The 280,487-nt window shown below is 51.1% G+C and overlaps 7 protein-coding genes and 4 long non-coding RNA genes across 31 annotated transcripts; 8 read left to right on the top strand and 3 right to left on the bottom strand.

The window, feature by feature from the left end:
• Positions 1 to 9,930: 9,930 nt before the first annotated feature.
• On the top strand, positions 9,931 to 18,981 carry MLN (motilin). Its single transcript, XM_072745543.1, has 5 exons — positions 9,931 to 9,963; positions 12,540 to 12,663; positions 14,498 to 14,614; positions 17,981 to 18,089; positions 18,844 to 18,981. The coding sequence occupies exons 2-5, from the start codon at positions 12,547 to 12,549 to the stop codon at positions 18,849 to 18,851; spliced, it is 351 nt and encodes a 116-aa protein (XP_072601644.1). The 5' UTR covers positions 9,931 to 9,963; positions 12,540 to 12,546; the 3' UTR covers positions 18,852 to 18,981.
• Positions 18,982 to 24,284: 5,303 nt separating this feature from the next.
• LEMD2 (LEM domain nuclear envelope protein 2) lies at positions 24,285 to 41,920 on the top strand. Of its 2 annotated transcripts, none has more exons than XM_025990755.2 (9): positions 24,285 to 25,168; positions 26,747 to 26,787; positions 29,839 to 29,914; positions 33,174 to 33,250; positions 34,191 to 34,270; positions 35,885 to 36,030; positions 37,109 to 37,210; positions 37,293 to 37,395; positions 40,382 to 41,920. In XM_025990755.2, exons 1-9 carry the CDS (start codon positions 24,292 to 24,294, stop codon positions 40,530 to 40,532), a joined length of 1,653 nt encoding a protein of 550 aa, XP_025846540.2. In that variant the 5' UTR covers positions 24,285 to 24,291; the 3' UTR covers positions 40,533 to 41,920. The 2 variants fall into 2 exon arrangements, with proteins under 2 accessions (XP_025846540.2, XP_072586269.1); XM_072730168.1 differs by having other exon boundaries at positions 35,867 to 36,030.
• An 8,062-nt stretch (positions 41,921 to 49,982) lies between these two features.
• Positions 49,983 to 53,218, top strand: LOC140597311 (uncharacterized). The gene is made up of 2 exons (XR_011999185.1): positions 49,983 to 51,897; positions 52,737 to 53,218. It is a non-coding gene; the product is annotated as an uncharacterized lncRNA (long non-coding RNA).
• Positions 53,219 to 60,123: 6,905 nt separating this feature from the next.
• Positions 60,124 to 83,980, top strand: IP6K3 (inositol hexakisphosphate kinase 3). 4 transcript variants are annotated; one of them, XM_072730134.1, is made up of 6 exons: positions 60,124 to 60,477; positions 69,731 to 70,063; positions 77,622 to 77,826; positions 78,990 to 79,165; positions 80,265 to 80,440; positions 82,339 to 83,980. In XM_072730134.1, exons 2-6 carry the CDS (start codon positions 69,865 to 69,867, stop codon positions 82,804 to 82,806), a joined length of 1,224 nt encoding a protein of 407 aa, XP_072586235.1. In that variant the 5' UTR covers positions 60,124 to 60,477; positions 69,731 to 69,864; the 3' UTR covers positions 82,807 to 83,980. The 4 variants fall into 4 exon arrangements, with proteins under 4 accessions (XP_072586235.1, XP_025846537.1, XP_072586242.1 ...); XM_025990752.2 differs by having other exon boundaries at positions 60,261 to 60,453; XM_072730141.1 differs by lacking the exon at positions 77,622 to 77,826 and having other exon boundaries at positions 60,261 to 60,453.
• Positions 83,981 to 91,556: 7,576 nt separating this feature from the next.
• UQCC2 (ubiquinol-cytochrome c reductase complex assembly factor 2) lies at positions 91,557 to 105,238 on the top strand. The gene is made up of 4 exons (XM_025990753.2): positions 91,557 to 91,744; positions 101,467 to 101,541; positions 102,334 to 102,403; positions 105,059 to 105,238. Exons 1-4 carry the CDS (start codon positions 91,607 to 91,609, stop codon positions 105,184 to 105,186), a joined length of 411 nt encoding a protein of 136 aa, XP_025846538.1. The 5' UTR covers positions 91,557 to 91,606; the 3' UTR covers positions 105,187 to 105,238.
• Positions 105,239 to 106,256: 1,018 nt separating this feature from the next.
• On the bottom strand, positions 106,257 to 174,472 carry ITPR3 (inositol 1,4,5-trisphosphate receptor type 3). 2 transcript variants are annotated; one of them, XM_025990750.2, is made up of 58 exons: positions 174,050 to 174,472; positions 158,483 to 158,553; positions 146,911 to 147,032; positions 144,293 to 144,379; positions 143,542 to 143,700; positions 143,288 to 143,386; positions 142,862 to 142,945; positions 140,450 to 140,596; positions 140,144 to 140,239; positions 139,499 to 139,549; positions 139,202 to 139,344; positions 138,105 to 138,204; positions 137,862 to 138,022; positions 137,156 to 137,297; positions 134,853 to 135,014; positions 133,982 to 134,154; positions 133,278 to 133,397; positions 132,758 to 132,940; positions 131,385 to 131,636; positions 131,154 to 131,298; positions 130,666 to 130,807; positions 129,829 to 130,028; positions 128,315 to 128,444; positions 127,792 to 127,849; positions 126,609 to 126,774; positions 125,542 to 125,706; positions 125,366 to 125,440; positions 124,832 to 124,957; positions 124,043 to 124,165; positions 123,761 to 123,961; positions 122,960 to 123,211; positions 122,597 to 122,722; positions 122,343 to 122,468; positions 121,023 to 121,143; positions 120,294 to 120,484; positions 119,662 to 119,810; positions 119,352 to 119,460; positions 119,133 to 119,223; positions 118,871 to 119,040; positions 117,162 to 117,336; positions 116,811 to 116,995; positions 116,499 to 116,699; positions 116,259 to 116,369; positions 115,757 to 115,852; positions 115,526 to 115,627; positions 115,285 to 115,371; positions 114,680 to 114,790; positions 114,390 to 114,582; positions 114,013 to 114,138; positions 113,395 to 113,567; positions 112,579 to 112,743; positions 111,734 to 111,926; positions 111,155 to 111,259; positions 110,940 to 111,067; positions 109,888 to 110,053; positions 109,147 to 109,307; positions 107,807 to 107,968; positions 106,257 to 107,127 (listed from the first exon to the last, which is right to left on the bottom strand). In XM_025990750.2, the coding sequence occupies exons 1-58, from the start codon at positions 174,136 to 174,138 to the stop codon at positions 107,059 to 107,061; spliced, it is 8,016 nt and encodes a 2,671-aa protein (XP_025846535.1). In that variant the 5' UTR covers positions 174,139 to 174,472; the 3' UTR covers positions 106,257 to 107,058. The 2 variants fall into 2 exon arrangements, with proteins under 2 accessions (XP_025846535.1, XP_025846536.1); XM_025990751.2 differs by having other exon boundaries at positions 139,202 to 139,335; positions 174,050 to 174,266.
• LOC140594720 (uncharacterized) lies at positions 125,300 to 127,293 on the top strand. Its single transcript, XR_011995900.1, has 3 exons — positions 125,300 to 125,406; positions 125,614 to 126,054; positions 126,441 to 127,293. It is a non-coding gene; the product is annotated as an uncharacterized lncRNA (long non-coding RNA).
• Positions 174,473 to 179,666: 5,194 nt separating the features above from the next.
• On the bottom strand, positions 179,667 to 206,810 carry LOC112913899 (gametogenetin-binding protein 1-like). Of its 7 annotated transcripts, XM_072730116.1 has the most exons (7): positions 202,740 to 202,851; positions 200,529 to 200,566; positions 196,081 to 196,176; positions 195,715 to 195,862; positions 194,675 to 194,834; positions 193,312 to 193,459; positions 190,087 to 193,072 (listed from the first exon to the last, which is right to left on the bottom strand). In XM_072730116.1, the coding sequence occupies exons 1-5, from the start codon at positions 202,804 to 202,806 to the stop codon at positions 194,782 to 194,784; spliced, it is 402 nt and encodes a 133-aa protein (XP_072586217.1). In that variant the 5' UTR covers positions 202,807 to 202,851; the 3' UTR covers positions 190,087 to 193,072; positions 193,312 to 193,459; positions 194,675 to 194,781. The 7 variants fall into 7 exon arrangements, 5 of the variants coding, with proteins under 5 accessions (XP_072586209.1, XP_072586202.1, XP_072586206.1 ...); XM_072730108.1 differs by lacking the exons at positions 190,087 to 193,072; positions 193,312 to 193,459; positions 194,675 to 194,834 and adding exons at positions 179,667 to 179,931; positions 182,927 to 183,143; XM_072730105.1 differs by lacking the exons at positions 190,087 to 193,072; positions 193,312 to 193,459; positions 194,675 to 194,834 and adding exons at positions 182,400 to 183,143; positions 206,618 to 206,634 and having other exon boundaries at positions 202,740 to 202,849.
• Positions 198,748 to 205,640, top strand: BAK1 (BCL2 antagonist/killer 1). Of its 9 annotated transcripts, XM_072730040.1 has the most exons (9): positions 198,914 to 199,136; positions 200,508 to 200,583; positions 200,942 to 201,002; positions 201,155 to 201,255; positions 202,261 to 202,396; positions 202,759 to 202,902; positions 203,999 to 204,179; positions 204,308 to 204,388; positions 205,513 to 205,640. In XM_072730040.1, exons 4-9 carry the CDS (start codon positions 201,186 to 201,188, stop codon positions 205,630 to 205,632), a joined length of 732 nt encoding a protein of 243 aa, XP_072586141.1. In that variant the 5' UTR covers positions 198,914 to 199,136; positions 200,508 to 200,583; positions 200,942 to 201,002; positions 201,155 to 201,185; the 3' UTR covers positions 205,633 to 205,640. The 9 variants fall into 9 exon arrangements, with proteins under 9 accessions (XP_025846530.1, XP_072586164.1, XP_025846532.1 ...); XM_072730048.1 differs by lacking the exon at positions 200,942 to 201,002; XM_025990745.2 differs by lacking the exons at positions 200,508 to 200,583; positions 200,942 to 201,002 and having other exon boundaries at positions 198,748 to 199,136.
• A 3,419-nt stretch (positions 206,811 to 210,229) lies between the features above and the next one.
• LOC112913896 (uncharacterized) lies at positions 210,230 to 226,402 on the bottom strand. 2 transcript variants are annotated; one of them, XR_003233768.2, is made up of 3 exons: positions 226,204 to 226,402; positions 213,696 to 213,879; positions 210,230 to 211,800 (listed from the first exon to the last, which is right to left on the bottom strand). It is a non-coding gene; the product is annotated as an uncharacterized lncRNA (long non-coding RNA). The 2 variants fall into 2 exon arrangements; XR_011995872.1 differs by lacking the exon at positions 213,696 to 213,879 and having other exon boundaries at positions 226,204 to 226,328.
• Positions 226,403 to 226,715: 313 nt separating this feature from the next.
• LOC140594714 (uncharacterized) lies at positions 226,716 to 228,698 on the top strand. Its single transcript, XR_011995876.1, has 2 exons — positions 226,716 to 227,674; positions 228,034 to 228,698. It is a non-coding gene; the product is annotated as an uncharacterized lncRNA (long non-coding RNA).
• The last annotated feature ends 51,789 nt before the right edge of the window (positions 228,699 to 280,487 follow it).

The following is a 280,487-nucleotide window of genomic DNA, read 5'->3' as shown; positions in this document are numbered from 1 at the left end:
GTTAAATTGAAGGACACCAGCTGATGTCACAGAATTTCTTGGTGCAGTTAGAGAAGACACGCATTAGAGATGGCCTCCACAAGCTTGGTGAAGAGATAGTGGCCTCCTTGGCTCTCTAGAAACAGCTTCTCCTGCCCACCCCCTGGCCTGGACCTGGTCCTCCTGCCCACCTCTGTCCCAGAGAGAGTTGAGCCCCCAAGGAGATGGACTACATTCCTGTTCCTTATGGACACTCAGTCCCTTCGTCATTGACTGTGACCATGGATCAACTGACTACAGAAGGATTTCAAGTGGATTAAGTTGGTGGGGAGAGGGGGCTGAAAAGAGGAGAAAGAAGTGGCTGACAACTGTGGACAGGGGTTCATCAGACATAGCTACTCAATGAGAAGCTGTACAACAGAAGAGAGGAAGTGAAGAACATTTGGAGACAAGACAGAAACCCAGAGAGTCAGCCAGCAGTATAGAACAGGGGCCAAGTGGAGGTGGGGCATGGGCACCCCTCCCGGAACCTAAGCTTATAACTGAATCAAGAATTTGTCCACCCAGTGCACAGTAAGTCAATAAAACTGATACTCCACTGCAGTGAAGAAATGCAGGCTATTTATTGGTGTGGTGCCACTCAGAGGAACGGGAAACTAATGCTCAAAAGTCCCAAACTCCTCCAGGGGCTTGTCAGTGAGGGTTTTTAAGGGAAAAATTAGGGCCTGGGGTCTCCTGAGAAGGGAGATGCCATTGATTGGAGCCCCATGAGGCCATGCTAGCAGGTGCTCTAGTGGAGCTTCATCTTGTTCCCCAGAGGTCTTCTCCATCTCAAGAAACTTGGAATCTGAAACATATCTTTATTCTTTATGTTAGAGATTTCACTGAGTACATCTGATTCATCAGGAACATAAAGGTTTTACCTTTAGGGTGTGCTAATTAACTACTTGTGAACTAGTGGGGTTGCCCTTCCACAGGTTTTTTGGCTGGTCCAGCCCTGCCTGGGAGTGATATTACCCCTAGTGTTCATTCTTTCATCTCAATTGACAAGTTGGACTACAGCTTCAAGCTGGACTCAGGCCTGAAGGGGTCCTACAGGACCTTGGAGACAGCAGCTTGTGAGTTGGAGGGTGAAGGAAAGGTCTGCTGCCCACCAGCATAGTTAGCACCACACCCAGATTGTTTCATCCTTTAATGAGCCCTCTCATCCCCACGCAGCATCTGCCTGCGTGGGTCTGTGTGGTGCTGCTCTCTGTGACAGCCTGGCCTCGCTAAGCAGCTGTGTTTTAGGACAAAGTAAGACCTTCTTCTTGGCACAATGCTAGGCCTGTCATCAATGATAGAGGACAAATTGGACTTACTGTCTCCCAAAGAGCTTGACAAAGCCAGAGGCTGGGGGAAGGAAGGCTGAGCATGACCACCAGAGCTGGCTCTTCTTCTAGGGGCTCCTCTCTCTTGTGTACTAATGGCAGGCCCCACCCACAGTGGGAACACCACAGCAGAGGCTGCCCACACTCCTCTCTTGCTCTCCTAGCTCCCAGCAGGGTTGCTGAGTACATTGAATGAGGGGTAATTGTTCCAGAGATGCAGCAGGGAATGTTTTGCTGCCCATAAGGGAAAGGGAAATATATCCATTTGTTTAAATTATTAGGTCCTCCAGGGGTGCCTGGGTGGCTCAGTTGGTTAAGCATCCAGTTCTTTATTTTGGTTCAGGTCTGTCTCAGGGTCGTGGGATCCATTGCCATGTCAGGTTGGGCACTGAGCTTGGAGCCTGCCTGGGATTCTCTCCCTCCCTGTCCCTCTGCCCCAACCCCTGCCTCCTTTTCTCTCTCTCAAAAAAATTTTTTTTTAATAAAAAAAAATTATTCAGCCCTCCAAAGCTGGAGCAAAGAGTGCCGTGGGGTGGCGGGGAAGCCTGATTAAGTAGGGCAGCCTGGGATCCTCAGCACCACGGACAGAGCCCTGGGCCCGCGCTGCCACAGGCTGGAGGCTGGAGGATGCTGAGGGCGAGGCCAAAGAAAAGTCCACACTTGTGGCCCTGGAGGATGTCCCTTTCACTGCAGCTTGAAGGAACATCGGATAAAGAATGTCACCGCCAGGCCCAGTTGCCTGGTAATCAACCATCCTCAGTGCCCTGCATGGAAAGGCAATTAAAGCAAGAATTAAAAAGCCATAGCATCAGTTAAAATCCAATAACACGGCTGGCCTGAAATGTGTCTTCAGTCTCTGGAGAGGGTGGAGGTGGGGTGTGGGGAGGTGCTGAGGCCAGAAGGATGCAGCAACAAGGGGAGAGAAAAAAGGGAAAGGGAGAGATGGTGACACGGCGGCGGAGAAGGTTTCTGAGGCTTGGATGCCTTCCCACCACGCCGCTTGCCCATCCCAATGGCATTGGAAGGGCTCTCTGATGACTCTGGCCTTAAGGAAGTTCTCCCCTCTGGAGTCTTCCAGAGCTTACTGTCATCTCAGGGTGCTCAGCATTGATTGGTTCCTTGCTGTCAGCTTTCCTTTTCAACCAGAATATATGCTCCTGCAGGGATAGGCTGTGCTTGTGTCATCTGTGTCCACTGCCCCACCCCACCCAGTGCCTAGCACAGAGCTGAACCCTGCATAGGTGATCAGTTACTGTTACTCATTCATTGGTTCAAAGGCTGAGGCTTTTAACATAGTCTCATCCCCTCACCCCCCATTACTTACTCACAGCCCAGCAAAGCCATCCTTAAAATGAGAATCAAAAAACTCATGATCTTCATGGGCCTATGTGTTAACCACAAAGCAAGCCCGGCCACTCCCCCCTTTTGTTTCTAGTGTCTAAAAAGGGGTTTAGGCACATTCCTTCATGTAAAAGCTTTGAATTTGCTTTTCATTCCTTAAAGACCCAGAGAATTTCTAATCTGCTAAAATGACGTTAACCCTTTTCACATCAAATAAAGCCCTCCTGCAGGTAATCTTCCTGTCACAAGCTGACTGCCTTGATGTGACTTGGAAGTGAGTGGGGATACTCGGTTCTCTTTCATATTCCATCCCCCTCAGTAAAATCCTAAACCAGGAGGATTCAAGTTTGATTGGAGCTGTTCTTGCAATTTATGCCTCCTGTCCCTTGGGAGCTTACACGTGCCTATTTTAAATAAATTCTCCCTTTTTTCTGTCCTTTTTACAAAGAACAACTGCAAATCTTCTCTGAGCATAGCTTTTCTTTGGGGTGGAATTCAGATCTGACAGTCAAACACTCAAGAGATGAGCCCTGGGTGAATAATAATTAGATGAATTATCACCATGATTGGGTCTTGCCTGGGACCTGGGGGCATTCTCTCAAAGTCCCACAGTGTTGTTTGGCTGCAGTTTCTCAGTAACTTGGTTGTTTTTCCAAGAGAAATATTATTCTAGGAAGCAGAAAATGAAAAAAGGAGGACCAGGTGCTGCCAAGGGGGTGAGGATGAGCTTTATCATCCCTGTCTTCAGAGCTGCCCAGGGATGTTATTGTGTAGGACCCTGGTCGGAGTAACCAAGACTTGCCACTGTCTACATCACTCTCTCCAAGCCCATGTTGCCCTGGCTCCCATGGTGCCTCTGGCTCCCCCTACCAACCCATTCGAGAATGTAGGACCTGCTCATTTGGCCCATACCTCACTTAGAGGTGCCGCACAAGAGATCACAAGGGTTCAGGACCTCAGCAGCATGCTCACTGTGGTGACAGATCAGGTCTCTGCTCAGCCAGATATCTACGAAGGTGGCTGGAGCTGGGAATGGCTCCTGAGCACCAGACCTGAGCATCAAACAATTTCTGGGTAAACTCGCCCTCCTCTACTGTCTTCCACACTTACCCAGACCCTCCCTGGCCACCCGGCCCCAGCCATGGACCACAGAGGAAACAGAATCTTGTCTTTGCCCTGCCACTTGCCTCCAGAGTGGGCTGGTGGGAAGGAGGTCTGTGTGACTGCCACAGTTGTCAATGGCAGAAGCTGCGTGTGGCCCACTGTTCCCATTAGCAGCCACTGACAGCTTCCCAGTTCCAAAACCTGTCAGCCCAGTGGGCATGGGAAAGTCAACAGATGCGGTTCATTGATGCAATGGAAGAGAAAAAGTTTGGACAGCTAGCTCCTTTTACCTGAATCTACCCTGGATTGGGCTGACATTCGAAATGATTTTGGCTTCCCATCCACATGGTGTAAAACCTCCACCAAGACTTCTTTCCTTCTTAAACATGAAAGCACAAACTTTTCCCAACCACAGACTCCCTTAATCATTTATGAAAATGTGTCAGCTGTCTCTGCCTCCTTGTTCTAATGCCTCATGCCCTCGGATCAGGGCGCTGGGAGCCGCCAGCCCTGAAGCTGTTGAGGAGAAAGGAGAGGTTTTGGCTTTCCTCATAATTAATTCGTCACTTCCAAAGCCATCTGCTTTCTCTTCACACACATCCATCATCTCTATAAAACTATAAATACATATATTTAAAATTCAACTAAAAGGAGACTTGGTGTCACCAGCTCAATTAACAGTAAAAATAGAAAAAAACAGATCCCACCAGAGAGTCCAGCCCATAGTTTCAGCTCTTAGCACCTGCATCCTTGTCCCTGGAAAAAAAGTTATGTGACCTCTTTTTGAAGTTTTATAACAGCAGCTTTTGTGATAAACCCCCATAAATAGAAAGGGAACCCAGAAGCAAGTTAGTGACTGGGACATTTCTAGGAGTATATTAACCACCCAGGGAGGTATTGACTGGGAAGTCAGCAGGAATGCTATTGTAAAACTCAACCGAGTCCCCAAATTCTGTGCACACTGTCAATAGTCCACGACGCTGAGCTGAACAGGAAAGCATTTTATTGGATTGTTTGGGGTCCAGGGTTGTCAGTGCACATTGAATGGACTCAACAGGAAGTCAGAGATGTGGGAGCGTTAATTCGAGTATCAGATGCAACACACAGGAAGCTCAACAAATTGGAAATTAATTCTGGACAGACTCTCTCAGAGTTCGTGTTTTCCTTTCCACTCACACTATTTCCATACCAGGGGGCTCTTGGTGTATGGCATCTGCTGTGTATCATTTCTCCACAAATCATTTGTGGCTTCTGAAAAAAACCTGAGCCATTGAAGGATAAGAATAAAGATACCCCACAGGTCACCAAAGCATGTGTCCCATGGTCCGGGGCATGTTGTTGCCTAAAATACATCTCTCAGTGCTTTGCTTGCTCTAGTTTTAAACGCCATCACCATCAACTAGTATTTCTGCTGGTAAGGGGTGGGGTCACGCACCTCTAGGTCCAGGAAGGCCTCCTGGAGGAGGAGCCACGGCTACCCCGCCCCTCTCCCGCTGCTACTCCTGGACTTGACACTGGGGCGGGGGGGGGGGGGGGGGGGGGGGGGGGGGGCGGCGGGGCGGTGTTCTTTGCTTCTCCTTGGCCTCTGCTCAACATTAGCAATCGCACATTTAAACCTTACCAGCATTCTGGACAAGCCGGTCTTTTGAAACCTTTCATTTTTCATTTTTATACCTCAAGTTTTGGCATTCCCAGCAACCTTGGGGCAATGTTGACTCATCTGAGCTCTGCCTTCGTCTAGCCACCGTCTTTGAGGGAACCATCTGGTAAACAGGGTGATGTGTGCACCACCATGTCCCCCACCCCACCCCAGGTCACCCCAGTTGCCGCTCTCCTTCTTTGCTGGCCTCTCCCCACGACCCACATCCTCATCTCGTGTCCTCGGGGCCTGGATGACATATGTCCAGCAGTTCATCTGGACTTTTCCAGCTTGTAGTTCTAACCTCCCGACGTCTTCTTGTATTAGGGCTCTGTCCTCCCTGATGTTTGCTACATCTCCCAATTTAGTATCATCTGCAAATTTAATTAACATGCCGTTGCCTCCCTGTTCCAGGCCATTAATGAAGATGTTATGGCAGTGCCCAGCAAACAATATTTTCAAGGTCATGAAGAGAGGAGAGCTAAACTGCTAATACTTCTGCCCAACATGGGGGAGAGAGGCAATCAAGTGGCCACATGTGGTTTGAGTCATTTCCTCTGAGTTTTGTGAACTTCCTTTCTCAGACTTGGGTTAGGTTTTTTGCCTCCCCTCTGCTTAAGCCATTGCACATCCATAGCGGTTCCCTTTTGGAGAATGGAGAACATCAGATTATGCCTTCCTTTTATTTTTGGCCAATTATTTATTCCTCGCAGGAGAAATAGCCACTAATTGAGCATTTGTAGGGCGAGACAGTGTACATGGTAAAGGCAAAGTAGCCGTTATTAGGCTTGTTATGCACCCATCTCTCCTTTTCTGAAGCACTATCTGTGACAGGAGAAAATGTACCTCGAGGATCAAGGCACCTGACAGAGAGGAGACAGGATATTCTTCTGGTGAGATGTTTCCTAAAGGGCTGGGCCTCAAGATCCACAGCCAAGAGGGGCACAAGGGAGAGGCCCCTTCATCCTTGCAGCTCGTGACTCCAGAGCAGAGGCCACAGCAGAGCACCCCTCTGCTCCACGTTTTCCTCTGAGTTACAAGGAGCAGCTCACTGTGAACCCTGATTTGCCTTCCTTCTGGACCAAACTGCAGATATCAGACTGAAATATGGCACATTGCTTGGATCAAAAGTACTGAATCACAGGAAAGCTCCAGGATAATGCTATTCTTGCCCAGAAAATTGATCCTGGATTATTTACTGTTCCCAGCACCTCCCTTCTTCCCATCTCTCATCACAGGCCTGTCTCGGGTACCGAGGTTCTTATCATTTCTCAGACACAGTGTCTCTGGACTAGAGCCTGGACTGGCCCAACAGACAGGGTACTGGTCTCAGAACCTGGGATAGAGGGGTGACAGGGAGAGGATTCGACTTTCCCTTTGTGCTTGGCAGGCGGCCTGGTCCACCATCAGCAGTCCTCCTCTGAGAACAAGAACAACCTGTGTTGTCATCCAGTCGGTCAGCTCGAATGGGTCATGCTCAGATGCCTTGTGGGGGGCTGGCTTATGAGAAAGTGGCAGGTTTGCAGAATTTCCATGGGGTACTATTAAAAGGGCCTTCCCCTGCCATAGACATCCATGTAGTCATGCAACAAACACCAAGTGGCAAAAAAAGCACAGGGGACTGAATCTGGATTCTTTGAATCCTGGCCCTGTCATTTTAATCACTGTGACCTTGGGCTCATTGTTTCACCTCAGTCTTCCCACCTGTAGAATAGGATGATATCACACCAGCCTCAGTGGTGTTGTGAGATTTTAAAAAGCTGATCCGTAAGATGTCTGGCTGTTATTTTTTACATAACAAGCAACTTCCACACTCCAGATACTGTTGAGGCCAGGGGTAAGCAAATTTTCTCTAGAAGACCCAAATAAGGGGTCTGTGAGTGGTTCAGCAGTTGAGCATCTGCCTTTGGCTCAGGCTGGGATCCCAAGTCTTGGGATCAAGTCCTACATCCGGCTCCCGCAGGGAGCCTACTTCTCTCTCTGCCTGTGTCTCTGCCTCTCTCATAAATGAATGAATGAATGAATGAATGAATGAATAAATAAATAAATAAATATGTATTTTTTTTAAGTCCCAAATAATAAGTATTTTCAGTTTTGTGGATCTTAATGTTTTGGTCCAACTATTCAACTCCCTTGCTTGTAGCCCAGAAGCAGCTGCAAATAACAAACAAATGAATGAGAGTGGCCATATTCCAATGAACTTTGTTTATGGCCACAAGAATTTGAATGTCTTCTAAATTCACATGTCACTAAATATTCTTCTCTTTCTAATTTTTTAAATTATTAAAAAATGTATAAACAACTCTTAGCTCACAAGCTGGATTTGGTCCCTGGTCTATGTGTTAGAGGTACAGATATCAACCCTTTTCCCTCCCACGCCTGCCCCTAGAAATCCGTGGTGCAGATGGAGCCTCCTGGAGCCTGGGAAGGCAGTGGGCTCCTTCACAGCCCTCACACCACCTTGTCCCCACCGAGGTCTGTGACCACATCTTAAAAGCCACTCTTGCAACCTGGGGCGGAGTGGGGATGGCATCTCAGTTCCAAGTCCCGGCATTTCAGGCTCTAATTCCTCTGAGATAAATCTCAAAGACTGCAGAGACCCAGGGCACATGTCCAACAACAGTTGGCGGGCCAGCGTGCTGGGGGAGCTTTGACCTGGTGTTGGAGTGGAATGCAGAGACCCTGCTGGCAAGAAGCCTTGATGAGCAGGGTATTTAGAGGTTATGTGGGTTGGGTTTGAAGCACTGCAAACATTTGTTTTTTTCTGAGAGAAAAGCCACAGCCGACTGAAGGACTGACAGGGGAGGGGTTCCTGGACCAGAAGCAGTCCCCACCTGGATGTCTGGGGCAGCCTCTGTGAAAGGTGCTAACGGCCAGCAAGGTTCACCTAGGGAAATAGCCTCTGCTAGCCCAGACCCTCTGGACCTCGCAGTCTGTCTGAGACACCTCCCAGCCTCTACTCACCTTGCCCCCGTGACTGTACCCTAGTACAGTCACTGTGTGACCTTCCAGCATGACACAATTATCATGAAAAGCCCCTTCCAGGCACCATGAGGGCCCCAATTTCTCCCCTCATTAAACCCCCCACATTCAGACCCTGGAACGACCCTCTCCCAACCCACACAGGGGACTTCCAGGGATGGCCCCACCCTGTGCCATCCTTTGCACATCTGTATGTGTCCTGCATCCCAGAAGCCCCCACTCCCACCCACTGCCACATTTGGCCATATCCAGCCTTGACTCTTGTGTAAAGAGACCTTGGGGGTGCCTGGTTGGCTCAGTTGGTAGAGAATGCAACTCTCAGGGTAGTGAATTTGAGACCCACATAGTGGTTGGAACTTACTTTAAAAAAAAAGAGAAAGAGTGATCTTGCAGTTGAATCATAGAGGAGCTATTTAATTGTGCCTCAGTTTCCTTATCTGTAAAATGGGAGATACAGGAGCACCAGTGTCATGGCACTGTTGAGGCTTAATTAGAACATGCATGTCAAGCATTCCCTGAGTGGTGCCAGAGACGCAACCATGTTCCAGAAATGGCACTGGCCGGCTGCAGCTGCAAGCCCTGCCTGACTCCTGATTACATTCACCCCTTCCCTCTTTATTTTTTTTTAATATTTTACTTATTTATTCATGAGAGACACGGAAAGAGAGGCAGAGACATAGGCAGAGGGAGAAGCAGGCTCCATGCAGGGAACCCAATGCAGGACTTGATCCCAGGACCTTGGGATTTGGACCTGAGCCAAAGGCAGATGCTCAACCACTGAGCCACCCAGGTGTCCCACCCCTTCCCTCTTTAAATTTTTCAATTGGTCATTTGAATTACGCAATACCATGAGATGTTCCCAGATTGGCAGCTCCTCTTCCCCATTGGGCTACAAACCCATAAACCTTCTGTCTCACACACCTTACACTGTTCCTTGGCTCCCACAGAGCCTCTGGTGCTCCACAGCCTTGAGTCTGGGCTGCATTTTCTTTTCAGTAGTTGATTGAAACTGCCACACACCCCTCAGCCCTTTCTTTCTTTTGTGAGGGGCTTCGGGGTGGGGGGGAGGGTGAAGACAAGCTATCTTTCTAATGCAGCACTCTCCCTGACATGCTAACTGAGAATCTGATCACTAAAGAGCTGGTCTAGAGCCGCTCAACAACATCATAAATTTAAGTAACAAAAAAGAAAGGGCTTTTGTTAAAATGACCCTCTGAGTGGCAGCTGAGTTCTAAGTGGCCCACAAAGTGCCATCTGGGTGGGAGTTGGCCTCCACCAAACCTGGACTGTTGTCCGAGGCAGAGGCCTTCCAGGAAAGCCCCAGAAGTCCACGGCGTGGCAGGTCCTGCCCGTTGTTTCCATGAGCTTCAAGAATCCAGGCTCTCCACCCAAAGCCCCCAAGGGGTGGCCAAAGGTTAACGGGCTCTTAAGGGAGGGCCCGAGGGCCCATCAGACCAGTCAGACACCAGATATAAAGACCGGTCAGATCTGCCAGAGAGCAGAGGACAGCAGAGACCGACTCCGCCAGCCCTGCTCCGACGTGCTGCTGTGAGTAGCCACAGAAGGGGGTGAGGGGGCGGTTAGCATAAGAACCAGGACAGAACAGTAATGTGACCAGAGCCAGCCCAGCCCAGTCCAGAGATCACATCTATGCCCCTCAGCCACCTTCAAATACTTAGCTAGGCTAAGGCTGAAAGTGCTGAGCTGATTTCCAGAGGAGCAGGTTAAAGCCACACAGAGTGTGAGCAAAAGCAGGACTTCCCTGGGCACAGAAGCTGGATGGAGGAGCGGTGGGTACAATTCTGGCAAAGGAGAGGCTGTCTGGGGTGCATGGTGCCATTGACTACAGGCCAGGAACCCAAGCCAGAGCCCAGCACAGACACAGGACCCTATTCGGCACAGAGGCTTCTCTCTGGAAAGTTAGCAGTTAAGCTGGTGCCTAGGGAGCCTGTGCTACTGTGGGAGAGGAGGGAGGGGGTAGGTGCCCCCCATCCAGAGCTGATGGTTTGAAGGCTGGAGCCCCATCCCTGGAGATAGAAAAGGAAGTCAGTATCTCATCGTACAGTGAAAAGCTCTCCCACTCCAAGCTCCCAGGCACACAAATGAATGTAGGTGACATGCCAACTGCCAGTTGGATCAAGAAAATGAGCAGCAATTGGATTTTGCCTTTTTTTTATTTAAAGTTTTTATTGATTCTTATGAAGTGAATTAAATCTGAACATCAGAATGAAAAGGGCTCTATTGCATCTCCATGAAGGAAATGGGATGCCATAAATGTGACACATCCATCTCCACTGGGAGGGAAATCGGGGCCCCACAGACTCCACAAGGAAAGGACAGGAACAGGAGGGGGAGTCATGATCGGGAGCCCTCCACTCCGCCCATCCTCTGTTCTGTTCCAGATCCTCCTGGGCTCCTGGACAGGGTCTTAGCTTCCCGAGAGGTGGTCTTCAGAGGGAGGGCAGTCTTCTGACCTTACTAGGAAATCTTATGTAGCTGGCATGAGAAGCTTTGGCTGTCATGCTCTCATATGCTTTCTCATGGAGTATTAGCCAGATGGAGAGAAAAAGTAGGATGGGGACAGAAGGATCGAAAGAAGGCAAAGGGAGGTGACTTAGGGAGGTGCTTAGTAGAGGTGGCTTCAGATGACCCAGGAGAAGGGTCTCAGAGGAGAGGCTGATTGCAAGCCCACAGCCTTGGAAGATTCTCTCCACAGGGGTAACTGGGGTTGGACCTATGAGAAGCTTGGAGGCTAGTCCAGGGCAGGACCCTCTCCTATTAACAGAATCCAGGCTGCCCCATGGCTGTGGGAGCCCCGAGCTGACTCCTCCAAAGCTCTTCCTCTGCAACCTTTTAGTCACCCCACTCCTGCCACGGCAGGGCTGCCCCTGGCCTCCCCTCCTTGCTCGGGTGCCTGGCCCTGTGCTCAGCAGCCCACTCGCCACAGGAATGTGGGTGCTCCAATAGTATTCAACAGGCTGCCCCCCCCCCATGCCCTTCCCCACCTTCTGCGTGCAGAGGCAATGCAGAGTGGGGTGCAGGGCCGTGCAGCAGGCCTCAGAAGGCCAGACTTCCAGCCCCTACCACCTCTGAATGAGTCCCCTTCGCCTGTCTAGGTCTCCTCCCCTCCCCAGATTGCACCTGCTCCCAGGTGAGGGCAAGGATGGTGTGGGACAGGGCTTGGAAGAGGACTCCGTGCACCAGGGTAAGGAATCAACTGAGACAGGCACCCAGTGGGCAGTACCCTCCTCCCCCAACCCCCGCCACAGGACCATCCTGACCGGCCCAAATTCGGCCCAACTGAGCCTATTTTTTAAGCTTTTGTACTCCTGGGGTCACCACCCCCTTCTGTTCCCCGGCAGGGGTCCATCCACAGCCCACCTTTCTATCCACATTCCAGACATTCCCACTTCCTGGGACACAGGAGGCCCCATGCATGCACGCAGGCACCCCCAGCACTGGTGGCATTCTCAGCTGTGCAGGGAGTGGGCTCAGGGAAAGGATGCACTCCCTGTTTCTAGACCAATATGCAGCTAGCTGGAGCTCAGGAGAATCTTGTTCCAGACCCAGGGCTGGCCCCCATAGGGGTAGAGACCCTGCTTCCAGCTCTTGGATGCTGTTTCCTCCTGGAACTTTCCATTTGACTCTGCCTCCATCTGGGGAGAAGTTTCCAACCCCTTTCTCTCCAGACCCAGAGTCTTTATCTGGTGCTCTCGGGGACAGCCAGGGTCATCTGAGCCTGGGTCCATCTCTTTTGTCATCCCAATCAGCCCAGGGAGCAGAAGGGCTCAACTGGGGCACAATTCTGTGGATAATCTAGTCTTTCTTCTGAAACATGGAGTCCTTCCCACTTCAGGAGCCCTGCTGGCCTTGGAAGACCTGACCTATAACAAAGAGGGGGCCCAACATGTAGAACACTTCTCACCCAGCCTGTGGCAGGGCCAGGCCGCCTCTCCCGGGTGCTCCCTCACCTCCCCTGGCTCTGGCACAGAAGGGGCTCTGAGCTGCAGTAAAGCCCCGCAGCCTATCCACATCAGGACAGGCTCGGCGGCTCGCTCCAGGTCACAGCTGCAGGCAGGGTGTGCACCCTGAACCCAATGACTGAGCTTCTTGTCACTGTCCAGCCCTAGGATGGTGTCCCGAAAGGCCGTGGCTGCTCTGCTGGTGGTGCACGTGGCTGCCATGCTGGCCTCCCAGACAGAAGCCTTCGTTCCCATCTTCACCCACAGTGAGCTCCAGAAGATTCGGGTAGGAAATCCCCCAGGCTGCCTGGTTCCCCCGTGTAGCCCAGGTGACTCAGAACCTTATTTAGCACTGAGGTGGCCTCAGTCTAAGGGACAAGTGTCCCTTTGATAAGCCCACATTTAATCAGCTATGCCAGCCATATAGAGGACAGCATGGAAGACCTGGACCCAAGCTCACCCCAAACTCCAGCTGCCGCTCTTCTACCTTCACTCCTCCCTAACACGACTCAAAAGTGACAGAGGCTCCCACAAGCGACACCTTTTCCCACCCCTGTCTGGCCTTCGGGAGAGATTTTCAATTAACAAGCCAATAAACATTTGCTGAGCATCTCTGCAGTACAAAGGGCCACCCTGGGTGAGAGGCCAGGCATACAAGGAGATCTGAGGAATCTCCGTCTTCAAGGAGCAGGCTTAGGAGCCAAGGTACAAACATTGAAAAATTCACTAACGATAGAAAACAAGGGAGATGGCACGAGACAGGACATGATTAATTGCCCAGCAAGCGCCGCTGATGGTGAGTGCTGAGCTCCACGGAGGGCGAGGTCTTCACGGGCTGGCACGGGTCAGAAGCCTACAGGGGAAGGGTGAGCCGAGCTGGGGGTCTTCAGAGAGAAGGAGGGGATGCTGTGGGAGCAAATGCCCAGAGTGGGAAAGAAGATGCTGCTCATGGAAGGCTCACCAGAGCCGCTGCCACTTAAGAACCCAGAAGAAAACAGGGCAGGCTTAACAGAACCCAGGCGGTGGGGCCTCCGGCAAAGTGGGCCGCCAGACTTGGCTCCTCGTGCCCTTTACTTTAGATGTCAAGGGGTTCTGAGTATCTTGTGCAGTCATTCGTTTCTCTCTAACCCAAGGAGATGATGAAATGGGTCTTCCACATCCCTCCAGTCTGAGATCAAGGCTCTAACAGGGACAGAGACATGAATCGGTTCTCTGGTTGGTCACGTGGCCTCTGGACCCACAGGCTCTGTCTGGGGCAGGCTGCCACAGGCCCAGTGGCCCGGGTCCTTTGCAGAGCCAAGGCTGGCCCCAGCCCCCCTTCTTCAGGGGTACCCATGGAAATCCAGAAAAGATGCGGCAGGCTCCCTAAACACACTTTCTCCACCACTGGCTTCCTCCCCAGAAGAGACAGCTGATTGCTCTAGAATCACCATGTCTCAGGCAAGGCCTGGAGCTGAATCCCAAGGGTACCATTAAAGCAACCAAAGGACTGAGGTGCCTCTGATTTCAGTGCCTGGGACCTGGCAAGCAGGACGCCACATAAGATTTGGGCCTGGGCAGAAACAGTCAAACTCGATAGAACATAAACTAGCAAAATGGCAACCAAAGGACACTTTGCATTAATCCGCTCTCTGGTTTTGCGCCTCATAATTGCCAGGCACCAGGATTTTTATGAAGAAGCTGCAAACTCCTTCCACCATAATTCATCTCCCTGTCTCGCCTCTTATAAATCACCTCCCAGGGACTTCGGTTTCTGGGCCACCCCATGGTGCCCTCGCAGGCTAGGCTGTCTTGCCACTGCTTTTATAAGCTCTCTGCTAAGAAAAACATATTTCCACACTTAATATGTATGAAGGGCGACCATTATTTTCAACATTTTAACTTAATTAACAGTAACAATCTGGGTGCAGTGTTTGAGCGACAAAGGAATGGAATCTTCTGGGAGTTGATCTGTTGGTGGATGGTTCTGTGAGCCTTTGGGCTTGGGGGACCCCTTGTGTAGAGGCACCTGGGGAGGAGGGATTCTTTTGGCCTGTGGGAAGCCAGGCTGCTTGGCACCCTGGGCACAGACAGGCAGTGGAGAGATCTTGGTTTTGTACGACTTTGTGCTCTGCCCTTAGGAAAAGGAGCGCAACAAAGGGCAAAAGAAGTCCTTGATTTTACAAAAGAAGTCTGAGGAATTGGGGCCTCTGGACCCTGTAGAGCCCACAGAGGAAGAAGAAAACCAAGTTATCAAGGTGAGCAGGTAGGGGGGTGATGCAGAGAAACCTCGCTGGGGAATGGCTCCCCCGGCCAGCCACAGATTATGCTAGGATTCTGGCAACAAGCTCCATCCTAGAAGAAAGGGAGACAGACACCAACAATGAGACAAGGAACCATTTCAGGCACCACATAAGGAGGTAGGATAGAGCATGATGGGGTGGGGCTCAGGGCCATTCCTTCAGCTGGGGGAGGGGTTGGGGAAGGCCTCTCAGAAGAGAGGATCCTCTCATACAAAGAGCTAAAGAGCTAGAGCAAGAACATTCCAGAAGGAAGGAAAGGTGAGTGCAAAGGCCCTGCTCAGGAAGCACACTGAAGGTGCAAGGTCCTCGAGGCCAGGGCGCACCGGGAGAGAACAAGAGGTTGGCAGGGCCTGGTGTCCAGGCTAGATGTCTGGAAGGTCACCTGGGGTTCAAAGCAGGGAAGTCACCTGATCTGACTTTGAAAGATCCGGGACAGCACAAGAGGAGGCAGGAGACCAGTCAGGAGGCAGCTATCATCCTCAGGGGACAGATGACGAGGGTGCCAGTTCCTCCCCCTAGCAAGGAACCTAGGAGACAACTACAGGGTCAGCCTCCAGCCCCCGGGTCAGTGCTGAGTGCGGATAGTACAGATTGCAGCGGTCAGAGTGAGCCTTGAGTTTGTCCAGGGCACCTCTTTAATTTCACAAACTCACTTATTCAGGCGACAAATAGTTCCCAAGCTCTAAGTGCAAAGCATGGTTCTGGGCCCTGGGAATAAAGTGGTGAACAAAACAGGTAAATCCTCCAAGCTCATGGAGCTCACACTCGAGTGGGGGACCGGAAATGAGATACCAGAAGGACCGGCAACAGACTACACACAGGATAAATAAGCAACCTTCACAGTGTGGCCAGTAGTGCCATGGAAGAGAGTAAAGCAGAGAATGGAGATGGATGAGTTGTGATTTAAATAGGGTGGTCAGAGCAGGCTTCATGAGTGCATGGCATTAGCACAGAGGCCTGGAGACAGTGAGGCACTGAACCAGAAAAATATCTGGGGGAAGAGCATTCCAGGCAGCAGGAACAGCCGGTGCAAAGGCCCTGAGGCAGGGGTAGACCTGGTGCATCCCAGGAACAGTGAGGAAGGAACAGTGAGGAGGTTGGAGTGGCTGGAGCAGAGGGAGTCAGAGAAAGTGGGAGGTGAGACCAGACAGTGGACTCTGTAGGCTATTGTTTGGACTTTGCGTTCATTCTGCTGAAGTGGGAGCCATTGCAGGCTTTGGAGCAGAGAAGGGACATGATCAGATTTATATTTTAAAAGAGTTTCCCCAGGAGCATCTGATCTGGGTGGCTCAGTCGGTTAAGCATCTGACTCTTGATCTCAGCTCAGGTCTTGATCTCAGGGTGGTGAGTTCAAGCCCCACATTGGGCTCCATGCTGGTCATGGAGCCTACTTTACGGAGAAAAAAAAAGGTCTCGCTAGCTTCTGTGTTGAGAACAGCCTGAAGGGGCAAAGGCAGGATTAGGGGGACCCCTAAGGAGCTGCTGCAGCATCCAACAGCCCAGGGTGGTCATGGTGGAGGCAGAGCAGAGTGGTCAGGTTCCGGAAATATTTTAGAGTTAGAGGCCCTCAGGGTTTGCTATGAATTTAGGCTATAAAGAAAAAGAAAAGAAACATGGACTTCAAGGTTCTGGGCCAGAAGACCTAGAAGGATGGATTTGCCACTCATGGAGACGGTTAACCCTACGATTGGCCACAGGAGGGCGGGAGGAAGGTCGAGTGGGACAGATCTGTGAACTGTAAGATGCCTCCAGGTGGAGGCATGGGACAGGCAGGTGGATATAGGAGAGCTTAGGGCTGGACACATCCACGTGGGAAGCATCAGCAATTTGCTGGAATTTCAAGCCAGGACCGGGTGAGATCCTAGAAGGGGTGAGTGTGGATGGAGAAGGAAGGCGCTGCTGGACCTGAGCGGGGGACACTCCCAGCGGCCTGGGAGGTGGGGAGACTGATAAGTAGAGTGAGTGAGGGCCTTGCCAAGGTCACACAGTAGTCAGGGTGAAACTGAGCTGCACTCCAGGTCTTCCGCCTCCCGCCAGCCACCGGCCACGGATCCTTCCACCCTGGCAGGTTGTCACAGCCTGTGACCACAAACAGGGAGGCCAATCACGGCCCAGAGAGGGACCTCGGGGCTGTCACCACACCGGGTGATGGGGTTAGGGCAGTGTGCCTTCCTCTCCCACATGCTCCTTGGGCTCTCAGGAGGAACTGCCACTCAGGTGGCAAAGGGGAGCTCACTCGGAGCTGCCCAATGCCGGCACCCTGGGCAGTGTAAGGCACGAGTTACATCCTGTGGGACATCTTGGGGAGGCTGTTCCCAGCTGCCTAGACCAGGACACATGGGTCAGAAGGTCCTTTCTGGATCATTCTGTCCAGCCTCCTGACTTTAAGGACACTGATGTCGGAGAGAAAAGTATAGCACGGAAGGGGATGGCGTGGGTCGGGCTGGAGCCGGACCCACAGTGACCTTCCCTCCGTGTGGCCCTTCGGGAGGCCCCAGCCTGTTTTCCATTGCCAGGGAGCCCCTGGAAAATCCTGCGTACAGCTCTCCAGACAGGCAGGGAGACTCCGGTCTTCTGCCCATCTGCCGGCTGGCGTGGGAACCAAGATCGCTGAGCCAGGAAGCTCTGGGGTGACAGCAAGATTGGTCAGCACACATCCCCTGCCCCCCACCCCCGCTGGGCCACACCCACCTCTCTTGGTGGGGAGCCTCTCCTGACGCTCCTCTGGGGTCTCTATTGTGTCCCCATAGGGCTAGAGAAAGTCTCACCTGCTGGCTAGAATCATTCCCCCTGGGAATGACACCTTTTCCCTCTGCCACTTAGCACCTGTGTGGCTTTGAGCAAGTTACTCTACCTCTTTTTCCTCAGCTTCCTCATCTGTGAAACGGAGACCCTAATCGTCCCTACCTCATAGGGTTACTAAGAGGCTTCTTATACATTAAGCTTCTGGAAGGACTCCCAGCTCTAAGGTTCCAGGTGTTGGCTGTCATTATTCAGGAGGAGGGGGAGGGAGAGTTTCCTCCCACCTGAAAAGCCAAGGCATTTCCTGCCCACTGCTCCCCTCCATCCCAGCTTCCCCAGTAGGGAAGTTTGTGGATCCTCCTCCCAGCCAAGTCTTGTGTGACTTCCAGGATCCAGCCCCCCCGACCTTGAGTGCAGGGGAGGAGGTGCCACAATTCCCTGGCCGGCCTGGAAGTCCAAGGAGGATCAGGAACAGCGGGGCCAAGGCTGAGCAGTCCCTCCCGCCACCTGTAAGGCACCCAGGGGTTAATGGCGCTCTCCGCGTCTCTTCCTCCTTGTTAACTCTACCTTATTTCACAGTTGACTGCTCCTGTGGAAATTGGAATGAAGATGAACTCCAGGCAGCTGGAAAAGTACTGGGCCGCCCTGGAAGAGCTGCTGAGTGAGGTGCTGCTGACCCCCCAGAACGGTACGGGAAGGCAGGGCCCTGCACCTGGGACCTGGCCTCAGCCATCCTGTGTCAATATTCTGGGAGCACACCTGAGCACGGTGTGCGGATGACGATTTGTTTTTGTGCCTTGCACTTGAGAATATGAAGCTGTCTTCTGGGGAAAGGGCACCCATCTCTGAGGAGAGCTAATCATTGAGCAATTCCCCAGCCAGGGGCATTTCAAGGTCCTGCCCTGAAGGCTCAGCCCCCTTTCCCAAATGCCCTCTGGCGGAGCAGACCACAACACACCCAACCCTCCCTCTGCTCCAGAAATGTTCACTCCTTCCCAAAACACTACCAAGGCTGGGCCGTTCCTCCAAAGGAACCTCTGGAACTGGCCAACCACAAAGGTCTGCATTTTCTTGATCTGTTTTACAGATGCAAGTCCTGAGCTCCACTTGGCCCTCGCCCAGTTCAAGGTCTGCCCAAGTAACTTGGGTCAAGCTAGGACTTGTCTCACAAACAGCCACTGATTACTTCTAGTCTCCAGGAGGGGAGGAGAGAGGTGGGGAGAAAGTGTTTAAGGTGGAAGAACAGAGTTTAAATGACTTGCCCCAGGCTACAGAGAAACCTAGCTGCAGAGCTTCCAGATGCCTGACCAATCCCCCCACTCCCCCCACCCCTCCCACCTCGGGCCCCTTCTCCCTTTGGTCAGCAGGCAGGTTTAGATGACAGTTTCATAAGTGGAACTGCTGTCACTGAGCTGCAAACCTCCTCTCCTTTTCCCCAGCAGACAAGTGACAACCTGCTCCTCCTGCGGGCGGCAGAAAGGGTGGATGACACCAGGAGCCCGCTTCCCAACCGAGGCAGGCCCCAAAATCTGCATGCCGGACAACCAGGCTCCGAAGGAAAATACTCTCTCCCAAGCAAGCCCCCCCTCCAGCAAATAAAGCAGGAAATATACAGAAATGACTCTTTTTATTTAATATTTTAATTTTTAAAGGTCAGCTTTAAGTCACTCCATAAGGGGGGGGGGGTTAAGCTCAGAGGGAGTTGGCCATAAATGGCGGTACATACAGTAGTAAAACATCTGCCTTCGATCAATTCTATGTTCAAATATTAAGTCAGACCCACAGAACTGGAAGATTCGTGCCAATGAGGAAAGATAGCATTTTCTGCCCACACACCAGTCAGTGGCAGAGCAAGGACTGGAATCCAGGTCTCCTGAATCCTGGTCTACTTTCTGTTTATTGGCAAGCTCGAGGTCTAATGGGCTAGACCTTGTCAGTCTTCTGCACTCAACCCCTTGCCAAGTAACTTCCAGCTAGCCCTTTAACCTCAATGAGCCTTTGCAAAAGCAAGGTGGTAATGCGTGCCCTGAGACTGGGGCGGGGGGACAGGCACCAGCAAATCACTATCATTATTATCATCATCTTGTGACTAGACGCTCCAGCATCCGCAGCAAAATTCCACAGCCAACCCACTTATTTCTGCCTTCTAAACAAAACTGGATGAGAAATTTCATTCTAATTTAATTTTACATTAATGAATGTTCATTTATTTATAAACTGGGGCCTTAGAGGAACCACAGCTCCCTCTATCCATAGGTTACCAGCAACTACACATGCTGCCCCTTTCACATTTCTACCCACCCCAGCCATTTTGAGAGCTTAGCCATAGATCATAGTTATCAGGACAAGATAACTCTGACCCTTAGAAAGGATGCTCCTTTGGGGTGCTCTGAATGCTCCTGAGGGACACCCAAACCTTACATGGGACCCAGACCCTTCATGCTGTACAGTCACATGATTTCCTGTGTACGTACTGATCAGCTCAAGGGCAGGGGCAGGTTCCTGGGAAATGCTGCCAAGGCACCCTGTAATAAACGGAGAGAGGGCTGCACAGGGCAGGGGAGGAGCAAGGAGGAAGAAATGCAGGAGAATCTACTAAGTACATGGTTGGGAAGAACTGATCCAGGACTCCTTGCCCTTCAGAGTTCCACCATGCATGCTATTCACACCATTATCTGGAACCCACTCCAAAACGCAGGCCAACAAAATGCTCCCGGTCTCTGTCTAGGTGGAAAACACAGCTTTTGTGTCTTTACCTCACTCTGCTGGGGTCTGTCCCTACACTGAAACTACCTTCCCCCACCACCAGAGGAGGGGTGCTCCTCTCTCCCTCCACCCCTGCCTCTCCGCTTGCTCGGATTCCCGCCCCCCATACCCCTCACCCCGCTGGGAGGTTTTCCTTAAGATCCTGGGGTTGGATAGCAGCATTGAAATAGGTGCCAAGGAGGAAATGAGGCCCCTAGGTGGTTGTACCCCAGGCAGTCTGCATTTCTGAAAATGGGAATTGGTTCCGCAGCCACAGTACCCAGGTGGCAGGAGGGTGCTGTTCGTCCTGCAGAACAGCCCTGTTCAAAGCTCAGTGCTTGCAGCCGGGTTGTCCGTGACCCTCACCCAGTGGCCTCTGATGTGCTGCTCAGTAATGAGCTGCAACAGGGACCCAGCTGCCACCTGCATCTGTATGCACAGTGCCCCAGCTGCCCGGTTAGATGTGTCGGCTCCTTTCTTCTCTCCTTTTCCTCCTCCTGCCGTTGTTCAATTTCTCACAATCGGCTCAAATAATTCTTTTTCTCTGACGAGTTCCTCCAGTTTCCAGGACAGCAGACTCGATTGCTTACAGGACGGGCACAGCCCTGGAAGAAATTAAAACTGGAGGAGGCTGGGAGGATACTGTGAGCTGAGCCAAGACCAAAATGACCATGTTTTCAAAAAAACAGAAGTAAAGAGAGATCCACTCTTGGCTAAAGCTATCCAAGGCCAGGACCAGGACCCAGCCAGGAGGGGAGAGGGGGCAAGTGCCCAGAGGAACCAGTCAGGTGAAGACACCCACCTTCCTCACATCTTACTGAGGTCTATCCAGCAAAATCTGCAAGAATCTCTCCAGAAAACTGGGCCATTACAGAGAGTTACAGATTACCCCCTCTTCATCTGGGATGTACTTTACACTTAACAGGACCATGGGTAATTAGAGGGCAACCTGAACCCAGCTTCACAAGATGGAGATGATGAGGTATTTTCTCAGTAACTGCATCGGTATGATTTTATAATTACCAAGCTATGAGGATTTGCCATGAAATTGAATAGTTAAAAGCAAAGAGTAATTGCCTGATATCTGTACTCTGTAATTTAGTATAATCTAATCATGGACAAAGCCCAAAAGAAAATGTTCTGAAAGCATTACATTTTTCTTCATACACAATTCGTTATTGACATCAGGGAATGTATTCTAGGCTTCTGAAAGAACTCTTACCCACAGATATCAAAGTGTGGCCAAAAGAATGAGAGTTTTGTTATATTTTCAGCCGATTATGAAAAGCAGCCAACATAACTGCCCATTATACCTGTTCTGGCATTTCTCTGTGACTTTATTTGCCCCTTCGTCTACCTGGAGAGATGAAAGGTGGCTCTCCTCTTCACCAGAGCACTGAGATGGGGCAGCCAGAAGTTGGGCAGTGCTGGGAACATTCCCAGTCAAAACCTGAGCCTAGAGGGCACCTGCTTTGTCCCCTACTTTTCAACCACACTCTCCCAGTGCCCCCACCACCGCACAGCATGACGCCACTCACGATATGGTTCCAAGGAAGCCCAGAGGGATGCTTGAGGCTGGTGAGAGGGTAGATCGAGGATGAGTCCATGGTCCCCCTGCATCTTTAAGGACCTGATAAATGTGTGCAGGGCTTTTTGCAGGAGAAGAAGGAGAATGGAACTCACTAAAAGATTTATGGCTGTTGTTATTATAAGGCTCTTCTGAGACAGAGGGAGGTCAGCTGGACGGCAGGCAGCGTGGCAGCCCTCTGGGAATCCAGAGCCTCCTCCTCCTGGAGGCCCCTCACTTCTGCTAAATGCGTGGATGTGGTTACTAAGTATATTTGGACATTGCAGCTTGTTTTTCCACTTCTGCCTTTAATAAATCAGGAAGACTGCCCACAGCCCGGCTGCTCACCTTTAAAAAACCCGCAAGAAAGTGAGGAGAGGGGGGGCCTGCAGGGCAGCCACTGACTTTGCAATGGTGCCTTTTTCTTTAAAATATGCGTTCCCCTGCTCAACACAGAAGGCAAAGGAGGCACGTGCCAGGAAGAGCCTCCTGGGCAGCTCCCAAAACGACACAGGGGTACTAAAGAAGCACCACGGCTCAGCCGGGGCCTGGAAAACATGAGGGTCAGTGAAGAAAGCATGTGGTGGTCATGCAGGGGGAACATGAGCAGCAACAAGGAGGTAAAGTAGTCTTGGCACAGAATGTTGATGGCGGGCCTCAGAGGGACTGTCAATCCATGGAGGAACAGGACTGGGACAGGACGCTCAGGAGGAAAACAGAGATGCCTCAGACTTGAGAAGGACGACTGACTTGTGAGGGGTTTTCTGATTGACTTTTCTCAATCAGATGGTGAGGCTTCTGCCTGGGGGCGGGCATGGCAGGGACGCGGGCTACGGTGGTGGCACTACCCCAAAGGCTCCTTCGACCCAGAGAGACAAATTGAGCATCTGGTAGGAGTCCCATGGAGACAGAGGGTAGACCACATGGGGGCAGAAAGCCACGGCTGCCAACATGATGGGTTCCAGGCTGGAGGGAAGACAGCAGGCTGGACGGGTGGGGGGTCATTTGGCCCTAGGTATGTGTAGCAGCAGCAGCGTCCCCAAACACGAGGCAGGCTGACAAAGCCCACACTGGGGACCACTGCAGGGGGCGGCTCCAGTTCAGTACATATTTTTAAATCATCCTGGGATCCATTGTGATGAAACAGACCGTAACTCTGCGAAATGTCAGAACGTTCACTTTGTTGAAGCGTCAGATTCAAACCCTCTTAGAATACACAGGGCCGGTATTGATGCTGAAAGGCTCATTCCTTATATATTGAACTGCACAGCTGCAAGGAGTTGCACAAATGTTACCAACTCATTTGTCATGCAAACAGTGCTTCAGAAAGAAATAAAATACTATTATGTGGTATATGTGTTAGGCAATCACTATATCAAATTCATGGCATTCCGTGCAAACACAGGCAGAGAAGAGGAAAACACTTGGTGAGAAAAATTGCACCACATGGGAACAGCTACGTTGGGGGATACGGGGAGGCTAACAATGGAAGCCTGACCGAGCAGGGGCTATAATTTTCCAGCAACCGTGGCCAGTGTAGGAATACATCCCTGTGGTGGTACGGCGAGTGGCAGGGATGCAAACCACCGGCAGAGGGGCCTTGCCCATGACCCAGGGAAGGAAGAGGGGAAAGCAGGGTGGGGGGTGGGCGATGGGCAGGCAAGGGGAGAACCGAATTAGAGGAGCCGCAGTGGACCGGAACCCAAGACGCCAAGGGTGGCCATAAACGTTTGGGATGGGGGGGGGATGAAGAAGGCCGTGGAAGGCTTACAAACAGGGGAGGGAGGTGGAAGGACAGAGCCCAGCTCTGCTCGCACTTGCCTCACCGCCCAGGCTTCCCTCAGGGCCTCAGCTAAGAGCCGCCCAGTAGTCAGGTGCCACCCGCACCGCCCACGCCCCACGCCCCAGGAGAGGGGCTAAGTATAAACACGTGGGAGCACTACCGGGCCGCGTCGAAGCCCTGCTCTAATTCTCGTTACCGACTTTACTGGCCAGGAGGCCAGAAATGTTCACTGGATGTGATCACACACCCAACAGTGGCGCCCCGGGCGTTTGAGAGGCCCCGCCGACTGCCTCGGGAGCTCCGGAGCTCGGGAGCTGGGGAGCTCGGCCACCCAGCGCTCGGGGGACCCCACCACAGGGCCTCCTCCCGAAGCGGGTGCCGCCCACTCGAGCCCAGGGCATTGGCTCTGGGGCAGGGGCCTGGGGCAGGGCCCACGGTCCCGGAGCTGCGCCCAGCGCCTGGGCACAGGCCCGCCGCCCCCCACCTGGGGTCCAGGGCCGGGCCTAGTCCATGACCCACAGCCCTCCCCAAGCACAGAAAGAGGCAAAGGGTCCGCAGGGGCTCGTCCTTCACCACTAGGCAATTTATCCACTAAATCAACACTTTACTAGGTGTCTGCCGCGTGCCCGGGACCGCGCATGCGGAGGAGTATTCGTAAAGAAACACCGACCGGTCTTACAGACAAGGACTGAGCAAGGAGGGGAAGGAAAGAAAAAAGGAAGAAGAAAAACATTTTTTGAATTCTCGGACCTCCCCAACAGGGCGGCATCAAGGGCCGAGTCTGACCTCCCCAACATGGCCGCCAGCCGGGAGGGCGCGGACAGACCTTCCCATCATGGCGCGGGCCCCGCCCGCTCCGCCGCGGCCGCCGGCGGGAGCAGTTCCGGGTGCGGTGCGCGCCGGGGGCGGGCGGGGGGCGGCGTCCTGGCCATGGCCGGCCTGTCGGACCTGGAGCTGCGGCGGGAGCTACAGGCCCTGGGCTTCCAGCCAGGACCCATCACCGACACCACCCGGGACGTGTACCGCAACAAGCTGCGCCGCCTGCGGGGCGAGGCCCGGCTGCGCGGCGAGGAGCGGCTGCGGGAGGAGGCCCGGCTGCGGGGCGAGGAGCGGCTGCGCGGGGAGGCCCGGCTGCGCGAGGAGGCGCCGCTGCGAGCCCGGCCCGCCGCGGCCTCCCTGCGAGCGGAGCCCTGGCTCTCCCCGCCGGCCTCGGGCTCGGCCTACGCGACCTCGGGGGCCTACGGCGACGGCGGGGCCTCCGCGGCGTCCTGGGCCGGGAGCCGCGGCCTCGCCTACCCCGCCCGCCCCGCGCCGCTCCGGCGCCGCGCCTCGGCCCGGGGCAGCTCCGAGGAGGACGAAGACGCCCGGCCGCTCGACAGGGCCGCGCCGGGCCACGGAGTCCGTCGCTGGTGGGCCGCGACCCCGGCCCCGGCCCCGGCCCCGGCCCGGCCGCCCTCCGCCCTCCTCGGCGCCGACCCGCGCCCGGGCCTGCGGGCCACGCGAACTGGCCCTGCGGGTGCGGCGCGGGCCCGGCCCGAGGCGGGGCGGCGGCTGGAGCGCTGCCTGTCCCGGCTCCTGTTCTGGGCCAGCCTGGGGCTGCTGCTCGTCTTCCTGGGCATCCTCTGGGTGAAGATGGGCAAGCCCTCGGCGCCGCAGGAGGCGGAGGACAACAGTACGTCTCGGGCCGGCGCAGGGGAGGGCCCCGGGCGCGCGAGTGCCCACCTGCCGCCACCGGTTCGGCCCGGGCCTTGCCAGCTGCTTCTGGCTGTCTTCTCCCCTCCAGACCTTGCCTCTCCTCCCTGCCGCCGGGAGAAGAGGCCTGGAGTTCCTGCAGCCATCTCTGTCCTCACTCTCTCCTGTTCCTGTTCTCCATTTCTGCCCTAGCCCTCCCTACCAGTCTCCCTTTCAACCACGTGCTGGAAGCAGTCTTCATTCCTAGGCATTTCCACCCCAACCTCTGGTTTTCCCTCTCCAGAGAAAACCACACCCCTCTCCAACAGGCAGGTCCACCCCCATTCCTTTTTAGTTCTTTCTTAACTTGGATCTCTGGCTCATTCACACATTAGTGCCCATTTGAAGACACCCCAGGTTTGACTGCCCACAGATCGGATCTGGTTGGGTTCCCAGCTTTGCATCACCAAAAGCGTTTAAACTGATATACATGGAGGTGTTTTTCCTTGCTTGCATTATCCTCCTGGAGTGTGCTAAGAGAGAGTTCTGTGAGTCAAGGACATTGCCCGCCATGCTTCTGTCCACATTTTAGTTAGTGATTGGACATGGCAATAAGAGGTCTGCAGGATACAGTAGGTATCCTGCCTAGTTGAGGATTGGTATGTTTCTTAAAAGGAGAATCTGCTTCTTGGGTAACTGGGCTTTAGTCTCAACGTGAAAATCATTTCTTTATAAATGTAAAGGGTAAAGTGTATAAATCTAAAGTGTAAAGTGAGTTCACCAGCTTTTGATATTCTTTGCAAAGCATTGTGATGAATACTGTTCCCAGCCTCAAGCCAAGGCCACATCTTTCTTTCCATGCCTAGCAGGAACAGCCAAAATGCAGGGAGAGGCTAAATTGTACCTTAGCTGTTGCAGCAGATGGGTGTTTGGGTATATGAACAAGTCTGTGGGCATGGGGATCCCAGACTCACACACCCAAATAACTCCTTGGCTATGAGAGCAGTCTATCCACTTGCTAAAGAAATTAAGCAGACCTGGGAGGGTCTATATGGGACTATATGATACCACAGCAGTCAAACAGTACACTTTTCATAGTCCCTGCTGAGATACTTTAAGACAACAGCTCTTGGGTATATCTTGGGATTTAGCTGGAGCTCCCCTCCCATGGTGGTACTAATCCCTATTCAACATATCACTTGGCAGTTTACAAAACAATCATGTATATTGACTTGTTTGAGGTTTACTCCTTGAGTTAAGCAGCGGAAGCTTTATTGATCCCATTCTACAAATGAGGAGATGGAGGTTCAGAGTGGTTGAGTTGCCAAGAGCCCATGGCTAATCATTTCCAGCTACGGCTTGGACCAGTGGTCCTAGTCCTGATTCCTCATCCGGGCTTGGGAAACCCTTACATGTTACTATCTACATTTTACAAGTGCCATATTTAGAGGACATCTTTCTGGTCCCCACCCTTATGGGAATGTTTTACTTCCTCTGAATTTTGGGAATGGTTCTCTTTTGAAATCTTTTCCTGAACCCACACTTTTAATTTCCTCTGTGTTTCTTTTCTTGGTCTCAGTGAAATTATTGCCAGTGGACTGTGACAGCAAAACAGATAAGGTGAGTCTGAGTTTCTCTAGCTTTTGTTATTCCTCCCAAGGATGTTAGCCTCCATCAGGAGGTAAACTTCCCCAGAAAAGGATCATAATAGGATCATTTTCAGGAGTGCTTCCTATAATGTACCAGAATCACATCGTGTTCTGTGATGTTTGTGTCAGACTCAATTGTGGCAGGCGACAGAGTACTTGAAATAGAAAGAATAGAACTCCCAAGATCCAACCCTGGCTTGTTATGGTAGCTCTCCCATCACTCACAGCGCCGGAGACTTTGATCTGCCTAAGTCAATCTAGGCGGATGCAGTAGGTTGTGCTAAAGGACCTCTCAAGCTCCCTGGCTTCCAGAGGAAGGGCTGGCAGTTTTTAAGCTTCTGGAGGCCGAGTTCTCAGGTCCACGTTCCCTCTGCTCCGGTGTCTGTGGCTGACAATGCTGTTCGGATTTGAAACATCAGGGAGCGGGTGGGGTTGTTTTAAATATATCTGAAGTGGAATTAGGCCTCTTGCCTATAGATTTGTTTTATGAGGCTTTAATGTTCCCTACAAATAATATTTGGGGAAGGTGAGCAGCCCCATCCATTTATGAGTCATGCACGCGGCATTAGCTAGGAGCTGGGATGCTGGCACAGGTGATAGTCTGGGGAAGATAGGAGGCAGTAAATTTTCAGGTCATAAATCCTACCAGGAGGAGCCTTTTCCTGCTAGAGGGCATGACTTAGTAGTCTAATTATTAAGTGTGCAATGCCAGGCCTCTCCCAAGGCCTCAGTCTCCATGTCTGGCAGCCCCCGGGCCTAGGAAAGTGCACACAGTCAAGAGTTCACTCTCTTACCCATGTTAACAGAAGGGGTGGCCTGGTGTAGATAATAGCCTTTATTTCTTCTCTGGCTTCCGCTATGTCATCTTTGGGGTTGTTTTATTACATTCACTTATCGCATTCATCCACCAAGTATCTTTGCCTCTCAGTTGTTTTGTGAAAACAGATTCATATTAAGTTGAAAGTGCCTTCTGTCATGGAAACCACAGTTGATGATTACAGGAAGTGGCCCAGAAAAATAGGTAGTGGCGAGAGGGAAAACTAGAATTTTGAACCCGAAAGCAAGGAACTTTTCTGTAAGATTTCTCTGTTCTCTGGTTTCTTTTCTTCTTCTTCTTCTTTTTTTTTTTTTTGGTTTCTCTGGTTTCTATCTCTTGGTTCATCTCCCCAGCTGAGTGAGCCCCAACGGGCCCATCCCGGGATCTTGCTAAAGATGTGCTCGGTGAGCAGCGTGGGTACTCGTAACATCAGGGCATCAAAAGGCAGAGTCTGGGCCTCATCACAGGCCCCACTGAGCTGAGATCTCATGGGGTGTTCTTGGCCGTCATGAAGAGTGGACAGAGGAATAGGCAGTTTGGGAGATGCTTCTTGGCTTTGGTGAGGCTCTTGCTGAAAAGTCTTATTCTTTGTGTGGCTCAGGCTCCCCCAGAATCCAGATGGGCATTGGAGTTTGAGAGATATGTGTTCTTTCCCTTCTCAGCCAACTATGACACTTAGCATTTTTCTCTCTGCCTTTGTGCTACTGAAAACGCGTGGATAGGCTGGGAGTGGGTGTGCTATCTCAGGCCGTCTCGTGGTCTAGTGCCTTCCGTCCTTCTGTTCCCTTTAGGTGGGATCAGCCCCGCTTTGCCTAAACGTCGGTGAGTTTGAAATGGAGTTAATTGTGACCACCTCTCTTTTTTTCCTGGTTGTGACAGTAATAGATGTTTAGTGTAAAAAAAAATGTGCCAAAATCAGCCATGATTCTGCCACCAAGAAATAATTTTGGTGACATTTAGGGGCATTTCCTTCCCTTCTCATTTGTTTGTGTATGTATGTTTATAGAATTGGGATCTCCATGTATATTCAGTTATATTTCTTATTATCAACATTTTCCATCACATTCATCTTTAAAAGGTAGTTTGAGTATCTGATTCTACTTACAGATTTGTGCGTTGTTTCTGAACGTTAACAGTCATGTGTGTAAATCTTGGTAACCCCATTTTGTACTTGGAAAGGCTTTTGGGTCTTTAGGCAACACAAGGGAATATATCTTGGCCTCTGAGACTTTCAGAAACCAAGTCCCTCAACGTTGCAGATGAGGGCATCAAGCAAGCCCAAGAAGGAAAGTGACTGTGGTTCTTTCCACAGTTGTCAAGCCAGGCCCGGAGCCCAGGACACCCCAGTGACACCCCAGAGGAGGTCTGAAGGGGGCGGTAGGCTTGGAGTTGACCATCATCAGCACTTGTTAGCTGTGGGATCTTGGTGGCCTAGCTATGGACTCTAAACCTCGGACTCCTCATCTGAGAAATTGGGGTGTGGTAAGGATTGTGGTGAGGATTCAGTGCAGACTCATGACAGCCTGTCATTCACTCTCAAGGAAGAGCAGTTTTTCTTTTAAATATTCTAAATCTAGCAAGTCTAGGAAAATGGTTTCAATTCTGTTATAAGTGGAGGAGATCTAGGTATATTCGTGTTCCTGTTTTCTCATACAGATGACTTTTGTCCTCTATAGTTTTAAGATTTCTAGAAATTTCCCACTTCTAGTCAGGAATCCAGTCTAAGATGAAGCAGTTGCTGCAGCTAATCCACCGGGCAGACAATTTATAGGCAGAATGTAGGCACCTGACTCTCCAAAAACAGACAGGAGTGGCCCAAGGGAAGACAAGGCTGCAGTAGTAGCATTTGCCTGGCCCACCAGGGAACCTGGGCTGCTGCATCTCCCCACAGCCTAGTCACCTCTGCTCCACCGCCCCGCTTAATGGCCTTTATTCCCGTGGGAACTGCAGGACAGGCTGGGAGCCTTCAGGATGGCAATTCCTTAGTTACTATGTCTGCTTTTAGTTCTGCCTCTGTTTTCATGGTGCTCAGTTAACCCGGTATTTATCGACCCCGTCCCTGGGCCCACCACTTTACAGAATTTGGGTTAGGAGTTGTGCCTTGCTGCTTAGCACTTGGCAGTGCAGCCAAGGAGGTAAAACCAGCTGGACGGAGCCCCCTGCCCCCACCACTGCTTGCTGACTGCTTGTCCTGTGCCCTTCCAGTTTTGTCAGGCCAAGCAGAAGGCGGCCTTGCTGGAGCTGCTGCATGAACTCTACAACTTCCTGGCCGTCCAAGCCGGTGAGTGGATATCTCTGGGCCTGAGATTCCTCGTGGGGGCTGTGGGCTCTTCCCCTCATCAGCCTGGCTGGGGCTGGCTGGCAGGAGGCCGAGATGCTTCCTGGGGATCTCCCAGAAGACACACTCAGAAACCAAGTCTTGCCCCAATTCTCCACTTAGACACAGCTTTCTTAAGCCGACAGTTGGTTTTCATGTCCCCTTTAAGGGTCTCAGGGGTCCTGGCCCCTGCACAAGCCTGTTTTCTCTGGATGCCCACCACTTGATACTTTCATGTTGCACTTGCAGGAGCCAGGCCCCAGGTCTCCTCAGAGTCTGGATCTTCTGACCTGGAGAGCCTCCTGTACCAGATGGTCGGCCAGGCCAGGAGGAGAGGCCTATGCAAGTGGCAGGGGCCTGCCCGGTGGGCTGGTCACGCTCAGGTCCACCCAGCTTGCCAGGGCCCCCGTGTCACATTTGGTCCTGATCTCCCCATCTAGCTGCAGGACCTTGGATAAGTCCCTTAACCTCTCAGAAACTGTCTCCCTCTCTAGCCAAGTGGTCCTTGGTCATTTTTTTTTTTTTAAACAAATGAAAATTGTTTTACTCTAGAGGAGGACATTTTCAGTACCCCCATGAAGTACCTCTAAAAAGCAATCCATCCAGAAGGCTTCCCTACTATTTTATTTAGAAAATTATTCTTTGAGGCCCGATATATCACCTCCCCACACCTCTCAGAATCACTTGCTTAGGGCATAGTGTGACCTGAGCTTGTGCCCCAAGCTTGGTGCACTAGAACCAGACAGAGCTATTCAGTCTTATGGAATGTTCAAGAGGCGCCTCTTACCTGTGGGGCCAACCCTTGTCTAAAGTCATTGCTAGGGAATCCAGGCTGGATGGGCTTGTACTGGGCCCTCAGCCCTTGGGGCAGGTCTTATGGGCCATCGCTCTGCCACCACCTCCCCCCTGACTGGCAGGAGACTAGTGGCGGTCAGGAAGGCATCTGTGAGCTTGGAGGAGGAGCAGTAGGCATGGAAGCTCACAGCATCACAGGCCCCAGGGGCCTTTCTGCATTGCCTGGGTCCTTGGACTATGAATTCTGGCCCTTTATTTTTTTCAAGATTTTATTTATTTATTCATGAGAGACACACACACACAGAGAGAGAGAGAGAGAGAGAGAGAGGCAGAGACACAAGGCAGAGTGAGAAGCAGGCTTCGTGTAGGGAGCCCGATGTGGGCCTCAATCCCAGGATCGCATCCTGGGCTGAAGGCAGGCGCTAAACCGCCGAGCCACCCGGGCTGCCCAAATTCTGGCCCTTTAAGAGAGTGTTCCAGACCTTGGTAACTCAGTTGTGGTCCAGGGACAAGCAGCATTAGGATCACCCTGGAACCTATTGGAAATCCAGAATCTGAGGACCCATCCCAAACCTATGAATCAAAGTCTGCATTTTTGAAAAGCCCTAGGGTATAAAGTAGGGAAGCTCTGTCTTAAACCAGAGATGCTGGTAGACATTTCTCCTCCATCCTGCCCTCCATTTGTGGTCCTGGCTTATGCCATCAGGGGGCCTAGTGCCTCCTGTCCTCTGACAAGCCTGGCCAACGGCGAGTCTGAGGGTCTCACTGCAGGGGAATGAGGGCTCTGCTAAGCCATACTCTGCCCAACCCCAACCCCACCTGGGAGGTCACCTATGGGCGGGGCATTGTGCTTCCCTTGCAGCCCACAGGGTGCTTATGATCTAGTAGAAGGGATAGGCCACCTACCTCCCTGACCAATGGCTGTTACAAGGTGTGATTAGATGAGAACCGAGAGGCCAGAAGTTCCAGTAGGCATGTTACCTTTCAGTTGGAGCAGTCAGGAAAGCATCACAGGGGAGGTGGTGTCTGTGCCAGACCCTGAAGCCCAAGGAGGATTGATTCTGTATATGTAGGGGGCAGGGTAGAGCCAAGAGGCAGGAAATGACAGAGTCAGGGATGGAAGCTCTTGGCTTCATAGGGGAAGGAGAAACAGAAGGAATGGAGTTTGGAAAGGTTGGTTGGGCCCCACCATGGATGGCCATAGATGTCAGGCCACCAGGGCTTTGATCACTGCAGGCGGTGAATGCCAACGAGGCTTTTGAGCAGCAGAGTGATATGTTGAGAGCCAGGAGCTAGGAAGGCAAGGGTGACGGCAGCTTGAGTGTAGTAGTGCGATTTAAGCAGAATCATTTTAAACTTTTGTTGATCAAACGTGGATGAGAAAGGAGAGAGGACGAAACTAATCAGGAGACCATGGCTGTGGTCCAGGCCAGCTTAAGTGGGGCAGGGCATTCTGGGGCCTGTCGGGAAAAGCCAGCTTGATCTCAGGGGTCCCATAAGGGCAAGCTCAACTTGGCATAGAAGGGATAAACTTTAGTTCGGTCTCAAGATTTTTAAAGTTCATTCTCAGCCACTCCCTCCACAGACCCCAGGCTGTGCCAGGTTAAGAGCAGTGAGGCTCTGTGTGGGTTAAGGATCTTGTACATGCCCCCAGCCTGTGCTGTGCCTGCTCTCAAGGCATCTAGTGACCCACAGGAAGCAGAACATGGTGGGTGGACCATAGTGGGCTGTTGAGAGCCACTGGCTGTGGCAGGTCCCCAAGTCCAGAGTGATTTGGTCCGACAAGATTTCCCCACGGGCCGGGGAGTTTTCAGAGGAGGTGGCCCTGGGTGGGCCTAAGGGGAGGCTCCCAGCTTCATCCTAGGTGGGACCTGATCAGAAGGGGGTGGCCCCTTGGGGCACCACACTGAGACCCCACTGCCTAGCACAGGGATGCCCTCTTTCTCTGTGGGGCATTTTGGCCTTCCTTCCCCAGAACCCCTCAAAACAGTGGGCCTGGAGGTCCTAGCCCCCTGCCTGTGTCATGGCCAGAATTCCTGCAGTGCCTGCAGCCGCCCTGCCTTTCTTTTTTTTCCAGGTCGCGTTTATTTATAGTGCCATTCTGGTACCTTCCAAAGCTACCTGTCTGATCCTTTTAGGGATCAATTGAGAACAGACCTTAGGATTGGGTAGCTTTTTAGTCATTTAATGCAAATCACTGCACTCCTTTGCAGGTCAGGTTTTAATGATCTGGAATCGATCCAAGCTAAGTGGCTTTTGATCTTGCTGCAGACTGAGGATGCCTCACTAGAGTCATGGGGCCACATGCTCCCCATCAAAGCTGATGGCTTGATTCTTGCTGCATTTTTTTTTTTTTTTTTTTGGCCATTTCAGAGTATTTTTTTCCCCACCTCTTCTTTTTGTTTGAATATGTGTTTTTTCCTCCTAGGTAATTTTGAATGTGGAAATCCAGAGAAGCTAAAAAGCAAATGCATCCCTGTAGTGGAAGCCCAGGAATACCTAGCAGTAAGTAGGCTGCAGCGCTCACCCACTCCCAGGAGGTCCTGGTGCTTTTGTTCTGATCTTTCAGACCCTGTCTTTTTTTTCTCTTTCCATTTTGTGTTTGCTTTTTGGCTTTTCTTGTTTTCCCTTTTTTGTTGTTTCTTTCTTTCCTTTTCTTTCTTTTCTTTTCTTTTCTTTCTTTTCTTTCTTTTCTTTCTTTTCTTTTCTTTCCTTTTTTTTTTTAACTTAGTTGAGTGTTAGGCTACTTTCAGTTTAGGCAGCAGGAGAGGTGACTGGTCCCAGCTGAGCTGTGAGCCGGAGCCCTGCCTGCCACAGGTGGGCGGGGGTCTCCTGAGCAGCTGGTGTGGCCACTGCAGGCCGCCTCTTTTTGAAGCAGCCCCATTACTTACCCCCCGCTTTTCTCCCCTTCCCAGCAGCTTTACAGACCTACATTTCACCTGTCCATTCTCTCCTTTATGTTCACTGTAGATTGCTCGGGGTCTGTGTGGCTGTTGGCCTGGCTCCAGTTTGACAGAATTCTGGAACCTTGGAGCCAGCAGAAACCTAGGGGTCCCCTAGCCTATTTTCATTTCCCAGATGAGGAGACTGAGGCCCAGAAAGGGGCAGGGACTGGCCCCTGGGGCCCCCAGCCCCACACGTGTTTTTATTTTCCCCAAGTTGAGCTGCTAGCCCTTGACGCTTTGGTACTTGAGAAAATTCTGTTTTTGGCTACCTCAGACCTGCATCACTTTCTTGTGTGCTCCCACCTCGACTTCTCCCAGTAGAGCCCCTTCTTGGCTCTCATCAACCCACATTTCCATCTGCCACTTTGTCGTGCATTTAGCGGAATGGGGCTCTGGGGCCCGCTGGAGGACACAGGAGAGGTCTTCCCTAATCCAGCAGGAGAACAACGTTCTAGCTGGTCCGCCCAGCCACAGCACTAATCTCCCGCCCCCTCCCACAGAATGTGACCGGCAATTCCCCTGCCAAGTTTGAAGCTGCGCTGACCTGGATACTGAGCAGTAACAAGGACGTGGGCATCTGGTGAGTGTGGGCGAAGCATCACAGGGTGGCGGCACTACCATGGGCACCTGCGGCCACAGTCAGCTCACAGAGGTGTCTGAAGGTAGAGCCAGGTCTCTGCCAAGTCCTTGTGAGCTAAGCCTACAGCCAGGCAACAGAAGGAAAAGGTGGTTGGGGTGCAGCGGAAGGAGCCACTTCACGATAAGACACAAAATCCAGGTTAGCCTAGTTTTCTACCTATGCCTTTGAGTTTCAGGTAACTCACTCTGTGCCCTTTGAACTCGCTGGTCCCACATAGAGAAGTCATTCTGTATTGCCTTTTGTCTGGTGCTGGTCTTCATTCCTAGCTGAAATGTTTCTGTCGGTTTCGCTCAGGACAGAAATTGAAAAAGGACATACTGGATTTTATTCTGACTGGGCATTTGACCTCATTTCTACCCCCGGGGAGCACTGTTAGCCAGGATGGCGAGCCCACTCAGCCTTCTGAAAAGCCCCATCTGGCTGCTCAGCCTGTGGGGGAGGGGCACACCAGTATGCCCCCCCACCCACACCCCCACCCCTTGCCACCACCAAGGTTCTTCATGCTGGGACTCCCTCCCATTTCCCAGGGTTTGTTAGGGTCTCTGTTCAGGCCACAGCTCCTGATACTCAAGTACACTCTGGGGTTTTGTTCCCTCCGTCTCTAATCCACCCAGACTACTAATTCCATCAGCAGTGCCTCCACCAGAAGCCCCTCAGACTGTTCAGCCTAAAGCTTGATAGCTGGATGCAGGACACGATTAAAATGCGTTGGCTTAAAAAAAATAAATAAAGCTTCCCTGAGTGGCTGAGCGATTTTCCTGTTGTGTGTTAGGATAGGCGGAAGAGAATATGGATTTTATCCTCAGCAGTGCTCACCAAAGCTGCTAGCACAGAAGAATGATGGCACTTGCCTTTTCACACTATGGGAAGGCAGTCGGAGGGTGGCCCAGCCCAGCTCAGATGACCAGTGTTCAAAGTGGGTCTCGAGAAATCGGAACACTTCAGACACTGGGCATTCCCATACATGAGACTGTCACCTAGCCAGAAGAAGTGCAGGCGTGGGCATCCCCATGTGTCCTGACACCTCTCAGAGGCCAGAGTGGAGGCGCTGTGGCTGGGAGCCTGGCCTCAGAGAGCCCAGTGGTTATCCTTTCCCGAGCCTCACGACACCCCAATCTTTATACTTAAACAGCTTATGTGCCTCCTTGTCACCGTCAACAAGGAAAAGCACACCCCAGACTCTTTCAGTTCTTGCTATGCAGTGCAAAGCCAGTGATTCAGTAAACATTTCCATTTCTATATGCTGGGAGGTGGGAATCCAATTTACAGTTTAATCTTCCACACGCTGAGAGGAGTTGTCAGAAGACTCGACAGAGGGAGACGTCACTTTAGCAGTAGGGGTTCGAGCCTGCTGCCATCTTTAAAGCTTTATTCTTTCTAAGTAGCCAATGTGGGAAATTTCTGGAAAGTATGCGACCAGGATACCAAGTCTATTTTATAAGCAAGTAGAGGCCTCAAAGCCCCTCCTTTCATCTCCCTTTGCTTCAAATTGGGACTGATCCTATGGTTCCTGGGAGCTCATGAATGCATTTTCAGCCCTGTGTCCTGTTTCAGGTTGAAAGGGGAAGACCCATCGGAATTGGTGACAACTGTGGACAAAGTGGTCTGCTTGGAATCCGCCCGCCCCCGCATGGGGGTGGGCTGCCGCCTGAGCCGTGCCCTGTTCACTGCGATCACCAACCTGCTCATCTTCTTTTGGTGTAAGTCCTTGGCTGCCCTTCTCCCCTCACCTCCCCCCACCCTCCCGTGACCAGCCCCTCCCCGCCCTTGCCATAGGGACTGCTCACACAGCACCTCCCGGGAGCCCAGCTCAGTGACACTCCTAGGCATGAGTAATGAGCTATAGAAACCCAGGCCCAGAGAGTTCATTTCTGTCTAGTGAACCTGAGGTCTGTCTAATAAAACAGAGGAGATGAACAAGTCAGCCTCTGCCCTGGGTCATCTTACCTTTAGAGATTGGTGGCAGGAGCATGACGATAACTGGAAAATATCCTTGATCGGGGTCAGAGACTATCATTGTCCCCGAGGGGGGAGCTGGGCCTTGGCTGGAGCCCAGCATCGTCACCCCCAGAGCTCCAGGGCACAGGCCTCTCGGAGGAGGAGGAGGTGCAGCAGGAGCTTGGCTTAATTTTACTCCCTGAACGATGTAAACACCTCCTCAGAGCTCTGGGTACCCAAGGAAAGCAGGAAGGACCCAGGGGGCTGAGCTGCAAAGCAGAGCTTAGCATCTTATGGCGTGGCATCAGGGGCTGCCTTTGAACAGAGACCTCAGGGTGTTTTGGAAGGTGAAAGGCCAAGTCACAGAAACTGCCAGCTCTGCAGACGTGGCAGAGAGGCAAATCACCAGCCATCTGGGCGTGCACACAGCTCCCTCACCCACGCCATCAGGCAGAGACGTCATTATCGGCAGCAGCATCTTGGAATACAAAGGGCCCTGCGTGTGTATATGTATGAAACCCCGTGGTCTGGTTCGCAAGGGAGGAGATGAAAGCCCAGAATGGGGTTGGGAGGAGCCTCAATCTGGACAGCTGGGGATGCCTCCGTGGTGACAGCCGGCAGAGGAAGATGATCACTTTGTAGCCCGTCTCCCCTCCGCCATCTCCCCATCCTGTGTAAGCTGCGTGCCAGCCCCGGCCTGACACATAGCAGGTTCTCAGGACACCTAACGCAGCTCACTGACAGCCTCCAGCACAGCAACTGGCCTGCACTGAGACCCAGCATGCAGCTGAATGGCCACAAGTGATGAGATGGATTAACGGGGCCTTTGTTCCCTCATAGGTTTGGCCTTTTTGTGGGGGCTCCTGATCCTCCTGAAATATCGGTGGCGGAAGCTGGAAGAAGAGGAACAAGCCATGTATGAGATGGTGAAGAAGATTATAGGTGCGTGGCCCCTGGGGAAAGGACCACTGGTACCCGCCAGAACGTCCTTCCCCTATATGGTGTCCTCTGTCCTACCTTGCAGATGTGGTCCAGGACCACTACGTGGACTGGGAGCAGGACATGGAGCGCTACCCATACGTGGGCATCCTGCATGTGCGAGACACCCTGATCCCTCCACAGAGCCGGTGAGTCTTGGGCTGACCCAGCCTGGTGCCACAGGAGAGGGCCTAGAGCATCAGTTAAGGGGCTGCGGATTGGCCCTGAGGATCACAGATGAGGGGGCCAGGCAAACCTCCCGCCGCTGCCCCAGCGCTCGGATCTTTGGCAGAATGCACAGCCGAAGTACGGAAGCATGACCCCACTCTGTCAGCGTCGATACCAACTGGAGAGCTGTGGGTGGCAGGTGCTCGTGCCTTCCCCCCAGTGGCTCAAGTTGGGAGGGACCTGGTGGGTTTCTATTAGTGGAAGTCCAGAGTCACTTGGGCTCCGGGCACAGAATAGTCGAGACTCTAGTGCCATTTCTCTGTGATGCTTGTGGCTCTGGCCTCCGGGATGTTGTGGGCTGGTTGGAGTTCCTCCCAGACACAAGTGGTAGCCAGCGGCAGCTGGATCGTCATCTGCCTTGTCACTGCCAACTGGGGAGAGATGGGCCTCCGGTCACTCTCATGGGCAGGAGAAAACATGCCCAGAAGCTGCCAGTGACACACTTCTTGAGGCCTCGCTGGCCAGAACTGGTTACTTGTGTTCTTGAATCAGTCACTAGCAAGGATGAGATTGCCTTTCAGACATTTTTAACCATGACCCATGACACGTCCCCTAAAATATGGTTCGCTTCCCACAGTAGCAGGCACACCTACACATGCATGCATGTAGTTGAACGCAGGGTTTCGTGGCAATGGATGTGGTCAGGTGCACAGCTGCATGGGCAGGGGTAGCAGACCATTGTCACACATGGTTCCAGGGGGCCTTCCACATGGGCTGCAGATGCTAGGTGGCCCCTGACAAAACCAAACGTGGGGAAGCTTTGTAGGAGGAGGGCCCTGGCATGGCGTGGGCTCAGACCGGGGGCCCTTGTCAGCAGTTTGGTGCGGTCTCCGGCTGGATGCCATCCCCTCGGAGAGTGACAAGCACTCACGTTTGCCGAGTGCTCGCTGTGAGCTGTCCTGCTCTGGGCCTTCCCCAGCACAGTCCCACTTGAGGGTCAACCAGACCCTCACTGTGGCCCTGGGAGGTGAGAACAATGAGTATCCCATCTTACAGATGAGGGAACTGAGGCACGTGTAGGCTAAGGAATTTGCTCAAAGCCCATCACTGGTGGCATTTCTGTGCAACCCAAGAGGAAGTGGAAGAGTAAAACTGCTTTTAAATGTGAATTTAAGGCCGCTTTTAAATGTGAAGATGCTCAAGAACTTTCCCTACTCCTTGGGAAGGTGCAGGCAGGAAGCTTAGGGAGAGCTGGGATCACGGCCTTGGCTTGTGCTTGCTGTTGTTGCCCAGCATGAGGCGGGCGTGTGGCCCCCCTGCTCCCAGGGGGAGACTACTTGGTGCATCCAGACTCCCACCAAATTCCTGGCCTGGCCAGGAGTCTCATGTGGCCTTGGGGAACAGCCTCCTTGAGCCAGTTTCCTCATCCAAGACACAGAGACAATACCACCACCTTGCAGAGGGTTGCTTTGAAGCCCTCCTTTATTCAGCAGATGTTTAGTGAGCACTTGCTACGGGCCATACACTCCTGAGTCACAGGGGTGGGGTGTGTTGGGGTATGGGGAAAAAGCCCAAATCCCCACCCTGCTGGAGTGTTGCTTCTCAGGAGGAAGAGAGGTAACAAATGCATAAGGAAACTGTGCTGTTAGGTATTAACAAGGCCTCAGGAAAAGGGGAGTGGGGGTGTCGGAGGTGGCCTCACAGCTCATCCCAGGGCAGCCCTTATTGCTCCAGCTCGGGTTATGTGCAACCCACACATGTACTGAAGTAAGTGCAAAAGTCCATCTCGGCTTGTCTCGGGACGGAGCCCTAGCAGTGAAACCCGGGAGACTCACACTATTGGCTCTCAGCCTCTTGATTCCTACCCCTTATCTGTGCAGCCAAGCCCTCCAGTTGTGAGGACACATCCGCTGCCGTGGGCCCCCTCAGGTCTGCCTTGCAGATGAGGGTCTGCCTGTGAGACTGAGGGAGGGCTGAAGAGCCTGGCTGGTGAGGAAAGCAGGGGGGCTAAAAGCAGCTGGCTTATTCACCTATTAATGGGCAGCCAGGGAGGGAGGGCTGGGTGACACCAGGCAAGTGGGGACTGCCAAACAGGCTAAGGGGTCGCTGGTGACAGGACCCGAACTCCGAGGAAGAAAGCCCCAGCACCCCCATTCTTACTCCCAACCCAGAGGCCACCTCAGGAACTTCCCTCATTTGTTGTCCTGGGCCCTGGTGGAGCCTTTCCTGCTCACACATGCCCATGTCCACAGTCACTCTCCCCATGTGAGGGGTCATGGGGAGGCAGGCTGCAGAACTGCCAAAAGACAGGAACTCTTCAAAGAGAAGACGTCAGAGCAACCTGACTGCCCTGGAATCTTCCTGTCTAGTCTGGAGGGGGAGGAGGTTATAGGGGCGGTCCAAGGGGATGCCAGGCCCCGGGGACCCAGCAGAGCAGAAGAGGGGAGCAGCTCCGGCTTCTTGGCCTCCCCCGTCAGATGCTGAGCTCATTCCCATGCTCCAAAGCACTGTCAGGTTTGGATTCCACAGCCCAGTGGCCACTCTTTAATTGGCCCACATGGGGCATTAAAATGCAGCCAGTGCTGGTGATGGGGCCGCCTGGCTGGGTCTGCTGCAGTAACAGGTCCTGGCAAGAGCTGGCCAAGGTCAGCACGGCCCAGTCCCACTCAGACACACCAGGGGGTCCTCTGGCACCTCTGGTCCCCTTCGGCTCCCTTTAATTGAGCGCTTTTAGAGCAGAGAAGGTTGAGGGATAATTTTTTTCTGTGGCTCAAGAAATTTCTCTCTGCAGGAGTTCTGCTAGTACTTGACGCAGTTTCCTCCCACAGATAAATTCTGCGTGGGCTCCTGGGGTCTTGTCCCCAGGGCTTGCACAGGCCAGCTCGCTTCTCTGGGCAGTACCAGACAGAGCTTGCGGGGGGCGGGGGGCTGCTGCCTTGCTGCTGAACCTGGTCCCTCTCATTGCAGGAGGCGCATGAAGCGTGTCTGGGACCGGGCTGTGGAATTCCTAGCATCCAATGAATCCCGGATCCAGACAGAGTCCCACCGCGTGGCTGGGGAGGATATGCTGGTGTGGAGATGGACTAAGCCCTCCTCCTTCTCCGACTCAGAGCGATAAATCCTGGGTGGGGACCTGTTCCCAGTCAGCCTGTCCCAGGCCAGTCCCCTCCAGGGACGTGGGAAGGCCACCAGACCTGCCAGTGCTGAATTCACGCTTGCCTTGACTTTCACCCTCCTCCCCACTCTGGTTCCAAAGGTCTCTCTGTAAGACTCTTGAGAGATTAGCTTGTAGGAAAGCTTGGGCTTCCTTGAAGGGCAGCGGCGGGGTGGGGGTGGGTGGCAAAGCCAGAGGCCAGGTGGGTAGCTCGTCCTCTGCATTGGTCCAATCCTCTCTGCCCGGTGGCTGGCAGGAAGGGGGAGAAGGGTTTGTTTCTGATGCTTAGAGAAGATGAAAGAGCAGCAGCTGGGAGACCCTGCAGAGCAAGTATGCAGTCAGGTGGGCTGGAGCTCTTCCACCACCCGGAGCACTCAGCAGGGTGGGTGTGGAGCCTGTGGGAGGTGGGTCGGGATGGCAGGCGGGGGCAGCAGGGGTTGGGGAGCGGTTTGGTCCATGTGCCTTCAGAGGGTGTTACCGGGAGCTCAAGGGTGAGGGGAGAAAGCCTGTCCTCTAGCTTGGTTGGGCCTCTTTTATCCTGAAGGGGTAAGGTGCTAGAAAGTAGAACAAGTACTGTAGAAGATCTAGAAATGCCAGGTCCTGGCACACGGGACCCTCCGGTCAGGAGGGGTGAGCTGCGGGGGCGGCCAGAGGGCAGGGCCGCCCCGTGCCACCCGCAGGGTCAGAGCTGGGCCTCTTCAGTGGTGCTTCTCACAGTGCGACACTGCGACACTGCGTGGAGGAGGATGCGGATTCCGGGAGCTTGGGAGTGCCGCGTCTCCATTGTGCGACGATCACCCCTCTCCAGGGCAACCACAGGCGGCCCCCCTGCAGGGCTGCGGGGCCGTAGGGCCAGAACTTGAGGCCCGGGCTGCGGGGCCCATAGGGCCAGAACTTGAGGCCGACCTGGGGGCGCGGGGTGCATGCGAGCACCGCCACAGACCTTCCTCCTGCACCCCCACCCCCACCGGCCCAGCTCCAGAAGCGCCCTGCCAGGGGCCCTATTAACTCAATGCGAGGAGCTCCTCGAGCAGAGCCTCGTCCCCCTGCGCTCTCCGAGGCAGGCGGGAGAGGGGCGAGCCAGGGTGCCGACAACAGCACCTCCAGAAGACATCAGCCACCCCTTGTCGGTCTTACTGGTATTTTTTGTTTCCTTAATAAAGCTCCAATCTCCCTCATTTGAGCAATACTCTCTCATTTCCTCTGATGTCTGGATGATCGCGGGGCTGGCTCCGAGTGCCCGCCCCACAGCAAAGCAATGGTCTAATCAGGCCCCAGCCGGAATTCGGAACGCGGCAACAGGCTTCACTTCAGGGTTGAAACTGTTGGATAAATAAACTATTAAAAATGGATGTGTTTCTCGTCCACGATTCTTTCCTTTCCCCCACAGAGCAACGTTGTGAGGAGCGGCAGCTTGCCAAGAGGTCAGTGGGAAGAGGAGGCCAGGGCGGGTTGGCTGGGTGTCTTCTCCCAAGGCTGCCCATGCGGCTCACCCCTCTGGGCCCCAGCCTTTCCATGAGCAGGTTTTTGGACAAGCCTCATAACTTCTCAGCCTCAGTTTCCCTATTACAACACAGCGTGGCTATCATACCCGGCAGGGTGGACTCAGAACACCTGCCTGGTCACAGTGAGTGGTGGCAAAGGGTGAGGGTCAGTAGAACCTCTTTCTGGCCCCGTTTCTGCCTCCCCTCGGGGCCCCAGAGGCTCCCAGGGTGGGCATGCTCAGCCCTGGGAGGGGGACGAAGAGCAGGGCAAGGTTGGATGGGGCTCCTTGGCAGCTGGTGGTGCCTTCCGAGGAGGCGGAGATCCGTGTCCCCTGCAGCCTAGTCTGCACCTGCCCCCGCCACGGCTGCAGAGGCCCAGGTGCCATCTGGGGGGGCGCAGGACAGGCAGGACTCCAGGACTCCGCAGGGTCTGGGCCTCCGGGGTCCCACCGATCTCCCACTGATCTCCACCAGGATAGCCACTACCCTGAGGGCACAGTGGGCATGGGGACCAGCGGAGACACTGGGGTTGGCTCGGAGACCCAGCCCTTCCTTCGCACTGTGGGAGATCTGGTGGAGAAATGGAGTCGAAGCACCCAGAAAACACGACCCAGACAAACTTGAGCCCACCTCTCTTGCCCTTTTCTGTTTTTCAGGGAAAGGCTGTCCCTCTGCCTTGTTTTGTCTTAAGCTGGGAAGGGAGCTAATGCAGGGCTCTATTTCTGTGAGGCTGTTTGGAGAGCGGGAGCAAGATCAAAATAAGTGAAATAACAAAAGGCCGCGCCCCCCCCCCAACCTGGGCAGCCAGCCCCGGCCTTCCTGCAGCGCACAAAGCCCCGGGGTGCATCCGCATCCTCTGCCGCAGAGCCTCAGATCCGGCCCTGCAGCCTTCCTCTGCTTTGAAGGGCCAAGTCTCTTTCAAGCAGCTCTAAGTGCACAAGGGGAAGGGCAGGATGGTGGGATCGGCCCGAGGAGGGGGTCCAAGGGCCTCTTTTTGAGTAGGAGCCATCGTTGAGAAGTTTCCTTTGCCCGGCCCAGTCCCCTCCACAGCTCCCCAGTCCACCGGCCTTTCCTCAGTGACAAACAGCCCTCTTGGGCTTGGTGGCACAGAGACAGAAGCTGGAGGCGGGTGAGGGAGGGAGAAGCTGTACCCCACAAATCTCAGCCCTGGACATCCACCCAGGAGCTCCAGGCCATCTCCCGCAGCCTCTGCTCAGGAGAAAGGTAAACACGGCCATTTGTCACTGACTTATCAGAAGAACTGCAGTAGCAGCTGTTCCCCTTAATTAATACACCATTGACTTTGAGACACACACACACACACACACACACACACACACACACAAATCCCTTCGTGGAGGCAGGTGTGTGGCCTTCAAATCCTTTATTTCCTGGGCCTCCACCAAAGGGAAGGGGCAGGGGAGCAGTCAGGCGGCAACCACCAACTGCTCCGACCAGGCCTCTCAGGCAGACAGGCCGGCTTCTCCACCCCGTCCGGAGAAAGCTCTAGAGACAAGGAGAGAATCTGGGCAGAGGGGCCCCATGGTGCAGTCAGAAAAAGAGAGCCAGAGGGGATGAGTTGGGGCGGAGCATGCCACCTGGTGCTGCACCCCAGGGAGCGAGTGGTGGTGTGGAGGCGGGGACTCAGCATCCTCAGGACCAGCTCTGTCCTTTACTGGCTGGAACCTTGGGCTGACCAATCCCTTTATCCCTGTACAGGGGACGTTATTAAGGAAGAAATGGTAAAATGAACATGATAGCATCATGGCATGCTCATAGTGAGCTGCAGCCCACTGAATGACACAACATCCCCATGCCGTAGCTGTTCTTTCCTTTATATGGGGTGGGGGAAACTGAGGCACAGGTCGTTCGGGCAAGTAGTGGAACTGCGGTTTGAACCCAGACAGACCAGCTCCAGAGCCTGTGTTCTCGGCCCTGCTCTCTTCCCTTCACCAAAGTAAGGGGAGCCACTCATGATTTGTCGAGTTGCCTTGGGTTCACCAGGACAGTAAAACCACCGCTGAGCCAGGACCTCAGAGAGGCTCTAGGAAGCTCCCCTGGCCCGCCCTCATGCTCGCCCACACTCTGCTCAGGCCATACACCTTGCTGCCCTCACCCTGACCAGGCCCACTGCTGCCTCCAAGGCTCCACACTGGCTGTTCCACCTGTCTGCTCTTTTCCCAAGTCTCCACATGGCTCTCTCCTTCCCCTCCTGGAGGGAGGGCTCGGAGCAGATTGGCCAAGATTTCTAATGGAAGTGACAGGACGTTTCCTCCTGCCAAGAGTCGGAGCCAGTCCAGGGCTGAGGCCCCGTGACCTGAAGGACGAACCCTAACCTGGGCAGCGGGGTGCGGAGGCTGCAGGCCACTGTGGAGGGGCTGCCTCCTGCAGGTACCAGGCTGCAAGCTGGGGGGACAGTCCGGAGCAGTGTCTCAGGAACAGAGGAACTGAACAAGCTCTGAGAAGAAAGGGAGCAGAGGTATCACTGGTGATTACAGCCCAATTTCTGAGCCGCTTCTGTTTAAAGAAGGAGACAGGGGAAAGTACAGCAATTTTCTTCAATGAAAACAGGCAACAGAATTCCCTTTGCCTCCTTCCCCTTGCAATTAAGCCCTTCTCTGCAAATGAAATGATTTGGTTTTCACAGGGACTAATTTAAGCAGACTGGAAGGGCCGCTGAACTTTTTGATTGCAAACACCAGCATGTGCAAAACAGACTCCCCAGCAGGCGGGGCTGGGCTGGGGAAGTGCGTCCTGCTGCTGCCAAGGGGGCGGGAGTGGGGGCTTCAAAGGGGTGAAATGGGCTGAGCCCTGGGTGGGAGTCCAGCACTGCCCCGGAGTCTGGAGCACTCTCTGGAGCGCTCTCTCTAGGCAGGGCTGATGCCAGTTCCTTCCATTCACTTCTCCAGCCTCCACCCACCACGGCACAGGTGAGCGACTTGGACTGGAGCCAGGGTGGCAAATCGAGAAGCCTCTGCCACAGCAGTGAGCTGAAGATGCCACACATGCTCTGCCACCCTCCCATCAGGAGGCGGCATCTACCTCTTCCCCCTTTGGATCTGGGCTGATTCTGCGACTGCTTTGACCACAGGGCAATGGTCAGAGGGATGCTGGCCGGAGCCAGCCCAGGCCTGCTCGTTTCTGCTTTGCACCCCTTGGGCTCAGAGCCACCATGTAAAGTGCCCAGCTGCCCTGCTGGAGAGACTTTGTGGGGACAGATGCCTGCCTGCCCCCAGCTGTTCCAGCAGCCCAGTTGGCACGCCAGACGCATGAGAGAAGCCACTCTTGCCAGTCCCATGTGAGCAGGGATAAGCTGTTCCCACCCAGCACTGCCCAAATGGCAGTCATGAGTCACTGCACTGTTGCTGTGTTCAGCCACTAACTCCGTATTACTACTATTATAACTTTTTAATTTGAAATAGTTTAAGATCCACAAGAAGATGCAAAAATAGCCCAGAGACTTCTCATGTATCCTTCACCCAGCTCCCCCCAAGAATAATACCCCACATAACTGTGGCATAGTTTTTCCTGGTCAAAACCAGGAAATTGACCTTGATACACTAACTCAGGCCCAGACCTCATTAAGGCACTTCTTGTGTGTGTGTGTGGGTGGGTGGGTGAGTGGGTGTAGTTCTATGGAATTTTGTCACATGAAACCACTAAGTTTTGGGGTGGTCTGTTGCTCATATGGATAACAGGTCCAGATATGGACAAAATCCCCCAGAAGTGTGTATTACACAGGCCTTTGGGGTGGAGTGGAAGACATTCCACCCTAGACTCAGAGAATGCGCACCCACACGGTGCGACAGGAACTCAGGACCACGATGGGGGACAGGAGCAGCCAGTATGCAGAGTCCATTCGCCAGAATTCCTGGCACCAAAGAGATGAGATTGCCTCTTCCCCTTTGAAATCAGGCCTAGCCACAGGACTTGCTTGGCCAGTGAAATGCTGAATGGAAGCAACAAATGGCACATGGAGACAGGGCTGCTAGGAGCTGGTACGGGATCTGTGACCTCCTCCTTCGGCCACGGGGTGATGCTGCAGCTGGGGCAGGCCCTCAGCCTGGGTCCCAGGTGATGATGGCTTAGACCAAATCCCCTGCTGACCTGCAGTGTAGTAGAAGGAGCAAGAAATCAATGCATGTTGGTAGAAGCCACTACCAAGAACCTGGGGTGGTTTGTTACCACCATCAGCTACCTGATGCAGGTAACCAGCTTTTGCCACCTTCCCTGCGGGAAGAACAAACAGCTCCCATTGCAGGAGGGGAGCGATAGGAATATGCCCAAGTCCTCTCTGTGTTCCAATATGCAGTTCCTGGAGGCTGGGGAATGGACTAGAAGATTCTGGACGGTCTGTCTAGGCCCTGAGTTCTTTTCCATTCTATTAAGATGATGTCTGGCAGGCTCTGCAGTAAAGATCTGGATCTTTCCAAGCTGGCTATCCTCGCTATGCGATTACTGCAAAGAGAAGAGCTGGGGTCCCCTGAAGAGAAGGATCAGAGAAACAGCACGCAGCAGGTGCATGGGCAAGGAGGAGTTCTCACCCCATGCAGTCATGCTGACTCCACTGTCAAGAGCCACGACCAAAAGGAGGATGAGCTACACATCCAGGCGCTGTGCCTTGTGTGTCTAGCAGCATGGGAGGTGAGACGCAGCTGTCCAGGAGACCCAAGGCCCATGCTGGCTGGCCAGCCATGCCTCGAGCGCGGTGGAAAGGGCCAGTGGGGCATTGCCTGGTCAGAGGCTCTTTAAATAGCAGCCAATGGTGGTGAGGATGTGTGGATGTACCCAGAGCATCCCATCCTCCACAGGGACACGTACACAGCAAGTGGCTGCTGAGGGCCAAACCCTCTGTGGAACATGGATGCCCAGGGTCCCCACCAGGATCCAAGTGACTGGACAGGGCTGACAAGCCTCTGCCAAAAATGGAAGAGGAAAGCATGTGTGTGTGTGTGTGTGTGTGTGTGTGTACACCTGTGCTCCAGCCACCCAATGCAGGGAGGAGGGGGCTTCCTCTGAGACAAACATGCTCCATGTACTTTATCAAATTTGCAGATGCCACACAGCTGGGGGAGGGGGAGATGGTGGCAAATACACCAGATGACAGAGCTGGGATCTAAATAGAAGCTGACAGGCCGGAGCAATGGGGTGGATCTAACAAGATGAAACTTAACAGGGACGAACGTGTTTATTTCGTTTTATTTATCTATTTGTGCCCTGTCTCCACGTGCAGAGGAATGGGGGAGGAACAGTGGCTTACTGGAGGAAGGAGGTAAAACTACTGTACGCAGGGCCACAGGCCTGACTGCGCAGACCTGTGGGGCGGGGACTGAACTCCAGTGAGGGCTTGGGGGGCTCGTGATAATGGTCAGTTCTATAGGCAGCAACAGGGGTGAGGGTGGGGGGTCTGTGGCTGCATCAGTAAAAGTATAGCATCCATGGGCAGCCTGGGTGGCTCAGTGGCTTAAGCGCCTGCCTTCATCCCAGGGCATGATCCTGGAATCCTGGGATCGAGTCCCATGTCGGGCTCCCTACATGGGGCCTGCTTCTCCCTCTGCCTGTCTCTGCCTCTGTGTGTGTGTGTGTGTGGTGTCTATCATGAATAAATAAATGAATAAAATCTTTAAAAAAAAAAAAGTATAGCATCCAGGCTGAGGAGGACAGTGGGGACTAGGGAGCCAGAGAACCTGAGTCTGAATTCCAGGATGGTCAGGCTGTCCTGTTGGGCAGGGGCCTTTCAGGCAGCTCAAGCCTGGCCCCCTTCCGTGCCATCCACCTGGGAATCAGGCCCCCATGTCCATCTCGCCTTTCTTTCCTTTTCTTTTCTTTTTTACGAGTTTTATTTATTTGAAAGAGAGCACAAGTGGGCAGAAGGGGCCATAGGAAAAGCATAGGAGGGGCAGAGGGAGAAGCAAGGAGCCTGACACAGGGCTCTCTCCCAGGACCCTGGGATCATGACCTAAGCTGAAGGCAGACACTTAATTGACTGAGCTATCCAGGTGCCCCTCTCCTTTCCAATAGCCAGGACACCCCTAGGGCAGCCTCTCCCTTCAAACGTGTGCCACCAAGAGTCAGGCCTGAACCTCTGAGAACCCCAAAGTTGGGCGGGCATATGTGGGTTCTGTCAAAAACTCTCTCCACTCTCCACCCAAAGCTGGCAGGGCTGGGCTTGGAGTTTCAGCAGCTCAGCTGAGGGTTGGGTGTGAGATGCCTCTCCCCTGTGGCAGGCGCACCCCCCTCCCCATTCTCAGAGCGGGCCTCTTCTCTTCACTTTGGCTGGGGAGAAGATGTGGCAATAAGATGGTCAGTTGCTCCAAACTTCATCAGGGGAAGGGCTAGGGGGATTCTGAGCCTTTGTGAGCTCAGCTCTCAGCTCTGCAGGAGAAAGATGGTCCCCACTATTTTGAGCCTTAGGCTGCCTCAAAAGGTAGTGAGCCTCATGTCATTGGAAGCATGTAAGCAGAGGCTGCCTTGGCACTCAGCAGAGAGGCTAGCACAGAATGAATGGATGGGACTAGGTGAGTCTGAAAGTCTTGCCCTACACTGAGATGCTTTTGGTTCAAGCCTGATAGAGATTTTCATTCATGGGAATCCTTCTGAATGCAGGCCTGCTCCCTGAGGTCTCAACAGTTAGACTGCAAAATGGAAGGAGCTTAAGGTGACAGCCAGGGATGAGGGTACCTGAGCATGACTGAGGGCATTGTGGCTACGGAAGGTGGCCGGAGGTCACTGAAGGAAGCGGGAGATCCCAGACCCCTGGTAACCAGAGTGTCCTGGGTACCCCCCCCCCACACACACACACCCATGCAGTTTCTTGCCCTGCAGGGGCTGGCCTGAACCACTTCCTGCTCCTTGCCCTTTGAGGGGCGATGAAGTTTGTACCCCCAGCCCTGCCCTCAAGCACTCCTGATCCCCCCACGGAAGCTGGTGTACCAGGCAGGGTGGGGCCACAGGCCTGCAGGAAGATGCCACCCCAATGCTACAGATGCTGCCATCCTGCCAATGGTCAGCATGAGACTAGGCCAGGGCAGACCCCACAAATGCTGACTCCTGAGGTCCTGACAGGCACCAAGTAGGGGCATCAGGTCCTTGACCAAAATCTAGTCTGGAGGGGAGAGGAGAAGAAGGAACAGACCCCTCCCCCCCACCACTGTGTCACCAAGGACTCACCCACATCATAGACGTGGGCTCCTTATGTCCTCCACTCCTCTCCTCTCACTCTGAAAAGATACTTGGGGAAGAAAGCTCTTTCCTTACCCTTTAGCTGTCCAGAAGGGCTTCCTGGAGGAGGAGTGAATCCACTGCAGATTCTGGGGGGAAGGTGGGAGCTTATGTGGGACAGCAGGGCTTGGTAGAGAAGAAAGAACAAGCCAGAGCCAAGCAGAAGAGGGGGGGGCAGTGAGATGGGGACATCCCTATCTGGCAAGGGCATGGGCTCTGGATTTGAAACCCAGGTTCTGTGACTTCTTGGCTTTGAGACACACTTAGGCGACACGTTTCCTCTGGACCTCAGGTTTCCCATCTATATAATGGGGATGACACAGGCACCAGCCTCACAGGTGTTGAAAGGGTTAAATGACATGTTGTACTGAGCCTGGCACATAGATAGTACATGATGATGATGATGATGAAAATCTACTCCAGAGGGTAATGACTGTAAGTAAACAGATGGCAGTCACCAGTATTGAGACTTCAGCGAATACAAAGAACCTTCCTAAGAAGCAGAGCACCTCCACCTGGAAGAGGCTACTGCATGCTGCATGAGGTGGTGAGCTCCCTGGCCCTGGAAGCATTCAAGCACCAGGGCTCTGTGGAGGGATGCCTGTGCGGGGAGGGGTGTGTGTGGAGATGGCCAGCAGGGGTCAGCAACGCAGCAGGTCAGAAGGGAGGTGTGACCAGTCAACCTCCCCTCCCCTTCCCCAACCCCAGTGCTGGGGACAGCAGTGACAACTGGACCAGGCTGCCTTGCTTCCAGGCAAACAGGATCCACAGGATCTGGCGCAGGCTGTGGTGTGTCCTGCAGGGTCAGGTCAGAGTCCTTACACCCAGCAGCCTGGGCTGGGGTGATGGGAAGGGGAGCTCTGAGATTTCCAACGAGGAGCCCTGAGGCTGAACGCACAGTGCAGCTGGGCAGTGTGGGGGGGGGGGGGGGGGGCGGGGTTCTGGGCAGACTGGGGAGGGTGGGGCAGGGTGCTGGCACCCTGGGATCAAAGCCCTAGGTAAGGTCTTCAGAAGGGTCACTCGGGGCCAGAGCTGGGACTTGCTCACCAAGCTGTCTGCACCCCAGGCTCCTTAGCACTCAGTCCGAGGGACGAGGCCTTCTTCCCTCCTGATCTCCGCATTGGGGGCTGGCAAGGTCCATGGCACCCCCACACCAGGGCAGAGCCCTCCCTCGGCTCCACTGGGGGCTTCTCAGAGCCCGGACACTGAGGCTGAGGCAGGGCGGGGCAGGCCAGGGCCTCAACTATCTCCCCAGATCCTGAACTGGCTGCTACAGCCAGATCCCTAAAGAGGGCGCTTCTCGGGGTGCCTGGGAGGATCATGACCAAATTCCACGACCGAATTCTGGATTTTGGCTCAGGTCATGATCTCCAGGTTGTGAGATCAAGTCCTGGCTCATGCTCAGTGGAGAGTCTGCTTGGGATTCTCTCTTCCTCTCCCTCTGCCCCTCCTCCCACCAAATCAATCAATCTTTTAATGATAATAATAAGAAAAAGACTGCGCTTGTCCCTCTTTCCCCTCCAGGACTGAAGAGCAGGGTCTGTGATAAGGCTGCTCTGGGAGAAAAGGGGTAGAGTGGGGCAAGGGGCGGGCAAGAGGGGAAGAGCCTGATAGGTCCCTGCAGCTGGTGCCTAACGCCTCCCCCACCTGGGACAGAGGGAGTGTGAGGGGTTCATTCCTTCACTTGTGCTGAGGTCAGAGGAGCTAGTCCAGGTAGGAGCTGACATTGCATAATGCTGCCAGCTGGACTCAGATGTGGCTGGGGTCCTCTGCCCAGCCCCATGGTGGGGCAGGGGGTGCAGGTCACTCCTGGCTCCCAGAGGCCCCCCCACCTCTCTCTGGGGAAGGTGTGCCAGGGCAGAGCATGGCTGAATGCAAGAGCAGAGAGTGCATTTGCCCTGGCTGGGGGCTCATTTTGGAACCAGAGGATGCTCTTGATCCCCACCCCCACCCCTCAAAATGCTCTGGCAAGTGATGGAGAAAGGGACTTGACCAACAGTGTCTAGGAGGGAGCCTGGGATGGCAGCATGGCTCCAGAGACACAGGGAAGAGTCCCTGACAAAACCAAAACAAATAAAACCTCTCCTAAGAGGAAGAGGTCTGAAATTCCACCACTAAAGATTCATTCTTTTAGCTGAACACTTTGTCCTTTTTAAAAATTCAAACCTATCAGAGCCCCACCCACAAATAGCTTTGTCAAAGGAAAGAAAGAGAGAATACATAGCATCCTCGTGAAGAAACACTGGTAGGGAGGCCAATGGAGAGTGAAGCAGTGGGGGTGGGTTTCCCAGGATTTACTCTGCCTGCTACTCAGCCTTGGCCAAGGGCCAGCTCTAAAGACACCTCCGTCCCCTCCCAACACCTCTCCAGGGTGGTTGCTTCCCACTGCACCCCGCCAGGAGTTGCTTTCTGGTTTAGGGTCAAAGCTTGCAGCCCGAGTTTGCAGGAAGCTGCTAAAGTCCTCTGTGACATCCGAGAAGCACAGCGATTGACCCATCAGATTAACCCATTATCCAGTGTGAGTTTCTCATAGTAATCAGGTGCCTCGGACCTCCCACGACACGCCTCCTGACCTCTCCGAGTGCTCAGTGCTGTCCACCTGCACAGACCCTCCTGCACCACAGGTATTTCTTTGTGGGCTTCAGCCAGGCAAGGTGGGGGGGTCCGCTTTGGTGCACTGGGCCACTACACTGAACTCCTCTTCCTTTCCTTCTTTTTTCTAATAGTGGTAAAATACCCTCCCCTTCTTTTTAAAGTAAGCTTAAGTTTTACAAAAATAACACAGGGTCATCATTTTAAAAATCAAACAGATTTCATGGGTGGTACATAGCAGGTGTCCCATAGCTGAATGAATGAATGAATGAATGAATGAATGAATGAAAGAGAAAAAAAGAGGAGCCCTTCTTGATGTCTCTCCAGCTCTTTACAACAGTATCACCCAGTGAGAGTGGCAGGGAGCATTCACTTGCTTCACTGGGAAGAAAACAGGCTCAGAGCTGCAGTTAGTGTTATTAGATAAAATGCAGCATCCCAGGAACTTGCCCGAGGTCAGCTGCAGTTTGGGTCTAGGCCTAACCCCACCCCTGCTCCACTGCCGGGGAGCCGGGGGCTGCCTGTCATCCCAGCACTGCCCGACGGCCACTGTGGCTGCTCCAGCCTGGGAAGGTGAACTGGCTTCTCACGTTGCAGGCCTAATTTTATCTGCTTCTTCAGAAGGGCTGGACTGGATGCCAGAGGATGCAAGGCCAGAGGCCAGAGCTTTGGGGGCTAAGCCCGTCCAGGGCTCCAACAGTTTCCTTCAGCCCCAGAACCTGGGGGCCAGGCTTCCAACCTAATCTTTCCTGGGGGAACAGGCAGTGGGTGGCCAGCTGGGCTGAAAAAGAGGTGAGAGAGAAAGCTTGCAGGACTTGTGGGATCCATATGACCTCACTGCATCTCACCTGCATCATTGCCGTCCCCCCAGGATCTCAGTGCCTCCCAGGGGCTTCTCTAGGAGAAGCGCATCTTGTGAGGAGCCAGTGCCTCAGTTCCCTCATCCGTGAAATGGGGATGTTAATGGTGCTTCCATCTCAGCTTCCTGTGCATCTGCTGACATTGCCGTTCCAAACCTCAAGATTTGAGCCCCTTCTCTCACCTCCAGGCCAAAAGCCTCCCCCAGAGCTCTGAGGACCTCCCAGCCCCTCACTGTCTACGGCAGCCTGGGGCAGAGAAGGGGACTCGGGGAGAGGCCTACCGGGAAAATAAACTCCCTGACCGCCAATGCCCCCAGGCCCTGCCTGCGTGGGGACAGCTGCGGGGCGACAGGATGAGGGCAGACCAAGGACCGATGGCCACTCCAGCCCTGCCTGCCCAACTCAGCAGAAACCAGGGTCAGCGGTAATGGGCTGGTGCCCCCCAGCTGCAACCAACTTCATTTTCTGTCACAATTAAATGATTGCTCGAGTTTGCTCATGCTCACTTATTCAATTACCTCTGCGGCCCTGAAGGACTCACAGAAAAACAGCCATAAATAACCCGCATCAGCCACCGCCCCCCCAGTCTGTCATCCGGGCGCATCTCTCACTGACCCAGGCCAGACTCTCCTACAAGCGCAGGACGATCGCCACGTGTGTCCCCTGCCCCAAATCAATCCGCCCAGCTCCCACGGCCCACCTCAGAATGTCAAGCCCTCGCCTGAGAGCTGGCTGATGGGGGCCCTTCCTGGCTCTAGTTGCCCCATCGTGTATCTCTGGGGGGCCGCTTCATCCTGCAGGCCTCTGGTCCCTCCAATCTGTGAGATGACTGAACAGTCTGTGTGAGTCGTTAAGTGTTGTCCTTCTAAGAGGCTATGGGCCTGGCTTCACAGTCAGAATGTAGGCACAAAGGCAAGACAAGGTGTCCTCTCTACGGGCCTGCACCCCCACCTCCATTCCAGGCACCTCTGCTCCAGGCTTCCAGAAATACCCTGCTCTTCCAGCCTGCATGCCTTTGTGGATGCTGTTCCCCTTCCTGTTCCCTTCATTCACTTCTCAGCCTGGGGCTTCTAGCACCCCATAAGGCCCAGCTTGGACGCCAGCTCTCCTGGGAGGCCTGACATCTGCCCCCCATGGCAAGTGTATTAACGTCTCCCTCCTCAGGCTCCCACAGCACCCTGTGTGCCTCGGTGGTACATACGGGTTCTGATTTGGGAGCCAGTCCCAGGATCAAATATTCTGGGCCGCTGTCCCCATAACCATGTCAGGGCACGAATCTCAATTCAGGGTTGGGAAGGGTAGGTACACAGTCCGCCTCCCTGACTGAGTGCTGTCTGCATGAGGACTTGCCAGCCATCTATAATTATAGCCATTCATACAATTAGCCAGGACCTTGGAGGCCTGGTGTCACACTGTGCTAAATGGTTCTCACCTGCATTATGTCATTACACCATCACAATCACCCTAAGAAAACTATCCGGCTTTACAGATGAGGAAACAGAGACTCAGTGAGTTTAGGATGCTGGCCCAAGCTCACATCCCCTGGAAATGGTGGGGCTGGGACTCAGACCTGGGTGCGTCCACACCACAGGCCAGGCTCTTTGCCGGCCCTCTCCCCAGGAGGCCCACAGAACTAGCAGTCTCAGGACTCGGGTTCAGGTGTAGCTCTTCACTGGCCTCTGTGCGACCCGGGCATCTCTCTGCGGCCTCTCCTTGTCTCTCCCCTGCAGTAAAATGAAAAGATTGTAATGGGTGGCCTTGGGGGGGACCTTCCAGCCCTGATCTTCTGGGATTCTATTTCTTTCTGGAAAGCACCTGCTGCGGCCACACTGGTGAACCAACACAGCTGGGATGGTAGGCTCATCCCCTGGGGTTTGCTCTGGGGCAGGGCACTGCCAGGGCTCCTCCCGTGGGCCAGGATGGCAGGTGGCAGCTCATCCTCTCCCGAAGGGCAGCTCCTGAGTCTAGCAATGGTGGCAAAGTGCTCTGGGCATTCTCAGGCAGGGCAGGTCCTTTCTCTGATGGCCTTTGATGGCAGCTGCTAAATGGGACCACGATTGTTCAGGGCAGAGGAACCACACCCAGCAGAACCAATTGCCTGTAGCTGGGCAATCTGTGCCACACACCAGCTGCCTCTCCCAAGAGCTGTGTGGGGAAGGAACCCTCTTTGTGCCTCAGCCAGATGTGGGCAGGGGGACACAGCCAGTAACCCCGCGCTGCAGGGCATACCAGGCCTGGGCCCAGTTCCCCAGCTGTGTCCACACTCACAGACAAGCTGACACCTCCCTCCAGAGGCCTCCCCTCCCTATAGCTGGCCCATGGGCTTGAGTGGGGGAGTGGAGGGATCACCTTGTGCTTCTCCCCTTGGTGTTGGGCTGTGTCCTTGCAACCAAGTGCACCTATGGGGCTGCCCGGGAAATAAAATAGTCATTAGGGGTGGGGGCTCTGGGTTCAAATCCTAGCTCCACCACTGTGTGCCACTGTTATAGCTGTGTGACCTGCGGCCTCTCTGAGGCTGCATTTCTCAGCTGGAAAACAAAAGTAATAAAAGGCCCTCCCTCATGGGGCTCTTATGAGAATCAAACGAGGTTGTGTGTGTGTGTGTGTGTGTGTGCGCGCGCACGCGTGCGTGCACATGTGTCTGTCAGAAGAGAAAAACGGGGCCACCAAATATGTGAATGTTTGCTGCCCCTGCAGAATGATAACCCTGCCTACAAAAATGAATTGAGGTGGCTGTTCTGGCTCCCTCAGAGCCCCCAACAACTCTGAGCCAGCGCCCTAACCCTCTAGCGCCTGGCTGGCATTGCCGTGGCCTGCGCCACTCTGCCCTGAGGGGTCTTAGCTCACCAGCCATTTGGGAGCCCAATACGAGTCCAAGCAGGCTCTGGGATGGGATTCCAATGCCCAGGCTAGAAGTTCGCGGGTGGGGCCAGGAGCTGGGCACTGGGTCAGGCCAGCATGTACTCCGTCTTCTGCAAGTAGCCAGACACCAGCCTTCACGCCTCCTCGGACAGACTAAGGGGGGCTGCACAGTGAGGTCGCTCTGTCCTGGGCTTTCCAGGGAATGGGGTGACAGCTGATGTAGGAGGCAGCTGACCCCCACAGGGCACAGGTAACCGCCTTCCAGGGAGGCTCTGAACAGCTGGAGGGCAGGTGAGATCACTGCATCAACCATGAAGGAAGCCGAGGGGTTCCACCCCTGCAGCCTTGCTCTAGGATTCCCTTAGAGGTACCCAGGGCCTGTGTGAGGTCCCCCAGCACCCGAGTCTCTGGGCAGAATCTCATACCCCTGCCCTCCCCAGAGCACACACCCCCAAAAGCCCTCTAATGAGGACATATTTGTTCAGCCCAACGTGCTCTATCTCCTCGAGGTGCTCACACACCCACATGTGGCCTGAGCACAGCAGAGTGAGAACAGCAGTACCCGCAGAAACAGACAAGGTGACAAGAGAATGTGAGAGAAAAAGCCAGGGCAGCACAGGAAATAATCCACAGGCAGGAAAAAGAGGAAGAAAAGAGATTGTGGAGGGAACCACAAGATCAAGGTGCTTCCCCTCTCTGAGCCTCAGCATCCTGGCCTATGAAATGGGGCTCCTCGCACAGAGCAGAAGAGGAGCAGGCAGGGGAGGGCAGCGTGCCACGCTGTGGTGCAGCAGGAGAGGCCCAGCACAGGATAGCAGGGGCTTCTGCTGGAGGCTGGGTGGGTTAGCAGCAGTCACCACAGCCACGATGTTTATGCCATGAGCAGGGGGTGATGACATGTCCTGGAACATGTTGTTGTTGTCTCTAGAGCAGGAAAACTGGGTCATGGGGGCAGTAGAGAGGGAGGGTGTCACAGGCCACAGTCACCAGGCAGGGCCTCCACGCCCGAGGCCAGGAAGAGAAAAAGAACTCCCTGATACCAGCTCCTGACCCACGCACCCCCAGCTGTGAAGGCCAGGGCTCAGGAGGCCAGAATGGGAAGTCGCAGACCCAGAATGAGTTCATATGTTTGTTCATTCATTCACCAAACGGGCACCAGGAAGCCAGCACTATGCTACATGCTGGGGACACAATGTTAAGCAAAACAATCCAGGTTGCTGCCCTCATGGAAGGAAAACACACAGGGGGCAAATAATCACACAAGTAAAAGCACGACTATATCTGGGATAAGTGCTTCTAAAGCAAGGTCTTGGGTGGCAGACCATGTCAGAGAGGTCAGGGAGGGCTTCTTGGAGGAGGTGACATTTGAGCTAGCTTTTAAAGTGTGTAGAGGAGTTAACCAGGCAGAGAGGTGAGGGAAGGGCATCCTAGGTAGAAGGGACAGCAGGTGCAAAGGATCCACACATAGTGTGGCTAGACCACAGAAGGCAAGGGGGTGCCCCTGGAGATAGGGCTAGATAGGAAGGTGGGCAGGGCTGGGCCTCAGGGAGGGCTTTGGACTTTATTCTAAGGATGGGGAGCCACTGAAGATTATTCAGCAGGTAAGCAACATAACCTGAGTTGTCTCAAAGCATCACTCTGGGGAGGATGGATTGTAGGAGCAAGGGTGTGATGAGAAGGGGGGACACTGTGAGGAGCCCTGCCACTGAAGCCATGACACCGTGATGGGCCAGGGTAGTAGCCGTAGAGATGGAGAGAAGGGAGTCCAGTTTGGGACTTGAAATTCACAGGATGTAGTGATGGATAAACTGCCAGGGAATGTGGCAAGGGGGGTGGTCCTATAAAAGGTCAGTTGGGTGGGTGGGGTGGTGAAAGGGGAGAACCCCTTTGCCTTGAGTGAGCAGGGTGGCCCCCAAATAGGTGGCTGTGTGCTTATAAGCCCAGGCATCTTCTGCCTTCAAATGGCATCCATGAGCTGGCTGGGAATGCCATGTCCAGGGATGAGCCTCATGGGTCAGGACTGACTTCCTAGAGGAGAGGCAGGATCAGGCCCAGAGGTGAGCCGGGGAGTGGTCATGGGGCAGAGCTGGTCCCAGACATGGCTGGAGGAGGCTTAGCTGCAGGTTATGTTGCGGTAAAGCTGAGCTTTGGAAAAACAACCATGAAGAGAACTTGGCCATAGTCAGGAAACAGAAATAAAGTGGCTCATTTGATTGCATGATGGAAAGCACCAGATCACTGGCTCTGTGACCACAGGGCCCTGTGCATTTTGTTTATTGCTGTGTGTCTTGGATCACATGGTAGAGGCTCAAAAATGATGTTAAATAAAGGGAGGGATAGGAAGTCAGTGTGGAACTTTGCTCTTTGCAACAGCAACAAAATGAAACCAGAAAGCAAGTACTGGAATGTGGTCCCACCCTCCTGAGGCCCTGGGTTCAGTCCTGCAAATGGCTCAGGTGGGAGGTCCCTTCCTATCCACCCTTAAGAGCCTACAGCTCAACCCATGTTAATTCAGAGTTTCCCAGAACAGGGATAGGAGTCCAGCAGGTGGGAAAGGGGACATGGGGGAGGGGTGGGGGGAAAGGAGGTCACACGGTCTCTTCCAGGGCCAGGTAACCGGAGCCCAGCACATAGCTGGGCAGCTGAGCAACCAAGTACTCAGCAGGCTCGCAAGGCAGCCTGACCATCTGCCTTCCCCAGTGAAATGTGATCCACTGCCCTGGGGAGCGAGCAGGGCCATGGATGCTCAGCCCATTACACCCAGCCTCATGGTGCCCAGGAATCCTTGTCATGCCAGCAGGGCTCTGCCCTGGCTGGGTGTGGAGAGGACTGGAAAGGAGGCTGGCCACAGGAAGGGCCCAAACTTGCTGTGGCCTTCCCGTGACACTGTTCTTTGCTGCTAACACATCTGCTGGGCAGCTGGTGATATGCGATGTCCCAGAGGGGTGCAAAGCACACACACAGTGACAGAGGGACCTCTGGGACAAGGGCCAGGAGGCCTGCATTCCAGTCCTGCCTGGTCTCCCATTTCGGCCCTTATCCAAGCCCAGGGCTCATCTGTTCTGGGCTCATCTGTTCTGCGCGTGAACAGTGAGGGTGGCTAGACCGTAGGAAGGACCCCTCTGTGGACATGTGGAGACGGGGGTTGAGGGGATGGAAAAGCCATCACAGCTCAGTGCTGCAGCAACAAATCTAGGGGAGCCCTGTTAGAGCCAGGAGACAGGTGAGGGCACCCTGAGGGAAGCAAAAACCTGGGGGCTGTGACCCAGAGTCAGACAGAGGCTGGACCAGACCAAGAGGCAAGTTGGCCTGAGGGGGCCTCGGAGGAGCCTCTGACCAGAGAGAGAGGAGGCTGAGCCCCCTGGCTGCTGCTGAGCCGCAGGGGCTGAGTGTCCACAGCCAGGGAAGCCCGGGAAGGGGCAGGCTAGCACCCCAGGCAAGTGGGGCACACAGTGCCCGAGGGAACTACAGCCAGAAGCCCAGGGTAGCTTGAGTTGCCTGAAGGGCCAACTCCAGACCTAATACTTAGCCCAGAGTCGCTGAGACCTGAAGCCTGTCCCTGACAAGTCTCTGTCCTTTTCCCACACCCCATCTCTCCCCATCTCTACATCACTAGACCTTGTCAAGCCTGCCTCCTAAACATCTCAGGAACTCACCCACTCCCTTCCACCTCACTGCCTCCTCTCCCCACCAGGCTGAACTCAGCTGGAGAACAGAACCTGGCAGCCTCATAACCTGCCTGCCCATTTTTGATCATGCCTCCCTCACCTACTCTCCTCAAAGCATCCACTCTGCTCAAAACGCCAACCTGGGCCTGGCCCTTCCTGATGTAATGCCCTTCAGTTTCTCCTGAGAAGCCAAGGTTAGAGACCTGTGAGGTTCACTTCCCCACCCCAGCCTTAACTGTCATCACTCCCCACATCCTGCATGCTCCAAAAGCCCCCACCTCCCAGATCACCCTGTTCCCCGCTGCCTCTGGGCTTTTGCATGTGCTCTTCCCTTAGCGAGCATGCTCTTCCCACCACCCTCTCCACCCCAACCTGGATGATCCTATTTATCCAATGGTTACTTCCCCCAGGATGCCTTCCCTGCTCCCCCCAGGCTGGGCAAGGGGCCCCCCCCTAAGCTCCATGTTCGCATACCAAAGACACTGGAATTGCCCTTCAACCTGCTGAACACCCTTTCCAACACCTGCTCTGTGATCTCCTGACAACAGTCCCTGGTCTGGCAGGTTCCTGGGGCAGCCCGGCAAAGGCCTCAAAAACTATTTGACTGATTGTTTTCAAGCTGATCGAGTGCTGACTGGCTTGCTGTTTTCCTGCCTGATTTCCCTCTCGCGGGAGTGACAGCTTGGGGCAAGCTGACAGTAAAGTTGTGGGGAAGAGGGTGAAGGGAGGGGAAAAAAGACTCCCTAGCCTAGCCTTACCTCAAGGAATCAAAAAACCACTGGGGACCTCATGCAATTGGCCCTGGTGCACAGGGCCTGACCTCCAACCAGGCAGCAGAGCATAAAGCTTCTCCCTCAGGCCTCTCCTCCTCTTCCTCCTCCTCATTCACATGCCCTCCTAGGCCGCAGGCCCTGCTCCCCTGCTCGGAGCAGCCATATACCAGCTGACAGCTGGACGCGTCAGCCTCTGCCAGCCCTTCCCAAGGGTCAGGTGACCTCCTGTCCCAGGCCCGCTGGGCGGACCTGGGTCTAGGCAGACCTCTCCACCAGCGCCGTAGTGGACAGTGAGCTCTCTGTGCTGGGGCGCCGGGAAGGGCCTCTGCTCAGGGCCAGCAGTCGGCAGCCACCGAAGGAGATTCCTTTCCACTGGACCTTCTCTTCCACACACTCCCTGCTGTGCTTCCAGGAAGGAGGCCCTGGTGAGTGCTGCCTCTGTGGATACGGTGAGGACAGTCCCCCACCCCCAACAAGGGGTCTACCTCATGGAGGTGCCAGCCTGCTTATTTATGTGCGTCTATACATCTGTGTATGTGGGAGTGCTGCTGGGTTGGCTCAGTAGCAGAAATTCTGTTGTTTGCTTGTCTCTCATCTCTGTGCCCTGGCCTTAGAGTCACTCATCCCAGCCTTCCTAGGCTGTCCAGGAGTCTTTAACCTGGGCTCCTGCATGTAGGCAGGGTGGGTTCCGCAAGCTGGGCCTGCAGAGAAAGCTGGGTGGCAGGTACAGGGGTGGGAGCCAATGATTCCCACCATTTAACCCTTCACAGAGGCAGCTGTCTGGGGAGAAGCAGGCAGCAGCCCCTGGGCTCCAGGGACAGTGTGTCCTGTCCCGGCAGCCCCACCCTCCATGGCGGGGGAGGGGTGCACGAAGCCAGGATGACCTCAGCCTGTGGGCAGTGGGCCTATGGCCTGGGTATCGGGTGCCCCTGTGGAGTGTGGGTTGACCACGGGCACTACCGAGAGCCCCTGCCTGGGGTGGTGGCACAGTTTTGGGGAGCCCCTCCCCATGGACTCTTCTTGACCTCAGTAAATCTGAGACCTGAACCTGTCTGAGCCTGTCATGGTCCTCAGGACCTCCAGGGGATCTAAAAACATCCATCCCAGGTTCCCCCTCCAGAGATTCGGATCCCCTGGGGCAGGGCCCAGGCTTCTACAGATTTTTAAAGCTACCAGTTTATAATTTAACCTTTTTACCATGAAAAACTTTAAGCCTACAGGAAGCAGCAGGGGGAATGATATATAATGAACTCTTGCATATCCTACCCCAGGATTCACATGGTTGTGTGACCTTTACCATATCTGCTTCATTGACTACCCTAAGGATAAAGTACTTGAAGCAATTTTTGGACATCAGAGCATTCCCCCTGAAGTACCTCAGGAGGTTCTTACACAACCCCGATGGCCATTATCCCACTGACAAAATGAACACCTCCCGAAGAATGTCCACGTGGAGTTCATATTCATATTTCCCCGATGGCCCCCTGGGTGTTTTTTATTGCTTTGTTTGGACCAGGATACAATCAAGGTATGTGGGTCTGTATGTCTTTTAAGTCCCCAATCTGAAAGTGTCTCTGCCAACCCCCCACCCCCGCCCCGCCTACCCATCACCACACTGACCTGCTAAATGAAAGGGCCAGTCATCCCACAGGAGTGAGAATCTGGCTGAGTCAGACACCTCTCAGTATAGAACAAGCAACTGAGGCCCAGAAAGAAAGGGACAGGGAATCTGAGGCAGGGCCAGGTCTCCTAGTCCCTTCCTGTGCTGTACTCCCCAAAGCCAGCTCCTTATCGAGGATCTGAGAAGCTCCTCCACTGCAAAGGGCCTGAGGCCCCTGGGACCCTCCCAGGGTGCTGCTGAGGACCACGTTCCTCTCAGCTGGGATATGCCCTCCAGCTCCTATGCCCTATCCCCTCTTTGGCAAGCCATATCACCGGCTTTGGGGTCCCTCACCCTCTGAATGGAGCCAGGCACCCCATTCCTCAGAACACACCTCATCAAGGGCAGGAAGCTCCCCTGCAAACAGACACCCCTGAGAAAAAGTAGGGTGAAGTGAGAGGAGACCGGAACGTGGAGGGACATCAACCTTGAAGGTAACTCCTGAGCTCTTGAAAAACTGCCCCTGGGAAAGGCAGGGGCCTCTCAGCCGCCGTTCTGGGCTCTCTGAGGACAGGCCCAGCAAGTCCAGGTCCGGAATGTGTGACCTGGCAGAGGGCCAGGGCGGGTGGGCTGGCTGTGGAGTTTGGGCTGGCATGTCTGCTGCTGCCCTCTGCTGGGGAAAGGCCCGCTCGCGCTCTCCCTGAACAGGCTGGCTCGGCCGAGTGGGCCAGTTCCACCGGTGGTCTTGCAGCATCAGGACCTCTCGCTCTCACGCACACATGCACTTACACATTCGTCTGCACGCTCACACGCTTGCTCCACCCATCGTTACATTTTGACCTTAAAAGGACGTTTCTTCTTGCAGCCATAAAGTTGCCATGCTAACCACTGACAAAACCTCCTGTCTAGCTCAAAGGCCTCTTATGTAAGGCAGGTGGCTGCTGATCACAGTACTTAGAGAAAGGTGTAGAGGCCTGGGGAAGGGTGTCGGAGGTTGGGAAATGTGCCTGTCTGGGTGGTAAGCAGCCTCCAAGATCCCAGATGCAGCTTCTAGGGGGTCAGGTCCTAAGGGAATTAGGGAATGCTGCTAGAGCCATCAGTAACCATGCCCACGGTACCCGAGGGCCCATGATGCTGTCACGAGGTTAAGATACCGTAGGGGTGAGGGAGGAAGAAGCCTCCTGCCTTAGCCACCCCCGGAGTAGCCCTTCCAGTGGCACTGGGATTCTTCAGTCATCTTTGCCCCATGCGTCTCCCGCCCTGACAGCAAGCTCAGAACATTGCTGCTGCCTCTGCTAAGGACATTTGTCAGTGGCTGAAGGGCTTCTAAACTAATAATCGCTGTATTAAAATCGCATTTGGTCCTCAAATTGGAGGAACATTGGGAGATTTTAAATGTTAAAGGAAAAGGAGAGGAAAAAAACTTCTCTCAAAGGATAAAATCAGCCCTGAAACAAGTTTGTGTGACAGAGGAATATGAAGCATTTCTCTGTGGTTCTGGCTATCAGGCCTTCCCTGGGGAACAGATACTCCGCAAAGCCACATATTTCAGCCATGGCTGAGAAGGTGATGTGTGAAGTCCCCCAGTGTTCGGTATTGATCCCATTGGGTAGAGGACCACACAGATGGAGGGCACGCCATCCTACAGCCCTTGAGTCATTTTTAGAGTGGATTTTAAAACATGGCTTTTTCCCCCCAGAAAATAATCTTGTGCTTTCCCAGCCTGGATGGCCCCAGATGATACACAACCCTCTGCCACATGAGAAACTCAAAATCCTCTTGCCCATTACAACCTAAGCAGTTTTAAATGGTTTTCAGGTCCTCTCTTCTCTAATAGATTAAAAAATGCTCCCTTGGGCATCACAAAGACACTGAACGGTACTTGTATCAAATCTCTGGCTCCAGCAGGCCTACGAAATGTACAGTAGAGCTTCAGAGTAGAGAGGGCAGGCCATAAACCATGCTGCTTTTGAATCTGCAGCCTGACACATCTCATACTGCAGTCTTCTTTTGATACAAGCTGTTTCTTTCTTTCTTTCTTTTTTTTTTTTTTTAAGATTTGTTTATTTATTCATTCAGAGAGAGCGAAGAGAGAGGCAGAGACACAGGCAGAGGGAGAAGCAGGCTCCATGCAGGGAGTCACATGTAGACTCGATCCCCGGTCTCCAGGATCACACCCCAGGCTGCAGGCGGCGCTAAACCGCTGCGTCACCGGGGCTGCCCCAAGCTGTTTCTTAATTATCTCTTCCCAAAACACTTCCTGCCCCGTCAGATTTATTGGAATGCAATCCTGAAGGCTTCCTCACCTCACCTTCTCAGGCAACCCCCGCCTCCTTGGCCTGAGCAGGACCAGACAGGCGCTCCCCCAGTCTGGGTGGCCAGGCCTTCTCTCCACCCCTCTAGGCCAGCAAGTAAAGCAAGCCAGGGTTACTGCCACTCACAGCCCTCCCTCTGGTCTCCTGGCCAGCCCTGGCCACTTCCCTATTGCTTCCTGCGTCCCGTCTTCTCCTGAGACAGGCCCTTTTCAGCCTCCCCCAGACCCAGGCACAGCTGGCATCTCCCCCTGCTCAGACCCTATCCTGGAAGTGTGACACCATGCCTGTCACAGATGACAGCAGTACCTCTCCTAAACCTTTTCAACTAGGACTCCATTTCAACATAATTTGTTCCCTACGAGTCCTCCTGAGATACTCATTATACTTTTAGTATCCACTGATTGAGAAAATGGATGATGATAAAAACTACTAGGAACTCAAATAGTGCCTTTAAATGAATCTGTATTTTGGTAATCTCCAAAGTGTTCATATACATTTGAGAGGTTATCATGCTCCAAGAGTATAACTGTTCTGGTCTAAAGATGATGCTTGTGGAGGTGTGGCTTTGGGAGGCTCTAGATCGTCCCTCAGGCAGCAGCCCTTTGCCCCTGGCCCTGCAAATCCACAGTGCCGAGCGCCCCATCAGACCCTGTCCACCAGCAGTGCACCACCCAGCTGGGTATGAGCTCCTGGAAGGCTCTCATGTCTGATGTAGGCCACTGAGGCACACAGCATGAAGAGGGCCTCAGACAGGATCCCAGCCCTGAGGCCTTTAGAGTAGACAGTCTTGAATCCCAGCTAGCGTGCTCAGTAGCTCCTCTAACTGTACACAAGGTCTTCAACGTCTCAGACCCTCAGGTTCCCCACCTGAGAGTGATTCTCTTCAGAAATGGTGATAGTGACTATAAAGCCAGTGATCCACAGGAGATGCTTCACAGGAGAGGCTACTATTATATAGGATATATTTGGGCATGAAGTATCTGCCTGGTTCAAGTGAGGTCACTTTTCACTTCCGGGCTCCATGATAGGAATCTGGCTGTGAGCTGGTGCACTGGTCAGGAAGCATGAGGCTGTGCTGCATAACAAACCACCCCCAAAATCACAGGGGCCTACTAGCACAGAGATGTATTTCTCTGTCAGGCTACATATCCAACATGTATAGTCAGTCATTCAGGGAGTGATGGTGCTTCCAAGATGGGCCAGAGAGAGAGGACATGGGCAATGACTTGCCCTTAAAGTTCCCACTGGAAATGACATCTGTCACTACCATGCACATCATGTCGGCAGAAGCAAATCACGTGGCTGCACTTACCTTCAAAGGGCAAGGGAAGCGCAATCATACCACATTCCCACAGGAAAAAAACAGACTATTTGTGAACAGCGCTGACAATGACCACAGTCAGCCAGCTTGTCTCCAGATATAAGGAGCTGACAGGCTCTCATAAGATACTGTTCATGACGAATTTCGTCTAAGTTTGAACTGGTACAAGTTTGATTTGCGGTCTTGCCTGCCATCTTCCCTACAATGGGAACGGCAGGCTTAAAAAGGGGCAGAGCTTCTGTAATTTTTAATGAACCCGGGTTTAGCATGCAGCAGAGATTATATACACAGACTCTCAGGAAATAAAATGTGCCAACTGGTAGTGATGAGCCACGAGGCACTCATTCCCCTCAGCCTGCTGGTGGCCTCTGTCCCTGTGTCTGGCATCACTGGTATTGTCATCTGTCCCCACTCTGGAAGCCAAATACAAACCCAGGCCCTGCTGTCCATGACCCTCCTTTCAGTCTAGGGAGTGTCCTGCAACCCTGTGGCAGGCTGGCTATCGCTCAGGTCCCAAGGGGCTGCAATGACGGAGGCAGCCCCACGGCGGGGCGGGGGAGGAGGGGTTCATTTAATCACCAGCTGGACAGTGGGGCCCATCAGGGATTTTAGCCCTTGAGCCTCCTGGAGTGAGCCCAGAGTTTTTCATTCAGGACACAACCCAGTGACAGAAGAGGACACCGGGACCTGAGGTCATTTGTTCACTACTCCTGGGGAGGGGGCTCTCAGCTGAACTCTTCTGGCTCGGGGCATCTCCCTCCCTGCCCACTCTCCCTCCCTGTCTCCTATTTCTCCCTCCCCAAGAACACTAGGGTGGGATGCTGGGTGAGGGGCTGGCTGTGGGGCTACAGGGGGAAGTGTGGGCTGGAGAAAGGACATTTGTCTCCCTCTGACACACTGCAGGGAGCCCAGTGTACTCAGTGAGTGTGTCAGAGGGAGTGGAAGGTCCTGTCTCAAGCGGGTGCCTCACCTGCCTCCCAGCACCCAAGCTGAGTCAGTCCTGAGAATAACCCACGCAGTGACAAGCCTCGGGTGGCAGAGACACTTGGGAAGAGGACTTCACAAAGGAATTCTGTGCATTTTGTCATCTGAGTATCATGACAAGGCTATGGCAGTGGGTGGGAAATCAAGACTCAGATGAACATTAGGAGTTCATCCTAGGGGCCTCATGAGGCTAGTGGGAATGCCTGCAACAGATCTGGGCTCCTGACTCCCTGCACAGTGCTCCGAGGAAACAGAGCACTGATCAAAGCCACGGCCCATGCATATAACAGACGTACCTGCATGTAGCAAAGGGAAGGTCTGGGTTGAGAAAGACCTGTCAGCTTGAATTATTTACTTGGGACTTCTGAGGGAGGACTGGGAAGAATGGAGGTCTTCCCTAACTCATTCCCAGAGAATGGGAGGTTGCACAACAAAGATGGTGACAGAGAACAACCTCAAGCTTCCTCGGGAATGGAAGGTCAGCATTAGTGCCAATGGGAAGCCACAGAGTGCCTCCCTGAGCAGCAGCAAACCCACCTGCCTAGCTCAGGGGCTGAGGCCACCGCCCTAATCCTCCTCTGCCCCTTCCCACCAACCTGTGTCAGAACCATACAGCTCAGGAGTAGGAGGACCCTCAGATATCACTTCACCTATACCTTCAGATGACCCGTGAAAGGAAGAGCCCCAGTTTCCCTACCTGTTGAGTCTAGATTTTTTTTTAACATTTTTTTTAAAATAAGCTCTATGTCTAACACGAGGCTCAAACACACAATCCCAAGATCGAGTCACATGCTCTACTGACTGAGCCAGGCAGGTGCCCCAAATCTAGAGTTTTAGAAGTATAGGCTGACTACCCAACAGATACCCCATCACTATCAACTCACCCTAAGTTTGCACTGTTGTGCCATGGGTTGCTTGGATGCCCCTGGCTTGCTCTCTGCTCTCTAAGAAGGTTCAGGCAGGGCTCCTGAGAACATCTGGGAATGACAGTGCCTCTTGGGTCTTGTTGAAACCCCTAGCCAAAGAGTCCCAAAAAGGTCAACACCAAGCCCCAGCTCTGCATTGACCTGCCATGATGGTTTCTGTAGAGGTGCGGAGCCCACCCACCACTGGGACATGCACTTACTCCATCAGGTTGGAGGAGAGACAGGCCTGGGGGACAAGGAAACTTGTGTCCTGTCCCAGCAGAGCCAGTGACTTACAGGTGACTTTGGCCAAGTTCCAGTCTCCTTGGGGTCAATTTTCTGACTTTCAAAGTGGATACACAGTAGCCCTCAACCACCCTGCTGCATGGTGGGTAAGTACGCTATGGGGCACAAGTGTCTGGGTTCAAATCCCTGCTCCCTCCTTACTGGCAGGGTGCACATAGGCAAGTTATTTAACCTCTCGTTTTCCCAATCTCTGAAACAGGCTGATAATACTACCTCATGGGGTAGTTGTGAAGTTTAAAGGAGTTGATCTATACAACACACCTAGAACATTGCCTGGCACCCAGCAAGCTCTCTGACTTTATTACCATTTATTGCTATTTCCTCTCCCACACCACCACTGCAAGGTGACACTGATTCCCTCAGGGCTCCTTCGGGAGAGAGGAGTGTGGGGAGGGAGGGTGGTGGGCTGCTGGCATGGGAGCATGAGGGCTCGCCTGGGATACCACCTGGACACATCGGCACAGCTGGGCTGCCTTGGCAAGGCCAGGCCGGGTTGGTTGGTGTGGGGCCACCTTGGTTCTCTCTTCTTTCTTCTTTCTTGCCTTCACCAAATTTGCAAGTAAGGCTGGGTTTGCCAAGCAATTGTGCTATCTTGTCATATATCAACTTATCCCTGAGCCAATTTCTGATTTGCGTCTGCATCGAGATGCCTCCTACTGGATTCTCAGCTCGTGGAACAGGCTCAAGTGGGGCTCCTTCTTTACAGTCTGAGAGCAGACCCAGGGTAAGGCCTAGGCTGTGGTGTCATCACAGCCCCTTACCATCAGGCCTCAGGCTCCCTGAACCCCTGATACCTGGCCCAGCAACCCTAACCTCCCCCATCATGCTCCAGCCATACAGGCAGCTCTTAGAAGCCTCATCCTACATCCAGCAAAGCAAATGCATATACCAGGCAAAACACCTGTCCCTTCCTAAAGGGGCAGGCACTCTGTGGCCCAAAAGACAGTAGCTAATGTGAGAAAGAGAGAGAGAGAAAGAGAGAGACACCCCTAGGGGGTGAGGGGGTAATAAATGGGCCAGGCTGAGGCTTTCAGCGCCACCTGGTGCCAGAGGTACAGGTGGGTGGCAGGAAGCTCTCTGAGCTGGGGTCCTGAACAAATTGATAGGCACTCCATGCATGGAGCCAGCTGGCCATGCCGACAGTCTGGACTGAAGGTCATTCAGGGCATTAATCATGTCCAGTGCTGCCTAGCTTGAGGGCATCCTTGGCTGGGAGTCCAACAGAGGAGAGAGTATTAATAACTCGGCAGTGATGGGCACCCCTGTAGGAATGTCCTCTCAAACAGGAGGCCAGAAGAGCCTCCCCTCACACTGTCTCCTTGGCACTCTCCTGAGACAAAGTCAGGATGTCTTTCGGGGCTGCATTTCCAGCCCCAAGTTCCAGCAAGCCTGCCCTTAGGGAGGAGGGGGAGCTCTGGCAGGTAGCAGAGAATAAGGCCCAGAGACAAGCAGCCTCCACTTTCCTCCTGCCTCGCTCCTGGCCTGCACCAGGGCCTGGTCAAGGCATTTCAGACCTTGCTTCCCTCATGTGCAAAGCGGCAGTGAGAAAGACTGCCTTCCTTTCAACCCAGAGCTGTTGGGAAGATATAACTACCATGGCAATAATGCTAGAAATAACAATGATAAATTACATTTATGGAGTACTTAGCTCTGGGCCCTCAGCTAACCTTTTCACAGTCTTTACCTTAATTTTGTCCTAAGTCCATGAAGTATCCTTATTATTTCATTCTACAGATGGGGAAACAGAGGCGCAGAGGTTTGGTCACTTCTCAAAGTTACACAGCAATTCTGTCGTGAAGCCATGATGTAGATTAACGTGCACAGCTGTTCTGTACAAAAATGAAGCTTTCCTGTACCCCCTAAGCCCTTGCAAGAGGCTGAGTGCCTGGATAGCAGGGACTCTGCTCTCTTCTTGGGCCTGTGACCAATACTCCCTAAGGCAGGCAGGAAACACAACATGAGGAGTTAAGACAATCTGTGTACTCTGGATGCCTACGGTTATGTGTACTGCTTGATTTTTTTTTAAATGTTTTAATATTTAAATTCAAAGGGCACAGAACAGTATTTAGAGAAGTCTACCTCTCATCCTGGCTTCCTGGAGGCAATCATGGTTACCAGTTTCCTAGGACAGATTATTCTAGAAGTGACAGATGCCTCTTTCGAGTCTCGTTCAACTACTGGTGGGTCGTGGCTGGGAACTGTGGGTCCTTCTGTTCCTCTCAGCACACCATCTCCCTCACACCGTTTCCACCTTCCTCCTCTGCTTTCCAGGGGCCCACAGACAGAAGGACAGCTGTGCTATGACAGTGACAAAGGCCAAGAAGGAGAAAGCTGAGGACCACTGACGGCCTTGCCTCCTGTCCGGGAACTGCCTCTTCTACCCCAGACCTTCTTCCTGTGGATACATGGTTGTGCAGGACAGCACAGATGCTGGGGATGCCAGAGTGGGCGTGCGGCTAGAGCCCTTCCTACACCAGGTCGGAGGGCATCTGAGCGTGATGAAGTACGATGAGCACACGGTATGCAAGCCCCTCATCTTCCGGGAGCAGAGGTTCTACGAATCCCTGCCTCTGGCCATGAAGCGATTCACTCCACAGTACAAAGGTGAGTGTCCAGGCAGCCAGATGTGGCTCTGCGCCTGCCATACTGGGCTGGGCTCGTGCGCATGCACCCACTGCTTCCCCGGGCACTGTGGCGTGTGTAAGAGTTGCCATGGAGATATGCCCCTCTCCCACAGACCAGTTGGCCTTCCCTGTCCTAGTTTCTCTGAACTCTTCAAGCCTCCAGGCCCAGAGTCTAATGCCACTTGGCATCCCTACAAATAAGCTCAAGCCACCAGGCTTTGAGGAACTGAGACTGGAATAAAATGACACCCCAACCCCACCCTGGTCTGTGCTTCGGAAGTGCCACGGCTGGGTCCTGTGACCAGGGCTGGGAAAGACATGGCAGGCTGAGGCCTCCTTCAGCTCCCTCTGGGGACCCAGGTGGGTGGCAGGAACCTCAGGCCTGGGTCAGGGCATGAAGGAGCTGGGACCTGATATGTTGAGGAAACTGGGATGGGAACATCCTCATATAGTGGCCAAGCCAGGGCCATGGGCTGCCTTCCAGGTAAAATGGGGGCAATGAGGCAGAGAGCAGTGTGTGTTCTGGATCTGAGTCCAAGGTGGGTTCAGGGGAGTGAAGGCTGGGTGGGGAGGGCCACCATTTGTGGGCCTCCAGGCAGGGGCACTCTGGGCAGCTGGCCAGCGTCCATGGGACAGGCTTTTTGTCCACACTCAGCCTTCAGGGCATGACTCTGCCAGCCACCAGCCCCTCAACAGGATGATGAGTGCCCAGAGAAAAGACCTCTTTCAAAGGTTTTTAACTGTTGTGACTACAAGCTTCTGTGCTCATCATCTAAGTATCTGCAATAAAAGTGATGATGAAATCCAAATAAGTCAGTCAAAAACTCACTTGCATTTCAATGATCAAGATAACCGGGAAGGACACGGCCTAGCCCTATGAGTGTTTCTCAGAGTATGTGCTGGGATTGACCAAGGCTGATGGGGGGGGGGGGGGGGGGTTAAAATGCATATTCCCAGGCTCCCTTGCAGATCTGTGCACCAGAACCCCTGGGATCAGGGCCTAGGAATCTGTATTCAACATGTCCCAGAGTGAGATTCATTTATATGGGGCCAAGGCCTTGAGCCCCAGGCACTGCTTCAGTCCTGGCTTGCCAAGACCTTCCGAGAGTCTGAGGCAAGATAGATGTATATGAGCACCACACACACACACACACACACACACACACAGAGCACCACACACACACAGAGGGAGGGGCAGATGGCTGGTGTGCAGTCTGTGCATACCTCCCCTGGGGCCTCTGGAGCCGCAGGCCAGTGTTGCCCATCAGCTGTGGATCACTGCCCATCTTGTCAGAGCGCCCACTGGAATGAACGTCTGTCCTTTCACAACCGAACTCAACCTAGTAAAAGGGTGGCGGGATCTTGCGTGGGGTGGCTCCTGCCCGCAGCATTTCACGCTTGTTGGACACAGCTCTGGAGCTGAGACAGACCGCCAGGGCAGCCACAGGCAAAGAAGGGAAATGTAAGAGGCTGCTTAGTCTCCAGGACCCCATCCTGATGCCTTCCCTGTGTCCTGTCTACACGTGCCCATTCCTCCGCGGTGGGGGGTGTAGTGCAGCCCCACTCTCGGGCACCCTCAGGCACTGGTCTCCTGTCTAGACCCCTACTCTATACTCTGCCTCCCAATCCAGGTTGGGCTCATCTCTGGTACCTCCTGCTAATTTGATAGATTAATTGAAGCCAAGGCATCACAGCTGCACGTATCAGCGGTCACAGAACATGCTTCAACTTCTGTCCTGGGGCTTCACCTGGGGGATGGTGTTTCCACACGAGCCGGGAGGGGGCTGGGTCGGGAACCACAGGACACCCCTCAGGTGAGACCACATAGCCCTGCTGAGGGTGAGGCAGGGTCCACGGACTCGAATGACTCCCAACATGAGGTTTCCATGGTGCAGAAACGTGGATTCACTCAGCAGCCAGAACGTGATCTGCAGGGTGCCGTTGGCCAGGCACCATGTAATGAAACACACATCTAGGGAGACAGTAGAGAAAGGCCCAGAACCAGAGCCCTCACACTCTCAGATGCCTGAAGCAGGTGGCTGAGGTCAGGTTTTAGGTGGGAAAAGGTCCCTCCAAGGGCTCTCAGGCTGCGCAGGTTCTCGTTTCACCAGATAAGAAAAGTGGGATCAGCTAACCGTCGGTGCTCACTCAGTGCAGAACACACTGAAAATGGTTTCCACTATCAACTCAATCCTCACAACAACACTCTGAGGCAGGTACTACTACGATCCCCATTTCACAGGTGAGGAGACTGAGGCCCAGAGAGGTGACAGGACTTGCCTGAGGCCATGCAGCCAGTGAGAGGCAGAGCTGGGATTCAGAGCTTCGAGGTGTGGCTCCTAAGGGTAGGCTTGTGGCCATCAAGGCCTGCTCTACCAGCCACTGTTACCCAGGAGACGGGCTCCTCAGATGCCAGGGCTCAGGGGTCATCTAGCCCAATGAAGGAGGGGATATGATTTGCCCAGAGTCACTCAACTGGTGACCTCAGGTCAGGGGGACTGCCACAGGGGGCCTCCCTTTTTCTCCCCCATGGGAAGGGCCCTAGAGAGAGGGGCAGTTTCTGTAGTGGCTACTGTATGCCATGGAGGACAGCCTCTCCCTTCTCACTGCCCTGCTCTGATGGCACCCGGGAATGTAGGGCATGGACGTCACTCCAAAGGGTAGCCTCCCCATGCCAAGAGCACGCCCGGGCCTTTTGCTGGGCTCCTCGGCACAACAGCATCTCAGGGCTGCATCCCTCTGCCTCCCAGCGTACCTGTCAGCTTTGGGCATGCAAGGACATACTTCTAAGTCTGGCTGGTGAACAGATAAGCCAGACTCATCCTATAGACACTGGCAAACAGATGCTCTCACGAGCTTAAAAATAAATACAGTGGATGAAAGATCTAAATGTGACACAAGATTCCATCAAAATCCTAGAGGAGAACACAGGCAACACCCTTTTTGAACTTGGCCACAGCAACTTCTTGCAAGATACATCATGAAGGCAAGAGAAACAAAAGAAAAATGAATTATCGGGACTTCATCAAGATAAAAAGTTTCTGCACAGCAAAAGAAACAGTCAACAAAACTAAAAGACAATCTACAGAATGGGAGAAGGTATTTGCAAATGACCTCTCAGATAAAGGGCTAGTATCTAAGATCTATAAAGAACTTATTAAATTCAAAAAAAAAAAAAAAGAACTTATTAAACTCAACAGCAAAGAAACAAACAATCCAATCATGAAATGGGCAAAAAACATGAACAGAAATTTCACCAAAGAAGACATACACATGGCCAACAAGCACATGAGAAAATGCTCCGCATCACTTGCCATCAGGGAAATACAAATCAAAACCACAATGAGCTACCACCTCACACCAGTGAGAATGGGGAAAATTAGCAAGGCAGGAAACAACAAATGCTGGAGAGGATGTGGAGAAAGGGGAACCCTCTTGCACTGTTAGTGGGAATGTGAACTGGTGCAGCCACTCTGGAAAACGGTGTGGAGGTTCCTCAAAGAGTTAAAAACAGAACTCCCCTATGACCTAGCAATTGCACTTCTGGGGATTTACCCCAAAGATACAGATGCAGTGAAACGCCAGAACACCTGCACCCCGATGTCTATAGCAGGAATGTCCACAATAGCCAAACTGTGGAAGGAGCCTCGGTGTCCATGGAAAGATGAATGGATAGAGAAGATGTGGTCTATGTATACAATGGAATATTACTCAGCCATTAGAAACGACAAATACCCACCATTTGCTTTGACGAGGGTGGAACTGGAGGGTATTATGCTGAGTGAAGTAAGTCAATTGGAGAAGGACAAACATTATATGGTCTCATTCATTTGGGGAATATAAGAATTAGTGAAAGGGAATAAAGGGAAAGGAGAGAAAATGAGTGAAAATATCAGTGAGGGTGACAAAACATGAGAGATACCTAAAACTGGGAAATGAACAAAGGGTAGTGGAAAGGGAAGTGGGCAGAGGGTTGGGGTGACTGGGTGATGGGCACTTGATGGGATGAGCACACTGGGTGTTATGCTATATGTTAGCAAATTGAACTCCAATAAAAAAATAAATTAAAAAAAATACATACATACATACATGCGTACAGGACAGAACATTCCCGGAGGCTAGGGAAGCTGCTTGGCCAACCCGAAACTGCTGTGGTGCTCTGGGCAACACTTTTGCCCATAAGCATTCCTGTGCGCTCAGCTGGCAAGACTGCAGGTTGGGGAGCCTGGGGGCTGGTGACAGGCTCACAAGGCTCAACAGGCGGGGGCCGCACAGTGCTGGGAGCCCACATCCCTGCAGGCCCAGCCCCCATGGAAATACAAAGCAAGCCAGAAGCCGGGCCAGGACCGACATGACTCCTGACCAAAAACCAATCCAAGCCCCAAGGAGTCTTGATCCCACTGATACGCTGCTTCGGTGAAGAGCTGGCAACTTGAAGTCGTCTGCAAGGCAGCTATCTGCTACAGGTCTCGGGCTTCAGAGGAAGGTCTGGGCTGAGATGGAGATGGCTGTGGGAAACGCAAGGAAGATGGACAGGCAGAGACACAGAGCCACAGGCGTGCAGAAAGGCGAAGCAAGGAGGCAGGGCCATGGAGTCTGGCTGGGTAGCTCTGACAATATGAGGAGTAGAAATGACTTGGATTTTATTGGGGCTATTTTGCACCTCTGCTCACCTCCATTTATTTAGACACTCAGATCTGATGAGATCAGACAAGAGCTGGAGCCTAGAGAAGTGGGTGAAGGTCACATTTCTTGTCCTTCCGGGGAGGCCTCCTGAGGCCGGGGGCTCCCCGAGACAGTGGTTTCTGGCAAGAGTGATACCATAGTCCCACCGCGGGCAAGACCAGATGGTGAGCTGACCTTTACAAGACCCAAAAGGGCCTTGCCCTTGTCTGGCACACATCCTGGGCTCTCCAGGCAGCTGGGAGGCTCCAAGCTCCCCAAGGACAAGCACAGAAGCCAGAGCGCTCTCCTTTCCCCACTGTGGAGGGGTGAGCTCTGGGACCTGGTGCTGGCTTCCGGGTCAGGCCCTCTCCAGGGAATAAGCACAGCAACCCTCCAAGCCAAAGAACTAGGAATGGAAACATAAACACCATGTCCTGGGGCCTCTTGGCACCCCCAGCCCTCTGGACTGATGACCCTCTAAGGTAGTGGGATCATGGTTTCTCTGTTCACTCTCACGGAACAGACTGGCCAAAACAAATCTGATAGGGACACAGCAGGAATGTTCCTCACCTACCCACAAGTAAACACAGCATGACGACACTGCTCTCCTGATAAAAGGCTAAAGACCTCGGCTCCGTGTTACAGCTTCTCCCTTCTTCCATACCCACTTGGAGCATGGCCTTCTCAAGAGCTCCACCCCTACTGTGTGACCTTAGGCAACTTATTCCATCTCTCTGAGTCTCAGTAACCGCAGACAAGGGCATCACAGGCCTGCTAGAACTAGGTAGTAACAAACGAAAAGCACAGAAACAGATACCTGGCACTGATTGCTACCACCATGGTTCTTTCTCTGACCTGCCATCAGTCCCCTGTTCTCATGAGCGGAACACCTCTGGTGGGCTCCACCTGGGGATGCATGCCAGTGTTCAGGGAAACCGCAAAATGCCAGGTTCACGTATGGTATTATTAGTAGTATCATTATTAATTCACAAGACTCAGGGGCCTGACATGAGCTGAGGAAAAGCAGAATTCTTTTTAAGGAGCTAGAGAGAACTGAATGTCACTCTTGGGCTGCAAATTTAGGGCACCAGGAATCTGAGATGACAGGACTAGACCGGAGAGACCGCTGAGCTAGGCACAGATGGCCTGAGGAGTGACTTGCTGAATTATAGAGCAGCCCTGAAAGCAAGCGTCTGCACTGACCAGCCAGGGCAGGGACACAAGCAGGAAAATCAGATGCCTTGAGTGCTGGTGCAGCAGAAATTACCACATGTCCAGGAAAGTGACCAAGTGGCCGGGGGAGGAAATAAATACTTGAGAGGACATAATCACGTGCAGCCCCCCTTCTCTCAGTCAGAGTGCCAGCAGAAAATGAGTGGTATATTGAAAGGGGTTTAAATGAGGAGAATTTTCAAAGGGATGGCTCATAGGAGTGCATGCAGGATTAAGAGGACAAGGGGGTGCTGATGAGGCACAGAGGGGCCAGCAGCACTAAAAGGCTGTGACCACCCCTAGGCCCGAAGGCCACAGAGAGGGAACAGTATCACTGACCCAGCAAGAGGGGGGCCCTAGAGGGACAGGATCATGCTGCAGCACCAAGGGAACCAGTAGGATAAATACCTCCACCTTTCTCCTGCCCCACCCCATCTCCTGCCAATGTCCTCCACTGGCCAAACCCCTGGGAAACCAGGGGCAAGGAAGCCACTGGTGCACTCCACAGGGTCAGCCTCGCAGGCACAGAGAAAGGTGGGGACAGGTGGAGGGTAGCTTGGTGAGAGAAGGAGCCAATAGAACAGTCATGGCATCAGCTGCAGGAAGAAGTCTAGAGATCCAGTCCTCGCAAAGCCATCTGTGTGGCTGTCTCCCATGCCACCAGCAAGAGTATAACTCTGACTCCACCAGAACTTGGGTGAGGCCAGGCACCCACTTAGCTCTGATGCTAAGCCTACTCCACGAGGGAACTCCTAGACTGTGCCACCAGAGCAAGAAATCGAAAGTGGGTGGCCACGGAGTCATTGGCATTCGTGCCAGACCTAATTACGTGACCTGGCCAATGTCCCGGAGGAGAAGCCCAATTAGCACATTTGTCCACTGGGTTCCCTTGCACTCTGACTCTCACAAGCAGCGAATGAAGCAGGCTGTTGTGTCTCGATTACAAACACCAACGGTCAGGAGTTACCGTAGCTGGAGAAATCCTACAAGTCTCCTGTTTCCTATCAAAGAACCATGTTCCATCAATAATATTCACGTGCTGTGTGTCTAGCTGAAGGAGATGGCAGGCATCTGTGTTAAAGCCAGAGACCAGGAGTAGGGGTGGGGGTCTAAATTAAGGTGACACAGAGGCCAGGTCCTGGAAGGCTGTCTGAGGTGGGCTTCCTGGAAGAAGAGAGAGGGAAAGGGAAGGGAGACAAAGGATGATGAAGGAGGCAACGGGGAGGAATGGGATGGGCCCCAAATTCCCTCACAGCCACCCTGAGGCAGAGGGGCCCTCTCTACAGAGGACCAGCTCCAATGACGCCAGGTTGTGCCCCGTGGAAACAGCTCTGTCTTGACGGGGAAGGTACCACTACTGAGGAGCCAGAAGGTGAGAACAAAATGTATGGGACTGACTTTGTTCAAAGCATGAAAGGGCAGAGAGATGCAATGAAGCAGAGCCTGTGCCCAGAACAGCCCAAGGCTATTTTCTGCCCTGGGCTCATTCTGGAACAGTCCCCATAACTCTTCCTTGAGAGAAGAGTTAGGGAAGGGGTGGGGGGGTTGATCAGTGACATTACATTAAACTACAATTCAAAAGGATGTCACCTCTTGCAACGCATCCACCAGGTAAATTCCATCTGGTTTCCCCCTCCCTTCCTCCCTCGTGTGCTCTGCAGGCACCATCACGGTGCACCTCCAAAAAGACAGCCGAGGCCATCTCAGCCTGGTGGCCAACCCGCTGAAGGAGAACCGGGGGCCCTTCAAGGTCTCCACGGAGTCGGCAGCAGTGGCACTATGGCAGACTCTCCAGCAGACCACCAGCGGCAGTGGTGGCGTCCACCCCCTCACCCAGTGGCAGCTGGCACACTCGCTCGAGGAGAGGTGAGGGCCATGTGGCAGGATGGCAGAAACCCAGCAAGGACCAGTACCACTCCCACATGCGCCAAAGCTAACGGCTCCCCAGTAGGGACAAGGGAGTGAGAGATTCACATGAAGTCTCTGTCTAGAAGCGCAATGGGACCCAGAAAAGGAATGGATTTTCTTTCCTGTGGTTTTAGAGGGAGGACTGATGTATTTACCTCAGAAGCTGCCGCATGTACGGAGTCCTATGTAGAGCAGGCATTCAGTACATATTTGTTTAATTAAATACCTGTTTCACCGAGACCAGGAAGTGTCTCTGGTGGGGTGTGAGGATGGGGGCAATGCAGAAACCCAGAAGACTTGACACAAAGGAAAAGTGGCTAATGGCAGTCAGAAATCACCTTTCCCTAGCAATCAGGAAGGGAAAAGGAGAGGTCAATGAAGTCCCCCCTGGGACCTCAGAGGCACAGGCAGCTCAAGGCACCCGAGATCCCAGAGAGGTCTCCAAAGCCTCTGATAATGTTAGCTGACCTTTCTCAGATGAAAAGGACCCCTGGGGACTTATAAAACATTTCTGGAAAACCAAAGGGAGCTAATACAATGAAAGTACCTCCCTTCCTCAAGGAGCACAGCGGATCTAACTAAGCCTCTTGGCTCAGCGTCAGGAAGTGGGTACACATGATCTCCATTTCACAGATGGGAAAGCCAAGATGTGGAGGACAGGAGAGAGGGTGGACCAAGGATCCAGGATTCCCACCCCTGAGGACACTTTGAGGTCTCAAGGGAACAATGACATGGCACACTCACAGCCTAAACCCCCAGCCTTCTGATTCTAGGGAGGGTTGCTCTCTCCACGCTGTGTCGCCTCAATAGCACAATAGTAATCCAGGTCACTTACAAGTGAATTTAAACCACCTCAGCCCTCTAAGGAGGGGATGACGTTTCCTAATGAGTTCTTCTGGGGTTCTGAGAGACGCCCTGCCAGGGCTGCAGTGTGGACTGATCTGGTGCCCAGGGCCTGAATGGGGCAGGAGGGGCATACAGAGGCCCTGCAGGCATCCTGGAGAGTAGCCAGGGACAGTCCGTGTCAGGGCCCAACTCTGGAGAGCCCAGTCACAGAGATGGGCACCCTTCTCCAGTCCTCTGGCCATTGCTGGCCTATCATTCGCTTCCGTCTCCCATAGCCCGGCCACGACGCTCCTGAGGTCCGAGTTCCAACTCAATGCCCAAGTCTCCTCGCTGGTGGAAGATGCTAAAGGGAACCAGTCTGAGAGGAGGAGCTTTAACCCGTGGGGCCTGCAGTGCCATCAGGCCCACCTGACCCGCCTGTGCACCGAGTACCCAGAGAACAAGCGGCACCGTATCCTTGCTCACACTCCTACCACCTATCAAAGGGTGGGAGGATTGAAGGCGGGTGGTGGAGACAGACAGACGGGGTGTACACAGGGCCAGGGGAGGGGGAAGTGTGGGGAGAGAGACTGATGTGAGGGACACTTCGAGGCACAAGCCCTCAAACCCAGGACCTAGAAGAAATCTGATCTCTCCAAAAGAAAAATTAGAGAGTGTGGGAAAGTCAGACTGGAAATTGAGCTGAACACAGTGCCCATGGTCAAGCCACTGGCTGTGTCACTGCCACCTGGGCAGAGGGGGCTGGGCTGGGAGGTCTCTGTGTGCAGATAGGAATGATGACTGCCATGCTGGGTGGGGGCAGTGGGAGGCTCAGAGGGATGGGTCTGTTCCCCACACCCCAGCCTCCCTTTTATCCCTCCAAATTCTCCCTGAAGATGTCTTCCTATGGATCTGACGGGGTGAGGGGGGTGGTTCCCCCATCAGGGAAGTGCCCGTGAGGGAGACATTCCTCCCTCATTCTCAGGCTGCCATGTTCTGAGTACATGTAGGCTTGAAACGCCCCCTCTGTCAGCGCTGGGCTCCTTCCTGCAAGACGGGTGACTGGTTTCACAGTATTTACTAAGACACATCTGCAGTCCTAATCCCTAAGAAGCTTTTGCAGGATAATTACTCTGCTGAAATTAATATTCCTGCAACTCATCTCCAAAGCTAACATCAACCCACTTCTCCCAAAAGGTACTGGCCTGTTCAGTGACTCAAGGTTTTAGCCTTATGATTTTCTGCCATAAAATGTAAATTGGGCATGGTCTGCCAGGGATTTCACGCCTGCATTTAGATTTCAATCTCAGAGCAAAAAAGGAAAAAGAAAGCTCACATAGTCATAAACTCCCCTAAATAAATGGACTTTTTTTTTTAATAAATCGACTTATTAAAGCAGCCTGCAAAGCTAATACGTGGAATTCTTAAGGGGGATGATGGGCTTGTCTGTAAGGAGCCGAGAGAGAAGGAATAGCTTTGTGTTCCCAGGCATCCGCCAAGGCATGCTAACGGCCTCCGTAGGGGCAGTGGCCTTCATGTCGGCAGAGCCTTCCTGAACTTGGCGTGACCAGGGTTTCTGCTGCTGGAAAACGTCGTGTCACAATATAAGCACCCCTGTATCCTAGACCTGAAGATGGGGACCCGGCAGCACGGGGATGATGTGTCTGAGGAGAAGAAGGCCCGCCACATGAGGAAGTGTGCGCAGAGCACCTCGGCCTGCTTGGGCGTGCGCATCTGCGGCATGCAGGTAGGTGCAGGGCTGGGCATCCTGGCATGTCCATTGTGGGGTGGTGAGCATGTCTCCCAGACACTTCTGTGTACAGAGCCACGCAGGAGGGAGCTGGGCACAGCCTGCCCAGGCAGAAAACGCTATCTGCCCTAGGATATACTGGGATTTCTAGAAGAGCCCCTTTCAGGAAAGTGCTGCCAAAAAGCCACTTTTTTTTTTTTTCAAACTCTGTCTCAGGGTCTCTGGCAGCTTAAATTTCCCAGTGGCCACGTGGGTCCTGTCCATATTGACAGCAGACCTCTGATGACAGTGTGTGAGCAGGGGCTGAGGAGAGACGTGAAAAAGAGCTTCCCTGTGCACTCCGTGACTTTCTCAGTCTCTTGAAGGATAAAGCTGAACCCTCTCCTTCTCTAGTGCTGTACAGCACTCTGCTTTTTGAATTCTTAGAAGCCATTCCTTCTTCCTACTCCACCTTTTCTGGGTTTTTGTTGTTGTTGTTGTTTGCTACCTGTTCTGGTTAATGAATTAAGCAGATCATAGCCTGCTAAGCTGAGGCAAAGGAAAGTTAGTTTTTTATTGCCCAGACTCTACCCCAGTTTTGCAGCTCTGATGTGGCCTGTGGCAGGGGCTATAGGAAAGGGAAGAAATAAACTTTCCCCACTCGTTTGATTTTGCAGTCTATCTCCCCAAAGCAAAACCAGACACCAATTTGACGGTACACGTTAAAGCTTTCCTTAATTGAAACTGCCACCCTTGAAGCTGGAAGTGGAGTCTATAAATTTGTTGCACAGATGTCCCTTGGAAGGTTTGGAATGCAGTCCTCAAGAGAATGGAGTGTGATGATTTGGGGTGTAAATGGAATCTCTCTCTGGACCTCCAATCTTCTGAAAATGATCTGATTTATTTAGACAATGACGCCTGTCATGTATTTATGACAGCTAATTTAGCAGCCCATCTTCAGCCCTCCAAAGCAAGTCTATCATATCTTTCTGATTTTTTCAGCACTGGTTTCCCATAAACATACCACATAATCTGAAGGCAGGAAAGACCTGAGAAACTGTCTTGGCCAGGTGTGGGCTGCCCTTCCCAGGTGTGCCAGGTAGAGGTGTGCCAAGTCACGGCCATGCTAGCCTCTGGCCTTGGTACAGCCTCTGCCTCTGCCTCTGCCATCTGAATGAAATGGGAGCAGGTGCCACTGTCCCCCCACCCCCCATCAGCATCTCCTCCATCTGTTCCTTTCTGGTGGCCAAGACATGACAGGGGAGAGGAGAGGTGCTGGTGCCAAGGAGGAGCCACCAGTTCCCAGGGCTGCTGTGAGGCTCCCCTCAGCTGAGCTGGCTGCCTGAAAACCCCACCCATACCTGATCCAGCCCGTCTTTTGATCTTTTTATCTTCAGTCAACCCTGCTTTACCTCAAGAGCCATGATTGTTTCCTTAGAATCTGCAGAGAAAGGACTTTATAAACTTAATTGGGGAAATTTGAATCTAGTTGGCTTTCCAAGGCCATTGGCTGTGATTTCAGATTCCTACTGAAGCTTTCTAGCTTGGGTTTGCTAATATTTGAATTGAAGAGGGCCAGAAGCCAGGGTTTAAATCATGATTTGGAGGATGACACTGGAAATTCACAAGAAAGGTGATCCAAAGCTTTTCCTCCTGGGTGGAGGATCACCTTTGTGGGGTGAAGAATATTTAGACCCTGGATTCCTATTAAAAGCTTGCACAGAAAGCATTTTGAAATGTGAAAGATCCCCTGGTGCTTGATGAAAGATCATCCTTCCATTCATTTCAGCCATGCTTGCCCTGCATCTCCCAGAAAACTGTTTATATATCCTATTAGTTTCTGACACTGCAACCATAGCAGTTCCAAGTCTGTTCTTAAGTTGGCAATTCTTCACATTTTCTTTTTTTATTATAAGGTTTATCAAGTTGATAAGAAGCACTTTCTTTGCAAAGACAAGTATTACGGAAGAAAACTCTCCGTTGAGGGGTTCCGACAAGCACTCCATCAGTTCCTGCATGACGGAACCCGCCTCCGGACAGAGCTCCTGGAGCCCATTCAGCACCAGCTCCGGGCCCTCCTCTCGGTCATTAGGAGCCAGAGTTCATATCGGTTCTACTCCAGCTCTCTCCTCATCATCTATGATGGGCAGGAGCTGCCAGAAAGGACCCCAGGAGGTCTGCATTCTCAGGAGGCTCCGCAGACGACCCATGGCATCTCTGCTGGAGGTCTCACCAAAGTTGACATCCGGATGATCGACTTTGCTCACACAACATACAAAGGCTCCTGGAACGAACACACCACTTATGACGGACCAGATCCGGGCTATATCTTTGGCCTAGAAAACCTCATCCAGATCCTACAGGATATTCAAGAGGGAGAATGAGGCTTGTTGGGCCTATCCAGATTTTTTTGGAGTCTAGTTCTCAAAAGGGACCTAACTGCCAGCCAGGGTACTCTAGAAACTGTTAGATGTCTTTGTAATAATTATATCCACATTCAAAAGCCATACAAGGCAGGTATATTACTGGCTGCTAAAGAAACTAGCTCTGGAGGGAATTCCACGTATGCTGGCATCTTATACTAATGCTGGTCATTGGAGACTGGACAGTCAGTGTGAAATGGCACCATTTTGCAGTACATTGGAGGGCTGCGGCAGGAGTGAGAAGCCAGCATTACAGGAAGATTCTGGAGAATTTGCGTTGAAAAATTTTTTTTTAATTTTATTTATTTATTCATGAGAGACACAATGAGAGAGAGAGGCAGAGGGAGAAGCAGGCTCCGTGCAGGGAGCTGGATATGGGACTCGATCCCGAGCCCCCAGGGTCAGGCCCCAGACTGAAGGCAGTGCTAAACTGCTGAGCCACCAGGGCTGCCCCAAAAATGCTTTTTTGTTGTCACACTGAAGTCTTGGCAAGCTATGAGGCAAAAAACTCTACTTGAAGAAGACCTGAACAGTGAGTTCACAAGTGTATGATTTTTCTGGAGCTCACGAATGACTGTCTCCTACCTTCCCAAGAGGCATTTGGGTGGGGCAGGAAGGAGTGGGGCAGATCTGCCCATCTCACCAGCTTCCTACCCAGGGTCTGAATGGGCAAGGGCAATCCAGACACAGCCCTGGCAAATCGAGACCCCAGGTTCTCCATTTTTGCCCATGGAGACAAGGGTCTCTTTCTAGACTTCCGAGTACCTATTGGGAGCGATAACTTGACTAGATCCTGGCCACAAAATGGCTCTAACCATAAAATGCAGCTTCCAGTGGGGGTGGACTGCACGAAAGGATGAGCTACTGATATTAAATTATACTATTTGCTTTCTATTTATTTATTTTGGGGGTAGGGTGGGGGAATCAGGAGAGAGAAGGCTGGAGGGCCGAGGAAACCAGGTGCAATGTTTACAAGACTGGTGGACAAGTGTAAATACGGAAGAGCAAACAGTCCTAATTAATTAGTTCTTCTGCAGTGTGGAAACCCATTACAATGCCCTTGAGTCGAGCATGAAGATACGTTACCCAATTAGGGAAATAAATTTGTTAATAAAATTGCTGAGGTCACCAGTAATTATTTGGTGTGCCTTATTACCCTTTCTGTTTGTTTATTCTGATCACCACACTGTATGGCTGTTCCAATTTATGGGCGACTAGTGTGTACAGCAAGAACAGTTCCCTGGGAAAAAAAAAAAAAAAAGAAAGAAAAGAAAGAACAGTTCACTGATTTCCTACAATCCTTTGGGGATCCTGGGTGGAAAATGGTGGCTAATCAAGTATTTCCATGTATCTACAAGGTACCAGACCTCATAAGTGGTCCTTTTATCTGAACTTTCTATAACATAGAGTTAAATAATTTTTGTATTCTCATGGCTAATTACCATCAACCTTCCAAAATCCACACTTAAGGAAAGAGTGGCTTGGATTAAAAAAGTTTGTTTGTTTAATTTTAGGATATATTATATGGATTTCAAAGCAAGTTAACTTCCCTAAGTATGTGTGGCTGAGGTAACATTGTGATTAATTTGCATGCTCTGCACTCATGATGGGAGAACTGAGTCAAAGTATGTTGGGTGGCAAAAAGAAGTCAACCAAAAACTAAATATTTGTTAAAGACAAAATGGAGCCCTAAATACTGCCTTTTCTAGGGCACTTCCTTGCTTAAAAATCTGGTTCAATCAAATCTGGAGCTCCCTGCCTTAGCTTCTGATTCCTGTCCCTGTTCTCAGCCCTGGGTATTGTGAGACCTGCCTGAAGATGAGGGGTGGGGGCGGTTAGCTAGAATATTAGTCTTTCAGGGCTGGCCATGCATGTCACTCTCCTGGCTCCTGTCCACGTGACCCTTTTTCCCTCAGCCAGTCCTTTATCCAACAGTGCCCTTCACAGGAGGCCTCCTCTGCCAAGCCCTCGAGGCCCAGACCAAATCCCACATACCCCTGAAGATGTCACCAACAAAGGTGGAGTTTGTTGCAAGGGGCAAAGCTGGCTACCAGTTTTAGACTGTGCTTCCCAGACTCAGAGGAGTCTGGGCTCAGAGGAGTCACCACTGTCTAGAAATGTGTACAAGGCTTCGCTAACCCAGCTGAAAGAGTGCACCTGAGCACTGCAAATCCAGGAATAAGGAGAAGATCAGAGAGATACGGGAAGAAGAGAAGATCGTCAGCATGAATGCATTTGATATCCAATGGCAGTTTACTTTAAAATGGCAAAAGAGGTGAGGGGGCCCGGAGTATCCAGTAACCATTAAGAGTACACTGAACTAAGGAGCTCTTCCTTGTCGACCTTTTTGCTAAGCACTGGAGAAGATCCAGCTCTTGGGAGCATAGATTCTAGTATTCTAGGAGGCAAGAATAACACGTGTGAACTGACAACAAACCGCACTGTACACAGTGATACAGAGGATTCATCTGTGTGGTTCATAGGTGATCAATCCTAAAAGTTCACAGAGGTCAGCTCACAGCCAACACAGAAACACAAATCACAGAAACTGTGGAGAGGGTGGGACTTCATTTAGGCCCTGAATGGTGATAAGAATGGGGAAGGAGCTGAGTGGAGAGAAGGAAAAGTCCAGCATGCTCATGAGTCTGAACAGACCAACCCATCCAGAATGGGGATTTTGTAGTTGGGAGTAGTAGAATGAAGAGGAAAGAAATGGAGTGAACCCAGATAGTGGAGACACTTAAAAATCTGGCTGAGTAGCTCATTCATTTGTAATTACATTATTCTGTCCTTCTTTCCTTCCATTCATCCAACCAATAAATATTTCCCTAGTGCCTGGTATATACGGCACAGTGCTGAGACCTGTGCCAGAAACAAGGAAGTGTGTGAAGATCATGTCGTTATCCTTAAGAACCTTATGACGTAACGAAAAGGTGAATACCATCATGTGAAAATATCAGGGGTGCTTCAAACAAGGCCTGGTGACCATTTGCTCAGCCATGCAGACTATTACCAGGAGAGGAGAGGCAGGGAGAACTCACAGCCATGTGGGGAGTTCATGGAGGTGGTGTCTGAGCTGTGCCCTGAAAGGGAGGCAAAAGAGGTTATAAAGAAAGCAGGTATTATGAACAAGCACAGGGATAGGAAGCAAGCATTTTGCTCAGGAAATAGCAGGGTAGGTGTTGGCCACAGGGGTTGATGTGAAGAGGCACCAAGAGAGAATAAGATGGAAGTGAAGAAAACTCAGCACTTGAGGTCCATCAAGGACCTCCAAACCTCCCGCCTCTTCTCTTGTCTGGAAGCGCCTCCTGGTTAGCCTCCCCTTCCCTGGACTGGGGAGTCTCTTCTTTTCTAAACTGAGAAATGCACAATTATTAGTCAGAGTGGGCCATTATAACAAACAATCCCCAAACAACAGTAGCTTAACATTACAATCAAGTTTAGTCAGCAGAGAGAGAGCCTCTCTGCTCCACACAGTCATCCAGGGACCTTCCTCAATCAACCACAAGGTCTAAAAGTCAGACACAGAAAAGGCACACCCACATTCCAGACACAAGAACTAGCCCTGGGCCCAGATGCCAGCAGGCTGAGATGTACTTTAACTATGAGCCTAGAAAAGGAAATAGGTTCGAGGAGACCCCAGCAAATCTCTTATAACCTCCATAACCCTCCTGTCAGCAGTGGCCTGATGCAGATCCTTCTCCTGGCTGCATCCTCACACAGTGAGTATGAGCCCAGGGAGCTGGTAGACTTGCTTCACATCTTCTGACCCCAGCTGCCCCCCAGGAACTTTCACTTGGTCCTCCAGACAGGTGACATAGAGGAGCAATCTGCTCCTGACCTCCCCACCAGGAAGGACAAGGACGGCCTGGGAGACAGTCACCCAGACCTGTCTCCTCCCTCTGGCGTTCCTGGTGTGATTGAAGAGGAAGCTAAAGAGCAGAATGTTATTATAGCTTTTCCATGACGCGATGTCATCAGGAAGCCCTGGGCCTCTGGGCAGCACGCTGGCAGTCCCATCATTCTTCCCCGCTGCATGGAGTCTTGTAGCCCATGCTGGAAAGGGCAGGAAGCAGTCTCCTAAAACAAATGGCAAGGCAAGACCACTCATCAGCAGCTCTGCAAAATGATCTAAGCTTCTGACTTTTGATTTACATCTGCATCCACAGTGGCCAAAAACATAAAACAGAAGATAAGGAAAGAACTAAAATGAAGGCATGGGTGCCAAGAACTAGAGGGACGGAGGGTGGGAGGGAGGGAAAGCAGCTCTGGGACAGTACCAAGTCGAGCACCAGCTTGGCAGGTTGACCTGCAGCCAGGTTGGGTCCTTTTCATTATAATGTAATTTCATTTCAGAACTTCTCCCTACTGTGACTAGGCTGCCCTGAAATGGGTCACGAGCTTGGAAGGCTAATCCAAGCAAGAAATCTAGAGATCCACTTGCTCCTGATGTGCCCTCCTACCTTTCTCCCTCAGACCTCTAGAGAGGAGTGTCTCACGGGGGCAGGGGTCTGGGTAGGAACGGGTAGGCGGGGATATCCCAGCTCCAGACTGATGTTGCCGGTTCTCTTCAGATTCATTTAGTGAGAGGTGACTCTCTGCCAGGCCTGCTGTCCAATAGTGACTAGCATTTTGCAGGGACCAAGCGTAGCAGGCCTACTCTCTGAAATGGGGGCCAGGGAAGGCCTCTCTCTGAGGTGACCTCAACTAGAGCAGAGTGAAGGGAGGGGCATTAACTGACTAACCTCTTCCATGCAAGTCCAGACCACTTTTTATGGTAACATATCTAGGTATTATAGCCAATTGTTTCCTCCAGTTGAAAGAGTTGAAAGAAGAAAAATCAGGCAACTATGCTCGACAATACAGCTAAGTGTTTAATTCGTTTTTAATGTTTACATTATTAACACCAGCATTACAAAACGATATTTTTACTTTCAAGCGATTTAAATGTGCAATTTGGTATCTCAATTACGAGGATCATTATAATTTGAAAAACTGAAGCAGTGCTTACTTTTCCCTCTCCCCCTCCCCTCTCTCTTCTCCCTATGGTGTCTGTATAAAGAGCAACCAGGATTCCATAGAGCCCAAATACCCATTCCAAATGGGTCGGGAGGTACAGCTCTGGGAGGGAGTTTTCAAGGAGCCAGGGGAGGTGGCATTCACTATGGAATGAGTGAAAGTCAGCAGGTGGGTGTTAAAATGGTCATAACTCCCTGAGGACTGGAACTGCCAAGTTGCATTCCAGGCAAGGCCTATTAATGTGTCCAGAATGGCGCTGGGTGACTGACAAGCCAATGGGCCCAGACTCTGGCTCTGACCACCCACAGGCATCAGAAGGTGGGGGTCACAGGTAAAACAAGGCTGGAGGGCCCTAGAGCCCCCTAGGAACCTGTCATGTGTCCCAAAAGACACCATGTATGCAGTTCATGATAACACCGAAGGGGCCTCCTGAAGGGGGCGAGTGTGTAGGCTCTGGACTCAGTCAGCCAGGGTTCAAATCCAGGTTCTGCCACTTACCAGCTGGTGACCTTGGCAAGTTCTCATCCTCTCTGTACTGTCTCCACCTCTGTACAATTGGAACAATAACAGTACTTGTCTCTGAGAGCCATCATGAGCACTAAATGAGCCACTACTGTATGAGGCATTAGGACAGTGCCAAACACAGAGCAAGTACCAGAGAAGGGTTACTTTATCATTATAATTCCCATTTTAAGATGAAGAACTAAAGTTCAGAGAGATTAGGGCCACCTGGGTAGCCCAGGGGTTTAGCGCCGCCTTCAGCCCAGGGCCTGATCCTTGAGACCCAGGATCGAGTCCCACATCAGACTCCCTGCATGGAGCCTGCTTTTCCCTCTGCCTGTGTCTCTGCCTCTGCGTGTGTGTGTGTGTGTGTGTGTGTCTCATGAATGAATAAATAAAATCTTTAAAAAAATAAAATAAAATAAAATAAAGCTCAGAGAGATTAAATAGCCCACTCAAACCTGGCTGCCCTGAAGGCTTCTGCTGCCCTCATGCTAGGAAGCCACTCAGGTCTCTCTCATACACAGCCCTCCCCTAGACCACTCAGACCCACCCTGGCCCCAATCACTGTGCACCCAGCACCCTGCCTCAAATCTTATCTTGATCACTTGCTAAACGACTTAACACATACAAAGTACTATTATTATTGCTATCATAGTTCTGGGCAGCCCCGATGGCCCAGCAGTTTGGCGCTGCCTTCAGCCCAGGTTATGATCCTGGAGACCTGGGATCGAGTCCCGCGTTGGGCTCCCTGCATGGAGCCTGCTTCTCCTTCTGCCTGTATCTCTGCCTCTCTCTCTCTCTCTGTGTCTTTCATGAATCAATAATAAAATCTTAAAAAAAAAAGGTACTATTATTATTGTTATCATAGTTCTGTTCAGTTGTTGTCCATCTCCACCTACTTAAATATAAAACTCACAGGATCAGGCCCTCGCCTGTCTCGTCTACCATGGGGAAGGAGCCCAGGGCTGCTTCATGGGTGTGTGACTTGTGTGGTCACACAGAGCCCTGAGTGACCAAAAGCCCCATACTGGTTTAACGCTTGGCTGTTACTGTCTTGAAATTCTTTCTTTCTTTCTTTCTTTTTTTTGTAAGATTTTATTTATTTACTTGAGAAAGAGAGAAAGGGCCTGAGCACAAGCGGGGGGGGGGGGGGGGCGGGGGAGAAGCAGGCCCCCCGCTGATCAGGGAGCCCGATGTGGGGTGCAATCCCAGGACCCTGAGATCATGATCTGAGCCCAGGCAGACACTGAGCCACCCAGACGCCCTGTCTTGAAATTCTTAATAATATTTTAACAAGGAATTTTATATTTTCACCTCATCCTGGGCCTCCACAGATTACATAGATAGTTCTGAATGAATGAATGAATCAATGAGCAAGCCCACACTCCAACTCCGGTCTATAAGACGCCAAGGCCTCACTACTGAATCACCAAAACAAGCCTCCAGGGGGTGAGAGAGGTGGGCAGGGCAGTCTGAACCAGGGACAACCACAACCCTTCTAGAAGACATTGTGCTGGGGAAAGGAGAGCCTGAGAAGGAGTTCCAGTTGTTCTGGAACTCAACTGTCTGGTTGTTCTCAACCTCTCAATCCACTTGTGCCTCAAGCGGAGTGAAAACCATTTGTTGCCACCTAATGCTACTCTTCCACTCACTGAAGACAGAGGGACCTCAGGCCCTGCCTCCTAGGGACTCTGTCAGCCAGCCAGGTGGTCTTCAGAGCCACAGCTGTGGTCAGGCCTCAGGCAGAATGATAAGACCTCTAGGTACCCAGCACAGCCCTAGGCACCCAGAACTTGACAGTAAACAGATATAATCCTTGACCTTTAGGCCTCTTGGCAGCCATCAAAACTATGTGGCTATAAATACAGCTGATGAGGAGGATAGGGCTGGGAGGTACTGCTGGACTGGGAATGAGGTGGGGGTGCCCGTGAAAGCTTCATTTTCCACTCCTCCTGAGCTCTCCTAGCCTCAGGTAGGCCCTCCCTGAACTCACTTACCTCAAGTGGGCAGTGCACACCCCAGGTCCCCAGAGGTTCTCATTCAATAGGTCTTTACTCTTAAGACCTTCAGAACAGTTCAAAGCTGACTCATTCTTGTTAAAACTACCCACTGATCTTTCCTCAAATTAAACCCCTCCCTCTCATTCCTGCCCCAGGCCTGGCTCCTGCTGCTCAGCAACCTCTTGTTCCCACTTATTCAAACCCTAACTGTCCTTCCAGATGCCATCTCCTCCACAAGCCCCTTACTCCCCTGACAGCCAGAAGTAGCATTTCTTCCTCCAAACTCCGCAGCATTGCCTAACACTTCAGTCAAAGCCCCTGTCACTTTGAACCTGTGTTTGGGTTGTGTGTTCACTACTCAACAGTCTACCTCTTGAAGGCAAGAGTCTCCTGAATTTACCTTTATATAGTAGGAGGGTGAGAAGGAAGAGGCCTGGGGGAGGCGAGTGTTGCCTGCAGGGGATGGTCCTGGCTAAATGCAGACAGTGAAAACAAGAGCCTGGCTCAGCAAAGCTGGGCTGAGGATTTCTTAAGGGAACTGGTGGGGGTAGCTTGAAAAGAAAAATGATGACATTCCACATGATGCTGCAGCTGGAGATGTATAAGAAAAGACTTCGTGAAACAAGTTTCCCAGGCTGAATCAACCCAGCTGACTTTGCTCAAGCTGGCAAATCTGCGCCTCCCAGGGACACGTGCCCGATGGGGGGGTTGGAGGGGGGACTCCGAAAGGGGCACCAACAGGGGCTGGGGAAAGAGGAACGAGAGCTGCGGAGCAGTGCCAAGTCGTAGTGACAAGCACAGGAGCTGCAGAGGAGAGCAGCGGAGGCGAACAACTCGTGCATGCTACGGGATTAAGTCCACACACATCTTCATCGAATAACAATCTTCATTTACATGCAAATATATTCGTTTATGCAAATCAGCAGAGGTCTCGGAGGAAGTTTTTTTTAGACTGTGCAGTCATTGAAAAGAGAAGCAAACCTGTCCCTGGGGGTGCTCCGCGTCTCACCCGCCCCTGGGAGCGGGGCCAGTTCGAGGACGAAGAACACGGAACCAGCTCCCCCGCAGAGACAGGAGAACATCGCCCCCATCCGGAGAGCCCCGGAGCGCCCGCGAAGCCGCGCATGCTCGTTCCTCCCTCCCGCCCCGCCTCCTCAGGAAGCCGGAGAGCCTCAGCGCGCAAGCGCCGCCGATTGCGCGGGCTCCTCCCTCAGGGGCGGAGACAAGCGGGGCCCAAGATGGCGGCCAGCCGCTATCGGCGTTTCCTTAAGCTCTGTGAGGAATGGCCAGTGGACGAGAGCAAACGGGGCCGGGACTTGGGCACTTACCTGCGGCAGCGGGTAGCACAGGCCTTTCGGGAGGGAGAGAACACCCAGGTGACCGGACTGTGGGGTCCGCCCGCAACGGGGCGGTGGTTGGGGCGAGGGGCGGAAAGGACGAGGCGCGGGCGGGGCCTACGAACGGACGAGCGGCGGGGTCCACGCATGCGCGCGCCTTCCTCCCTGGCCGCACGTGCGCGCGGACCCTCCTGCCCCCCCCCCCCCCCCCCCCCGCCCCGGAACTGCGGAGGGCGGCGACCCAGCCTTGTTACTCAGCGCTCTCATCTGGCTGCACTTGGAATTCCTGAAGAAGCTTTTTAGAAATCTAGATGTCCGGAACCATTCAGCCTTCGGGAATCAGAACCTCTGGGGGCGGGGCTTTGGTCTCTATTTTTTAACTTTCACCAGATGATTCAGGGTGCAGCCTGGGTTGAGACGCACAGCAGTCGCAGGTGGCGACAGTCACAGGCCTCTAGCTTCCCCGACACGGTGCTTTCCTGGCAGCGTTGTGCAGTGACCGAGCTAAACCTCAAGGACCTCTGCAGGGCCCCAGCCAAGCCCGTGTGTGCTCCCTGCGCCCCGGTGAGCCCGGTGCGGCAGGTTCGGGACCTCAGCCCCTGTCCCCGTGTGCGTAGCCGACCTGCGTTCTTGCTCTCCTCCAGGTTGGTGCTACGGCGGCTCTGGGCCCCATTCATACACAGCACATACTCACTGAGCACCCACCGTGTGCTGGGAACTGTGCTAGGTGCTGGGGGACAGACAAGCGCCTGTTCGCCTGAAGTTGAAGTTTACATTCTCCTCTGGGACACAGTAAGCAAGTGGACATAGGTCAGTCCAGATCAATACCGTGCTGGCGTAAAGCAGAATAGCATGATCAAAGGGTAGTACTAATTGAGGTAGAGAAGGCCTCGCTCAGGAGGTGACACAGAGATGAGACGCGAGGGAAGAGGACGAGCTGACTGTATACTTGGTCCGAAGGGCATTCCACCCGGAGGTCCTAGGTAGGAAGCACCTGGCCTGATAAGGAACAAAAAGGAAGGTTTTTTCGTTTACTAAGAGTTGAAGTCATAGGACAAGAGCCAGGCGCAGTACGGTCTTCTAGGCTCTGGTTAGGAGTTGGATTTTATCATAAGGCCAGCAAGAAGCCACCGGGAAGGGGTTGTGAAGACTAATGCGACCTGATTTATTTGTTTTAAAAAATCATCTTGGTTGCAGGTGGTGAATGGATTATAGGGGGCAAGGAGAGAAACAAGGAGGCTAGAGAAAAGGCTATTCTGGCAAGAAAGAATGGCAGTTTGGATGAGGTGGCAGCGCAGGACATGGAGTGGCTGGATTTGGGTTGCACGGTGAAGGTTACTTCAACGGGACTTGCTAATATAATGGATATGACGTAAAGGGGAAAAAAGAGAAACCAATGATAACACCATAACACCAGATGTTTTTTTGGCCTGAGCAACCAGGTGGGAGGAAGTGCCGTTTACTGAGATGGGAAAGACTAGATGAGGAACAGGTAGGGTATGGGAAGAACATCTTGAATTCAGTGTGAGACATTAAATTCAAGATGCCAAGTGGACTTAACCTCCCAAGTGGAAATGTCAAGTCGACAGTGGGATATTTGAGCCTGGGGCTCAGGCAAGAGGTCAGAGATAGGAAATGTGATAAACACAGGACCTGAAGAAAGGACTTTTTGCCAGACTTGGCCACAACAAAGCAGGAACGTGGTTTGGTTTGGTTCGGTTTGGTTTTGCAACTTAGCCCAACAAAGAGCCAAGCCAGCCTATCTCAAGGAGTTAGAACATGCCCAGTGGCATCAGTGAAACCAGATTCCAGATTGGGTGGAGGGCATGGATGAAGGGTCTGGCTTAGAGCTTGGTGGGGGCACTCGGCCAACACATCTTTTACAAGGGTCTTCACTGGCCCAGCATGTAAAGATCTCGAAGGCAAGAATTCTATCTCATCCCAGCTCTGCAAACACCCTAGACTTCGTAGGGCTCTGCTCCCTACATATTTTTAGTGTGAGCCTCCTGAGAGTAGAGAAGGTGCTGTTTATCTCCCCCCTCCCCCCCGCCCAGTCTAGCATAGTTCTTGGTGCATAAAAGACAATCCGTAAATATCTGGATAGATTTTTAAAGATTTTTAAATTTATCTATTCATGAGAGACACAGAGAGGCAGAGACATAGAGGGAGAAGCAGGCTCCCTCTGTAGGGAGCCTGATGTGGACATGATCCCCAGATCTGGAATCACGCCCTGAGCCAAAGGCAGATGCTCAACCGCTGAGCCACCCAGGCGTCCCTGGATGAGTAGATTAAATAAATGATCCGTTATGGCTCATGAGACAAAAATCATTTGAATGTAGTTGGAGGTGTGGTAGAACTAGATGGAGAGAAGCAGTGAAGAGTGAGAAGGAATATTTCTGTGTCCTGATGGTGAGAATTAATTTGAGAGCTTGAGTGTGTGGGGAACCTCAGGAACTCTAGAAGAGGAACAGTCTGCTCCTTACCGTCAAGAAACTTTATAGTCAGGTAGACATGCAATTTAATTTACTGAAATTCAAGTGGTGAAAGCAGCCAGCAGGAAAGCTGACGGTGGTTGGACCCTTGGGGAGGTGAGAGAGTGTGATGTTCACCTACTTGACTGTGTAAGGGGATCCAGGAAAGGAGGGTAGAGCTTTCTCTTTTGGAGTTGTCATCCTTTGTCATCAGCTGGGGAAATAGTTCTAATCAGTTGAAGGCCCACACAGATTTGAGTCATGGTTTTAGATGCAAGTCCTGGCTCTATTGATGGTTCTGGAGCCACTGATGAATGTATCCCTAGTAGAGCAAACCAACATATCATGATGGCAGCAAGCACATTACTCAGGACCACTGTCAGGTACCTCATCCTAATGTCACCTGAGAATACTTCTGGGCTTAGTAAATCTTGGTGATATTTTTTAGAGGGAGCAGCCCTCTTGCCAGAATTGAGAACAGCACTGTGAGTCACTCCCACTGACACCCCCGGATCATTTATAAACCTTGAGAAAGAAAGGTGGTTCTGGTGGACTCCTCGTTAAGCTGGCAGCAAGCAGCAGGCATTAGACCAGTTGGCTGATGGTTAGGGAACTCGCCCTTGGTTGTGCCAGTTGCCAGAAAGACCAGATCAGAGGGGGAGCCTCCTTGTTCCTGTAGAGGAGAGGGACAGGCAGTTCTCTCCGCCTCTTGGCTTCCTGCATCTGAACAGTAACACTGCACACGTGTTCCGTATGCTTTTGCATGCATATTCTCATTTAAATTAATCCTTAGTGCAGCTGAGTAAGTTGGCCATCACTTACTCCCATTTTACAGACAAGGAAACAAAATCAGAAACCGAAACCAGCTTACTCGGGGTCTGCTGGGAGTAAGTGGCAAGCCAAGTAAGCAACACCTGGTCCTGATTTGGCGTTCCCTCCTTGGTGCCAGATCTTTCCTCAGCTGCCATTTCTCCAAGTGGTTTCTTGCTAGAAAGTCCTCTTGATCCATGAACCCCAAGCTACTCCTTTTCCCTCATGTCCTGTACAAACCTTTTTGAACCAATGACAGTTTTGCTGAAAGCAAATATCACCCTGTGTTTACCCACCCGCTTTTCTTTGCCCCAGCCACGACCCCCCTAGTACAAATAGGAAAAAAGATGACTCTCAGGTAGGACACCAGTGCAGAAGGGCCAGACTCCCTAGAAAGCAAATCAGTCTTTCAGACTTGAAAGCAGAATACAAAAACCACCGCCTCCCATTTATTCCACTTGAGATTGCCCTTTGGGGAGTCTCACGGTCCACCCAGAACCCACCAAGAGGGAGGTGATGGTGGGAAGCAGGAACACACTTAACACCTCTTACACCCTCTGTCCTTTTGTGCGGTATTTTGAAAGTTAATGGTTATGGGTATTGCACCCCTTTGAATACAGTTTCTTCAAGAAAACAGGTCCCCTGCAGCACCAGGAGTTTTAATAAATAGAATCACAACGTGGGGGAAGGTGGCAAAACAACTCTAATTGCTAGCTTAAGTACAGGGAAAGGGGCTAGTCCTTCTAATGAGTTCCCTAGGTGCACAAGCAGCCGCCTGAAAGATTCTTGACTGCGCACCAGCCAGAGAATTCTTGCATTATAGCCAGGGTTAAATCATACCAATCTCATTGGAAAAAAGTTGAACTGTATCTTGGGTTTGCAGTGATGTAAATGATGTTTCCAGTTCTCTGGGGAGTATGTGAAGATTGTATATAATCCTGTTGTCTCGGTCATCCAGCAGAGCCCTGGTCCTTGGCCTTCCTCAGTGTGGCAAGGAGCTAGCCCCACAACTGCCTGGCCTGTGCCAGCGGCGGTGACACCATCTCAGCAGTGCCCATCCCCACATGTGGGCCTAAGGCATGGCCTAAGGATAGATCATGCTATTTTTAGCTATAATATTGAATCCACTGCAAAACAGGAGTTGTGAGGAGAGTCTTCTCTGAGAGGGAATGCAGACGACTCCATCTTTTCTCTTCCCTGAGTTCCAGGTGGAGCCAGAGAGAGTTAAGGTAGTGTTTAGACCAAGGGATGTGAGTTTTCTGTGCTTGTTAGAGATGTACGTGCTCTTCCTCCTAGAGGGATAAATTATTGATCACTTTCAGTGGGTGTGCACTTTGCACAGAGCTCTCTGGGTCTGCCTCTGCCTCCTGGACAAGTGGCAGGCAGGTTTGTGAGGCCTTCACTGTCCTCTGATCTTTGGTGCCAGCCTGTGTTTTGCCCCTCACCACACCCCAGCATGTGCCCTAGCCTCTCCTTGCCTCCCAGATTGGCCACCATAGAAGTGGTTCTTAACCCTTGAGAATATAGTGCTCTGAAGACACCATCCCCCCAAACACACAAGGCTTGCCAAGACTTGCTGCCTTCCCATGCCCTCGAAGCACTCCTTGGCTCGCTTAAGACCCTGCTTTACCTAAAACACCCTTGTCCTCTGCTTTTTCATGGGTTCTCCCAGCCACATCCAGCTCCAGCCTTGCCACTGTACTCCTCTCCTCGGTGTGGTACTCTGGCTCCCCCTCACTCTGTGAACTGTCACTGCAGTGAAACCAGACCCCTGCCATACCTGCTCTGTTAGTCAAGCCTGGTGACTCCCACCCCTGATTTTCTGTATCTCTAGCACTCAATCACACGCTGCCCCAGGGCCATGTTCGATTTTTAATGCGTGCATTCCTTGTCTCTTCAGCTTGATTGCCAGTTTCTCCAAGGCCGAGGCCCAGTCTTTACATCCCCTCACAGCCCCTAGCAGAGCAGTCTGCATAGTAGGTGCTCAAGAAATAGATTTGCAATTGAATTGAATGGAAGCGGCTCCAGAAGTTCATTACCCAGCCGGGAAAACCTTTTTTCATAGATCCTCCTGGCCCGAATCCAGCTCTACCTTAATTAGCAAAGCAATTTGCAACACCCTTTCCCAAAAGTGCTTATGCGTCCCTTTGTGTGACTAGAATCAGGGCCGCTGTGTGTACCAATTGCAGTCACCACCCAAAATTCAATTTTGAAAATGGAAATCATTGCCTGCGGCCCTGATGTAGATTTGTATGTATGAAAGTTTAATATGGTAAAGAGAAATTTTCTGACAACTGAGCAGGGGAAATGCAAAAGGAGCAGAAATAGAGCCATAAAGGACACTATGTCAGTTGAACATCTATTTTATTCACATTTAAGGAGCAGAGCTGAATTTTTCATAATGTCCCACTGCTGCCTTTTTTCAAACCCAGAGCTGCTATTAGTCCTAAAATGTCCATAATCTCATTAGGTGTGAATGCAAAATCAGGTAATTTAAAGCTTGTATATAAGAATACTTCTAAAAGTGCACAGTACATTTCATCAGGAAAACTGTATATTTCAAAATTCAGAAACGTTTGTGCCAGAGTCTGTGAATAAAGTGTAGGATGTAGGAGTGTGGCAAGGTTTCTGGAATTAGATAGATATTCCTATTGATACCTTTTTAAGTGGTAAACGAGACTGTTTTCATTGCTGAACTTGGGGTTGGATGTGCCCAGGACCCAGAATTGGCCATGGCTGTTTCTGCCCTTTGGCAGTAACAAGTGGCTAGAAGTTGGCATGCGTGGTTCTCATCACCTCCATCAAACTGTGCTTACAGCCTCATACACCTTATGACGTCAAATAAGAAGTTGAGTGATTTTTTCGTGATTGGTTATTGTTAGGCATTTGGTTCCTTCTTGGATTGTCAGTGGAGCATCAGGCATCATGTAAGATATCTAGGAGGCTGTGTCGTTAATACTAAAAGACAGGAAGGAAGAGGACACCTGCTCACCCTTTTGAGGGTATAGTAGGTAGCTGAGCTGAGTAGACCCATGGTAAATTCTCACTGTTAGAGAAGTCAAAGGAGAAGCAGGAGGGGGAATTTGCGTGGGCAAGATTTCTAAGGGCGAGGACCTGGTCAGATTGGGGGTTTGATCAAGAAACGCTGTGTTGCTGGCCTGACAGCAGTGATGGGAGCCCAGCAGAGCTGTGAGGAGGGCAAATCCCAGGTGTGAACGCCTTTCCTAAGACCTCGGTTGGGAAGGTGGTCAGATGGTGGTAGAGGGGTAAAGTCCAGACAAACAACCCATTGAGTGAGAAAGGTGCCACAGTTGACTGCTTATTTGGCAGAGACCCAAGGATCAGAGTTTCATCCCCACCGAGCTGACTGTGGGGTGCCTGGTGGCTGCAGGGAGCCAACAGGGTCAGAGCCGGTGGCATGGTCAGATGGGGCAGTTGTCCACACCTTTGTTACTTCTATGCCTAGCCACAGCCCGGTGGTCACACCAGCAACACTGATCCACCCAGAATTATCTCATTGCCTCTTCCCTGGGCATGTGCTTTAACTGGCCCTGTGCCTGGAGAGCCCCCACTTCCCTCTGGTAGCTGGTGCTCATCCTCAGCCATGACCCTCTGGCTGGCAGGTCTACTCTGGCCAGCGGCCACAACACCCCTCATTCGCCTGCCCCAGAATCACCTGTCTCCAGGGTTGTCCTGAATGGTTCTACTCTTTCCCCTCATAGTCTGTGAGGTGGAGGCCTGCTACAACTGTTGACTACCAATAATACTATGAAAAGCAAATCACTCATATTTATCAGTGTCCCGGGCCCCAACTTCAGAGCAGTCCAGGCATTACCTCATTTTTTCCTCGCACTGCCCTCAGAAATAGGGACTATTATTATCTATTCTTTTAAAAGAAAGGTTAAGTTGGCAGGTGTACTTCAAAAATATCGGTGCCTGAAAGACAAAGAAAGGCTGGCGAATTGTCCCAGCTGAAAGGAGAAAGATGTATGATAGATAAATGCCATGGGTGATGCCAGGCCAACAGAATATTTTTTTTCCTATAAGGATTATTACTGAGACAATTGACAGAATTGGAATATGGATGATGAACCAGATAAAAGTGTTGCATCAATGTCAGGTGTCCTGAATTTGATCACTGAACCATCGTTATATAAGAGAATGCCCTTGTTCTTAGGAAACATCCTGAAATATGGCATGAAGGAGCATCACGCTTCAACTTTCAAATGGATCAGAAGGAAAATATGTATATAGAGATGGAATGTGATTAAGCAAATGTGGCAGTTCTTTTCTAAAGTGTGTGGGATAGGGGGAGAGTGTGATTTGCCCAGCATCCAGTATCTGGTAGGTGAAGGAGTCAAGATTCCAGGCCTGGCAGTGCAACTCCACTGCTCTTCACAGCCATGGAGACCTGCACATACCTGCAGGCCGAGCACGCTGCAGGTTCTGGATGCATGATTTTTAAAAAAAAAAATTTTTTTTAAAGATCTTATTTATTTATTTATTTATTTATTTATTTATTTATTTATTTATTTATTTGAGAGAGAAAGGGTGTGTACAAGTGGGGGGAAGGGACAGATGGAAGGGGAGAGCAGACTCCCTGCCGAGCAGGGAACCTGATGCTGGGCTCAATCCTAGGACCCTGAGATAGATCATGACCTGAGCCGAAGGCAGATGCTTAACCAACTGTGCCACCCAGGTGCCCATGATTTTTAAATTTGTAAGTGAACTCGTTTACACAAGAATAAAAGCCACAAGCAGAAGATAAAAATGCTTGATTTTCTTTTGATAACCGACGTGATATTTAAACCTTGATTCTGGCATTCTTCTCTTTTTCCTTTTGTGTCTCGTACCCTCTGTTCTCCTAGCTTCCGTGTTAGCTCGCAGTTTTGCATGCTCTGCTGAAACCATAATGTTCAAAATGCTTTCCTCCAAAGTGCCAGCTGCAGAATTCTGTTCCAACTGGACATCCCCCCACACATCCCACCCCACCCACACCCCACTCTCCAGAAAAGCTGTCCTGCAGGGGTCAGAACCCAGTCCTGGTCTCATATTTTTCCATCCATTCTTTCTGTTTAGTCCACAGCACCAGTCTACCCAAGTAATGCCTTTGTTATTCAGCGAATACTGGCTACCTCCTCAGCCCAGAATCCTCTCTTTTCTGATGTGGCTACCTGAGCAATCTCGTGATGAGTGGCCTGAACCCAGGGATGGATCAAGTGAAACTACATGACAGATTGTCTTTTTTTGTTGGCTCTGAAGTGGGGAACCTCATTTGACACATGCACAGAGGCAGAAGCAGAGCTGCCTTATTAAAAAACTTAACTACTGATTTATTTATGCTTTGCCTTCTTCAAGAAAGGATTTAAGTTGGAAAATCCATTTGAATTCTGGGGAAAAACATAAAAGAGAAAGGGTTTTGTTTTGTTTTGTTTTTTTCTGGGGAGCTTTCAGAATTCTTGGCAGAATCATGTAAGGAATAGTAGGTAAATAATAGCAAGGGCAGAAGGAAGGGATAACTAAAAAGAGAGATGAACAGGATAAAACCACCTCACATCTGTGTGTGTCCACCTTTCCTGCAATTTCCAGCAGGGGCACCAGGGTATCTCTTGGTTTTCTCCTCCTCTACTCGCACGGCATCAGTGTTCAGGGCCTCTCCTTTCTAGCAGGACCTAATTGGACTCTCCTCTGGATTCTCCTCAGTTCACCTATCTGATCTTAAACCACGGCCTTCTTCATGTTTCTTTCCTTGTAAAATTGCAATGGCTCACCACAGATGAAAGCTCAATTTATTTTGCCTTTCATAAAAGAATATTTAATACATTTTGTATTGAAGGTTTAACTCAAAAAGCTCTTGTTCTTTCTCCCGCCCAGGCTCTTACCTACACATCAGGCCCTCAGCCAGACTGGTCTAAAGCTGAGATAGTGTCCATGCCTCTGCTTGCTCATACCCTCCCTCCACCAGGAGGGTCTGCACTCTCCCTTCTGCTCCCCAACTCCTGTACATCCTTCAGAACCCAGCTTAGTGTCATTTGTGTCATACACTGAGCACACGAATGCCCCCTCCGGTTTCTTGCAGCCCACACCGCCAAAAGGTTCACCCTCCTGATACTATATTTTCATTGTGGTGGCTCCCACTGCAGCCGGTGTAGTAGTCCACAGGTCACAGCTGCTCAACTGTGAGTACCTGATGCAGGTGCTCAACTGATGTTTGTTTGCCAGTTGATTGATGGAGTTTTTCTGAAGGTTGGAGAGTTGATCTGGTGGAGCCATTACGAAAAGGTGATTTCTAATAGCTTTCTAATAACTGGAGCTGTAGGCCAAGTTTGCTCCCCACAGAGTGGAGAAGCTAGTGCTAAGCTGCAGGCCTGCTTCATTTGAATGCCTTTATGTAAGGGGTCCATCCTGGAAGTACAGACCCTCCTTGTGGGAGGCAGGGCTTGTTTGCTCACTTCCATGGGGGGTTTCTTTGTTTTTCAGATTGCAGAACCTGAGGCCTGTGATCAGATGTATGAGAGCTTAGCAAGACTCCATTCAAACTATTACAAACACAAGGTGAGTGGGCCAGTGTTTTTTATAACCCCAGCCCTCCTACTGGAAAGGACCAATGAGAGTAAGTGAAAATCTGATTCTGCGGTGCTTTGTAAAGAATTGGGGTTTTGCTACTTTCAAATGTAACCAGTAATTTCAGCCAAACCAACAGAGGCACCTGGTAGAGGCTTTTAGGTCACCTAAATAAAAGCTATTTATAATTTTGAACTAAAGCCATGTGTTTTATAGACCATTGTATGCTCAGGGTGTATCTGACAACTGTTGGACCATACCCATATTTTCCCATCTACTCTGATGGAGCTGGCATTTCCCCACACTGGTGATAAAGAGGGATGCTTCGGGAAAGTCCTGTCAGACAAAGCTGGGCTTTTCCTCAGCCCTGACATGATTACTGTCAAATTCCATTTAATGTGGTTTTCCCCGAGCTGGAGCATGTTGAGTAACTCCAGAGATATACACAGCCAAATGCCTAGCCTGCAGGGAAAAGGGATTTCTTCTAAATCCTCACAACTCAAAGTGGGGTCTTTGAGCAGCAGTGTGGGCGTCCCTGGGGAGCTGGTTAGAAGTGCAGAATCGTGGGCCACACCCAGACAATCACACAGGCAGGATTCTTGGGTCCATTCAAGCGAGGCCAAGTCTTTGACCTCTAGGTGGCGCTGCTCTTCTAGCCAGTCTGGTTTGCAGAGGCCCACTCTGGTGAACCGTGCCAGGAGAGCAAGGCTTCTCCCAGTTCATCAGGTCTCAGGTTGTGTGCAGAACTAATCTCTCCTCTGTCCTCTCTCCCCATGTGACCAGTACCCTCGCCCCAGAGACACGAGCTTCAGTGGCCTGTCTGTGGAAGAGTACAAGCTGATCCTGTCCACAGGTACTGACAGCCCTGCTGCCCCTTTCTGGTTGGTTTGCAAATGATTCTTTGAGTTTGAGCAGCCAAGGGGAATTGTCTATTAAGACTGCTCTGCTTGATGGAAAGTCTTGTGGAATAGCCCAGAGGAAATTCTGAAGCTTCAGGGCATGCTTTTTGGCCATAGAATATGGAGAAGGTCAAAGACATTATTTAAAAAAAGAAAATCCATCTTTAGAGCTTTTAAATTCAAGGCTGGGCAGCAAGGAACAGGGGAATACATATTTGCAAAATGGAAGTAGTTTAAATCAGATGGAAGGAAAATAATTTTATTTTTATGGTCCTAAGGGAGCTTTATAAACAATGAGGGTTTTAATTAAAACAAAAAGGTATTCAATAAACTTGTACAGGGATATCGTCGAAGAGTTTTTTGACCCAGGGACATGGTTTGTGGGTTAGATATGGGTTTAACTAGGTACATTTGGGAGTTGTTGACAGACCTCAATTAACAGGAAAGGAAATACCCTGCCTAGCCATCCCCTCCTTACTTCCCCATCTCCATTGTCACCAAAGGAAGAGGTGGGGGTAGTGACAATTGGAGCCTGGGTTAAAGTAGGCAAGTTCTGGAAAATTACGATTTGTATTGCCAAGGCTACCATATACAAAAAGGCTAACCTTTTCTGGGAGGGCATAGCCCTGAAACATTTGCCTTCCGGTACTCTGGAAATTTCTCTTTCCTATTCCTTTGGCAGCTTTTTAGCAACTAAATTTTGGGGATTTGGCCTTCCAGAAAACGCTTACCCTCTGAACAGGTAAAACCTGGTGGTGTCAACTCTGATCCTCTTTTTGTTACAGTACTCTGGAAAACTGGGGTAAAGATATTTTGGCCAAGCAGAATTACTTTATCAACAATTTTCTAAAACACGTACATAAGTTTATTCCCATCCCTGGGCCCACATAACCACCTGCATCGATGCCCCGTGTCACTCTTGAGGGCCCCAAAGGGTTTGAACAAAGTTTGGGCTTGAAACTAGAATGGAAATAAGTTCCAGAATCCCGGCCTCCATCCCCTTTGTCAGGGCCTGGACCCCTCTGTGAGTTGGGGAGGGCAACAGACTCCCCACTATCACCCTGTGCTGCAGCTTATTTTGGCCAGGAGTTCAGCTCCAGGAAATTTGCTGATAATTTGTTTTCACGATAAGCCTCATATTTTGTTGTGACTATGTGACATAGGCTTACTGATTGTTTCCCTGACAAGGCAAGATTACACACCTTACAGTGTTTGAGGGCCTGGCGAGTCTGGGGCCCCAGTGTGTTCACCTGGGCTTGGGGTCATGGGCGCCTCTGAAAGAGGCCTCAGGGCTTATACATGGATGGGGCCCCTCAGCATCCCACTGTGTGCCCCTGAGGAAACCTGGACTTCTGGGAAGGTTTCAGGGTGGGATGTTGGGCTTCTGGCTGCAGTAGTGTATGTCCTAATTTAGTCAAGAGGCCACTGATGATAATCTAAGTTGCCTTTTTGTTCCTAAAAGCTATTCTTTTTTCTCTAGAAGTTTCATTAACCCATGAAAATCCAGGCTGAAATTTAAACAATACTGTGTGAAAATCTAAATTTAAAATACAGATAAAATTAGGTAGTGTAGAACTTTAGCCCTGGAGAGACTTTAGATTGCTGGTTCTCCACTGGTTGGGGGGGGGGGGGGAGATGACAAAACTGCCACATTGCCATGTGACAGTGTCTGGAGACATTTTTAGATGTCACAGCTAGGGGCTGGGTAGGGGGCTGCTACTGACATCTAGTGGGTAGAGGCCACGTTGCTGCTAAACGTCCTGCGATGATCATGTCAGCCCCACAAGAAAGGATTGTCTGGCCCAAAAGGTCAGTAATGCTGAGACTGAGAGAGCTGGTTGTGGTGCCTATGGATTGTGAGTGTGTTTGCGTTTGTGGGGTCTTGTGGGCCAGCTTACTGCCACCTTCGTAGCTATGAAGCTGGCCACCTCTTCTTGAGTGTAGGCCGGGTGCCAACACATTCTTCTATTATTTCCTTCGGTCCACAACTTTTGAGGCAGGAGTTTCAATCTCCACCTTCCAGATGAGGAACCTGAGGCTAACAGGGTTAAATCATTTGTTTCCCAGTGAGGAAATGATTGGTGGGGATCCCATCCCAGGTCTGCTCCCCCACACCCACACCCATCCTGCTCCACCACTTCTGAGCTGTGCGACCTGAGCAAATGACCTCACCTCCCTCTGCCTCCATTTGCACATCTGCAAAGTGGAGACGGTAAGGTCTATGTGACACAGGCCAAGTTTTGAGTGAAAGCCTCTGGGCCCCTGGGCCTGCAGGATGTGTCGCTGACATGGCAGTGCCATTTCTTTGCTGCTCCTGCAGAACCAGGCAGCAGGGGCCCCAGCTTAGATGGGGGCAGAGACCGGCCGTCGAGAGGTACAGAGTGCTTTGCACGGTTCCTGCTATGCAAGTGCTCCATCCATATGAGCAGTGATTTTCTCTTAGCCCATCTGATTTGCTTATCAGAACTTGGGGCCGCACTCCCTCTCTCAGGAACACACAGTGTGAAAATCAAGGTATATCTGGATGGCAAAAGCCTCTGGGGCCAATTGACATCACCAAATTGTAAAACGCAGTCTATTTATGTATTTATTGTCTTCCCCTATTACAGACACTTTGGAAGAGTTTAAGGAAATGAATAAAGGAATGTGGCAGAAACTGCAGGAGAAGTTTGCCCCCAGGAATACCGAGGAGAAGCAGAAGGCCTGGGCTCGGTCCTTGTCTCGCCCGCACACCTAAGTGTGGAGTATTGTATGTTGCCATCATAAATAAAACTGTCCTGATTTCCCCATCCTCGCAGTTTGGGAATCTTATCCAGCCTTCACAAAAAGGAAGCCCCTGCGCCTCTAAAGGAAACTTCTGCCGTCTTCTTTTTTTTTTTTTTTTTTTAACTTCTGCCTTCTTTAGAAGGAAGGCCATTGAGCATCCACCCCACCCACTGGTCAGGTAGGGAAGTCTCCAGAGGAGAGGAAATGGGGGCCTCTGTCTGGGCCTGAGAAGGGAAGGTGAAGGGACCTCTGGGCAAGGTGCTTCCTGAGCAGCCACGGGAGCCCCACCTGCCAGCTGGGGGTTCTGGCTGGCTTCTGGCAAGATTCTCAGGCTCCCTTTTGTTGTAGGAGCTCCTGGGGGAGAGCCAAAAATAGCAGTAAATATTGAAGAAGGCATCCTGCTGCAAAGGGAAAGATGGCAGAGATGAGAAGAGCCCACTTGGCCCTCATTCCCACTGATTCAGGAGGATGCAGCTCAGTCCCCTGCCCCTGACCTTGCAGGAAAACCAGGTTGTTCCAGGTTGGCTTAAAGGCCAGGGCAGGGCTTCAGATGGGCCTTGGCCAAGCGGGGCCTTGGTTTGCAGTCAGCTTCAGCACTCTGAGCAGCTTCTGTGGGAGGCCACAGGACAAGAGCCCCCGAGCCAGGGCCACACACGGGGTCACCTTACTATGGAACCTTAGCTCTGTATTCAGTGTTTGGTCCCCCCACCTGCGCTTTCTTCTGTTAAGGACAGAGCTGAGAGAAGGTGTAGGGCAGGGGCTGACAGCACCCCTCGGGAACAAGGGCAGGGGAGTTATTAGCCTCATCTGTACCCCTCAGTATGCTTTGAAATACATACAATAAAATACAAACCAGTTACAGTGCAGTACAGCTCTGTCCAGGAATTGCTGCAAGACAGGATGCACCCAGGGCATCTACCAGGAGCCCAAGGTGAGGTGAGGCCAGGGTGCAAGGGCTCAGAACCTGTCCTCTGCCTGGGTGCCACATGAAGCCCCTCAGCCCCTGGGGAGTGTCGGAAACCACATCCCTTTCTAATGGACTAGAGTTCTATTAATTTATTTAAGGCAATTACCATATTAGTTCTCAGGCCAAAGGATTTGTAAAATGTTACACCAAGAGATAAAACAAGCAGTCAAGAACCAGCCACTCGAACACACCCCTGCCCTGTCATCTAGGCCAACAACTCTTCTCAGCTGCCTACTAGGAAGAGGCAGGTCCCAGGAGCAAGGCTTTTTGTCCTCAGGTCACCAGTGTACCTGGGCCCGGGCCAGAGGGATGGCCTGGACAGTAAGGTCTCTGTGCAGTCTACAGCAGATCTGAGGCCCGGGGAGCCTTGCAGCCGCGGCCAGGGTTGAACATGGCACCCTCGAATAAGTTAAATAACGAAGCCCTAAGATCACTAGCAACAACAGCATTACTGCACCTCCCCCCGGTGGGGGGGCAGGCAGAGAGCAAATGTAGTGCTTAGAATAAAGAGGTGACCCCACTCCTAACGACCCCCGAGGAGGAACACAGGAATGTCAGGTACTGTTCTAAGGGACAAAGCAGTCCTTCCGGAGACTTCCTCTAAGGCATTAGGGTAAGCTGAGTCGCAGTGACTGTCTAGTTGTCTCTCCAGCTCTAGGCAGGACTGCCAGCTCTGTGGCTCCCCACTCCGTGCTGGCCGAGCCTGGGATGGCCCGGGGGTGTCCGGGGGGTGTCCAGCAGGGTGGAAGCCAGGGGCCGAGTGGGCACTGGGCCTTGCGAGGCTGGTGGGCTGGCGCCACCCGACCCATGGGGAAGGGCAGCATTCCAGTCACACTGTCCGGGATGACCATCCCCTGTCGGGGCCTCGGGTGGCTCTCAGCGGCTCATGCAGTTCTGGACATCCACAAAGCCCAGGCGTTGCCTGCGTTTGCGCTGCTCCGTCATCTAGGATTAGATGGGGGCCCGCGGGTCAGATCGGGCTGCTCAGCGCCCACCCTCCACCTCACTGCCCAGCCTCTTGCCCACTGGGCCCAGCTGCTATTCAGCACTTGCAGCAAGCCAAGCCCCCCCCCCCGCCCCCAGGGTGCATGGAGGATGTCAACCCCAAACCCTCGTCCTTAATTGGTGCATCACAAACCCCTGATGTGCAACTGGGAAACCGCACCCCCCCCCCCCCCCCCACCTAAGAGGCACTGCCTAAGGCCACTTAGCCACTGCCAGCTGGAAAGGAGGGTGTTCTGGGCAAGAGGAGGTCTTGAGAAGTGGAAGGATGCCCTGACTTCCCCAGTCACTGGTGAACCCCTCAGAGAGCCTCCCTAGCAGCTTCTAGGGTAAGGGGTGGGCAAGGGGGAGGACCCCTCACACAGCACCAAGGCTCCACTCGGCCATGTCCTTCAGGGTGCTTACACACAGGGGCTGCCAACCCCAGTCTAGCTTTCCATGGAGGGAAGAGCGTACCGAACCTGTCTTCCACCCCAAACCCAAGAAGGAAAGGAAGGAATGTGAAGGTCCCAGCACCCTCCCCTCCCCGCCGTGGCAGGCTGGGCTGTGACCTCCCAGTGAGGGTCTGGAGCTGCACAGTGTGGGACCCCAGGGTGGGGCCAGCATAGGCCTGGGTACACACCTGCTCCTTGAGCTCGTTGAGCTGGGCAGTGAGGTGCGACACCAGCTTCATGGTGGAATTGAGCTTATCCTGAAGAATCCGGATCTCATTCTGCTCCCCTTCCCCCTCATTGCTCACCAGTGACATGGCCCTCATCCGGGGGAACCAATCCAGGTTCTTGTTCTGAAAAAGATCCCGGGCAGGATGAGCAAGCTTGGGCCTGGCCTCGGAAGGCCTTGTTTATAGAAGCAGTAATGTAGGGGGAGCCTGCTGTCACATCCTGGACAAACTGCTCCCCAGGGATATGTCACGGGAAAATCTGGACCGACTGGGGTCCTCCCCGGAGCCAGAGAGCTGGCCGTGAACCCTCAATGGGGTGTTGAGGCCAGAGCGTGGTGACAGGCCAGCTTCCATTAGACAGCCTCAAGTCCCACTGGTATTGACACCATCTGTTTACTCTCTTCACACCCCACGAGAGGTGGAGGGGGGCCTCTGCATCAGGCCCTGAAGCTCCTTCCTTCCTCCCTCCCTTCCTCCCTTCCGCCCCACCCCACCCTACACGCCCCACACCCCAGGAAGCTGCGAGCCAGACAGATGGCACGCTGAGGGACAGGAGGCTCTGCTGAGGACAGCTGGCATCTGACACGTGTCTGAGAGGCAAGGCCACGTTTCCCAGGACAGAGGAGGCACAGGAGAAGACCACCAGTTTCCTGGCCCCTTGTCACAAGCCGTGAGTTCTCAGACCGACAGATAAACCTATACTAAAGATCTGTTCAAATTACAGACTTAAGAAACAAATAGAACCCTCCCCCCGTCCCCTACCCCGTGCCATGCTGCTAAATACGTCTTTTCTCTTAGCCTGCAATTTATCCATTGTGCAAGAGTTTGAAGATGTACTACATTTGATGGAATGGATGGGCTTCATTTCCCCAAAACACTGCAAGATTTTTTTTTTAATTTATTGCCTTCCCTCCCTTCATCACTATAGAAATTGGACAGATTAACTTTGATTCCTCCTAGGTCTGATAGTTTCAAAGTTTTTCCAAAAGCTCTGTCTCAGCCTAACCATACAAAGCTCGGGGAAGCTGCCCTTCCTCTTGCCGAGCTGGCTCTCTGAGGATGGTCCACGGAGCGGCAGCCCCTGCTCCCCGGATTCCTCAGGTTCAGGCACCCACAGGCCCTGGGGGACACCATGCACATTTTTCGGGACTGGCAGGTCAGCCGTGGGCTTTTTCCGGACAACAGTGCCCAAGCAGAAGAGTCAGAGTCCCCTCCGGCAGCATAGGCAGCTGGCGGGGCCCTGGTGACGATGGCATCCCCATGAGCGTGCCCAACTGTCCCGCCCACCCCGGGGGTCACACCTTGATCATCTGGGCCACGTAGCTCTCGGGCCCTGTGTAGTCCGTCTTGTTTTTCACTCGGACCAGCACAATGAAGTACAGGTAGTTCCACATGTTATGTTCAAACTTGATGTGCTCTTCAAATGACACTGTCTTGTTATCGAATTTGTCTCTCTCCAGACCTGTGGGGGTGCAGAGGGGGAGTGAGGACAGCGAGCCGAGGTGGGGCCACCTGGTGGAGTAGACACCGCCTCTTGGTGTGTAGCGGGTGTGGTCCTCGGCCTAACAGGCCAATGAAGGTGAGTGACGCCCCCCCCCCCAGGCCCCCAGAGTCGCAGCCCTCCACCTGGGGGCGGAGGCCCAGGGCAGCCAGCGCTCCCAGCAGCTGGGCAGGCAGGAATGGCCGAGAAGGGTCTGTCCCACAGGTTACAACCTGCTCCTTAGCCTGTGGTGAGCCACTAGCACTTCACAGCAGGAGCAGGAAAAGCCCTGGAACGGGGGTCAGAGAGCCTGGGTTTCCTCCATAAACTGAGAAGGCCCTTCTCAGGGCCTTTCTGAGGCCCTTTCCCACCCCTTCTATGACCTCAAGTTCAGGCAGGGTCCTGTTCTCCTCAGGTCTGGCCTGAGCAAAAAGTCCCGGAGCCACCAGCCCCAGGGCAGGGCCCTCTGGTGGCCATGCGAACCTGGGAAGGGCCAGACTGAGGCTGCCATGCCCCCCCACACCACGCCCAGTCAGCCCAGGAGGCAGGAACCAGGCCTCACCACAGATGAAGCACGTGGTCTTGAGAATCTCTTCCTTCTTCTGCTTCTCGCTGCGCAGGTCAGCGAAGGTATCGATGATCACCCCAAAGATGAGGTTCAGCACGATGATGATGACAATGAAGAAGAACAGGAGATCATAGACCACTCGGGCTGGGAAGAGAGACTCCTGCAGGGGTGAGGCAGGGAGGCTGGGCCCAGTTCACCAGGGCAGGCTAGACTCAGGCAGGGGGCAGGGCGGTGACAGAGGAGGCTGGGCCCTCAGCAGAGGGGAATGAAGGCCTCTGGCTCCCAGGACCCTGAGGGAGGCCAAGCCCACCCAGCCAGCCTCACTCTGAGCAGCAGGGCAGCGAGCACCGCAACCGCAAGCCCTGAGTGCAGGTCAGGAAAGAGCAGATGCCGGATCCCAGTTGGGCTGAGCCCCATGGAAGGAGTCCAGCACAGGGCAGTAAGGCTGGAGGTCGAGGCTTATCTCTGCCCCTGACTCTTGGTTGGGGGCAGAGCCAGTTCTGAACTCCTCTGCCCCACCCTGGGGATGCCTGGCCTCACAAATTCTGGAAACTGGCCCAGGGAAGCGGCTTCTCGCTCCCATGCGACTGAGGACAGACTGACTACCGGTGATGCCTGGCTGCCTGAGTCAAATCCTGAGGCCTCCTTGTGGAGCCGACTCAGCTTCCCCACCCTGCCCACCCCAAATGTGGGCTGGGGCCCTGCCTCACAGAGGAAGCCAGTGTAGCCGGGGATCCGCCCGATGTCTGACTCATGCCTTCCCTAGCCTGGGCAAAGCCTGGTTGCCAAGGTTTTAGAGCAGCTACGGTGAGCTGGTGGGGGGTACAAGCGGAGTGGGGCGGGGAAACCCAACAAGCTTGGGAGCGCCGCTTGACTCGGTGGGAGAGCAGAAGGGGATGCATGGTGGGGACCAGCAACACCGCAGATGGTGGGAGGGCCAAGATGCTTGCTCTGCCAGCCTGTGACCTGAGGGCAGGACCCCACCATGGCTGGCTAGGCCAGGCCTTGGGCAGCATGGATCTGGGAGTGGGGCCAGGGATGCTCACGTCTTTGGAGGGCTTGCGGAGAATGTCGCCCACGCCACCTCCATTGCGCAGCCCGTGGTTCATGACGGTGACGATGCACATCAGCAGAGTGTCACAGGCCCGCTCCGTGCTTTCCAGCTCTTCGTTCCCTACAAGCAGAGTGTGGGCGCACACCCACATCAAACCACCTGCCTCCACGCCCCTCCCCCAGGCTCCTTGAGACACACTGTGCTCACCTTCCAGGACCTCGGGTACCGAGACCCCTGAGTCACAGTTCAGCTGGTCCCCACTGCACGTGCCCACAAACGTAGCAGCTCCATGTGGCATCCCCAGGGGGCTGGCTAGAGAGGACAGGGCTGAGGTCAGCAGGATAAGGACATGGCTGGCCTGATGTACCATTCCCCTCGTTGTGTCCCAGCATCACATCCTCCACGAAGCCTTCCCCCATCCTGCAAGCTCCCCACTGTCAGGCTACGAATGAAGGGTCTTCATGCCCTGTCCCCCCCGCCCAGCTCCGGGCTGTGTACTGAGGGCAGGAAGGGGGTCCACACCCTTGAGCCTGGCACACAGGCAGTCCCTACAAATACTGAGTTTAACATGAATGCCAGGGTCTACAAGCAAGAAGCTCCTTAGGGAGCCGAAAACCAAGGCTCTCTCACCCCCTCAGCCTGTGCCAGGGCGACTGGTATGAGCTAGCCCTCCACAGGACCCAGGAGGAGAAACTGAGGCAGGGAGCCTGGTTGGATAAGCACTCCCAGGGCCTGATCATTTGTGCAGCCCCCCGCCCCCACCCACCAAGGAGAGGAGCACCAGACCTCCTGAGTGATTGCCGGGCAGCCGGTCAACCTCGAGGATGAAGTCATCCTTGAGGAAGAGGAAGCCAACGATGGAGAAGAGGTAGACGAGGATGAGGGCCAGCAGGGCGGTCAGCAGGATGGAGCGGCCATTGCGGGTCACGCTCTTGATGACATTAAATAGCGTCTCCTCACGATAGATGAGGTCAAAGAGCTGCAGGGTGGGGATAGGGCCTTGAGGGCCTGCAGCAGCCACCAGCTCCCAGTGGCTTCCCACAGGCTCTACCCGAAGGAGCTGTGCTCAGGCAGGTGGAACCAGCCTGGAGGACCTGGAGGGGGAGGCCACTCGGAGAAACCTGGACTTCTAAGCCCAAGGGAAGGGAATGGCCCCGGAGAAGGCGTAAAGGGTGAATGGGCAGACAAACCCGCACAGGGCTGGGGAGATGGACAGCTCCTAAAGTGTGCCTGCCATCTGCCAGGACATACTCTGTAGAGTTTTAATGCATTAGCTCATTTCAGCCTCATGACCATTCTAGAAAATAGGTGCTGTTAATTATCTGCGCTTTACAGAGACAGAAAGGGAGGTGTGGGGCAATTAAGAAACTTGCCCAAAATTACAGAGTTGAGAGTGGCCGAGCTGGGACACAAACCTGGGCAGTCCAGCTCCTCAGGAGCTGGGCCAGATGGGAGTCAGGAGTGGCCATCAGGGCTCTGAAGGCCAGGCTGGGGTCAGGCAGAGGAGGACTCTGGAAGTCCATGCCTTCCAGCCCCACAGCAAGAGGACTGGACAGAAAGACCAGTGCGGGGGAACCGCTAGCAAGCTGAGGGGCACACGCCCCTGCCAGCCCCACCCCCAGCAGACTCACCAGGATGCTGTAGAAGAGCTCATGGACAAAGAGGCCCAGGACACTCGTCAGGATGTAGCCCACGTGGTAGAGGAACTCCACGTCCATGACCATGGCCTTATAGCCTCGGATGAACGTGCCGCGGTTGCCCACAAAGCTCACCACAAAGACGATCTTGTTGGTCAGCTGAGGGCAAGTACAAGGCATGGGGATCAGTGTCCCACCACCCACCCCAGATCTCCACTCTCTGCAGCGGTGCCCCTTCTGTGGAGCAGATCTGAGCTGGTCCTGCTCACACTGGCAGGCTTGGCATTAATGAGACTGCTTCTGGAAATGTATCTGGGCTCCTGGGATGGAATAGGGGAGAAGCCCCTGGGGCCCCTGGCTCCAGGAAGAAAGTGAGATATAGGTGAAGGAGGATAGAATCGGATAAATCAACCTTGGCCTTTATGGTGACTTGGTAAGTTAGGAAAAGGCGCCTGCCCCACCGCCCACCCTTGCTCCAGGTACTTTTTATTTCCAGCTGTCAGAAATTGTCAGAACATACACATCTTTGATGTCTAGAGTGTGAATAGTGCCCAGCAGACACTGTGTACATGGCAGCCCTGAAGCTGGTGCCCCAAAGTGACCCCTAGCTGACTGGCTCCAAGTGCCAGTTGCCCCAGGTTGTCTAGGGAGATGGAGGAGGCACAGATCAGTCCTGCCCCTGGATTTTTAACAAGCCTGATCCCAACACAAGGACAAGGGGGGCTGGGCAGAGCAGTGGCTGCTGGGAGGCGGCCAGCCTGCGTGAGGGCCAACAGCACCATGTGCATGGGGGAGGCATCAGGCACTCACGTTGAGGGCACCCAGGATGTTGAGTGTGGGCCCAATGCCCAGGTAGTAGATGGAGCGCAGGATGAGTGCCACGATGAGGGGGCGGATGCTGTAGCGCTTGGTGAACAGGGCCACAATGGAGAAGCAGATGAGAATCCAGAACAGCAGTGAGATGAGTGGGGAGCCCAGCACACCTGGGGGAAGGGGGCAGGGGTGAGCGCTGGTCAGCTAAGCCCACCACAGCCCCAGCCCCCACAGACTCCAAGAAGCCACCCCCTCCTGGAAACCTTCCCTCCTCATAGTAAGTTCTTGGTCACCTGGTAATAGGGCCCCCACCATCACACCTGCCTGTCTAGGCTTAAGGCAGGAGGCCCTACCCAGCTGCTGCTACCGTATCTGAGCTCTGCCTCACGTTTGTGTGAGAGAGAGACAGAGAGATATGTACTGTCTCCAGAGGTCAAGGACCCTGCCTGTGCCACAGACCACATCTCTCTCCCCACAATGGAGTGCAGAGCCCAAAGAGCAGTGCAGGGGTGCTCTTCCCCACTCAGCATCTGGTTCCCTCAGAGCCTGGCGGCCCCATGGCTCTGCCCAAACCCAGGGAGGGGGTGTGGTGGGCTGCCAGCCTTGCGTCCCCACCTGTGGACGCGCCCTCCATGTAGGGGTAGAAGAAGGCAATGATGATGTTGATAAAAACTGCCAGGTTGAAGGAGATACTGCCCCATAGTGTCATGCGGCGGGAGAACCAGTAGATCAGTGGCATGCCTGAGGGAGGAGGGTGGTGGCAGGCTGGCGTGAGTGGGGGTCTCTGATCAACACTGTCCACCCACCGCACGCGGGACCCCGGTGCCTGCACGAGTTCCAGGCCCCACTGCAGGAGGAAAACGTGGCTGGAGCCCTCCTAGGGGTGGCATGCAGTGAGACAACCACGGGTACGTGAGGGGGGGGTTCCGCAGGGGGCATCACTGAGCAGCTCCAGGCCCAGCCTTGCCCTCCCGCCCTGCTGGGGTCCTCACTGCGGAGCTTGCGCTGCCATTCCATCTCATTGTGCAGGAACGAGGACTGGTCGAAGAAGTCGCTCACTTTGCTGCCCTGCTCATCCTGCTCCGTGGTGGTGAAGAGCCGGTGCTTGGTCTCCTCGGTCAGGAACTGACAGATGCCAGGCACCGGAAACACGATCTGCTCCATGCTGCGGTCCTGCCGCACAATCTGGGTGCACACAGGCACGTGGTCACACCCAGGCCGCAGCCACCGAGGGCCAGGTTCACCGCCATCACTCACAGCCCCCTACTGCCCTCAGGCCCACCTCTATCTGGGAGGTGTGGTTCTCGTAATAGGCCAGGGGGTCCTCCTCCTCCTCCTGTGCTGGCGCCGAGGACTTGAGCATCTGGGACAGCTGCTTGTTGTTGAGGCTGAGCTGGGGGTAGAGGGGCCGCTGAGTCAGGCGGCAACTCCCTACTGCTAGGCCTGACCCCGGAGCCAGGCCAGACCCAGCCCAGCCCAGCCCGACGAGGATGAAGCCCCAAATTAAGAGGGGGAGGGGGAGAGCCATGTCCAAACAACCCACAGGACAGTCAGCGCCCTCCGCTGTCCTGCTCTAGGCTTCCACTCCGTCCAGGTTTCACCAGGGGCCACCAGGCCGGCTCCTCCCGCCGTCAGCCCTGCCCTCTACCCCCAATTCTAGCTCTTTACTCAGGTTCAGGCCACGTCCCCGCCGCACTCCGCCCGGAGCCCCTGGCCCCGACCCCGCCTCCTCCCGGGTTCCCACGGGCGCTCGAGTTCCCCTCGGCTCTCATCCCCGCCCTCAATCCCTAGCCTCACCCCCAGATACCAGCCGCTCCAATCTCTCGCCCAGCCCCGCCCCTAGATCTAAGCCCTGCCCCACACCCTGCCTCCTCCTCGGGCCCCCACCATGGAAGAGATGCCCTCGGCCTCCTCCTCTTGGATGCGCTTCACCGGCTTCAGCAGGTGCTGCAGCTGCTTGTTGTGCCTGGAGAGCTGCGAGAGAGGGCGGGGCGGAGTCACGGGGCGCGGCCGCCGGGGCGGGGCGGGGCCTCCGCGGGGCGGGGCGGGGCCTCCGCGGGGCGGGGCGGGGCCTCCGCGGGGCGGGGCGGGGCGGGGCGGGGCGGGGGGCCGCGGGCGGGGCCGGTACCTGCAGCGCCAGGATGTAGATGTTGTGGCCCACTTCCCGTGGGCTCACCTCCGAGTTCTCACGCTCGTCCTCCTGCAGGTAGGCTTTCTTGATGACGTCGACCTGGTGGGGCAGTGCCTGTTTGAACGCCGTCTTCCTGGGGCGCAGGGAACTACCTAGCACCCACCCACCCCAGCCCACCGCACCTCCCCCAACTCCCGCCTTCCCACCTGACCCCTGGCCCAGCCTCACCAGCTCCTGGGGCCGCAGGCTGATGAGGATTCGCTCCGCGTTTTCACTGTCGTGCCGGCTCTCCATCAGAGCCAGGAGCAGCTTGGAGGCATTGTCCTGTGGACAGGTGGGGAGGAGGACAGGCCACAGTCTGAGAGCCCCCATAGTGACCCCCACAAACCCTTCCTCTGTCTACTTCACAACAGCCTCCCCCAGCCCGCAAGATGTGTCACCACCTTTGCATTCCCCACTGTTCCCCAGGACTTGCTGAGAAGTGTCCTGCAACGCCAGCCCACCCACTGGCTGCCTTCACCCCCACCCTGAAGCGGGTGCACACAGTCCCCCAGATAGCAGACACCTACAGAGGAGGCCCTCAGATAAACCCAGAACACGTTTGGTCACACTCTCATTCGTGTATGCTTATGAACACGTACACATTAAACACATCACCACACCCCAAATGCACACTCAACACATGCACCCACGTCACATGCACACTCGTGTGAGCTGCCAGGAGCCCCACCTTGAGCTGCAGCACCAGATCCATGCGGTACTTGCACAGGGGACTGATGTCATTGAGAATCAGCGCAGTGATGATGTCTATGCCATTGGACTCGTGTGTCACGATGCAGGTCTGGCAAGAGGAAGTGGGGGGACATGGGGCCCGGGACCCTCAGAACTGTGGCAGCTCCGGAGCCCTCAGTCTCTCCCCTGCCCTGCCTGCTCCATCCACCCACACGTCCGCACTGCCATGATGGCTCACCTGGTTCTCGTGGCAGGGGCCCTGGCAGTACTCAGTGAGGGTCTCCAGGGTCTGGATGACGAGGCCCACATTGTCCTCATTGATGTAAAGGCCCAGCAGCCCCAGGCCGCCGGTGGTGCTGCCGCACATGATGTCTAAAAACTGGAGTGTCTCACACACCAGGTTGTAGTTGGTCTTGTTGTTCTGAGAGCGCAGGAAGTTCTGCAGGGCACAAAAGGGCGGGCACAGCCGTCGCAGGGAGGGAGAGGCCTGGGATGGCGGCCCTGTGTGCGGCAGATGGCAGGGGTGGTGGTGGAAGGGGCAGGCACTCACCTGCAGGTCCCGGTTGTGATTCTCACAAAGCAGCTGCAGAAAGCGCAGGATGGGCTGCATGATGAGCACAGACATGCCCATCTCGTTGCTCTGTACGCGCTCACCCACCTCGTGGCCCCGGCGCAGGCTGGGGCCCAGTGAATAGCGGGATGGGGAGCCTGGCATTGAGAAGGAAGCCACACGACCTGCAGGGCAAAGCCTGGTGAGGCTGGGCTGCTGGAAAGGACCTCACTCTCACCCTATGTTCCCACCCTCAGGCGCCTGCCTGCACCTCTTGCCCTGTGACCACCGCACCCTATACCCTCTGACCCCGGCCAGGCACCCCCATCCTGTACCGCCATGACCTCTGACCTTTGGTGGTGGGGCCTGCCGGTTCCCGGTCTTCACGTGGCTGGCTGCCCAGGTCGTTCATGTTGACAGCCACTGTGGATTTGGTCTCCTGCTGGGCCCGCTTCATGCGGTCGTGCAGCACTTTGAAGAAGCGCTCTGACTTCTTGTCAGTCATCATCAGGTTGTAGAAGGATTTCTGGGGAAAGGGTGACTCTCAGCACTGGGCCTGGCTCTGAGCAGCCCCTGGTGAGTTCCTGGAGGGCTCTATCCCTTGCTGCAGGGATGAGGTGGGGCCACAGATGGGTCCCCAGAGAGGCTCTAGGACTACTGCTGGGGCTGGGGTGGCCGGGATTGGCAGAGGCGGAGGGGAAGGGTCCCAAACTGCTATCACAGTGATGCTGGAGGCCTGCACCAGCCTCCTCACACCATCTGCATGTACCCTTGGCCCTCCATCAGCTCCCCACACAGCGGGTGCCCCTCGGAAGTCTGAGTCTTGTCCTTCCCCTGCCCAAAACCCTGCAGTGGCCCCATCTCACCCACAGGAAAAGCTGTACCTCACAGCAGCCATGAGGCCACCTGAAGGCCTGCCACCTCTCTGACCCCAGGGCCCACCACTCTCCCCTTCTCTCCCTTCTCCTGCCACATCAGCCACTTCCCCTTCAAACTTGGCCCCAGCTGCCTGCTCCACCCTGATTGCTGTCCCAGCACCCCCTTGGCCCTTCACCACTGTCTAACACACTCTCTGCATCGTGTAGGGATTGTAGTTATTGGCTAGTGTCCCCCCCAGGATATAGGACCAATCCACAGGATGTATGGATTTTGTCTTTCTTGTTCACTGCTGAATCCTTAGTGCCTAGAACACTGACAGGCACTTGGAAGGCATGAGTTATTAAACAACACATGGGGGCGGCCTGGGTGGCTCAGGGGTTTAGCGCTGCCTTCAGCCCAGGGTACAATCCTGGAGACCCGGGATCGAGTCCCACGTTGGGCTCCCTGCATGGGGCCTGCTTCTCCCTCTGCCTGTGTCTCTGCCTCTCTCTCTCTCTCTCTCTCTGTGTCTCTCATGAATAAAAAATAGATGATAGATAGATAAATAAATAAAATAAAATAAAATAAACATCACATGGAGGGTGCCCGGGTAGCTTAGTCAGTTAAGCATCCGACTCTTGGTTTCGGCTCACATAGCGATCTCAGGGCCGTGTTGGGCTCCACGCCTGGCAGAGTCTGCTTAAGATTCTCTCTCCCTCTCCCTCTACCCCTCCTCCCTTGCTCGCTCTCAAATAAATAAATCTTTAAAAAAAAAAAAAAATCCAAGGCCTGAATGAACGAATGGGGCTAGAGCAATCCTAGGGGACTTTTCAGAGGAGGCAGTCCTTCAGTTATGCACCAGAGGCCGAGGAGGATGTAGGGGGGAGGCAAGGAAGCCTGAGCAGAGGCTGAGAGGCAGGGATGATGGACGTGATGTGGGCAGTGTGCTAGGGAGACAGGCGCAGGCCTGGCTTTAGCAGGACGGTATGCATGGGTAGAAAGAGACCACCTGACACGGGGACAGTCACGGGGGGGGGCGGGGGGGGGGGGAATGTGTGTGGACCCGCCCATGCACAGTCAGACCCGTGCAGGCCCCCAGCGCCTGGCCCTGCAGCCAGGCCCCGGCGGTCCCAGCAACATGGCACACCGTACCTCCTCCTGAGCAGGGGGTCAGCCCCCCAGCACCCCCAGCCGCTCCACACCTGGATCTCGGTGTTGCCACCATCCAGGAGGCGGATGGCCAGGCCAATGCTCTCCTGGAAGATCTTCTCATTCTTGGTGCTGGTGATCAGGTCACATACCAGCTTGGTGGCCCCCTCCTTGTCCAGCCGGCACTGGGTGGCCGCAATCGCTGACCAGTCTTGGTCCAGGCCTGCAGTTGGGGAACCCATGTGAGGGGGCAGGGGGCAGGGGAACAGAAGGGAGGGCCAACCAGAGGCCCAGTGGCAAGGAGGCAGTACTGACCGGTGCCCATGGGGTCCGGGAGGTCCCCCCTAGAGCTGGACTTGCGGTTCTGGAGATAGTTCTGTAGCAGCATCTTGCGCAGCTGATTGCCCTGTGGGGAAGGGAGTGAGGCCCTACACTGGCACATTTCACCCTTTAACCACCAGCCCCGGCACTGGCCCTGAGCCCTTGGCCCTTCTGGCCGGGCTCTCATGACGTCCAGCTCACCGGGGCACTCACCCGGTCCCCGTACTTGGCCTTCTTGAGCAGCATTTGCTGCAGGGTCCGCAGCACCTTGACACACAGCTTCTCCTCCGACTCCATGAGGTCCTTGGTATGCTGGATCAGCCTAGCGGGTGAGGAAGGGGGGCACGCTCGGGGCAGCCCCAGCCGCCTCCCTGCAGCCACTCCCCCTGCCCCATCCCTGGCAGGAGCGCACACGGCCCTCCGCCTGGGGGCTGTCGGTCCCCACAGGGCCCTTCCTGCCCTTTCCCAGACTGCCTTGCACCTGCCGCCCCCACCCCCGTGCCCGGCCCGGCATCTCGCTCACTTGGACAGGAAGCCCCCACTCTCGCAGCGCTGGTAGGCCTCACTGCCCTCCAGGAAGAGCAGCTCAGGCCAGTGCAGGACGTCCACCAGCACAGACAGCTCAGCCTGGACCAGGGGCCGCAGCCGCTCCTCCAGGGCCGTGATGATGTCCTGGGCAAGGCACGGCTCCATCACTACTGGGCCAGGTGCAGGCCACCCAGGCCCAAGAGAGGAGTGAGGCCATTTCTCCATATCATTGCTCCTGCCCCCACGACAAACAGCCCTGCGATTGCTCCCAGCCTGTGTGAGGGGTCCTCACCCACAGAACCACCCTGAACAGTGCAGGTTGTCTGCGGGCTCAGAGCCCCTGACTGAGAGCCACCCACCCGGGCTTTTCTCCCAACCCCTCCTCTGGCTGTGTGACCTGGGGCAAACCCCTCATCCTCTCTGAGCCTCGGCCTCCTGCTGTGGATAGTAAGAAGTGTGTAGACCGTGGACTGGAGTGTGTTGCATAAACACAAAGTGTTCTCAGGACTGAGAGGTGTCCTGACCCCCTATACGAGCACCCGCCCTACTAGCGATGCCTGGGTTCTCCTGGCTTCCCCTGTAATGATGCCCCACGGTCCCGTGCCCAGGGCCAAGCCCCACAGCCACCTGCAGCTTCTCGATGATATTCTTGTAGTCCCACTGGTTGGCGGTGGGTGTGACGCGGGGGAAGGCCCGAGTGGCCGCCTTGTAGTTGGACGCGTTGCGCTGGGCAGCAGCTACACAGCTGGCACTGCTGCTGAGCAGCGAGCTGATGTGTGCGTCCAGGTCCATAGGCAGGGAGATGGCCCGGCCTTTGGCTGGGGAGAGAGACGGGGGCGCTGGAGGGCACTCGGGGTGCCGGCTTGGCCAGCCAGAGGGGCCAGGGCTGCCGTGCTGGGGGCTGGGAGAACTAACCGAGACTCGGGGACATGCTGGCCCCCACTTGGCCTGAAGTGCCCTCTTCCCCTTTCCAGGCAAAAGGAGGGAGTGTCTGCCTCTTTGATTCTACCCTGTTCCACCCTGACCCATCCCTCCTGTCTCCCACCTCTCAGTCCCCTTCCCCAGTGTTCCCCAGCAATCTGCCAGCCTCCCTTCTGCCTGAAACCATCCACAAGTGTGCAAGAGACCTTGGCTGGGGGATGTCACACAGCATTGTCCTCCGGGGAACTGACTCAAAGCTCAAAGGAGATAAAGCTTCTGTCAATTGCTAAGATGCCAAGAAGGACTTACTGAGAACTACCTGGGAGTAGATGATGGGGGAGCTGAGGAGTACCGGGTTTTATTTGGAGGGCAGGTGTCCCTGTGGTGAAGGGAGGGGCAGGGGTTGGACCTAGCCAGTCCCCGGGGAACACTCACCCACCATGGCGAGGGTCCGGATGCAGGCCTCCACGGAGCCCTTGTGCTGCTGCTGCAGCCACGGACACTCGAGCAGCCGTGTGGTGGACTGCAGCAGCTGCACCACAATGGTCTGGTGTGTCTGCAAGAGGCAACACAACCACTGCTACAGCCTGCCCACCCTCTGCCCTGGGCAGCCCTAGGCCCAGTGACCAGGGCCCACTGGGAGTGGGCATGACGGAGGAAGAAGGCTTCTAATAGCTACCATACGTCTCTGTGCCAGTTGGAAGAAGGCACCCCTTTTCCTCTTGGAAGTGCACAACCTGCCCAACCGTACGTGCAGCCCTGTGAGAACTCCCTAAGGTCCAGAGCTAGGGCTTATAGACCTATTGCTGAGCCTTTACTTCCTTTAAAAAATTTTTATAAAATAAATCAATATTGCAAAAAGGTGATATAATCCCATGGTTCAAAACCCAAAGTATGCAACACAAAAGCATGACTTTGAAAAGCCTCACCCCGGCCTTGATCCCATCAGCCCATTCTCCCACTTCTGCCCGGGACAGAGAGGTGGGAAAGGCTGACACAAATCATTCATAGTCCCGAAGAGGTCCCAGGGTCCAAACATGTGTGTGTCAAGACAACCCGCCCTTGTGGACAGACCAGGACCCATTCCACCCTCAGGCCCTCTGTGTGTAGGTAACCCCTCTGTGGGTCTCTTGTGTCCATGCGGGGACTTCTGGTGTTATGATCTATGATTTGTTTTGCGGGCTCCCTCCTCCAGGGAACCATAGCCAAGAGGCTCTGGGCTATGAAGTCTGGGAATCCGAGAATAATTGAGGGGCCATGACTCTTCAGTGACCGAAGGCAAACTTCTGCTCCCTAGCCTCGAGCCTTTCTGCTGATGCAGGTGAGACTGCAGAAGCCTGTCTTTTCGGGCCTAGGGGCACCCGATCAACTAAGCCAACACCAAAGATCTCTGCATCGGGCCCTCTGGATTACTGCTTGGGCTCTGCTATCCATCACAGTAGACATGACCGTCCTCTCTTTGGTGAGGCGGTGCTGCCAGCTCTCCCCTGCCACCCTGGGGCCCGTCATGCGAAGTCAATTTAGGAATTCCTGTTCCAGGGTACTGTCCCCACTGTAATTCCTGACCCACAGAAGTTATAGGAAAATAAATGTTGTTTTAAGCTGCTAATATTGGGGGCAATTTGTTACACATACACAACTAACACACGCATGTGTGTCCTTGTGCTACGTCTTTATGAGCCACAAGCAAACATGAGTATTTACTCTGCTTTTCCCCTTCCCAGCACACAAGCTGTGCGGGCGGGAGAAGCTCACCTGCAGGGAGGTGCTGTTCTCAGAGAATGGAGAGCTGAAGAAGGCATTGATGGTGTCCAGCACGACTGTCAGCACGTACTTCTCCAGGGTGGGGTCAGCCAGGCGCTTCTCCCGCTTACTGCAGACCTGGGGTAGGAGACAGATGCCTTGGGGGCCCCTCCACTCACTCCCCCTGGAAGGCTGCCTGGACTCCCATCCATGACCCTGCCTAGCACGGCGCGCCCACAAGCCCACGCCGCCCCCCGGGGACAGACCCGAGCCATGTCCAGGGTGAAGTTCTCAAAGAGTGTCCAGATGTGATTGCTGGTGTAGATCTCCTTCATCTCCACCTCTGTGTCCACGTAGCAATGATTCACAAAGTTCACGTAGGCCATTTTCACCTGAGCAGCCAGGAACCAGGTCAGGGGCGCTAGGGGGGCCACTTGCCCAGGCTCTCCTCTGCACCCTATCGATTCTCCCCTGACCTCCCTGCTTGGTCCTCTGGCCATGCCCCTCCCATCACCCCATGCTCCTTACATCCCAGGACTGAGAAGCTGCCCCCGCCTGGCTCTACTACCGCCACTCCCCTGGCCCTCCTCCACTCCCCCACAGACCACCTCTCCCAGTCCCCAGAAGACCTCCGTGATGCAGTCCTCATGTGTCACCACAGACACCACATCCTCCAGGGGCAGCAGAGAGGTGCACTTGATCTCAGTGTAGACGTTCTTGCCCTCGGCGCAGGCGGCCAGCAGGTCCACCAGGGAGATGTGGTACATGAGCGGGCTGTGGTCCTCCACACCATCCCGGGCAGCCTTCATCATGTCCAGCAGGTGGGCCAGTGAGGCCTTGTCATTGTAGAACACGACCACGTCGTCACCTGCGTTGGTCAGCTGCAGGCAGGAAGGGTGCCCCGTCAGACCCCCCGCCTCCCCAGTCCAGCAGGCAGGCCCCAGGCTCCAGGGAGAGACTGGGAGTCTGACCCCGGCCCTCACCTGACTACTCAGGAACACCTTCCCCTGCCCGGCCCCCAGGGCTGTGGGCTGATGCCTCGGGCCCTCTACCATCAGGGCTGAACCTGGACCCAGATGAAGTGCCCCCTCCTCCAGATGCCGGGCCCATACAGAGCGCATGAAGGATGGTGCCCCCCTGACATCCCCCAGGTACACATGGCCCTTGGCATACAGCAGCTGCTTTAACAATTTTTAAATACGTGATAATAAAAGGATAAAGAGAGGAGTGTTTGGGTGCCTTCAGGCCTGCCGTCTGAGTCCTACTAGACCTGCCCCTGTGACCTAAGTTCTCCCTCCCCCGGGCTAATGCCTTCAGTGTCCCTTCTGTGACTTGCTATCTGACTTGTCTTAACTTTGGATCCTGCCTCCTGAGTTCCCTGTCTGCAGCCACCAGTGGAGCTCCCCTGTGCCCCTTGGCCTCGTCCTCACCTCGGTCATGATCATGTCCTGGCACTTCTTGACGTATTTGCCCTCGGCCTTGATGACAGTGTGCAGGAAGTCCAGGTACTGAACGTGCCGCCCGTGGGTGGCCAGCAGATGCACAAAGTGCTGCAACACGGGCTCGCTGATTTCCGAGCACAGCTGATAGTTGTTAAGGAAGATGTGCTGCATGGTCTCCGCCTCCAGGAGCTGTGGGCAGGTGGGCGGTCATGAGAAAGGGGGATCCAGGTCCTGCCTCCCCCTGCAGCTTCTCCCACCTTGTGCCCTTACTCCCGGCGTGAGGAAGAGGTGCAGGTGCTTATGCAGCAGGGCCTGGTTGCCGGGGTTCCCCGCACAGAACTTCTGCAGAAACTGGTGCGTGTAGCGCAGGATCTCCATCATCTTGGCATCTCCCTGGGTACCGGGAGGGGAGGGGGAGTGAGGCCGGGCCTTGGGCCTGAGGTCCAACAAGTGTGGCAACAGGTCAGGGCCTGGGACTGGGACCACAGGGAGGCCGGGCTCAAGGTGAAAGCTGGGCCTCCAGGTCAGGATAAGGAAATGTGTGAGGGGCTAAGGGTCAGAGGCTGAGGTGAGGCTGGCATGGGGGAGCAAGGCTGAGGGGTCAGGGTCAGGGTCAGGTGAACACGGGGTGTAGGGCTCAAGAGCCAGTGAGAGGCTTGGCACACATCAGGATCAAGGTCAGTCGAGGTGAGGCATGGAAAGTCAAAGGGTGAAATGATGCTGAATTTGGAGTCTGGGGCCAGGGTGTGTGGGAGACAGGTCAGGGTGAGAGATCAGAGCGAAGCTAGGGTATGAAATCGTCAGCAGTCATTATGAGGAGCTGACCTCATGAGTCACAGACAGGCTGGGATGGGATTAGGATCAACATGGCTCAAGATGCAGAGGCAACAGTCAGAGGTCACAGGGAAGCAGAGATGGTCAGGATGTAGCCAGAGAGGGAAACTTACTGGGGTCAGGGTCAAGGATTGGGGTGAGGCGGGGCTAGGTCAACATTCGGGGTTACTGTGTGGTCAGGGCCTGGCGGGGAGCTGCCCCAGGGAGCCAGAGGTCAGAGGTCACCTTGTCATAGGGGATCTGCAGCAGGTCCAGCATGACCTTGTGGGCATCCATGTTCTTGAGCAGCCTCTGCTGCTTCTTCCTCATCTGCTCCCCGACGCCGCACATCTTGTTCAGCCGCTCCAGGATCTGGCAAGGGTGGGGCGGTGAGCCTGGAGCCGCTTCCCTCCGCCCTGGCCCCCCTGCTCAGGCTGGTCAGAGCCCCCTGCCAGCCCAGCCAAGCGCCAGCCCATATCAGGGATGCGAAGGGGGAAGGAGGCCATGGTCACTGAGTCAGATCACCGCAACAAGGCAGGGGAGCACTAAAAACCCAATTCTGCCCATAAAAGTAAATAGAACAATATGACTGTGAAATGGAATTTCATTAAATTCCTTCAGCTTTAAAATACTTCCATCTGGACCTTGGCAGGGTTGTCTTTAAGGCACATGCAAAGCCAGAAGATGTGTACTTTGAGGGCCAGCGGCCGGAGGAGTGAGGAGGCAGGAAAGGCCCGGCTCTGGGGCCTCTGGGGGACCTCAGGGCCCCAGAATACTCACGCCCTTGACGATCTGGTAGTTCTCGCTGCTCTTCTCCCCAGGTGGGTGCAGAAAGCCCTCCTCGTCCGTGGGCCGCTGGGGACACAGGGAATGGGGCCGGGGAGGGGGCAGGGGCAGTTAGCCAGGCCCAGCCTTGCCGGGAGCCCTGGACTTCCAGGTCCCTGTCACCCGCTCACCTCCTTCTTGTCTTTGGCTGCACCTGTGTCCACCTCCTCGCCCTTGCCACTGCCCTTCTTGTCCACCCACAGCTCGGACTTTTCCACCATGGTCCGCAGCCGGTCCAGCTCCGATTTGATCACCTTGTAGTTCTCCACATCCTGAGCCGAGATCAGCAGCTGGACCTGAAGGTTGATGGAGGGCGTGCCAGGTTGGACGGGCACCCTGGCTCCACCGCCTTGTAGAGACCACCCCCCATACTCGGGGACCTGCCCTGTTCCAGGCCTCCATTCCCGGCATCTCCATTCCACTTCTGCTCCTACCCAGGGCTGATGGCCCCGCCATGGTCCACTGCCTCCAAGAAGCCTTCCCTGATGGCTGGAGGCTTCCCTGTACTCCTCATCTCAAGCCGCCCCGCCCCCTGGCTTCAATTACTCACGGACTTGTGCCACTAAGACCTGTCACTTGGTCACTTCGACCCCGAACAGGGCAGAATCAAGCACACTGGCATCACTGAATGCCGGCTACAGGAGGTACGTGAACCTCGGCTCCCACTTCACTCGCCCTGGTCAGGGTAAGGGAGGAAAGCTTCCTGGGCCTCCATGCCCCCTCCATAAAACAGGAATGAAAGTCGTAACCACGTTGCCAGGGGCTGCTGCTTGGTACCTGGCACCTGCTGGTGGAATTTCCGGGGGCGGGGTGGGAGGAAGCTGTCGAGACCACACGACACCGCAGTCACAGAGCCAACCACCTTAGCGAGAGCTGACTGCGTGCCAGGCATGACTTGAAGCACCCAACAAAGGCGCATGTGGTATGGTTTGTAAACTCTAAAGTGCTGTCCACCTCATAAAAAAGTGACAGGCCTTACGTCAGGCCAAGAGGTCATAAAGGTGGCCAACCGCGGGCCTTTCTCTTTAAGGACCTCAGCAAGACCGAGAACACGAAAGAAGCATCTTGAGCTCCCCTGAGCTGTGAGCGCCTCTGTGGTGGTCAAGCCTGAGCGCCCAGCACCAGCCAGAGCAGGGCTGGGGCACCCCACCACCACTCGCAAGCCCCCCAGGCCCAGGGGCTCAGATGGGAGTGGCACCTGCTTGAAAGTGTGCATGGCCTCCTGGCGCTGGCTGAAGTGTTTGAAGAGCAGCTGCAGGGCCCCCGAGACGAGCGGCGCATAGTCGTGCATGGTGAGGTGGATGAGCACACGCAGGAACGTGCGGCCGCCCTCGTCGTCCACCTCCAGCATGCTGCTGGTCTTCCTGTGGTGCCGGACGAGGGGCACGGTGGGCACACAAGCTCCCCACACCCCTTTGCACATGCAGCGCCCGGTGTCACACTCGCTCAGGACAGTGATTTCTGCCCAGTGTGTGCAGAGCCACCAGCCCCGAGGGATCCCCACATCCCTTGAGACCCCACAGGGCTCCCCTGGATGAAGCAGCTCAAGCAGCTGCTCCCCGTGGGGAGACCCACAGACACTCACCCCCAACAGAGGTTCGTGGGGATGGGCTGAGGGCCAGGAACGGGGTGGGGAAAGTCCCATCTCTGGGTTGACCTGCCTCCAAAAGGCAGTGTTGCCTCCAGCGAGAGGAAATTAGCAGTACGTATGATTTTGTCACCGAGAAAAATCATAGATGTTCTCACACCACCTTACAGTTGTTACAGGAATTGTGAATACCGTTTACATTCATCACTACTTCGAAATCATGCTCCTAATTATACCCCCGGCACAGCTCGTTGCTTAATGTGTTAATAAAGAGCCAAATATCTGTCACTTCAAATTTGTTTTCTTCAATATTTTGATAACTGCATCTCAAAGCTCTTGGTTTCCTTTGTAATTCATGCACTTTATTTTGTGAATTTATAAATGCCATTCCAAGCAGGGTCCAAGAGCTTCACTAGGTGCCAAGGGCAGCAGAGAAGTGGTTAAGAGCGCCCAGCCCCCCGGGGCGACCCCTCCCCACCACAGCCCTGCCTACAGGCCCTATCCTCCTCCTGCCGTTGTCCTCCCCGCCCCGCCCCCTCCGGCTCCTGGCCCTGGGCCCAATGCCCACACAGCCACTACGGGCCTGGTGAGGGCAGTGGAATGACCAAGATGACACTAGGACCCCAGTGGCCCCCACGTCCCTGGGGCCAGGTAGGCACGAGAGAGCAAAAGCACACAGCCAAGGGGCTGCAGGAGGTGGGAGGAGCGGCCAGCCCCAGCCTTGGAGACCCAAGAGGGGGTTCTCACACCCGTGCTGGCACCACCCACCAGCCGCACCCCACCCTGGCCTCACCCCACTCCGAACATGGCCTCCGCCTGCTCCCCTATGCGGTCCAGGTTCATGTTGGCAGCTGCGGGGAGCAAGTTGGTAGATGAGGGCAGGTGGCAGGTCCGTGCCCAGGAAAGATGAGGAGCACACAGCTGAGGGAACAGGGAGGACCCCAAACCACCCCAATCCCTGTGCCCCGCTTGCATGCTCCTCGGTGGGGGTGAGCCAGCCAGGGCAGGGGCCTGAGCAGAGTTCCGAGCTGGGCCCCAAGAGACCTGGGTCCTGGCCTGGTTCAGCCTCTGACAGGCTGTGACCCTGGGCAAGTCCCTGCCCCTCTCTGGGCCTCTGTTTCTCCATTTAGGAGATGGAAAGAATGATGTCTGCCCTTGCCCCTTGCCGTGACAGTTGAATGATCTGGGAAACAGGCAGGGCTGGGGAGCTGGCCCCGAGGCGTCTCCCAGCCTCCACCCCACTAATGTGCACCCCTGGGTGAGTCATGAAGCCTCAGCCTGAAGGGGGAAGGTGGGGGGAGGTGGGGGGTGCTCACTGGTGGAGTCGAAGGCCGGGGCCGTGCCATCAGCCCCGCTGTCCTGCATGGGAAACACTTCCACAAACTCCTTCTTAAAGACGGACAGCAGGTAGGAGATGCGGTAGTCCAAGCGGACGTTGAGGATGAACTGGAGACGTAGGGAGGATGGGAGTGAGGACGGGGCTGAGGTGGGGAGGCCAATTGTGCCCCAGGATGGGGAAGGGGGACCCAGAATGAGCTCAAGCACAGGGATCTCGGCACTGATGTTCCAGATACTGCAGAGCATCAAAAGCTAAGAAAATCCAGACTCGTCTCCCTGGGGAGGTCCAGAGCACCCTCTCCCCTGCTCCTGCCCCAGTGCTGAGGGACGATGACAGCACCTCTCCGAATGAGGCAGAGACCACTCTGTCCCTCCTGCGCAGGGAGGACAGTAACGGGAATGAGAATGAAGCTCCCCGGACCCAGAGACCAACCTCATCCTCCTACCCTGCTCTGCCTGGGGCTGGAGGGCAGGGGGCTTGGAACTGAAGACCCGGGGAGGGGGTTGCAGGAGATGCCAGTGTGGGGCAGGGGGTTGGGGACAGATGGTTTGCAGACACCCTTGACCGGCCTCTCTCCTTATGGGCCACAGAGCTTCTGACCACACCCCAGGATGCAGATCTGGAAGCCCTTAGCTCCTAGACTGAATCACATCCTCTGACTCCCCTGCCCAGGCCCCTGGCCAGCCTGGGTCCCCAAGGAGATCACTGCACTACCCTTCCCGTCCTCTGGTGGCAGCAAGGCAAACGCAAGCATCCTTACCAGTCCTGGGGATCCTACAAGCCCCTTCCCCAAGTGCTGGGGGGTTCTCAAACAAGACCCAGAACAGGAAAGACTGTCTGCCTCACCAGGAAACGGGCTCTTAAAGCTCTAGCTTTGCTTCAAAATCTCTGGCCACTGACAGTAAAGTCCCTGCTTTTCCTTTCCTCAGGTGTACAGTGGAGGGATGGAGCTAGGCTCTAGAGCGCACCAGCATCACCTGGGAGGCTTGTCACAGCACGACTGTGGGCCTCCTCAGGTGCTTCTGTTCTGCATGTAAGTCTGGGGCAGGACCCAAGAATATGCATTTCTGAGTTCCCTGGTGAGGCTGCTGCTGCTGCTGGTCCAAGGACCACAATTTGTTTTGTTTAAAGATTTTATTTATTTATTTGAGAGAGAGAGAGAGAGAGACCGAGCATGAGCAAGGTGAGAGGTGGAGGGAGGAGCAGGCTCCCGACTGAGCAGGGAGCCCAATTTAGGGCTCAATCCCGGGCTTCTGGGATCATGACCCATGACCTGAGCTAAAGGTGGACACCCAACCCACTGAGCCACCCAGGCACCCCAAGGACCATACTTTGAAAATCATTGGGCTACACAACCAATCACTATGGAGCCCTACAGTACTTGATACTGTGATCTGAGCTGGGGTTCAGCCCCCCCACAACCTCCTTGTCCCGGGACCCAGTCTCCTGCCCTGTTCCCAACACCTCCAACTACTGTCCTTGCCCAGCTACCTGCAAGATCTCCAGGATCTTCAGCTTGGTCTCCATCACCACAATATCTTCATTGTTCTCGAACTTGCTTCTGTCCAGCGGCTCCGTGGCACCAGTGCCCCCAGACAGGCTGGGGGCACCAAAGACAGATTGCTTTCGGCTCAGCACCATGGTGGACATCATGTGGCCCACGCCCTGGATGGACCGCCGCACGTTCTTGCCTGTGGAGAAGCATGAGGGGATCACAGGGGGTGCACAGCAGGGCCCTGCGGCCTTACTCTGTCTCTGTCAGCTGCAGGGCTAACCCAGAAAGGCTTCCTGGGGGAGGTGAGCTTCAAGCCAAATCTGAGTAAAGAAGGACTGGCCAGGGCAAAGGTACATTGCATGGGGAGATCGGTGAGAACCCTCGTGCAGGGCACCCTAAGGGCTGCTACAGAGCATGCACAGCCCAGGGGACACCATGTGCGGAGCATGACATACCAGGTGTCAGACTCTGTGCACATTTTGATTAGGGTTTATGCCCCCTAGGAATGTCCCTGAGGGCAGGGCCGTGGCTGCTGTCAGACGGTGATTCCTCCATGGCAGGGCTATTTCCCCCACCTCCCCTGTATGACTGGGAGCCCCTCATGCAGGGCCTGTATCTCCCGTCTTCCCCCATCATCTCCCCTCAAGACCAAGCTGCGTTGGAAGGTGACTCCCCCAGACCTCGGGGTCTCCACAGAGCCTGGAGAGGGGCCCATCTGGTCCAGGAGAGGCCAGAAGGCAGGCTGCACAGGGGGTTGATCAGAAGGGACTTTGGCACTAGGAGAAGATGGAGGAAGGCCAGGGCTGGGGGTGACCCTGGCCACAAAGCCTCACCGCCCGAGTCATCGTAGGCCTGCAGCATGGCCGGGGGGCCCTGCACACAGTCGATGATGCCCAGCAGCGTGCGGGTGAGCCGCAGCAGCTCACTGAAGCTGTAGAAGCCGAAGTAGATGAGATTGTGCGCTAGGCTGACCACCTGCGGGAGGGGGCAGGCTGAAGTGAGGGGCAGGGGCGGGACTGGATGGGAAAGTGGGGCCCAGCAGGTGTCAGGAGGTGATGAAGTTCCTCCGAAAAGGCAGGACCTCCAGGGGAGCACAGGGCTGCAAGGATGCAGCCACCCACGATGGGCTGATGAGGCAGCAAGGACTGAGGACCACAAGGAAGGTTACCCGGGGAGCCCCAGTGGTCTGTGCCATCTCCCTGAAGTGGCTGGGGCATAGAGGGAATTGAGGTCATGGAACCCCGGGGGCACCCCTGGGGGCAGCTGACTCCTAGTGAGGGGGCAAACCAGAGCCCCCCTTGCACCCCCCTGGGCCAGAAACCTCGAAGGTGAGCTTGTTCTTCTCCTCATTGGCAAAGGGCACAGCTTCGCTGACCACGTTGTTGAGGTAGTCCTCCACGAAGTCCATGGTGCTGGCAAACTTGTTCTTCTTGTCATCGCGAGAGGCATTTAGGTTGGAATCATAGCTGGGGGTGAGGCAGTGAGGCATGAGGTTCACAGAGACCCCCCCAACCCTGGCCTCGCCTGGCCCACCCTCCCCTCCCCATCTCACTCCTTGATGGTGATGGCTGTGGGGATCTCAGTCCAGAGGCGGGCGAACTTGACTGGCGTGACCAGTTCTTGGGGGTCCCTGTCCACATGCACGTGCAGCATCAGGTGGCAGAAGGAGGCGCGTAGGTCAAAGGGCAGCATCTCGTCTGCCATGCACAGGAAGATCAGGTCAACACCCAGCTGCTGGGAGATCTCATCGATGGCCAGGTACTGGCGGTCCAGGCACATGCGGGCAAAGAGCTTCAGCTGGTACCTGCGGTGGGGGGAGGGGGCACAGGGTGAGCACACGACAGGTGAGGGCCTAGGAGGGCTACCAGTACTACCTGAGGCCTTGGGAAGGTGACCAAGGGATTTAGGGCAAACTGGGCACCCGCCAACGCAACAGAAAAGACACAATTCTGAGTGAGGATTTGCAGCTTTCCCCTCCTCATGAAGGAGGAGGGCACTTTCTGGCTCAACCAGAACAGGTCATCATGGGAGGAGAGCTGGCTGAGCAGAGAGGCTGGGAGCTGCAGGGGAGGGAAGTGCAGCAGGGGGACGGGCCTCGGCAGGGCAGCGGGTACAGGGGTGAGCTCCGAGCAGAAGAGGGGCTGAAGGTAGGCTCGCAGGTGGTGCTGCTCTGCACTGGGTGCTGGCCTGCCCTCAGCTTCTGGCTCAGAGCCCTGCCTCACTCACTGCGGCCCTGACGCCAGACGGCAGGTTTGTACTGTGGCCCACCACTAAGGAAGTGTGACCTCTGGCAAGCTCTTTCACCTCTCTCTGCCTGTCTCCCTAACTTTGAGGGTGCTAATAGTCACAGGGCTACAGTGAGCCTTCCCTGAGTGGCCTGGGATATGGCCAGCATTTGCTAAGTGTTATCCACTAATCTTATTTTTTTATTTTATTATTATTTTTTAATATTTTATATATTTATTTATGAGACACACATACACAGAGAGAGAGAGAGAGAGGCAGAGATACAGGCAGAGGGAGAAGCAGGCTCCATGCAGGGAGCCCGACGTGGGACTCGATCCCTGGTCTCCAGGATCACACCCTGGGCTGAAGGCGGCGCTAAACCGCTGAGCCACCCGGGCTGCCCTAATCTTATTTTTTAAATAAATATGTTTGGGGGAAAAATAAATAAATAAATAAATAAATAAATAAATAAATAAATAAATAAATAAATATGTTTGGGGACAGGTCTGGGGTGCTTTCAGGCCCTGTCACTGGGCTGAGCTCTCAGGGTTACACAGTCATCCTTCCCTCAGTCTCCACGGTGAAGGCCACAAAGCTGCTTGAGCTCGTCCCTCAGCAGGGGTTGGCTGACAGCCTTCTGAGAAGGCCCAAGGGCATGGGGAGCGCTGAAGGACAGGCAATAGCTGGGCCCACAGGCACCTGTAGTAGCTGAGCACGTTTTCGTCGTGGGCATTGCCAGCCCGCGCCTCCTGAGCCAACTGCCTCACACTCTTCTCGTGGTGCTCGTTATTCTTGTCCGTCCAAGTGAGCCACACCTCCTCCTCTGAGTACTCGATGCTCAAGTACTCGTGGGACTGGGCCATCTCCTTCACTGGCCGCAGCCTGCAAACCAGGGCCACCCATCACAGGAGGACCCGCTGCCCAGAGCCCTCCCCGAGCATGCCCAGCCACAAAGACCCTGCCTGGAGCTCGGCCAAGTGCCAGCTCAAACACACTTCTTAGACAGTGAGCTTCTCCAGGACAGAGGATTTGGCTCATTCCCCGAGGCCCCTTCCTCACAGGGGCCCCCTCTGGTCCAGCAGAGGCCAGAAGGCAGGCTTCACAGGGGGTTGGGCACAGAGCTGGGCACGCAGCAGGCAAGGGTACACATCCAGAGAGCCCAGGGCCAGTTCTAGCCCAGACGTGCACGGGGCCCAAGCAGGGCAAGGCAGCGGCTCACTCGGTCTGGATGAGAATGTCGCTGTTCTTAGGGTCCAGCACACACTTGCAGATGAGCTCCTGGGTGACGGCAATGGCGATGTGGTTGGACACACACAGGTCAGAGAGGTAGTCCAGGAACCTGGTGTGGTGACAGCAGGGGTGCGAGGGGGCTCAGGGGACTGTCCCCAGTGGGGATGAAGCCCACCCTCCTCCTCCTGTCCCCACGGGCAGCACAGGCTCCCTGGAGCTAATTTACTTGCTTCTGTTCCTGCCCCAAAGCTTGGAAGATGGGCGTGATGGACTCCAAGCTGCCTGGGGAGGGACAAGTCATGGGCATCACCCTGATCACCCTGGGCAGGGGGAAGCCAGCTGGGGATCCCGGGGGCCAGGGTAAAGGGAGCACAAGGACAGGAGGGATATTCAAAATATTTAACAAAAAAAAAAAAATTAACAACTGGCTCAATACAGACACCAATTTCATCACCAGAGAAGGGTCTTAGGGCTTCTCCTGTATCGGGTGTCAACTCTCTTGTTCCAAGATTGGGTCAAATTTGGGAGGGGTCCAAGGAAGGGGCTGCAGAGGCCAGGATCTCAGACACGTGGGCAATTTACCCATGGAGGCCATGGTTTTTCACTATTTTAACGACCAGCACCAACTGCCTCTGTGCCCTGGGAGGACCGGGAAGAAGGGAGTGGGCGCAGTTGGGGAGCGGGTGGGCTCACCTGGGCTCCCGATTCTTCCGCACGAGGCTGACGAAGGTCTCCACCTCCGTCTTGGTGATGTGCTTCTCTAGGAGCTTGCGGTTGTTGTGCAGGAGGGCAGTGATGGTGTCTTCGGCCAGGATGTCATAGCCGATCTGGGACTGCATCATCCCAAACTGCTTGGCAATGTGCTCCTGGAGACCAGACGAGCTGAGTGGAGGGGGGGCAGCTCTGCTCTAGCCCACTACCCCAGGCAGGGAACCCCAACCCTAGTCAGGTGAAGGTCTGGGAGAAGAAACGAGCACTGGGCAGAGGAGTGGGTTCACATAACATAGTTCTTCAGCTCACAGCCTGTCTCCCGACCAGAGGGAAGCCTCCATGAGGGAGGAAATTGGCTGGCAGGACTGGCTACATGATTCGTGCGTCCCTGTCAAAATTAAACAGCCAGACCCTTCTTCAAAAACTGAGACTTTCAAGATGGCAAACCCATCTTGAGGCCCTTCTGAGCATGGAGCTGGATTGCCCACCCATGAAGCTGACGCTCCTCTCTGGTTCCCTGCTACATCCCTGGGGTCCTGAAACAGTGCCTGGCACACAGCAGGTGTATGCCTCAGAAAATGTTTGCTGAATGAACAAAAGCAGGAGGGAGGGAGTGAGCAAGGCAGTGAGCAGGGGAGTGGGGCTGCCCAGGCCAGGGAGGGTCAGGCCAGGGTGAGTCTAGCACCTGGTTCTTCTTCTTCTTCTTTTTTTTTTTTTTTAAAGAGAGAAATGGTGTGGCGGGGGAGGAGCAGAGGGAGAGGGAGAACTTTAAGTGGAGCCTGACATTCACGGCCTGAGTCGAAATCAAGAGCCAGACCCTCAACCAACTGAGCCACCTGGTGCCCCAGCGCACCTGGTTCTTGCGGTAATCCTCCTGGGAATGCCGCAGCACACGGTAGCAGAGGCGGAACATGTGCTGGTAGGGAGCGTTCTTCTGGTCTGACAGCTCCTCCAGTCGTACCAGGGGGCCCTCACCACCCTTGTCACGGAAAGGGGCCTTCAGAATGCCAAAGATCTGGGGGAGCAGAGAGAATAAGGAGGGATCCCCTACACCCCTCATTTTCCCAGGAACCCTCAGCCCCAAACTCACCCTGCCCCAAGGCCATACGGACATGAATGCCCAAGCTGATTCTGATCTGGAGTGAGCCCCAGCCCACCCACCATCGGCCCCACTTCCAGCCCCCACTCCCTTCTCCTGGCTGATATTCCAACGCTGGCCTCAGCCCACTCATCCCCACATGACTAATCTCCACTCAGATCCTGGGCCTGGCTCAGCATCTGGGGCTACCACAGCTCAGGGGTCTGAGGCTAAGAGAAAAGGCAGGCCAGGTCAGTGTGGCCAGCACCAAAGAGCCCAGACACAAGCCTGCCTCATCAAAAAAAAAATGTTGATGTAGTTAATAAATTTTAAAAGCATGGATTGGGTGAGCATGAAAAACTGTTCTAAAACAGAAACCAAAGAAATGCAACCAAATGGAATGAGAAAACCTTAGTGAGATCCTGGCTCAAAAATCAGGCTTTTTTTTTTTTTTTTTTTAAGATTTTACTTATTTATTTGAGAGTGAGAGACAGAGATAGCTACAGAGAGCACAAGTGGGGAAGACAGGGAGAAGCAGGCTCCCACTGAGCAAGGAGCCCAACACAGGGCCAGATCCCAGGACCATAGGATCATGACCCAAGCCCAAGGCAGATGCTCAACTGAGTGAGCCACCCAGGCACCCAAAAAAAAAAAAAAAAAAAAAAAAAAAAAAAAAAAAAAAAAACAAGCTTTAAAAAGACATTTTGGGTAAAGCAGAGAAATCTGGTACAGATCAGTATTATTACTAATTTTTTACATTTGATAATAGTATTATGTTTATGGAGGACAGTGCTCTTATTCCAAGAGATGCACACTGAAAAACTCAGGGTGAGGTACACCCCATTTGGAAATGCCAGGGTGGAAGGGCAGATGTACACATGTACAGTTACATAAAGCCAAAATGGCAAAATGATAACCGGTGGATCCAGGCAGTGGTTGTACAGTGTTCCCTGTACTATTCTTTCACTACTTTCTCAATATTTGAAAAGTTTCACAATCAAAACTTAGAAAAAAAATTTTTTAAGATTTTATTTATTTAAAAAAATAATAAAATAAAAATAAAATAAAATAAATAAAAAATAATAAAAATACAAAAATAAAGATTGTATTTATTTATTCATGAGAGACGGAGAGAGAGAGAGGCAGAGACACAGGCAGAGGGAGAAGCAGGCTCCATGCAGGGAGCCTGACGTGGGACTGGATCCCAGGTCTCCAGGATCAGGCCCTGGGCTGAAGGTGGCACTAAACCACTGAGCACCCGGGCTGCCCAGAAAAAAAATTTTTTTAAGTAATCTCCACACCCAGCATGGGGCTTGAACCCATGACCCCAAGATCAAGAGTCACATGCCACCAACGGGCTCAGCCAGCCAGGCACCCCAGAAAAAAAAATTTTTTTTTAATTTTATTTAAAAGTAAGCGTACCAGTAGAGGGGAGGGGCAGAGAAAGAGGGAGAGGTAGGCTCCCCCCTGAGCAGGAAGCCCAATGTGGGGCTCAACCCCAGGACCCTGAGATCATGACCTGAGCTAAAAGTAGACACTTAACCAACTGAACCACCTAGGGGGCCCCTATTTTTTTTTAAAGCACAAGTTCTGAGGACACCTGGCTGGATCAGTCTGTTGAGCATGTGACTCTTGATCTCCAGGTGGTGAGTTCAAACCTCACATTGAGCATAGAGCTTACTTTAAAAAAAAAAAAGAAAAAAGCACAAGTTCTGGACCAAACATCCTGAGTTCAAATCCTGATCCTGCTGCTTCCTAGCCTCATACTCTTGGCCAAGTTACTCCAACCTCTGTGCCTTCACCTCCTTACAGGTAACATGGAGATAATTACTGTACCTCCCCCAAGTGGAGAGGATCAACTGAGCCAGGACACATAGGGCACTTAGGGCAGTGCCTGGCATGTGATCAGTGTGCAACAGATACTAATTTTCTACAAAGGGGTGAAGAGAAGCTGCAGTGAGACTGCAGGTCCACGGCAGATGGGACAAGGCTCCTGTTCTGGACATCCCCCCCCCAAGGCCTGGAGCTGCAGGGCCCAGATGCAGCCCACCCCATCCCCCACACGTGCACACAAGCACCTGTTTGAGGATGTTCTGCTCCCTCATCAGCTTCTGCCGCTCTCGGTTGGGCTTGGTAACCATGATGTCCAGCACGTTCTGCCCATTGTTGGGGACGTCGCTGACAAAGAACACCAGGTCCTCCAGCAGTTGGATGACAAACCTTCATGAAGGGACACCAGAGATGACAAGTGTGAGGCACTGATTCTGGGAAACACCCCCCGGGGACCCACCTGTCAAGTGCCAATCATGAGCAACCAGCCCTTCCCCAAACACGCTCTCATCGAGTCACCTGCCCACCCGGCTATCCAAAGCACAGAGCCCATCATTAGCCTTCAAGTTCTCTTCCTGGCTTCACCCCAAAAGGCTCTCAATACATCCCTCGCACCGCCCCCCCAGCCCCCACCCGCCGGATTCCAAAGTGCCCAAGACAATGAATCTCAGTATACTCCATTCTAGAAAGGAGCAACAGGGCACAAGACAGGGTTTGGTGTGACTCTGCATCTCCATCCTGACCCTGCCACTTACTAGCTATGTGACTATGGACAAATCTCTTAACCTCTCTGAGCATCAACACAACATCAGGGTGAGTTCTGGGAGTACATAAGCAATAAGGCAAGGGCCTGGGGCCCACATCTATCTTCCCCATCCCAGCCAACCAAGCCTGCCCAGCATCTGCTTTGTTCATGAAACACAGACCCTTCGGGGACCCCGCCCAGTGGCCCACCTGCGGTCATTCTGGCTGATGAAGCCCTCATTGAGCTTCTCCACGGCACTGGCCAGCATGGAGCTGGCATCGTTGGCAAAGTCCAGGTCTCGGATCTCGGATACAGGAACAGACACGATGGCAAAGGCCTCCTTGTCCTCCTTGGTCGGGCAGGTGCCCAGCTGCGGGGACAGAGGTCAGCAGGGCACCCAGGGACAAGCCAAGGGCCCAGCCCCGGCCCCCCCAGCCCTGGGCGGCCCGCACCATGAGGCGAATGGGCCGCTCCTCCTCAATGTCGATGGGCACGTTGGTGCTCTGGATCCATGTGTTGGTGCAGAGATGCCGCAGCCGGACATAGGAGTTCCTGCAGGCGGGGCCGGGGCAGGACACGGGGGCATGTCTTGGATCACATCCCAGCCAGAGTCTGCTCTACCCAAGGACGGCCCCACATCCCCCCTGACTTCACAGCCATGGGCGGGAGGAGCCCAGGCCAGAGCAGAGGGTCCAGCAAACAGCCCCCAGGCAAGCGTCTCACCTCCACTCCCAAACCCAGAGCATCCCAAAAGCCTGAGCTTGTTTGTAAACTTGAAACCAAGATTCATTTAGACAAATGAGACTATTTAGACTATTTATCCCACTTAGTGTCGAGATCCACACGTCTCAGAGCAGAAACACTCTTGTCTCTTATTATGAAATGTAATTACCTTTCTGAAATAGAAAACAATCTGAATCTGAATCTCAACATGCACCTGGCCCCAGGATTTTCAGGTAAGGGTGGGTGGGCCTAATGGTGACTCTGTCACTTCTCCCAGCAGCCCTGTCTAGGGTGGACTCCATATGCTCACTTGACAGAGCGGGAAGTCAGGGCAAAGTGATTGGGTAAGCTGCCCGAGGTCAGACAGCTGGTAAATGCTAAAGCTTGAGTGACACCCAGGAAGTTTCTTGATGCTATGTGATGCTATGTCCTAGCGTTTCAGGGTTGGGGAGGGCCTGAAAGATCAGGGAGCCTGCACCCCTCAACAGTGCGCCATGGACAAACTGGAGCAGCCTATGCTTGAATATGCAGACCAATGGGGGCAGGTGGCTGATAAAGAACTCTGGAGAGAAGGCATTTTGACAAAGCAGCTGGCACAAGGCAGCACCCAGCATGCACTGAACCCAGGGTCAGGCACACAGTGAGTGTTCGTGGTGGTCAGCTGTCCCCAGCTCTGAGAGCTCGGACCCCAGAGGGACAGGACACGCAGGTCCTGAGGCCAGAGGACGTCAGGAGCACAGAGGAGGTAGGATGCAGGGAGACAAGGGACAGGACGGCACAGCCTAGGCACCCTCGTCAGCCCTTGGGGCACATGGCACTTACTCACCGGGGCACAAAGGAATCAGTTTTCTGCAACGTGGTGGGGTCCAGCTCAAAGAGGGAGGCAATGTCGTTGCCATGGGGCACAGCCACCAGGCGGTACTTGATCTTCTCCCCAGCGTTCCGGCGACCTATACGACCCTGAGCACCCTGGCATGAGCATCCCAGCTCAGAAGCCCCTCCTTGCTCTCGGGCCTCATGAAACCACCTGGGGTCCCACCTGAGAGGCCTTCCCCCTCCAGCTCACCTCCCAGGGTTTCATGGCCAGCCCCCATGGTCCCTCTTCCCAGGCCCTGGTCCTCACCATTCCTGCTGCCTTGGGTTCACAGACATCCCCCTTGTAGCTGGGGTTCTCCTGGATGGAGACACAAGGTGGGGCAGCTATTGGACACTGAGCTATGCTCACATGACCCCCACCCCAAAACAAGGTCCACACAGAGCCCTAGGCTGAGGCAGAGAGCCTCCACCATCCCAGGGGTGCCCACCCTAGCACTAAAACCCAAGTCACTCCTGAAGAAGCCACCAATAAGAGCCCCCAGGCCCTGCCCTTCATGCCTCTGTTCATGGTTCCACAGATGAGTACACACACACACACACACACACACACACACACATGCCCCAATACGCGCGAATGCCCCAGTATACACAAGCCTGTGTGGTGGACAGACATACATATGGAATGTAAGTTATACGAGCACTGGGAATCTGGCTCACTGTGGTACCCCCAGTGCCGAGAACAGCTCCTGGCACATAGTAGAGGCCCAGTAACATTGATTAGGCTTATTTGCAGTCACACAATTATCTGATAGTATTTGTTAAATGCAAGAGTGCAAATAAGTCACACAGACACGTGTGACTACGTGTGCAGATGTGTACCAGGCCTGCGTGCTCATGCATGCCCACATGCATACAGCCTGAGCTCCCGGGGGCCCTCTACCTCCCCACTCACCTCTGCAGCCAGGTAGTTGCCCGTGGCCAGGTGCTTGAAGCGGTACAGGCCATTCCAATGGCCAGCTCCTCCGCGGCAGGGGTCGTGGTGGACCACCTGGGGGGTGCAGGGGTGAGGCAGGGAGGAGACACTGGCCAGGGAGGGGTGGCTCACACTCTAGGGAGGCCTAGAGAGCTCTGGGTCAGCGGCACCCAGACCCCTCCCTGGCTTCACACCCTCTCCCCTATAGGGTGATGGGGGAAGAAGAAGGGGTGGGCCCAGGGCTGGAGAGGAGCGTTGGGTCTGGGGTAAGGCACAAGCTCTGACCTCCACCTCCCAGAGGGCATTGGAGCTGGTGGCCGAGGTGGCAGACTGGCGCAGTGTGGTGCGCAGAAACACCTGCAGCTTGCCCTTGTACTCATCACACGTCAGGAACTTCTCCTGCTCCGCGTGGAACAGGCGCACCACATCACCCTGCAGGTGTGGGTCACGGGCTCAGAAGGGGCCAGGACCTTCCCGGGGCCCAGGCCCAGCACCCCCACCTCAGGTGCAGGGGGTGAGATGCATGCTAAGCCCCACTGGAGGGTGGCCAGGGCCAGAGGCACTCTGCCCAGATCCCACATCCAGAACCTCCAGATCACTGGGGCGGGACATGGTCTTATCCAAAGCCTTCCTCGGCTTCCTAGGTCAAACCCACCCTTGATCATCTTCTTCCCTGATGGGTACCTCTAGAAACCCGCTCTATGAAGGCAGGAGATATATCACCCCGCGGAGGTCCCCCCGGGCCCATGGCTGTACCTCCCCGGGGCCCCTTCTGCCTGAATATAGGTAGTTCTTGCCCATTTCTTCTGCTCCCACAGGACTGGGACAACTGGAGGGCATAGACTATGGCTTATTCATCTCCAGGGCTTTGGACACAGAGACCAAGCATGGATCCTGGTTCTGCTTCACAAGCTGTATAACCTTGGATAAGCCCCTTAACATCTGTGAGCCTCAGTTTCCTCTTGTGTAAAATGGGGATACTATGGCCTCCTTGCAGACATTGCGAGGATTAGAAATTAGAATTCACAGGTTTTTTGTTTGGTTGGTTGGTTGGGTTTTTTCTAGTGGTACACTCAAGATGTGGTGCGACCATCACTTCTGTGTACTTTTTTTTTTTTTAAGATTTTATTTATTTATTCATGAGAGACAGAGAGAGAGACAGGCAGAGGGAGAAGCAGGCTCCATGCAGGGAGCCCAACGTGGGACTCAATCCCAGGTTTCCAGGATCAGGCCCTGGGCTAAAGGCGTTGCTAAACTGTTGAGCCACCCAGGCTGCCCCAGAATTCATGGTTTAATGAAGTGACACTGTATGCTGCCCACGTGCCAGCTGCGGTGTGAGTACTTTACATGGACTTTCTCACTTGACCCTCACACAAACTCCCCGGCTGCATATATCATTATCCCCACTTTATGGGCGGAGAAACTCAGGCAGAGCAGGTAAGTGTCCTGTCTAGGTCACATAGCTAGTGGCACTAGCTAGATTCACCGAAACCAGTCCAGGCAGCACCCTGCTTTATTATCTAAGTGCCACACAGATTTGGGACGGGAATGTGTAATCAGAGAAGGCTTCTGGGAGGAGGTAGCACACAGACTGAGGCTTGAATGGTATGTGGATGGTATGCAGGCTTAAGGGAGGGAAAGAAAGGCACTTGGACAGAGCATGTTGGACAGGAAAGAGGACAGGAGATGGGAGGGGGGCGGGTGATGGGACACAGTAGCCTCATGGGGGCAGTAAAGTCTGACACAACAGCCTGGCTGGGAGCAGAGGGTAAAGGGAACCAGGGCAGGCTTCTAAGCAGGAGAGGATGCAATGAACACAGGGCAGCCAGCCTCCTAGGGTGGCTGCTCTCAGGCCTGTCACCTGTCACTATGTGTCCCTTTCATGGCCAGGTGCCTGCCAATTCCCCTAGCTGAGGAGCCTCACCCTCTGCTACCCCCAGATCTGCCCCTCCCATCTGCCCCTCTGCATAGGACCTCCACTCCAGTAGGCTAGTTCGATGCCCTAAAGCCCCACCTAAACCTCTCAGCCCCCCTCTCTCCACCACATCGCCACATCGGGTTTTCAGGGCTTTTCTACTGGTCTCTCCAGCCCTCCTTCCCCATCACTCTGCTCCCTCCATAAGTCATTACCACACTACCCAGCAGTACCCTGCCTCACAGGCTGAACCCCTCTGTATCTGCCAACCCCTATGTCCCAATGCGCAAGCCAGCAGGTCTGGAACCAGGGCACAGGCCCTGACTCACCAGCCTCAGACCCTTGCCTAAGAGGGCACAGGGCAAAGGGCAGGGTGCCTGGCCTGGATCCATGGAACAGGCATGGGGGCGGGGGGAGCTGGAGAGGTCAAAGGATGCAGGCCCCCAAGGTGAATGGATGGGGACCCCTAGTCCACTGGCACACCCTTAGCAAGAGACAAAACTGAGGCTAGCCAGGACCCCGAAGGGATGGAGAGGGAGGCAGCAAGGCTAGAGACAAGAGAAGGGGTTGTCCAACTTATGGAGGGGGGTCCGGGGTGTCATGGGGGTGGACGGTGGCTGAAGAGGGTGCAGAGCCAGAGACAGAGGCGCATGGAGGGGAGGGCCAGAGGAGGAGCAGAGCTGGGTATGGGGAGGCGGAGGGAAGGTGAGAAGGGGGACCTGCAGGGGAGGGACTGGACAGCCAGCAGGCAGGTGACAGCAGTGGGGGCCCCCAGTCCTTACCCCTTTCAACACCTCCTCCAGGTGGTCTCGGAACTGCATGAACAGGTTGATCTTCCAACTGGTGTTACAGTTCACGGAGTTGACCTGGGGAAGGGCAGAGTGAACCCAGACGCCAGGCTGACCCCCAGCGGTTGGAGACTGGGGCAAGTGAAAGGCCCCAGGTGAGGGGAAGAGCAGCCCATTTCCCATGAGGGCACCAGGAAGAGGTGTCTGCTCTCAGCCAGGGCCCCCCAGGCCCCACCCGGCTGCGCTGGGGCTGCCAGCCTGGAGGGTGCAGAATAGGGCAGAGGTGGAGAAACAGGCAGAGGAATGGAGAGAAGCAATTCATGCAGCAGGCAGTGGGGGATGGGGGATGGGGGACTGGGGGATGAGACTGCAGTGAGGAGGGGCTGTCTAGGCCCTCAGGGACCCCACTAGCCCACTCACCTCCTTGCAGCCCACGTTGTCACTGAGCTCATAATTGCTGGCATGCAGAGGCTGCCCGGCGTTGACAGGATTCAGGATCACCTTGTCCCCCACAACTACCTATGGGGACAGGCGGGACAGGTGGAAGGTGGGGGGGTCAGGTCTGACCCCTCTAAGAAATGGCCATGACCTTACCCAGTCCTCTCATCGAAGACCCCTCTGGAGCTGTGGCCTGAGCCTCCCATCAGGCCCCTCCAGCCAGGCCCTGTCCTTACATTGTCCCCGTTGCTCCGCAACTTCCAGAAGGGCTGGATGAAGAGCCAGGAGCCTTCATTGCCTGTTGCATCCAGCGTCACCCGCATGGCATTCTTCTCCAGTAGGGCAGGCAGCCGCTTGTTCACGGTCAGGTACTTATTGCTCTTCATGTGCAAGAGCTGGGGGGCAGGCAAGGTGCAAGTGAGGGTGCCAGGCCCCAGGAGGCCAGCTTGTCAGGGAGGGGCACTCTAGGGGGTCCACTGGTCACAGCTGGACACACATACAGGGTCAGATACACAGACATAAATACACAAATGGAGACACACGCAGCCACAAGCACAAGAACACACACCTTCCTGCATCAGGTACCCAGGTGATCACAAAAAAGGAAGCCAGCATTTCTAAATCCTTTCTCTGTATTAATTCGTATAATCTTACAACAGTCAAAAGGGAAGTACTACCACTGGCCTGATTTTACAGATGGGAAAACGGAGGCACTAGGAAGTTAAGCAACTTGCCCAACCAAGGTCACAGAGCCAAGATTTGAACTCAGACTCCAGAATCTGTGCTGGTAACCAGTGTGCCAGAAACATGCCCATGGGCACAGCTACTTGGGTCACACAGCAAGAGGTGCACACAGAGCAGATACGCAGTCACAGAGACAGTCCCAGGGCCACCCACTGGGGATGCAACCCCCAGAGGGCATGCTGCTGGCACCCTCACCCCAACACCAGCCCAGTCTCTTCAGGGGAAGATGCAACTGGGTCTCACCTGGATTACACTGCCATACTTCACGACATCCCCATGCACCTTCTTGTTCTCTGTGTCATTCTGTTTCTGCTCCATCTGGGCTGCATGCTGCATAGACATGCACAGAAGTGGAAGGCACGCTCAGAAGCCTGCTCCTGCAGGGTGACATCCCCTACCCCCACACATGTACACATGGGCATGCTCACAAACACACAGAGCTCCTGGCGCTGGACTCACAGTGACCCTCCCACCCACCCAGGGGCTGCCTAGCCTATTCCCTCCCTCTGTTGATAAGGGTCTGATAGTCAGGGTATGGAGGGTCAGTCGGAGGTCGGATGGCATGAGGCCCAGGGAACTGAATCCCAATCCCCTGCCCCTTCCTCCTCACCTCCTCTGGAGGGGGCATGCCAGCAGGCCCTTGGGCTCCCTATGCCCTCTGATACTGCCAGCAGACAACCTAAGCTGTGCCTCACTACCCCCATCTTAGCAGACTCCTGATGCTCCCAAAACAGAACCCCTGCCACAGCCCAAACCCTGACAGATGTGCCTGGTGCTATTTCCTCCTCCTCCTCCACCCCTCTCCTCTAAGACACTCCCTCCCAAAACTCTATGTGCTCCTGGCCACTGCCTCCAGGAAGCCCTCACTGGTGGGCCATATCCCACTCTGGCAGATCCAACTCTAGTGGCCTTGAGGATTTGGGTGGCTTCCCATTAAGGACCTTTTTCTAAGCACTTCTGTCACATTTGACTGGAAGCTGCCTAAGGATAGACTGACTCCATCTCCTCCATCAGATTGGGCTTCCTGGAGACAGGGCTCGGTCTCCTCCGACAGACTGGCACTCCCTGAAAGCACCGACCCCTCTGCCCCATCTTCTCCTCAGCCCCATTATCCAGGCCTCATGGCTGAGGCTGGGGTGAGGGTGGCTGTTAGGGAAACTAGCCACATACCACATGACTTCCCACCAACCTACAGTGTGTGACGATATGACCATGTGTGTGCACACATGTAAGCGCCCTTACACCCAGGCCAGGTCCCCAGTTCAGTCTTGGCCCATGTTGGCAGCAGGAAGGAAGCCTGTGACAGCCCCCAGCCCGGGAAGAAAGATGGGGTATTTACAACAGACCTCAGGCAGCCCCTCCACCGCCCCATCTTTTCAGCCCAGCTCAGAGCTCTAGGGGGAGGCCCACCCTCTCCCATTTCCCACCCACCTCATCAAAGAAGGGGACACAAGGAAGCAAGGTCTACAGGACAGGGGGTGGGGCACCAGGCCTGAGGGAGGGCCTCAGAAAACAGGCTGCAAAGTTGCTGACCACCCAAAGCCTCCTCCTCTCTTCCCGGGGACTGGGCCGGGGCCCTGGGGTCTGTCTAGAGAGGGCTGTCTAGGATGTCAACTGACCCACTGCCCCCAGGAGGCCCATGACCAACCACCAGGCACTTCCATTATGCACTGTCCATGTGTTCAATGAGCCCAAGGTGGGTCAGAGACCTGGGGCCATTCAGGCCCTACCACACACTCACAGGATGAGCATGGACACCCTGGCCCCCTCTAAGGGCCCCAGGATCCAACTCTATAACATGAGGGAGGAGGTAAAGATTGGTTCTCGGGGTGCCTGGGGGCTCAGTTGATTAAGCATCTATCTTCACTCAGATCATGATCCCAGGGTCCTGGAATCAAGTCCCACATGGGCACCCTGCTCAGTGGGGAGTCTGCTACTCCTTCTCCCTCGGCCCCTCCTCCAGCTTGTGCTCTGCTCTCTCTCTTGTTCATTCACTCTCTCTCTCAAATAAATAAATAATTTTTTTAAATTATTTATTTATGGGATCCCTGGGTGGCGCAGCGGTTTAGCGCCTGCCTTTGGCCCAGGGCGCGATCCTGGAGACCTGGGATCGGATCCCACGTCGGGCTCCCGGTGCATGGAGCCTGCTTCTCCCTCTGCCTGTGTCTCTGCCTCTCTCTCTCTCTCTCTCTCTGTGTGTGTATGACTATCATAAATAAATAAAAATTAAAAAATAAATAAATAAATTATTTATTTATTTAATCATCAGAGACACACACAGAGAGAGATAGAGACACAGGCAGAGGGAGAAGCAGGCTCCATGCAGGGAGTCTGACGTGGGACTCAATTGCAGGACTCCAGGATCACGCCCTGGGCTGAAGGCAGCGCTAAACTGCTCAGCCACCCTGGCTGTCCCAATAAATAAAATCTTAAAAAAAAAAAAAAAATGACTGGCTCTCAAATCAGGTTCCCTGGAGCCAGCCACTGTCACCAGGAACTACTGGTAACTCCATGTTCAGGCTGTTCACTGCACCACAATGTTCAGCTGAAGGGTTGTGGGGGAGCTGAAATCTAGTCCACATTCCACTCACTGAGCCATGTGCCCGGAGCAGAGGGCTATGCCAGCCTGGAGGAAGGAGCACCTTCTCCTAACTAGCACAGAGGTCATAGAGACGAGCGGATCACCGGGAAAGCACTCTACTTCCCCTCTCTCACCTCATTCACAGCCCAGCATACCCATCGCTCGCATACTGGGGTTTTTGACTAGGCCACGGCCCCCTTTGGCTTCGATGAGCAGCGGGCCCCCAGTGTGTGCCCAGTTCCCGCAGTACACAGGCAGCTGCACACCTGAGCACACCCACCTGCAACTTCTGGAGAAGGACCACATCGGCGATCTTCTCCTTGTCCTGCTTGGTCTGTTTGGCCTTCCAGTACTGCTTCTGGGCCGAGTAGCGGTTCATGGGACACACCTTGAAGAGGCAGTCTGTGGGAGGGCGATCAGTTCACGCGGGGCTCGGCCCGTGACCCGGCCCCCAATCGCACCTCCACTCTCCCCATCCCTCCTCAGCCTCCCTGCCCCACCAGGGTGGAGAGCTAGTGGTTGGAATAACCCCGAAGAACTTGGAGAGGGCATGAGAGCAAGATCCCACATGGAAGGCAGACACGGGCCCTCTCCCCCATGGCAGATTCATCAGAGGCTCCTGGGGCCCCACCCCTTGTCCCATCCGTGCTAGCTTTTGTGGACATTGGTGGCTGCCAGCTAATACCTGCCATCCTTCTCTGACCCACTGCCTTGTCGCCCACAGATGCCTGGGAAGTTATAGCCTATCCCCCACATGGCTCAGGAGCAGCTCGCTCCAAGTGGCTGACACAGGCACAGAACCATCTGGCCTCTGGAGGTGACCTGTCTGCACTGCTAGTCACTCCCCAAATACCTGCAGGACCAGGCTGAGGTTCCTATTCGCCCTGAAACCACATCCTTGCTTGGCTCTTCCCCCGCCCTGAATGGGCAAGGCTCCCTCACTCCGTCCTCTCAAGACCCCTCCTTAATCGGCTCTGCTTCCAGGGATCTTGACCTGACATCGAGCCCACCAAAATTTCAGAAGCAGCTTCACCATTCTTATTTTTATTTTGCAAAGTAGACAAAACACCTATGATTTTACGTAAGCCCAAATTCCAGACAGGGCGTCCGATGTTTCTACTTATCCAAAGGAGGCATGAGTTGGAAAATCCTATTCTAAAGCACGGCAGGGGCACCAGGGTGGCTCAGTGGACTAAGCATCTGCCTTCGGCTCAGGCCATGATCCTGGGGTCCCGGGATCGAGCCCCACAGCAGGCTCCCTGCTCAGGGGGGAGTCTGCGGCTCCCTCTGCCTCTGCCCCTCCCCCTCTGTTCGTGCTCTGTCTCTTGCTTTCTCTCTCTGAAATAAATAAAATGTGTGGCAGGAGGAGATGGAAGGTTCTGGGTCATGGGGAAGTGCTAGCACAGTGGCTGGGCCGTGTTGACAATGCCATGGGCTGTGCTACGAGGCAGCAAGTTCCCTGTCACAGGAGGGAATCACAGCCTGGACAGGGAGCTGGGTTCATGGCCCGTGAGACCCCTGCATGACTGCTCAGGCTCCAGGGGCATGTGCCCAGGACAGGGATGGCTGTGCTGGAGCACCTGGAAGGGAGCTGCTGGGGAGCCCCTCCTTCAGGCCCTCTCCTTCTGCCCTCCGAAAGAAGGCTAGATGCCTGCTCGGGTCAGAGCTGGTCATCCAGCCCCCAGGAACTAAAAGCAAAACTGGGTTTTCTATCTAGCCCACGAACAGGCAGAAAGACTGAATGAGTCAAAATTCAAAGACAGAACTTCCAAGAAGGGAGGGGGGAAACACGACAATTCCATAAGTGGATAGAGTCACCAAGGCCTGCCATGCCTGGCCCACCTTGGCACCACCAGCACGAACGGCCATCACTTCTGGAAATAAGCACTCAGTTTGCTGGGGAGAGTATGTCTTTACAAGGACCTGCTTAGTCCTCAAGAAGCAGCTCAGGTGTCACCCCCTCCAGAAAGTCCTACTGCTTCTTCAGGCTGGGTTGGAGCTCCCAAGGGTTCCCCAGGTCCCCCAGTTACCACATGGAGGCCACCGGTTCCCAGCAGAAGTCGGAGAAGGGGACCATGCCAGGGATTGTTTTGCAAAGGGGTAGGGAAAAGTGGTTGTCTCAGTAAAGGTAACAGTGGGCGTTCAGTGGTCAGGACAGGGATGCTGACCACCTGCACCATAAATATTGTCCGGCATGACTCCTGCCGAGAGCATCCTGCCACACACTGGCAGGTAGACAGCCGCGGGCAGGGCTGTGAGCCCAGAGGGGCACACAGAAACACAAAGCATTTTCTGCATGGTTTTAGCAAATGCTGAATTGTTTGGGAATGCAACTCAGATATAAACTGAGGGAATTTGTGTTCTTTGTATTGTTCCAATTTTACCAGGAGTTTTTTTGTTTTCCTTTTCATTTGTTTTGCTGTTTCAGAGAATGTATCACTCGTGGCTGGGCCACATGCTTGCGTGTGTGGCTGCCCTATTCATGATTCACAGGCAAGCTCTGACTGCTTCCTTGGGTCTTCTAGTTGTGTCCAACATCTACTTCTAAAATGTGTATTACTTCATTATAAACTGCTCCCCTTTATTCTTTTTTATCACACTTAGGACATTGCATTGACCTCGCTCCCTCCTCCCAGCTCCAGGGTCACTCAGACCCTGTCCCTGGACGCCCATTTTATATTGCATAAAGATAGACATGCATCGATTGTGTTATTTTTGAATTCTACTTCATAATACTCTGATTCTGACAGGCTCACCTGCAGGTGGGCAGGGCCATGTGGAGCTCATCACCGTGTCCCCAGCCTCTAGCCTGGGGCTCAGCGAATATCTGCCAGATGAATGCATGCATCTAGAAATGACTCTCTCATGTGGATGAGATGGGGCTGAATTTATAGCCAAGAAGGGAGGAAAGGGATGAGGCACTGCAAATGGAGGGACGGGCAAGAGAGTGGTGGAAGGCGTAGTGAAGTGAGAGCAGCCAGTCACACTTGGGGTCTGGCCAACTGGGATGGGCGGAGGCAGGCCAGAGCCCTGTGTCTGAATGAGCCTGGAGCCCGCAGGTCTTGGCGATCATGAGATCCCTGGTCTCCCTGCACCCCTACTCCTCCACACCCCCACCACTCCCAATCCAGAAAGGAGAACAGAAGGAAAGAGAGATGCTGCCCCAGGTCGCCCTAGAGCAGAGGTTCTCAAGCTTTCTGAACTGGCTCACCCAGGAAATATATTTTTGGATCACCATTTCATGAAACAACATGGCAGGGGCTTCTGTCCCTGGTAAGGGGGGCAGGCTCTGACAGGGCTAAAAACCATGGTTATGATATATTTTGGATCAATCCAACCAGAAAGCAACTAACACAACTGGGTTTTTCAAATGGATATTATTTTAAGACTTCTTAAAGAACTGACAAAATAGTGAAGAATTATTGGGTCCAAGCAGAGGATCAAAGGGAAGTCAGAAAGATATAGAAACACCCAAGCTACTTTCACCCTGAGGATATTCACTGACTCCAGAAATAGGCTTTTATTTGGATGGTTTCATCAGGTGATGGAGGGTGGTGGTGCAGAAATCCAAACCCAGGCCCACAGAAGGTAAGAATCTAAGAGGATACCCTCCGTTCAATAAGCTGGAACTGCACAGGGCTACACCCCCAAGTGAAGGCTGAACCCGAGGCAGAACAGCTCCTTCTAGAAACCAGAGCCTTGCTAGAATCTCCTGGATGCTGCAGAAACCCCAAACCTGAGCCCAGCTTCAGGCAGTCTTGGACAAGTGGAGCACCAGGAGTCTCATAATAGGATACACACACCCCCGTCCTCTCTGGAGAAAGGTACCTTCCTCCTAGTCCACAACCAGTCACACCAAATTTTTCAAACAGAATAACCAGTGTGCCGTCAAAGCTAACCAGGAACTCTCAGGAACTAGCTGTCATGAGAGAGAACCAACCCACCAAACAGAGAGTAGAAACAGACGCGAAGAGACTTCAGGCACAGACAACATCTGTAGAACAGATAGCCTACTCTGCTTAAATCCACAAAACTTTGAAGATCCCTGCAGAGAGGAGGGAACTATAAAAAGTAACATAAGTAACATCAAAGGCTGAAAAAGAACGCCATGGAATCTCTAGAAATAAGAAAGCTTCAATAACCACATTTAAAACTCCTTGAACATATTTAACAGGAAGGAAGGAGCTGAAGGAAGAATTAATGAAATATGAACGACCCCTCCTATGGTGATGCACTCAAATTCTATTCTATGCAGGTCTTTAAAGGATGGTGGAGCCCCATTAGAGGGACCTCACACGGCCACTAAAGGGTCAGAGCCTGAGTTTGAATGAAACACCCCGCCTAGGAGCATCCTGGGAGTGGGAAGGAAGCCAGAAATGAGCCCTCCCTACTCCTGACTCTCCTGTCTGTCTTGGAAACAGACTCCCTAGCACTTGTCAAAACTGTCTCTTTCTCTCACACACAGATCTCCCTTAGAGCCTTGCCCATAATACCTGTCAGGAAATGCTTGTTGGATGAACGAATGACTTGAGTCCCCTAAAACGTCTGTGGCCCATCTCTACACACACCTCCATGATTTCACGGTGCTTTCGGCCCAAAGGCAGCCCTGCCAGGACCCCAGAAGGGGCTGGAACCTTTCTTCTCACCAAACCACAGGGCAGAAAGGCAGAGAAGAAGAAAGATGGGAGGGTGGCCAGGAGACTGGGCTCACACCGGAGCAGCAGCATCGAAGGCCAAGAGAAAAGTCTGGGTCCAGAGAGGACTCCAACAGTAAGGACTGTGTGTGTTGGGGGACATGAACTTGCGGTTGAGGGGGCACAGGGCCTGTGAGGCTGCAGACAAGAGGATATTCACATAGTAAATGAAGTCGAGTGACCTTCCCTTAAACTCAAGTTTGTAATACTCCAAAAGCTACTGCCAGTGGGGAAGCTTTAGGAAACAAACTCCTGGGGCACCTGGGTGGCTCAGTCAGGTGAGTATCTGACTCTTGGTTTCAGCTCAGTTCATAATCCCAGGTCATGAGATCGAGTCCTGGGTCAAGCTCTGCACTCAGCATGGAGTCTACTTGAGATTCTCTCTCCCTCTCCCCCTAACCCTCCCCTAGTTCATGCTCTCTTTAAAATAAATTAATTAGGGACATCTGGGTGGCCTTCAGCTTAGGCATGATCCCAAAGTGCCAGAATGGAGTCCCACATCAGGCTCCCTGCATGGAGCCTGCTCCTCCCTCTGCCTGTGTCTCTCATGAGTAAATAAATAAAATCTTAAAAATAAAATAAGTAAAATGAAATAAATTAATTAAATCTTAAAAAAAATACAAACTCCCAGGTCCTGCATAGATTCATGAGCCTGAGGGGTATGCATTAGTAAAGGCACCCCTGACCCCAAATAGTTCTGCTGCTCCGATAAGATTGAAAAGTACCAGTGCTGAGTATTCTGCACAGGGAATAAAGTTCTACAGTCATAGTCACATATAAGCTCAGTGTAACTCATGTAAACATCTGCTTCTAATTATTTTCGACAGAGACTCGACCTATTGAACAAAACACGGAAGACTTCATTGTGGTTACAGAAGAGAAAGGCAAGGTTGTTCAGTCTCTATGTAAAACTGAAAGAGCACCTGATAGCAGAGGGAGGGGGTGTGGGGCAGCATCCGGGGTTGCTGGCTGCAGAGAAATGAAGGTGGAACTGATGATCCCTGGGTTCCTGCAGGTGACAATGGGGAATGGCCACCAGGCTGCCTAGGGAGGATGGGGCAGAGGAAGTGGAGGAGTGGCTGAGGGAGCTAAATTCTCCTGGAATGAGCTAAAACACTGAGAGATCTGGGAGGGAACGGAAGGAACAATGGAGAGTTGGAAGGGGCTGCCTTCTCCTACCACACTGATTCCAGCTGCCCCTGCCCCTCGACTCAGCCATCTCGCTGCTGGTCCACCTTCCAAGAGCGCACCTCCGTTTGTACAACATGACAAGGGACAAGGGTCTTCTCCCGCAGCACTATTGGGGAAGATGGAGATTAGGAAGAGCCCAAGTGCCCATCAGAGGGGACTGGCTAAATACATTCCAACAGAGCCACATAATGGAATGCTCTGCAGCTGCAAAAGAGAGAGAGAGGTCAGAAATTCTGACACACACTACACGTGAGTACACCTTGAGGCTGTCATACTAAGCAAAAGAAGCCAGTCACCAAAGGACAAATATTGGATGATTCCACTCATGTGGGTACTGAAATAGTCAAATTGATAGAGATGGAAAGTAGCATGGTGGCTAGGGAGGAGGGATGCGGTGGTAATTATTTAACAGTTTAGAGATTCAGTTTTATAGGAAGACAAAAGTTCCTGGATGGTGGTGGTGGCTGTAAAACAGTGAGAATGTGCTTAATGCCACTGAACCATACACCTAAAAATGGTTAAAGATGGGAAACTTTTTCTTTTTAAATTTATTTATTCATGAGAGACACAGAGAGAGGCAGAGACATAGGCAGAGGGAGAAGCAGGCTCTCTGTGGGGAGCCTGATCCAGGACTCGATCCCAGGACCCCAAGATCACGACCTGGGCCAGAGGCAGATGCTCAATCACTGAGCTACCCAGGTGTCCAAGGATGGAAACGCTTTGTTATGGATCTTTACCACAATTTAAAAATAAATATTTTCTAAATGTTTCAAACCAGGCAAGTTGTAGAAGCACTATTTTCACACAGTTGTCCGGGATACAGAACAAAAATGAGTGTTTAAATGAAGGAAAAAACAGAGAAATCTCTATATGCTAATATGAAAAGGTCTCCAGTAGGATCCATAGTAAGCTTTATAAAGTAAGAACAACAAAAAACAGAATGGTGTATACAGAATCCTACCTTTGAGTAAAAAAAGTAAGGGGTGGGATCCTGAATATATGTTTATATTTGAAGAAACCTGGAAGAAGCATAAGTAACTCAGGAAAGTGGTCACTGGCAGGGATCATGGTAGAGGAGGGAAGTGAGGAGACCACACAGGTGGGAGCAGACCCTCTATACTTCTTTGTACAAGGTTTTGATGTTTTAACCATATGAATAAATTACTAAGTCTGTTTTTCTATATGGTTGCCCCTGGAAAGTGTTTGCATTACTTTTATAAACTGAGGGTGCAGGAGAGGGTGGGCAGGTAAGTACAGAATTTTAAGTGGCCAATAAACATGAAAAGATGCTCCATTTCACTAGTCATCAGAGGAATGCAAATTAAAACCACAGTGAGATGCCATCTCACACCCAGCAGGCTGGAAGAAATTTAAGTGGGACAGAACCAGGTGTGGCAAGATCGCGGGTGGGAGTGGGGTAGGGTGGGGGGGGCACACCCACAATCTGTAGGGGGATGAGCACACACAGTCCCAGAGGAAGGCTCAAAAGGGCCTCCTCACACCAGGGCTCCCCCTACCTCGGAACACACCCAAGAAACTCTCCGGCACACGGGCCCACGGAGACATGTATGGGAATGCTCACTGCAGCATGGCTGCCAGCTGCCAACAGCTGGAGATGAGCTAAATGTCCATCCACAGGAGAAAGGATAAACGGCTTGCAGTTTATTCACCCAGTGGAATATTACACAGCAATTAACCAGATGAAGTAGAGCCACATGCATCAACATGGAGAAATCTCAAAAACAATGCGGAATAGGGACGCCTGGGTGGCTCAGTCAGTTGAGCGTCTGCCTTTGGCTCGGGTCATGATCTTAGAGTCCTGGGATTGAGTCCCACATCTGGATTGCCACTCGGGGGGGAGGGGGTCTGCTTCTCCCTTTCTGCCTCTGCCTGCCACTTCCCCTGCTTGTGCTCTCTCTCTCTCCATGTCAAATAAAGAAAATATTTTTTTAAAGTGCAGAATGAAAAATGTGCAGAAAAAATTTAATATACAGGGTTATAAAAATGGGAAATACTCTGTGTTAGTTATAATAGCCCTATGTATTAATAGCGAAAGTATAAAATCAGGCTCTGGAATGATACACAACAATTTCTTTTTTTTTTTTTTTTTTTTTAAGCTTTTACTCATTTACTTGAGAGAAAGCATGAGCAGGGGATGGGGGGAGGGGCAGAGGGAGAGGGAGAAGCAGAGTTCCCCCTGAGCAAGGAGCCCAACATGGGGCCCCATCTCGGGACCCCAGGATCATGACCTGAGCCAAAGGCAGACACTGACTTGACTGAGCCCCCCAGGCACCCCGATACACATCAATTTCTGATGAGTATTTGCCTCTGGAGAGGGAAGGAGGGGAGAGGGGTCAGGGAGAGGACCGAGGGCCTCAGCGACAGGCATAAGATGCTTTAAAAATGACAAGGTCTGGGGGTACCTAGGTAAGTCGGTCGATTGAGTCCAACCCTTGGTCAGGGCTCATGGACGTGGATGGAGCCCCGCATCAGGCTCTGCGCTCAGGGTGGAGTCTGCTGGAGACTGTTTCCCTCTCCCTTCCCCTCAGCTCCTCCTCCTAGCTGTGCTCCCCCAGCCCCCCCCATATATATAGAATATTAATAATAATATTATTATTATTATAAAAAAAACCAATAAACTGGGCTTGGAAGGCAGGACATGTAGAGCAGAAGCACAGCTTGGGGGAGATGGGGGGCACCCAGCCATATAAACACAGGAAGGCCGGTTCATCAGCCTCCTCCCCAACACCAACTCCCCACTGCAACGGTCTCGGGGAGTAAGTGGCCCCTACATACATTCCTGGGGTCCCTGTATCTTGGTGTATGGGCTCTGAGCTTCCCTAAGGTAGACTGGGAGGCGAGAGCTGCCCCTCCCCATGCCCCCACATGGGAGGGAACATGCCCAGGCCCTGGACCCAGTCAGCAGCACACAACTCAGAGCAGCCATCACCCCACGACTCCTACAGCAAAGCAAAGGTCAGGGATGGTGGGCTGGAGTGGGGTGCCCTACACATCGGAGCACCAGTAGCCTGAGCCTCCCCACAGCCTGCAGACTCTGGGAAGAATTCCCAGAACATGTGAGGGCTTGGAATGGCCTCAGATGATGGTTAGAGCTGAAACCACAACCAAGAAGCCAATCAGGGGCTGATGGAGGCAGGCTGGGAGCTTCACTGGGCTTTGCCCACTCAGCCTGGGGGCCTCCAGGGTCAGCATGTGAGGACAACCAAGCTGTAGCGAGAGAAAGGGTGAAACCAGAGTTCCTTGCAATGGTGGGGTCCAGCCCAGGATGGCAGGACAGTACTTATGGAGCCTCAGGACACAGCCATCTCTAACAACATCTAGCCAACACACCTGCCATGGTCCCCATGGCCCTGCCAGGACCTCCTTCCAGTCCAGGGTATTTAGGGAGAGATGCAGAACAATTAGAACCAGGACTCCCAGGTGTGAGGCCAAGCTCTGCTTTTCTCTCCTCCGGGCTTCAGTCAAAATGAACACGTTGGAGGCCATGTCTCTTGTCCCAAGTTCTAACACTTCAACTGTACCCACCAGCCACTGGGCTGCACAGAGCCTGGGTTCTGTATCAGAAGATCAGTTTTTCTCAGGTCCAAATAGGGCCACAGGGAGTTCAGATGGGCCTCTGCCTCAGGACACCTGGGGCAGAGAGGGCAGGGAGGAGACTGGAGGCTGAGTCCCCTCTCCCACCTCTCTGAGCTGGCTGGGCACGGTGAGGCCACAGGGACCATGGGGCATTTCCCTCTCCCCCCACCCCGACCTTGGGGAGGGCCCCACTCACAGGCTTTGGGATAATGGAGAGGAAGAGAAAGAAGAGACTAGAAGGACCAATGGGAGAGGAGGATGAGAAGTCAAAAGAGCATTTGTTCTGCTGAGTGGCTTTTTTGTGTCAGAAATTGGTCCCAAACTCTGTCCACTGGAACTCTAGGGCAAATCTTTCTCTGTCACACCCACCTCCCTGTCACCACTGCCACACCACACGGCTGGCTACATACACCTTGACACATGCACACACCTTCCCTTTCCAGTCCCCTCTCTGCCCTGGCACAGCCCACCCTGGGGACCCTCACCCTTACTAACTTCTTCCCAAGAATTTACCTAAATCCCCCAACTAGAGTGGAAATCTGCCCCTCTGTCAGTGGCTTCAAAGCTCTCCTACTTCTATTTTTTTTAAAGACTTTATTTATTTATTCACGAGACAGAGAGAGAGAAGCAGAGACACAGGCAGAGGGAGAAGCCTGTAGCAGGCTGTGTGTGAGGAGCCTGATACAGGACTCGATCTCCAGACCCCGGGATCATACCCTGAGCCGAGGGCAGATGCTCAACCTCCGAGCCACCCAGGCGTCCCCAAAGTTCTACTACTTCTGCCTCCAGGAGAGACACAGGCCCCGTCTCAATCATCAGGACCCAGATGCAGGCATGGTCAGAGCTGGGCCTCCAAGCAGGACACCCCGCACAAGCACCCTGAAATCCCCAAAGCCCGGGCCCAGTGCCTTCAAGGCTGGGTTCAGCTGAGAGATTCCGGACAGGTCATCACAGCAATGGGAACTAGAGCAGCCAGGCCTGAGAGAGGTGGCAGGGGTGGGAGGAAGCCTAAGGAGTGGCTGCTGCCTGCATTTATTCCTCAGATGTGTACCACCCACTGAAACAGTGAACAAAACAACCAGAATACCTGCTCTGGTGGAGCTGACATTCTAGCTCCACGGATGGAAAACAAATAACTAAAAGACGCGGAGTGTGTCAGACTCATGCCGTGAAGAGAGGGAAAGCAGGGAAGAGAGATAGGGGTGCAATTTTATATGGGGTGATCAGGGACGGGCCCACTGAGGACAGGAGACGGCCTTGCAAGCCAGGTGAGTATTTGGAGCAAGAACCTTCCAGGCGGAGGGAACGAGTATAAAGGTGCAGAGATAGATACATGAAAACAGCAGGAGGGCAGCGGGGCCAGATGGTGCAGGGCCGAGGCGTGTTCAGTGGTGAGGCATGTCCAGTGCCAGAGGCGGTTCCCACACACCTGGGCACAGCCTGATCTGAGACCCCCACACAGACCCACTCAGAGGCCTGGGAGAAAAGCAGAAGCAGAACAGCAGGTACAGGGCCCCCCTGCGGGCGAGGAGGGTCCCCCTCCCTCTCCTCCACCCTCCGGTGGATGGGCAAGGCCCCAGCAGACAGACGGCCAAGGATGCCACAGGATTATCTTAAACCCCGCTTTCCTCCCAGCATCCCCCTGGAGGACAATCCCGGCTAATCTCTCCCCAGAGGAGCAGCCACGTGGGCAGGCAAGGTGGCAGCAGCCCGGCATGTCCCTGCTTGCTCCCACCCTGCCCACCACGCCCAGGATCCGTCTGATTGTCTGTCTCAGCCTCATAGGCAATCACAACAATACCTCCCCCCGGCTGGGCACGGTGACAGCAGGATATCATTTAATTCTCTCAGCGCCCTTGGGCCTGGGGGCGGCTGAGGAGCCCACTGACCACGGAGGACACGGAGGCCCCGCGAACGAAGGCCCCTGCCCAATGTCAGCCAGCAGGGCCCTGCCCGGGATCCATGAGTTCCCCCAGGGCTGGCATCATCCACATGGGGCTGGGGACACAGCAGGGGGCAGGAGAAGGGCCCAACAACCTCACCAGGCAGATGAGGAGACCAGAAGCCCCCAGGAAGAGCTCTCACCCTGGGCCTCCTGAAGCCTGAGGAAATTCTCCCCACCCCCGCCAGCTAAGAAAATGCCCAGTCAGGCAGACAAAGGTGGCCTGTGGCTGATGGGGAGTTTGCAGGAGGACGGCTTTCTGCCAGAAGGGGTAAGCCCTTGAGAAGTTGGGGGCGACCCCTAGACAACCATGGGGGGCTTCCACAGAGAGCAGCATGAGGGCTGCTGGGCCGTGGGGGCGCTGGCTGGGGTTGAACGGGCTCGTCCCAGGTCCAGGACCTACAGCCTCGGAGGGGAGGGAGTCTCACCTCGGAACTTCTTAGGTGGGTTGTCCAGGTCCCCCGCGGCCGGCTCCACCACACAGCGGTCATCCACCAACCTGAGGGACAAGGCAGCTCGGTCAGTGGGAGGGAAGACGCCATCTCCCCAGGGCAGGGGATGCCAGGGCACCAGGGAAGCCTCCAAAAAATCCCTCTCCATCACTGTCACACTCCCCCCCAACGCATCAAGGCTTTCCCTTTCCTGGCACAGAGGTTAGAAGGCAAGGTCTTTGGGGGCTGGGGCTGGGGAACCCCAGGAAAAGCACAGAGACACACCCAGGCCACGCCTCTGCCTGACAGAGCTAGAGCTGTCTTGTGAGGGGGGTCTCCTCCAGCCTGGGCTGCCACATGCTGTAGATGCAACTCCCGTGAAAGCCCTGAGACCCTGCTGCCCAGACCTAAGGGCAGTGGGTAATGGAGGAAGGAGAGGGAAAGGCGCTAAGAGAGACGGAGATGAAGTCAGATCAGAAGGGAGAGACAGAGAAAGAGAACAGAAAAGATAAATAGAATCAGAAAAATAAGTAGGATACAAACAGAGGCAGAGAGACACTAGAGATAGACAAACAGAAGTGTATGAGACCTCAAACTAGGGGGATGGTCCTTTGGTCTCCAAGACAGGACAATGAACCTTGCACTTTCTCAACCTCAGTCAGGCTGCATTCCATTCCCTCCCTATAGGCCTATCCTAGGGCCCCAAATCCCCTCCCCCCCTTAAACTACAACTGGGATTAATCCTGAATCTCTGGAGGACATCTACCCACCTACCCATCTATCTATCCAGCCAGCCACCAATCCATCCATCCACCCACTCACTCACCCACTCATCTACCCTTCCTTCCATTCCTGCATTTGAAAGTCTTCAATGCCATCCCAGCCTCTAGGATACAGTGATGATGAAGATCCACCATTTCAGAGGCCAGGTCTATTTCAGCACTTCACAACTGTTCCCTATGAATTCTCACCAACTTCCTCCCAGGGTCTAGTCATTAACACCATTTAACAGAGGAGGAAACTGACTTTGAAGGTGAGATAATTTGCCTGAAGTCAAAGAGCTGATTCCAAAACCTCCTTCTCCTCCCCTCCTTGGGTTGGCTAACAAGGTCTTTTGTGGTCTGACCTCTATCCATTCCCTAGCTAGCCTCACAACTTCTTGCTCCAACCATGCTAAATCTCCAGTTGATCCCAAGGTCCCTGGAGCTCTCATCTCTACAGAGGTGACCACCTCTGCAGTGGCAGCCTACAATGCTGTTCATGCCCAACCCATCCTGGCTTCCCACCAAGACCCAGGCCTAGCAGACCTCACTTAATTCTTCCACACTCAGACCCTCCCTCTAGTCTGTGAAAACTTCCTTGGCCAGTGCCAGTGCCCTCCTTCCCGCTGGGCCTCCTTCCTCCATGTTCCCGAAGCACCTGGTCCTGCCCCCCCCCTCTCTTTTTTTAAAGATTTTATTCACTTATTCATGAGAGACACAGAGAGAGGCAGAGACACAGGCAGAGGGAGAAGCAGGCTCCCTGTTGGGAGCCCGATGTGGGACTCGATCCCAGGACCCCGGGATCATGACCTGAGCTGAAGGCAGACGCTCAACCACTGAGCCACCCAGGCGCCCGGGTCCTGGCCTCTCCTGTTGCCATGTCTCTTCCTACTGCAACTAGTTGCCATGTCTACACTATGGGCTTCTTGAGGACAGGACCCTGTTTTTCTCTTTGGCATCAACAGCACTTATGTCATCAATAAGAATAATGAAAGCAAGCAGGATTTTGTTTCTAATGTTTTCATATATCATTATTTAATTTTCTAAATCCACTTTGTTATTATTTCCATTTGGTGAGCAGGGAAGCCAGAGTACAGAGAGGTAAACAATCTGGCCAGGGACACACAGCCAGCAAGCAGAAGGGTTGGTTTTGAAGCCGGCTGAGAAGCGTCAGAGCAGATGTTGTGTAGGACCTCACAATGATGGGGAGCAGAGAGGCAGCTTGCTCTGTGAGGAGGACCCTTTGGTCTCATTCCCTCTCTCTGGCCCGCAGCACTGGCTCAGAGCTTGGCCCTCTTCCCTCTGCTATCTGCTCGCATACCCTTGCACATCTCAGCCACACTCACAGATTCAAAGGACCACTCAGACACTCATCAATGACTCCCATATCCATCTCCCCCGCAAAGACCAGATGCTACATCTAACACCTCTGCTTGGCTGACCACGGGGATCTCAGACTCAACAGGTTCAAAACTGAGCTCCTCGTCTGCCACCTAAATGGGCTCCTCTTAAAGTCCTCCCAATCTCAGTTGGTGGCAATCCATCCTTCTCACTGCTGCGGCCAAAAAACCTTGAGCCACTCTTTAGCTCCTCTTCCATTCACCTCTCACACCCAATATGGGAGGAAACCCTGCAGGTTCTATCTTCCAGATCTGTGTGGAATCTGACCACTTTTCATCTTTGCCACCACCACCTGACCCAAGCCCCCACCAGCTATCACCTGGATGTGAGTAACTGCCTCCTCATTGACCTCCTGATGTGCCCCCCTCTTCTCCCTAAGACCTGTTCTCCACACAGCACACACACATGCCTCACACCTTTACTTTAAAAGGTGAGTCAAATCAGGAACATCCTCTGCTCAGAACCCTCCAGAACTACCCATCTGAGTAAAAGCCAAGAATTCACAATGGCCTGAACCTACATGACCCAGCCCTCACCTCTCTGACCTCATCCCCTCCCTCTACCCCCTGCCCACTTCACTCCAGCCCACACTCCCCTAGGTTCCTCAAACCTTCCAGGAGATTCGGCACTAGTTCTTTTGTCTGCCCTCAGACACCCTTCTGGCTCCCTCCCTCACCTCCTTCAGATCCCCACTCAAATGGCCATTCTCCTGAACACCCTCCCTTCCTAACCATTTCATTTTCATTTCTTTTTTTAGGATTTTATTTATTGATTCATGAGAGACACAGAGAGAGGCAGAGACACAGGCAGAGGGAAAAGCAGGCTCCCTGCAGGGAGCCCGATATAGGACTCGATCCCGGGACCTTGGGATCACAACCTGAGTGGAAGGCAGACGCTAAACTGCTGAGCCACCCAGGCACCCATCTCCCTATCTGTTTTTTTGTTGTTGTTGTTTTGTTTTGTTTGTTTGTTTTTAATTCATGAGAGACACACACACAGAGAGAGAGAGAGAGAGAGGCAGAGACACAGGCAGAGGGAGAAGCAGGCTCCATGCAGGGAGCCCGATGTGGGACTCGATCCCAGGTCTCCAGGATCACACCCTGGGCTGAAGGCGGCACTAAACCGCTGAGCCACCGGGCTGCCTTCCCTATCTGTTTTAAAACTCAGAACTGCTCTTTCTCACACTCCTCATTCTCCGCCGCCGCCTCACTATGCCCATAATATTTCTCACCACCTGACCTGTTGTATATTTTACTTATCTATTTTGGTTACAACACCCCTACACTTGGGATGGAAGATCCATGAGGACAGGGATGTGTCTGTTTTGCTTCCTGCTGTATCCCCAGAATCTAGACCACTGCCTGGTACAGAGAGGACATACATGGAATGAATTAATTCATTTGACTAGCTGCTGAGGAAAGTATTTGAGAAGCAAAAGGTAAGGTAGGTCCCTGACTCGAGGAGTTTAAAAATCTCCTTGGGAAGACAAGTCACATACTCAGAAGAGTTAATGTTATGCAGAATATGTATTAGTGCCAACTGGTGGTACCAGCTGTGGATTTTGTCCAAATTCAGGGAAAGAACAGGTCAGAGCTTGGCCAATCAGAGAAGGTGCGAAAGAAGAGGCCGGAGCTATACAGAGGCTTGAATAATTCATAGAGTTTCCTGTAAGACATTAGGGAATCAGATTAGCTGCTTGTCTCTTAGCAAAGCCCTGAAGGGAGGGAACCCGAATGGCTATGTTTGGATGGGGGATGGGAGGAGGCCCTGGCCTAGGACCTGGCACTGCCAAGGGTGCTGGACAGCCACAGGGCATCATGGAAGTGAGTGTGGTTGAGGACAGGCTGGGGTAGCCCGTAACAGCCCCTATCTTGTCCAGCCTCAAGCCTTGGGGAGGCCACCTCCTCAGAGCTTGTCTGACCAAGGAGAAATCCATCCTTACCCTGACCCCTCCACAGCAGCCCTGGAAACTCCTTGTCTGGGCCACACGTGCAGGAAGAACACACGAAAATTCAGATGCCTGGCATGCTTTTCCTAACCCCCTGGCCCAAATCTGCCCGCCCTTCTGCGGCTGTCCACTTGTCCCCTCCCACCCTGGCATGGCTTCTGAAGCCCTGGCGGCTCCACGCAGCCCCTGGCAGTGCACTGTGGTCTACAAAGCATGGTATATTTTGGGAGCGCGAGCTGCAACCACATAGGGGAAGGGAGGGATTGATCGGGAGGGGGACATGGCCTCCAGGAGGGCTTCAAACAAGGTCAGGAAGGAAACCATCCTGGACCCTCCGGTCCACAGCTGAGGGACTGTGTAGGAGGGACCAGAGGAAAGAAGCAAAGTGGGAGGACACAAGAGGCAGGGGTGTTCCCCGAAGGTATCAGGAAAACAAGGGCAGTAGATGGGGACTTGAGGGGTTCCTCCTGGTTCCAACGTTGCACAGCTTGCAGCCTCCACGTGCGGTGGGGGACTAGCACAGTCAGTGCGGCCTGGGGACGTCCCCAGGAGCCGAGCGTCTGGCTGCGGCCCCTTGCCCTGCTCATCGCTTTATTTCCCACCTGGTGCCTAGGGCAGCTCCCCCCGTGGCCGTGGCCGGCAAGCAGAGAAGCCATTGGCAGGACGTGCAGAGTCCCACGGTCCCCGAGCGCCTGCGAAGCCGTCGGGGGTGAGCAGGCCGCTCTGATCAGACGGGCTGCAGGGAGACGGGGCCAGGACGAGGCCGGGCTGCAGGGAGACGGGGCCAGGACGAGGCCGCGCGACTGGACGGGCCAAGCTCTGCGGGCGGGAGCGCCTCAGAAGGGGGCGCGCCGGGGCGGCCGGGCGGGCTCCGCTGGGCGCTGGGTGCTGGGCGCCGCCCGCCCCGCCCCCGGCGAAACCCGCCGCCCCACGTGCAGCCGTGGCCCCGCCGCCTCGCCCCGCCTGTCTCGACTGCAAGTGCGCGCGGGGGCGGGAGGTGACGTGCGCCGCGGCCGCGCTTCCCGGCCTCTCCCCCCGCACCCCGCACCCCGCCCCGCGGCACCCGCGGCACCCGCGGCACCCGCGGCCGGGGCGCACCCCGCACTCTCCCCCACCGGGGGCATCTGTATTCATTAAACTGGCCGGACCCGGGTCACAGGTGCCCGGCCTCGGGTGCGCACCCGGCGCTGGGACCAGAGCTGAGCTCTCCGGAGAAAGTGCCCAGCGCCTCACCCTCCCCGGAGCCCTCCCCAGAGCCTCGGTCTCCGCCCAAGGTCCCGGGAAAGGCCACCTCCCGCCCTCTGCCAGCCGCTGATCTCATCGTCCCGCCTGGTCCCACCTCCAGGCGTTTGCACACCAGAAGCCCTGTCCCAGTCCTGCCAAGTCCTGCCAAGTCCTGCCCTCTTCAAGGCCGTGCCTAGGCTCCTGCAGACTTCCCCGCCCGGTCCTACCACGGACATCGCCCCTCATCTAAAAGCAGGTGGCACCCCAGCCTCGACCACAGTAGAAAATCCAACCTTCCAATGTGCTGAACGTGTTTCAATTTATAAGCTGTTTTTATATCCAATACCTAATTCTATTCCCACCACAGTTTAGTGTGAGGTTCACTGAGTAAAACTCAACACCACACCACCAGTCCCAGCCCCACCCACCCACCCACAGAGCTGGTCAGTTGATGGCACATGTACAAGCTAGATCTCCATGCATTCAACAAAACCTTACAACAAAGCCATTATGGGCGAGGTGGAGTCAAGAAGCTCATAACCACCATGCTGATTGCCCTGAGGACAGGGGCCACTATGTCCTAGACCCCTGCATCTACCCACCTCAGGGCCTGTCCAGAGGACACTTGGGAGCTTTGAGGACAGAGCCTGCTAGGAGCCTTCTACCCACTGGGAGGCACAAAGCCAGTTTGATCCTGGACTACACAGGGCCCAAGAGGCCATCAGCAAAGTGGGCAGTGGGATGAGGGTAAGTGGAGAGGGCCTGGCAGGAGGCCTGTGTTCAGGGCTGCCCTGGACCCTTTGTTGTTTGGGGGTTTTTTTTGTTTAAACATTTTATTTATTTATTCATGAGAGACACAGGGAGAGAGAGGCACAGACACAGGCAGAGGGAGAAGCAGGCTCCAGGCAGGGAGCCCGATGCGGGACTCGATCCCAGGATCCCGGGATCATGCCCTGGGCTGAAGTCAGGTATTCAACCACTGAGCCACCCAGGGGGCCCTGCCCTGAACCCTTTGAAAGGAGATGGTTGACAAGTCTGCACTACAAAGTTGTGGAGGAGGGTGCCGTCCTTGAAATGCCCATGGGGTCTGCACCCCAAGAGCTTGTTTTGGGGGAAAAGAGGAAGGTAGATGCATCCAGTGACCTGAGTGGCCCCATTTTGCCCTGGCTGCACTTTGAGATCCAGGTGGGAGCCACAGGAAAGGCAGTGGGGCAGGTCAATGCTGTCTGGAAAGATTAGATAAGGAGGAAGAATTGAGCTAGAGGTGGAGCAAGTGACGATCAGACGAGTCTGAATCAAAGCCTGCACCCACCAGCATGGCCACCCTCAGAGCAGCACAGGACAGGGAATCAGAGACTCTATAGACAGCACCCCCCCAATCTATCTTGGAAACTGAGGCACAGAGGGGAAACTGACCAGGTCACACAACAAGTCAAAGGAATAGCCAGTTCCAGACCCCAGATCTCTGACTCCAGTCCAGGACACTGGCCACTGCCCCACAAATCTAAGCCAGACTCAAGGAAGGCCACTCCCAAAGAAGCCACTGTTAGAATACTGGGATTGGCTGGTGGTAGACACAGGCCTTGGAGTCCCTTTCTCCAAATACCCAAAGTCACACCCACTAGATGGAGGTGGGGAAGAAGGTTGGGAGAGGAACCTAGGTTCACTCGCTGGGATCCCTGGCTCATCAGGGAAAAGATTCATTTCTGCATCCCTGCAAAAACATCCATTTATTTAACCTCTCCCAATCTTTCTGTACCAAGGATCCACCATGTGCCGCCAGAGGGGCCAGTATATGGAACTTAAATGAGCATGGATCAATAAATGTTTGTTGAATGACTTCATGAAGTCCGACGAAGGCTGAGAGATAGACTCTGGACCAATAGGCAGGCAGGTAGGCTTTCTCTTCAGAGAGCTTACATCTAGAAAGGACAGGTAAGCCACATGCTCAGGGAACCCCGAGAATCTCTCCAGTGATGCATGGAGGTGGCAAAAATGACTATATTTGGCCCAAGAGAAAGAAAGATCCCTGGCTAAATACAAGGCTAAATGTACAAACCTTCTGCCCACAGGCCTGGGTTTCTGGCTCTCAGGACTGGTGGGCTCTGGCAAGGGCTGGGGTCTCAACAGTGCTGCTGGGGACACGGGAAGATATGCCTCTTAGGCTAAGAAGAGGGACAGGGAGCTAGAGAGACATGAGGGGAAGCTGAAAAGGGACAGAGGAGGTGCAAGCAGGAGCCATGCCCCTGGCTGGCACTCACCTCATCCCCTGGGCTTGCCAGGAACCAGGCCTTTCTCCTGCTCTCTGGACTCAGCCTGTCCTGCTCACCAAAGTAACTGAAGCCTCAGGGCTCAGCCAGGCAGGCCCCAAGGCCCCACCACCCCGCTCTGGACTGCCGCAGAGCTCTCTGGGAAACAGGGCAGCAAAAACAGCCCTGACAGATCCAGAGAGTGAAACAGTCTATGGCATAACCAGCCCTGTCTTGTCAGAAACTCAGGATCATCATGGCAAAGAAAGAGGTGGGGGCCTAAGAATCAAATGTACCACATGGACTTTTTTTTTAATAAAGATTTTATTTATTTATTCATGAGAGACACACACAGAGAGAGAGAGAGAGCTCGCGAGAGGCAGAGACACAGTCGGAGACACAGGCAGAGGGAGAAGCAGGCTCCATGCAGGGAGCCTGACGGGGGACTCAATCCCGGGACTCCAGGATCAGGCCCTGGGCTGAAGGCGGTGCTAAACCGCTGAGCCACCAGGGCTGCCCCAATAACGCGTGGACCTTGACTGGATCCTGAATTAAAGAAACCAGTGGTCAAAAAAAAAAAGAAAGAAAGAAAGAAAAGGAAGAAACCAGTGGTCAAAGACACACTAGGACAATGGGGCACATCTGAGTTCAGGCTGGGCATCGGATAAATTATTAAAGGGTGTGATGCCAGTACTATGGTCACACAGGAACATATCCTTATTTCTTGCAGCTGTGTAATGAAGTATTTAGAGGTGAAAACACGCAATTATGTAATTTACCATAAAATACTTGGGCAAAAAAAATGGATTCATCATATATGGCAAAATGTGGACAATTATTAAGTCTAAGTAGTGGGCATTTGAGTGTCTTGAATTATATGTATGCCTCAGGCCAGTGGTGAGGGGCCAAAGTGACAGGTAAAGGCCAGAGCCACCGCATAAGAGCTCAATAAAGTCTACCCCTACCCACTACCAGCAGCAACAGCATCTCGGAGATGCAGACTTGATTCTGCCTCCCATGACCTAAATCACGCTGGTCACCCATTTCTAGACTCACAGCCTGAGAGGATAGCACTCCTGCAGGCTGGAGGAAGGGGGTGCTAGCTGGCTCCCTGAGTAATGGGAGGGATTTGCGAACCAAATACACACAGGTGTCTGCCCCAACACCTGCAGCTGCCCACCCCCACCCCCCGGTGGAGGGGGGAGCCTGAGATTTATGTTCACTGCCTCTTCTGGCTCTACCCACCTGCCAACCCCCAAATGCCCATATTTACACACCACCGGGATCATTTTACTCTGCTCCCTGCAGATTCCCTCCCTGCCTATCTCCCCAAGTGGAAACCCCTCTGCAAAGTGTCCCTACCCAGCCCCAGCCTCCACCCACACCCTGGGCTCGCTGAGTTGTCAAGACGTAGACTCATCTCTGTGGCCCACAGTCACTGGTGTGAAAGGCCCTGCGGCCTCCTCTCCGCAGACCCGTGCTATGTGACCCGGGGCAAGTCCTTTAGCCTCTCTACCCCAGGGGTCTTCACTGCAGGGAACTGTGACTGTCGGGGGCAAATGCTGGGTGCCAGTGCCAGCGTGACCAATGTGACACACTCAGGGCAACTCAGAGCTCACACTCAGAGGCCAATGATGAAACTTATTTGAGATCTGGGCTCTGCCCTACTCCCCTCTCCCAGACGTCCTCTCCTCCTCTCTCACAGGCCCCAATTCCAGGGCGGAGCCCCTAGCTCCACATGGGGGTGGGGGGAGCATGGACAACAGGCCTGGGTTCGACTACAGGGACTCCGGACCCAGTCTCAGAAGCAATCAAAACTCAGAAACCGCCCCCTGAGCTGGGAGCAGAAGGCTGGTGTGGCCTCACCTTAAAATCCAGCACATCACCCCACCCCCAACCCAAGCCACTGCCCCACCCACCCCACAGCCCCACTGGGAAGGGAAGGGGATATAGGGTCAGGAATGTGGGGCAGGGCAGAGTATGAGAAGTGGCTACAGCAAGATTCTTTAGGGCCAGGGAATTGGATGCAGCCTGGGTCCCTGGCATCCCATGGCTGAACCCCGGGGCCTATTCTGTCCTCGAGCAACCCCCACACAGCTCCTCTCCTCACTTCACCCCTCTCCATCACAGCCACCACATCCAAGTTCAAGGGCGGAGGCTGATCTTTCTCCCCATACCTCCTAGTACCACACTCTCAAATTTAGGCCTTGAAGTGGAGTCAGAACCCCCCTGGGGCACAGGGCCACCTTTGCAGCACCTCTACCACCACAGAGACAGTTAGAGCCTATGAGGGAGAGATGGGCCTTCCTTTTGATCTCAGAATTCCACTGCTGGGAATTTAGCCCGAGAGGATAACTGGACAAGTGTTCGGGCATGTATGGACTAGGATGTTCTGTGCAGATTGTTTATAGTGCAAAAATTTAGAAACAACCTGAATGCCTAAGACTAGAGTTGCTTGAATTAATTAGGATAAATCATACCGTACGATGCTGTGCAGCCATAACAATGGCCTGTCGGCATTAGAAAATACAGCTTAATGTATCCTCCCAAAATGACAGAATACGAATCTACATGTGCAGTTTGACATCATTTTGTAAACGTTTGTGTAGATCAAAAGTTAAAAAAAAAAAAAAAAGAAGACTAAAAGATCCACATACAGAATGTTCATGTAAGTCACAGTAGTATCACACATAATTTTTTATTTGAGTTTTTCCAGTTTTTCCATGGGACATACATTATTCTTGAACAAAAAAGAAAACATATTTCTTTTAAGTGTGTGTTTTTGTTTTTGTGTTTTAAGTAGGCTCCATGCCCAGCATAGAGCCCAACATGGGGCTTGAACTCAGGACCCTAAGATCAAGACCTGAGCTGAAATCAAGAGTAGGATGCTCAACCAATTGAACTACCTAGGTACCCCCCCCAAAATATGTATTTTTAAAAAATAAGTTACATGAATCAGCCTAGCTGAGGCCAAGACCCTTCCCTGGGGCACAGGACAGGGGGACTTCCAGTATCCCCAGGGAAATCACAATTAAAGGAGAGCCAAGGGCAGGTCTGAAAGTTGCCCCAGAAATGCAGTCTGCATGGGAGGGGCAGTGCCCTCCCCCCTGGGATTACATGTGTCTCAGAGATTTAAGGTTGAAAGGGCCTTTCCAGACCTCCTCACCCAGTTTTTCCAGGGTATAGACTAAAACAGGCTGGAATTATCTTGGGTACTATTGATTCCCCAGTGCCTAGAACAGTGTCTGGCACAAATTAGGTGCTCAATTAATGTTTGTTGAATGACTTACTGAAGTCTGAAGAGGGTTAAGAGATGGGCTCTCTGGAGCAAGGGGCAGGTGGATCCAACAGGTAGGCTTCCTCACAGCCTATCAGCTGAAGAGGGCCCTTAGATCAGGGATCCCCACCCAGGTAAAATCCCTGGGGAGTTAAAAAAAAACAACAACAACAACAACAACTGTCAGATCCCAGCCCTAGAAACATTGATACAATTGGTCTGACATGGGACTCAGAAGCTGAAACGTTTTTTAAAGAACCCAGGGGGATTCTCAGGTGCAAACAGAGCACCTTTAGAGGCTATCCAGGCTGACAGAAACACACTCTGAGAAGGCAGTGCCCTGCCAAAGTCACCCAGCGAGTTAGTGACAAGCCAGGAAAGCTGGGCCCCTGGGGCTGCCAACCCAAGGGTCCTGACCCTGGGGAACTGGGCCTTTTTCCACATTTACCTCTGTGTTTTCAGGGTGCTGACCTCCAGTGTCCAGCCTCCTGGGGAAGTGAATCAGGCTGGAAGGTGGACAGGGAAGCCCAAGGGGAGGCCCCTTTGGACCCTACTCCCTGTGATCACCCAGCCCTGGGTGACACAGGTTCAGAGGCCCTGAGACCCCCCCAGATGGTGCTCCAAGGCACTTTGACAAATGTCAGGAGCTCAGCCTCAAGACCCAGCTCACCTACCCTTCCCAAGTGATTCCCTGTGGGTGGGGGCCCACCCCTCTTGGCCATCCAGAGGGATCTTCAAGAAACTGGATGTCAGACTCTGAGCGGCCCACCCTGCACACTCAGGACCAGTTCCTCACAGCTGCTGGCCAGGAACAACCATAAATTCTCTACCTTTCACTGCTCCTTTTCAGTCACTCCAGCCCTGGCCTCTGCTGCCTTCCACCCAGGGTGAGTTGTGAGGCAGTGGCCCTGGCCACACAATCCTGCCAAGAACAGGCGTGGGCCTGCTTTCCCTTCCCTGCTGAGGTCTTGACCTGCTCCAGGATCTGCGGCCCAGACCCCTCCCATCCTCCCAACCCAGAGTTAATGTACAATCTGCACCAGGAGCTCTAATTATTCAGGCAGCTCTAATTGACCTCCTCTACTTCACCCCATAGAGTCTGGCCAGAATCTGAAGGCTGCCCAAGACTCCCTCCTCCACCAAGGCCCCCCTTCCCACCTCCCAGCTGACCAGCCCCTCTGCCCACCAAGACCGCCCCTGTCTTCAACAAATTCATTTTGTCCAGCCTTTACTGGGCACTTCTCAGACATCAAGTGTTAGGCTAGCCTGGGAACTCAGTCAAATCAGCCTCCAGGGTTCACAGACATGGGCATCAAGAGCCAGGGTGAAGGCTTCAAAGGGGACCAGAGTTGAAGACAGGAGCAGAAAGATTCTAATGAGGGGCGCCTGGGTGGCTCAGTCAGTTACATGGCTGCCTTTGGCTCAGGTCATGATCTCAGGGTCCTGGGGATCCAGCCCTGAATCAAGCCTGGTTCTCCCTCTGCCATGTCCCTCCGCTTGCTCGTACTCTGCTCTGGCTCTCAAGAAAGAAGAAAGAAAAGAAAGAGAAAGAAAAAGAAGAAAGAAAGAAAAAGAAAGGAAGAAGAAGGAAGGAAGGAAGGAAGGAAGGAAGGAAGGAAGGAAGGAAGGAAGGAAGGAAGGAAAGGGAAGGGAGGGAGGGAGGGAGGGATCCCTGGGTGGCTCAACCCCTGGGTGGCTCAACGGTTTAGCGCCTGCCTTCCGCCCAGAGCATGATCCTGGAGACCCAAGATCGAGTCCCACATCAGGCTCCTTGCATGGAGCCTGCTTCTCCATCTGTCTCTGCCTCCCCCTCTCTCTCTCATGAATGAATAAATAAAATCTTTTTTAAAAAAGGGTGGAGGGAGGAAGGAAGGAGAAAGAAAGATAAATTCCGGTGAGGATAGAGCAGAAAGAGTTTGAGTTAGAGCAAAGCAGCTCACACTTGAAGGCACCAAATGCCACGAGGTCCAGCACACAGATTCTGCGGGACGGGCAGAGGTCTGCGGTGCTGTATTTCTAGCTAGCATCTAGGTGAGGCTGCTGGACCGAGGACTACACTTTCAGTAGTGAGGACTTAGCAGGGCTTAGAGACCATTCTCCCACGGACTCTAAGTTCCCAGAGGGTGGGACCCACTGCTCCCTCAGAGTCTCAGTGGCCAGTACGGGGCCTGTGGACACGCTGAGCGGATGAATGGTGTAATTAATTAGTTAATCCCGGCAAAATGCCCAGCATTAGATGGCCCTACAGAGAACCCTCCAACTAATTGTGAAACACAATACCGGAGAGGAGTCTATGCAAAGCCACACAAAGCACAAAGGAAGAAGGGTTAATTCTCCCAGGTTGTGGGAGGAGGAGCTGAATCGCTCAAAAGAGGTCACTTTGCACTAGGTCTTAGAGGGTGGGTCAGATTTACCCAGGTGGAGGCTGGCCGAAGGGCGGGGGCAGCACAGGTGCAAAGGTAAAGAGACCTAGAGCCTGGGGTAGGTTCCAGGAATCAGAGTAGTGTCACCTAGGGCTGCAGAGTCTATAAAAGGGGAGGTAGGAAACACAAAATAGAAAACTAAGTTAGGGGGAAAAAATGCAGTTAGGGTGTGAGAGCACCAAGCTGGGAGGTGGGCATCCATCGGTGCAAATGGAGATGTTGGAGATGTTTGCACAGGGAACAGGCACCCTGGAGTAGAAGTGCCATCAGAGGTCACCAGGTCCTGCCCTGAGGAAGTGGGGAGGGAGGGAGTGCGGCAGAAAGAGCAGAGGCAGGAGGAAGCTATGTTGGGAGGCAACAGAATGTCTTGTGGGGGGATAAGACTTGTGTGGAGGGTGGAATGGGATGCTTTCCCTGACTCTGTCAGATCTCACAAGTACTTAAAAACTGCCTACTCTGGGCTGCCTGGGTGGCTCAGTGGTTAAGTGTCTACTCAGATCATGTTTTCAAGGTCCTGGGATTGTGAGATCAAGCCTGCATTGGCTCCCTGCTCCATGGGGAATCGGCTTATCCCTCTCCCTCTGCTTGCCGCCTCCACCCCCCAACCCCTGGCTTGTGCTCCCTCTGTGATGTCAAATAAATAAATTAGTAAACAAAAACAAAAAATCCACCCACTTTGTGCCAGCCCTGACCCAGGCACTGAGCAACGGAGAAGATGATCATTTCCCAAAAGCCCCCAGTGCTGTCCAGGCAGTAGGAGGGGGGCTTCCACCATCTTCCCCCATTTCCCCCACGCTTGTCCTTCCCCCAGCGTTGTCAGAGGTGTTTACTGTGTGCCTACTGTGTGCAGGCTCGCTGCAAGCACAGCCCTGGCCAGAGGAGCAGTCAGGAACCCCTGGACAAGTGCTCTGGGGAGGCCTGTCCAGATGCTGCCCACGTGTGGTTCCAGCCCCATCCTCTGGGGAAATGAGCAACATCTGTCCGATCTAGTGCGGGGAGAGGCCCTGTGGCTAGGGAATCCACGTCTCAGTGGGGAGGGGAAAGAAACGTGAAAAGGGTGGCAGGACAAGGAGGGCAGGTATACTGAAATTCCCAGTCAGAATCCCCTGCTGGCCGAGCTAGTCCTCCAATCCCCAAAGGCCTGTTGGATTCCCCTTTCCAACGGGACTAGAGCCAAACTCCCAACAACCCTGGGAGACACCAGGAGAGCCAGGTGACTCCCACTTCCCGGGCTCGGGGGAGCCAGGCCTGGGGTGAGGGAGGGTTCCAGGGCTGTCCTCCAACGGCTCCAGGGAGGAGGGACCTTGGTGGCTGGCTGGGGTCTGAAGAGTAGGGGGAGCAGAGGAGGATGGGTCTATCCTAAAGGACAGCTGGGTGCGGTGGGGAGGATGAGACAATTTAGCACAAGTCCCCGAAATGAAAATGGGACAGAGACAGCAGGCCCTGCCCAGGAGCCTGGCTGGAGAGGCGGAGAAACCACGCTACCCCCACCTCCAGCGACTCACCCAACTGCTCCTTTGAAAATAGACCTATTCGCTCTGCCTAATTCCTTTCCTTTCCTGCCCTATGCCCCGCTCCGGGCCTAGACCTCTCCAGGGATGTGAAGAGATTCCCTGCTATCCAGACCCCGGGGGGTGACGTCCAGAATTAATTAATGTTTGTAAAGTGCCCGGGAGATCCTGGGACCGGGGACCCCGGGGCGCCAGGAGAGCCGCGCAGGAAATTAACAGGGAGAGGCGGGGCGCGGGGCGGGCGGGGGGGCGGCCAGAACCTGGGACTCCTGGAAGGGGGGGCGGGGAAGACGCTCGGACGAAAGCGGGCAGGGCGGGAGAGAGCCGGAGGGAAAAGGTGCGAGCGGACCGTCACTAGAGGACTCCGGGCTCCAGGCTGAGCCTGCCTTCCCCCACAGCTCCGCCCCACCCCCAGAGCCAGTCACGTCCAGGCCCGGATGCCTTTCCCCAACTCAGGCCCCAGCCGCCCACCTGCCCCGCCCCGGGACCACCTGCAGAGGAAGTGGCCTCTCCCCGGGCTCGGAGACAGGCGAGCGCGCAGGGGTGCAGGCTTCGCGGAGGGGGCGCCCCGCCCATCAACTCCCGCGGAGGGCTCCGACTTCTACCTGGGCGAGCATTTCACTTCCTTTCTCTAAAAGAGAGGCGAGCCGTTACCTCGCTCCTTGAAGTTGGGGACTTCCAGGGCTTCTGTCCGGGGGCGGCGGCAGACGCACGCAAAAGGCACCCGGGCCCCCTCCCGGCCCGCGCCCCCTCGGACTCGGCTCACTCACCCCAGAGTGCTGATGAAGCCGTTGACGGAGCCCTCGGCGTACAGGGAGACGATGTCCCCGATGTGAAGAAAGCTGGACATCTCGCTCATGGCTGCAGCCCGCCGGGGCCCCGGGGCGGCGCGGGCGCTCTGGGGCGCGGGGCCAGGCTGGGTGCAGAGGACGCCGGTGGCCGCGGAGGCCGGAGGGGCGCGCCCCCACCCGCGAGCGGGGCGCTCGGCGCGGCCGGGGCAGACCAGCGGCCACCGGAGCGGAAGGCGGCGCGGCGCGGCCCGGGAGCCGCCGGGGGCGTCCGGGCGAGGAGGTGCCCGCGTCTCGGAGCGCCCGCCCAGCCCGGCCCGCGCGTACCTGCAGCGTAGAAGGAGCAGGAAGTCTGGGGCCGCCACACACACATGCAAATCCCGCCCGGGAGGCGGGGAAGCCACACCCCGCCCCCCCGCGCCCCGCCGCCGCCGGCCCGCGGGCACCCATGTGCGCCTGCCCGCCTCCCGGTGCCCTGCGCCCCTCGCTCGTCCGGGGCCGGGCCTCCGGGCGCGAACGAGCCGCCGGCCCCCGCCGCCCCAGGAGTCCTGGGCTCTGGCGGGCTTCCCGTTTCGGAGTTCCAGCTCCTACGAGCTCCCAAACGGACTCGCGGAACCGCCATCCCCGGGAGGCCCGGCCGCGGTGGGGGCTCTGTGCCCTCGGGGTTCCCCGGGCGGCCCTGCCCTCGGTCGCAGCGAGCCGGGGCGGGCGCGCGCGGAAGGGGTCCAGCGCCCCCGCAGGCTCTACCTGGAGCAGCGCGCGGAGGGCCGGGAGCGCCCCAGCTGAGAGCCGTCTCGCACCGGGAGGCGCGCTCGTTCCTTCGCAGCGCAAATCGGGATTCATTTTTCTCAACGTGAAAAGCCTTTTCATTGCACAATAGAAGGCGCTTGGGCTTAGAGGGGAAATGAAGCAATGGGGTGGGTTTTGTTTTTTCTCTCCGCATTCCTGTGTACAAAGAGATCCAACTTCCGAATCAGTTCAGCCGCTCCCTCTCCAGGAGTTGGCTCCAAACTCTTGGCTCCTTCTATCTTTCTTTTTAAAGGGGGGTGGGGAGGTGACGAAAGAGAAAGCTACCTTCGCTGGTTAATAGCGCACCGAGTGCCAACAACCACAAGGCCGGTACCGGGCCTCTGGGAGTGACCCGCTGCGGTGTCGCCACCGAGCTCTGGTTCACGGAGTCCAGCCCTGAAACCCACGTCTCCGGCTCGCCTACTTTCTGTTCTGTTCCCGAGTGCTTGGGCGTTTGCTTCTTAATCCTTTTATCGTAAATCCTGGAATCGAGTGTCCACTGCCATCCCCATTTAACTCTCTTCTGAAACCCCCACCCGGACTTCCTGGGAAGAGGGTGGGGTGGGGGGGTTGTCCCTGGGAGAAAGGGAGGAGGGGACTGGATGGAAGCAGGAAGAAGAGAGACCCAGGGAGGGGTGGAGGCGTGAAGAGTAAAGAGACAGCTGCTGACCCCCCGGGGAATGAAGAGAAGAGTTCTGGCTGTGTGGCTTTTTCACATAGACCCCTAGAATGTGGGGGCGGGGGGGGGGCACCTGCGGGATTGCTGAGCTCGATGTTTGACGGTTTGTTACCAAGACCCACAGTAATAAATACGTTTTACATCCACAGTCCACACAGCTATCTATATATAATTGAAACAATAGTTTCACAAAACAATACTTACCCTGATGACCTGTGATGCACTCTGATATTTTCTGTTCTATTTCTGTATTTTGTTTCATTTTTCAATACTGATTGTGACCCATTTAATTGCTTTTTTAAATGTACCTCACATTTAACTGCAGTTAAAAAAAAAACCTCATCCAGATTTCTCTGCCAAAAAGAAATGACAAAAGCCCAGAGAAAGAGCACCAAACCTCAAGGTCACACTGTATATTCCTGGTAGCCCTAGCCAGAAGCCCGGCCCCTGACTGGCAGCCCCATACTCTCTCTAGAACTCCATACTGCACTGGACGGGCACTGTCCATGCCTGGAGCCCTGCTGGAACAGCCTCTCTGGCTCCCAGGAGTCAGGCCTCCACTGATAGGAGGTAAACCTATGCATTCATTTCATAAATGTTTATTGAGGGCCTACTGTGTGCAGGGCCTCTGCTGAGCACCAGCCTCTGATGGAGCTGAACCCTGGCCTGCTTTTTCCCCTCCCCACCCAGCAAGGATGAAGAGGGATGTGCTGGAAGCACCCTCTTGGTGGCCACACTCAGGACATGTGCCTCCCTTGTGCCCGCCACATCCAGGAATCCATGTTCTCCTGCTCCTGAGATTCAGATGGATGGTTCCATAACTTAGCTAAGGCCTCCCAGCCAGGCAGTGGAGCTCAGGCCTACCTCCCCACAAAAGCACATGCCACTGTTTCTCCCTCCGCACCCAGCCTGGGAGTACTCTGAACCTCTGTCCCTCCACCAACCAGGAGGACTGGGGGAAAGAGGGAGAGAGCACAACTCTCCTCCAACTGAGAAGGGAGGCCACTGCCAGCCTCCTGCCACACACACCACTTCCAGGTATTTTTCTGGAACATGACATCCATGCTGTGTTCCCAGGGGAGCCATCCCTGGGCTCTAGGCCCCCATCACCAGCTTCTGCCAAATCAACTCCACCATAAGCTCTTTTAGATTCTGGGTTCTGAATTAGAGTCTGCTTAAAGAAAGGTTCCGTTGGTTAAAATATATTTTTAATAAAACGTTTTTATTTTATATTTTTTATAATATATATATATTTTTTTAAAGAAACAGATGCTATAGCTAGAGTGAGTTCACTCCACTATTCCCCTGCTTGAAATCCTCCTGAATCTCCTCATCACTAACAGAATCAAGTCTACACATCTTAGCTCAGTGCACCAGATCTTGTCTGTCTCCACCCTTCCCCGCTCCTCCCTACCCCTGAACCCTGGGCAGACACACAGCTCTTCAAGGAGGAACCATCCTGCAGACTGCTCAGAGCACAGGCTCTGACTCACAGGCTTGGGTTCGAGTCCCAGCCTCTGTTTCCATCTGGAAACCGGTGTGGTGCCAACATGGGAGGGAAGTGGGCTAAAGCCATCACCACAGCGCCCCCAGTTAGGAAGGACTAGGTGTTCATTCTCCCTACTCAGGGTCTCATCCACTCCTACCACTGCACCCGAGCTCAATGGTTTCCCTCTCCACTCCACCCTTCTACTCCCATCCAGGAGTCAGAAGAAAATCTCCTTCCCTCATGTTCTGGAACATCAGTCCCCTAAGAATTATTATGGAATATTTTAAGAAATAATAATATTGGGCAGCCCTGGTGGCGCAGCGGTTTAGCGCTGCCTGCAGCCTGGGGTGTGATCCTGGAGACCAGGGATCGAATCCCACGTCGGGCTTCCTGCATGGAGCCTGTTTCTCCCTCTGCCTGTGTCTCTGCCCCTCTCTCTGTCTCTATGAATAAATAAAATCTTAAAAAAAAAAAAGAAATAATAATATTAAATAAAATATTAAAAATATAGTGAGGGCCTGGTGCCTTTCCTCTAACTTCACCAAATGTAAATATTTTGCAAAATTTGGTTCCAATATATTTTTTAAAGAACTGAACCTTAAGATGCAGCTGGGTGGCTTAGTTGGTCAAACGTCTACCTTTGGCTGAAGTCATGCTCTCACGGTCTTGGCAGGGAGCCCGAGCCCCACATCTGACTGCCTGCTCAGCTGGAAGGCTGCTTCTCCCTCTCCTTTGGCCCTGCCCTGCCCCAACTCATTCTCTCTCTTTCTCTCTCAAATAAAAAAATAGAACCTTAAAAAAAAAAAAGAACTGAACCTTAAAAATTGAGTTGAAGTCCCCTATGTTATCCACCCCTAATCCCATTCCCTTCCCTCTCCCTGCAGAGGTGACCACTATCCTGATGTGGGTTTCACTTTGTACAGTTTTTATGCTTATGCCACATAGGGATGTATTCATAAATGATACGAGTGTATCACAACTATCATCACAATTCACCATCATTCTGCAGGGCTTTCCATTCTAGATGGCTTCAGATGGTTTCACCCTGTGTGTCTCTTTTAATACATGGGGCAGTAGTGTGACAGTGTGATAGTCCATTCCTGACCATGTCACAACACCATATCCATTTTGTTGGTAACCATGAAAGCCCTATTTCAGTTTTTGCTGTGACAACAATGTTGCAGTAAGCCTCCCTGTCTCCTGAGAGCATTGTTCAAACCATGGCTTGAAACCTATTAATGGGTCAAATCAATTTAGCAGGTGAAGATCAGCATTTTTAAAACTCGAAACTGATTCAAAAATAACATACATCACACGTCATCAGGGTAACTATCAGGGTGAGAACTGCATCGTCATGAACATGCGATATATGCTTATTTGAGGATACTGTCAGAGGTTTTGAAAAACTCTAGAGAAAGAGCTTAGAAAGTGGATTGCTGGATCACAGGGAAGTTCCTCCCTAGAACTGCCAAATCACTCTGCAAAGTGGCTGTTCTAATTCCCCCTCTCTTCAGCCACTGGGAGTGTGCCCACTGACTCATGTCCTCACCAACACCTGGCATTGTCAGACTCTTTAATATGGAATTTATAACCCCCCCCCCCATACTACCAAGGAACATATCATGGGCTATCTTGAACTGTAATGATCTCTCTGCTTTCTGGCCCTCCCCCAGGCAACTGTGAGCTCTTCACTGGAGCAGGCCACTACGTCCACTTCACTTTATGTCTCCAGGCCAGGTCAGGCACATAATAAAGGCTTAACAAGGCCATGTTTAATTTTTTTTTTTTAAATAAGCTCTACACTAACATGGGGCTTGAACTCACAGCTCTGAGATCAAGAGTCGCATGCTCTGCCAACTGAGCCAGCCAGGCACCCCAAGATTTGAACAGTCAAGGAGAAAGAAGATGGCGAGAGTATATAAATTACATCAGGAGGAACACGTGGGTGTCTCAGTGGCTGAGCGTCTGCCTTTGGCTCAGGGTGTGATCCTGGGTCTGGGATCTAGTCCCACATAGGGCTCCCTGCGGAGAGCCTGCCTCTTCCTCTGTGTCTCTCATGAGTAAATAAATATAATCTTTAAAAATAAATAAATAAATTACATCAGGAGATAAAAGGATACCGTGGGAGCCCCAGCTCAGGGTGTCTATCAGGTGCCTGGGTCTCCTAGATGGAGGGCAGGGAACTTCCAGGGATGCTGAGCTAAGGAGGTGAAAAGAAGTAATGGGCCCCACCCCTCCTGGGTGGCTTGAGCAGGATGCTAGGAAGCTGGGGCCAAGTTCAGACCCAGGAAGGAGGTCACCACCGTCCCCAGGGCAATTGGGTGCCTTATCCAGGCCCCAGTGTCAATGGCTGGATATCTCCCCATACCCACCTCCCACCGGAGCCTCTCCCAGAGGGGGAAGAGAGGGGATGGCAAGCTCTAGTAAGAAATCCTGAACTCCGGATTCACAGGGAGCCAGCAATTGCAGGGGCCTCTAGGAGGGGGAACCAAAGAGGGGATGGGGGCTCCATTGGGAGGAAATTACCTTTGGCTCACTCCCTTCTTAACTTTTGAATTTTGGACTATGTGAATATACAGCTTCTAACCCCAAATAAATAGAAATAAAGATGTTCATTTTTTTTAATTTTTTTTTAATTTATTTATGATAGAGAGAGAGAGAGAGAGAGAGAGAGAGAGAGAGGCAGAGACACAGGCAGAGGGAGAAGCAGGCTCCATGCACCGGGAGCCCGATGTGGGACTCGATCCCGGGTCTCCAGGATCGCGCCCTGGGCCAAAGGCAGGCGCCAAACCGCTGCGCCACCCAGGGATCCCCGAAATAAAGATGTTCAAAGCATCACCCCCAAGTTCCAAGAGCCAGCAGGAAGACTTCCAGGAAGCCCACCTCCACTCTCTGTCCATCCTGGGCCTGTAAAAAAGAACTGGTGGTGGTCCTCAGACCCTCTTCCTGGATTCATGGTTTCACCTAAGAGGTGGGGGTGGGGGGACAGAGGACAATTGGACATAGGAGGGGCTACCAGCTGTGAACCCTAGGCCTCCTTCACCAGTATGTCCCCACCCCCACCTCAGCTGCCTCCTGGAGACACATTCCCAGCTCCCCTGTGACTTTGCACAGGGTACAGACAGACCTCTCTGGGCCTGTGACTTCTTGTAAAGAGAGTTCACATCCCCTTCCCAAGTTTCACCCTTGGCTCTGACTGTCCTTTAACCTCTTTCTGTCCCTCCATGACTGCAGTTGGGAGGGGTGGGAATGCTACCCCCATGTTAGCTAGCTGTGCCATCCTGTGGTTTGGAGCAAATAACAGGTAGTTCTGAAGGGCTTCCTCAGCTCCTCTCTCCTGATAGGGCAGCAAGAGGGCAGGGGCGGAGCCAGGCCAGAGGGCTGACTCAGTGCAGCAACCACCCAGCCGTCACCGCGGTGGGTGGGGTGCCAGCCCAGGCCCTCTGGGGTTCCCAGAGAATTCCTTCCCCATGCCATAAGCTGCCCCGGGCTGGCACCCCAGCCCACAGTAACCACTTAGCCACCACCAGGGCTGGTGCCTCAGGAGCATCCACTCACACTCTCCCTCACACACACCAACACTCACATCACACACAAAGTCACACACTCTCCCTCACACATTCACACATTCACACACACCAACACTCACATCACACACAAAGTCACACACTCTCCCTCACACATTCACACATTCACACACACCAACACTCACATCACACACAAAGTCACACACTCTCCCTCACACATTCACACATTCACACACACCAACACTCACATCACACACAAAGTCACACACTTTCCCTCACACATTCACACATTCCTGTCACACACTCTCCCTCACAAACTTACAGTCTCCTCACTCTCACACCAACACTCTTCCTCATATACTCATGTACTCTCCCTCATATATGCTCTCTTACTCACTCTTATACACTTCCCCTCACGCATTCACTTTCACACACTCCCTCATTGTTTCTCACACACTCATTCTCACACACACCCTCTTACACACTCTCCCTCACACATTCATACCAACAACCTCCTCACATACTCAGACATTCCACAGTCACACTCTCCCTCACAAACTCACATTCTTCTTCTCACACTCACACTCTTCCTTATGTACTCATGTATTCTTCCTCACCCGTGCTCTCCTACACACTTATACACTTTCCCTCGCACATTCACACTTTCACAGTCTCCCTCACACACTCACACCAACTCTCACACTCTCCCCCACACACTCACACTCTCACTCCTACACTCTCATCTACACCCTCACACACACTCACACACTCAACCTCCCAGGAAGCCTAAAAGGAAACAATACTTATTCTGTTTGCTTTCACCCCACCCCCACGACCCCGTCATTGATGCCATATCTGTGTATTTCAGACATTGCTAACCACCTTCACATGCAAGGGACCAGACAGGAAACAGATTATAAAAATGTGGCCAGCTAACTTGAACACATGGTCCCATGCTGGTGAAGAGAGAGATAAAAGAATCTTCTGGGATTCCCTCTGGTCCCAGAAGGAAGCATGATTCCTTCTAATTTTAATCTCTTGAGAGAGAGGCACTCTGGCTCTGGAGTCCTGAAACCAGGGGGCCCTACTCCAGGCCTTCCCTCCTCCTCTGCCCTGAGGTGTGCTGGCAAACGAGGCGTGACCCTCTCCCCAGGCACCTTCACAAACAGAAGCGAAAGGCAGAAGTCCTGGGGCAAGACCCCTGGAGTCCTGGCCCTGACCACCTGCCAACAGGTACAAAGAAGCTGCCCAGGCCCTCTGGCCCTCAGCGTTCTCGTGTGTAAAATAAGGATCTGACATTGTTGTAGTGAGAACCTGGCAGGAAACTGCCAACACATCCCCAAGGAGGGACTGAAGAGAAGTTCATGAATGGGGCCACCCACAGAGGTGCGGGCAGGTTAACCTGCCCCAGGAGGGGATGATGGGAAAGTGCCATGCAGCTAACAACTGTGTAGAGCCATGACCACTCTAAGCCTGAAAAGTAGCCAATGGAACAAACACCTGGACCGCTCTCTCTTCCTGCCCTCCCTTGCCCTCTCATTGCTCAAACGGTGAGGGAGTCTAAGTACTTCAGGCCACAGAGGTCAGCCTCCCAGGGCAGAGAGTAAGCAGAGAAGAGTGGACAGTGGACCTGGAGGGCAGGGCTGAATGTCTAGCGTAAGGAACTGCTTTGTAAAGCCCTTAGTTCTGTCAGCAAATATTCTCTGTAGCAAATATTGTCAGCAAATATTCTCTGTAGCCTTTGCATAGTCCTGAGTGATCTTCATAAAGAGAAAGGCTTGTGGGTCTAAAGGAATGACAATCTAATGGTGGATTTTGTTTTAGAGGAGACCAAGGAGGAAACATTGATAAGGCACAAGATTTTATCAAGCTCTCCACAAACCATGCCTGAGGCCTCCCCAACTGAACAATCAGTTGTTTGAGTGCCCACTTCACCCACTGGCCAGGAGGAGGCTGGACTGAGCATCAAATGCCCCTGAATTCTGAGGGAGTCGGGACTGGTGGAGGTTACAGTGGAGGCTGACTACAGTTCCCAGTCACTGTGATGTCACCCCATCCTTGGATCCAGGTCAGCACAGTGGAGCTCCCGAGACAGGAGCAGGCTTCTGGCAACTCTGCCTCTCTCCAGATTTGGGGGAAAGGGCCCTGCCCCTTGAGGGGAAGCTGCGCAGGCCTCTGCACTTCACCTGCTGAAAGGGAGGCCATTTAGAAGAAGGATATCATCTCAGTGATCCTGCTAGAAAAGGGGACCAGCATGGAAAATCTCCCTGGGGCCAGGGCCAGGCAGGAGCAGCCTTTGTCTGGCAGGAGACGGAGAGGATGATGTCAAGTCCACCTGGGCTGGGTCCTGGCCTCCAGCCACGCCCCACACCCACCTTGGCAGGGCTGGGGCCCTGTGATCCGGCCCTTCCTTGCCTGGGCTGCTTGGCCAAAGCTGGGAATGGCTGAAATCTAGGGGTTCGCCCACCAAACAGGATCTGCTCCTATGCCAGCTTTGCCAGCCTCTGTTTCTGGATCATATGGAAGAGGTCCTGCAGCAAGGGTGAGCCATGCCCTTCTGAGGGGGCAGGGAAGGGTCACAGCTGAGGCACTCTGTAGGGGAGAAGGAGAGAAAGGCCTGCTGTTTGCCCAGGAGCCAAGCAGACACTAGAGCCCTTGTCCTGGGGCAGCGGGGGAGGCTGCCGGCCAGATGGAGAGCAGCGGGCGGGAGAGGAGGGACTCCTGGGCTGAGCAATCAGCCTCTTCCTCCCACACCCCCACGGAGCTCCTGGGGCTCTCTTCCTCTCCAGCCCAAGACCAAGAGAGGAGCCTCACAGAGGCCGGGCGAAGCCAGCCCCCAATCCTACCCCGACACAAGAACAGTCCCAGGGTGCACAGAAGAACCCTGAGCTGTTGAGCAAGGTGCTACCTTCCTGGGGCCCCAGGGCTGCAGAGCCCTCTGGGTCTGGGCCATTGAAGCTGGCCAGGCTTTTCTTTGGAAGGGGCCCTCCTGGTCTGCCATGAACAGGCCCAGCGTCAGACCTTCAGGGCAGTCTGGTGAGGAGTGCTGCGTCCAGCCGTTTGACAGATACCTACTGAGTCCCGTGCTGTGTTGCTGGCCACTCTGCAGGGGCAGCAGGGTGACAGCTCCCCAAGGGCCTAAGCATCTCGGTCGTCATGGCACCCAGCTCCTGCCCAGCACCTGACCCAGAGCAGACCTCTGAGCAGCATGTCTTGGGCCAAGCTGGGCCTCAGCAGTTCCCTCTTTAGTCGGCACTGCCCTCTTTCTGAACATAGGCACACCCAGGAGCGGCCCCCAGCACCTCAGCCAGCCCTCTAGAATTGACTGGGCGAACTGAGAGGAAGGCGCTCTCTCCAAGCTCTTGGAACAGGAGCCAGAAGCAGAAACTATTGCTGACCACTGCCCCTAGGTGGTGCTATGGCTGCATTAGTGCCCTTAGGCTAGCCTCATCCCTGCCCCATTTTACAGATGAGAAAATTGAGGCTTGCAGAGCTGAGCAGACTCAAAGGCAATCAAACAGCTAATGGATCATCCCCACACTACCCAGGGAGTGGAAACTCATCTATCTAACAGGTTGGTGAGGGCTGTCTACTAGTAAGGTGTCCCCATGTTGCAGATAAGGAAAGCTCAGAGAAGCGAAGGGACTTGTTCAGTGCCACACTGCTAATAAATGACAGAGCTGGGACCCAAACTCAGGCCTGCCTGACCCGCAGAGCTTGCCGGCTTAATCTACCCTCTGCAGAAGGGGTGCAGACAGGAGGGGAATGTGCTCACCCACGAGTTACGCCCACCAGAGGGCAGTTCCTTTGCCTTCACAGTCCCTGCCTAGAACTCGGTGGTGGCTGGGAGGAGACCCTTACCATTGGGACAGGGATTCTACCAAGGCCTATGGCTCCAGCCTCCTTCTAAATCTTTCCTCCAACTCCAACTTCTAGTGGGCCTGGCCTGGCTCCCTCCATTCTGAGCCAAGTGGGCCTCCATGCCCAGGTTGGCTTCTGTCTGGGTACCACAGTCTGCGGGACACACGGAGGCTGCACCTGCTCTGATTCCTGCAGACTCCAGCACCAACCACCATGATTCATTAGCTCTCCCTTTGTCCCAACAGACAAAACGCACAGCAGGAGGAAAAGAAATTAGACAGCAGGGATGACTTCCAGGTTGTGGGCAATGGAAGGTGCCGAGGATGGGATGACAGAGGTTGTGGAGTTCTTTAAAAGAGGCCTATGCCAGGCTGCCCGAGTAAAAATCCAGATTCAAGGGTTCCAAACTAATTAGCTTCCTTTGGCTTCTCCAGCTCCCTCCCCTAAGGGCTTGAGTGCTGGGAGTGGCAGCTGGCAGGCTGACTCCAGAACCTGTTCAGACCTCCAGCCAGGACACACCTAGCAGCTCACACTGCTCTCATTCGGAGCCAATAAGAATGAGCATTTCCTGAACCTTACCATAGTCCTTCCATGTCTCTATCGATGCACTGATTCTTCAAATGGCCCTATGGCAGGGGCACTGCTGTTCCGCCCACCTGAAAGGTGAGGAAACCAAGACCCTAAGAGAAGCAAGAGGAACCTACGTAGGCTCTTATAACTTCACTTCCTTTTTTTTAAAATAGTTTTTATTTTATTTTTTTTATTTTTATTTTTTTTAGTTTTTATTTTATTATTATTTTTAAAGATTTTATTTATTCATGAGAGACACACACATAGAGAGAGAAAGAGAGAGAGAGAGAGAGAGAGAGAAAGGCAGAGACACAGGCAGAGGGAAAAGCAGGCTCAATATGGGACTCGATCCTGGGACCCCAGGGTCACACCCTGAGCCGAAGGCAGATGCTTAACCGCTGAGCCACCCAGGCATCCCTATAACTTCATTTCCAGAGTCACACGGCATCACCTCCATTGTATTTTACTGATGGAAGCAGCCACAGCCCTCACAGATTCAAGGGAAGAAGGACATAGATCCCACCCCTCCCTGGAAAGAGTGCCAAAGGATACTGGGACCATGCTTCTAAACTACCACAGGGGATCCCTGGGTGGCGCAGCGGTTTGGCGCCTGCCTTTGGCCCAGGGCACGATCCTGGAGATCCGGGATCAAATCCCACATCAGGCTCCCAGTGCATGGAGCCTGATTCTCCCTCTGCCTGTGTCTCTGCCTCTCTCTCTCTCTCTGTGACTATCATAAAAAAAAAAAAAAAGTAAACTACCACAGGTAGGGATCCCTGGGTGGCGCAGCGGTTTAGCACCTGCCTTTGGCCCAGGGCGCGATCTTGGAGACCCAGGATCGAGTCCCACGTGGGGCTCCCCCCAGTGCATGGAGCCTGCTTCTCCTTCTGCCTGTGTCTCTGCCTCTCTCTCTCTCTCTCTGTGTGTGTATGTGTGTGTGACTATCATAAATAAATAAAAATTAATTTAAAAAAAACTACCACAGGTAACATTGCAGAATGGGTCTCTCCCTGCGCTAACAGGGACCTCACCGGTTAGAGGCCTGAGAGTTACCAAGAGGCCTTAAGTCAGCCCCTATCCTACAGATCTGAAGACTGGGGCTCCCAGAGTGCAGAGCTTGGCTCTCAGCACCTGCCTCTGCCCCATCCTGCCTGTCCATGACAGGGAAGGCCAAGGAGTCCTCAGGCCCTACACCCAGGGGGGGTCGGCAACTGGTAGAGGTATGTGGGGGGATGCCTATGCCCAAGGGGTATTTAAGTCTGTGCCTGCTTTGTACAAGCACTGGCATGTGTGCCCGAACAGGGGAGGGTTACTCCACTCACTAGAAGATACTGTGCCGTAGCCAAACTCCTCTCTTGTAGGCCACAGACTTTCCAGCGCAGTGGAGAAGCTGAGGCAGGACCACAAGGATGAGAGGGGTTCAAGAGTTAGGGGCTGAGTCAAGAGTGTGTGCTGAGCCAGAAAAAGGTCCATGAGGGTTGGAGGAGCTAGCGCTCTGGTCCTGGGGTCTTGGGGCTCAGGGCTCCCAAGAAGCTAGCAACAGCTAATCATCAGACATTGACAGTTTCCTGGCAGCACAGGGAAACATTTGCAGATTGGGAGTGGAAGACTTGGGGGCTCAGGCAGGCCTGGAGAAATGCATGGTCTTCACTCCTTGCCCTGAGGTCAAGAAGGGAGCCACCAGGATCCCTGGGTGGCGCAGCGGTTTGGCGCCTGCCTTTGGCCCAGGGCGCGATCCTGGGGACCCGGGATCGAATCCCACATCGGGCTCCCAGTGCATGGAGCCTGCTTCTCCCTCTGCCTGTGTCTCTGCCTCTCTCTCTCTCTCTGTGACTATCATAAATAAATAAAAATTAAAAAAAAAAAAAAGAAGGGAGCCACCTCTCCAGTACCCCACCTGTCCCCGCTGTCCCTGGAGCTGATCTAGGCCTCCAGTCCAACCTCATACCACAGGAGCCCAAGGCAAAGCAGCCAAGGCAGGCCAGTGTGGTTGGCAGGGTGTGGCAACCTGTCACCCAGTCTCCCTCATCCCCTCCAAGGCAGGGACTTGCACAGCCATATTTCCAACAGGCTCTCAATAGAGTTGCCGAGTGAAGGAGGAGTGGGTGTCTGCTGGAGTTGATGGCAGGCTGGGGTCAGCCCCCCGCGGCCCCACCCTCTCTGCTCAGCCTCCAGGCAGAAGGACTACTGCCCTAGGCCTCATGCCCACTCCAGAGGCCCACCCAGACCCTCAGGCACTTCCTGAGCAGCAGGACACATCCTGCCCTGCATGCCCCTGGAAAGAGGCCGCTTATCAGAGGGAAAAGGACACTTTGTTCAGGCCTGGCCATCTGCCTGGGCTGCGGGTGCCCAACTCAGGGCCTGGCTGGCAGAGGCAGGAAGATCCCTGTAAACAGGGATGGAGGGCCTTGGGGAGAGCAAATGAGCAAGGCTCCGTGCCTCAGGCCCCTCCCTTTCAGAGGTCCACTTGGCCTCTCCCTTCCCCTGCACCATTCTATCTTCTTTCCATTCGTCTCCTACCTCTCTGATTCCTGATGGAGTTTTTCCCTCGCTCACTCACTCCATTCATTCACTTAAGCAATATTTAAGGAACACTTGGAATGTGCTAGTAAAGTTCGAGGCCCTGTAGACACAGCAGCAAGCAAAACAGGCAACAATGTCTGCCCTCATGAAGCTTACGTTCCAGTTGAGAGACAATAAGCACACACACACACAAATGAAATAGGTGCTACATTAGATGATAAAAGTGCTTGGAAGAAAAGCAGGGCAGGAGCACAAGGACAGAGCCAGTTGCAGGGAATGAAAGGGAATAAATGCCTTCCCCCCCACAACATATACAGTGGATAAGAAGCCCTCCTGAGAAGGTGACAGCCAAAGACCTTAAAGAGGCAAGGAAATGAATCACATAAATTCCTAAAGGCAGAGCCTCCAAAGCAGAGGGAACAGCAAGTGCAAAGGCCCTGAAGTAGGAGTGGGGCGGGGGGGAGTGTTTGCAAGGAACAGCAAAGAAGCTGGTGAGGGCAGAGCACACAGAGCAAAGAGGGCAGCAGGAGAGGGGGTCAGAGACGGAGCAGCAACTGGATAAAGAGGGGCCTTATCACCCTTGGAAGGACTTTGGCTCACACTTACTGATGGGGAACCAGTGTGGAGCTCTGAACAGAGGATTTATGTTTTAAAATAACAGTAGCTCATGTTACATAGTGTATTGTATGTATCAGCCACTTTTCTAAACACCAAACATGTATTAACCTGTTTAATCCTCCTAATGACTTTTATTAAAGCTGAGGAAACTGAGCTAGAGAGGTCTCTACACACTAAATGTTAGTAGCACCCTCCCCTAACTTGTCACAAACCAAAAATGTCTCCAGACAGTGCCAAATGGCTCCTAGCAGAAAGAATGTCCTTGGTTGAGAACGACTACCTAAGTGTCCTCCTGTCCACCCCATCTGCCCCTGTCCCAGCTCAGGCCCACACCCTTCTCACTAGGACACTTGAGAGCCTCCAAATTGGCCAATCGGCCCCCTGTCCCCTCCACCCTCCACAGTACATCTTACCAAGCCATTTAGGATGGTATTAGTGGTCCTATACAATCTGGCTCCTGTCTATCTTTCCAGCAATAGCCTTGAGCCCCTCCCCTCCCTTCCCCCCTCAGTCTAGCAGCATGTGTTGAGTCTATTGTGTGCCAACCACTACAGTGGACACTGTAGACACTGCCGACAGGGAGCCCAGGCCCCCCAGGACCCATCCTGTCCTCACAGTGTATCTGTCCAGGGTAGGGAAGAGCAGGTGAGCTGACAGCTCCTGCTCATGCAGAGCCAGGGAGATTTGAGTGCTCCAGGAGAAGAGGTGCTGGAGCTGAGCTGTATGACATGGGCAGGGCTTATTGAGGAGGGGCAGGGAGGACCTGGGCATGGTGGGGCAGCAGCTTAGAGAGGCCCAGGAAGCTGTGGCTGTGATTTGGGGCTCCAGGAAAGGCCTGGAGAGAGCACGTGCGAAGAGGGACTGATGGCAGGGAGCAAAGGATGACATACGAACAGGTGGACAGAACAGGAGGCCCAGGAGAGACGTCTGGGATGGCTCAGGGAGGTGGACAGAGGGATGTGGTGCCCACTGGACACTTTCCCATCAGGACAGGGTTCTCCTGGCAGGTATGCCCTCCCCAACCCTTATTTCATCCATCGAATTCTCCCTCCCCCTGCTAGTCCAAATCACAAATGGTGCCTCCTCCTTGAAGCCTTCTGGATTCCTCCCTGCTGATATGACTGGCTCCCTCAGGCATACTGTCTGAACCTCATCATCTGCTTTCATTGCAGGAGTCTGCTGTTACCCCACTCCCCCGACTGTGAATTTCCTGTGAGCAGGGAGGTGTCTTATCCTCGTCTCCCCATTAATTAAGTCAGACCGCCTCTGGGCTCTGCCCCTGTGAGAGGCCTGGGGGTGGGGGCAGGGGGCCAGGCTGCATTTGCCGCACCTCGCACCTCAGTGCTGCCCTCGCACTGCAGTGGCCCACACACGACTGGAGCCTACCGCTAGCCTTCCTGGGCCTTCTCCCGCTCCAAGCCCAGGGTGCCCCTCTCTGCCCTCAGGGGCGGGGCTGGGAGGTTGCCCTGGGGGAGCCCCTGGCTGACTGCTGCACAGAGGTGCGGGCCAGGGGGCGCTCCCTGGTGGGAGACCCCCCACAGCAGCCCCCAGTCAGTACCCCTGTAATAATTACAGCAGTGAGGCCACCTGCCTCACGACTCCAGCAGCCTCCCTGCTGCAGGCTGCAGTCCCTGCCTCTACAGTCTCATTCCCCCTCAGCAGCCAAGGAGGACTCTGAAACCGTAAACCACATCAGGTCACTCCTCGCTGTGTTCAAATAATCCCCAGAAAAAACTCAGATGGGCTAAATACATGTCCTCTCCCTTCCCTCCAGACCTCACCTATTACTCCCTCTCCCTCACTCCCTGTCCCCACCCCCGACACCCACCCCCACCCTCCTTCTTCCCCTTCTTCAAACACACTGGAGTCTGCTCCTGCCTCAGGGCACCTGCACTTGCTATTCCCTCTGCTGTAATGCCCTTCCCCCAACACCCCCCCCCCCTTCCTCCAGGTTCCTGCTAACACAAAATCTCCTCAGAGCTGCCTTTCCCACCCCATTGATCTAAAATGGCATCCCATTACCCAGCTCATCTTTCTTCATAGTACTTATCACTCCCTGATGTATTCTGTTTATTGTCTATCCTTCTAGCAATACGATAAATCCTCAAAGAAAATAATAAAGGTTCTGTACATCTTCTCTGCTCTATTCCCTAGTGCCTAGAATAGGAAGGGGATATAGTAGGTGCTTGATAAATATTTGTTCTATGCCGAATAGCTGACCCGAGAAGCCCCATGAATTGCCCATGTCATGGATGTGGAAACTGAGACAGAGAGGTATGGGTCCTGTCTGCGATCACATGAGCTTGCCAGCCTTGCAGCTGGGGCTCCAACCCAGTGAGTCTCTTCCCTCTGTCTCTCTGTTCTCCCTTTCACCACCCACCTGGAAAAGAATACAGGTGGTTTTGCCATTCCCTTGCCCGGGGACAGGCAAGACTGACCAACAGTGAGTCTAGATATGGCCCAAGGCAGCATCTTCCACAGAGGTCCTGCCCAGGGGCCCACAGGGAGACTCACTGGCTCCCCAGGCAGGCCCAGCTTTGGCCCTGACCACTTTTCCCTGGGACTATTTGTGTCTCCCCGCCCCCCATCACTCGCCTCTACCTTCCTTTCAGCCACCTCTGGGTTTCAAAAATGCCCTCAGAATAATCGCAGGCTGCTTTTCTTACCTCTATCCCACCAGAGATACAGTAAGAAAGAGATAGAAACACAGAAAGAGAAGTATGAGGGGGGGTGTGTGTGGGAGGAGCACGAAACAGAGCCACACATGCAGAGACAACAGAGGGAAGACGAAACCCAAAAAGGAGCCGAGACCGGGTGAGTTCCGAAATAACGGCTCCCCTCAAACCCACAGGCCGGCCCAGGGCCACTGCCAACCCAACTGGTGCTCTGGAGTGAATCAGAGAGAGGCACCCTGGCTGGGTTCCAGAGCCCTCTGGCCTTTGACCCAGCCCAGCCCTGCTGTGTGCCTGCGGGGGAGGAGGGCCACTTTCAGTGCCACCCAGTCCACAGATCTGACCCACAGATGCAGCTACAGAAGTCCCTGGAAGCCTCTGGGAAATGCCCGGTTCTCTCCGTGTGGCCGTGAGCCTGAGTCCAGCCCTCCGCACTTGCCCACTGGGCCTTCCACCACAGCAGGTCCCCAGGTCATGTTACCCCTGCCTTCATCACTCACGAGTGTCATCCCACCCACACAAGCCAGCCAAGGACTTCAAGGGGCCGAGATGAGGCCCTTGTGCCTGCATCAGTGCGCAGACCCTCTTCCTGCTTCCACAGGATACCTCCCAGCCTCAGAGACCTTCTCTGTAGTTCATGGGAACCCTCTGGAGGTAGGGGGGCAGGAGGTCGCATGACCCTCACTGAGAGAAAGGGAAAGGGAGAAGCAGAAAGGGGAGTGATCATTTCAGAGCCTCTGATACTAAATCAAGGTTCCTGCCCCCTGCCTCCCCAGCAGCCACACTCCTATAGGGCTGAGGATGAGATGCTCCTTCCCCAGGAGCGGAGGTGACCTATGAGTGACGACGTGGCTCACAGGGGCAGCCAAGGAGCCTGAGCTGCCAGTGGGGACCCAGCCTACCCCAACCCAACGTAGGGCTGTCTGTGCACTCCACTGGCTGGTCCCACCCAGAGGGCAATGGGGGAGCAGACGTTCTGTCCTACAGTGCTCTGGGCCCTGGATTCCCCTTCCAAGCCTGGGCATGGCCTGGCACAAGGTCAGGGGCCTATGAGGATGGAGGTAGGGCACAGACAGGGTCCGTGAGGAGTGCTCCATCTGTGCTGAGGGTGATCAAAGGGCCCAGGTGGAACCAGGAACCCCCACAGGCCACTGTCTAAGGCCCCCACCCTTCCCAACAGCCAGCACTCTGGGACGAAATAATTAGGGCACAGGTGAGTCATATTGTCACAAGGCTGCTTCCTGGCTGACTCAGGGGACATACAGTCAGAAGGGCCCTTCCACCAGCCTGCGTCAAGGATTCCAGGCAAACAACGCCTTCTGGTGTCCAAACCGGGCCTGGCCCTCCCTCCCACTGCATCCCTGAAAAGCCAGGTATGAAGGTGCACCCTTCCATGGCCAGTAAGGGCACAGCATTTCCCCCAACTCAAGCCTATCCTTGCTTCTGGGATGAAGATTTGGGTCTGGACCTCCCTCTGGCCAAGATCCCCTCAGGCACCTAGCACTGAGCATGGCATAGAGGGGCTGTAACCAGGGGCAGCAGGATGGGGCCCAGCCCCCACCCCTATAGCAGCGGCCCTCCTGTGTCACTCCCGGGGACCCCTTACCTGCCCCCAGCCCAGTCTCTAAGCAGCTCCCCATGACCCCAAGGCTGCTTTCCTGGCTTTGTCCCTGTGGTAGCTGGGCAGGAACTTCCTGCTGCAGAATTCCCGGATCTTCCCCATGAGGCCGCCTGCCTGGCTTGGGAACTTTGGAGGGAGGGAAGTCAGGGATGCTCCCACTCACAGGGTCTGGCCCTGTGGTCACAGGGGCTACCCTGGCATTCTGGACCACCCAGGCAGGTACACCAAGCCTCTGACCCTGCAGCTTAGATGCCCCACTGCAGCCCCTCCACTAGAACCCAGGGCTCTGTGGTTAGGGCTGACACACTGAGGGCTAGACTGAGATCCTGGGTAAACTGAGCTGGCACCTAGCCTGAGGATGAGGAGTGAGCTCCAGAGATAGCCAAGGAGGCCAAAGTCAAAGAGCATTTTATTAATAATAGCACAGGCCTGAGTCTGGTGGGTGGAGACACTGCTGGGCATCCCACCCCGCAGACGCATGAATACCATTGATCTTAAGACCCCTTGGCCCCAGGGGCACCTCAGGTGTGCCCTCATGAGAGACACTAAACTTCTACTGGGGCTGAAGGGACCTGGGAGCAAGCAGACTCGGCCCAACACCAGCTTCACTCTGGGGGCCAGTTTCCCATCTCGTCCATCTCCTCCAGGAGCAAGTGCTAGGGTTAGAAATGGGTGAAGAAAGAGGCATCAGCTCCGTGGGCTCTCCCTTCCTGCTCTGTACCCCCAGAGATAAGCACCCTGAGGCCATGCCAGACCCTCCCCCATCTCCCCACAGCCAGCCCAGTCCACCTCCCTCCCACTAAATGAGGGATCCTTCTCCCTCCAACTTGATGGGGGAGGTGGCCCTTGGAGCCCCAGGAGTCAGGCACCCCAGCCAAACCCTCCCTTCCCTCACCTCTGTCCTGGATACCACACCAACGGGACTCTGCACCCTTCCCTCCAGCCTAGAGTGGTGTTTCAGCTGCCTCAGCGCCCCTCCCCTAGGTCCCCAGCATTTCCCCAAAGGCTGGTGGGTGGCTTCCTTCCCCCTCAGCTTGGTGTCCCTGAGGGCAGATAAGGAGAGAGTAGGGAGTGGTGATGAGGACAGGACCCTTGAAACACCCATAGAAGGAAGACATTCCTGAGGCAGCTCTGTCCCCCAAGTGAGGACTGGGCTGGGCCCCGACCTGCCACAACCCGGAAACTCCCTACAGGCCTCCAATACTGCTCAGGCTACCCCAGGACCATGACCCGTACCCCTGGGACAGGGGCAGACTGACTCAAGGATGGTTCTGGAGAGGATAGGGGTGAGAAGAGGGCGGGAAGGGTGACTAAAGATCCCTTTAGCGTGAAAAGGCAAAAGCAAGGGGCCCTGCCAGAGCTGACCACCCTCTGTAGTCTAGGATGGGGTGCACAGCCTAGTTCCCTAGAGCACAAAGGAACATTGTGACTCAGGACAATGAGAAGGCTGCCCCTCAGTGCCCAGGGGATGGGGACAGGCATTCCTGGTATTCACTCCCCCAAAGGGGAAAGTCACATCCCTAACACCAGAGTGCCCTTGGCAATGGCAAGCACCCCCCTTCATCATGTTTGATCCTTCACTCACTTCTTGGCCATTTGGCTAAGATCAAGTGCCATCTGATCCTCCCACCAGTCAGTCTCCCTTTACAAGTAAAGATGCCACAGCCCACATCCAAAGCACAGAGAAAATCCATGCCAAAACAAGGCTTCACCTAAGCCTTTGGCCTCTGAATCCTACACTCTTTCCTTCATTTTCCTACAAAAGGAAACTATAGAGGCTATCCGGGCCAAATGTCCACGGAATGAAAGAATGAGTTGATGAATGAATGAAAATTAATTCAAAAAGCACATCAATACTTCTTTCAATAACAGATCCACCTGTGTGTGCTCAGAGAAGCTGGGACAGGCCTGACCTTGAAGGCTGATGTCAAGGAGGGTGGGCAGTGAGTGGGCCATGGTGCGACACAGATGGGTAACCGATGAGCGATTATGGGAGGAAGCATGGGGGGATTGGGAGAGAAAGCAGGAAAAGAGCAACATAATGGGGTCAAGTAAGAGATGGAGAGACTGCTGGGCAAGTGTATGTGCACCGGGGGTCAGGCTCCTACCCTCAGAAATACTACCAAGAGGGAATCATGCCTTCCCTATCTAGGCCCTGGGAGGTTGAGGCCAGGGCCAGGGGCCTATGGAGGTAGGAGGCCCTACTTTCTCCAATGGCCTCAGGCAGAGGAGTGGTGGTTGGGACAGGCCAGAAGTACCTGGCCATCCACAATGCCCGCCTCCTCCAGGGTGATCTCTGGCTGGGTCAGCAGCTCTCGGCCCTCATGGCTGCCCCTCTTCCAGAGACCTTCCAGAGACCAGAGTCTTAGGACTCCTGTTGAACTATCAGAAGCTTCTTTAACTCCGACTCCACGAAACCTGAGAATCAGAGAGATGGGCATGGGACAGGCAGGAGAGGGTGGAGAAACCTGCTGGGGATGAAAGAAAAGGCGGCTCCGACTCTCCAGACCTCATCCCAGCCCTGTGCAATCCCTGGTCATCTCCAACCCCAGCCCCTACACCTCCATTACCTGGAGCCAGCCACACAGCTCCTCCCCACCTCCCTGACTTCCCCCTGGAAGCTCACTGGCCATGAGCTCCCTCCTACATGCATGAGTGTGAGTTTCCTCACCTCCTGGGGAGAGCATGCCAGAGACAAACACCTGCCCCCACTTTCCACCAGCTGTAGACTCAAGAACAAGGATCTGGAACTACCCAAACTCCCCTGGTTCAAATCCCAGCTCTGCCACTTACTAGCTGTGTGACCTTGGACAAGTCTGTGTTACTTAACCTATCTGTGCTTCTGCTTCCTCACTATGAAGTAGATATTATAATCGGACCTACCTCGGGGTTGTGATATGGTATTTCATGAAAAGCGTTCAGAAGAGGGTCTGGCCCATAGTAATAATGGCTATGTAAACGACAGCAATGATCACGTTATGCTATCATGTTAAGCTATTCCCATCCTTGCTCACTGTGTCTGGGCAGCAAGGGGCACCAAACAAGTTAGAATTCTGGGCTCAGAAAGGGTGATGCTCCTGGAGCGCAAGCCCCAGTCACAGTCCCCACTTCACTGCCTCCCAAATGCTGAGAAAGGACTCTAGCCAGACTAAGCATGACTCAGGCCCCGCCAACCCGGCTCCAGTAGTCATCTTAGGTCCTCTGGTCCCACCTGGTGGTAAGAACTGGTATCACACCCATGAGCCTCCGTGGAAGGGGAGCCCTCTGGGCCTGAGGGCAGGTTGCACGCTGCACTTACCCACTGTATCTGTTGATCTAAAAGTCTTAGGCAGCGGTGACTGCAGGGGGACAATGCCTGGGACACAGAGCTTGAAGGAGCTGTCATCTTCCTCCATTTCCTCTTCCTTGCCTTTCTCCTCATCAGACAAGCTTTCCTTGAGAGGAAACTGAGGGTATGCCTGGTTGCTGAACAGGTGAGGAGGAAAAGAACCCAAGCCTGCAGCCCCGCCCCCACCCCCAGATAAAACAAAAGGCAGGAGGGAACAGCTCCCCAAGGGCTGAGAGGGGTCTGGCCAAGCCACAAATCCCGGGGCCTCACAACATGTGGGTTGGGGCCCCGACCCAGGCTTCACCCCCTCTATTGCCCCAGCCTAGTCCCACAGACCTTTGGCCATGGCTGATTTCTGAAGCTGCTTGTACAAGGTGAGGAGTCAGTTCCAAGGAGTTGCCCCGACCTTCGAAGAGGCCAGCCTGAGGTCTCCTGTGAAGGAGCAGTGTAACTGAGAGGCTGACAGGAACGAAGGGTAAGCCCAGGCCTAGTTGGGCCCAGCAGGATGGGGACACACCAAGCAGGCTCAAGTGAGGGTGAGGTGCCCCGTTTTCTTAGCAAACAACTCCTATGTGCCAGGCATAGCACTAAGCACTTTCCAAAGAGCATCTCACTGACTCCTTGCACCTGCCCCCTGAGGTAGATACTGCTTCATTCTCATTCTGTAGGTAAGGAAACTGAGGCACAGAATGGTTGAGCAACTTGCCCCCATCCCACAGCTTGGCATAGTGCACCAGAAGGGATTCAAATCCAGGCAGCCTGCCCCCCTCCCTCCCCTCCTTCCCTCATACCTATCCCTTGTCCTTCCATTCCAGGCCCCACACCCCTAACGAGTCTTAGGAAGAGGGCCTATTTCTGGCACTGTCTCGATGCCTATGGCCACCACACTCACCGTCAAGCAGACACTCCTTCTCCTCCCTGATGAAAGTCTTGGGGCAGACCTCCAGTGGCCCCACACCCCTCTATGGGCATGCTTGTTCCACCTCCAATGCTTGGACAAAGTGGCCCCTGACCCCAAAGCAGAGTCAGATGGGGGTGGCAGGTGGAGCCAGAGATGTGACAAAGGCTTCCTTAAACCCCCCAAACTCCTAAGGCCCTCCCATGGGCCCTGCTCAAGCCCCTCCCGCCTCCCACCTCCAACAGATCCCTGCTTGGCCCTCTAGGGTCTTCACCGTACAGGGGGGTATCCCTCCTTGAAGGCAGAGTGAGGAGGAAGGTGGAGAACAGAAGAGGAGGTGGGCCCTCTTCCTCACAGGGAGTGATGCCAGGTCCCCATGGGAGTGGGGACCAGGAGGGAGAGAATGGGGAGGGAAGGTAGGGTAGAGTGGGGACCAGGAAGGATCTGGGAAGCCATGGCAGCCTGGCTCACCCTTGCACTCGCCCCTCCCGATCCCCAGCCTGTCCTTCTCTCATCTTTGGTGCCTCCACCCACAACCCCTGACTTGTGGGAAGACTCACCCCATCTCTGGTCCCCAAGCCCCTCAGGTTCCCTCCTATCCTCGATATATCTGTCCCTTCTGCACCCAGGTGAGGGCCTTACTCCAGTCCTCTATCCATCTGAAGACCTATATTCCTGGACCCTCCTCAATATGGGTCCTCCCATCTCAGCCCCATATCTTGCCCCAGTTCCCCCATCCAAGGCCCCTACCTGCCCCCCACAGCTCAGTCCCTCACTTGTCTGAGGTCCTTGTATCTCTGGAGGCCTCCCCTATTGCCTTCTCTTTCTTTTCCCTTTCCTTCTTCTCCGATGGGCTGCCCAGCATCTTCTGGCTTCCCCTGGACAGGATGGGTTTCACCTCTCCACCCTGGGCCCCCACCCTCAGGACCTCCATGGGAGTGGGGATCTGGGCCCCTGTGTCCCCCATCCCTAGCCCCAAGGAATTGTGCTGTGGCAAAGCCACAGAGAGCGTGTAGGACAGTGTGGTGGGCGACCTCAGCTCCTTCCTCCCCACCCCTCCCTGGCAGTTTATCATCAGGGGGGTGGCATCTTGCTCTTGTGAGGGGCATGCCTGACTCCCCATCAGGCCCTTGTCAGAGCTGTTTAGGCTGCCCTTGTTCCCCACCAGGCTACAGAAAAAGCAGAACATGGAGGAGCGGCCCAAAATTCAGGATTGAGGGGTTGAAGCTGGGGTCTCCATCCTGAGGGACCCTGACTCCAAGGGAGGGGCCGTAGCAGCCACCTCCACCAACTGCTTAAGAACAGGAGGAGTTTCCAAATTAAAACCTCCAGTTGGAAACTTCCAGGAGTTCTAGAAGGCAAAGGTCAGATGGAGGGTGGGGGGGATGGGGAGGCTGGGAGGAAGACATGGTGGGGGGGGATTAGTTGGGGGCAGAGAGGGAAGAGTCATGAGGCAGGGGAAGGAGATATGAGGCAGTGGATTTGGGGTAGGCTCCAGGAGGCATGGGGGGTGGGGGGGCTGGTAGAGGAAGCTGGAGGTATCTGGACGGAGAAGGGGGCAGGAGCTCTTGGGGCCTCTGTACACACCCCTCTCTACCTGGCTTGTCCTTCCCTGGTCAGGGCTGCCCCTGCCCTTGAGAACCAGTCCCTACAGCTAGATGCTATCTGCCCTTCCTCTTTTCTCTCCTCGCAGCATCCACTGGCATGTGCCCAGGTGGTACCCAGACACCCCTGTTTTCATCTCTGTCTACCTGTCTGTCACCTTCAGGATTTCAAATCTCTGGAGACCACCAAGGTGCCTTGGGTACACATCTCAATTGCACGCGGAATCTCAATTTAGTGGTATTATTCCCCACAGCACCCACAGACTTGATTATAAACCCAGCTTAGTGACCTAGGGAGTTCCTTAAACCTGCTGAGTCTCAGTTTGTTCATCTGTAAAACAGGTGTAGTGGACAGCACCTACTTCCAGGGGTTACTGAAAAGATTCAGAGGGATAAGTGTCCCTCGCTAAAGTGCAAGGCACACTGTGGTGCTTAAGAAACTCTGCCATCCTGGCTTTTTTATTGGTACTGATTGATGAAAGGGGGTGAAGATCAAAGGCCAGGACTGGGCATCAGGAGTGGGAGAGGGGAAGCCACACTGCCTGACCGGGGCCAAGTGTAGGGGGTGGAGCGCCTCCCTCACATGAGAGCCTAGACCGACCCCCAAGCCAGGGGCTCAGCATCCGCATCCGGCGGCCACACAGCAGCTTCCTCTAGGGGGAGCTGATCGGAGCCGGAGCAGCCGGCACCTCTAGGATCACCGCAGCTTCTCGAGGCACTAGGGCCACGCCGTGACAGGCTGAGGCTGCGTCCAGACTCCAGGACTCTCCTGACGCCTGTTCCTGGAAGCTGGGCCTGGGCACCCAGCCCCCGGGGAACAGCTGCTGGCCTCTCAGGATCTTTGGCCTCGGCCCTGTGAGCCATCCCAGGCCTGGGCTAGAGTCCCGCAGGTAAGGTAGGAGGGTCTTGCCCATCCTCCCAGCGTTCAGCAGCCCCAGACCCAGGGGTCTGCAGGCAGCCAGGTTGGGGGGGGGGGGGGGGTGGGACGGGCAGGGAGGGTAGGTCTGGAGGCTTGCCTGGGCAGCCAACCCCTGCTGGGGGCCGATCCAGGCAGGGCTCCCTCTGGCTGCCCCTCAGACAGTTTCCCCCCCACCTGCCCACCCCTGACCCTGCCCTGGCCCTGGGCACCAAAGAACCGGGTCCTTTTGCAGTGGGGGTTGGAGGTGGAGTTGGGAATCGGAGGTCAGAGCCAAGGTCAAGGGCAGGGAGAGAACTCACATGGTGCTTCTTTCTGCCCCAGGAGCCTCCCAAGCAGGCATCTCCCCCTAGGGAACATCTAGGCCTAGCAAGTGGAGAGCACTGGACTCCCCTTACCAGGAAGTCAGGCCATTGGATGAGGGCAGGATGGCACAGGCCTCTGGCCCTGGAGGCTGCTCTGACACCCCTCCTACTTCCCAGCAGTGAGCCCCTGGGCTAGGGGCAGTTGGAGTTGGTTGTGCAGTCAGCATCCTCCTGCCGGGCTGTCCTCGGGGGTGCCACTTTTGTTTGGGGACAGGGGAGAGGGAAGGGCATCCTGTTCCGGAAGGAGCAGCAGGGGTGGGGGTGTGCCAAGCAATCTGCACTGGCTCCCAGAGCTGGAGGAGGGGAGGCCCTACCTTCTCCCTACCCCTGCCCCCAGTAAATGCTGAGGCGGAGAGCCCTCCACACCCCTTCCTGAGAGCCCCAGCCTTGGGGCACTTTCAAAAATGGCCCCAGGCCTGAGAGGCAGGAGGTAGGCGGGGAGGGTGCTCTCAGGTCCTCCAGGAGGGGAGGAGGAGGTGGCAGTGCTTGGCCCAGGGTTGGACTACACCTTCCCCAGGGGTGGGAGGAGGAGCACTTCCCCAAAAGGCTGACAGAGGCAGCCTGGGGGGTGGTTGGCTATGAAGGGGTGCAAATTGAAAGTGAAACAGCTCACGTCCAGGAAACACTCCCTTGGCCGAGGGTTCACAGAGCAGATCAGGGCTGTGGCCAGCACTGAGCAAAGAGGAAAACGGGGCTGGGGACAGGAGAGCAGGTATGTGGTAGGGGACCTGTGGGGGGGGTGGGCGGGGGGAGCCGCAGAGAAGGCTTCCTCAGCTCACTGCAGGCAGGAATGGGGAGAGCTGGGGCAGTGGGCTGTACACAGGTCCCCTCGCCTTGAAAGGGTACCCCCTGAGGCCCACAAACTGGAAAATCAATCTTAAGTTAGAATTGAAGGTATGAGCTCCTGGAGGTTCCCATTACCAACCTGACTCCCTTGGACCCCTCCCTAACTTCTTGGTCCCTCACTTCACCCCCTGTAGAATGGGTCTGCTGATGCTTACCTTGCTGAGTGGATGTACATTTTCAGTGTCTGGCACCCCTGGAGGAGTGGGAGAAGTAAGTAAGGCGAAGGTGCTTAGGAAATGTTTGTGGCTAACAGGCCTGAGTTGGAAATCAGGCATGCTCTGGCTGGCCAAGGGGAAGTGGGCCCTTCAAGCACAGCCTTCATGGGTCATTGGCTAGAAGGTGGCAATCCTGTGGTAAGCATGTGCTAGGTAGGGTGCAAGAGGCCCCAGGAGCAAAGGAAAGAACCCTCGGCCTCTAAAACTCCCTTCATTTGCCCAGGAGTGAGGTGAATTATGACTTGAGAGCCACAAGGGCACTGCTGCTCTCACCCCTCCCCAGGGCCCTGGCTGCAGGCTCCGGGTCCCTAGATGTGAGTCCTGACTGCCCTGCCTTTCTCCCTCTCTTGAAGGACTGCTAGTGAAATGCTCAGGAAGTTCTGATTCTGCCAGCAGACTCCACAGGGACCCAAGGTGGTGAAATGAGAGGCGGCTACAGCTAGGGCCATGGGGTCTTCTAGGAGTGGGGGCCCCTCCTCCTCTCTCTGTGGCTGTGGGGCTGTGGGAATGTCTCGCAACAGCCCCAGCCTGTCTCCATCTCTGCTTTTTCTCACCCATCCCCATAGGCTGACCCGGTCCTCCACTGGGACCTGAAATATGGCATCCGGGCAAGGCCCAGGGCCTCCCAGGCGGGAGTGTGGAGAGGCTGCCCCGTCTTCTACTTCTGGTAAGGGTCTCTCTGCCCCTCACCCATCCCATAACCACCAGGGCTGTCGGAGAGGATGGTGAGAGCAGAGGTGGACAGGGCCAGGCAGGACTTATAGGCAGGCTTTCCTGCCCTCTACTCACTCACCTGGGATAAAGGAGAAAAGCATCTCCCCACGCAGTGCAGGTGGGTGTGGGTGGCCTCAGTAGCTGGAGTACAGTCCAGGTTAATCCCTGGGAGTGGGGAGGAGTCTGGGCCTGGGGGCAGGGTGGGGCGTGGGGGGGCAGGGGCTAGGAGAGCCCCCAGAGTGAGTGTGAGGTGGGGCACAGCACCATCCCAAGGAAAAAGGAGCAGGGAGGGGTGGAGAGGTGAGAAGAGTGGGGTGTGGCTCTCCTATTCCTACAGTAAGAGAAAGAAGGAAGTTCCTAGGCTTATCACCCTGTCAGGCGTGCTAACTGGCGAAAGCAATTGTTATGACTTTGGGGAGGAAGTAAGATGGCTGCCCTTCTTCCCTCTTCAGGGAAGAGACCATCAGGGAAGCCTGCCATCCCCAGCCCACTACAGACTGCTCTCTGGGTGTCGGGCTCAGGGCTCCGCTCGGTCACTATGTCCCTGTGTGACTTTTCTGGGCCCAAAAGCTACAATTTCAAATTTCGCCTTCCATACTCTTGAGCCATAGGGCCAGGTACCATTGCACACTAAGCTCACACTAAAAATCCCACATGCCTGGGTTAGGCCCTGGTTACTCCGTGGCTCGCTCTGTGTGACCTCGTGCAGGTATGTAAACACCGCAGGCCTCATCTTCCCCATCTGTACACCGGTGCTCACCTACTTTGCAAGGCTGTTGGGAGGCTCATCCCAAACAGAAATCGCTAGCTGTTAACGAAGGGCTGGAGCAGCTAGCACTGTCCTCCGTGGAAGACACAGGGGAGGCCGGCTGGGGCCTTCAGGAAGGGTGACCCATCCACAGAGCACGGGGCTGCCTGGTCCAGCCCTTCCTCCCTGACTCCCGGCTTTGATCCTTAGAGGAGCAGGTAGCCCGGGACACCGAGGAGGTTTTCCGCAGCTATGTTTTTTACCGCCATCGGCAGGAGCAGGAGGCTGAGGGGGCGGCTGTGCCAGCTGACCCAGAAATGGTCACCTTGCCCTTAGAACCTAGCAGGTGAGCAACAGCCCCCCAGGCCCTCTGGGACATCTTCGGGGAGATGGAGGCTCGTGTGGGGTCAATGCCCTGCAGGTCAGGGAGCTGGGGAGGCCTTGGGTGGGGGTCCGGGGGTTCCTGTCCTTCTGCCATCATTGCCTTTTTCATTTGGGCTTCTACCTCCATCTGGGACCTTGCACCCTTCATGGCAGCATGTGTGCCCTGTGACCCCAGGCTGGGCCCTCAGGTCTGAGAACACGGTTAGGAATCTCCAAGGAGGGGTCCACGAGGCCGGAGGCATCTTAGGTGGAACCCCTTCTCCGTGAGCCCAGGCCCCAGCCTTGCCTGTCCTGTGCTCACCTACCTGGCTCCCATTCCTCCAGCACCATGGGGCAGGTGGGTCGGCAGCTCGCTATCATTGGGGACGACATCAACCAGCGCTATGACTCGGAGTTCCAGGCCATGCTGCAGCACCTACAGCCGACAGCAGAGAATGCCTATGAGTACTTCACCAAGATTGCCTCGAGGTAGCCCCAGCCCTGGCCTCTCTACTGTGCTGTCGCCTTCACACGGTGTCCTGCCCATGGGTTGGAAGAGACACGCTTCTCTGTCAGTGTCAAGAGACACCTGTGCCATTCCCGTACCTGCTGTTAGCTCACGCATGGTGTTGGGCCCCTGTCTCTCTCTCTCTCTCTGGGCCCAGACTCGTCATCTTCAGTGTATAAGCTCACAGCTCCTGTGAGCTGAGGCACCGAGGACTTGACGGGATAGATCAGGACTCGAGAAGTGCCCAGGATCAGGATGTCCCCAGAGCTTCCCAGCCTCGCCGAGACACAGCTGTCCTTCCAGTTTGGAATCATATTCCCTACCAAAGACAGGCTGCTTGTGTCCTGGAAATGACTTCCCCTTTACTACCATCTGGTGTCTGAGAGGCAGTCTGCTGTAGTTAGTGAGACCACATGCCTGGGTCAAATCTCAGCTTTGCCACTTACGGGCTTTGTGAAACCCTCTGGCCCTCAGACGCCGTGTCTATAAAATAGAGGAAGTAGGCTTAGAACAGTGGCTGTACTTACTGGTGTCATCTATTGTGAGATCTGGGTTAGGAGTCAGCCTCAAGGTGACTGACGCTGCGGTGAAGGTAGGGGTAGGTGTAGATTTAGGGTTAGTGCTCAGAGCTGGAACATCCTGCCCCGTCCTTCAAAGCCACACCTGCCCCTCTCGGATTCCAGGACCTATCCTAACTTCCTCTTTGTCCTTCTCTCTCTGCTGTCTCTCGGGCTGCCAGGCCAGCAGCAACACCCACAGGTAATCTCCCCGCTGCCTCCGTCTGCTTGCTCTGCCCTTCCTGCTCTCTGCCCCTCTATGCTCCCCAGGGCACTGGGGGCACAATCCAGCAGCAGCGCCCTGCTCCTCTGCCCTCTGAGTTTTTCTCCTTTCACAGAGATGCAGGCTCTTCCCAAACTGAGGCCAGACTGGGGCAGCCTCTGCCACCCTGATTCACAGCTAAGCCATTTTGCTTTCCAGCTGGGAGCAGGGCGGGTGGGTACCAGATGGTGGGAGAGGAAGAGCAGGCCGCGGGCCCTCCGGGGGTCTCCACTGACAGTATCACCATTCTGTCTGCAGCCTATTTGAGAGCGGCATCAACTGGGGCCGAGTGGTGGCTCTCCTGGGCTTTGGCTACCGCCTGGCCCTGCATGTCTACCAACGTGGCCTGACTGGCTTCCTGGGCCAGGTGACCCGCTTCGTGGCCGACTTCATGCTGCATCATTGCATTGCCCGGTGGATCGCGCAGAGGGGTGGCTGGGTAGGTGCCCAAGCACTGGCGATCTCCTCCCTGCTATTGGGACGCCTCTCTCTCCCAGCTCTGCCCCAGCCCTGGAGTGCCTATATTTTCCATCAGCCCCACTGTGACCACTCTGTCTCTCCTGGCAGGTGGCAGCCCTGAACTTGGGAAACGGCCCCATCCTGAACGTGCTGATAGTGCTGTCTGTGGTTCTGTTGGGCCAGTTTGTGGTACGAAGATTCTTCAAATCATGACTCCCAGAGGGGCCCTTTGGGTCCTAGCTGACACCTCTGCCTGGACTTCAGCCAAGCCTTCTCCCTCACCCCCTCCCCAGCAGGGGCCCTCCTCAAGATTACAGAAGCTTTAGCAAGTGGGCACTCCAGTTTGAGAGGGCCCCAGCCCAGGGTCAGTCAGGCTGCCAGGGGTGCCCCAACATTGCATGGTGCTAATGGGCCCCCTCTCTGGGCCCCATCCTGTCAGAGACAGGCTGTATCCTTCTTCCTCAGCTCTCTGGGGCTCTCTCCACCCTGTCTCTGGGTACTGGGGAGACTGACAACTTGGGGAAGCAAGAGGCTGAGAGTCACTTTCCCCCAAATTTTTAATAGTTATAGCTTTTTTATAATGCCCTTGGAAGGACCCTCCCCACCATACCCACCACTCTGTCTAAGCCAGGATGTCTGAGGTGTGGGGGGTTAGTAGGCCACTCTATATTCCGTAGGACTCAGCTGTTCTAGAAGGTCAGAGCGTGACTACTGGGCCTGGAGCCCAGTCCTGGCCCTTCCTAAGCTCTCCCCCCTGCTCTCCCACTGCTCCCACCTCATACTGCCTTTGCAGCAGACTCTCAGGGATTCTGGGTCTGGGTGGGATGAGGATGGCGTGGGGGTACAGACCAGAGCTGTCACAACTTCATCAGTACCCCCTAAGTCTGCCTCCTGAGATTCTCAGTGTTCTTCCTTCCTCTCACCTATTACCATTTAAACCCGACCTATTCACTACAAGTGAAGCCCACCCTGGCCCTATCACTTCAAACAAGGAAGGAGGGGTCTTGGATAAGTGGAGTGCTGAGGTCCCCTTCTTGCCCAGACTGTAGAGTTTAGAACTGGTTTGCTATTGTCAGGGAAAGAGGGTAAGGAGCTCATCTGGAGGTTTCTGAGTGAGAAAAGGGCTGTTAATGTCACTAGGAACCCCAGGGTTGGGATCCTCCCTTGTGGCCTGGGCACAGTGTAATCTGGGGGTGTGGATGGAAAAACTGAATACTTGAACTCGACCCTCCAACCCCCCACTTTTCACACTCCTCACCTGCCTAAGCCCCTTCTGTGAGTGGAGGTGGAAATACCTTGTCTATCTTGCACAGCCTACAGGTCTGGGGGAAAGGAGAGAGAAGTTCATGATTAAGCCAAATGCAGGGAGCGGATGCAGATGGAGCCCGCTGACCAGCCCCCACCCTCTGAGTGTGTCTGAAAATAAACTGTAATCCCCTGATTCCATATGCTAATTTCTGTATCCTCTGCTACCCCTAACTCCACCAGGCTGGACTAGGAGAACCCAGGCATGCCTGGCATTCACCCCCGTTATTACGGAATTAGAGCTCATTATTAGGCCTCCACAAACCTGTAGAAGGCTGGGTATGATTCTCCCAGGCCCTAGCTCCCTACAAGGCCTTGGTCCCTCCCCAGGCACCTCCCTCATCTCTTGTGTCCCAGGCAAGTTTCCCACCCCTTAGGAAATTAGGGTGCTGGGCTCTGCCTGTGGACCTGGTAGGGCAGTTGCATGTCTGGGGACTCCTAGAGGCCTCCGCCAGGCCTGATTTGAATGCCTCTCCCGGGGGCCACTATCCATCCTGGCCCAAAAGGCCCTTCTCCCTCACAACTGGCTCTCCCTGGGACACTGTCTCAGTCCCCTCTTCCCCATGTCCCCCACAACTAGCACACATAAACACACACACACACACACACACACACACACACACACACACACGGCTTTTCGTTCCAGGAATTTTGTGCTGCATCCCAGTCCCTATGGGCAGGCAACGAGGGGTGATAAAAATAACAAGCACGGGGGCGTTCAAATGTTCCTACTAAGTCTTTCCAGTCCTGGGCATCCCGGTCTGTGTTTCTGACACCCTTCCAAAATGGTCACATGCAAGTCCTAAAGGGCTTAGGGGCTTCGCCTTCACTGCTTGAGGGCATCTTGCAGTCCCCGCTCCCTTTGGACTCGGGTCTTACCAAAGTCCACTACACACTGCCCTCGTGGCGATCCCCCGCCTGTTCCCCACAGTGGTGGCTACAAGGCACCCTGCAATCTAGACGACCTACAGGGAACACACTCCATGCCAGGCCTTGTGCTGGGAATTTATCATACACGCCCAATCAGTAAGTATTAGAATCAGTGACCTGAGGGGTTGGGAGGTGAGGCTGAGGCTTAAACTCCAACTTTACAGATAAAGGAAACTGAGGTACCTGCCCAGAGTCACCAGGTAGAAGGGGCAGGAGCCGGCACTTGCCACCGCGATACTGGCTCGAAGTTTTACGTAGAGGCCGGCCAGGTGGGGACGAGGCCGTTGGTCTCCAGCACAAGACCGCCAAAGGCTCAAGAGGGGCGGGGTGGCGACTCGCCTCCGTCCACCCGCGCGCAGCCGCGGCGCCACCGCCCCAGGAAGGCGGAGACCGCGAAGGTGGGCGGGCTGCCAGGATCCAAGATGGCCGCTGCCGCCCCAAGCACGCCAGCGTGCCCTCTGGTGGGCGGGGCCTCCGGGTGCCCCGGCCCCGCCGGCCCCGCCGGGTTTTGAGAGCCGCTTGAGGGCGTTTCTACAGCTGGAAGAAAGGCGGGCGGGCAGCGGCAGGGCTGTGGCTTTCTCTGCCCCTGTAAGGGAAGAGTTGGAACTCCATCCTGAAGGCGTGGGGAGCCCCAAAATGTTTGGCCTGAGTCTACCCCGACCCCCACTACTCCGCCCTTTGTTCTGCCTGGATGAAGTTTCCAAAACCGAAATCTCAGCGCATTCCGGGACTGCCAGAAACAGAGGTGTGAGAAGTTGAGAGGCACAGAGAAAGGCAGAGAGACCCCTGCTCTCTCTCTCTTTCAATTAAATCTTTCTCCACCTGAAGTATGGGATTTGGTAACCAAATGGATGCCTATGAGGATGTGAAGGCATGTGTGACATCTAGAGAATAACATTTGTGGGGGTTTTTTATTTTTTATTGCTTTTTGATTTTTGTTTTGTTTTTTGTTTTTTAAAAGATTGGTTTTTTTTTATTTTTTTAAAGATTTTTTGCTTATTTATTTGAGAGAGTGAGAGAGAACAATTCGGGGGGGGGGGAGAAGAGGGAGAGGGAGAAGCAGACTCCCCACTGAGCAGGGAGCCCAATGTGGGACTCGATCCCAGAACCCTGGGATCATGACCCAAGCCAAAGAGAGACACCCAACAGACTGAGCCACCCAGGCGCCCTGGAGAGTAACATTTGAGGGAACATCCATTGTTGAAATCAATAGGCAAATCAGAATATTTCTCATCTCCACTTACCTCAACTCTTGCTTTGCAATCTTGGAATCATCCTGATGCTTAATGCCTCAGCTTTTCCCAGCTTTGGCTAAGAACACAGCACAAAGGCAATTCTTCAAAGCTGCCTGCTCTATTGCATCACAAGAAAAACTCCTTTTGCAAAGTTCAGACTAATGTGGTGATTGGCTGCATGGAAGCTATGCTCATCAACCTTGTCATGCTTTGATCTGACCCCTTTCTCACTTGACCTCTGGCCTTCTGAGAACAATTTCTCCAATTCATTTCTGGAAGATGGGTAGGCTTCCTCCAGAATGGGAACATTTTCTTGCTAAATTCTCAGGTAGACCATACCAGGGAAAGGCAGGAGGATTTGACATGTTCAGCATCTCTGAATTGTGGATGTTGTGAATCAGAGTGCAAGGCATGCTCTGGGTTGAGCTTAGAGATGTGGGTTCCCATGGCTGCTGGAAAAGAATGAGGTTTCCAAAACCTGAATAATACTGCTACTGGGCTGTGTGAGAGAAGAGTTGTGTGCAGGCTCAAAGCCAAGTGCTATCCTGGTAAGGGTATGGGGCAAACCACCTGGGTGTATAGTGATATATAGTATATAGTATAATATATATTGTAATGGAACAGATTGTCTTCACATGACCTTAGAATCCTTAACATATCCTTAAAATACAAGATACAAATATGCACATTGTTTAAGTAATCTCTATGCCCAACTTGGAGTTTGAACCCATAACCCTGAGATTAAGGGTCATAGGCTCCACCACCTGAGCCAGACAGGCACCCCTATTTCTATTTGTTTACACAGTGAATCATCTCAAAATCCTACTGTGGGCAGTGGAGGGATGAGGGTGAGGAAGGGGGTGCCTCTCTGAAGAAAGCCAGTTTTTCTGTGTTTCACAAAACTGCCTCCTAGATATGCCCCCTGCCCCTTACACTTAGAAGAAGGAGAGACTCTGGAATTTCTCCAATTTAATCTGAGTTTTGGGGAAAGATTGTAGTGACAGAAAAGGAGAAAGAAGTAAATGAACATGTGCTGAGTTATTATACTTATGTCAGATGTCTCGTTTGGCTGTACTCTCACTAAGACAGAAATTACTATGCCCATTTTATAGATGAAGCAAATATATATATATATTATATATATTATCTATATATTATATATATATATACTAAAGAAAGAACAGGATGGTATAAGATAATGGTCAGTTGCATCATTCACTCTATCATAAGTGTTATTTTTATTATTTTGCATAGATAAATAATATAAATTAATACATTGATTAGTTTCATTTAAATCTGGGTTTACACTCAGAAGGATAATTATCAAGGACGTCTGGGTGGTGCAGTCAGTTAATCTGACTTGTGGTTCGGCTCAGGTCATGATCTCAGGGTTGTGAGATCGAGCCCTGAGTCGGGCTACGTGCTCAGCACAGAGTTTGCATGAGATTCTCTCTCCTTCTACTCATGCTCACTCTCTCTTTCATATAAAATAAACAAACCTTTAAAAAAATAGAAGGATAATTATCAGACTTTTCTTTAGTTGTAGGGACAAATCAATAAGATGATTGTAGAATTGTGGCAAGAAAAATATGAGCAGAAAACATTTTTATTCTGCCATATTGGGAAGGAAAATAGAAACGACTATATAAAAAGAAGTCCATAATGTTACTTCATTTGTGTAAGGTTAGCAAAAAGATTTTTTTTTTTTAAGAGAGAGATAGAGAGTTGGAGTTTCAAGGAGGAACAGAGGGAGATGAGAGAGAATCTTAAGTAGACTCCCGGGTCAGCACAGAGCCCAAAGCGTGGGTTGATCTCAAGACCCTGAGTGGAAACCAAGAGTCAGACGCCCAATAGATTGAGCCACCCAGGAGCCCCCTTAAGGAAAAATTTTTGAAAATTGAGATAGTCTGTATACGTGTTTTTAATGTGTATAATATTTAAGAGAAGTTGGCATATTAGAGAATCTGACAGATTAGTCTTGTGATTTCAAATTGAATTGTGTAATTTATTTTAGACTTGTAATTTGAAGCTGAAAGGTATAAGATAATTTGATTATGTTTGTAAACAATTGAAATCTTTAAGATAACTTGATTTGCCACACTTAAAAGCTTGAAATATTAGGTTTATGAGAGTCATTTACATGCTTGAATTTTTTCTTGCTTGACGTATAAATTGGCCATATGAGGAATTTGAAGTGCTTGAAAAAATCAAGTATATTAAATTTGTAAATGTAGTTTAAATATGTAAGAGAACTTAATTAGCTAACTTTGTAAATGGCAAGAGTAATGTTCAAGCAGATTTAATATGTCAAGCCCATGGGCTAATTGAACATTAATCAAGGAAAAAGTTATTGCTTTTATTTTTATACGAAAATTACAAGATTTCTAAATAGAACATCAAAGTTATGCAAGTTCAACTTAAAAACTTAAGAAAATCTGTTTGTAAATTTACAACTTTAATAAATTGAAAATTGATTTAAACACAACCAATTGCAAATCCTGTAAATGAACCCAAGTTTGTCTGCCCAGTGCGTGGCAAAACCAATCACTGAAACATCAAGTATGCAGCAGGGAAAAGATTTATTCGAAAGGCAGCAAAAAGAGGAAACAGAGGTTGGTTCAAATCTGTCTCCCCTGAGTGAAATTAGAACAAATGTTTATAATCTTAGGGGTGGGATTACATACATATTGATGCAAAAGACAGGGAGATTTATGACTATTCATGAAGAAAGATGGAGCATGCGCATCCCATGTTCACTTTAGGGTGGAGATACAACATCAAAACGAGGCACAATTGGGTGCCTGATGTCAGGAAGTCAACTGTAGGACAAGAGGGGCTATGCCCATCTCTGAAAGGAAGTATATACTGCCTAAGTTCTTGGGCTCATTATCACAGGGAAGGAATGCAGGGCATTGGTGTCAGTGAGCCTCATGGAATTCCAAGCCTCAATGGAAACAGTTAGTGGATTTGTTGTAGGGTCTGAAACGAAACAATAGCTGATTAGGGAGAGACAGGCCTCTGAAAAACAAGCTTTAAATTTCCTATTAGTCTTAACCTCATTAATCCTATGGGGCACATTTTCAGTCCCCCCAAGAGTTATGATCATTCCTCAGTCTTGAAGGATTGGGACAATGACTGCCCTGGCTACTTCCTACAGTTTCAGTGTTTGAGGAATGAAACTACTTTGCACTTTGTTGGAAGTATTTCCTAGTATTTGGCTTAACATGTACATTCTGCATGACCAAAACATTAGTTTCTTCTTTGGCCACTTTAGAGCAACATTGGAAAGCACATCTTATTAGTACAGATACAATTAATGAAATGAAAAGTATAGATAACCCAAATCTGAGTAGTCCTTGTAACCTTGCTAATCCCTTGGGGAATCCAGAAAAAGAGTCCAGTAATCCAGTCACTTTTTCCAGGCACCTCTGGCGAAATTTGCTATGGCCAAGTGGCTTGCTCTCTGATTTTATCTAAATGAGATTTTAGTTTTTACTGCAGCAGAAGTGTTAATATAAACACAGTGAGTTGTGTTAGCAATGGCATTCTATCCTGTTCTGCAAGAATATAGTGCAAAGCAATGTGATTATCAAGTGCTACCTTAGCTAACAAATTTACTTTCTTTTTGTTGGGCAACAATGGTAAGAGCAGCTTTGTCAGCCAACTAAAAATGTTCTCCCAAAAGAATACCAAGATCTAGCCTCTTGATAACCAGGCAAGTAATCCCTATCTGGTGTCGATTCCCTTTTCACTCAATAAAAGGTCTAAAAGTTCACTGGAATAGTGAACAGAGAAAGGAGTAACCAAATTCCCTAGTGTGTAGACCCCTCCAATTCTCCAAATGTCAGTACCTAGCTAGATAAGCCTAGCTAGATAAGATAACCAGGATTGGTTAGGAGTAATGAGAAGATCCCTCTTTTGACCAAGATTTTTTTCTTACAAAAACATCACAAATCAACACTGTTCCCTCATATTCATTCTGGACTGTAGGTACAAAGTCTGCTCCATACATCATGAACCAGTCTCAGTCTTGAGAATAGGTCAGTTCAGTTAAACAGCTGGCTCATCTCAGGAGGTGGTTCCTGCAGGTGGGTTCTCAGGCTTATATTACAGAGGCAATAAGAAATATTTCTGTGGAAACAAAAAGAAAAACACAGGTTAATGTTATAAATCCAGTGTTTGAGTCCCGAGTGCTGCCAGTGAGAAGATTTCTAGATGTCAGGCTTCAAGCATCTTCAGATGGAGTGAGGGCAGGCAGTGCAATCTGATAGTTTTTCCCCATTTGCAGCTTGAATGTCTCTGGTCATCTTCTTGAGTGGCCCATACGGTAACAGGCACTAAGATTGTCTACACATGGCCATTGTGGCAATTTCTCTAAAATTTACTTCAAATTGTTCAGCTTCAGTTTTTCAGGGCTTTAGGAAAAAGGGCAGTTTTGGTTCTCAAGGATTCCAAGTCAAGAGAATGGGGAAAAATTTTCGTTTAGAGAGTCATAGTCAGGTATTTGAGGAAACCAGAATAATTCACTATCCAGCCCATTAGTTCTGGAAATTCTTACTCAGCTTAGTTTTATGATCTTAAAGGTATCAAAAACTTGTATTCGCCGAGTCCTTTCTGTGAATCTCTCTGAAGCTGAAATACATTTGCAGGAGCAACAGATTAAAACAATAACCGTAAATGACAAGACTCAAAAATGGCCATGGTTAAAGATCTGATGAGAGTTCATTATAATGCAGGTGACAAAGAAATCTGGTTATTTCTGTGACACATAACACTTCAATAATTAGAATTACAAATGTCTGGCTCAGTTGGTAGAGCATGTGACTCAATCTCAGGGTCTTGAGTTCAAAACCTACATTAGGTATAGAAATTTCTTAAATAAATTTTTAAAAAGTTTTTTGACAATCTGTGAGACCTTCTCTGAACAGTATGCAAAGGCTTAACCCAACGTGTAAAAGTCTACAAATACTAGCAAACATTGAAAAGTATCTGTTATTCTCCGCATCATGGTGAAGACCATCTGCTGGTCCTCTCCAGGTTCAGTGCTTTTGAGTTCTATGTATGTATGTATGTATGTATGTATGTATGTATTTAAAGTAATGTCTACACCCAACATAAGGCTTGAACTCACAACTTCAAGATCAAGAGTTGGATGTTTTACTGATAGAGACAGCCAGGTGCCCCCTAGTTTTATACCTTTTAGAACTGGTGGGGACACAATCCTAGGATTATTCTTAGCACAAATGTCACATTTCTAGACTATCTTTTGGATAATTCTCTGGAGTTTGGGGTTCACAATATATCTTATACCCACTGAAAAGTAGCATCTCACTCATAATGGTGCTTTGGTGAATATGACTATTTCTTCCATAAGATGTTCTGGGATAAGGAATACTCCTTATTCACTATATTTCTAGCTGACTTTTTTTTTTTTAAGATTTTATTTATTTATTCTGAGAGAGACAGAGAGAGAGAGAGAGAGGCAGAGACACAGGCAGAGGAAGAAGCAAGCAGGCTTCAGGGAACCCGATGTGGGGCTCGATCCCAGGACTCCAGGATCACGCCCTGAGCCAAAGGCAGACACTTTAACTGCTGAGCCACCCAGGCATCCGTTCTAGCCGACTTTCATGCCAGCATTGTTCCCAAATCCCCATTCCTTAGCCCTTCTTAGGTCTTCCAAGGAATATCTGGGTTGGCATTTAGTTAGGTCTATGTCTGGCACTAACGGCATCATAGAAGGTTTTGGAGACTTCATATGGGCTGCCACCTTGGTGACAAGATCAGCCTGATTATTTCTTTGAGCTATATAATTATTAGGCTTCTTATATCCTGGGCAAAGAACTACTTCCAGTTCTGGTTATATTATAGGCATAATTCTCTCCGTTTCATTACTGCAGTTGATAAGTTTAGAACTTCTTCAGTGTGTCTAATTTGTTTCTTATAGTTAATAATTCTCTTTCTTTCCATATGGACCCATGTGCATGAATCACTGAGAAAGCATATTTTGAATCTATATATAAATTTACCTTTTTCCTTTACCAAATAAAGGGCCCTTGTTACGGCAATGAGTCCTGCCTTTTGAACAGAGGTATCTGGTGGAGGAGTTTCCACCTCCAAAGTTCCTTAGCTGGTAATCTCTGCATATCCAGTTTTCTGTTGTCCTTGGCCCATGAAGCTGTTTCCATCAGTAAATATTTCCATGTCAGGATCCTACAATGGCACAACAGTTAGGTCCAGACAGCTAGAATAAGCTTGCTCAACTATTGAATACAATCATAAATGGGTTCTTCTGCACTAACAAGTAGCAAGGTAGCAGGATTTAAAGTGAAGACAGCCTTCAAAGTAACATTGGGGTTATCTAGTAAAGTGGCTTGGTATTTGTCCAGTCTTCTAGATGTTAACCAATATTCCTCTTTTTGCTTTAGTAAGAGAAGCACACAGTGGAGGGAGTATAGACAGTGATGGGTTAGCCCAAAGTAAAATTTTCTGCTTCTTTTACCAGATCACAAGTGGCAGCTCTTAAGCAGACAGGCCATCCCTTGGTAACAGTGTCCAATTGCTTTGAGAAATAAGCATCAGATCTTCTAGTACAGCCAAGATTTTGGGTTAAGACTCCAAGGCTATGGGACACCTGGGTGGGTCAGCGGTTTAGTGCCTCCCTTCGGCCCAGGTCATGATCCTGGATTCCCGGGACTGAGTGCCACATCGGGCTTCCTGCGTGGATCCTGCTTCTCCCTCTGCCTGTGCCTCTGCCTCTCTCTATGTCTCTCATGAATAAATAAATTAAAAATCTTAAAAAAAAAAAAAAAGACTCCAAGGCTAATAATTCCTTGTCATTCATGAACAGATAGATCAAAAGGCTAATTCTTAATATCCAGGAGGCCCAATGCAGTTAACAACTTTTCTCTGATAATCCAAAAGGTCTTGTGACATTCTCTAGTCCAATCAAGAAGACTCAATGGGTCAATGGGAAGCTGGGGCGAGCAAAGTTGGTGACACTCATGCATATTAAACTTTATGGCAGGGCAGCCCCGGTGGCGAACCGGTTTAGCGCGCCGCCTGCGGCCCAGGGCGTGATCCTGGAGACCCTGGGCCTGCTTCTCTCTCTGCCTGTGTCTCTGCCTCTCTCTCTCTGTGTCTCTATGAATAAATAAATAAAAATCTTAAAAAATAATAAAATAAAATAAACTTTATGGTGGTGTAGAGATTCTGAATCTCAGTACACACCAAAGGAACAAGCGAAAAAGGAGCATTCAGCCCATTCTCTCCGCCTTCTTGGAATTTGGCCTCATTCAGTCCGTGATGATCTCCATACAATTCACCCATTTTTCCTCTTGCAAAAATCAGGCACTGAAGTGCTTCATAAAGGGGTTTAGCTATCAGGTCAGACAAAGTTAGGTATCCAAATTCAACAAAACCCAGTCATTCGTAGAAACCTGCACAATTGGGCAGCCGCAGTGGCGCAGCGGTTTAGCGCCGCCTGCAGCCCAGGGCGTGATCCCGGAGACCTCGGATAGAGTCCCACATCGGGGTCCCTGCATGGAGCCTGCTTCTCTGTGTCTCTCATGAATAAGCAAAATAAAATCTTGAAAGAAAGAAAGAGAAAGAAAGAAAGAAAGAAAGAAAGAAAGAAAGAAAGAAAGAAAGAAAGAAAAAGAAGAAAGAAAGAAAGAAAGAAAGAAAGAAAGAAAGAAAGAAAGAAAGAAAGAAAGAAAGAAAGAAAAAGAAAGAAAGAAAGAAAGAAAGAAAGAAAGAAAGAAAGAAAGAAAGAAAGAAAGAAGAAAGAAAGAAAGAAGAAAGAAAGAAAGAAAGAAAGAAAGAAAGAAAGAAAGAAAGAAAGAAAGAAAGAAGAAAGAAACCTGCACAATTGTCTCCTGCATGTAGGGACTACCACTCAGACTAGAGCCTCCCTTCTATCAGGGAGCAGATTTGTCTCTTTGAAAACTCAAAACCATGCTATTTCATTGGGAGATTTGGGCCTTTGTGAGATTTGGGCCTTTTTCCTTGAAACTTTGTAACCTCCCTCAGCCAAAATGTCTAGAGTCAAAATAGTATTGAAGTGTGAAGACTCTTTTGTTTTACTCAGCAATGAATATATCATCCACGTAATGGAGGAGAGTCTCCATCTCTAATTAGAGGTTTCTCAGATCTCTAGCTAGGACTTCCCCAAAAATGGTGAGGGAGTTGTTAAAACCTTGGGGAAGGATTGTCCACCAATACTGTAGCTTACTCTTGGTCTCAGTGGTCTTCAGTTCACACAAATCTAAACCAAGAAAAATGCAAAATAAAGCATCCTTTAGATCCAGAGCAGTGAACCACCTAAAGTCCCCAGACAAGGTTATTAAGAGAGTATGTAGATTAGGTAGCACCCAGTGGATATAGTCTGCAATATAGTTAATGAATACCTCTTAAGTCTTGAGTGCCTGATTTTTGTAGAGGAAAGATAGGTGAATTGTATGGAGATCATCACAGGCTGATGAGGCCAAATTCCAAAAAGGCAGGGAGAATGGGCTGAATGCTCTTTTTTTCACTTGTTCCTTTGGTGGGTACTGAGATTCTGAATCTCTACCCACCACGAAGTTTAACATGCATGAGTGCCACCGGCTTTGTTCGCCCCAGCTTCCCATTGACCCAAACATCTGATCTTAGCTTGTGTGTGTGTGTATGTGTGTGTGTGTGTGTGTCTGTGTGTGTGTGTGTAAAGTGATCTTACCTTTTGGATAACTTCTTCAGGAAGCTTTGATAGGACTTATCCACCTTCATGTAGTAACATTGCTTGAAAGGCACCAGCTTGCTCTGGGGGTACTTTTTTATCCAGGTGACCAGGTACAGAACTAGCTTCAGCATTAAATTTAATTAACAGGTCACATCCCAGTAAAATAATGGGACATTCAGGCATATACAAAAACCTGTGTTTAAAGTGAATTTGTTCCATCTGTCAGGAGTGGTTGTAAGAAGGTTTTAGCCAACACTTCTCCCTGAGACTCTTGCTACAGCCATGGTTTGATCTGATAGCAGAGAGAGCCAGGAGTTCAGTACTGAATCTGTGTCCCCAATATCAATAAAAAAGTCTGTAACTTCATTTTCCACCTTCATTGTTATCTGGGGTTCCTTGTAGGAAATGATGACAAGCTTTTCAAGGTTTAAAGGAACCCCTGAGCTCCTTCATTCTTGGTCACTATCAGTCAATTCAGGCATCTGGTGGGCAGTTTGTTGTTCTGTCCCGTTAAGAGACCTTGTGAACTTGGGGCATTCCTTTTTCCAATGGCCTTCTTTGAAGCCCCAAATTGAGACATCCTGTGGGGCCCAAGAACCTCAAATTTCTTATCTGGGTACACCTCATCCTCATTGTGGTCCTCAGCCTGGTCTTGGTTTTCCTTGAATTAGGGCAACAAATAGAAAGGTAGCCTGCTGTTTCATTTTCTATGCTCTTTTCTCTTTTGCACATGGTCTGTTAAAAACTTTAAAGATAGGGCCACAAAAAAAAATAAATAAATAAAGATAGGGCCACATGAATGGCTCAGTCAGTTGGGCATCTGACTCTTGATTTCAGCTTAGGTCATGATCTTAGGGTCATGGGATTAAGTCCTCCATTAAGCCCCACACTGGGCTCTGTGCTGAGCATAGAGTCTGCTTGGGATTCTCCCTCTCCCTCTGCCTCCCCACCTTCTCTCTCTAAAAAAACAAAACAACATTAAAAGCAATCTCAACCAATTGTGACACAGACATTCCTACTCTCTAGACTTTGGAGTTTCTTTTGAATGTCTAGGATATTTTTCCCCCACCATGTCATATTTATCATTTTTAAATTCTCTGGTGCCATAGGATCCATATCAGTATATCTCCTATATATCTCAAAAATCCTTTCAAGAAAGTCTGAAGGCTCCTCATTCTGTTTTTGCTTTATTTCTTTTTTTTAAAACAGTTTATTCATTTGACACAGAGATAAAGAAAGAGAACATGTGCACAAGCAAGGGAGTGGCAGGCAGAGGGAGAGAGAAAAGCGGGCTCCCCACTGAGCAGAGAGATGGGGAGATGGGGCTCCTTCCCAGGACCCCAGGATCATGACCCAGGCTGAAGGCAGAAGCTCAACAGACCGAGCCACCCAGGCACCCTATCTTTTTTTTTTTTTTTTAAGATTTATTTATTTATTTGAGAGAGAGAGAGAGAAAGACAACGAGCAATGGGAGGGGCAGCAGGAGAGGATCACAAGCAGGCTCCCTGAGATCATGACCTGAGCCAAAATCAAGAGTCAGATGCTTAACTGAACAAGCCACCCAGGCACCCGTTGCTTTATTTCTTAAAACTTACTCAAACTCCTTTGTTTAGGGACTCCCTTTCTTTTTCTTTTTTGTTCAAGTATAATTAATATACAGTGTTTTCTTAGTTTCAGGTGTATGATATAATGATTCAAAAATTCTATGCATTTTTAGCGCTCATCAAGATAAATATACTCTTTTTTTTTAAAGATTTATTTATTAATGAGAGAGAGAGAGAGAAAGAGAGAGAGAGAGAGAGAGAGAGAGAGACAGGCTCCATGCAGGGAGCCTGACGTGGGGACTCGATCCCGGGTCTTCAGGACCACGCCCTGGACTGAAGGCAGCGCCAAACCGCTGAGCCACCCAGGCTGCCCCAATATACTCTTTTTTTAAAACTTAGTCGCAACTTTATTTATTTCAAGTAATCTCTATGCCCAATGTGGGGCTCAAACTCAATACTCAGAGATCAAGAGTCACATGCTCCACCAACTGAGCCAGTCAGGTGCCTCAAGGTAAGTGCACTCTTAATTCCCTTCATCTATTTCACCCATCTCCCCACCTGCCTCCCCTCTGGCAACCACCAGTTTGTTCTCTGTATTTAATTAAGAGTTTGTTTTTTGGGGCAGCCCAGGTGGCTCAGTGGTTTGGCGCTGCCTTTAGCCTGGGACCTGACCCTGGAGACTTGGGATCAAGTCCCATGTCAGGCTCCCTGCATGGAACCTGCTTCTCCCTCTGCCTGTGTCTCTGCCTCTCTCTCTCCCTCTCTGTGTCTCTCATGAATAAATGAACAAAATCTTAAAAAAAAAAGAAAGAAAGAAAAACTATTTTAAAAAGTTTGTTTTTTGTTTGTCTCTTTTTTCTTTGTGTTTTAATTCCACATATGAGTGAAATCAGATGGTATTTGTCCTTCTCTGACCAATCTACCTATTTCACTTAGCATCATACCCTCTAGGTCCGTCTATGTAGTTGCAAATGGCAAGGTGTCATTCTTTTTTTTTTTCTCTTTGGTGTCATTCTTTTTAAGGCTGAGTAATATTCTATTGTATAAATATATCATATCTTCTTTCTTTTTTTAGAGATTTATATATTTATGAGAGAGAAAGAGCATGAGTGGGAGGGGCAGTGGAAGAGGAAGAGAGAATCTCAAGCAGACTCCTTGCTGAGGGTGGAGCCCAATGTGGGGTTTGATCCGACAACCCCAAGATCATGATCTGAGCCAAAATCAAGAGTTAGTTGCTTAACCAACTGTACCACCCAGGTGCCTTTATTCATCTATTGATGGACATTTGGCTTGCTTCCATATCTTGGCTATTGTAAATAATGCTGCAATAAACAAAGGGGTGCATATATCTTTTTGAATTCGTGTTTTTGTTTTCTTTGGGTAAATACCCAGTAGTGGAATTACTGGATCGTATGGTAATTCTATTTTTAATTTTTGGAGGAACATTCATACTGTTTTCCACAGTGGCTGCACTGATTTGCATTCCCACCAACTGTGCATGAGGGTTTCTCCTTCTCTACATCCTTACCAACAATTGTTATTTCATCTGTTTTTGATTTTAGCCATTCTGACAGGTGTAAAATGATATCTTATTGTGCTTTTGATATGCATTTCCCTGATGATTAGTGATGTTGAGCATCTTTTCATGTATCTGTTGGCCATCTGTATGTCTTCTTTTGAAAAATGTTTATTCAGGTCTTCTGCCTTTATATTTATAAATCAATTTATAATCGAATTGTGTGTGTATCTGTGTGTGTAGAGTTGTATAAATTCTATATATTTTTTTTAAAGATTTTATTTATTTATTAATGAGAGACACAGAAAGAGAGAGGCAGAGACATAGGCAGAGGGAGAAGCAGGGACCCCAATGTGGGACTCGATCTTGGAACTCCAGGATTACGCCCTGAGCCAAAGGCAGATGTTCAACTGCTGAGCCACCCAGGCATCCCAAGTTCTATATATATTGTAGAGTTGAAGAAGTTATATGTTTTCAGTATCAATCCTTTATCAGATACATCATTTGCAAATATCTTCTCCCATTCTGTAGGTAGTTTTTTTACTTGTTAATGGTTTCCTTCACTGTATAAAAGCTTTTTATTTGGTGTAGTCCCAATAGTTTAATTTTTTTTTTAAAGCACTCTTTTTTTTAATTTTTATTTATTTATGATAGTCATAGAGAGAGAGAGAGAGAGAGAGAGAGAGGCAGAGACACAGGCAGAGGGAGAAGAAGGTTCCATGCACCGGGAGCCTGACGTGGGATTCGATCCCGGGTCTCCAGGATCGCGCCCTGGGCCAAAGGCAGGTGCCAAACCGCTGCGCCACCCAGGGATCCCCCAATAGTTTAATTTTTAAATTCATTCTACAAGGCCAGAATTTTCCCAAAAGCCAGACAAAGACAAAGAAAGGAAGAAAGAAAGAAAGAAAAAAAGAAAGAAAAAGAAACAAAGGAAGGAAGGAAGGAAGCTAGCTATAGACCAATATCTCTGATGAACATAGATACAAAAATCCTTAACAAAATATTAGCAAACTAAATCCAACAATATATTTAAAAAGTCATTCACCATGATTAAGTGGTATTTATTCCAGGGATGCAAGAGTAGTTTAATATTCACAAATCAATCAATGTGATACACCACATTAACAAGAGAAAGGGTAAAAACCATCTGATCATTGCAATAGATGCAGAAAAAGCACTAAACAAAGTAAAACATCCATTCATGATAAAAACTCTCAACAAAGTAGGTTTAGAGGTAACATACCTCAATAAAGGCCATATATGAAAAATCCATAGCCAACATCATACTCAGTGGTGAAAACCTGAGATCTTTTCCCTCTCAGGTCAGGAACAAGACAAGGATGTCCACTCTTACCACTTTTACTCAACATAGTACTGGAACTCCTAGCCACACCAATAAGACAAGAAAAAGAAATAAAAGGCATCCAGATTGGTAAGAAAGAAGTAAAACTTGGACTATTTTCAGATGACATGATATTATATATAGAAAACCCTAAAGACTCCACCAAAAAAATACAGGAACTGATAAATGAATTCAGTAATGTCACAGGATACAACATTAATACCTAGAAATCAGTTGCATTTCTATACACGAATAATGAAGTAGTAAAAAGAGAAATTAATGAGATTCCTGGGTGGCTCTACGGTTTAGTGCCTGCCTTCAGCCTGAGGCGTGATCCCAGAGTCCCAGGATCAAGTCCCGCATGGGGCTCCCTGCATGGGGCCTGCTTCTCCCCCTGCCTGTATCTCTGCTTCTCTCTCTCTCTCTCTCTCTCTCATGAATAAATAAATAAAATCTTAAAAAAAGAGAGAGAGAAATTAAGAAAACAATCCCATTTACAATTGCACCAAAAAGAACAAAATACCCAGGAATAAACTTAAACAAGGAGGTGAAAGACCTATACTCTGAAAACTATAAAACACTGATGAAAGAAACTGAAGATAACACAAACAAATGTAAACAAAGCTATACCATGCTCATGGATTGGAAAAACAAACATTGTTGAAATGTCCATACTGCTCAAAGCAATCTGCAGATTTAATGAGCTCCTATCAAAATACCAACATCATATTTCACAGAACCAGAACAAATAAATCCTAAAATTTGTATAAAACCACAAAAGACCCTAAGATAAGACCCAAGACCCTAAAAGATAGCCAAAGCAATCCTGAAAAAGAAGAACAAAGCTGGATGTATCACAATCCCAGATCCCAAGATATACAACAAAACTGTAGTAATCAAACATTATAGTACTGCACAAAAATAGACATATAAATCAATGGAACAGAATAGAAAGTCTAGAACTAAACTCGTGCTTATATGGTCAATTAATCTATGACCATGGAGGCAAGAATATACAATGGGAAAAAGTCTCTTCAACAAATGGTGTTAGGAAAACTAGATAGCTACGTGCAAAAGAATGAAACCGTATCACTTTCTTTCTTTCTTTTTTTAAGATTTTATTTTTAAGTAATCTCTACACTTAATGTAGGCTCTAACTCACAACCCTGAGATCAAGAGTCACATGCTCCACTCAGCAAGCCAGCCAGTCACCCCCACTTTCTTATACTATACACAAAAACAAACTCAAAATGGATTAAAGACCTAAGTGTGAGACCTGAAGCTATAAAACATGAAGAAAACATAGGCAGTAATTTCTTTGATATCAGCCACAGAAACATTTTTCTAGATACATTTTCCTCAGGCAAAGGAAATAAAACTAAAATTAAATTATTGAGACTACATCAAAATAAAAACCTTCTGCACAGTGTGGGAACCCCCTTTCTTAATCTAGCTAAAATACCACCAATAGTATTCAAACTTACCTTGGTCTCCAATGTTGACATTCCAGTTGGGATTCACAGTAGGAACAGGCATCATGGCATTAGCTCTTAGGGAGTTATGGGGGTTTTAGCATGCAGCCAGGTAACTTCCTTAGCTTTTTTTTTTAGTATTAAGTGTCATTCCTCAGAAGTGAGGAGAATACTTAACAAATTTTGTATATTTGCCAAAGTGGGGTTCTGGGTGACAAAAATAGATGTGAATGAATTTCCATCCTCTTGGGGTCATCTCTGTAAGTAGGCATATTGTTTTTCCAGTTACACAAATTCAAGGTGGAGAGTGGACCCAAATCATCCCTACAGGAAATCCCCCTTTCCCCTGCATTTAAGCCTCAGACTGGGACTTGCCTTAGCAGATATTATCCTCCCTGGGAACTAGCTCAATTTGACCAAATTGAGTTAGGGTATAAGAAGGGGAGATCATTCCTACCTGTTGGCCCCCTGAGGCTGAGGTTCATGGTTTGGGCTCTGTAAGGGGTTCAAGTTGTTGGGACTGGGACTGCTGAGGACAGGCAGTAGCTCTGGTGCCCCCCATAGAGTAGAAGGGGAGTTTAATCCAAGTAATCAAAAATCATCCTCCTCTCCCTGGTGAGGATTAGGCAACACGGGCTTTTTAGTGTTACTGGTTTGTTGAAATAGAATTTTACATCTTTTCTGAGCTGGCTTATTTGATACAAAAGCAAAAAATGACTGAACATCGCATTTACCTTCCCTTTTACAAAGGCAAATCTAATTGCAAGATGATATTATAATTTAAGGATCCATTAATTGGCTTTTTTTTTTTCCAGAGTCTAATGAATATTGTAGTCAAGCAGTGTTGCAAAAGATCATCTTTTTCCTTTTCATAGGTTCACAACTAAACATTGTCCAATTTTTGAGAATATAATCCAAAGGGCTGCATGCAGTGATCAAATTGTCATTCCCCATTTCCCAGTTAGAACACAGCCAGTTTTATTCAAATACACCACAAACTGCAGGAACAAATGAGGTCAAGAGTACCTCTGTGAACAAAGATTCACTAGTTTCATTCTAAAAGTTGGGGCTTTACCAACTGAGTAAATGGTTTCCTAGTCAACCTTTTCTTAAGTAAACAAGAAAAAGGCCAAGAGATCTAAAGCCAAACCCCCTATTCATTCCACCAAATGAGAGGAAGAAAGGATTTGGTCACTTGTACTGAGTTACTCACTAAAGGGATGTCTGTCCATACGGAAACCAAAGCGATTTCCTTCCCAGAAGAGTTAAATTAAGCGCCTGAGGTCAGTGGAGTCAAATTGGGGTGGGGCCCCAGGGAAGGTCCCTAGGACAAAGAGCCTATGCGTCTTCTTGGACTCCTCACCAGACTCCCTTTAATAGGCTGGTGCAGTGGAACCAAGATCAAAGAGCTCCTGGCTGGCTCACCAAATTTGTGACCAATCCAAGTTCATATGACTAAAGTGCAGCAGAACCAATCACTGAGATATCAAGTATGCAGCAAGAAGAGAGTTTATTCAAGAGGCAGCCAAAGGAGGGGAGACTGGCTGGCTCAGTCAGTGGAGACTGTGACTTTTGATCCTAGGATCATGAGTTCGGGCCCCAGGTTTGGCATTGAGCTTATCTGAAAAAAAAAAAAAAAAAAAAAAAAAAAAACAGGCAAAGGAGAAGGGAACTCAACCCTCAAAATCCTCTCCTCAAGGGGGAAGAGTCAGGGATATTTAAAGGTAAATGAAAAAGGACCTGGGTATAGGGAAGAGGAGCTACATGATTTTACAATCACATAAAGGGAGTTAATAAATAAGGGAAGGGGGCAGCCCAGGTGGCTCAGCAGCTTAGCGCCGCCTTCAGCCCAGTGTGTGGTCCTGGGGACCCGGGATTGAGTCCCATGTCAGGCTCCCTGCAGGGAGTCTGCTTCTCCCTCTGTGTGTCTCTGCCTCCTGTGTGTGTGTGTGTGTGTGTGTGTGTGTGTGTGTCTATGAATAAATAAATAAAATCTTAAAAAAAGAAAAAGAAACATGGCAGGAGGTTGAATTCTGAGAATAGATTTGGGTAAAAAGTTACCCTTGCACTTACTGGTCCCCTTAATCCTTAGGTAAGATTTGTAGTTAGCTTTCTCTCTCTCTCTCTCTCTCTCTCTCTCTCTCTTTAAGATTTTATTTATTTATTCGAGAGAGAGAGAGAGAGAGAGGCAGAGGGAGAAGCAGGCTCCGAGCAAGGAGCCTGATGTGGGACTCGATCCCTGGTCTCTCAGGCCCTGGGCTGAAGGCAGTGCTAAACCGCTGAGCCACCCGGCTGCCCTCTCTCTCTTTTTTAAGATTGTATTTATTTATTTGACAGAGAGAATGAGAGAGCACAAGCAGGAGGAGCAGCAGGCAGAAGGAGAGGGAGAAACAGGCTCCCCACTGAGCAGGGAGCCCCTCAATCCCAGGACCCTGAGATCATGACCTGAACGGAAGGCAAACACTTAACGGCTCAGTCACCCAGGCCTCTCCCCGGCTAGCTTTCTAATAGCCGACTCAACTCAAATTCAAAACTCCCTGAGTCCATAGGCCAAAAGTAACCAGTTGCTCTATTTAACTTTTCTTGATAGCAAGACCATAAAAATGTCTTCTTTTGAGTGATTACAGAAAGGGGCTGTGTAACAAAAGTACAGTCCTCCTCAGAGATAAACAGTGGTGAACTTCATAGCACTTCCCTGAGGACAGGCTGAGATGCCACTAGGTGTGCCATTCAGTGGAAGGCTGGTTTCCTGGGCTCAGTTTGAGTGATTTGATATAGAATGAATCCATGATGATAATCCAGTTAAGAGTATTACAATGGGGGTCACTATATGGGGGGAGAGAGTGCTTATATGACAAAATCAAGTGGGGAAGTTGGAGACGACAAAAACACAAAAATATCAAACTATATGTAGAAAATTATAGGAGTAAAATTCTCTAAAATGTTAACAGTAATTATTTCCATATATTTGGGGTGCCACAGGCTTTTCTCTCCCTCTCTCTCTTTAAAGGATTTTATTTATTCATTCATGAGAGACACAGAGAGAGGCAGAGACGCAGGCAGAGGGAGAAGCAGGCTCCCTGCGGGGAGCCCGATGCTGGACTCGATCTCGGGACCCCGGGATCAGGACCTGAGCCGAAGGCAGACGCTCAACCACTGAGCCACCCAGGTGCCCCCCTCTCTCTCTTTAGTTGTCCAACAGGAAACAGAATGGGGGGAAGGGAGTTTTAAAGATGACTGGCGTAAGGGATCCCTGGGTGGCGCAGCGGTTTGGCGCCTGGCTTTGGCCCAGGGCGCGATCCTGGAGACCCGGGATCGAATCCCACGTCGGGCTCCCGGTGCATGGAGCCTGCTTCTCCCTCCTCCTGTGTCTCTGCCTCTCTCTCTCTCTCTCTCTATGACTATCATAAATAAATAAAAAAATAAAAAAATAAAAAATAAAGATGACTGGCGTAAAACGTGAGGCGTGGAAGGCCAAGCCCCCAGGAACCTCCGGGGCGGGGCCGCGTTGGCGGTCCAAGGCCGCCCGGCTACCCCACGTCCCAGAGCGGCCCACCGAGAGCGAGGGGCGAGGTCCTCCGCGCAGCCTAGAGAGGCCGCGGTGGGCAGGGGCGGGGCCGAGGGCCGGCGGACGCGCGGGCGAGCCGCGTGACCCGGCGGCTGAGGGTCGGCGCGAAGTGTGCTGCTGGGGGCGCGCGTCCTGCGCTTTGCCCTCTTCTCCCGTTACCTCGCCTTGGCGGTGCAGCCGTGGCCCCAGCGCAGTAAGCGCGGGTTCCGAGGCCTCGGGCGGGGGTCGTGCCCGGTGGTCGGTGGTCGGGGCCTGCCATCCTCGGCGCCCCTCCGCTCCCCGCGCCCGCCGCCGGACCTCCCTCCCCTCGAGTTCCCAGGCCTCCTTCTCCTTCGAGGAGCAAGTGTTGGTACGACCCGGGCCGTAGCCGACCAACCTGTTGCAGGGGCCGTGACCGGCGATGATGCGGACGTGGGCTTCAGAGACCAAGGGTGGAGTCACCTGGACTGGCCTGAGAAGCCTTTTACACGGACATGATGCAGAAGAACCACGGACACGCCGGGGCGCCGAGTCAGGACACTCCTGTGGCCCCAGGCAGTGCGACTGGAAGGCCTCATTGCGGCTTCTCACTAACTGTGGACCTCTCGGCATTTTCCGTCTCCAACGTTGTGGAACGCTTCAGGGTCTGGAGAGCTTCCAGAACTCTCTGGATAGCAGAGCTCAACCTTCTTCTGGTTTTGGTTTTTATTTTGGTCTTTCTTTCTTTCTTTCTTTCTTTCTTTCTTTCTTTCTTCTCTTTTTTTCTTTCAAGATTCATTTGAGAGAGAGGAAGAGAGCACGAGTGGGAAAGGGGCAGAGGGAGAGAGTATCCAAGCGTGCTCCCACTGAGCCCCAAGCACCCGCTGGGGCTTGGCCTCATGAGCTGTGACATCATGACCTGAGCCAAATCCACAGAGGGATGCTTAATGTACCGAGCCACCTAGGCGCCCCGAAAGTGGACAAACTTCTGAGCTTTGTCAGTTCTTGCCTTTCTCACAGCTGGAGTTCTGTGTAAGCGCTCCACGGGTCAGGGTCCCAGGCCTGGGACTGACCCGTAGGTTTTTAGGGCAGCTGCCCACTGCCACTGTCTTTTTTTCATTCCAGAGGCACAAAAAGGATTTGCCTGCCAGGTCCATCCCAGCCTCAGAGTATGTTATGCCCCTCAGAGCATATTTCTTGGACTTCTCTCGAATACAGGGAATCAGTCTTTAGTTCCTTTTATCACTATAATCCTGTCATCAGAATGATTTAATTAGATTAAATTTGGAGGGCTATTAAGGTGAAAGATTCGCATCTGGAGTTTCTCAGTCGTCCTCCCCCCCCCCCCCCCCCCCATATTTCGTAGTTAACAAAAGAAGTCTCCCAGTATAAATGTTGGAAAAAGTATGTACGAATGGATGGAGTTGAAATCCAACCTTGATATGAAAATGTGGCAGAAAAGAGATTCCCAGGGTATCTGGAATGCCAGAAACATAGCCCAGGCTTTCTACCCGTTTTCTGTATTTCTCTGGTGATCAGCAGAAAAACCTTCATCTGAGAAGGTTATTTTAGGTTAGCGTGGACAGCAAGATAGTGGGAAGCTGGGAAGTCTACAGTTGGTCATGGGAAGATAGGAAAGAAGGAAGCAAATGGAATATCTAGAGCCAGTGAGAAGGAGCCAAGGGGCAGGAGCAAGGAGGAGGACAGTTTGCCTGCCTCCTTGAAATTAGGGGGTTCATCAGCAGAGTTGCCCTCATACCCTGATTCCTTAACATGCTGACCCTTTTTCTTGCCCATAAATAGGATTTTCAGTCTATAAAACTGAAGCAGTAAGCTATTTGGAAAGTGGGGAAGCCTTGTCTATCTGGACTGGACAAAACCATAGCCAGGTACGTGCAAGAAGGCCTTTGGGACCCCTGTCTTGTTTGCCTTCAACTTATACCCATTATAGTAGTAATTCTAAAGGCTTGTTAAGAATTAGGTTCATCCCAGTTAATTTTCTCCTCCTGGTTTATTTTATTTTATTTATATAGTTTGGTTTATTTTACTATTACCAATGACTATCCAAGCCTTTTCCCTCAGCACTGAACTCTGGTTCAGAGTCACTATGAAGGAAGACTTAAGATGGATTTCTTCCCACCCTCCTCAGGTCCCAGTGGATTTAAGATTTCTAAGTGAGCAGAGTGTAGTAGCATTTAAAGGTTTTCTTTTCATATGTTGTTAATTAACTTTTTTTTTTTTTTTTAAGTAACCTATGCCCAACATGGGGCACAAACTCAGGACCATGAGATCAAGTCACATGCTCTGCTGACTGAGCCAGCCAGGTATTCATAGCACTTACAGTTTTTATGTGTTCTATTTAGAATCTGCATTTTCATTTTTCTTCAGAAATGGAGGCAGAGTAGAGAATGGGACTTTGGATCTGGACCCCCTCAAATTCTCAGAACCCTCATGTTCAAATAAGCACCAATCTGAATCTGGCCCCTATTCTGACTTTGGACTGAGAAAAGGTCTCGGTGATGGCAGTGGGACCTCCAACCCTCCTTCCTCACCTCTGTCCTCTTAGTGAAATTACTGGGACTTCTCATCCCAGTGAACAGGAAGAGGACAGACTGTTTTGCCTATAGAAGGTGAAGACCTTTCCTGGTTGCTTGAAGGGCCAAGAGCCCATTCCTGTTCAACTTCTGGTTGCTGGGGCTTGATCCCTGGCCCCAGTGTAGGATTGATGCACTCCCTATGACTCAGCTTGGGTCAGTCCTCTTACAGATTTGCTAAAAGCAAAAAGAATAACTTCAACCACCAGACATTGAAACAGTTGGTGCTTTATTGCTGATAAAATTAATTTAAACATTTGATTGTTAAATTCTCTTTAAAAACAAAATCCAATAAAGCCAGTGTTTTTATTCCTTTTTATCTCCATGCTCTTATGAATAGACAAGGTTGCCAGTAATGAACCTCTTCCTGGCTTAAGAATGAAAAATCACACCTTCCAAAAAAACCTACCATATCTATTGAAATAGTGCTACTGGGACTACAAATTATTATTATTATCATTTTAAAGATTTTATTTATTTAGATCAAATGTGTGCAAGTGGGGGGAGGGGCAGAGGGAGATAGAATATCAAGCAGACTCTGAGCTTGAGCATAGAGCCTGATGTGGGGCTCGATTTCATGACCCTAAGATCACTATCGGAGCTGAAATCTAGTGTTGGACACTCAACTGACTGTGCCACCCAGGTGCCCCTCAGGATTACAAATTAAGTAACCAATCAGAATTGTCGATATTAAAGTCTTTAAAATTTACAGACTTTGAAGATCACTTTCGCAGGATGTAGTAACAGTGTCTGAAGTCCAGGAGTTTGAAAGACTCCTTAAAAATAACCTCAGCAAGAACACTTTCGGGACATTGTATGGTGCTTGCTTTTCTGCAGCTGTAGGAGAAGAGAGAAATATTTTTTCCTCCCGATTTTGCTGAGACTTTTTTCACTGGTAGTTGGGAAGTTCTGTAGTTTCAAAGCCAGACTTGGGATTCTGTTAATTAGTACAGGAGGAGGGAAGAGAGAGGCAAATTTAAGAAGCTAAAAATTTACAACATAGGAAAAGGGCTGGGTAGGATAATTGTCAAACAGACTATGGGAATGTAATGGAGTCTGTTTTCCATCTGTAGAATGCAGAAGACACTTGTTAGGTAGAACATGCATCAAATTTAAGTCCCAGCTGGTGTCAACTATGGACGTGGTCTTGGGCCTGAAATCATGGCCTCCTGTCATTATTGTACCTGTGGCTTCTGACATTATATTGCAGCTGTAACCCCTGGAGTCCAGTGGGAAAAGGGAAACAGAGGTTCACTGGTGGCATAGACTCTGACCCTGCTGAGTTCAGATGGAGCTGCTACTCAGAATAGCTCCCTCCCTCCCTTCCTCACTGAGGCTGGGGTGGTGTCAGGGATCCCTGGAGGGACGAGGGACTGAGAGATCAACTAACCTTTCCTGCTGAAACACTTTTCACTCTATCAGCTCTGGGAACCTGGGCCCTCATCCTGGTTGTAAAGCCTCTCTGCTTTCAGTCCAGGGGTTTCAGAGATGAAGATCCCAAACTCTTGTGGGTAGTAAGCCCTTGAAATAGGTCTTCTGGGTTATTTTCTAGTACACAGTGGTTTGAAAAGAGTGGTTTCTTCCTGCCACGTAAGTAGATAGTTTTCAGGTGAAGAGCTGGAATTTACCCAAGGCCTCAGGGAATGCTTTGATTTTAATTGGGTAGCTGCATATCCCAGTTTGTTTGAGGCATTTCCAGTCAAGACCTAGTGTCCTGGTGTAATTATGAATAGCATTCCCTTCCACTCTCAGAGGTAAGAAGTATCCCCATTGTGACAACAAATCATATGGTCCCTGGAGTTCTAAGGCAGCTCACATTTGCTGAAGGATTAGTTCCTACTCTCTGAATTCCCTCTTCAGTCGTTCAGGCCGGAATCAGTCAGACTGACTTGCCTACAGGCCCCTCGACAGGCAAGCTTTGGAATCTCTCTCTTACCACAGGTAGGTCATACAGTTGATTTCCATCATTAATACAGCCTCTGGCATGTGAGTATGGGAACTGTAGGTTGCTGTGTGCTTTAACAACTTCCTCCCTGAGGGAACACTGACAAATATTTGAAACCCAGTCATAAACACCCTAAAGAGAATGAAGCATTGACTGGAGTGGCTTATTAACAACCTCTAAAATCCCCATCACTTTAAATTCTTTTCTGTGAGACTTTTTTGTTGTTGTTGGAAGATTTTATTTATTCATGAGACAGAGAGAGTGCCATGGGGAGACTGATTGGGATTCGATCCCAGGACCCTGGGATCATGAGCTGAGCCCAAAGCAGACGTTCAACCACTGAGCCACCAGGTGCGCCTTCTGTGGATACTTTTTAATGCACGGTTCAGGCAGCTCCAGGGCAGATGTGCTGTTGGGCCAGTGCAGGCTTTTAAAATAAGCTGGGCACCTGGCTGGGTCAGGCAGCAGAGCATGCAACGCTAGATATAGGGGTTGAGAACTCGAGCCCTCCGGTAGGTGAAGAGATTACTTAAAAATGAAATGTTTAGGGGCACCTGGGTGGGTCAGTTCGTTAAGTGTCTGGCTCTTGATTTCAGCTCAGGTCATGATCTCAGGGTTGTGAGAACAGGCCCTCCAAGCTGGGCATGGAGGCTGATGGAGAGTCTCTCTTTCCCTCTGCCCCCGCCCCCCCACATACTCTCTCTCTCGCCCTGTCTCACAAAAAAAAAAAAACTTTAAAAAATAAATACAGTGTCTGGGTGGTGCAGTTGGTTGAGCATCCAACTCGATTTTGACTCAGGTTGTGATCTCATGGGTTGTGGGATCAGCCTCCTCGCTCAGCACAGAGTCTGCTTGAGTTTCTTCCTCCCTCTCCCTCTACCCTCTCCTCACCTTGTGTGCTTCCTCTCAAATAAATAAATCTTTAAAATATATATGTAGGGACGCCTGGGTGGCTCAGCCGTTGAGCGCCCACCTTCAGCTCAGGGTGTGATCCCAGAGTCCCGGGATTGAGTCCCACATCGGGCTCCCTGTATGGAGCCTGCTTCTCCCTCTGCCTATGTCTCTGCCTCTGTGCGTGTGTGTATGCATCTCATGAATAAATAAATAAAATCTTTAAAAAAATATATATGTATATATATTTAAAAATAAATAAAATCTTTTAAAAAATATATATATTGAGCTACTTTTGGGGAGTCTTACCCTCTCTGGGGAGCTATAGGGTCCCCCCCCCCTTATCAGATTCCCAGCTGCTTCACTCACATTTACATTTCTTCCTTGGTGCCTAGAGACTGGGGAATTTGTGAGCTCAGCCCTCAATTTCCCTTTCTACCTCTGTTAGCTGTTCACAGTGGAAAGAACTGAAAGCACCTATGGGCTTCTTAGGCTGACTTTACAAGGAGAGTCCCCACAGGTGAGACAGGCCTGGTCCTCAAGTACATAACCCCATACTCGCAAGAACTTCAGAGCAAATAGCCAACCTTTACTAAACAATTTCCACTTGCCAGGGACTGTTCTAAGGGTTTACGTGTTCTAGTAACCTAAGGGCTGGGTGCTTTTGTCCCCATTTATAGGTAAAAAAACCCAGCACAGACACGCTGCTTAACTTCCCTAAGGTCATATGAGTGAAAATTGAGAAAAAAAATTATTGCTGCTTATTTTCTGATTATAGAAGTAATTATTGTTCAGTTATAGAAAATTTGGAAAATACAGAAAAATAAGACCTAAATTTATAAAACTACAGAATAAAACAGATCATCTCTAATTGTACCCTAAGGCATAACCCTATGCTTAGTAAAATTCTACCAGGTTTTTTTTTTACCTCTTGAGTAGGTTTTTAAACATAGCTGGGATTATTTGATGCATCTGTTTTATAACCTGATTTTTTATATGCCCTCTATTTGTGGATATTTTCCTGTTGCAATAATCTACTTTTACATCATGTTTTTTAATGGCTGCGTTGTCTTATACATATGCACTATAATGAATTTTATTCTTAACCAATTCCCTATTGTTGGACATTTATGTAACTTCCAAGCTGTTATAATTAGCCAGCATGTGAATTTACAATGAGAAATAAATCTGGCAAGCGAACAAGACTATTTCTGCAAGTTGGGCACACATCTTTTCCCTATAAAAAGGATATAGAAAGTCAAATTATATCATAGAATTAAAAAAAAAGGGACATTGATCTTAATAACCCCTATCAGCAAGCTACGTGGTAGCCTGTTAATATAGATTTGAAGATGTTTGAATAAGATTGTCTATATCACAGCTTTCCAAGTTACATCAAAGACAAAGCCCAAATCACGCACATCGGGGTCTTCTGATCCTCACCTTTAAATCTAGCCTGAGGTGCGTGAGTTTGCAAGTGATTAATCTTGTCTTTCCTTCCACTCTTTGGGTCCTGAGTGCCTGTTCTCATCCCCATGGTCTGGCACCTGAATATTTTCACAGTTGTCCATCATGTGTACATGCTGCCTCGTCATCTTTCCCCCACCCCCATAATTTACATCTCATTGCCTTGTGTGGGGAGAATCCATGTGTTTGTAACATCTAAGTATTTGATTGATAAGATTTGTATTCACTTTATACACTTAGATGAGTACACAGATTAGTGGGAACTTATTCAATACCCTTTACTTCAAGCAGAGACTTTGTTTATTGCTATGTAGTCCTTCCAAAAAAATTTTCCCCCACACCTCCTATGTGCCACATCCTGTTCTAGATGCTTGAGATCATCAATGAACAGAAAAGATAAAAATTCCTTCCCTCATGAATTTATGTGTAAGTGAGTCAGATGTGGGCATTATTGAATTTCACTGGGTGGCATCAATATGCTAGTATCTACAGAGCCACTCTCATGTTACAGTTTTAGTTTAGTTTGAATTTTGCCAATTTGGATTGTTATATACACATTTTAACTTTAGCTGTATTCAAAAGACAGCTTAGTGTGTGTGTGTGTGTGTGTGTTTTAGTTCTTGAAATGTTCTTATATACAGAGTGTGGAGAGCCGTGCAAGAAGGAAAGGGAGAGAAGGGAGTGCACACAACAGGAAGCTGCATTGCTTCCTTTTTAAATGTGTGTGTTTCAACATTTTCCCCTTAATGGAGGGATCCTGGAAGGCCCTACCTACTTCATTTAGTTTTGCTGTGCTGGCTCAAGTGTTTTTTGAGCTGCCTTTGCAATGGATACATATATGTGAGCCTGAAATGTGACTAGTCTTTATCTCTTAAGGATCCTTTTATTTTAAAATGTAGCCAAAAGTTATTTAGTAAATCTGAAAACCAAGGACTTACTCAAGCCAGTGAGTAGATGTTTAATCAAAAATATGTGATGTGAGCTGGAAGTTTTTTGAACCTTAGAAGTAAAGGGTGTGCAAATTACACTCCATTTGAGGTCTCTTGTCACCATTAGTCAAGCAAGGTCTCATTTACTTTATTCCCTATTTTCTCATCAGCCCACACCCAAAAGTAGACAATTCCTTTTTTTTGAAAAAAAATTATTTAAATAATATTATATTAAATTTAATATAATATATATTTAATATATTAGTATTATATTAAATAATAAATAATTAAATTTATTTAAATATTAAATAATAAATTTATTTAAATTATCTGTACTGGGACGCCTGGGTGGCTCAGCGGTTGAGCGTCTGCCTTCAGCCTGGGGCGTGATCTTGGAGTCCTGGGATCAAGTCCCGCATCGGGCTCCCTGTGTGGAGCCTGCTTCGCCCACTGCCTGTGTCTCTGCCTCTCTCTCTCTCTCTCTCTGTGTGTCTCTCATGGATAAATAAATAAAATCTTTTTTAAAAAATGTGTTTCTGTTAGTAGGAAAGAAGAGAGAGGTGTTTATAGGTGACTAGCAGCCTCTGACAGAGTGCTCAGATCACATTGAAGCAGCTTTTTGAAAACTGTCCTGTTAATTGTCGCAGTTCATTTTTGGTAAGAAAGAATGATTTCCACTGCCTACCCTTTATAGAAATTTTTTCTGAGGATGTTCTCAGTAAAACCAAAATAACTTTGTAATATATATGAAGTGATGGCCCTTGTCACTATTCCCAGATGCAGATTCTCTCTACTAGAGTTTTCCCACTCTGATTTGTGAAATAAGAGACCATGGCGGAGGGCTGGAGGGGCAAAGATGGGCTAAGAGACTAACTCTCTTGCTTAGCTTTGCATATTTATTCTGCCTTTTACATTCAGCCTGTGATGCTGTTCTAACTCCAGATGCAAACATCTAAGATCCTATGAGATATGCCATTTCAAAATTAAAAAAAACTAAGAAATCTCCAAAATCCCAATCCAAATGTAAACAGTATTCTTGAATTGTAGGCGTTTTCTGTGCAAAAAGTTTTTTAGAAAGTTTTTAAAAATTGAAAGTCATCCAAAAATACACAAAATACTCCTACAATTAGGGATGCTTGCCTGGCTCAATTGATTAAACATCTGCCTTCTGCTCAAGTCATGATCTCAGGGTCCTGGGATGGAGCCCCGTGAGGAGCCCCCATCAGGCCCCTCCCTTCTGAACAGCGAGAAGGGAGCTCCCTTCTGAACAGGGAGTCTGCTTCTCTCTCTCACTCTGCCTCTCCCTCTGCTGCCCTTCCTTGTGCTCTTGCTATTTCACACACGCTCTCTCTTTCTCAAATAAATAAACTAATAAATAAAATACTCATACAATTAAAACCAAACAACTCCATTAATCAACGAGCCAAGCAAGGATATGGAGAAAGGGGAGCCCTCTTCACTGTTGGTAGGAATGCAAGCTGGTGCAGCCACTCTGGAAAACAGTATGGAGGTTCCTCGAAAAGTTGAAAATAGAGCTACCCTGCAATCCAGAAATTGCACTACTAGGTATTGACCGCCAAAATACAAATGTAGTGATCCAAAGGAGCACATGCATCCCAGTGTTTATAGCAGCAATGTCCACAATAGCTAAACTATGAAAAGAGCCCAGATGTCCATCGACAGATGAATGGATAAAGAAGATGTGTATCTATATACAATGGAATACTATTCAGCCATCAGAAAAAAATGAAATCTTGCCATTTGCAACAACATAGATGAACTAGAGAGTATTATGCTAAGAGAAGTCAATCAAAGAGACAATTATGATCTCACTCATGAAATTGAAGAAACAAAATAGGATTATAGGGGAAAGGAGGGAAAAATAAAAAGATGAAATCAGAGAGGGAGATGAACCATAACAGACTCTTTTTTTTTTTTTTTTAAGATTTTATTTATTCCTGAGATACACACAGAGAGAGAGTCAGAGACACAGGCAGAGAAAGAAGCAGGCCCCTGCAGGGAACCCAATGTGGGACTCAATCCCGGGACTCCAGGATCACGCCCTGAGCCAAAGGCAGACACTCAACCACTGAGCCACCCAGGCGTCCCAGAGACTCTTAATCATAGGAAACAAATAGGGTTGTCGGAGGGGAGGGGAGTGGGGGCTCGGGTAACGAGTATACACTATATGTTAATTGAATTTAAATAAAATTCTATTTTATCAAAAAATGCATAAAAGTACTTTGTAAACAATAAATCACTATACAAAAGTATGGACAGTAGGGCAGCCTGGGTGGCTCAGCGGTTTAGCGCCGCCTTCAGCCCAGGGTGCGATCCTGGAGTCCTAGGATCGAGTCCCACATTGGGCTCCCTGCATGGAGCCTGCTTCTCCCTCTGCCTGTGTCTCTGCCTCTCTCTCTCTCTCTCTCTGTCTCTCATGAATAAATAAATATTTTTTAAAAGTAGTTAAAAAAAAAGGGCCAAGGACTTGAGTAATAGACATTTCTCCCAAAGAAGATATGCAAATAGCAGAATAAGCACTGGAAAAGATGCTCAGTATCACTAATCATTAGGGAAATGCAAGTCAAACCCACAGTGAGATGCCACTTCATACCCATTACAATTACTATTACCAGAAAAAACAAACTACAAATGTTGGTGTGAGGCTATGGAGAAATCACAACCCTTGTGCATTGCTGGTGAGAATGTACAATGGTGCAGCCACTATGAAAATGTCATGGCAGTTCTTCAAAACAATTAGAATTACCATATGACCCAGCAACTCTACTTCCTGGTATATTTCCAAAAGAATTGGAAATAGGAACTCTAGTTATTTGCACACCCATGTTTATAGCAGCATTAGTGATAATAACCAGAAAGTGGAAGCAACCCAGGATCCACCCCACCTGTGGGGGACTGGAGAAATGAAACGCAGTATCTGTACACTGGACTGTTACTCAGACTTTTAAAGGAAAGACATCTGACCATGCTACTACAATGGGGATGAGCCTTGAGGACATTATATTAGTGCAGTAAGACAGTACAGAGGACAAATACTGTTTGACTCCACTTAAGTACCTTGAGGAGCCAAATTTTTTTTTAAGATCTTATTTATTTATTCATGAGACAGACAGGGAGAGGCAGGCTCCATGCAGGGAGCCTGACGTGGGACTCGATCCTAGGACTTGGGAATCATGCCCTGAGCCAAAGGCAGACGCTCAACCACTGAGCCACCCGGGAGTCCTGAGGAGCCAAATTCTTAGAGAAGGAAAGTAGAACAGTGCTTGCCAGGGGCTGGGAGGAAGTTATTTAATGGATATGGAGTTTCAGTTTGGGTAGATGAGAGATGAGAAAAGTTCTGGAGATGGATGTTGGAGATGGTTGCCCAGCAGCTGGAATGTCCTTAATGCTACCTAGCTGTATGCTTAAAAATTACTACAATGGTAAATTTTATATTCTATACATCATACCACAACTTTTTTTTAAGAGTGGTTGAAAAAAAAATGAGTGGTTGAGGGACACCTGGGTGGCTCAGTCGGTTAAACATCTGACTCCTGGTTTCACGCTCAGGTCATGATCTCGTAGACCTTGAGACCAAGCCCCGTGTTGGGCTCTACATGGGCTCCGCGCTCAGTGGAAAGTATGCTTGAAGATGGTTTCCCCTGCCCCTTCTCTGACTGTCTCTCTCTCCCTCAAACAAATAAATCTTTAAGGGGCACCTGGGTGGCTCTGTTGGTTAAAGTGTCTGCCTTCTGCTCAGGTCATGATCCTAGGCTTCTGGGATTCAGCCCCACTCCGGGCTCTCTGCTCCCTGCAGGGAGCCTGCTTCTCCTTCACCCTCTGCCTGCCGCTCCCCCTGCTTGTGCTCTCTCTCTCTCTCTCTGTCAAATAAATAAAATCTTTAAATCAACCAATCAGTCTTTTTAGAAAGTGGTTGCTGGCAGCCAGGGTGGCTCAGCAGTTTAGCGCCTCCTTCAGCCCAGGGCCTGATCCTGGAGACCTAGGATAGAGTCCCATGTCAGGCTCCCTGCATGGAGCCTGCTTCTCCCTCTGCCTGTGTCTCTGCCTCTCTCTCTCTCTCTCTCTCTCTCTCTCTCTCTCTCTGTGTGTGTGTGTCTCTCATGAATAAATAAATAAAATCTTTAAAAAAAAAAGGAGTGGTTGCTGGTTGGGCTCAGCCATGAGAAAGTTTTGTTGGGGTTCTTTCAGCCTGAGTGCCATAGAGCAAAGCCATAGCCCGCCACAGCCCTTCTATAACATGAGTGAAAAATAAATCTTTGCTATTGTTTAAAAAATCAAGAAATACATTTTATGTTTATATATTACTTAGCATAATAAAAGAATTTGAGAGAAAATGTTTTTCATAAAGCTCTTTGTGTAAAAATGTGGAAAGTGAATGGATACCTTTTTTAATCCTTTTTTGAAAGAATTTAGAATAAAATCCAGATTTTAGGTAAGCATATATGTTTTTGGTTTTATTTATTTACTTATTTTAGAGATTTTATTTATTCATGAGAGACACAGAGAGGCAGAGACATAGGCAGAAGGGGAAGCTAACCTTCCCACAGGGAACCCAATTCAGGACTCGATCCCAGGACCCTGGGATCACGACCTGAGCCAAAGGCAGCTGCTCAACTGCTGAACCATCCAGGTGCCCCAAGCATATGTGTTTTTTAAAAGGATCAAGCAAAATCTTGGTTTTCCACTTATAGCACCTTACTACATCATGAAACATCTCCAGGTCTTTCCATGTAAGTCTACTCTGTGCTCTTTATAGCTCATGGATTTCACAGCAGAGACATGCCATATCCATCTGACCAATGGAGATTTATTATTTGTGATACTTTTAGCTGTTTACTTATTTAGTGGCCCAAGTTGAGATGGTTAGGGTACATGTGGGAAGATTTTTAAATTCTAGGGTGAAGCCTACTTGTCTTCCACACGAGGGATGCTGGGTACTTACTGTCCATTGTTGCCTCAAAGCCTGGTTTCTGAAGCAGATTTGAATGCAGGGTCAGAACTACAGGGCTGTGCACACTCCCCCTCTGTAAATATTCCTGCCTTGTGTGTTTGGTCCCTCCCTGGGCATTGGGAATGGGTCAGGGTACAAGGTAGAGGGCTGCCTCTCGTGTGTGTGTGTGTGTGTGTGTGTGTGTGTGTGTGTGTGTGTGTGTTCCTCAGAAACTTGCCCCCAGCCTTTGCCCATTGTGGCCCTGAAGCCCCCACCCTCTGCAGAAGAAAGTCCTGAGGCCCAGTCATGGTGGCTGCAGCCCTAGCACTTGGATCTGGTAAGCTCTGTTTCCTCTGCTCCTTCGGGAGACCTTGGCTGGCCAATTAATCAATTGGAATTTGCATTCCCTCCCACGGTATAATAAATATATTTGGTCTTCAGCCCTGATTCCTGGCACTGAGCTTCTAAAACCCTTGGACTTGCCTGGGTGATAGGATTGTCTCTTGTTACTCTTAAGGAGTCCCTTTCCAAGAACACAGGAGTTTATGCTGATGAGGGGACTTAGGGCAGGTAGGCTCCCCGAATAGCCTCAGGATGGGACTGGTCACCAGAGAGACCAAGTAGTTGGAGGATTGCAATTCCCAGCCCCACCTGCCAACCTATGGGAAGGGGAGAGGGCTGGATATTAAGCCTGATAAGAACTGCTGGGCAGTGAGATTTGATGAGCTCTTCCTGGGGCTCATCCTTCTGCAAGGAGGTGGCACATCCTAAGTCCACTTGGGACAGAAGTATCTACACTCTTCATCTAGCCATTTAGTCATATCTTTTAACATCCTTTGGAATAGGCTGGCAATCATAAGTAAACTGTTTTCCTGAGTTCTGAGAGTGGCTCTAACAAATTGATTGAATCTGAGGAGAGGAGAGGAGAGGGTCATAGGAACCTCTGATTTTTAGCCAATCAGAAGTGCAGATGACCACTTGGACTTGTGATTAGCATCTGAAGGGGAGGCAGCCTGGTGGGGCTGAGCCCTTCACCTATGGGATCTGATGCTCTCTCCACTCTCTTGGGGCACTTGCCTGGCTCAGTCGGTGGAGCTTGAGACTCTTGATCTTGGGATGGTGAGGTTGAGCTCCATGTTGGATGTGGAGATTCCTTTAAAAAATAAATAATAATAAAAAGTAAAAAAAAAATGAAGAAAAAAAAATTTAGAAATTAAATCTTTAAAAAAAAATTGAGGGACACCCAGCTGGTGTCAGAGAACTGTTTGGTGTGGGAACACCCCCCCCCACACACATATTTGGTGACCAGAAGTATTGAGAGTAGGGGAGGGAAATACAGTTTTCCCTTGCACTTTCTTTCTTTCTTTTTTTTTTTTAATTTTATTTATTTATGATAGTCACAGAGAGAGAGAGAGAGAGAGAGAGAGGCAGAGACACAGGCAGAGGGAGAAGCAGGCTCCATGCACCGGGAGCCCGATGTGGGATTCGATCCCGGCTCTCCAGGATCGCACCCTGGGCCAAAGGCAGGCGCCAAACCGCTGCGCCACCCAGGGATCCTCCCTTGCACTTTCATTGCTGTGGCATTTGCTGAACACAGCAGCCCTAGCCACTCCCTTCCCTGCTGGAAGACCCTTGTCTTGTTCCATATCTGTCCTTGCTCATCATGTATAAACACAGACTCAGAGCCTCCTCTTTATCCTGCTGAATAATCCCCCAAGGATTCTTCTTCTGGTGGCAGCAGAAATCCTGTGTTTCAGGATTGGGTGACCTTTGAGGATGTGTGAGGCCATGGCCATACACTTCACTCATAGGGACTGGAATTGTGTGACCCTTCTGAGAGGAATCTCCCTTTAAGACGTGATGAATGTTGGGAATGTGATCTGATTGGGTAAGGGCTCTCTGTGTGACTCTGTTCCTCCACTGCTAAGTCATTGTCACCACCCATTTGTTAGCAGCATGGTCTAAAGACTTCAGTTTAGGGCAGCCTGGGTGGCTCAGTGGTTTAGTGCTGCCTTTAGCCCAGGGTGTGATCCTGGAGACCCGGGATCCAGTCCCACGTCGGGCTCCCTGCATGGAGCCTGCTTCTCCCTCTGCCTGTGTCTCTGCCTCTACCTCTGTCTCTCTCTCTGTGTGTCTCTCATGAATAAATACATAAAATAAAGATTTCAGTTTAGTTGATTTTAGCTTCTGAATCCTTGTAAGCTGCATGCTCCCTCCTGATGAAAAGTGGACTATTTCTGCTTCCCATAAACGTTATACTGTGATATCTCCCTTACTGGAAATGGGCACCTTTCCTGTGATCTGAATCTGTGCTCTCCAGCACCCAGTGATCTGCCTTTGTATGGAAGACCTTGCCCATGGGCGTTTTACTTCTGGCCTGAGATGGTCGCCCCCTTGGAGAGCAGCCCCTGGCCATATCTGTTTCATGTTGGCAGAAGGACTAAGCCTGGTTTGGGCCCATTATCTCCCCTTTCCTGTTTTCAGTGCTATGAATAGGATTTCATTTTTCCCAGCCTGATCTGATCATCTTCCGGGAACAAGGAGAGGCATGGCAGGTACCAGATCTGCCGGCCACTGAGGATGGAGGGCTTCACCTGCACGGCTGAGTGAGGGGAGCCCACTAGCACCCCTCCTTGTGGCAATGCCTTCCCTTGTGCCTTTTGAAACATTGACGCACCGAGGCCATAGCCCCGATTTAGGTGACTCCTCATTTTTCTCTCAGTCTCTTAGCCAGTAGGTGGAAATCTGATAGAAACCTCCACAGTAATACGGTAATACGCTGGTGCCCATCTCCTCTCCCCTGGGTTAGCCCTCGGCACCCAGAGGATGCTGGCTGGTGCCATGCCTCTACCGACCAGGTGCTAAAGACACCGAGGACCTCCGCCCACAGCCGTACCCCTTTCCCTGCAGCTTTCTTACCCTGTCCTCCTGGGGGTTGACTTCCCCTCTACCCATCAGCTGACTTCCCTATTCATTCCCTGCGTCTTTGCCCAGCCCTGTGTTCCTCCCTCCTAGTCTCTGCATGTTACCGGTCAGCACCGTGGGCCTTCTTTGTCTGCCGGCTCCTGCCGCATCCCAGGCCCCTTCCCTCCCTTGCTGTGAAGGGTAGGGAGGACGAGGGCCACACGCCTCCGTTCTCTCTTTGATTGTTCTGTCCTCAGGTGGGTTTTTGCTCACAGTGAGAGAGCCCTCTTCTGTGGCAGGTGTGGGAAATCTTGTGTGCAGGCCCGTGACCATCCACGGCAGTCAGAAGGCCTGTGAACAGGTGCAATGTGGCAAAACCTTTAGCTCTAGTTCCCAGCTTCTGACTCTTGGGGAGAAGTCTCCTGAGTGCTGAGGATGGAGAGGAAGTACCAGGAGTCAGTCATTCAGGCTTTGCATCAATACTTTGTAATCAAAAAACCTCCATAAATGTAACAAGTGTGAGAACCTTCCAGGACAACGAGGCCTTTTCTCCTTTTCTTCCTGATGGGAAGGAGTATGTGTGTATTGGTGAGCGCACAGAGGCCTTTGCTCAGGAGGCTGCTTTTTTTGTTGATCACACGGTGCATGCTAGAGAAAAGCTGTAGAGGCCTCAAAGAGACAGGTCCCACCTCATCACACACCAGAGGGTTCATACCCCAGATAGGCCACATGTGTGCAGCAAGAGTAGAGGAGCTTTTATGGATTACATTAACTACTGAGCCCCATAGAGTTCACCCTGAAGAGAAGCCCCACAAATGTCAAAGCTCCCAATACTTGCTTCCTCTTGAGTAGTCTCTGGGAAAAAGCCTTTTACCTGTGGCAGGTGTGGGAAAGCCTTCAGGGAGCAGTTCCATGTCATCACTCATCAGGCTATTCATACTCCAGAGAAGTTTTTAAGATTTTTATTTACTTATTCATGAGAGACACACAGAGAGAGAGGCAGAGACACAGGCAGAGGGAGAAGCAGGCTCCCTGTGGGGAGCCCAATGCAGGACTCGATCCCAGGACCCTGGGATCATGACCTGAGCTGAAGGCAGACACTCAACCACTGAGCCACCCAATGTTCCCTCCAGAGAAGTCTTGAGTGCCAGAGGCATGGAAAAGCCTTTAGCCAAACCGAATCGAAGGTTCCATTGAAAAGGCCACACAGGGGACGCCTGAGTCCCCGCATGGAGCCTGTTTCTCCTTCTACCTATGTCTCTGCTTCTCTCTCATTGTCTTTCATGAATGAATAAATAAAATCTTTTATAAAAAATAAAAGAAAGAAAAGAAAAGTCCACACAGGAGAGGAATCTGGGAGTATTGCCAATGTGGGAAGGCCTTTCTGAGGAATCCCAGCCTTATTGATCACCAGACACACCACTCTGGGAGGAGGCCTTGGCTGGGAGGGAGAGAAGAAGAAAGGTGGTTAACAATCACGAAGACTGTCACTCACGTAGTAGATTTCATACCTTTTCAAATCCTGGGAGTGTGATGTGTGGGAAAACAGAGAAAGATCACACCTTCCTTCTCCCAGAGTGGATGTAGAAGACGGATTATGCAAACATAGCAGGGAGGGAAAAGCCTTCCCTGTGACTAATTCCAGAGCAGGGGCCACCAAGCCACTTCTGTAAAGGGCCAGAGAATAAAAATGTTTGGCTCATGGGCTCTGCAGTCTCCATTGAAGCGACTCAGTTCTGCTGTTGGAGCACAGAAGCACCAGAAATATGTACACCGATGAATGTGGCTGCCTTCCCGTATGGTTTGCTTTACAAAAACAGAGAACCGTCTGGATTTGGCCCACAGGTTGTATGTGGCCAACCCCTGTTCTAGAGAGGAAGCCTCTCAGGAAGCCTTGATAATCAGAGTAGTCACTAGACGGGATTCCTCCCGCAGAGAAATCTTGCCACTGCAGGATCAGTGGAGCAGAGCCTTCCGGGGGTGCTCCGGCCTTGTCAGAGAGGCTGTCGGAGAGGCATGAAAGATTCAGAAACTTGGGTATTCCCACAAAATAGCTGAAGGCAAGCACTGGGTCATTTAAAAGCCACAGCGCTTTTCTAAGAAGAGCAAGAAAGTGTATCTGAAAGTGCTTCCAAAGAGAATATGGTAAACACATGGATTAACTTTCTTAAGTCATCTCTACCCCCATCGTGGGGCTCAAACTCACAACCTCGGGATCAAGAGCCCCATTCTCCTCCAGCGGAGCCAGCAGCTGGGCGCCCCTCTACGGTAAACACATTTACAATGGTGATTTATGTGAAAAGGTTCTACTCTTCCTCCAAATAGGTTTTGAGCTCCTGCTGGGCCAGGTTCCTGCAGAGGGAAATAGGCAGCGTCCATCGGTGTGCGGAGGGCGGAGGGCGTTTGAGCCTGAGACAGGATGAATTTCACCAAGGGGAATCACGAAGGTCATGCTGGGGCAGTTGGCTGCAGAGAGAAGACAGGTCTCAGCGGGAAAGACTGTGAAGGCTTTCAGAGGCAGGCCAACGGCAGCGGCAGCGGGGGGGCCAGGAGGGCGGCGAAGGACACATCGGGGGATGGGACGGACACCCCAAGGGCGCTGCTGCTGCGGGCTCGGTGCGCCCGGAAGGCCCAGCTCGGAGCTGCCCGGGCACATGACCACCAGCCGAGCCTAAAACAGGAGGAATTCTCAGTCCTGGGGGCCAGATGTGCAACACCAGGCCCGGGGGCGGGGGGTGGGGGGGATCCTTTGCCTCTGCCAGCTCCCAGAGCTCCTGGCGCTCCTCGGTGTGCCACCCGTGCGGGAAATCCAGGCTCCTCAGGTGTCTTCTCAGGCCTGCTATCCTGTCGTGTCTCTTCCATGGCTCCTAGGGCACTTGTCTTTGGATTGAGGGCTCATCTCATAATCCAGGATGATCTCTCTCAAGATTCTTGATTTAATGACATCTGCAAACACCCGCTTTCCCAAATCCGTTTGCATCCATAGGTTCCAGGGGCACCTTCCAGCCCATGCCAGGTTTTGCTGGCGAGGTAATGGTAACAAAGGACAGGAAAAAAAAAAAAAAAAAAAAAGAAGGACAGGAGCCAGTTCTGGGAAGAATGGGGGCGGAGGTAGTGTAGTCCGCGAGTGAGTCTCAGCTGGAGGGTACGACTGAGTCACACTTGCCTGATGAAAGCAGGGATCCTATGATACCCGGCTCTCTGAGTAGGATGCAGCACCCTGTGCCCCTCCACACACGCACGCACGCATGCACACGTATGCTGCACACATTCTCAGGAGCAGGGGACAGAGGAAGTGGGGAGGTGTAGCAAAGCATTCCTGTTACACAGCCAAACTTGTGATGGCCCAACTTCCGTGGGCCCCTCTGGAAGGGGCTGTGCGGGGGGGCTCGCAGAAGCCGGTTACCTGCAACCTGAGGCAACTATCCATAAAACCGTTGGCACGTCCTCCCCACAGCCACAAGAAACCTGTCCTCACATAGTTAAACCCACTTCCCAAACTTGCAGGACGAAGAGGTAGTCTTCTTGAATGCAGGGCACCCCGCGTTAGGCTTGCCCTCTCCGATGGCAATTGCTCACCCCAGCTCTATTGTCTAGGATTTCTTGAACAGTGCCACAAATGGTGGTGTGCTTTGGGGAATTGCGAGTTGAGGTCATCTCGGCCTTGAGCAAAAGAGAGCTAAGCGGAAGGTCGGAGGCGGAGGCCTTGGCTGCAACAGGCCCTGTTGAGAGGTGACGGATGGTGATGGCAGGAGGGATGGAGGGAGAGCACCTGGGGGAGCACGGCTGGTGGGGAGGATCTATCTCAAGTCTCAGCCTAGCTCCACCATGGAGGACCAGCCCAGCATCCCTAACGCTGACCGCATGAACCGGAAAAGGGGAGGTGCAACCTGCCGGGCCCCCGTGTCCCTTGGGGAGGGCTTCATCCTGAGCAGTCACTCTGCGCTGCCAGGGGGACCACTGCCGCCTGCCCCCCCACAGGCGCCCCACAGCCCCAGTGGCAGGGTGCACAGGGCAGTCTCCTAAGGTCACTGAGGGCAGGGTGTGCGCGACCCTCTCTCTGCGCATTTGCCTCTCCAGACGCCTCTTGTGGCCGCAGTGATTGCTTGCCACCTCCCAGCATTTTCCCTTCCCTGTCCTTAGTCCCAGACTGACGAATGGCACAAGGAGGAACACTCCACACACACACTCCCAGTCACCAGCTCTAGCTGAGAGATGGGGCAGGGCTGGCAGAGTGCTGCCCCGAAGCCTGGCATAAGGCCCTCTGCCCCTGCATTCTCCCCAGGCAGAAGTACTTCAAACCATCTAATGGAAGCAAACATTTGTCCTTTTATTTCTTTTCAAAGAAATTACTTATCTTATTTGAGAGGAAGAGAGAGTCTTAAGTAGACACCACACTGAGCACGGAGCCCAACATGGGGCTCGATGTCACGACCCTGAGATCATGACCTGAGCTGAAATCAAGAGTTGGATGCTTAACTGACTGAGCCACCCAGATGCCCCAAACATTTCTAGTTCTACGTATACTCCTGGAAGTGTTCACGCACCGGCATCTCTCTGTTCCCTATGAGGTGGGCCAGACAGGCAACTGTTTCTGAGATTTGATATTGGAAATGGAATTACTGGAGAAGCTCACTTTCTGTGTCATGTGCGTCTAATGTATTTTGTAATCAGAAAGAGAAATTAAAATACTGAAAAATATGTGTACCATGAGTTACTAGTATCTTTTATGTGTACTGTTTTCAGGATAAGGGCTCTGCTCCACTGATCTTTCTATACACCTATTTCTCTTGAAATTTAATTTTGACACACCAGGTCCACATGGCATGTAAAGCACAGATTAAAAACAATTTATCAGGGCAGCCTGGGTGGCTCAGCGGTTTAGCTTTAGCGCCTCCCTCAGCCCAGGGTGTGATCCTGGAGACCCGGTATCGAGTCCCACATCAGACTCCCTGCATGGAACCTGCTTCTCCCTCTGCCTGTGTCTCTGCCTCTCTCTGTGTGTGTGTGTCTCTTGTAAATAAATAAAATATTTTTTAAAAATTTTATCACATTTTTGTGATAAAAGGAAAGTTGTGAGAAAATAGTTTCTATCTAATCAAGTTGGCATTTTTAATAATTAAAGCCTAGTTCTAATGGGATTGCTGAAAACGGCATATAGTCTGGGAATATTTGAAAAGTATCCATTTTGGTGTACTGACAGCAATACTTTTTCTAAGTTATATTTATCTGCGAGTTGTGAACAGAGGTGGGGTGTCCCATGGTCAGCTAGGGACCCGTTCCCAGACGAGGAGCGGACTTCATGACCTAGGGTCTTCTCTGTGTCATGTTGTGTTCAGCGTGGCCCAGAAGGGATGTTCTGGCTTCCACCCCCCTCCTGACACCCGGAGCTCATTTTGTAATCTGAAAAGAAAAACGAGGATGGTTTCTGTTTTACAATTGAGGAGGAGAATCCCTGAAATGCTTTTTCAAAAGCAAACTCTCATCCTCCACATTTCTTTGATCCTGCTTCTATCAGACTATAAACTGTGACATATTTGAATTCAAATTTTATTGTTAAGAAAGGTGATTTCCACTGTTAGAGGTTCCCTTCTGGGTGACCTCCTGCAGGTATCCCCACCCCCTGCACCCATTGCTTGATGCAAACCTTTTCAAGGAGAGGCATTAAAGACTAGGCCTAGACTGAGCTAGGGTTTTTTGTTGTTGTTGTTGTTGTTGTTTTTTAAAGATCCTACTCATTTATTTGACAGAGAGAGAGAGAGAGAGAGAGAGAGAGCAGAAGCCTGGGAAGGGGCTGAGTGAGAGAAGCAGGCTCCCCGCTGAGCAGGGAGCCCCGCATGGGGCTCGATTCCAGGACCTAAACCAATGGCAGGCGCCTAACCCACTGAGCCACCCCCAGACTCCAGACTGAGCCCCTGAACGCAGAGCGCCATCCTTCGTTCATCTTGGTACCTCCAGCCCTGGCTGTGGATGAATGAGAGGCTGCGGGGCTTTCACATGGGGAAAAAGCCAACCGGTCAAGCCAACCCGGTGCTGCTCCTGGCAGGAGCTGGGCTTTTCCGTCTGCCCACCCGGCTCTTGGATCCCCGCTCAGGGATCCCACAAACCTCAGTGCCAGCTGTCTCCAGTGGGGTCTGAACAGCGAGAGCCCTGGGATGCGGGATGCAGAGGGCGTGGGCTGAGCAGCAGGGGTCCAGGGAGGCGGCAGAAGGGAAAAGAGGCCTGGCCCAGGGAATTTGGGAGAGTTTACCCCTGGGAGGACAGACAGGAAAAGGTTTCCATTCCTCAGAGGAAAAGGAAGAGGTAACAAGGGCCCAGGAGGCGGGCCTCCAAAGGACGGGGGGGGGGGGCGGGGGGGGCCCCCAAACTACAGGCAGCACAGGCATCGAGCCCCAAGAGAAGCAGGTTTATGAGCCTTGAAACCCTCTGAGATGTGAGAGATAATATCCATGAAATCCAGGATTGCTAGAAAGCCACAGACTTGCTTCTCCAAACTGCTGAAAATAGAAAGTAGGAAGTGAAATTAATAGCGCTGGGGATGAGAAGGAAACCAGGCCATGTGTGCATATCTTCAAAGCAAGAAAACAAGCCCATCTTTGGAACACATTACATTCCAGGTGCTGAACCAAGCAATTTCCACTTATTATTTCATTTAATCCTCATAAAAGCCCAAGGAGATAGGTACTACAATCCTGCTTTATTGATGAAATTCTCTTAGGTTGGGTAGCAGACTCCAAAGTCACAGAGCCGAACCCTGTTCTAGCAGACTCAAGAGGATGGATTTAATCACTGTGCCCGTAGCTTTGGAACCTCTGCCATGAAGACCCACAGTAAAAGACGGATCTTAGATCTGAACCCACCGCACATAGATCTAATATATAACTGAAAGGAAAAGTTCATAAAACAGCAGGCACCCTTACCACCTGCAGGGCTTGCTGATGCCTTCTCTTCGTTCTGTTTTATTTAAAAGGAAATGCTAGGAACGCCTGGGTGGCTCAGTGGCTGAGCAGCTGCCTCTAGCTAGAGGGGTGATCCCAGGATTGGGGGATCAGTCCTGCATCGGGCTCCCCACAGGGAGCCTACTTCTCCCTCTGCCTCTCTGCCTGTGTCTCTGCCTCTCTCTGTGTCTCTCATGAATAAATAAAATCTTAAAAAAAAAAAAAAAGGAAAGAAAAGAAATGCTGGTCACGGCCTGCTAAATGCATTTCTTTTCTTTCTTTCTTTTTTTTTTTTTTTAGATTTTATTTATTTATTCATGAGCAACACAGAGAGACAGAGAAAGAGGCAGAGACACAGGCAGAGAGAGAAGCAGGCTCCATGCAGGGAGCCTGACATGGGACTCCATCCCGGGTCTCCAGGATCACACCCTGGGATGCAGGCGGCACTAAACCGCTGTGCCACCCGGGCTGCCCTAAATGCATTTCTTCATCCATTGATGGGACAGGATCCCCAATGGCCCCCCCACCCATGCCCATCACACTTGGAGAAGCCCAGCATCACCGCCTCTAGCCAGTGGAGGAGGTACCCTGGACCCAGAAGAGGGCTTTACCAAGCCCCCTGAATTGCTGGGCGGGAGGATAAACATCTCCCCAGATAAACAGAGTGGACTGCAGGCCCCTCTGGAATCTCCGCGTCCTGATGAATCACACCCCAGCACCGCAGGAGAAGGTGCCTCCCAGACCTTTCAGGAGGCACTGCAGGTAAGACTGGCAGTGAATGATGAACAAAGAATTAGAAGTTATGAGGGGGAGGGTGCGCACCCGCCAGGAAGCCCTTGGGCCAGGTCTGTCCCGCTGGCAGCAGGTGCCCAGTCTCGGCTGCGCAGGAACTTCAGCAAAGTGCGGGGCTGACTCCCCAAAAGCCCTGCAGGATAACTTGGGACAAATGGGCTGCTTTGTGGCTAAGTCCACTTACTCCCAGGTGCCTGCCCATCCCAAACAGAGCACAAAAGAGATCCTCCGTGAGTGGGTTCTCTATAAAAACGAAATCATGGAATGAGTGGAAGTGATCATTTATAGATGGCATGCCTCTGCCTCCTCCGCCAGTGTGTGAGCCCTGCAAGGGTAGGGGACTTGTTTGCCCCGCCGCCTCGTCCCCAGCACTAGCCCAGGATCGGCACTCAGTTGCGCCTGGAGAACTCTGGGGGAATGTTATCATTAATTAATCAATACCTGCCCAATAGGACTCCAGGGACGTGGGCCAAGGTTCTGGCCTTCATCCTCTCTCCTTCCTCCTTCTTACCAGTGACTTGGGTGGAGGAACGGATGACATATTTACCAAAGTTTCAGGTGGCCAAAAAACTGGGACAGCCGAAGCACTGGATGAGAGAATCGAGGTCCAAATATAACTTAGCAGCCTGGATGGTGGGCTGACTCAAGATGAAAAATAATAGAGAGCTGTGTTCTGCCTCTGGGTCGCAGACTCAGCTTGCGGAGCACAGGATGGTGGGGGGTAGGCCTCACAGCCACATGTGGCAGGGAATTTGGTTTTTATTGGACGCTAACAAATGAGGCAGTGGTGTGGCAAGGTCACCAACACTGGAGACTCGTGCAAATACAGGCTTAGTGAACAACAGAGGGAGGTCAGGGCCCCTCTACTTTATGCCAGTCAAATGACGCTGGAAGACCTGGTTTTGAATCATGAAGGGGGATTTATTAAAAGATTTATTTCTTTATTTGAGAGAGAGAAAAGGCAGGAGTGGGAGTGACAGGGAGAGAGGGAGAATCTCAAGCAGACTCCTCACTGAGCAGGGAGCCCTGCTGGAGGGCAGGATCCCAGGCCCCTGAGATCATGACCTGAGCTGAAATAAGAGTGGGATGCTTAACTGACTCAGCCACCCAGGTGTCCCATGAAGGGTGATAGTGACACATCACTGACCTTAGAGAGGTCTGTGCTGAATTCATATGCTGAATCTGCCCACATCAAAATCAAGGATTTCTGTTCAGCAGAGGCCACCAGAAAGGCACTGACTGGCTGGATAACATGCCAGGAAAAAATGTTATATACAATTAACACAGAATTAACATCTAGAGTTTTTAAGGAACACCTTCATGTCAATGAGAGAAAGGCAGGAAACAGTGAGCAAAGAGGCACAGGGGGTGAGCAGGCATTTCGCAGGAAAGGAAATTGGAACTGCCACCAGAGAGGCTGGGATTCACCGCTAATCAAAGGAATGCAAATTAAAACAACGGGACTCTCTGGTAATAAGAGGATAAATCTCTCCAGAACCCTCCTGCTGAAACAACTAAATAGGCTGAATAAAATGTCCAAAATTGCATCTGTAAGGAGCTGACAAGCTGGAAGGCACAGGGCACAGGGATCAAGGAGGGAGGAGCTCAGAGGTTGCTCTCTTCCTGAGGACCTCTGCCCACCGCGGAGGGTTGAGCTCTCTTTCTGATGGCCTCTTGAGATGAATGTGTCTCCACCACAGCCCTGCGGGGGCAGGGAAAAGTCTAATGGGAGACCCCATTGTCCCCAGTAAGCCAGGTTAAGTGTAAACCAGAAGTGGACCAACCGGCCAGAACGAACAGCCTGCTTCCGTTTGCCTGGGTTACCCAGGGTATCCGCGGCCTTGACTCTGAGTAGCTCAGCGCTGGCAGTGCCCCCAGGCTCTTGGAAGCAGCAAACACAAATTCTCTGTGGAGGAAATTACCTTCATCCCAAATTACTCCTCCAAATAATTTTTCAAATATAATAACCAACATATAGTCAAAGATAACTCGGGAAACACGGAAATCAGGCTCCAGCCTGCTGCCCTAGAAGCCCAGTTCCACATCTGCCCAGCTGCTAGACTCCACATCTGACACCTAGGGGTGGGGTGGCACGGAGGGAGTGTGTGGCATCAGGAGCCGTGTGCCCCAGTGGCCAGGCATTGTGTGAGTGCATGACAGTGTGTGTGCATGTGTGTGCCACCAGCAAGTTGAAATTTTCTCCCTGGTGGAGCTGGTCAGGTTTCGTGGTAATCTTCTAACTTTTCAAAAACATGTGGTTGAAGAAGGGCCACTTTTTCTAATTTGTAGAAAGATGCCCTAAGGCCTAGGGGCAGCCCCATGTAAAGACTTTAGATAATGGAACTATATGATACACATGATAAAATAAGTTTATTGTTGGGGATGCCTGAGTGGCTCAGCGGTTGAGTGTCTGCCTTTTTTTTCTTTTTCAATTTTCAAATGGCAATTCTTTTATTTAAATTCTAGTTAGTTAACCTACAGTATAATATTAGTTTTAGGTTGAGCGTCTGCCTTTGGCTCAGGGTGTGATCCCGGGGTCCGGGATCGAATCCCACATCGGGCTCCCTGTGTGGAGCCTGCTTCTCCCTCTGCCTCTGTCTCTGCCTCTGTCTCTGTGTCTTTCATGAATAAATAAATAAAATCTTTTTACAAAAATTTATTGTTGTAAAGAAATAGGTTGAATATATCTACAGGGAATAGGAAGGTAGAAAAAGTGACACGGGTACATCTTTAAAAGAACCAAATTGGACTTCTACAAATAATAAATGCAGTAAATGAAATGGAAGGCATGTTGGGAGCCTCGGGCTTGGGTTCAGGCATGACCAAATGCAACCAACACCGTGGATAACCAGTCACAAAGATGGCACAGAAATGGCATCGAGAAACCTAGTCACAAAGACATGAATCTTGGGGTGCCTGGGTGGCTCAGTCAATTAAGTGTCCAACTCTTGGTTTTCACTCAGGTCATGATCTCTCAGAGTCATGATATCAAGCCCCATGTGGGGCTCTGCACTCAGTATGGAGTCAGCTTGAGATTCTCTCTCTACTGCTCCTTCTCTCTCTCTTTCGCTCTCAAATAATAAAGAAATAAATCTTAAAAAAAAAAAAAAAGATATGAGGAATGCCTGGGTGGCTCAGTGGTTGAGCATCTGCCTTTAGCCCGGGGCGTGATCCTGGAGACCTGGGATTGAGTCCCGTATCAGGCTCCCTGCATGGAGCCTGCGTCTCCCTCTGCCTATGTCTCTGCCTCTGTGTGTCTTTCTGAATAACTAAAATCTTTAAAAAAAGAAGATATGAATCTCTTAAGAGGGCAGATCCTACGTTCCTAAGGAACATGCACTTTTCCCAGAAGCACAACAAGAAAGATTTGAAGAAGACGCAGGCCAACAACACCAAGGCCAGGAGTCCCCAAAGAGGTCAAGCCCAAGATCCCAAAGGGCGGCAGCCGCAAGCTCAACTTGCCTGCATTGTTCACCCCAAGCTCAGGAAATCTGCTCGTTGCCACATTGCCCAGGGTCTCAGGGCTCTGGAGTCCGGAGTCCAAGACCAAGGCTCAAACAAGACTCAGACTACAGCTGTGACTCCAGCTGCAGCTCCTGCTGCGGCTCAGGCTCCCAAAGGTGCCCAGGCCCCTTTGCACAAAGGCTCCAGTGCAGAGGCTCCAGTCTGCCAGTGTGAGGACAGAAGGCCGGGTGTGACCCATGGGCTTCTATCTGCATGGGGCTGGTGTCCTCCTGCGCTATTTGTACAAATAAACATGCGGCAGGATCTGTCAAAAAAAAAAATGAGATGAAAAATTCATGGCAATGAGATAACCTCTTTACCCCAGTCAGAGAGACCAAAGTTAGAAAGGTGGGAAATATGAAACACTGGCCAAGAGCTGGGGAGCTGGGATCCTTGGGCAACTTTTGTGGATACATAGAGAATACTGCCCTCTGGAGAGGCACCTGTGGTGCTTTGTGCTATTGGCACATGTGCCGACTCTCACCTGGGTTCAGAGCACAGAGAAGCCCTGCCCAGACCCGTGCAGAGACAAGCCTGGGAACCTTCATCCCAGCCTGTGCGGGAGTGCAAGCAGCTGGGATGAATGCCAGCATGAAGCTTGCAGTGGCCGACTTGCTTTCTTTTTTATGATTTATTGTTTATTTTAGTTAGAGAGCACAGGGCAGGGGGCGGGCAGAGGGAGAGTCTCAAGCAACCTCAGCACTGAGTGCAGAGCGCACTGTGGGGCTTGATCCCATGAGCCTGCGATCACGACCTGAGCCAAAACCAAGAATCCAGCGCTCAACCGACTGAGCCACCCAGGCACCCCAACAGTGGCTTTCTTTCTTTTTTTTTATTTTCAGCAGTGGCTTTCTTAAAGCAGATGTGGATAGATCATTTTCAGTGGAAATAATTTACTCTGTAGCCTGTGGAAACTGAAAGAGGAAGAAAGCTTATATTTAAGGGGCTCTAAATAGGAAGGCAAGGTGATTTTTCACATTGAGATGATTACAAATTTTAACAATTTTAACAATATTTTACATTTTAACAATATTTTATTTGTTTTGCTTCATAGCATTAAAATCACTTAATTGGTTTGGTTAAAGTCAAAAAGATAGAAGAAAGAATCCAGATTATATGATGTGGCTCTTTTAGGAAAATAAAATACTTTTATAATGTCAGTAATGGTCGTCTCTTCACAGAGTCTAAAATAAATAAAAAAAATAAACTCATGGTCAAAATACAAAACTGACCAATTAACTGGACAGAGTTTACCTCTCAGTGACTCCACAATTATTTACATCCTCTATTTTTCCTAAATTTATTAGCAGAATCGTCTTTCTATATTTCTTTGGATACATTTGCAAAGTTAATGATTAATTTTAATTAGTTAATTATTCAATGGTATTAATATCATTTTAAAGTCCCCATAGTAAAATGTAACCTAGAGCCAAATCTGAGGGGTGGAGATCATGTATAAAATTTCTATCAAATGACAAGCCCTAATTTTTGTTGAAAGTTGATTAAATCAAGAAACCCAGACCAGCATTTTAAGTCACAAATTGAATCAACCTGATTAAAATCAGACCCTCTAACTCCAAATACTAGGTGCAATTTATGCTGATAATATTTAAGACAGTTGGCAATTCCCGATTACCTCAGTGATCCCTGGATGATGATTCTTGGAATAGCTGGACAGGCAAGGGGGGTGGGGGTGCTCCAACCTACATTCGGAGCGGGCACATTGCAGTGGTCTCTCTGGACCTGGAAACAAAGGATTGACAGCTGAAAAGTATTGCCACCAATTGGCTTTAACTTGTCCTGGTTTACTGATGTAAAATTGCTTAGGTTGAAGGTATATTTGCAAACTCCTTATTAGGAGATCAAATTTACACTGGCTTGCTTTGTTGTACTCAGAATGCTCAGATACATTTTTATTAGCTTCTGGGAGCTCCGGGGGTTTCTCATAAGTAAGCTTCTTGTTAATTGCCTTTTTCGTACATAAACAAAATCTCAAATTGGAAAAATGAAAGGAAATGAGGAATGAAAGTTTCTCTACTTAAAATGCAACTCTTTTGTAGCTTTAATGCATTCATTTTCCTTTTTCACTACTTACTCAACATGTTTTTATGATCCATGGGGTTAACTGGCCTCAATTAAAATTGCAACTCGGAAAAAATATGTATGTAGTCCAAATGATGGTGCTTTTTTCCAGTAATAGTTCTTTTTTTTAATAAATTTATTTTTTATTGGTGTTCAATTTGCCAACTTACAGAATAACACGAGTGCTCACCTCAGTGCCCATCACCCATTCACCCTCCAGTAATAGTTCTGAGGAACAATGGGGTCAATTTGAGAAAGCATGATCTTTACAATCATTCAGACCTGGGTTTTAACTGGAGTCCACCAATTAGCTATAAATTAATGATTCTTTGGCAGTTTCTGTTCTGTCGAATGGGAATTTCACCTTCCTTGCAGTTGATATGAAGGTTAAAGATGTGAATAAAGTGCCTGGCACATGAGAGACAGTGTTTGATAGTATTCCCTAGTGTGATTCTGGCCAGAGTTTGATGGTTTAAGCATGTCAATCTTGTGGGGGTTTTGCCTTTTTTTTTTTAAGATTTTATTTGTTTATTCATGAGAGGCAGACACACACACACAGAGAGAGAGAGAGAGAGAGAGAGGCAGAAACATAGAGGGAGAAGCAGGCTCCATGCTGGGAACCCAACATGGGACCCGATCCCAGGTCTCCAAGATCACAACTTGGGCTGAAGGCGGCACTAAACTGAGCCACCGGACTGCCCTGCATTGCTTTTATATATAGCATGACCTGGTGGACAGTTCTTGCCCTTCTGTATATTCTTTTCGATGTGATTTAACTTCCACCTGAACTTGAGACATATCTGAGTTCATTGATTTAATGATTTAATCTTCACTATAGCCTACGAAGGTCACTCCTCAAGGCCATCAACATGAGTTCACAATCCAAAACTGGAAAACCCACAAGGAAATAATCCACCATGAATGAAAATTTACCTACCTAACAAAGAGCAGGATTAGGCCCTGGATCACTTCAGACAATGGAATTAGTATAAGCTTCAAGCTATAAGTATGTTAAAAGTTACTGACATCATAAAACAAAGAATCAAAAGCATGAGAAATAACAGAATGTTATAAAAAAAAGGTCAGGTATCAATGATTACAAATGATTATTATAAACTCAATGGATGAATTAAACAAATGATTACAAGTAGCTGAGGTTAAGGGAGCCTGGGTGGCTCAGTCAGTTAAGCATCCGACTCTTGGTTTCGTCTCAGGTCATGATCTCAGGGTGGTGAGGTCGAGCCCAGTATTAGGCTCTGTGCTCAGCATGGAGTCAGCTTGAGATTCTCTCTGCCTCTCTTTGCCCCTCCCCCTTCTCTCACACACTCTCTCTCTGGAATAAATAGACCTTTAAAGAAAAAAAAGTAGCTGAGCTTAGAATTGAGCACTAGAAGATATATCTGACAAAATTATCTAAAATGTAGCACAGAAAAAGGGATGCCCTGCTGATTTAGTGGGTAGAGGGTACAACTCTTTATCTTGGGGTCATGAGTTCAAGCCCCAAGTTGGATGTAGAGCTTAAATAAATAAATAAATAAATAAAAATAAAATGGTGAGTTAAAAAAATAAAATGTAGCAAGAAAAATAATAGAGGAAAAGGCATAGTGGGTATAGTGAGATGTTTGAACAAATGTCTGTAAAAAATTCTGAGCACCAGAGACTCAAGAGAATAAGAGGGAATGGAGAAAATGCTCATTTATTTACCAATTTATTCAACAACTAAGCACCTAAAGTGTGCCAGGCATAATCTTTCACCAAAATTGAGGTGATGAGATCATGGTTGATCATCTTCCAGAACTGATTTTGGACAAGAATTCTCAGTCTCAGGAAATTAATTCCAAGATACACTACTAAATATTCATCCAGATACACCAGAGAGAAACTGAAGAACTCAAAGATGGGGAAAACTTTGAAAAGAAACCAGAAAGAAAACATGTTTTCCATAATACAGTGATGCCAGGACCAATAATAAATTTCTCAACAGCAACTATAGAAACCCCAAGACAGAGGATTATTGTCTTCCTAGTTCTTAGAGGAAATACCTGATACCTTGGACCATCACACCTAGCTAATCCATCATTTGAGGATAAAAGTGCCTTGAACCTTGAAACTAAATCCTTACTGATTTTTCAGACAATTGGAGAAATATGAATATAGACAAATTTAGATTGTATAAGGAATTATTCTTTTGTTAGAATGATATTGTGGGTAAGTAGGAAATGTTCTTATTTTCAAAAGATGAATACTCAAGTATTCAGGGGTGAAATCTCTTGATGTATGTAATAACTTTCCAAAAACCACAATGAGGGCAGCCTGGGTGGCTCAGCGGTTTAGTGCCACCTTCAGCCCAGGGCATGATCCTGGAGATCCAGGATCGAGTCCCACGTCAGGCTCCCTGCATGGAGCCTGCTTCTCCCTCTGCCTGTGTCTCTGCCTCTCTCTCTCTCTCTCTCATGAATAAATAAATAAAATCTATTAAAAAACACAATGAGCTATTATTTCATCTAGTCATATTGTCAAAAGTAAAAAAGAAAAGTCTGAAAATACCAAGTATTGGCATTGGTGGAGGCATAAATTGGCTAACTGGAAAGTAATTTGGTATCAAGTGGTAGAGTCAAAGATGCAGTTTCCTTCTGCCCATTGATGCTGCTGATGGAGAAGGTGGTCAAGAGGATGTGATGGCCATTTGACCCTTGAGCTGAACCCAAGGCTCCTCACACACTCCCCTCTGCTTGGAATGTACATTCTCCCTTCCATTCTCATGGTGGGAGCCTTTTTCAAATACGAAGCCTTGAGAAAGAAATATGTTATTGAGACCATCTAGATGGGATACATGACTGAACCAAGTTAAAGCCTCTATATAAACTTATAAGATTTGGTGGGTGGGTGCTGGGGATCTATTCACTGCCCAAGACAAGCCCATAAGTAACTTCCCTTGATTATTAAAACTGCCACCTACCAATCTGAGGTGCCCCACCTCTTTATTCTGTCTCTCCCTCCCCCTGTAGATGGGGACTAGTTTCAGATTATACCAGGAAACTCCTAATGCTGTGAACCAACAGTGACATTTTAACTTTATATCCTAGCGAAAGTCTACATGTTCAGAGGCATAAGCTAGATGGTCCTACCACACTGTGTGCTAGTTAGCAGTTAAATATATATGTCCTTCCATCTTCAGCATGCATTTTCCAACACTTCCCAGTCTTTTGTTTATCGGAACTTCCCTGGAATCTATCACACAGAAGTGCTATCTGAAGATTTTATTTATTTATTCATGAGAGACACAGAGATAGACATAGGCCAAGGGAGAAGTAGGCTCCATGCAGGGAGCCCAATGTGGGACTCGATCCTGGGACTCTAGGATCATGCCCTGAGCCAAAGGCAGGCACTCAACCGCTGAGCCACACAGGTGTCCCCAGAAGTCCTATCTAAAAAAAAGCCCCCAAAGCCCCCATTAGCAAGGGGCACAATCTTAGAATAGAACTTTGTGCAAGAATGTTTATTATCTAACAGCTGGATCAGTAACATAGTATTGTGAATACTGCATCACCTGTGATGTGAGGTAGCCAAGAATGTTTGCTTTAAATCTAATCAAGCCTGGGACACCTGGGTGGCTCAGCGGTTGGGCATCTGCCTTCGGCTCGGGGAGTGATCCTGGAGTTCTGGGATCGAGTCCCACATCAGGCTCCCTGCATGGAGCCTGCTTCTCCCTCTGCCTATGTCTCTGTGTCTCTCATGAATGAATGAATCAATCAATCAATCTAATCAAGCCTTTGGACCCTAAATTACAGTTATAAGGAAATATAGAGGAAAGAGGAACAGGCTAAACACCACCACAAGGAAACAATCAGACCCAGAAGTGAGGATATTTCATAGGACAACCAGCCTATTCCACCGAATCAGTGTCACAAAAAAAGGAAGTGTTTGAAATTAAAAGAGGCTTAAGGGACACAATAAGTAAACTGATGCAGGATGTCGTTCTAGATTGGATCTAGTTTGGAAAACCAGACACCATGGGGGTAATCTGAATTATCTGATAAATCTGAATCTGATAATCTGACACCATTGGGGAAATCTGAATATGAAATGGACATTTGATGATATTAAGGAATTACTAGTGTTCCTGTTGTTAGATGTGTTTGTATTAATTTGGCCTATGTGAGTAAGAGTTCTTTTCAAAATGTAGGCACAAATATTTAAGACTGAAATATCAAGACATCTAAAATTCTGGATGTTAAAAATGTAAAGTAAGTTAATTTTTTAAATGTTTTTTTAAAAGACTATTTATTTATTAATAAAGACACAGAGAGAGAGAGAGAGAGAGAGAGAGGCAGATACACAGGCAGAGAGAGAAGCAGGCACCATGCAAAGAGCCTGACATGGGACTCGATCCCAGGTCTCCAGGGTCACGCCCTGCGCTGCAGGCGGCGCTAAACCGCTGCGCCACCGGGGCTGCCCAAGTTAATTTTTTTTAAGTGAGGGTGAAATAAGGTCATCTTCCTTCAAAGAAAAACTCAGAGTGGAAGATTCCTAAGGGCTGTATTTCAGGATGAAGGAAAAACGGGACATTGAGATGCAAGGGAGAAAAATTTACAAATAAAGACTTGAGTACATGTAAACATGTTTAGATTATATAAAGCAATAATAATAGCATAAATATGGGGTATCTAGAATAAGTTACAACTGTGTACTAGATACAGTAACACATCAGATGGAAGGGAGATGGTCAGTGTAGTAGCACTCAGAGGCCCTTTATTTTTCTGAAAGAAGGTATAGAAGTTAAGTAACTTTAAACTGTCAGGTATGCATGTTAAAATACTAAAGATTTTATTTATTTTTTTTTAGAGAGAGTGTGAGTGTGAGGAGGGGCAGAGGGAGAGGGAGAGTCAGCATCTTAAGCTCCATGCTCCGTGCAGAGGCCAGCATAGGGCTTGATCTCATGACCCTGAGATCATGACCTGAGCCGAAATCAAGAGCTGGATGCTTAATTGACTGAGCCATCCAGGCACCCCTATTTTTTTTTATTTTTCTTTTAATTTTTATTTATTTATGATAGTCACACAGAGAGACAGAGAGAGGCAGAGACACAAGCAGAGGGAGAAGCAGGCTCCACGCACCGGGAGCCTGATGTGGGATTCGATCCCGGGTCTCCAGGATCGCGCCCTGGGCCAAAGGCAAGCACCAAACCACTGCGCCACCCAGGGATCCCTTTATTTTTTTTAAGTAATCTCTACTCCCAACATGGAGCTCCAGCTTACAACACCAAGATCAAGAGTTGCATGCTCTACAAACTGAACCAGCCAGGTGCCCCAATATATTAAAGATATTTACCAAAAGAATAAAAACAGGAGTATAACTTTCAAACCTCTAGAAAGGAAATAAAGGAAAAAAGAAAACACAATCATCCCAAATGCAAGCAGGAAAGAAGGAAGAAGCATCATAAGAAAGTCACAAAGCACAAGATGATAGTAATAAGTCCAAATATATCACTAATCAAAATAGATATTATCTTCCTATCTTTCCAAGGATTGTTGGGTTGGAAGAATTTTAAATATGAAGCCATATGCTATTTACTAGAGCATATATAAAACAAAGAGGTACAGAAAAGTTTAAAATAGATAGATGTAAAAAAAAACATATCAGACAGGGTGCCTGTGTAGCTCAGTTGGTTAAGCATCTATTGATTTTGGCTCAGGTCATGATCTCAGGGTCCTGGAAGCAAGTCCTGTATTGGGCTCAATGTGGAGTCTGCTTAAGACTCTCTCCCTTTCCTTCTGCCCCCTTTGCCACTGCTGCATGCTCTCTCTATCTCTCTCTCTCTCAAAAAATAAAAAAAATAAAAAAGACATAGCAGACAAAAAAACTAACATAGAGAGAGGATCGGGGACACCTGAATGGCTCAGTGGTTGAGCGTCTCTCTTCAGCTCAGGGCATGATCCTGGGGTCCTGAGATCGAGTCCCACAGTGGGCTCCCTGAAGGGAGCCCGCTTCTCTTTCTGCCTATGTCTCTGCCTCTCTCTGTGTGTCTCTAATGAATAAATAAATGAAATCTTACTCTGCCTATGTCTCTGCCTCTCTCTGTGTGTCTCTCATGAATAAATAAATGAAATCTTAAAAAAAAGAAAAGAAATGAAGAGGATCACCATCAACAAAATGAAAAATCAACCTACTGAATAGGGGAAGATATTTGCAAATGATATATCCAGTAAGGGGTTAATATCCAAAATACATAAAGAACTTATATAACTTGAGGTGCCTGGGTCGCTCAGTCAGTTTGCTTTTAGCTCAGGTCAAGATCCCAGCATTCTGGGATCAAGCCCCCACATCAGGCTTCTGCTCAGCAAGGAGCCTGCTCCCCCTGTTTGTGCTCTCTCGATCTCTCTCTGTCAAATAAATAAAATCTTGTTAAAAAGAGCTTATAAAACTCAACCCCAAAAACCCCACAAATAATACAGATGGCTGCCCAATAGATACATGAAAAGATGCTCCACATCACTCATCATCAGGGAAATGCAGATCCAAACCAAAATGAGATATTACTCCACACCTGTCAGTGTGGCTAGAATCAAAAAGACGAAAAACAAGTGTTGGCAAGGATCTGGAGAAAAAGGAACCCTCCTGAACTGTTGACAGGAATGTAAATTAGTGCAGACGCTGTGTGTGGATAAGAGTATGGAGGTTCTTCAAAAAATTAAAAAATAGAAATATCACATGACCGAGTAATTCTACTATTGTGTATTTACTCAAAAAAAAATGAAAACCCTAGGGGCTCCTGGGTGGCATAGTCAGTTAAGCATCTGACTTTTGGTTTCAGCTTAGGTTATGATCTCAGGACGGGGGGCTGAGCCCTGAATTGGGCTCCATGCTCAGTGTGGAGTCTCCTTAAGACCCTCTCCCCCTCTGTCCTTCCCCACCCTGTGCACTTTCTCTCTCTCAAATAAATAAATAAATCTTTAAAAAAGGAATATGAAAATGCTAAATTGAAAAGACATATAGACCCCCCACCATGTTTATTGTGGCTTAATTTATAAGATATGGAAGGAGCCCAAGTGTCCATTGAGAGATGAATGGGTAAAGAAGTAGTATATATGCACAGTGGAATGTTGGGAGCCGCGTGCCAGGAAGGGGTTAATGGATCAAGCAAAGGCTCTCTGCTGACTCTTCCAACCGCGGCCCACCTGTCTCACCCTTGTTGTTGAAGGCTTGTGGCTCAAGGACGTATACTATAGCTATCTATTCAAGGGCGCATACTGTTGCTGTCTACTGTGAAAGGACATGTCTGGAGAACTAAGCTTAAAATATCCTGCTTGTTAAACAACCCTGCTTTATAAAAGAGTGAATAATACAAATAAAGTTGGCATTGTGGCTGAATCCAGCCATATGTCCCTCCTGCTCCCACTCTGTTTATGTCTCCTTTCTTTTCCTCATTCCTTTACCCTCAGCCCTGGACGGTTGTCGCCCCCAGCGCGCGCGACAGTGGAATATTACTCAGCTATGAAAAAGAATGACATCTTGCCATTTGCAACAACATGGGTGGATCTAGAGGGTAGTATATTAAGTGAAATAAGTCAGAGAAAGACAAATAACATATGATTCACTCATATGTGGAATCTAAAAAATAAAACAGATGAATAAACAAACAAAAAGCTGAAACAGACACATAAGTACAGAGGACAAACTGACGGTTGCCAGAGGGGAGCAGGGCAGGGTGCTGGGCAAAGTGGGTGAAGAGGAATGGAAGAAATAGGCTTTCATTATGGAATGAATAGGTCACAGGAATGAAAGGCACAGCATAGGGAATATAGTCAATGGTATTGTCACAGTGTTATATGATGACAGATGTCAAATGTTACCACACTTGAAGTGAGCATGGCATAATCTATAAATTAGCCAGATCACCACTATACACCTGAAACTAATGTAACATTGTGTGTCAACTATACTTCAATAAAAATGAAATAAAATAAAATAAAATGCCTGATGATTTTTTATTTTTTTATTTTTTCCTGATGAGTTTAAAAAAAATGAAGAGGATCTCTATATAATCACAGATGATATGCACAAGGAAGAGTTTAAAATTCTCAATTGTATGCACAAAATAACATAGTTTATTTTTTTTAAAAAGATTATTTATTTATTTCTTTATTCTTAGAGACACAAAGAGAGAGAGGCAGAGACACAGGCAGAGGGAGAAGCAGGCTCCATGCAGGGAGCCCGACGTGGGACTCGATCCAGGGTCTCCAGGATCACACCCTAGGTTGCAGGCGGCGCTAAACTGCTGCGCCACCAGGGCTGTCCACATAGTTTATAAATATAAGAAGCAAACACAAACAGAACCAAAAGGAGAGATTTATAATTCCCAATGGCAATGGGTGATTTAACATGTATCTGAGAACTATCTAGTGAGAAGTAGATTAGCACCCCATAGATAAGCAATCTTGCATACAAATGTTAGAGAATTCACGTTCCTGTCGAGTCCATGTGGGACACTTACAAAAATGGCAAAAATTGACTGTGTATTGGGGAAAAAGTAAGTCTTAGCAAATCGCAAAGGTCATTATCATAGAAGACAATATGCTTAGACTACAATGCAATCAAGTTAAAATCAATCTTTTAAGAAGATACTTTTTAAAAAAGATTTTATTTATTCTTGAGAGACACAGGCAGAGGGAGAAGCAGGCTCCCTGGGGGGAGCCCGATGTGCGACTCGATCCCAGGATTCCAGGATCATGCCCTGAGCAAAAGGCAGGTGCTCAACTGCTGAGCCACCCAGGATCCCACACACGCAACTTCTAGATGAGTCAGAAGTCCAGTAAAGGGACTACATCTCGAATGTAAATAGCACCTGCAGCTGGAATCCCACCAGATTAAGTCACAGTCATTTTTCTAGGATTACACTTGACTTGCACAGACCAAACTGGTGAATTAAATGGGAAGGGTTAGGAGTCACTAGCTCTGCTTCTTTCAAGTCTTTGATGGGAGTGTCAATGTCTTCATTTCCCTCAGAGATGCAGTGTTGCTTCTGGTTTACTATCTTGGCAGGGGGTGGAGGTTCTAGAGGCTTCCACTTATCCCTGCTGACCATAATGACCCCATAATGATCCCATAGGTAAGAGCCAATGTGGGGATTCTGACATTGGCCAAACCTCCATTCCAATTACATTCTCAGGAACCAGGGAAATATGGTGAGTTCATGGGCCAACTGGGCCTGTTGAGAGTTACACTTGGGAGTTGAGATTCTATCACCTATCCATCAGATACCCCTACTCTGGGTAGGGGTGAGCCTTGCTGGCATTTTGAATCCCAAGGAATTAGCATCAGATCAGAGCCATTGTCTAGTAGCCCCCGAAAGGCCCAGGTAATTCCTTTTCCCCAGTGCACTGTCACTCCAGTAAATAGTTGTGGGTTCCTTTGGGAATGCTTGAAGGAAGATTAAAGTGTTTATTTTTGGCGGTGGAGCAAGGTCCTTTCTCTAGGGAACCTGGCTTTTTGAAAGTGCTTTGGGTCTGCAAACTGACTGGGTTTGGGTCTGGACACTGAGTGAGAGGGCATCATACTCTACTATGGTGACCCAAGTTAGGTGTTTGGCTACCAGACTTAGAGTTTTTCCTGTTACATGGATCAAGCAATTCTAGTAGGCTGATTATCTATTTCATCCCTAAAGACACCATGATCAATTAGTTACCACTAGAGATCTCCATAGGCCAAGGCATTCTGATTACTGAACCATCCCCAATGCCCTTTATGGTTGAGGTGTCCACCCTGTGTTTGACAGTTAAGTGCTTCTACTTGGCCTCTGCTACAATGGAACAGTACCAACATCCTCATTGAAATCAGAAGTGCATGGGCAGCCTGGGTGGCTTAGCAGTTTAGCGCTGCCTTAGGCCTGGGGCGTGATCCTGGAGACCCAGGATCAAGTCCCACGTCAGGCTCCCTCCATGGATCCTGCTTCTCCCTCTGCCTGAGTCTCTGCTTCTCTCTCTCTCTGTGTGTCTCTCATGAATAAATAAATAAAATCTTTAAAAAAAATCAGAAGTGCAGTTTAATCAGCCATTAGAAATGACAAATACCCACCATTTGCTTCGACGTGGATGGAACTGGAGGGTATTATGCTGAGTGAAATAAGTCAGTCGAAAGACAAACATCATATGTTCTCATTCATTTGGGGAATATAAAAAATAGTGAAAGGGAATAAAGGGGAAAGGAGAGAAAATGAGTGGGAAATATCAGTGAGGGTGACAGAACATGAGAGACTCCTAACTCTGGGAAACGAACAAGGGGTAGTGGAAGGGGAGGTGGGCAGGGGGATGGGGTGACTGAGTGACGGGCACTGAGGTGGGCACTGGATGGAATGAGCACTGCTATATGTTGGCAAATCGAACTCCAATTTAAAAATATACAAAAAAAAAGTGCAGTTTATTTTTTTTTATTTTTATTTTTTTTAAGAAGTGCAGTTTAAAAGTGGCATGCCTGGGGCACCTGGGTGGCTCAGTCAGTTGGGCATCTGCCTTCGGCTCAGGTCATGATCCCAGGGTCCTGGGATCAACCCCCCACATCAGGCTCCCTGCTCGGCGGGGAGTCTGCTTCTCCCTCTCCCCCAGCCCCTCCTCCTAGCTTGTTCTCTCTCTCTCTCTCTTTCTCTCCCTCTCTCTCAAATAAATAAGTAAAATCTTTTTTTTTAATAAGTAAAATATTAAAAAAGAAAGTGGCATTCCCTACAGTCATAACTGGCCTACAAGGGAGAGAAACCACAGACCTTTTAAAGGATAGAGGTGCTTCCCTCACAAATATATTTCACAATGCCTTCCCCCTTCACATAGAATATAGTTAGGGGATAGGTCACACATGATAAATCCAATCCAACATGGCAACCTCCCTGCACATCTGTATTTCCTCCTTCACTTCACACCAGAAAAGCTCTGGAATCTTGACTAAATTAAACCTCATTAAACTGGAATATTGAGTTCAAGTTTCAGTCAACCAACCAAATAAAGTCACCTCTAGCTACACAAGCTAACATACTACACCTGGAATTCTAGTAAGCATATTTATACAAAAAATTTGATATAGTGGGAGCGTCTGGTTGGCTCCATTGGAAAAGCATGTTTTTTATTTTTTTTTTTAATCTCAGGGTTGTGAGTTCAAGCCCCAAAATGGGTGAAGAGATTACTTACATAAATTAAAAAATGTTTAAAATTTTTGATATAGTGGTTTTTAAAATTTTTCTGATCTAGTGTTATATATCTTGCCCTCCTTGATTTACCAACCTAAGAACCCATTCCCACACATATTCTGCAGTTACTACCAACACATGTTAGAAAAGTCCTGCAATTCTTTTTAGCCTAAATTACTTTCTCCTGGGTTGTATTGTGTTCCTGTACCTCTGGAGCATGCTACGGCTAACAATATTTATGGGCCTAGTGGCAAAAGGGGGTGGCTGTGGTGGATCCTGAGGAGAAGAATTATCATCCTCTTTCAAGGCATCTGCTTCAGGTCAGATTGTCACAAGTTTTTTAAGTAGAGGAAAACTATCACTTTCAGACATGAGAGGGCAAACTCTGGGGGCTCAGTATGACCTGGGGGTTCAAGATTATCAGTTTTATTTGGATGTCTCAATTCATTTGGGATGTCTCAATTTCAAGGTTCAGAATCCCATTCTTTCCAGATCAGTGTCCTAACTTTCACACGACAAACTTGGCAAGACTGTTAATTCAATAGCCATTATAATTCAGCAACCTACACAATTAAATTTTGGTTTTGATTTTTAGTAATATCAGCCCTGGAACTATAAGAAATAAGAAATTCCTTTAGGGCTATCATGGAAGCTTCCATGACTTGAGCTGAGACTTAATAGACTGAGCTATTATTTTCCTTTTATAAGTGCTCAAGTATACTAAAAAAAAAAAAAAAAAAAAAAACACCTGTCCCACACCACAATCTTTATAGTCAAAATCTGTAAGATTTTTTTTAAAAGTAATCTCTACACTCAACACAGGGCTCGAACTCACAACACCAAGATGAATAGTTGCACACTCCACTGAGTGCTAGGCCATTGGCACTTTTCCTGGTCATCGTTAATGTCATAACAGTGAAAGGCCACAGCCACATAGGCTCCCAAGGCATGTGCTTCAGTTGGCACTTGATCGCAATCAACTACATATGATAGATAATCCAAGTAATTGTGATGCCACTGCATGCTATGGATTACTAGCAGCCCATTTCTCATTGACAAAGAGATCAGTGTCATGCTCAAGCCAAAAGGTGTTACCAAACCAATGCCCAAATGCCACCTCCATGGGTCTACTTCCTAGGACCATTCCTTATTACTTTGTGTCTAATTGAGAGACAGAAACCACATAGTAATTTAAACAAGGTAGCTTAATGTAAAGAATTGTTAAACAATGATAGGTCAGTAACTACAAAGAAGTTAAGAAGTATCCTAAAGCTGAGGGGAATGCCCAAGCCTATGGTTCAGAACTTACTGGAGAAGGTATGGCTGCAACCTACTGGATGGCAGAGAAGTTTGCTGGGTTTCCCAGGCCAGAGCTAGTCAGCAATCACCAGGCAAGCAGGACACAATCCTCCAGAGCGTGGGTGAACTGAGGCTGGTGGGCAGACATGCAGAGACAGCTGAGGCATGTAGAATATGTGGTGTTCACCTCAAGTGGGAAATAACTGGGTTGAAGCAAGCTGAGGCTGGTGGGTGGGCAGGCAGAGGGAGTCTGGGCACTGCACAGCCATGAGGCCTGGAGTGTACTGGGTCTGCACTGGGGCCTCTGGGGCTTCATGGTGGCTGCAGGCCTGCATTCTCTGGGTACGTGGCTGGAGCAAAGCACTCCTGGATGGTCCCTGTCTAGGCCAACACAAACACACACATACACACATTGCTGATCGACCATGTGTCAGGGGCAATAAACGCAAAATGCTGCATATTGGAACCAGGAAGAAAAATTCCGTTCTTCCTTTTGTCCTCCTGTGCCCTCTACATTATACTCACTCTACAGAAGAAGTGCTTAAATAGTCCAGTCCATTACTGCAGAGCAAGTTCTGAAGGGTGAATTTGGAGCTGAGAGTTAATAAATTGATAGCTGGCATAATACTCTCAATTACTTTGCTATAGTGCTTATATACAAACAGTTCTGGGGGGAGGGGGGGAGAAGAAGAGAAGGAATGTGCTTACAACTCATTTGTCAGGCTATTGCAACATTTATTTATTTAAAACTATTTATTCATCTCCTACTATGTACTAGGTCGTTGTAGGTCCTAGCATTACAGTAATGAACAAAAGAGATCAATTGCCTGCTCTCATAAAACTCACACTGTAATGAGTGAAGACAGACAATAAATAAACATATAAAGATATTAATTGGCTATAAATGATAGGCAAATAAAGCAAGAAAGGACTGCCAAGTGAAGAAGAGACCCCCCCCTTCAGCTATGATTGGGTAGCTAGTACAGACTAAGCTTGTCACCAAGAACAAGAAAGGCTGAATAAAGCTAAAAACAAAATAAAACAAATTTTATTTGAAGGCATCAGACAGCTACCAAGACAGCCAGAATTTGAGGGGCCAAGTTTCCAAAAAGAATGAAAAATCATTGAGGTGCATCCAAATTCTACTCAATTCTTCATAAAGAATAAGTCTTTGCTAGTTTATAAGTGGCACAGGGCGAGACACTAAGAAGCTGGTCAGAAAGTGGCCACTAAGAGGCCAAGAAGCTCAGCAGCTTCCTCAATGACCTCACAGGGATGAGGGGGCTCTTGAGACAATCAGGACCTGAGGGGCCCAGATCCTGGGGGGGAGAGTCCCCCAAATGAACTTTCTTTGTGAAGCATTTGCCTCTTTGCAAGGGGCACAGTGGGAGGCTGAGGAGCTGAAAGGAAAACATATACCAAGGGGATGAGAATCTAAACAGAGTTCTTGGCTATCTCATGGTGTTAGGGATGTAAAACATGGAGTTCAGGCCAGTTAAGGAGGAGAGTTCCCTATAAACCCCAGGCTGTCAGTTAAATAAGAGCTAAATCCTTGGAGTTAATGGAAAACCAGAAATCTAGGACGCCTGGGTGGTTTAGTGGCCGGGCATCTGCCTTTGGCCCAGGGTGGTGATCCTGGGGTTCTGGGATCGAGTCCTGAGTCTGGCTTCCTGTGAGGAGCCTGCTTCTCCCTCTGCCTGTGTCTCTGCCTCTTTGTGCCTCTCATGAATAAATAAATAAATAAATAAATCTTAAAAAAAAAAATAGAGGAAAACCAGAAATAAGAAATAGAGAAAGCCTTACAGAGCACAACAGCCACAGATTAGTTCAATTCCTGATCAATGTATCTGTCGTATCTCTAACTTCCTGCCTAGAGAAGCTAAAATAAGTCTTCTCTGAAAAAAGATAACTTCATCTAGAGTCTCTACAATTTTTTTTTTTTTTACAATTTTTCACATAAAATATTCAGCATTGAATAAAAACGTACCAGTCATGGAGCACCTGGATGGCTCAGTTGGTTGAGTATCCAGCTCTTGGTTTCAATTCAAGTCATGATCTTGGGGTTGTGGGACTGAACCCCATTATGGGCTCCACACTGGGCTTACTGACTGCTTGGGAGTCTTTCTCTCCTTCTCCTGTCCCTCCCCTTGCTCATGCTCTCTCTTTCAATAAATAAAATCTTAAAAAAGAAAAAAAGAAATACCAGGCATACCAAGAAATGGGACCAAGAAATAAAGTCAATAGGAATGGACCCTTAGGTGATCCAGATATTGAGGTATCAGATGAAGATTTTAAAATACCTAATTAATATGTTTAAGAAAAAAGACACAATGGAGAGTTTTCAGGAGAGCTGGAATCTATAAAAATCAATAAAGTGGAAATTCTAGGGACACCTGGGTGGCTCAGTGATTGAGCGTCTGCCTTTGGTTCAGGGAGTGATCCTGGATTTCCAGGATTGAGTCCCACATCGGGCTCCTTGCATGAAGCCTGCTTCTCCCTCTGCCTGTGTTTCTGTCCCTCTGTGTTTCTCATGAATAAATAAATAAAATCTTTTTTAAAAAGTGGAGATCCTAGAATGTAAAAATACAGTAAATGAAATAACTTAATAGATTTGACAAAATTGACACAGCTGAAGAGATTAGTGACCAGAAAAATGAGTTAGTAGAAAACATCCAGACTGAAACAGAGAGACAAAGAGATGAAAAATACCAAAAAAGAGCATAAGATACATGTAAGAATGGGTAAAAAGTGTAACATATGTGTGGTTGGAATTCTAGAAGACAAAAAGACTGAGAATGTGACAGAAGCAGTATTTGTTAGAATCATGGTTGAAAAATTTCCCAATAATTAATTAATAAACATCAAACTACAGATTCAAGAAACACACACACTTATGCATATCATAGTAAAACTGCTGAAAACCAAAGAGAGGGGGGAAAAATTACAGCAAATAGCTGTTGCTGCATTCAAAATCCAAAAAGACCAACAGTCACTGTGCATCTTTTTGGTAGCAGAAGACGTAAGGTGCAGTAAGTTCCCCTCTACCTTGGAGATGTATCTGGACACCTTTTTCTTCACTAATATGAGCCCCAAATCTGTGTATGGCTTGTCTTCTACCCTCTGGCATACCTGCATCTTACAGGGGTATCCAGGCTACTTGCTACTTCCTATATCTTGGCCCAAGATGTTTTTTTTTTTCCCCAGGATGTTTTTAATATAGTTGATCAGTATAATATTCTAGAGAATGTCCAGATGACCAAGGTCATGGTAGCCTATAATGGAACAAGAGAGCAGGAGAGTAGCTCTGGGAACGACCATGACCATACACTGCAATCTATTGCATGTGAATGTGAATTGTTTCTGATCTTCCTTCCTGATATAGAAAAGAACACAATTACCAAATCAAAAGCCATATACAAGATCCAGAGGCTATGTTGGACTACCACGGAGTCCACTACCATCCACCATGATCAATCTAGTTTTCACAGGCATCACAGTGCTGAAATAAATGGAAATATATATAACAACTGTATTGTTTAAGTATCTGGAGGATGATACTAATCTATGTCTTCCATGTAGAATGCAAAACTCCTTCTAACTTATCTTGGTTTGGTGGGAAGAGGAAAGATAGTTTTAGGGGATTTTACTTGTCTTTTCCCACCATTATGGATCTTACTCCATCGGCCTGGGAATTACTGTGAGGGCCTACCAAAATCTATATATATCCATCCTTACCATGCTCTTAGGAATTAGAGATATTACCAGAGGATGTGTCCAAAGATCCACTATGAGAAAAACTTGGGTCAGGACTCTATCACCAAGGCTCCATACACTACTTAACAGGGGGGACATGCTATCACTTTAGGTACCTGATACAAGTGCCACCTGAGACTCTGAAACCCACACCTCTCAAAAGATCTTGCTGTTTTCTCTTTTTTCCTGTGTACAGTTTCCTTAGTTAATTGTATCAGGTCCCTTTAGGATAAGAGAAATTGCTACTGCTTTGTCACAGTCCTTCCTTAAGATAATTCAGTCTTTTCTGGGTGTGTGAATTGGTCAAGCCTAGCAACTGAGTGGGGGATTGTGATTTTTTTCAGTAGCAAATATCAGACTTTGGTTCAACCACTCTTGATCTTTTTTTGGTTATATAGATTGAGTAATATCCTAACTGGCTTGCTATCTATCTTGTGCTGGGAATTCCATGGCCTATTAGCCATTGACACAAATCTCCATGGTTTTTTCCCCTCTGGATGCCATTCTGGCTTTGCTGCTTATTATGGTAATTATATCCACCTTGCCTCTAATTAAATCAGGGCCTCTGCTCTTTCAAAATCCTATCACCCTCATTGACCCCAGGGACTCTGGTTCCCTATCAACCTCCTTTATTATGAAACTTAGTTTTCAAAGAACAGCTACTACTGATATTCTCAACAATGTCAGTGCTCTTATCTAGCACATTTTTTACTGCTTTATTGAGGAGAGTATCCTCTGAGCCTTTCAGGGAACACAGTCAACTGATAGGATCTTTGATCTTAAGATAAATCCATTCTAGCATGTCTATACTAAATTTCCCAAGGCAGTTCCAGCATCTCCATCTACCTTTATTATGGGGTACTGTTTTTCCAAGCATCAAGGAGCTTCCTCAGTGATGTACTAGGATCAATTCTAGATGTCTTTTCCAGAACCTTAAATCCCAAGTCACAAAGAGTGTCCTTATATTAATATATTCTTCTTTATCCAATCTTATGTCCCAATCCCCTTGGTCCAACACCCTCAAAACTGGCATATTTTCCCAGTTACTACTGGTATATATTAGAAAGATCCATGAATATTTTTTTAATATTTTTTTTTCTTCCCAAAATGGAGTCAATATTTCCCCAGGTGGGCTGTGACAAAAAATGATCCAAATTATTGACCTAGAAACCATGGGAGGTTGGGGGCAAATCTTCAGAGGAGTGAATGATCCCCTGAGTGAATGATCCAAATTATTGACCTAGAAGCCATGGGAGGTTGGGGGCAAATCTTCAGGTATCATCTTACAAGGCATTTGCCTCCACATGTTTCTGAATAAGTGGAAGCTGTTATCATCCAACAAAGGGGAAATGAGACATTTGTTTAGGTCCAGCAAGTTCAGGGGAATCTGGAGCTCAAGCATGTCCACATAATATCCCCATTTCAAGTACCAGAGTGTTGTCATTCTCTTCTTATCAGGGCACTGATTTTGATGTAAGAGTCTTTGTTGTTGTTGTTGTTGTTTTGTTTTTTGAGAGAAAAAACAGGGAAAGGAGGGGCAGAGAGAGGGGGGGAATCTTATGCAGACTCCACACCTAGTGCAGAGCCTGATGCAGGGCTAAATCTCATGACCCTGAGATCATGACCTGAGCTGAAATTAAGAGACTCTCAACTGACTGAGCCACCCAGCGACCCAGATGTAGGAGTCTTAACAGCTGTTAAGCCTTCTCTATAATTCTGCTACTGTTGAAATCAAGTCCTGTGCCTGGTTCTCAGCTCAATCCTTCCTGTATTCGGGAAGGTAGTGAAGGGCTTACAGCAACCAAGTAAATGCTTAACCAGGAGAAAGGCCACTGTAACAAGGCAAGAGAGCTTTGAAGTGTTTTAACTTAATCTTGTCCACTCTCTCCCTGGCTTGGTGGCAGTCTCAAAGATGGCAGATTGTATTCCCAGAGTGTGTACTTGGGTTCAGAAGGAAAAGAATGGACCTTGTTCCCAAGGAATTATGTTTGTCTGTTTTGATCTGACTGGAGTTTTCCTGAAGGATTAACATAAGGACCTTACCTTCATTTCCCTATGTCAGAACTCTACCTGGGCAGAGTTCCCTATGCTGAGGATATTATTTGAGAATATTGAAAGACAAATGAAGAAGCTGCTGCCTTCTGGGGCAAATAAAGCTGTTGGAGCAAACAACAGACACAACAAAAACCTGAGAGGAAAAGCCAGAGAGATTTGGGGAGGAACAGGGATCTTGAAAAGCTCTCATGTATACCGTGGGAACTCAAAATCCATACATATGTCCAGGGAAGAATGTATGCTCAGAAAAGACCTGAGAAGAGCATAGGCATTCATCTCTGGCTGGTCTGTAGGCTCAGTGCAAGCAGGAAGTGAAGGCTAAGAAAGAGTTGTAAATGGCCTAGTTAGGCACTGAAGGAGTTACTGCAATCCAGAGCCAATCTGGAAAGATCTAGAGAGTAATTTTCCTTACCTTTTCTTTTTTTTCATAATATTCAAGATGTCCACCTTTCAACAAAAAATTATGTATACTTTTGACGGTATACCCACTTCTGGGTATATCGTCCAAAGAACTGAAAATAAGGACTCAAACAGATCTTTGTTCACCAGTGTTCCTAGTAATATTTTTCACAGTAAACGGAAAAACTGTGAAGAAAGCAGGTGAACTTAAGAGACTAGAGAGGGGCGCCTGCCTGGGTCAGGGGAACGTGGGACTCTTGATCTTGGGGTTGTGAGTTTGAGCCCTACATTGGGTGTAGAGATTACTTAAAAATAAAATCTTAAAAAAAAAAAAAAGACTATAGGGGACATGTATATTGGAAGTGATAAAGTGCACTAAGAGGTGAAGGCATAAAAAAAAAATATATGCATGGCCGTGCACGTGTTTCCAGGGAATACCTTATTTCCTGTATGAGAGAAAACAAACACAAATGATTAAAGTTTTGTTCATTCCGGAGAGTTACCATGCTCCCTCCAAGAAACACATTCCACTGCAGGTAATAATCTGGGAGGAGCTAAGTTGGAGGAAGAGCAGTATTACCAACCGAATTGTGTCCCCCCTCCCCCGCAATTTTGTATTTGACTCCCTAAAGCTCAATGTCACTGTATTTGGAGATAAGGCCTTTAAAGAGGTAATTTTTTTTTTAAAGATTTTATTTATTCATTCATGAGAGATACAGAGAGAGAGAGAGGGAGAAGTAGGCTCCATGCAGGGAGCCCGGTGTGGGACTCTATCGAGGACTCCAGGATCACGCCCTGAGCCAAAGACAGATGCTCAACCACTGAGCCACCCTACAGTCCCTAAAGAGGTAATTAAAGGTAAATAAGGTCATAAGAGTGAAAGCCTAACCCAATATGACCGGTATCAGAATAGAGACACCAGGAGTGCCCGTGCACTAAGAAAGACCATGTGACCAGTAAGAATGGTGGCAGACTGCAAGCTGAGGAGAAAGGCCTCAGGAAAAACCAAACCTGCTGGCATCTTGATATTGAATTTCTAGTCTCCAGAACTGTGAGAAGAGAAATATCTGTCATGGGTCGCCTGGGTGGCTCAGTTGGTTAAGCATCTGCCTTCAGCTCAGGTCATGATCTCAGGGTCCTGGGATTGAGCCCCTTGTTGGGCTCTCTGCTCAGTGGTGAGTCTCTGCCCCTCCCCCTTACTCCTGCTCCCTCTCTCAAATAAATAAATAAAATCTTAAAAAAAAAAAAAGGAAAGAAATATCTGTCATTTAACCCACACAGTCTGTGGTATTTTGTAATGGCAGCCCTAGAAGACTAATATTTGACAACAATTTTTTTTTTAAAGATTGTATTTATTTATTCATGAGGAAAGAGAGAGAGGCAGAGACACAGGCAGAGGGGGAAGCAGACTCCCCGTGGGGAGCCCGATGTGGGACTCGATCCTGGGACCTCAGGATTATGCCCTGAGCTTAAGGCAGATGCTCAACCGCTGAGCCACCCACGCATCCCTGACAAATGTTTAAAGGAAATTTTATTTATTTATTTTTAAAAGTTTTTATTTATTTAAATAATCCCTACATCCAACATGTGGCTGGAACTCACAACCACGAGATCAAGAGTCTCTTCCAACTGAACCAGGTAGGCTCCACTAAGAGAAATTCTAGATTATAGAGACAGAATCATCACTGTTGCTTATAAGAGATCATGATCATGACAATAGCAGAAAAATCACACCCAAAAATGCAATTTCCGGGGCACGTGGGTGACTCAGTCAGTTAAGCAGCTAACTCTTGGTTTCCACTCAGGTCATGATTTCAGGGTTGTGAGATGGAGCTCCGCACTGGGCTCCACTCTCAGGGGGCAGTCTGCTTGGGATTCTCTCTCTCTCCCTTTGCCCCTCCCCTCTCCTCTCCCCCTAAAGTAAATAAATAAATCTTTTTTAAAAATGCAATTTCCAGCACAGTCTATGGCTATCAAAAGCTGCATAATACAAGCAAACGGAATGTAATACTGTCCATTTTTATTTTCTTGTCGTGCTTTGTCAATACTTTCAGAAGACAATTCATGACCACCCACTTCTGAGACTCATTGCTGAGTCTCAGGTAAGCTGATTATCCACCGGCATGGATGAACCTCAGACATTTACTGTTTCACTCCTGCTCAAGCTCATTCTTGTTCACCTTCCTCCCCCCACTAAACAGCAACAGTGACTACAACTTCCATATCTCCCTTCTCATCTCCAACCTCACTTAAGGGACACTGCAATTTCAGTAACCACATTTAAAAACTTGCCTTGTTTATTTCACTGCTGCTGAGTGTTATTTGCCTCCATTATGTGTCTTGAACATATCATTTCACTGTTCACTTACATTACAGTAACAATTGTTTAAGAGGAAAACATCAGTATCCTATGTTATTGCAGAAATAAACTCATTGAGTTAATTAAGTGTTAAACAATTAAGTAACTGGTGTTTTAAAGGCTTTACATTAGGCACAAAAACCTAGTTGATTGTTATATAGATTTTTAAGAGTGTTTTAAGCACTGAGGGAAATTGGTTGGGGTTTTTAGACCTGCTGGAAATACAGTATTATTTTTTTCATTTAAAAGAATGACACATGGGGAGGGAAAAACAAGATGAAATCAGAGAGGGAGACAAGCCATAAGAGACTCTTAAGTATAGGAAACAAACTGAGGGTGGCTGGAGGGGAGGTGAGTGGAAGTATCTCATAACTGGGAGATGAGCATTAAGGAGGGTATGGGATGTAATGAGCACTGGATTTTTTTTTATTTTTAAGATTTTATTTATTTACTCATGAGAGACACAGAGAGAGAGGCAGGGACTCAGACAGAGGGAGAAGCAGGCTCCTTGCAGGGACCCCGACGTGGGACTCAATCCCGGGTCTCCAGGATCACGCCCTGGACTGAAGGAGGCACTAAACCGCTGAGTCACTTGGGCTGCCTGAGCACTAGGTATTATACACAACTGATGAATCACTGAATGCTACCTCTGAAACTAATAATACACTACGTGTTAATTAGTTGAATTTAAATTTGAAAATAAAATGACATACAAAAATAAAATAGAATAATGAGTTACAGACTCCCACTACCTAAAAATTCACTATCCAACATATTTTTAGGAATGGATTCTTAAAGATCCTCTGAGGGATACCAGAATTAGGATAAAATATACTAGGAAGAATAAAGTCATATAATTATATTATTGTATAGTTAATGCTGCATCCCATTAGAAGACACCTATGATTAATCATCAGTGATGCTGAGGTTGAACCCCTAGATTAGATAAAATTAGTGGTGAATGATCCCTCGATTTACAGTTAATGCTTTCCCTTTTGAGACTAGAAAGTAATCCGCATGGTATTACTTTGACTCTGCATGCATGTTTACAATTATCAATCACCTATTGGTTTTAACACCAATCGATAATCCTTGCCTGAGTCAGTTCTGTTGGAGTTCATGAAATTATGTTTTTCTAATTCTTTTATTTCTTTTACATTGTTTAACTAGCATTCTGTGAAAATTCTCTTTATTAACTAGAACTATTCAGTTATCCTAAGATAAACATTTACTGGAAAAGCAAAATACATGCTTAAAGAAACCATACTTTTTGTTTTTTGTTTGTTTCTTTTGTTTTCCATTTTATTCTTTAAAAATCTTTATTTTTTTAAATTTATTTATTTATTTTAAAATTTTTATTTATTTATTCATGAGACACAGAGAGAGAGAGGCAGAGACACAGGCAGAGGGAGAAGCAGGCTCCATGCAGGGAGCTCAATGTGGGATTCGTTCCCGGGTCTCCAGGATCACACCCTGGGCGGAAGGCAGGCTCTAAACCGCTGAGCCACCCGGGCTGCCCTAAAAAAATTGACTATAAATACACAAATTATAGTTTAATTTATACAATTATCTAGTACTTATGTATATATATATTTGATATATTTTTTAAAGATTTTTATTCATTTATGACAGACACAGAGAGAGAGGCAGAGACACAGGCAGAGAGAAGCAGGCTCCACGCAGGGAGCCTGATGCGGGACTAGATCCCAGGACTCCAGGACCACCCCCTGGGCCGAAGGGAGGCGCTAAACCACTGAGCCACCCAGAGATCCCCATATTTGATATTTTTATTCAATCCATAACTATGAATAAATTTATTCACCCATAAATAACAAATACCATCCAAAGACAAGAATCCTTCTTTACCACAATACCCTTATCACAACTAAAATTTTGTTTTTAAGATTTTATTTATTTATTTATTTATTTATTTATTTATTTATTTGAGAGAGAGAGAGGTAGTGAGAGATAACACCAGCAAGGGAGAAAAGGAGAAGCAGGCTCTCCACTGAGCAGGGAGCCCCATGCAGGGCTCCATCTCAGGACCCTGAGATCATGACCTGAGCTGAGAGTGAATGCTTAACCTACTGAGCCACCCAGATGCCCCACAACTAAAAACTTTAACAGTAACTCCTAATATTAGCAAGTGTCCAGTCACTTAATTGAGTCCCCAGTTATCTCATAAGGGCCAGAATTGTCTCTCTCTCTTTTTTTTTTTTTATCTTTTTAAAAAACTATGATCCAAATAAGGTCTGCACACTCTGGCTGGCTATTATGTCTTTTATTATTTATTTGTTTATTATTTGAGAGAGAGAGAGGGAGAAAATGAGCATGGGGATGGCAGTGAGAGAGGGAATGAGAGAATATTAAGCAGACTCTCTGCTATGCATGGAGGAGATGTGAGGCTCAGTCTTATGACCTGAGACATCATGATCTGAGCCAAAATCAAGAGTTGGCTGCTTAACCAACTGAGCCACCTAGGTGCCCCAGTTAATATGTCTTTTAAAATCTTTTAGGGAGTGCCTGGCTGGCTCAGTTGGAGGTGTGCAACTCTTGATCTTGGGGTCGTGAGTTCAAGCCCCATGTTGGGTGCAGAGATTACTAAAAAAAATAATAAACTCTAAAAAAGAAAATCTTTTAAACTACAGATTTCCCTCCTTTCCCTTTTCCCTTTGAAATTTTTTGGTGAAGAAAATGGAGTGTTTGTTCCTTAGAATTTCTTGCAGTCTGTTTTGCTGATTACCTCACTGTGGTGTGGTTTGACATGTTTCCCTGTCCCCTGCATTTTCTGTGAATTGGTAGTTATATTTTGAGGCTTGATCACATTCAAGTTCAATATTTTGCGCCAGACTAATTCATAGGTGGTCATGGTCTTTTCCATAAGAAGCACATATAGTCTTTTTTGTTTCTTTTTTGTTTGCACCACTAAGGCCCAATGCCTATATCCGTTAGTTCATTCATGGTTCGGTTATTTGTTGTTGATATTGTTGTCTTATCGTGATAAAATATATATAACCTGAAGTTTACCACTTAAACCATTTTCAAGTATACGGTTCAGGAACAATAAGTAGGTTTACACTGCTACGCAGCGTATCTTGATGGGCCGGCGGGGAAACCGGGGCTCCAAGATGGCGGATCACCCCGCCAACCCTCTCCAAGATGGCGACTTTCCCGCCACTTTCACTGCGGCCTCCAGGTCACCACCAGGAAACTGAAGTTTTCCACCCAGGAACTTCCCAATTGGGAACTGTCCATCACGGGCTTCTCCCACCCCATGACCTCTCTACCTTACCTAATATGGACACAAGCCTGTGGCCTGCCTCAACCCGATAAAAGGACCCTGCCAACTCCCTCCCAGCGCAACTTCCACGACTCACACTCTCTCTCTCTTTTTCTTCTCCTGCGTGAGTCGTGGAACCTCTCCCGAGGGTGCTTGCAATAAAGTTCATCTCTCAGATCCACTTGCCTTGTAGCCTCTTTTCTTACCACCGTCGGCAGGAGAAACTTTACAACCATCATCCGTCCATCTGCAGAACCTTTATCATCTTTCTAAACTGAAACTCAGTGCCCATGAAACAGTAACTCTCCATTCCCTCCTCTCATCAGCCCTTAGCCACCACCGCTCTACTTCTTGTCTCTATGAACTTGGCTGTTCCTAATCCCTCATTTAAATGAAATCAAATAGTATTTTTTCTTTTGTGGTTTCTTATTTTACTTAACATAATGTCTTTAAAATTCACCCATATTGGGGATCCCTGGGTGGCTCAGTGGTTTAGCACCTGCCTTCAGCTCAGGGTGTGATCCTGGGGTCCCAGGATCGAGTCCCACATCGGCTCCCTGAGTGGAGCCTACTCTCCCTTTGCCTGTGTCTCTGCCTCTCTCTCTCTCTCTCTCTCTCTCTCTCTCTCAGTCTCTCATGAAGTAAATAAAATCTTAAAAAAAAAAAAAAAATTCACCCGTGTTGTAGTATGAGTCAGGATCTCCTTTTTTTTTTTTTTTTTTAAGATTTTATTCATTTATTTATGAGAGACACAGAGAGAGAGAGGGAGAATAACACAGAGAGAGAGAGGCTGAATAACATTCCATTGTATGTAAATATCACATTTTGTTTATCCATTCACCCATCAGTGGATACTTCATGCAAACATGGTAATACTTCCTACTGAATTTAATCTAAAATTACAAGGCCAAAGCAGTGATAATATAGGATACATATATAAATATAGGAAACACATATAAATATATATATATATATATATATATATATATATATATATATATATATATATATTTATAGGAAACATATATTGCAGCAAAGTCATCAGGTAATGAATCTCAGGTAATGTCAAGGGGCTGTATACACTTCCTGTGCTATCAAAAGTTAAAACAAAAAGCAAGATCAAAAAAAAAAAAAAAAAAAAAAGCAAGATCTCCATTCCCTCATGGATTTGAAGCATATATATTTTCTGAGCTTGAACTAAAGTTCCAGCAGTGTTTTTCAAATCTCAATGCAAGTGGAAAGAAAATTTCTATATTTCACTTAATTGTGCAGTTGAGGAGTTTCCACCTTCATTTTGATGTGATTAATCCACAATGTAATAACATGGTAAAAGGCAAATATCAAGGGAAGAATATAAAAGAATTCTATAAATGTCTCTCAGGTGATG

Source organism: Vulpes vulpes, chromosome 1 (assembly GCF_048418805.1).
Source record: "Vulpes vulpes isolate BD-2025 chromosome 1, VulVul3, whole genome shotgun sequence".
NCBI lineage: Eukaryota > Metazoa > Chordata > Mammalia > Carnivora > Canidae > Vulpes > Vulpes vulpes.
The sequence above is the reverse complement of the archived record's forward strand: the minus strand, read 5'-3'. Positions and strand labels throughout refer to the sequence as shown.

Coding starts and splice junctions, on each gene's coding strand:
- LOC112913899 (XM_072730101.1), bottom strand. CDS start 202,806: ATGTCGTCCCCAATGATAGCGAGCTGCCGACCCACCTGCCCCATGGTG. Junction 195,863..196,080: donor GAAATCAGCCATGGCCAAAG/GTCTGTGGGACT, acceptor GCATACCCTCAG/TTTCCTCTCAAGGAAAGCTT. Junction 179,932..195,714: donor TAGATCAACAGATACAGTGG/GTAAGTGCAGCG, acceptor TCTTTTTTACAG/GCCCAGGATGGACAGAGAGT.
- UQCC2 (XM_025990753.2), top strand. CDS start 91,607: ATGGCGGCCAGCCGCTATCGGCGTTTCCTTAAGCTCTGTGAGGAATGG. Junction 101,542..102,333: donor CAAACTATTACAAACACAAG/GTGAGTGGGCCA, acceptor CCATGTGACCAG/TACCCTCGCCCCAGAGACAC. Junction 102,404..105,058: donor CAAGCTGATCCTGTCCACAG/GTACTGACAGCC, acceptor CCCCTATTACAG/ACACTTTGGAAGAGTTTAAG.
- LEMD2 (XM_072730168.1), top strand. CDS start 24,292: ATGGCCGCCAGCCGGGAGGGCGCGGACAGACCTTCCCATCATGGCGCG. Junction 29,915..33,173: donor CTTCCTGGCCGTCCAAGCCG/GTGAGTGGATAT, acceptor TTTTCCTCCTAG/GTAATTTTGAATGTGGAAAT. Junction 37,211..37,292: donor GATGGTGAAGAAGATTATAG/GTGCGTGGCCCC, acceptor CCTACCTTGCAG/ATGTGGTCCAGGACCACTAC.
- IP6K3 (XM_072730134.1), top strand. CDS start 69,865: ATGGTTGTGCAGGACAGCACAGATGCTGGGGATGCCAGAGTGGGCGTG. Junction 70,064..77,621: donor ATTCACTCCACAGTACAAAG/GTGAGTGTCCAG, acceptor TGTGCTCTGCAG/GCACCATCACGGTGCACCTC. Junction 79,166..80,264: donor CCCAGAGAACAAGCGGCACC/GTATCCTTGCTC, acceptor TGGCGTGACCAG/GGTTTCTGCTGCTGGAAAAC.
- MLN (XM_072745543.1), top strand. CDS start 12,547: ATGGTGTCCCGAAAGGCCGTGGCTGCTCTGCTGGTGGTGCACGTGGCT. Junction 12,664..14,497: donor GTGAGCTCCAGAAGATTCGG/GTAGGAAATCCC, acceptor CTCTGCCCTTAG/GAAAAGGAGCGCAACAAAGG. Junction 14,615..17,980: donor AAGAAAACCAAGTTATCAAG/GTGAGCAGGTAG, acceptor CTTATTTCACAG/TTGACTGCTCCTGTGGAAAT.
- ITPR3 (XM_025990750.2), bottom strand. CDS start 174,138: ATGAGCGAGATGTCCAGCTTTCTTCACATCGGGGACATCGTCTCCCTG. Junction 132,941..133,277: donor GACATTCTCATCCAGACCGA/GTGAGCCGCTGC, acceptor CCTGGTTTGCAG/GCTGCGGCCAGTGAAGGAGA. Junction 119,041..119,132: donor CCCGGACCCCATGGGCACCG/GTCAGTACTGCC, acceptor CCCCAACTGCAG/GCCTGGACCAAGACTGGTCA.
- BAK1 (XM_025990745.2), top strand. CDS start 201,186: ATGGCATCCGGGCAAGGCCCAGGGCCTCCCAGGCGGGAGTGTGGAGAG. Junction 202,903..203,998: donor TTCACCAAGATTGCCTCGAG/GTAGCCCCAGCC, acceptor TTCTGTCTGCAG/CCTATTTGAGAGCGGCATCA. Junction 204,180..204,307: donor TCGCGCAGAGGGGTGGCTGG/GTAGGTGCCCAA, acceptor CTCTCCTGGCAG/GTGGCAGCCCTGAACTTGGG.